This window comes from Oncorhynchus gorbuscha, linkage group LG02 (assembly GCF_021184085.1).
Source record: "Oncorhynchus gorbuscha isolate QuinsamMale2020 ecotype Even-year linkage group LG02, OgorEven_v1.0, whole genome shotgun sequence".
Classification (NCBI taxonomy): Eukaryota; Metazoa; Chordata; class Actinopteri; order Salmoniformes; family Salmonidae; genus Oncorhynchus; species Oncorhynchus gorbuscha.
The window spans coordinates 77331220-77597913 of NC_060174.1; the positions used below are offsets into that span (position 1 = coordinate 77331220).

General features: G+C 42.3%; 3 protein-coding genes and 1 long non-coding RNA gene across 12 annotated transcripts; 2 read left to right on the plus strand and 2 right to left on the minus strand.

Moving 5' to 3' along the window:
- The first annotated feature begins 1382 nt into the window (after nucleotides 1-1382).
- On the plus strand, nucleotides 1383-18071 carry LOC124010312 (ubiquitin carboxyl-terminal hydrolase 25-like). Of its 4 annotated transcripts, XM_046322710.1 has the most exons (10): nucleotides 1383-1844; nucleotides 3779-3921; nucleotides 4149-4304; nucleotides 7623-7718; nucleotides 8113-8291; nucleotides 8954-9032; nucleotides 9349-9428; nucleotides 10081-10204; nucleotides 14485-14677; nucleotides 17271-18071. In XM_046322710.1, exons 2-10 carry the CDS (start codon nucleotides 3802-3804, stop codon nucleotides 17441-17443), a joined length of 1200 nt encoding a protein of 399 aa, XP_046178666.1. In that variant the 5' UTR covers nucleotides 1383-1844; nucleotides 3779-3801; the 3' UTR covers nucleotides 17444-18071. The 4 variants fall into 4 exon arrangements, with proteins under 4 accessions (XP_046178666.1, XP_046178665.1, XP_046178667.1 ...); XM_046322709.1 differs by lacking the exon at nucleotides 1383-1844 and having other exon boundaries at nucleotides 3742-3921; XM_046322711.1 differs by lacking the exon at nucleotides 1383-1844 and having other exon boundaries at nucleotides 3743-3921; nucleotides 4149-4211.
- A 3728-nt stretch (nucleotides 18072-21799) lies between these two features.
- LOC124010356 lies at nucleotides 21800-136238 on the plus strand. 5 transcript variants are annotated; one of them, XR_006834415.1, is made up of 5 exons: nucleotides 21800-22078; nucleotides 40662-40932; nucleotides 105928-105981; nucleotides 135384-135593; nucleotides 136068-136238. It is a non-coding gene; the product is annotated as an uncharacterized LOC124010356 (long non-coding RNA). The 5 variants fall into 5 exon arrangements; XR_006834414.1 differs by lacking the exon at nucleotides 21800-22078 and adding an exon at nucleotides 25855-26069; XR_006834418.1 differs by lacking the exons at nucleotides 21800-22078; nucleotides 40662-40932 and adding exons at nucleotides 104788-105172; nucleotides 110018-110052.
- Nucleotides 136239-151675: 15437 nt separating this feature from the next.
- Nucleotides 151676-160689, minus strand: LOC123994490 (WSC domain-containing protein 1-like). 2 transcript variants are annotated; one of them, XM_046297136.1, is made up of 9 exons: nucleotides 160347-160689; nucleotides 157506-158222; nucleotides 157135-157249; nucleotides 155343-155536; nucleotides 154862-154983; nucleotides 153840-154026; nucleotides 153468-153632; nucleotides 152987-153187; nucleotides 151676-152723 (listed from the first exon to the last, which is right to left on the minus strand). In XM_046297136.1, exons 2-9 carry the CDS (start codon nucleotides 157912-157914, stop codon nucleotides 152368-152370), a joined length of 1749 nt encoding a protein of 582 aa, XP_046153092.1. In that variant the 5' UTR covers nucleotides 157915-158222; nucleotides 160347-160689; the 3' UTR covers nucleotides 151676-152367. The 2 variants fall into 2 exon arrangements, with proteins under 2 accessions (XP_046153092.1, XP_046153103.1); XM_046297147.1 differs by having other exon boundaries at nucleotides 160335-160689.
- Nucleotides 160690-245986: 85297 nt separating this feature from the next.
- On the minus strand, nucleotides 245987-246886 carry LOC123990695 (class A basic helix-loop-helix protein 9-like). Its single transcript, XM_046291453.1, has 2 exons — nucleotides 246452-246886; nucleotides 245987-246391 (listed from the first exon to the last, which is right to left on the minus strand). The coding sequence occupies exons 1-2, from the start codon at nucleotides 246884-246886 to the stop codon at nucleotides 245987-245989; spliced, it is 840 nt and encodes a 279-aa protein (XP_046147409.1).
- Between the last annotated feature and the right edge of the window lie 19808 nt (nucleotides 246887-266694).

Consider the following 266694-nt stretch of genomic DNA (forward strand, 5'->3'; position numbering starts at 1 on the left):
GTACCATCTAAACCGCTTTGAAATATATTTTCCATAACCAAAAATATTGCCTTTTCAGCTGTTTGTAGTTGGTGTACAAAACGCAAAAATACTTCAGCTGTGGAAGCAGAGTTGCTTTCAATTAGTGACAATCTATAACTCACATTTCTATGTGAATTTGGTTGGTCGCCCAAAATGTGACATATTGCAGCTTTAAAGATTTGTATATCTATGGCAGTGGATAAATATGCAGAAGTGTTTGTGCTGAAACACCACAAGCACACTAATAAACCAGAAGGGCTGAATTAATTCAACTTTATCTCAGTAAATATGAAACTGTACGTTTCACAAGTTCACAAACTCTGCAGGGAAATGCAGTAGCATGCAGTTTGCAAAGACACCACTAGATGTCGGCACTTGTATTGAGTAGATTCAATATAGTGCTTTTCAACAGTCAAAGGTCATGTAAAGAAAAACTTTATGGCAAGCACTTGCTATCAGTTTATTATGAAAATGTTTTCTAATGTTTTCTTACTGAAACCATAATCTAAATTACTTTTTTATACAGTACAAAATGTATTGACTATATATTTCAACTGCAAATGGCATGCGCTGGGGACTGAAAATGTTCATGCAGGAAAATACACTTGCCTCAATGGTTTTAGTTAGAACGTTTGTGACTATCTAGCTAACAATCGTATCTCATCATGAATGCAAGCACATGGCCTGAATGATAGATCTGCGCCAACTGTCTTGTTTTTTTGTATACTGCAAATTTTGGAAAACTAACTGCATTTTAATGAGCAAGCCCTCCTTCATTACCTTTCTTTTGTAAGTTGGTATAGAATCAGCATGATCCCCTCTGTCGAATACGCTTGGACCTTCTTTTTTTATATTGTTAACACACACGTCCCCAATAAAGAAAATGAGAATTAGAAACGGGTTCAGCCCCTGGTTCGACCGTGATCTGGCAGAGTTACTCCACCTCAAGAATTGCATTTGGCGAAAGGCTCGGTACACGCATACTGGAGGGCTGCCTCGTTCAGATAAATAAGTGCACTCAGGCAATCCGGAAGGCCAAACAAAGTTAGTTTCTTTAAGGAGCAGTTCTCTCTCTGTGAGTCTAACCCTAAGAAGTTCTGGAAAAAGGTTAAAGACCTAGAGAATAAACCCTCCTCACCACAGCTGCCCATGTCCCCTAATGTTGATGATGTGGTTGTTACTGACAAGGAGCACATGGCTGAGCTCTTTAATCACCACTTCATTAAGTCAGGATTCCTATTTGACTCAGCCATACCTCCTTGCCCGTCCAACATTTCCTCATCTCCCACCCCTTCTAGCCCCAGTGCTCCTCCCTCCTTTAAAAAATCTGAACTGCCTCTTGAGATGGTTTAACTTATAAAATGGCAGTATATCTACTGTGGAGAGACCAGAACAACAGAATTCCTCAGAGAATAATTTGAGACCGGTTGAATCCTGTGAGTTTTATGATAACGATGAGTTTTGAAGGAGATACCGCTTCTTCAACAACTCTGTAATGCAACTGGAAAGAAAGAGTGGACCAACCGTTAAGCATGGGAGTGATAGGAACGAGGCTGTACCCCCACTACTTCAGCTTCTGGTGGCCCTACAGTTCTATGCAACGAGATGTTTCCAGATGGTGATCTTTTTTTGGATGGGGACTCCACAAGTCAACCGTCGGCAGGATTGTAGTCAGTGTCCAGTGCTATTGCCGGTTTGACGAATCAGTACATGAGGTTCAACCCTACAGAGGAAACACCAGCTGGATTTTACTGGCGTGCTAGATTCCCGGGTGTACTAGGGACAACAGACTACACACATTATTATTTGCAGTAGCTCTTTTGGTAAATTCAGGACCTCAATCTGCAGTAGATTTCTCTCACTCTCCAGCTCCAAAACATCAATATGAGCTTGGTTCGTGTCAGTTCTGGGGCGTTTGCTTGGTTTGTCTGGTGTTTTTGCTGCTGGTGCAAGATCCAGGCACTGCTGTTTCTCTACAACACAGGGTGTCAGCTCAACTAAAGGAAAGAAAGAAAATTAACTCATTATTAGTAGGCTATTTACGTGCCATATTGTACAACAAGGATTAAATGGCTATATTCTTTGTTCTCTCTGTTTATCATTACAGTAAGCTAGTTACCGATATATCAATGATCTACATTGCTTAGTTATACAGTATCAGTCAAAAGTTTGGACACCTACTCATTCCAGGGTTTTTTCTTTATTTTACTATTTTCTACATTGTATAATAATACATTTTTTGAATCCATTTTGAATTGAGGCTGTAACACATTGTGGAAATGTCAAGGGCTATTAATACTTTCTGAAGGCACTGTAAATGATTGTGCCTTGCATGGGTAAGGTGAATGCACCAATTTGTAAGTCGCTCTGGATAAGAGCGTCTGCTAAATGACTTAAATGTAAATGTAATGTAATGTAAATGGTAAGCTCTGGCTACTCTCTTTCAGCTCTAATTTAAAAATAAATACATATTTACTGGTGTGGGTGTTTTTAACCAAATTTGAAATATCTATTTTAATAGACCAAAGTATCACCTATCACACCATTATAAAGGAACAACCTAATCATTTTTTCAGAAAATGTAAATGACTGGATTTATGTAAACTTCGTAGACATCATAAAATACATTCATTTTTATAATTATTGATTGTTTAGATTATTCAAATATAATACAAATCTCAATTTTATTTCACTACTAATTATTAATAGCCCGGTGCTAATTTTGTTAGAATATAAAACATTTATAATGCAAACATTATCCCTTAGGTCTAGCACAGCAAATACTTCAATTGTTTAAGTATATGTTGCAGAACAGTGGTTACAATATGTTTTTCAGAATATTCACAAAAACATTTATCTGAAGGGGGTTAGCAATCAGTGATGGAGTTGACGACACTCAAAACAGACATATTTTTGTCTCAATAAAAACAAATATACCCAATAAAAACAAATATTTATCAGATCTTTCAGTACTCTGACAGAGTTTTAATCTTACGGAGTTGTTATTTTACAGAGTTGACCAATTAAAATAAAATACAAATTCTTCATTCAGTTGTTACACACGGTAGCAATTTAGTTTTCCCTCGGTTGCTTTATGATTCCTGGTTTAATTTACGATTTTAGACAAATTTGACAGAACACATCTTTTAGGAATCAAAGTTTTGAGAGAAGTATATTTAAAGTAACAGAGGGCTATTGCAAGAAACTACATATGATAATTGTTAAATTAATATACATTTTTTGCCTTTTTATTGTAAACATTTTTTGGGGGAGTTTTGGAAACTGGGATGCTTTGCTCCTGACAAGGGCATGCGGGAGGTTGTGCTACGCCCATACTAAACGTCTTTTTCTTCTCTATACTGCCTGCAGCATGATATATTTTCATGCACGCACATATGATAGATAGTTGGTCGGAGCATGCCTCCGGAGCTGCTCAGCCTCAGGAGCACGTATTAATCCTACTGTATTCATGGGGGCCAGCAGATCAAATGAAAAATACAAATCATGACTGACCAGTCAGTAAAAAGAGTTGTTCAATAAGAACCAATAATTTGCGAACTGCACATCACTAGTGCTGGCCTGGTTACACATCCACCATAGTTTATGGAAGTGTAAAAATAACATTGCCAGACCACCATTTTTTGGGCGTGGTGCAGATCGGCACAACAGTATAAAATTTATATTAGACAGACTAGATTTTGCTTGCCTGTAGTAGTGTATCTCATGTTGGTTGTTGGTTTGTGTGTGGTTCCTCCAGCTCCACAGCAGGACCCAGATTACATGGAGCAGCCGTCCCCCACAGACTACTCCAGGCACTTGCAGGAGGACACCGAGAGGGCCATCTCCAAAGCTGCAGCCGATCAGCAGGAGGAGAGGAGCCCAGAGGGACTGCTTACTGCAGTAAGACCATATAGCACAGCACATAACACACACATACATACTCCACCTCTTACACACACACACGCTATACAACTGCTCCTTCTACGCTCACTTCAAAGAACCACGTAGGCCTACCACTCAACCCCAGTAAAGTTATTTTCATCCTTTTTTCTCTTTCTGTTTAACTTCGCCCTCCATGCTTCTTTCTTTCCCCTTCTATTCTCCTCTCTTCTCCCTTTTCTTTCTAGCTCTCTCCACAGTCCTGTGGGGAGAGTGTCTCCCCACGCCTTCCCCCCCAGCCTGAGATCAAGGTGAACCCTGAAACCCCTCTCATGCCTCCTTCTAACCCCCCTGTGAAGGATAAGCCCCCTGCCCACCGTATTGTAGAGGTGGCCATCCCCCAGGTGGGAAGCTTTGTCGTCGGGGGAGGGGGGGGGGGTGTAACAAGTGATGAGGTAGCGCTCGACACTCCTCTCACCCAGTGGACTTATTTGGTGTGCTAAAAAGTCTCTTGCCTGTTGGTGGTGATCTCCTCTTGGCTCTCCTACAGGCTTTTCACACCTGAGTAAATCTGAATTCAGAGCAGTTTTCAAACCAGAGTCATGGTCAGCTCAGGGCAAGTCACTGTTGCTATTTTCAACCAAACCTCTTGGCAGACCAAGATAGGGTGCTATAGTAGACTACAGCTAGTGTACTACCCTAGACGATTAAACAAGCCTTGGGCTAGCTATAAAAAGATAGTGTGAAAAGCCTATCCCTGTCAAGACTACTTGCATCTTGCAACAGAAGCACTCTACTCTACACAGAGATATTTGGACAGAAACTTCACCTAAACAGTGACTCAATTGCCTAGTGTGTTTATTTTTGCTGCTGAGAAATAAACAGCATCTCAGGAGCAAATATTAAATGTAATTTGCACAGTTATATCTTACTGTTTCTAACATCCTTTTTGATTCATACAAATAGGTATCATATAAAAACCTTTGGGATGGAAAAATACAAGCTTAATGTAACTGCATCGTCTCACTGCTCCTATCAATAAATTAGTTGGTTTTGCTTGGTTTGTCATTTTCAAGAGAGTCTGGCGAAAAATGTTGTCAAAGTGCTGTAGTAGAATCAATGTTTAATTTCTATGCCCTTAAATAGACCAAAGACTGTCGGCTTGCTATACCACACTAGGACTGTATAGGGCTGTCGTTAGAGACTCTTTACCATAAAGACCTCAACCTTCACAGCCTCAACCTTTCACAGAGACTGTCGTTCACATGGCAACTTATTTTAAATCATCCATTGTGTCCTTCACATGACGAGCTGTGTGTGTACCTCACATTAGTAGAGTGACTCTAACATACAGTACCAGTCAAAAGTTTGGACACACCTACTCATTCAAGGGTTTTTCTTAATTTTTTTACTATTGTCTACATTGTAGAATAATAGTGGAGACATCAAAACTATGAAATAACAGACGTGGATTCATGTAGTAAACAAAAAGTGTTAGAATATATATTTTGATTTGTTTAAGTAGCCACCCTTTGCCTTGATGACAGCTTTGCACAATCTTGGCATTCTCTCAACCAGCTTCACCTGGAATGCTTTTCCCAACTGTCTTGAAGGAGTTCCCACGTATGCTGAGTACTTGTTTGCTGTTTTTCCTTCACTCTGCAGACCAACTCATCCCAAACCATCTCAATTGGGTTGAGGTCGGGTGATTGTGGAGGCCAGGTAATCTGATGCAGAACTCCATCACTCTCCTTGGTCAAATAGCCCTTATACAGTCTGGAGGTGTGTTGGGTCATTTGTCCTGTTGAAAATCAAATGTATCACTAAGTGCAATCCAGATCGGATGGCTTATCGCTGCAGAATTCTGTGGTAGCCATGCGGGTTAAGTGTGCCTTGAATTATAAATAAATCACAGACCGTGTCACCAGCAATGCACCCCCAAACCATCACACCACCTCCTCCATGCTTCACGGTGGGAACCACACATGCGGAGATCATCTATTCACCTACTCTGTCTCATAAAGACACGGCGGTTGGAACCAAAGATCTCCAATTTGGACTCATCAGACCAAAGGACAGATTTCCACCGCTCCATTGCTCATATTTCTTGTCCCAAGCAAGAATTTTCTTCTTATTGGTGTCCTTTAGTAGTGATTTCTTTGCAGCAATTTGACCATGAAGGCCTCATTCAAGCAGTCTTCTCTGAAGAGTTGATGTTGCGATGTGTCTGTTACTTGAACTCTGAAGTGTTTATTTGGGCTGCAATCTGAGGTGCAGTTAACTCTATTGAACTCTGGTTCTTCCATTCCTGTGGCGGTCCTTATGAGATCCAGTTTCATAACGCTTAATGGTTTTTGTGACTGCACTTGAAACTTCCAAAGTTCTTGAAATTTTCCGTATTGACTGACCTTCATGTTTTAAAGTAATGATGGACTGTTTCACTTTGCTTCTTTGTCAAAGTGGTAAGGTGGGTTACCGACAATTATGAGACAGCCTATAAGGAGGAGGTCAGAGACCTGACCGTGCGGCGCAAGGACAACAACTTCTCCTTCAACGTGATCAAGACAACGTAGAAGATTGTGCACTACAGGAAAAGGTGGACCGAGCACGCCCCCATTCTCATCGATGGGGCTGCAGTGTAGCAGGTTGAGAGATTCAAGTTCCTTGGTGTCTACATCATCAACACAATAACATGATCCAAGCACACCAAGACAGTCATGAAGAGGGCACGGCAAAACCTATTCCCCCTCGGGAGACTGAAAAGATTTGGCATGGGTCCTCAGATCCTCAAAAGATTTTACAGCTGCACCATCAAGAGCACTGACTGACTGATTGCATCGCTGTCTGGTATGGCAACTGCTCGGCCTCCGACCACAAGGCACTACAGAGGGTAGTGCGTACGGCCCAGTACATCACCGGGGCCAAGCTTCCTGCCATCCAGGACTTCTATATCAGGTTGTGTCAGAGGAAGGCCCTAAAAATTGTCAGACCCCAGCCACCTAAGTCCTATACTGTTGTCTCTTCTACCGTGTGGTACCAGGGCGCCAAGTCTAGGTCCAAGAGGCTTCTGAACAGCTTCTACCACCAAGCCATAAGACTACTGAACATATAATCAAATGGTTCCCCAGACTATTTGCATACCCACCCCCCTGTAAGCTCTACACCTGTTGTAATTGTATTTGAAATTTGAGCTGTTCTTGGTCTTTTGCCAAATAGTGCTATCTTCTGTATATCAGTCCTACCTTGTCACAACACAACTAATTGGCTCAAACGAATTAAGAAGGATAGAAATTCCACAAATTAACTTTTAACAAGGCACATTGTCAATTGAAATGCATTTTAGGTGACTACCTCATGAAGCTGGTTGAGAGCAGAGTGTGCAAAGCTGTCATCAAGGCAGAGGGTGGCTACTTTGAGGAATCTCAAATATAAAATAACACTGTTTTGGTTACTACATGATTCCATATGTGTTATTTCACTGTTTTGGTGTCTTCACTGTTATTCTACAATTTATAAAACAGTAAAAAAAAAAATAATAAAATAATGAGTAGGTGTGTCCAAACTTTTGACTGTATGCATTGTCTGCTGATTGATGTATGGTAGTTCTCACATAGTGCTGTACCAGAAAAGGGTATTATTTTGGGGGTTTGCTGGGCTCGTTAAATTTTAAGGGGATCCACTTTCTACTATTGTAACATGCTTCCACTCCTTGGGTACTGCAGGCCATGATGACTCCAAACATGCAGGGTATTATAATGTCCATTGGCAAAGCAAGGACTGTGTTTGAAAAGCTTGGGCCTGAAGCGGCCTTCTTCAAGGTACATTCCGATCTCATTTCTCTTTCACACCTTTATTCACTCCTTCTGTGATGCTGTACTTCTACTGCCTCTCAACAACCATCCTCCCATCCCGTTTACCGAGCATTTCACTAGTTCTGTCTTTTTTGAGTCAGTTGTTCTCATCAAAAGCATCCTACAGAAATTGTACTTGGTGTCACATGGACAATGAGATTCATTTGAACAAAGAGAACTTGAATCAACTCTTTGAGTTTTGTTTACAAGGATGAGGAGGATGATGATGATCTTGACAACTCTTACGTGGAGACTATGTTTTTGTCTTCATCAATGTTCTAATCTAGGCCTACTCTGAAGTTCTAATGCTAGTTTGGCCTATCAAAGTCCATTCACCCCATGCTTGATCTATGTGTGTCAGGCCATTAAGGTGGAGTACACCCGTCTGCTGAGGTTTGCCCAGGAGGACACAGCCCCGGGGAGTGACTACCGACTGCAGCACGTCATCGTCTACTTCATCCAGAACCAGGCCCCCAAGAAGATCCTGGAGAGAACCCTCCTCATGCAGTTTGCCGACCGAAACCTGGGCTTTAACGAACGGTATTTATCGGTTAAACCACCAACATTTGTTTCCTGTAACTCCTATTTGCTTAATATTTGAATTATGAGTCTGTCCTATCTTTCTTTTGGTAAAACAAAAAAGAAAACACCAGTTTATTACCTCTGAACTTCACAAATTCACCAGCAGAGGGTAGCTGTCACCCACTTTCATCAGTGAATAGATTTTCCTCTATTCTGAGCAGGTATAATTAAGCAATAAAGCCAGAGGGCTGTTCTTATGTACGATAAATCACTTCTGCCATGGTATATTGGCCATATACCACAAACCTGAGGTGCCTCATTGCTATTATAAACTGGTTACCAATGTAATCCTAACAGTAAAAATAAATGTTTTGTCATACCTGTTATATAAAGTCTGATATACCAGCATTCAGGAGTTAAACTACCTGGTTTATATTAAGATTTCCTTCTTGCATGTGGCCTCAATCCAAGCTCTGGAGAGGAGTGTGTGGTTTAGTAGTAGTGTTTCTCTGCAGTAAGCAGTCATTCATCGGGCCTGTGTGTCGTGGCCCCAGGACCACTGTGTACTGTTTCATCTCTTGGAGTAGCTAGTTCCTCACCAGTATGATTCACCATACCAACAGCACTCTCCCTTTCTCTTCTCTTTCCTTTTGCTTTCCCTTCCCCCCCTCCCCTCTCAGGTGTAAGAGCATTATGAAAGTGGCGCGTGCCAAACTAGACCTCATTAAGCCAGAGGAGATCAACATGGAGGAGTATGAGGTCAGCATTCTGAAACACTCTGGTTTTGACAGATTTACAATGTTTTGTTTGGAACATCTTATTAGGATGTTTTGACAGTTGAAATGAAACAGAATAAACTAGTATCAAAGTAATTTACATTTAAGTATATGGTTTAAATCATTACAATCTTTAAATTGTAACTGACCCCAATAAACTCTGCTATGGATAATCCAATGAAAAAAAAAACAATTGTTAAGCTTTTATGTACTAACAGTTAGATCCAAATGTTTTAGATCCGTCCTTAAAATCCTTTCAAGCTCTTTCTCATGAATTCTGTTCCCTACAATGTTCACAGATGTGGCATCAGGACTACAGGAATTTCCGCGAGACAACAATCTTCCTGATGATTGGCTTGGAGCTGTTCCAGAAGAAAAGGTGAGACTGCCAATTGACTGGACTGTTGTCACGTTCTTCTCTTCACGACCCAGAGCTTTCATTTCCGGCCTCCATATCTTACTGCAAACAAATGGGAACTCACATTTGCCCAACCATTTCAGTATAGAAAACATTTCAAATGTAGATTAAAATGCTCTCTAGATAATTGCATTATTAGAAGCACCTGAAGCATGGGAACTTCCTAAAGTCACCTGTAGAGGGCAGCAGGTCCCTTAACACCCCCCATCCTTACATTTGGAGCTCAGTCAGTCTGGCATAGATCAAGATGGTTGTTCATGTACTTGGTTATTTTTTCTGTTAATTCTCCCTCCAATACATCTGTTTTAAATCTTCTTAATGAAAAAGGCCTGACTGTTCCAGCTCTACTATCCCTTGTAGACACAGCTAAAACTGATTTTATATGTCCCCTGCCTCCTATTGCAGCATTTACACAGGTAGCCAGCCCAATTCTGACCTTTTAAAAACTTTTTTGACCAATCAGATCAGCTCTGAAAAGATCTGATGTGATTGGTCAAACGACCAATTAGTGGGAAACAGAATTGGGCCGCCTGTGTAAAAGCAGCCCTTGTGGTTAAATGTGTTCCACCCTGATTCTACTATAATGTATCTGATTGTGTCTGTTTCTCTGTAGCTTTGTGGAGGCATTGATGTACCTGATCTACTCATACCAGTACAACAGAGAGCTGTTGGTCAAAGGGTTGTACCGAGGTCACGACGATGAGCTCATAGGGCTCTACCGCAGAGAGTGCCTGCTGGTGAGACAACCATCACCCTGACATCATGCACAATCATACAACAACTGAATCACTGTTCTATTGGAAGTCTGTCAGTTGATCTTATTTAGTTAGTTCACGTAAGATGCGGTATGGTTTTTTTATGCTTCAGCAGATTTAGCATTTGCTACATACAATTTTTAAAGACTCAAAGTTTCACCCTAAATGTGAGGAAAGTGGTCAAAGTTAGTCCATTGTAGTTTAAAGATCATCACGTTTCCAATCAAATCAATAGGTCACAGTGGAAGTAGTTCAAGTCATTCCCTTTGAAAAATGAACACCACTATCCTCTGTCTCATCATCAGCAAGTCTCTCTGTCTCTGAGCACCTAACTCATTTGTGCCGTCCCGCTGGTCACAGTGACTAATGTCGAACAAGACTATCCCTCCACTCCATAATCTCTAGAATTGATGCAGGCTTGTTCCTGTTCTAGCGGAGATATTACATTGGCTTTTTTATTTCCCATAAAGATTCCCGCAGAACTTTTCTCAGCAGATGCTACAGTGCCTTCAGAAAGTATTCACGCCCCATGACTTTTCCAAAATGTTATCTTACAGCCTGAATTTACATTAAATTCAACATGGAATTATGTTTTTTAGAAATGTTTAGAAATGAATGAAAAATGAAAAGCTAAAATGTCTTGAGTCAATACGTTTTCAACCCCTTTGTTATGGCAAGCCTGAATGCGTTCAGGAGTAAAAAATGTGCTTAACAAGTCACATAATTTGCATAGACTCTGTGTGCAATAATAGTGTTTAACATGATTTTTGAATGACTACTTACTCTCTGTACCCCACACATACAATTATCTTTAAGGTCGAGCAGAGAATTTCAAACATAGATTCAACCACAAAGACCAGGGAGGTTTTCTAATTCCTCACAAAGGGCACCTACAGTATTGGTAGAAAAAAGCAGACATTGAATATCCCTTTGGGCATAGTAAAGTTAATAAATTTACACTTTGGCTGGTGTATCAATACATCCAGTCACTACAAAGATACAGGCGTCCTTCCTAACTCAGTTGCCGGAAAGGAAGGAAATTGTTCAGGGATTTCACCCTGAGTCCATTGGTGAATTTAAAATAGTTACATGGCAGTGATAAGAGAAAATTGATGATGGATCCAGGCTAGTGTTGTGCAGTAAAGTTACTAGTTCTACAGAGTGAAAAGAAGGAAGCCTGTACAGGATTAAAATATTCCAAAACATGCATCCTGTTTGCAATAATGCACGAAAGTAAAACTGCAAAAAACACGGCAAAGAAATTAACTTAATGTCCTGAATACAAAGTGTTATGTTTGGGGAAAATCCCACACAACATATCATGAGTACCACTCTTAATATTTTCAAGCATGGTGGTGATTACATCATGTTATGGGTATGCTTGTCATTGGCAAGGACTAGGGAGGTCTTTTTAGGGTATAAAGAAACAGAGTAGAGCTAAGAACAGGCAAAATCCTATAGGAAAACCTGATTCTGTCTGCTTTCCAACAGACCACTGGGAGACAAATTCACCTTTCAGAATAATAACCTAAAACACAAGGCCAAATATACACTGATGATGCTTCCCAAAACAACATTGAATGTTCCTTAGTGGCTTTGTTACAGTTTCTGCAAGATTTCAAAATGTCTGTCTAGCGATGATCAGAGTTTTAACAAGTTTTTAAAAGGATAATGTACAAATATTGTATGTTCCAGGTGTGCAAAGCTCTTATACTTACCCAGAAAGACTCACAGCTATAATTGCTGTCAAAGGTGATTCTAACTTGTGTGAATACTTAAGTAAATTAGATATTTCATTTTCAATAAATTTGAAAAAATGTCTAAACATCTTTTCACTTTGTCATTATGGGGTATTGTGTGTAGATGTGAGAAAATACATGAACCCTGTTCCTTCTCGTCGGCCCTGTTGCTGCTTCTGCACTCAGTAACCTTACACCAGCATTGTGCTCTTAATGTAATCATCCAAGTGGGAATAGGAAGCAGGAGGCCCAGCGAGTGTAAACACATTACCGTGAGACACGGCTGTGTCCTGAGCGAACCTCTGCTCTCTCCGTCAGGGCTCTGTTACAGTTAGAGTTATAGCCGCCATCTCAGATCTCTGGCCAGAACGAACCCCTGGCTCCCTGCTCGGGCCCGCTCTCTCAAGCCCTGCTGTTTACCTTCTGCCCTGTTTTAATTGAAAACACTGCTAACATTGACACAGTTAATGTCCTGGGATCTTTTGTGAGTCCCCACCTAGTCCCTCTAATTCCGGAGTGACCGCCTGCCTCTGTGTAAGGTCTTTTCCACAGCTAAGGTCAGGGAGTTTGTGTCTGCAGCAGGGCAGGACTTGGCTAAGGAGAACAGAGCGAAGTGTCTACATCATCTAGTACGTCACTGCCCACGTCAGTACCACAGGCCTTGAGAACATCCTCTGATATTGACAGTGTGGATAGATGACTACCAGATAGTGGTAATGAAAATGGTCTGTGACTTACCTGGGCTGCAGCCTTTCATACAGAGGTGGTATTGAATGTATATACATTAGCAATATATGAAAAAGTAATACCTGCCTGTCCTCTAAGCCTGTTTTGACAGAGTAGCAAATACTGGTAAATTTGTTAGCATACCACTTCAAGCTAATCCCTAAGTCGTCAATCTATATGTACAGTGGCAAGAAAAAGTATGTGAACCCTTTGGAATTACCTGGACTTCTGCATAAATTAGTCATCAAATCTAAGTCACAACAATAGACAAACACAGCCTGCTTAAACTAAACACACAAACAATGATGTTTTTTTGTCTTTATTGAACACACCGTGTAAACATTCACATTGCAGGATGGAAAAAGTATGTAAACCCTTGGATTTAATAACTGGTTGACCCTTCTTTTGACAGCAATAACCTCAACCAAATGTTTTCTGTAGTTGCGGATCAGACCTGCACAACGGTCAGGAATTTTGGACCATTCCTCTTTACAAAACTGTTTCAGTTCAGCAATCTTCTTGGGATGTCTGGTGTGAACCTCTCTCTTGAGGTCATGCCACAGCATCTTAATCGGGTTGAGACCAGGACTCTTGACTGGGCCATTCCAGAAGGCATATTTTCTTCTGTTGAAGCCATTGTTGTTGATTTACTTCTGTGTTTTGGGTCGCTGTCCTGTTGCATCACCCAACTTCTGTTGAGCTTCAATTGGCGGACAGATAGCCTTACATTCTCCTGCAAAATGTCTTTATAAACTTGGGAATTATTTTTTTCGTTGATGATAGCAAGTTGTCCAGGCGCTGAGGCAGCAAAGCTTCCCCAAACCATAATGCTCCCTCCACCATACTTTACAGTTGGGATGAGGTTTTGATGTTGGTGTGCTGTGCTGTGCCTTTTCATCTCAAGCCATAGTGTTTTGTGTTCCTTCCAAACAACTCAACTTTAGTTTAATCTGCCCACAGAATATTGTGCCGGTAGCACTGTGGAACATCCAGGTGCTCTTTTGTGAACTTCAGATGTGCAGCAATGGTTTTTTTTGGACAGTAGTGACTTATTATGCGGTGTCCTCCCATTAACACCATTCTTGTTTAGTGTTTTACGTATCACAGACTCGTCAACAGAGATGTTAGCATGTTCCGGAGATTTCTGTAAGTCTTTAGCTGACACTAGGATTCTTCTTAACCTCATTGAGCATTCTGCGTTGTACTCTTGCAGTCATCATTGCAGGATGGCCACTTCTAGGGAGAGTAGCAACAGTGCTGAACTTCTGCATTTATAGACAATTTGTCTTACCGTGGACTGATGAACATCAAGGCTTTTAGAGATACCTTTGTAACCCTTTCTAGCTTTATGCAAGTCAACAATTCTAAATCTTATGTCTTTTGAGATCTTTTGTTCGAGGCATGGTTCACATCAGGCAATGCTTCTTGTGAATAGCAAACTCAAATGTAATTTTGCAAGTGTTTTCTTATAGGACAGCTCTAACCAATATCTCCAATCTCGTCTCATTGATTGGACTCCAGGTTAGCTGATTCCTGACTCCAATTAGCTTTTGGAGAAGTCATTAGCCTAGGGATTCACATACTTTTTCCAACCTACACTGTGAATGTTTAAATTATGTATTCAATATAGATAAGAAAAGTACAATAATTGGGGTGTTATTAGTTTAAAAACACTGTCTGTTGTTGTGACTTAGTTGAAGATCAGATCAAATTTGATGACCAGTTTATGCAGAAATCCAGGCAATTCCAAATGGTTCACATACTTTTTCTTGCCACTGTATGTGCTTTGCCCATTAGAAACTGAACGAGAATGCGGCGGGGATGTTTGAGTCTGGTGAGGAGCCGGAGGTGAGCAACGGCTTGAGCATCATGAATGAGCTGGTGGTGCCATGCATCCCCCTATTGCTGATCCACGACATAGACGAGGACCTGCTGTCTGTGGAGGACATGAGGAACCGCTGGTGCTCCTACCTGGGACAAGAAATGGAGCGTGAGTTTGTTTGTTTTAGGGCTGACCCCCTCCCAATTTAATCGATTGTTTGGTTGATAGACTTAGTCAACCAAGATTTTTAGTCGAGCAGTCAAAAATATATGCAGTACCAGTCAAAAGTTTGGACACACCTACTCATTCAAGGGTTTTTCTTTATTTTACTATTTTCTACATTGTAGAATAATAGTAAATACAAACTATGAAATAATACATGAAATCAAAAAGTAACCCAAAAAGTGTTAAACAAATCAAAATATATTTTATATTTATTATTCTTCAAAGTAGCCACCCGTTGCCTTGATGAGTTTTGCACACCTTTGGCATTCTCTCAACCAGCTTCACCTGGAATGCTTTCCCAACAGTCTTGAAGGAGTTCCCACATATGCTGAGCACTTGTTGGCTGCTTTTCCTTCAGTCTGTGGTCCAATTCATCCTAAAACATCTCAATTGGGTTGAGGTCGGGTGATTGTGGAGGCCAGGTCATCTGATGCAGCACTCCATCACTCTCCTAGGTCAAATAGCCCTTACACAGCCTGGAGGTGTGTTGGGTCATTGTCCTGTTGAAAAACAAATGATAGTCCCACTAAGCGCAATCATTTGTTTTTCAACAGGACAATGACCCAAACCTGCCATCAAGGCAAAGGGTGGCTACTTTGAAGACTCTCAAATGTTAAAGTCAATTTAATCATTGTCGTTTGTTTGCGGCTCTCCTGTCAATGTTGAGTAAGGAATATGCACTTGATTATACATAGAAGTAGGCCTATACAAATGTAGGCCTATAAATATTTCTGATTGTCTTAACTCACCACCACTGTGGTAACTTCTGAAAGTAATTTTTTCTTCACCTCAAACGGCAAATAAACAAAGTCTGTTATACATCCATACGAAGCCTTCATTATAAATTCAATGAAACTAATTCCTCGAAAATGTGCATATAAAAATCGTAACTGGCATGCAGATTGGTAGAAATGTTAAGATAAATTGTCACTCCAAATGGAAAAGGTTGCCGACCCCTGGTGTACCTACAGTATTAGGAGCATAACAGCAGAATCTGCGAAGGCCAGCATTAGTGGGAGGAAGAGGGTCAAGAACAGGATTTTTTTGCTTTCTGGATCTCTGGCTCACTCAAGTAATTTGTGTGTCTTAAAGCATCAGACAAGCTCAGTAGCCTACATATAGTTGATTTTATTCAAACACATAGGTTATGTATGTATGTATGTATGTATGTATGTATGTATGTATGTATGTATGTATGTATGTATGTATGTATGTATGTATGTATGTATGTATGTATGTATGTATGTATGTATGTATGTATGTATGTATGTATGTATGTATGTATGTACAGTTGAAGTCAGAAGTTTACGTACACCTTAGCCAAATACATTTAAACTCTGTTTTTCAATTTAATCCTAGTAAAAAATTCCCTGCGTTAGGTCAGTTAGGATCACCACTTTATTTTAAGAATGTGAAATGTCAGAATAATAGTAGAGAGAATGATTTATTTAAGCTTTTATTTCTTTCATCACATTCCCAGTGGGTCAGAAGTTTACATTCACTCAATTAGTATTTGGTAGCATTGCCTTTAAATTGTTTAACTTGGATCAAACGTTTCGGGTAGCCTTCCACAAGCTTCCCACAATAAGTTGGGTGAATTTTGGCCCATTCCTCCTGACAGAGCTGGTGTAACTGAGTCAGGTTTTTAGGCCTCCTTGCTTGCACATGTGTTTTTAGTTCTGCCCACAAATTTTCTATGGGATTGAGGTCAAAGCCCTCCCATAGAAACTTTGGAAGTATGCTTAGGGTCATTGTCCATTTGGAAGACCCATTTGTTGCCAAGCTTTAACTTCCTGACTGATGTCTTGAGATGTTGCTTCAACATATCCACATAATTTTCATTCCTCATGATGCCATCTATTTTGTGAAGTGCACTATTTTGTGAAGTGCACACAGTACTGAGCCAAGCTGTACTGTGCTGTCCTGGTTAGGCAGCCTTTGTAGTTACTTGAATCATGCTGCAATGTGAAAATTACATATCTGAGGCAACACAGTATGGTTTGGTTTGGCACAATAGTGTGAAAGGGGTACAAGAGCATAGAGGCCAGTGGGTATAGATTTGTGGTACTGGAGATCTACGGACTGTTTGGTTGTTATTCTGCTCTAGTTTAATTTGGAAGGCACATGAAGCGTGGTCAGGGACATGGTCAAATGAGTTGATATTAGCAGCCAGACCAGCCAAGCCATAACAACCAGGGATATACCCACTTTGTCTTGGCAGAATTTTACCCAAATTGTTGGTTCAGTGGAGTCCTAGCCTCTACTCCAGGAAAAAGTTAGATTTGAATTCATAAAACTGACCCAGCAGCATCTTCAACAGCCAACTAGGGCCTCTTTCACCTTATTTACTCAGCCTGTGTTTTCCTAGAGGAGCATGTTTACCAAGAGCTTGTGCTATCACAGTGAAAATATTTAGCTTATGATTTCTGTTTGGTAACTGGATATGACTCTGGAGAGTGACGCAAGCAAGGACATTGAAATAATCATTATTTTTCTCTGACATTTCTCTGTCATTGTTCTCCCCCTCCTGCTGCAGCTAACCTTCAGGAGAAGCTGACGGACTTCCTCCCCAAGTTACTCGACTGCTCAACAGAGATCAAAAGCTTCCATGACCCTCCCAAGCTGCCCACCTACTCCACCTTAGAGCTGGTTGAGCGCTACAGCCGTGTCATTTCCTCCCTGAGCCGGGTGCCTGCAGACGGGAGATGAGCTGAGGGGGCAGCAGCCTCACGGCCCTATACGGCCCCCTGGGCACTCACTCATGGACCTCTTTTAACCCATGCCTTCCTTATAAACCAGGGGTCGCTAGCTGTTATTCCTCTGTTTCTCTTTTGCTGCTAAAGGTTTTAACATAATTTCAATTATATTTTTTAAGCAAAACGCAACAGAAAAATGTATGAATGACCGGACAGTTGGAAAAAGTGAAGCTGGAAAAGTAGTGAAAATGACGATCTTGTAGTGATTGAAAGCCAGCGCATGCTGCTCCAAGCATTGTTAAATGAGGTTGAGGTTGTTTTTTGTAGCTGTTTTTTGTTGTCATGCGGTTTGCCCCCCCCCCTCTCCCTATCTTAAACATCCCTTTCCCCCTTCTCCCAGATGCTCTGCCATCAGTTTTGGTACAGTATTATCATATTGGGTTTTTTCTAAAGAAAGCTACAAAATGAGAACCATGTGATTTATCTGAGGCTTCCGATATCTCAAGTGGGTCTGGGGCCTGCATCAAAATGAGAAGTTTTGAGTGCTGTGTTAGACATCCATGGACACTCTGTGGCTTGTTAATAAATCGAGAGAATACAATTTTATTTATGGCCCTTTTAGGCCAAATATGTATTTCCTTTGTCTGATGTCCCATGTCTTTATTTCTGCACTAACACTAAACACCACAATGTCCTCCATTATTCCTGAAGTGCCATAGCATCTCTATGAATTTGTTTTTGGATGCACTTCATGTTTTATCAGGCATTGTGTTTTGGTTTCTCGGATCATGACTTGCAGACATCAGAAACTGCCTTTAGACGGGGGTCTTTAATTTAGCAACAAAACCGAAGCGTGGGGAACAATGAGGCAAAACGGACAGGGTTGGCTTAAATTGTTGACATGTAAACTATATTTTGTGTCAATATTTATTGAAAACATAAATACATTTGCAAAACGAGCACTTGTTTTTAAAATACATCGGTACAGTTGTTGGTTAGCTAGCTGGTATCAGGAACAAGCTCAAACTTGCTGAAAAGAGCCACCTACGATTCCCCACATTGTAGCTTCTTGTCAGGTATGTTTCCATTAACTTGTCCGGTGATTTTTTTTTTTTTTCCTTCTCGACATTGAGAAAGTTTGCGAAATTGCCTGCTAGGGTGTGTTACCATTCAAATCAAATTTATTTATATAGCCCTTTGTACATCAGCTGATATCTCAAAGTGCTGTACAGAAACCCAGCCTAAAACTCCAAACAGCAAGCAATGCAGGTGTAGCAGCACGGTGGCTAGGAAAAACTCCCTAGAAAGGTCAAAACCTAGAGAGGAACCAGGCTATGTGGGGTGGCCAGCATGGTCGAATAATAATAAGGCAGAACAGTTGAAACTGGAGCAGCAGCACAGCCAGGTGGACTGGGGACAGCAAGGAGTCATCATGTCAGGCAGTCCTGGGGCATGGTCCTCCGAGAGAAAGAAAGAGAGAATTAGAGAGGGCACATGTGGGGTGGCCAGTCCTCTTCTGGCTGTGCTGGGTGGAGATTATAACAGAACACGGCCAAGATGTTCGAATGTTCATAAATGACCAGCATGGTCGAATAATAATAAGGCAAAACAGTTGAAACTGGAGCAGCAGCACGGCCAGGTGGACTGGGGACAGCAAGGAGTCATCATGTCAGGTAGTCCTGGGGCTCAGGTCCTCTGAGAGAGAGAAAGAAAGAGAGGAGAGAATTAGAGATTGCACACTTCGATTCACACAGGACACCGAATAGGACAGGAGAAGTACTCCAGATACACCAAACTGACCCTAGCCCCCCGACACATAAACTACTGCAGCATAAATACTGGAGGCTGAGACAGGAGGGGTCAGGAGACACTGTGGCCCCATCCGAGGACACCCCCGGACAAGGATATAACCCAATCCACTTTGCCAAAGCACAGCCCCCACACCACTAGAGGGATATCTTCAACCACCAACCTACCATCCTGAGACAAGGCTGAGTATAGCCCACAAAGATCTCTGCCATGGCACAATCCAAGGGGGGCAACCCAGACAGGTCATCAGTGAATCAACCCACTCAGGTGACACACCCCTTCCAGGGACGGCATGAGAGAGCCCCAGTAAGCCAGTGACTCAGCCCCTGTAATAGGGTTAGAGGCAGAGACAGCAAGGGCGATTCGTTGCTCCAGAGCCTTTCCGTTCACCTTCCCACTCCTGGGCCAGACTACACTCAATCATATGGCCCACTGAAGAGATGAATCTTCAGTAAAGACTTAAAGGTTATTGGTTGAAGTGTTTTACATTACACATTTAGGCAAGTTGTGCATTATTAAATTAGTGACAGCCTGTATGCCCTCCCACCAACTGGTTCATATCTCAGGTAGTCTGTGAAGGTCAGCATGAATAAGTACGGGATAATCAACTAGGGACTATGCGTTCTTTGGAAAATAATGAAGACATTGAAGGTGTGTTCCAGGACGCGCTAGGAATTATAAACTGGGTGCTTCGAACCCTGAATGCTGATTGGCAGAAAGCCATGGTATATCAGACCATATACCATGGGTATGACAAAACACTTATTGACATATGGCCAATATGCCACGACTAAGGGCTGTGTCCAGGAGCCGTGCCACTAGAATGTGTTCAACATTCACTGAAGTAGCTCGCAAATAAATTGACTAGATAGCTACAGTAGTTCCCTTGGTAACCAAACAAATAGACTTGCTAGTTAGATGTAAGAATAAACTAAAGCCATTGAATTCTAATAATGATTGATATAATGTTCCATTGCCTCCTGGCTGGCAACATTCTTATCCATTGCTTGCTAGGTAGCCAGCTATGGCTAACTTAGTCACGTCAAACAGTGCAGACAGAATAACAGCAAAATAACTGCATTTGCGTTTGTTAAAACTGTTTTCTAGTGACATTTATTTGGATACATCCATAAACTAAAAGTGCTCTCTGGTCCGTCCTGACTATTGTTCAGATGAGCTAGCCAACAACACCACTAACACAATCACTTCAAACTGAAGATGGAAATTATGCATTTTGTTTCCTTTTTTTAAACCTGTTTTCTATTGATGTCTAATTGTATATATCCTTACAAATTATTTCAGCTGATTCATGATTTCGACAAGCTGAGAACAGCTGCCTGCCTGTGTCTGGTCCTGACTGCTGATGCTTTATTACTACGGGACAGCTGGAGATCGAATTTCAATGTTGCAAATGTTGGAGACAGACAGCAAGGTTTATACAAATCTCCCTGTTGAAAACCAAATGCTAGTCAAAGAAATGGGAGATAATGTCTAGATGTTTTTTATAGTGGAGATCGAGTTTATAAATTGCCTGGCAGGGTTGATGAGACACGTGTATAACCAGTTTATAATAGCAATAAGGCACCTCAGGGGTTTGTGGTATATAGCCAATATACCACTGCTAAGGGCGTTCCATCTTGCTAAGAACAGCCCTTAGCCGTGGTATATTGACCATATACAACATCCCCTTGGCCTTATTGCTTAAATAATGCACACTCTAAAATGCCCTTCAAGCCAGTCAGAAACGAGTATTCAACAATGTCATGGTAAAATGACTCATATTTGCCATATTCTAATCGTTCTCATGTGCCAATATATCGCCATGGACCATGCCACGTTGAAACTTGCACTCATGTAGATCTGAAATGATTGGATGGTGAAACTTGCCAGAAAAGAAAGCGTGGTGAAGCAATTCAGGCATTCTTGAAAGTGTAGACAATCCTCGTCCAACAAAGAAAAAGTATTATTATAGATTCAAACATATTTTGTAAGCAGCAGACATTTAGAATGAAATGTGAAGTGGAGCTTTATAGTTCTGCGGTGACATCACGTGCCCTGCGTGCCTCAAAATGTTTCGATAATTCGTTTTAATCATTTGTCGTAATAAAGGGTGCGTTCGTAAATTCGCTCTGGCTAGTTACTCCGATTTCAGAACACTCGTTTCGCTCTCGGAGCGTTCAGAGCGCACACTCGACGCACTGGCCGAGGAGTAGGGTTGATTCGAGTGTTCTGACCTCACAATAGCAGTCAAGCACCCAAGCTAAGTGGCTAATGTTGGCTAGCTTGCTACTTTCAGATACAAATAAGAGAACACCTCACTCTGACGACGTTACTCCACCTAGCAGAGCTGGTTAGGCTGTTTCCATGTTAGAGCGTTGGTGACTAACTGCTGATGGCAACAATTTAATTACGTTTTTTTTTGCCGACGTTTACTGACACCGGCCATATTCAACTGGTTTTGAGCGTTCGTCAATTCATCAGTTATTCTGCTCTCTTTTTACGAACGCACCTTGGTTGAGCTTTAGATTTAAAAATAATAACACAACATTTAAAAAAGGATGCAGTTGAGTGAAATTTCCGGGTGATGGGGAAATCAAATCCTTCGTCGTTTGTGGGCTAATCATGAAGAATATCGTCTGCATAAGTGCTTGACTTGGGCCGGAGTACCAGCACCTAAAATGTTCTACTGCTAAAGCGCCTGTTCGTCTTATAGAATATTAGCTCATAAGTATTGTATTGTGCTTCTGCACCTCAATGTAAACCGCAGAAAATGAGTAGCCTACCGGCACCTATTTAAGTCCAAGGTCAAGCACTGCCTGTCTGACAAAGAATTCGGAAGGTAATGTAACTCAAACCTTAGAAATAACAAATGTCAAGCTAGCAGCAGTGGGACTGTTAGTTTTGGGACACAACATTGGGAGTGTCTCCCAATTCTGTGTTCCAAAGCTATGGTACTGTATATGATACTGATTTCTTTGGCGGGAGTTTCATTTCACCTCATAGCTACAATGTACTGACCAGCCGGGTCGAAAACAGTGATGAGTGATGTTCTCCTGACCATTGGTCACTGTAAATTCGCATTAAGTCGACAGCTTTCACTATATTTTAAACATAATTATGAGACTACTCAAAATAAAAAGGCTCCTGTATGAAAAATAGTTGTTGGTGTGGTAACACGTGGAGAAGATGATGGCACGAGCTGAAACCACGAGCACAGTCGTGAGAAAGGTAAACACTGGCTGCACACAATATACTTTTTTTTATGTGCAGTTTACTTTAGACTTGGTTTGAATTGGTGGCAAAATATTTAGACTCATAACATTTCGGGGAAGAAATAGGCTTACATATCTCAAGTGTTTCTAAACAGACCTCTGATACATACCATACATACCAGGGCTGGGTTTCTCAAAGGCATTGTAAGCACTAAGATTAATTCCGTTAAAACTAAATGGACTAAAGATGATCATAGTGCTATGATGCTTTTTGGAAACCAAGCCCAGGCTAACCAAGGTAACCAATATCCTGGCTAGCTAGGCCTAGTATTTGTGGCCACTGGGCAAGCTGCAATGCCATCTCTCTCAAGTCATGTCTTTTTTTGTAGAAGTGCTTTGATTTTTGAAGTTTGGAAGGACAAAATATGTGATTCCTACCTATCAAGCTATATATTAGGTAAAATATATATTGAACCATGTTAAGGTTTTACAATTAGGGTCATCACTAGTTGCCACAGCTACGAAGTCATAAAGTCCACCTATTTCTACAATGTCTCTTCTTAAAATGTGATTTTAAACCTAACATTAACCACACTGCTAACCTTAAATGCACACCAAAAAGCACATTTTGGCAACAATTAGGTCTAGGCTACTGTAATGTCAACTCCATGAGGTAGGGTCAAGCTTACAAAGTCACATTTGTATTTTTCTCAAATTAAACATAAATAATCCTGACAGGGTAACCTTGCTTAAACTCTATTAGGTTAACGGAAGCATCCATCACTCCAGTGAATTATTGCCTTTTAATCCCTTCTGGGTGCTTTCTTTAAAATTGGCTTTCAAAGGGCCAGACAGAATGTATCTGTTAAATGACTTCTCTCCCATTGTTGACCGCCACACTCCGCTGATAAGAGAGCTGTTTCCATGGCAATGCTTCTATTGTTCTGATCGTCTAGACGTCCTGTGACACCTGACACGCTGTTCCATCCCCTAGCCGACGTGGATGGCATCTGTCTCAGAATCAATGAGCTACTGCTCTGGCTCTGACTTGCAGCAACCGTTGTCATAAGACCCAATACTGATATGAGGTGGAGATGCAAGCTGTCGGTCTGTTCTTTTACCCTCTGCTCTCAAACAATAACCTACCAGGGTTTTTTTTTTGTGCTTGCATTCACAAGGCCATTAATATTTGTTGAGGGACATAATGATGTAATCATCATTCATCTTATTTCAGCATGCATCACACACATTCTTGTCTTGATACTCAGAATATTTATTGGATCTATAGGCTACTCCCATCCAAGCACTCCTGTTACCCTTAGAATGATCTTATGATAGACTTTTGTCTACACTAGGAGCGTAAGGGATTGTATCTGCTCTCTAAACAGCCAAATGGCTGGCTAAACATTTTTCCTTTTTGTTAATTTAGTGATAATTAATTTCAGTGAAAAACATTCATTTTTTGTTTAATTACTTTGATCTCAATTCAGTTGTGCTTTTATGTGTGTGGTTAAACATTGACATTATTATTACTCTGTTTTATATAGAGATCATTTTTGCACTGTTGCCTGCTAGTGATTGTGTATCGCATTTATGGGGTCTGGGATTAACCACACTTCCTGTTGTTGAGGGTTTTGTTATCATTTACATGTTTGGTTTGTATTACTGGCTGAGTTTTTGAATAATAATACCTACTGTGTGGGAGGAGGGTGGCTCATGCTTCTTGGCTGCCACTTGTTTTTCTGTTTATTTTCCAGAGTGAATACGTTCACGTTGTAATTCATCTGATGCAATGAAACAGGACCCTCCGTCAGACTGAGAGACTTGGCAGTATCGCAATATTTTTTTCCATGGAAAAAAAATAAAACACGAAGAAGACCAAACTCTTTGGTCTTTTAGCAAACCTGCTGTATGTAAAATATTGTGCACTGTGGCTTGGAAAATAATACATAAATGTGACTGGATGACAACATTATGTTTTTGTCCAACATTAGGGCTGTTTTCCTAATGAAGTTAAATCCACTTTGTGTTTTGTTTCCTTACCACAAGAGTATTGCGATACTGGCATCGTCCCGGCCCTACTTGGCAGCTATGGTTTAAAGGCCCAGTGTAGTCGAAATTATGTTTTTCCTTAGTTTCATCAGCTGTTGTACAATATGATATAAAACAAACACTGTAAAAGTGTGATCAAATTTGATCAGTGTTATTTCCTGATAGTTGCTGGTTGAAAATACAATCTACACAGGAACTCCTAATCAGCAGGTTTGCATGGAGGGGAGTTTTGGCTTTCCATGGCAACATCACCATGCAGTAAATTGATTAATAGACCAATAACAGAGTTCCAAACCTCTCTGCCAATTACAGCTAGTTTTCCATTTTCCCTTCCCCACTCAGACCACTCCCAGACAGTCCTTGCAAAAATCTTGCTTGAGAAAGTTTTTTTGATTAAACTCTATTTTTGCCCATTTAAATGGACATGTATTGCAGTAAGGTAACTTCATTTTTACCCAGAATATAAACATGGCTGCATTTGACCTTTAATGACCACTACCTGTTTGAGTAAATGAGCAGTAATAAGCCCTGGTCTATCGCCCACCTTGTCCAAAACATTGTCCACCAGACAGGCTGCATCATGGCTGCCGCCTAACCTACCTATTGTGCTGCTCCCTGCCGCAGTGAGCCAAGCACTGATTGGCCAGAGAATGGAGGATACAGAGGCAGATGGTTCATGTGGTTGATAGATTACAGGAAAAAACAGTTTAGGTGTTATATTCTATTCTATTGTCTGTCTGAAAATATGATACCACTTCTTCTTATTCATACACTGAAACGCTCAACCAGGATTCAAAATAGTTTATTAGTGCATATATTTGTGCATGAGTCACCCTCTATCTTAGCTAAAAAGTTAGCAAAGAAAGGGATTTATTAATCCAGCCCTTAGCAGCACCAGTTGTGGTGGTCTCTTTTGTAGGAGCAAAAGGCTAATAAAATATTGACAACTTTGGGTTCACGCCGCTGGCAATCTGCAGAGATTGTATAAATAGAAAGCAGCAGAGGACATTATTTTCAAAACCATTCAGCACCGATATTTTCCCTTTTTTGTTCACGGACGTCTTTTTCTTCAGTGAGCTGATTATCAATCAACGGACACCTCTTTGGTCGGTATAAAGCTTGAGAAAGGAACCCCCCCCCCTCAAATTGCTGTCTGTTCACTTAATGATGCTTTCTAAAAGCCCTGTCCTTGTTGGCTTCTGTTTTACATTGGATAAAAGTTGCACAGGGGGAAAAATGCCGTCTGGGCTTTGTGCCAGGGGCTGGTGTATCTTGACAAACACTGCCTCACACCAGGGTGTGCTGGGAAGCTGCATGGGCAAACGGGGGGCGGTGGAGCCTCTCAAGGTGCCACTTCCATGGAGACGCAGCTGGGCTAAAGAAGACTCCCATCAGTGGACAAACAAGAAGCGAGGCGGCACTGTCTATATCTTCCCCGTTACTGGGAGTCTGGTGGCAACCAATCTAGCTACACGGGCCGGCACCCTGCTCCAACCATACACGCTGCGCCGCGTCCATCCCAGCCATTCACTGACTACTGGGGAAGAAGCTCATTTACATCTTGCGGTAATTAATTATCTTCAGCACATTGCCTTGCTCACGTACATTACACTGTGTGTATTAGTTATCCTGTTGATCTGGGAAATCAGCATTGCCGTTCTTCAAAGCAGTGGTCTGCACTGTGTGTTCTGCACTGTCTGTTCTGTACTGTGTCTATTATGTCTCTTGCTCTATCACAACTGTTTGCATCTGTCTCAAAATCGATAACTGTCTGTTGTAATTTTTCATCGCCCCCTAGTTTTGAGTTGTTTCTTGCCTCAGGCATTTTAGAGTTAATTGTCTCCTCTTAATGGCTCAGTATCTTGTGTATCAGCATAGTTTGTGAACTTTTAGTGACAATAACCTTATTTCTCAGTTTCAGGAAAGAGGGAAATGAGTGGTACTCTGAGGTTATGCGCTCACTCTCTCTCCCTCCCTCTTTCACTCTCTCTCTCTGAACTATGGGAACTTGCTTGAAAAAATCAAAAGTATAAAAGTGCTATCAGGGATGCTTGCTTACACACTGTTCATGCTCTGCATGCAATCATTCTATGTAGAAAGACAGGCAGCAGGTTGTCCCCCAGATAAGCCTGCAACAGGATGCAGCACCAGAGGATGCTCATTGTCAGGGGCCCCTATGTTTATGATAGTCAATCACCTCTAGTCTAATGGGGAGACCATCAGTATCGTCAAACTGTTGTGTACACCTTTCCATGTATTTTATCTCATAGAAATATGTTTGGCTCAAACTCTTCACATAGATAGATGCCCACGTTAAACAAAATACACTGAACAAAAAAGAAATGCAACATGCAACAATTTCAAATAGTTACAGTTCATAATAAGAAAATCAGTCAATTGATAGACCCTAATTTATGGATTCCACATGCCAGGGAGTAGAGATATGCATCTGTTAGTCACAGATACCTTTAAAAAAAATAGTGGCGTGGATCAGAAAACCAGTCCTTATCTGGTGTATCCACTATTTGCCTCATGCAGCGCGACACATCTCCTTCACATAGAGTTGATCAAGCTGTTGATTGTGGCCTGTGGAATATTGTCCCACACCTCTTCAATGTCTGTGCGGAGTTGGCGGATATTGACGGAAACTGAAAAACGCTGTCATACACCGACCCAGAGCATCCCAAACATGCTCAATGAGTATTCAGGCCTTGGAAGAACTGGGCAATTTTCATCTTCCAGGAATTGTGTACAGATCCTTGCAACATGGGGCTGTGCATTATCGGCCTCAGGATCTCATCATGGTATCTCTATGCATTCAAATTGCCATCGATAAAATGCAATTGTGTTCATTGTAGTGCTTACCCCATTTAGTCGACTGGTTGATTGTTTGGTCGATAGGCGGTTGGTCGACCAAGATTTCTTTAGTCGAGCAGTAGCACAAAAAAAAGAAGACACCCGTCTGATTTGCGCCTGTCTGAGTGGACTGATCCATTGTGGAAGCCGTGGGAATGGCACAGCGCAGCAAGTCTGAAAAAATAAACATTTAAAAATTTAAACCAATAATTTTGTCAAAAGAACAGACGGTCGACCAAGAGTCAATCAAGATTTTTTTTTGTTTTGTTGGACAGCCCTAGTTGGTTGTCCGTAGCTTATGCCTGTCCATACCATGACCTATCCTCCACCATGGGGCACTGTTCACAATGTTGACATCAACAAACCACTCACCCACACAATGCCAAACACGCTGTCTGCCGTCTGCCCGTTACAGTTTGTGCCGATCTGTGCAAACCCACATTTTCATCAGCTGTCCAGGTTGCTGGTCTCATACAATCCCCCAGGTGAAAAAGCCGGATGTGGAGGTCCTGGGCTAGCGTGGTTACAAAGTGGTCTGTGGTTGTGAGGCTGGTTGGACCTACTGCCAAATTCTGTAAAATGACATTGGAGGCGGCTTATGGTAGAGAAATTAACATTAAGTTCTGTCAACAGCTCTGTTGTACATTCCTACAGTCAGCAAGCCAATTGCATGCTTCCTCAACTTGAGACATCTGCAAATTTTAGTGGCCTTTTATAGTCTCCAGCACAAGATGCACCTGTGACTTGCTCAGGCTGTTTAATCATCTTCTTGATATGCAACCTCTGTCAAGTGGATGGATTATCTTGGCAAAGGAGAAATGCCCACAAACAAGGATGTGCACAAAATGTAAGAGAAATTAGCTTTTTATGGGTATTTATTTCAGCTCATGAAACATGGGACCAACACTTAAGTTTATATTTTTGTTCAGTGTAGTATTTGAACTTGCCTTTGAAAACTGATATTTTAACTGACTAGAACCGTTCTACTGGCAGTAATTATGTGTGGTTTAGGCACCATCTTCACCATATATTTGGTTTGGTATTGTAGATGTGCATGTTTAAGCCTTGAAGACAATGGCACTGATGTCTTTGTGCTGCTTCTATTGTTAGGTGAACCTATAGTTCACCTAATACCTTTTTTTGCACTGTTGGTTAGAGCCTGTAAGTAAGCATTTCACTGTAAGGTCTACACCTGTTTGTATTCAGCGCACGTGACAAATAAACTTTTGATTTGATTATAATGTCCCCAGCTTTCACCCTCATGAGTATTGACCGAGATAAAGAAAGAAAAAGAGAGGGGAAAGGAGTGACTTATACTTCTTTCACTCGGGATTCAAAGTATGTTGCATGTAAAAAACAATTGGGCAATGTTTATATGATCCCCTTTCAAACAGCCCCTTTACCTCTTTCACCTTTTATAGAGCCATTACTTAAGCGGTGACTGAGCAAGAAACATTCAACTTTGACCCTGTTGTTGCAACCGTTGTCAGGTAACCTGAAGCAGCATTGATCAAGTTCTAAATTCCTCAAATGGGACAGAATGCAATGCACTGCTTTCATTTCTTCACATTCACAAACAGTAAGTTAGCAGCTCGCCATACTTTCAGATAAGTTGTAATATGTTAATTTTCCTGTTATGGTGAATAAAACATTGGCTAAAGTTCATCTCAAAACATTGTCAGATATGTTTTGGTAATTTGCTTTGATTGCACCTGTCAAGTCGTTGCCATTGTTGTCAACGTTCTACAGACGTCGCAGCCATATTGATCCTCAAAAGTAGAACGGGGCTGGCTAATAACTTTAAAACAGGGCTAATGCCTGTTTCGTCTAAATTACACTATAGGGGCTTGGGAATACGATGGCATTGCTAGTCTGCAGATTATTTAGTAGGAAACCATTTTGCATCATTATGTTGTCAAATTTACTTTAGACAAATGGCGATGTTGTCATTAGCTACAGTATCAAAGTTCCCCCAAAATAACTAGCAATGCTAACAGTACAGTAACGTTAGCTAGCTAAAATCTGGAAGTCTCACCTCAATTTTAGCTAGCTAACTTTGTAACAATTAAAGTCAATCTGGCAACATCCAAATTATGACAAAAGTTTTCCTACTAATTATTTGCCTTTAGACATTATTATTATTATTGTTATTGTTTCAAAGCCACAGTTAATGCACTTAGACCAAATCTCCATCAGCGCCCAATGAGGAAGCGTTCAGTAGAATTCTCATTTGGGCATCACACCATGCCCAAAACAGAGGCCCGTGTGTGCGCCCACACCAAACGCGATCACGACACGCAGGTCGTGTATTACCACCACGGACAGATCTCAGTTCATCTTTCAATCACCCACGTGGGTATAACCATTGAGGAGATGGCTATATGCTTCTATGAACCAATGATGAGATGGGAAAGGCAGTACTTGCACCACGTTAATCACAAATTGAACTGACTTCTATTTTAGCGCTTGTGGTTGCAATGATTGAATAACATATGCTTGTACACACGATGCGGTGTGGTCAGCATGTCAGTCCTAAAAGGAACGTCCAAACCAATAATTTGACGCAATGTGCAATCATGAATATGACTTGAGCTAGCCAGACAGCTAACAAACAAGCTAGCTAGTCACAAACCAGAACATTGTCTAGAAAGTTGCTTTTAGTTGCCTGGCTTGCTAGATGTACATATCCCACATACATTTTTAAACGGATGCTTTTTTTTGGTGCAGAAAATAAAGCAGGTAAAGTTGCTTTTTGGACCAGGCTGCTTTATGCAGACTGCCGTTTTTGTTTAAACTTTTTCATAATGACCAGGACAAGTTTGATGTCGGAGAACAACAGTAAAATCACAGAACAGTGGGTTAGATATACAAATATTTGATAGAATGTTCATGATTTAATCCGTACCAAAGCCAGTAAAATGATAGGGGACATTTATACTAAGGGCTTGCCAGGATATTTTAACATATTACTGCAATCATGACCAGGTCTGTTGGGGAAATAGAAGTACAGGTTTTGTTGCATGGAATACCTTTAAGATAGAAAGGAAAAGTCTTGGTTTGAAAGGTGTAATAGAGAGGCCCTGTCATGGTAGGCTGCAGGCAGAGAGCAGAGGGCTGCTCCAGACCTCAGGCATTCCATTAACCATGCATCCACAGCCTGTCATATTCAGCTGAAAGTTCCTCGATCTGCTGCTTCAAGTCAATCCAGCAAACAAGAGATGTATTTAACATATGACGAAACATTCATTTCAAACCACAGGGTTATAAATTGTATAAAATATAAATCAAGCCCCTTCAGTGTGTTAAAAAAAGGGGGAAAAAAGTCCTTTAATTCTCCCTCCCCTAGCTCCCGCCCTAGATCATAGAGGAACTCACTAAGAGCATTGTTTCCCCTGCCAAATCCCTTGGCATAGGCCTATCTAGTTTTATGTATAACCCCTGAGCCATTTGGCAGGAAGAGCGAATATTCTAACTTGCGTTAAAGGTATTTATGAGGTTGTCCTCAAGAAACCTTTCTTTATATCAACAATTTGACTGATCTATGTGACAGTGAACTATATTTTGGAGACGGTTTTGAAGAACTTGTCCCCCCGTGAGTGATGTCAATTGTGTCTGTGCCAAACCAAAATGTCTTAATTAAGAAACATTTTCAAACACATGCACTCTCCATGAAATAAATCAATGATTGGCGCTGCCCACATTTTAAACTTGTATTTGATTAGATTTTCCCACACGCAAAATGTTACAAGTTCTTATAGCAGGATTACAGCAGTAGTTGGACAGGCATTACAATATCACAACAATTTAGGGCAATAGGGAAAGGGGGGGATACCTAGTCAGTTGTCCAACTTAATGTATTCAACTGAAAAGTGTCTTCCACATTTAACCCAACCCCTCTGAATCAGAGAGTTGCGGGGGGCTGCCTTAATTAATTACTAAAACACATGAGATATCAAAACACATGTTCAATAATCATACCACAACAATGCAATACTAAATACACTGCTCAAAAAAATAAAGGGAACACTTAAACAACACAATGTAACTCCAAGTCAATCACACTTCTATGAAATCAAACTGTCCACTTAGGAAGCAACACTGATTGACAATAAATTTCACATGCTGTTGTGCAAATGGAATAGACAGGTGGAAATTATAGGCAATTAGCAAGACACCCCCAATAAAGGAGTGGTTCTGCAGGTGGTGACCACAGACCACTTCTCAGTTCCTATGCTTCCTGGCTGATGTTTTGGTCACTTTTGAATGCTGGCGGTGCTTTCACTCTAGTGGTAGCATGAGACGGAGTCTACAACCCACACAAGTGGCTCAGGTAGTGCAACTTATCCAGGATGGCACATCAATGCGAACTGTGGCAAGAAGGTTTGCTGTGTCTGTCAGCGTAGTGTCCAGAGCATGGAAGCGCTACCAGGAGACAGGCCAGTACATCAGGAGACGTGGAGGAGGCCGTAGGAGGGCAACAACCCAGCAGCAGGACTGCTACCTCCACCTTTGTGCAAGGAGGAGCAGGAGGAGCACTGCCAGAGCCCTGCAAAATTACCTCCAGCAGCCACAAATGTGCATGTGTCTGCTCAAACGGTCAGAAACAGACTCCATGAGGGTGGTATGAGGGCCCGACATCCACAGGTGGGGGTTGTGCTTACAACCCAACACCGCGCAGGACGTTTGGCATTTGCCAGAGAACACCAAGATTGGCAAATTCACCACTGGCGCTCTGTGCTCTTCACAGATGAAAGCAGGTTCACACTGAGCACATGTGACAGAGTCTGGAGAAGCCGTGGAGAACGTTCTGCTGCCTGCAACATCCTCCAGCATGACCGGTTTGGCGGTGGGTCAGTCATGGTGTGGAGTGGCATTTCTTTGGGGGGCCGCACAGCCCTCCATGTGCTCACCAGAGGTAGCCTGACTGCCATTAGGTACCGAGATGAGATCCTCAGACCCCTTGTGAGACCATATGCTGGTGGGGTTGGCCCTGGGTTCCTCCTAATGCAAGACAATGCTAGACCTAATGTGGCTGGAGTGTGTCAGCAGTTCCTGCAAGAGGAAGGCATTGATGCTATGGACTGGCCCGCCCGTTCCCCAGGCCTGAATCCAATTGAGCACATCTGAAACATCATGTCTCGCTCCATCCACCAATGCCACGTTGCACCACAGACTATCCAGGAGTTGGCGGATGCTTTAGTCCAGGTCTGGGAGGAGAACCCTCAGGAGACCATCCGCCACCTCATCAGGAGCATGCCCAGGTGTTGTAGGGAGGTCATACAGGCACGTGGAGGCCACACACAATACTGAGCCTCATTTTGACTTGTTTTAAGAACATTACATCAAAGTTGTATCAGCCTGTAGTGTGGTATTCCACTTTCATTTTGAGTGTGACTCCAAATCCAGACCTCCATGGGTTGATAAATTTGATTTCCATTGATCATTTTTGCGTGATTTTTTTGTCAGCACATTCAACTATGTAAAGAAAAAAGTATTTAAAAATAATATTTCATTCATTCAGATCTAGGATGTGTTATTTTAGTGTTCCCTTTATTTTTTTGAGCAGTGTATAATACATGTAATGTACAGTTGAAGTCGGAAATGTACATGCACTTAGTTTGGAGTCATTAAAAAAGTGTTGTAGTCATTAAACCTCATTTTCAACCACTCCACAAATTTCTTGTTAACAAACTATAGTTTAGGCAAGTCGGTTAAGACTACTTTGTGCATGACACAAGTCATTTTTCCAACAATTGTTTACAGACAGATTATTTCACTTATAATTCACTGTATCACAATGCCAGTGGGTTAGAAGTTTACATACACTAAGTTGACTGTGCCTTTAAACAGCTTGGAAAATTCCAGAAAATTATGTAATGACTTTAGAAGCTTCTCATAAGCTAATGTACATCATTTGAGTCAATTGGAGGTGTACCTGTGGACCTATTTCATGGCCTACTTTCAAACTCAGTGCCTCTTTGCTTGAAATCATGGGGAAATCAAAAGAAATCAGACCTCAGAAAAAAATTGTAGACCTCCACAAGTCTGGTTCATCCTTGGGAGCAATTTCCAAGCGCCTGAAGGTACCACGTTCATCTGTACAAACAATAGTACGCAAGGATAAACACCATGGGACCATGCAGCCGTTATACCGCTCGGGAAGGAGACGCGTTCTGTCTCCTAGAGATTAACGTACTTTGGTACGAAAAGTGCAAATCAATCCCAGAACAACAGCAAAGGACCCTGTGAAGATGCTGGAGGAAACGGGTACAAAATAATCTATATCTACAGTAAAACAAATCCTATATCGACATAACCTGAAAGACCGCTTAGCAAGGAAGAAACCACTTCTCCAAAACTATCATAAAAAAGCAGACTACAGTTTGTAACTGCACATGGGACAAAGATCGTACTTTTTGGAGAAATTTCCTCTGATCTGATGAAACAAAAATAGAACTGTTAGGCCATAATGACCATTGTTATGTTTGGAGGAAAAAGGGAGAGGCTTGCAAGCCTTAGAACACCATCCCACCCATGAAGCGCGGGGGTGGCAGCATCATGTTGTGGGGGTGTTTTGCTGCAGGAGGGACTGGTGCACTTCACAAAATAGATGGGAACGAAAATTATGTGGATATATTGAAGCAACATCTCAAGACATCAGTCAGGAATTTAAAGCTTGGTCGCAAATGGGTCTTCCAATTGGACAATGACCCCAATCATACTTCCAAAGTTGTGGCAAAATGGCTTAAGGACAACAAAGTCAAGGTATTGGAGTGGCCATCACAAAGCCCTGACCTCAATCCCATAGAAAATTTGTGGGCAAAACTGGGGAAAAAAATAATATGTGAGCAACGAGGCCTAAAACCTGCCTCAGTTACACCAGCTCTGTCAAGAGGAATGGGCCGAAATTCCCAACTTATTGTGGGGAGCTTGTGGAAGACTACCCAAAATGTTTGACCCAAGTTAAACAATTTTAAGGCAATGCTACCAAATACTAATTCAAATCAAATCAAATTGTATTTGTCACATAAACATGGTTAGCAGATGTTAATGCGAGTGTAGCAAAATGCTTGTGCTTCTAGTTCCGACAATGCAGTGATAACCAACAAGTAATCTAACTAACAATTCCAAAACTACTGTCTTATACACAGTGTAAGGGGATAAGGAATATGTACATAAGGATATACGAATGAGTGATGGTACAGAGCAGCATACAGTAGATGGTATCGAGTACAGTATATACATATGAGATGAGTGTGTAGACAAAGTAAACAAAGTGGCATAGTTAAAGTGGCTAGTGATACATGTATTACATAAGGATGCAGTCGATGATGTAGAGTACAGTATATACATATGCATATGAGATGAATAATGTAGGGTAAGTAACATTATATAAGGTAGCATTGTTTAAAGTGGCTAGTGATATATTTACATCATTTCCCATCAATTCCCATTATTAAAGTGGCTGGAGTTGGGTCAGTGACAATGACAGTGTGTTGGCAGCAGCCACTCAATGTTAGTGGTGGCTGTTTAACAGTCTGATGGCCTTGAGATAGAAGCTGTTTTTCAGTCTCTCGGTCCCAGCTTTGATGCACCTGTACTGACCTCGCCTTCTGGATGATAGCGGGGTGAACAGGCAGTGGTTCGGTGGTTGATGTCCTTGATGATCTTTATGGCCTTCCTGTAACATCGGGTGGTGTAGGTGTCCTGGAGGGCAGGTAGTTTGCCCCCGGTGATGCGTTGTGCAGTCCTCACTACCCTCTGGAGAGCCTTACGGTTGAGGGCGGAGCAGTTGCCGTACCAGGCGGTGATACAGCCCGCCAGGATGCTCTCGATTGTGCATCTGTAGAAGTTTGTGAGTGCTTTTGGTGACAAGCCAAATTTCTTCAGCCTCCTGAGGTTGAAGAGGCGCTGCTGCGCCTTCTTCACGACACTGTCAGTGTGAGTGGACCAATTCAGTTTGTCTGTGATGTGTATGCCGAGGAACTTAAAACTAGCTACCCTCTCCACTACTGTTCCATCGATGTGGATAGGGGGGTGTTCCCTCTGCTGTTTCATGAAGTCCACAATCATCTCCTTAGTTTTGTTGACGTTGAGTGTGAGGTTATTTTCCTGACACCACACTCCGAGGGCCCTCACCTCCTCCCTGTAGGCCGTCTCGTCGTTGTTGGTAATCAAGCCTACCACTGTTGTGTCGTCCGCAAACTTGATGATTGAGTTGGAGGCGTGCGTGGCCACGCAGTCGTGGGTGAACAGGGAGTACAGGAGAGGGCTCAGAACGCACCCTTGTGGGGCCCCTGTGTTGAGGATCAGCGGTAAGCAAATTGGAGTGGGTCTAGGGTGTCAGGTAGGGTGGAGGTGATATGGTCCTTGACTAGTCTCTCAAAGCACTTCATGATGACGGAAGTGAGTGCTACGGGGCGGTAGTCGTTTAGCTCAGTTACCTTAGCTTTCTTGGGAACAGGAACAATGGTGGCCCTCTTGAAGCATGTGGGAACAGCAGACTGGTATAGGGATTGATTGAATATGTCCGTAAACACACCGGCCAGCTGGTCTGCGCATGCTCTGAGGGCGCAGCTGGGGATGCCGTCTGGGCCTGCAGCCTTGCGAGGGTTAACACATTTAAATGTCTTACTCACCTCGGCTGCAGTGAAGGAGAGACCGCATGTTTTCGTTGCAGGCCGTGTCAGTGGCACTGTATTGTCCTCAAAGCGGGCAAAAAAGTTATTTAGTCTGCCTGGGAGCAAGACATCCTGGTCCGTGACTGGGCTGGATTTCTTCTTGTAGTCCGTGATTGACTGTAGACCCTGCCACATGCCTCTTGTGTCTGAGCCATTGAATTGAGATTCCACTTTGTCTCTGTACTGACGCTTAGCTTGTTTAATAGCCTTGCGGAGGGAATAGCTGCATTGTTTATATTCGGACATGTTACCAGTCACCTTGCCCTGATTAAAAGCAGTGGTTCGCGCTTTCAGTTTCACGCGAATGCTGCCATCAATCCACGGTTTCTGGTTTGGGAATGTTTTTATCATTGCTATGGGAACGACATCTTCGACGCACGTTCTAATGAACTCGCACACCGAATCAGCGTATTCGTCAATATTTCCATCTGACGCAATACGAAACATATCCCAGTCCACGTGATGGAAGCAGTCTTGGAGTGTAGAGTCAGCTTGGTCTGACCAGCGTTGGACAGACCTCAGCGTGGGGGCCTCTTGTTTTAGCTTCTGCCTGTAGGTAGGGATCAGCAACATGGAGTCGTGGTCAGCTTTCCCGAAAGGGGGGCGGGGCAGGGCCTTATATGCGTCGCGGAAGTTAGAGTAACAATGATCCAAGGTTTTACCACCCCTGGTTGTGCAATCGATATGCTGATAAAATTTAGGGAGTCTTGTTTTCAGATTAGCTTTGTTAAAATCCCCAGCTACAATGAATGCAGCCTCTGGATAAATGGTTTCCAGTTTGCAAAGAGTTAAATAAAGTTCGTTCAGAGCCATCGATGTGTCTGCTTGGGGGGGGATATATACGGCTGTGATTATAATCGAAGAGAATTCTCTTGGAAGATAATGTGGTCTACATTTGATTGTGAGGAATTCTAAATCAGGTGAACAGAAGGATTTGAGTTCCTGTATGTTTCCTTCATCACACCATGTCCCGTTAGTCATGAGGCATACGCCCCCGCCACTCTTCTTACCAGAGAGATGTATGTTTCTGTCGGCGCGATGCGTGGAGAAACCCGTTGGCTGCACCGCATCGGATAGCGTCTTCCCAGTAAGCCATGTTTCCGTGAAGCAGAGAACATTGCAGTCTCTGATGTCCCTCTGGAATGCCACCCTTGCTCGGATTTCGTCAACCTTGTTGTCGAGAGACTGGACATTGGCAAGAAGAATGCTGGGAAGTGGTGCGCGATGTGCCCTTTTTCGGAGTCTGACCAGAACACCGCCTCGTTTCCCTCTTTTTCGGAGTCGTTTCCTTGGGTCGCTGCATGCGATCCATTCCGTTGTCCTGTTTGTAAGGCAGAACACAGGATCCGCGTTGCGGAAAACATATTCTTGGTCGTACTGATGGTGAGTTGACGCTGATCTTATATTCAGTAGTTCTTCTCGACTGTATGTAATGAAACCTAAGATGACCTGGGGTACTAATGTAAGAAATAACACGTAAAAAAAAAAATAAACTGCATAGTGTCCTAGGAACGCGAAACGAGGCGGCCATCTCAGTCGGCGCCGGAAGATTGAGTGTATGTCAACTTCTGACCCACTGGGAATGTGATGAAAGAAATAAAAGCGGAAATAAATCACTCTCTACTATTATTTTGACATTTAATATTCTTAAAATAAGGTGGTGATCCTAACTGACCTAAATCAGGGATTTTTTTACTAGGATTAAATGTCAGGAATTGTGAAAAACTGTTTACATTTATTTGGCTAAGGTGTATGTAAACTTCCGACTGTATAATATCAAATTATTTTATAAAATCAATCTTATGTATCTAAACTGGTGATAATAGGCTACCTCTACACAGGCAGCCCGACTCCAATAACTGGCAAAAGATCTGATCTGACTTGTCAAAAGACCAATTAGTGACAAAAGATCAGAACCAGGTTGCCTGTGCAAACGCAGCCATGGTGACTCACTCCATCTAACACATAATCATACAACAAACAAGACAAACAGAACCTTCAGTGCTTCTGCCCACACGCTAATGTATTCCCAACCCAAGTGACTTTTAGCTTTTTTCTGTGAGGGGAAAAGTTGTAAAATGAATGATACATATTGAACGTTGGACATGTTATTTGTAGCACATTTTTTTGTTTTGCCTCGGTGCCCAAATTGAACCAGGTTGTCCCAGTCGCGACCCAATATTCACATCGCAATTTTTATTGTTTATGCCAAATTGCAATCTGGAAAACTTAAAAAAATACTTTTTGATAGCAAATGTAGCAGTTATATACAGTACCGGTGTAAAGTTTGGACACCTATTCATTCCAGGGTTTTTTCTTTATTTTTTAAAATGTTCTTTATTGTAAAATAATAGTGAAAACATCAAAACTAAATAACACATATGGAATCATGTAGTAACCAAAAAAGTGTTAAACAAAACAAAATATATTGTTTATATTGGATTATTCAAAGTAGCCACCCTTTACCTCTTACAGCTTTGCACTCTCTTGGCATTCTCAACCAGCTTCATGAGGTAGTCACCTGGAATCCATTTCAATTAACAGGTGTGCCTTGTCAAAAGTTAATTTGTGGAATTTCTTTCCTTCTTCATGCGTTTGAGCCAATCAGTTGTGTTGTGACAAGGTAGGGGTGGTATACAGAAGATAGCCCTGTCTGGTAAAATACCAGTGGATCAGATGACCTGGCCTCCACAATCACCCTACCTCAACCCAATTGAGATGATTTGGGATAAATTGGACTAGAGAGTGAAGGAAAAGCAGCCAACAAGTGCTCAGCGTATGTGGGAATTCCTTCAAGACTGTTGGAAAAGCATTTCAGGTGAAGCTGGTTGAAAGAATGCCATGAGTGTACAAAACTGTCGAGGCGAATTTGAAGAATCAAACATTTTATTTGGATTTATTTAACACTTTTTTGGTTACTACGTGATTCCATATGTGTTATTTCATACTTTTGATGTCTTCACTATTATTCTACAATGTAGAAAATAGTAAAAAATAAAGAAAAACCCTTGAATGAGTAGGTGTGTCCTAACTTTTCACTGGTACTGTATGACAAAGTAAAATGAATCCCACCTTTTTTCATTGTCAATAATTAAAAACATCCCATATTATTGATGAGTAATGTTAATAATCACACTGGTTTGAGACTACTAAATCAACCAAATCCTCTAAATAGCGCTGCTATTTGCTCGATATTGAAAAAATTGTGTTCGATGAAAAATTCCTCAGTGATTTAAATTGTTTATTCACTTTCTACCTGCTTTTAGCCGTTTAAGTTCAGACTGAAGTATTTATTTTATATAAATAAAATATAACATTTACACAGACATCCGCGACCCACCAGTTGAGAATCGCTGCTTTAAATAATAAATAATATATGCCATTTAGCAGACGCTTTTATCCAAAGCGACTTACAGTCATGTGTGCATACATTCTACGTATGGGTGGTCCCGGGGATCGAACCCACTACCCTGGCATTACAAGCGCCATGCTCTACCAACTGAGCTACAGAAGGACCAGAATCATGACTTATTTGTTTACAATTTGTGTTATATATTATATATTGGTGGTCTTTTTGTATTTTAAGCAGTGTGTAATTAAACTATTTGCCAATCAGATGTATGATTTATATTATAAAAGAACTCTACATACTGTAGCACAGCCAACTTGAACTGCAGTTGTAGCCAAACGGAGAAAAAAGTTTGCCATCATTTCTCTCCCTAATTTGCAGTTGACATGTCATCCAAACTGCACAGAGACTATGGGGTTAGCTGCAATCAGTCAAGCAGCCTTTTGTAATGTCCCTTATTTTCATCAAAAGTTTGGATGTAGCCTGAGCCCTGCGTCTCTGCGTCATTCCTTCATACCCAGTGATCTGTGTTATTAGTCTTATCAGCAACACATTTCTCCTTGGCTTGAAGCATGTGTGTTTCTTCCTTGTTTATGACTTTGATAGATCAGACTGAAGAAAGGCAGGACTGAGGAGCCTCCCTCCCCCAGTTCAGGGAGTTCGTAAAGTAAACAACTAGTTTTGTGGAGATGGCTACAACCCCCCCCCCCACACACACACACACTTCAACCGCCTCCTCTCCCACCTCATTCACTCATTCACTCACTCACACTTGCTGGCTGTGTCTGATCCCTGGGTCACGGTGCAGTGACTCTGAGGCTTGTCTAACTGGGCCTCTTGAAACTCTGGCCTTTACATTCCAGTGCCCTGAGGAGGGGCTCGCAGCCAGGCTTATTAACACACAGAGAGAGAGAGAGAGGGAAGTCTCTGCCGTCAGGGATTATGTGCTGTTTCCTTGCCTGGAGGCTCTTGCCTTGTTCTTCCACAAACTTAAGGAAACAGCGAAAACTTAAACCTGCTATTATTCTCCAGCTGACACGGCCTTCTCACTGACACTTGTTTTCTTTCTTTCTCTCCTGCTCTCTCTGGGCTGGTGTGTGTGTGTGTGTGTGTGTGTGTGTGTGTGTGTGTGTGTGTGTGTGTGTGTGTGTGTGTGTGTGTGTGTGTGTGTGTGTGTGTGTGTGTGTGTGTGTGTGTGTGTGTGTGTGTGTGTGTGTGTGTGTGTGTAAGGGGATCGCTTTTTTTCCATTGGCTTTTTCCACTGTGCCGCAGACACACACGGTGGAGAGGATTGGATTTGTGAAGACACTGATGGGGTTGCACAGCTGCACGGAGGGAGCAAAAGCCGATTTCCCCCTCTGCACCTCCCCATCCCCACAATGGGACTACCGCCTCTCTCCCTCTCTTTCTCTCTCTCTCTTTCCGAGGAGTGGGGGTGGGGGCTGCCATATGGGAGCTCAGAAACATGGAGTGGATCCGAGGAGGGAGAGAGGGGAATCTTTTTCCTCCTGGCGCTGGATGTGGTGCTCTGCTCTGCGAAGTGGTGAGTGTTTGTCTCACTCCTTCTTTCTCTCACTCTGTGGAAAAGTTACCTACACACCTTATTATGCTCTTAGGAATGTGCAGGCTACGAACTGATGCTTCCTATTCTTGTTCTTCATTATTCTTTTGTTCTTTATGTTGTACTTGTTTATTATCTCTAAATGTTTATCATACTATTCAATCTTTTCCATTTCTATGTTGACTACTTTTGATGAGCATCTGTCTGTCTTTAGTGGGCATCAATGCATTTGAATTGCAGTGTTACAGTATACAACGAGGGCTTTGTGCTTTTGAATGGTGCTGGAGGGTCAAGGTAGAAGATGGGGGGGTGCAAGGATGGGGTAGGAGGGGGAAGGGAATATTTGTGGGGGGGGGGGGGTTGTGTGTTTAAATAAACCAAATTCATAATTGTCAGGAACAACCGCATAAACTCAGCAAAAGTACTGCTTGTCTTCTTCGTGTGGGACTTTGCTCATTCTAGTGAAGCATGTGCCTGATTTAAACTTGGAAATGACTGTGAGCCTCAACTCTAGCTCATTGTGGTGGTAGCTCGTTGAGCTAATTGATAGTATGCAGTTTTCAGTGTGTGGTTTCACTGTTTGTCCACAGACAGAGGCACAATTCAGACTTTGTCAGGCTCTGCACCGCTAGTATGCCCCATAAATCCTGATTCAATAAAAACGTTGCTGAAAGGCTGCTTTTTGGCAGTTTGTTTGTGGTTCATCTCCAGGGATTTTTCTGCCATTGTCGGGCCCCTTGATCGGGCCGCTTTTGTGTTTTTTTCCGGCCATCTAATTCCAAACAGTGAGCTCCAAAAGTATTGGGACAGTGACACATTTTATGTTGTTTTAGCTCTGTAATCCAGCTATTTGGATTTGATACAATGATTATGAGGTTAAAGTGCCAACTGTCAGCTTTAATTTCAGGGTATTTTCATCCATAGCGGGTGAACCGTTTAGAAATGACAGTACTTTGTACATAGTCCCCCCCCATTTTAGGGGACCAAAGATATTGGGGACAATTTCACTTATGTGTATTAAAGTAGTACAAAATGAAGTGGTCCCATATTCATAGCATGCAATGACTATATCAAGCTTGTGACATTTGTTGGATGCAATTGCTGTATGTTTTGGTTGTGTTTGACTATTTTGTGCCCAATAGAAATGAATGGTAAATCATGTATTGAGTCACTTTTATTGTAAATAAGACTTGAATGTTTCTCAACACTTCTACAATAAGTTGAAACATGAATAATGATGAGTGATGAAAGTTAGAGGCATAAATATCACCCCCCCCCCCAAAAAAAATGCTAACCTATTGTAATGGTGAGTTGGATAGACACACAATTAACTTACCCCCAAGACATACCCACCTTTTTCACTCATCATTATTTACCATTCATTCAGGGGGGGAACACTTCCATTGTAACGACTAAAATCAGGTAAAGTATGTAGAAAATACCTAGATATATTTTAATCATATGATGTTTGAGAACTAACGATCACCAAAATAAAAGCTGGACAGGAGAATTGAATTTATTATGATTGATTCTGATATTATGTTTGAGCATAAGAACACAGTATTAGCCATGTGAAAATGGATAGAATTGCAGGAAATTAGCTTTTAGAACTGCAACATTTTCTCTCAGCTCAATGGCAAAATATGTAGAATTGCATGACATTAGATTTAAAACAGTAAAATGTTGTCTAAGCTACATGGAAAAATGTGTAGAATTGCAGGAAATTGGCTTAAAAATGCAAAACTGCCTCTACATCGGCAACATATGTTTTACATATTGTTACTCATAAGACATTAACCACGAGTAAAGTCATATCGTATAAAATAAAAAAAATCATGACAACTGTGATGGAGACAGGAAGTTTCGGTGTAATTTTATAAATGCCGACAGATAATTTGTGCGTTCGACAAAGTGGGATATTTTTGTTTCTGTGAAATGTATTATGCCGGATATGGCGGCGGAAACTCCTTTATGTGCAAATATTGATAAAATAATCTTCATATCGAAGTAAATTTGGAGTCACGCGGTGATATGGTGTGTGGTCCTCCCTCTACGACTCAGGAAACCATGCTGTTTATTAGGCTACAGATGAAATAAATTCACAGGGTGGTGAAAGTGCACGGTGATGAGCTAGATGCTGCTTTCCAATAAATATCGAGGATCTTATTCTGGTGACATGATGATCGATGCTTGACTGCCGTTTGACAAATACAAATATTTTCCCTCTTATCCATAATAATTTCATCATGTAGACTAGGCAACCCCACAGTCTACCCACACTGTATCTGTGAGCTGTTGGTTAGAGCGCAGGTGCCAAGACCAGAGGAGGCACATTTGCTATTTAACGCAACAGTTTTTGTGACAAAACTATCGGTAGAGTTGGAAATACGATGGAAACACATTGAACTTTTGATTTGTATTAGTTACATGAATACTTTATGTGTGCACTATGTCATCAAACGCTGATTTTTATCTGCAACAAGTCCATTTGGTGGAAACACACCACTAGTGAGAAAATGTCCATATTTTATGCAGATTTTAGAATATTTGCATGAAAATCTGTCGCCAATTGGATTGAAACCTAGCTTGTGACATTGTTTAACTTCCCAATATTATAACAGGGTTTGATTCTTAGAATATCTAGCGCATTACTCTATCCTCTCTAAGGGATCAATCAATCTGATTTGTTTGACTGTTTAGAAATATAAAAACGGGTTGAGTTGGCTCTTCCAACTTCTCATTAGACTGTATCAAGGACACTATTACCATTCAAAACACATTTGATATGTAGACAGGCTTTTTAATGTGAAATACTAGCAATACTATAGGAGTTATATTAGATTTTACTCTGAATGACAGAGCGACTTTCTTTAAAATGTACATGGAATAGCTAGCGTCCTTGAGGGAGTTTTCTTCAATGCTACTGTGGGGAAACAGCACGTCATGCGAGTGACTGAACTGCCCCAAGCTACTCAGGTACAGGTTTGAGTTCATTGCTTTGATTTTTGGTTCTCACTTTGAAGGTCTCTCTCTGGGGTGTTTGGGTGTTTTAGATCACTCACTGTCTGTCTGTCTGTCTGTCTGTCTGTCTGTCTGTCTGTCTGTCTGTCTGTCTGTCTGTCTGTCTGTCTGTCTGTCTGTCTGTCTGTCTGTCTGTCTGTCTGTCTGTCTGTCTGTCTGTCTGTCTGTCTGTCTGTCTGTCTGTCTGTCTGTCTGTCTTTCTCTCTGTGTCTCTCTCTGAATCTCACCCCTTTCTCTCTCTCTCTGCCTATGTCTCTCTCAGCCTTTCTCTTTCTCTCTGTGTCTCTCTCAGCCGTTCTCTTTCTCTCTGTGTCTCTCTCTGAATCTCACCCCTTTCTCTCTCTCTGCCTATGTCTCTCTCAGCCTTTCTCTTTCTCTCTGTGTCTCTCTCTGAATCTCACCCCTTTCTCTCTCTCTGCCTATGTCTCTCTCAGCCTTTCTCTTTCTCTCTGTGTCTCTCTCTGAATCTCACCCCTTTCTCTCTCTCTGCCTATGTCTCTCTCAGCCTTTCTCTTTCTCTGTGTCTCTCTCTGAATCTCACCCCTTTCTCTCTCTCTGCCTATGTCTCTCTCAGCCTTTCTCTTTCTCTCTGTGTCTCTCTCTGAATCTCACCCCTTTCTCTCTCTCTGCCTATGTCTCTCTCAGCCTTTCTCTTTCTCTTTCTCTCTCCCCTCTCTCTCTTCTGGGTGTCTGTCCATGAAGTGTTTTGACAGCCGTTAATGGACTGCTTTCTCCAGTGGAAGTTGGTATTTCAGAACATGGCCGCTGGCATAATTTTTTTTTTAAACTAGAGAGTAGCATAGAGTAGTGCTAGCATGATTTGATTTTGAGCTCCGCTTTTTACGTTGTCACTGTTGAAGTTATAGATGTATTTTTTTTTCAGGTGCAAACTTGAAGTGTTTGTATGAAGCGAGGAGATACATCAGGGGCCTTGACTGTCTGTTATCCCTGCACTTAAAAAAAATAAAAATACACACAAAGTGTGACCTCTACAGAATATAGTTCTCTATTTTGGGCATGTAGGTCACTATCTCCTGAAGTAGCAGAATCACACACCTTCCCTAACGAGGCCTGATTATGAAGTCATTACAGGCCCTTCAGTCATACAACTACTTCTACTTTCTCTCTCATCGCATGACTTTCTGCTTTTATTCTGTCCTCGTCCCCCTATCAGCTATTCTGGGTGGGAAAGTAACGCTTCTATTTTAAACCATGAGATGTGCGTTTCTGTTATAAGAATGGCTTCATCTAAGTTCTGGAAACACAGTGGCAATAACCACAAAGCTTGTGAAGGCAGATTGATTTGTTTCTGGCTGTTTTGGTGGAGATAGAATTACTTGACCTGCGTCCAGTAGTGGTGAGTGTCTTATTAACTTGTGTTGTACCCGAAGCACCACCACAACGTGTGATATTTTACCACAAACACTGCAGCAGAAGCGAAATCCTTCCTCCGCTACTCTTTCCTCTGTGTAAGGCTACAATAAGTTGCGTTTTCCCGGGAAGCGGTGAAGTGCTGGGGAAGCTGTGAAGCCAGCTGTAGCCTATAATTGTGCATAATTGTGTTTATGAGCCGGTTATTAAAGAATGTGAAACAATATTGTTTACGTTAACTATTGCCTGATTGTGTTTATTAGTCTGTTATTAGATGTGTATGTTTACTGCTTTTAATTAAGTCATGTATGGCTACAAATATTGTAGCCTAGGCCTGTATACTGTAAGACGGAAGTGTTGTACCTTTCTGTAGGTGTAGCCTTCAAGTGCCAAGATATTTTTGGGACGCACAGAGAGGATAAATTCAGTTTCCATTGCTTGTCAGAGACGTCACCAGGACCTAAATGAATGCCAATGGAAAGTTGGTGGACTATAATTTCCTTCACATATTGTAGCCCTACAATCTGTGTATCCACTCTTTTCATTGGCCTATGCTATTGGTTGCATTTAAGACATGGGATCGTCTGTTTTATTGATCTCAGTATGTCAATGTCAGAGTATCTTGTCATTTTGATCATTTGGGGTATTAAATATTATTGTAATGTCTCCAGTCATGTAAAAGGATGTAGAATTGTAGGAAATTATTTTAGAAAAGGCTATGTTTTTCTCAGACCCGCAAATACAATGATTTGGGGGTCCCCCGTCAGCCCCTGGTCTTCAGGGCTGAGCCCCTGGTTATGAAACTCTGGTGACGTCCCTGTTGCTTGTTCTGACCTCCTCTAAGAATAATGAATCCTGAGGGTAGCAGTGCAAGGTCTTTTTAAGCATATTATTTGGATTCTTAGTATATGAAGGACTTGCAATTCGATTACTGAACAGTCGAAGCCATCCATTTATTCAGATCTAGCCGTTCATAGAGGATCGTTTCAAAGGTAATGGATTGTGCCTAGTTATTGATTGTTAGCCGCATACATTTGCATTAATTCTCTTAAATCTCTTAAAATGGCCTATACTCTTCTTGTGCAATGTACAGCCTACTGTTTCTCTGTCTGGACTGTCTGTCTGTCTTGGTGAGAATCTTAAGTTAATAAAATACAAAAATCATCTTCTTTAGTTTGTGTGCCTATTAGTGTTCACCTGACAGGACACCTGAGTGTCCTGCCAGCCAGGGTAGGGCAGTCCTCGCCATCCAGTGTAGGGCAGTCATTGCCAGCCAGGGTAGGGCAGCCCTCGCCAGCCAGGGTAGGGCAGCCCTCGTCAGCCAGGGTAGGGCAGCCCTCGCCAGCCAGGGTAGGGCAGCCCTCGCCAGCCAGGGTAGGGCAGCCCTCGCCAGCCAGGGTAGGGCAGCCCTCGCCAGCCAGGGTAGGGCAGCCCTCGCCAGCCAGGGTAGGGCATAATATTCCAATGTTATAGTCTTGTGAATCTCTCAGACCTATTTTTTGATTGAACATGGGAACAATGGGAGAGATGTACAAATACTGATTTCAAAACTAAATGTAATACATTCTCATTCATATAATCTAGACATGAGGTGAGTATCAAAATATTTTTAAATTATCCCCTTTCCTTAAAATTGAACCTCAGATAGATATTTAGTATAATAGCCTATAGAGTCAACTCAAAATAGGGTATTCTGTTCTTTTTAAACAGCCTAAATATTGTGCCAGGTGTGTCTATGTTTCTGTTTGTGGAAAAAAAAATGTTTTAGTTCATGTCTGTTTTCTATGCCATAGCTAGCTGTCTATAACGTTGTCTGGCCCCTGTCTGTCTGTCTGTCTGTGACCAGTTACTCAGTCTCACCCTCCCATCAGGCAGTAAATTAGCCCTATTGCTGTTAGTGGGGAATGGAAGGAAAATCTCAATTAGTCCCAGTGTTTCATTAGCTGCTAGCCTGCCGCTAACAGCTAGCTGCTACATGACTGACAGAGGTGCCATTCAGGATGAAAACACCAGCCGGAGACCCTAACAGGAGCTAAGGCCCAAAGCGGCTTTTCTCAGAACAGCAGGAAAAAGAGAGCGTTGAGTAGTGTACTGTATGTTGCCATGGTTTGAATGTGTTAGAGGAGTTATTTTGTGCATGGACTGATTTGTATTAATGTAATCTTTGAAGCAGTTCCAATGAGCCAAAGTTAGGCGGGTTCAACCACATGACTAAATGTGAATGTTGATCATCATTACCATCATTGATTTGACCATGTACATATCATATATATACAGTGGCAAGAAAAAGTATGTAAACCCTTTCAAATTACCTGGATTTCTGCATAAATTGGATGTAAAAAATATGATCTGTTCTTCATCTAAGTCACAACAATAGACAAACACAGTTTGCTTAAACTAATGACACAAACAATTATATGTTTTCATGTGTTTTCATACGTTTTCAGGTTGACCCTCCTTTGGCAGCAATAACCTCAACCAAACGTTTTATGTAGTTGCAGATCAGACCTGCACAATGATCAGGCGGAATTTTGGACCATTCCTCTTTACAAAACTGATTCAGTTCAGTGATATTCTTGGGATGTCTGGTGTGAACTGCTGTCTTGAGGTCATGCCACAGCATCTCATCCCAGTCAGAATTCTGACTGGGCCACTCCAGAAGGCGTATTTTCTTCTGTTGAAGCCATTCTGTTGTTGATTTACTTCTGTGTTTCGGGTCGTTGTCCTGTTGCATCACCCAACTTCTGTTTAGCTTCAATTGGCGGACAGATAGCCTTACATTCTCCTGAAAAATGTCTTGATAAACTTGAGAATTCATTATTCCATCAACGATAGTAAGCTGTCCAGGCCCTGAGGCAGCAAAGCAGCTCCAAACCATGATGCTCCCTCCACCATACTTTACAGTTGGGATGTTTTGATGTTGGTGTGCTGTGCTGTGCCTTTTTTTTCTCCACGCATAGTGTTGTGTGTTCCTTCCAAACAGCTCAACTTTAGTTTAATCTGTCCACAGAATATTGTGCCAGTAGCTCTGTGGAACATCCAGATGCTCTTTTGCGAACTTCAGACATGCAGCAATGTTTTTTTTGGACAGCAGTGGCTTTTTCTGTGGTGTCCTCCCATGAATCCCATTCTTGTTTAGTGTTTTACGTATTGTAGACCTGTCAACAGAGATGTTAGCATGTTCCAGAGATATTTGTAAGCCTTTAGCTGACACTAGGATTCGTCTTAACTTCACTGAGCATTCTGCACTGTGCTCTTGCAGTCATCTTTGCAGGACGGCCACTCCTAGGGAGAGTAGCAACAGTGCTGAACTTTCTCAATTTATAGACAATTTGTCTTACCATGGACTGATGAACATCAAGGCTTTTAGAGATACTTTTGTAACCCTTTCCAGCTTTATACAAGTCAACAATTCTTAACCTTGGGTCTTCTGAGGCATGGTTCACATCATGAAACGCTTCTTGTGAATAGCAAACTCAAATTTTGTGAGTGTTTTTTACAGGGCAGGGCAGCTCTAACCAACATCTCCAGTCTTGTCTCAATGATTTTACTCCAGGTTAGCTGACTCCAATTAGCTTTTGGAGAAGTCATTAGCCTAGGGGTTCACATACCTTTTTCCAACTTACACTGTGAATGTTTAAATTATGTATTCGATATAGACAGGAAAATACAATCATTTGTGTGTTAGTTTAAGCAGACTGTCTTTGTCTGTTGTTGTGACTTAGATGAAGATCAGATCTAATTTTATGACCAATTTATGCAGAAATCCAGATAATTCTGAAGGGTTCACATACTTTTTCTTGCCGCTGTATGTTATAATCCCATATTCCCTATTTACTGGAAGAAATTGGTGATGATGGAGACTGCGTGTCTCTTCACCACTGAACTGTCTCTTATCCAGCTCTCCTGACTGACACGAAACAGAGAAAGAAAGGGAGAGCGAGGCGGGGGGGATTTTTTCCCCACAATGCCCCCAATTCTCAAACAAATGTATACCTTTTTTTATTCAGCCATTCACCATGAGTTAAATAGATTGGGGCCAGACTAAAAGACTGACGATTCCGACACCTTATTTATGAAAAGTGCTGATCTTTTTTCTCTGGCTGTATGCTTGCTGATTTACATATTCTCCAATTGGCAGATAAACTACATTTTCATCAGTTTAAGAGCAGTTTGTTTTGGACTGGTGCCCTGTTTTTGAGGGTCAAGAGATCATGGAGCAATTTGTCTTCTCGTCTTTGGAGCTGACAGGAGCTCGTCCTCCTTGTTTGCAATCTAAGGGGAGCTTGTCTCATTTGGCTGAATGGTGTGAGCCACATGATGCTAGCCTCTGGACCACTTTAAACTGGCTGGGGTTCTTTAACCACCTCAGCGCCAGGCCACCCATTTGATGGGCCAGCCATATAGACAGACAAACAGACAGAAGTAGTGGGTTGGAGAAGACTGTGGGGGTAGGGGTGGACGTATTGTGGTCAGGGGGTACATTCGAAAATGGCTTTTTATACATATATATACACAGTTGAAGTCGGAAGTTTACATACACTTAGGTTGGAGTCATTAAAACTCGTTTTTTCAACCACTCCACAAATTTCTTGTTAACAAATTATAGTTTTGGGCAAGTCGGTTAAGATATCTACTTTGTTCATGACACAAGTCATTTTTCCAACAATTGTCTACAAACAGATTATTTCACTTATAATTCACTGTATCACAATTCCAGTGGGTCAGAAGTTTACATACACTATGTTGACTGTGCCTTTAAACAGCTTGGAAAATTCCAGAAAATTATGCCATGGCTTTAGAAGCTTCTGATAGGCAAATTAACATAATTTGAGTCAATTGGAGGTGTATCTGTGGATGTATTTCAAGGCCTACCTTCAAACTCAGTGCCTCTTTGCATGACATCATGGGAAAATCAAAAGATATCAGCCAAATAATTGTAGACCTCCACAAGTCTGGTTCATCCTTGGGAGCAATTTCCAAATGCCTGAAGGTACCACGTTCACCTTTACAAAGAATAGTACGCAAGTATTAACACCATGGTATCAGGCAGCCGACATACCGCTCAGGAAGAAACACGCTCTGTCTCCTAGAGTTGAATGCACTTTGATTTGCACTTTTCGCACCAATCTCAGAAAGGACCCTGTGAAGATGCTGGAGGAAACAGGTACAAAAGTATCTATTGTAACAAATCTCTTCTTCGTCTGAGGAGGAGTAGGAAGGATCGGACCAATACGCAGCGATGTAAGTGTCAAAGGGGGAGGCTTGCAAGCCGAAGAACACCATCCCAACCAAGAAGCACGGGGGTGGCAGAATCATGTTGTGGGGGTGCTCTGCTGCAGGAGGGACTGGTGCACTTCACAAAATAGTGGGCATCATGAGGAACGAAAATTATGTGGATATATAGAAGCAACATCTCAAGACATCAGTCAGGAAGTTAAAGCTTGCTCACAAATGGGTCTTCCGAACGGACAATGACCCCAAGCATACTTCCAGCTCTGCCAGGAGGAATGGGCCAAAATTCACCCAATTTATTGTGGGAAGCTTGTGGAAGGCTACCCGAAACATTTGACCCATGTTAAACAATTTAATTTAAAGACAATGCTACCAAATGCTAATTGAGTGTATGTAAACTTCTGACCCACTGTGAATGTGATGAAATAAATAAAAGCTGAAATAAATCATTCTCTCTACTATTATTCTGACATTTCACATTCTTAAAATAAAGTGGTGTTCCTAACTGACCTAAGACAGGGAATTTTAACTAGGCTTAATTGTCAGGAATTGTGAAAAACTGAGTTTAAATGTATTTGGCTAAGGTGTATGTAAACTTCTGACTTCAACTATATACCATTTTTTTTGTCTCCATCTTGGGTGTGCAGTCAGTTTGTGTGTGTGTGTGTGTGTGTGTGTGTGGAGGATAATATAATAATAATAATATATGCCATTTAGCAGACGCTTTTATCCAAAGCGACTTACAGTCATAATGCAGGCACAATATGCTACGGCCAACATTAGCTGTGAGACAAAGGACTGCCCCTTGCAGGTCAGCAGGAGGCTAACTCGTCCCATTGTCTAATAAAAGTGATCTTAATTGAGGGTGCGTTTAAACCCCACTGGCATATTAGGGAGTCTGCTACTGAGTGCTGAGTCACTGCGATGTAGGGTAGGGTCATGGTCAAAGCCTGGCTGATAGAAATGACTGGCTGTAAAGTTAGGACAGCCGTAGGTAGGGCTGGGAATTGCCAGAGACCTCACGATACAATATTATCATGATACTTAGGCACCGATACGATATGTATAGAGTTTCGATATTGAGATTTGGTGTTCCAAACATACACTCTATGTCTGCTGCAGAACGACGAGAGAGCATGAGAAAATTAGTTTTGATCACATGGAAATAAAAGTGCTGCAAACCTGATGGCTAAAAAGAAGATGGAGTACAAATTTATAGAATTAAAAATACTGGAGATTATTCCATAAAAAATACCGGAGATTATTCCATAAAAGAAATACCAGAGATTATTACATAAAAGAAATACCAGAGATTTTTCCATTAAAAGTACCGCCGATTATCACATAAAAAATTGATAGTTAGGGTCACAGTATCAATATAATGTCGTCCAAAATAATTGCGACATGTAACTCTATAGATTTTTTTCCCCCACCACCAGCAGTCCATCAGACACAGCACAACATGGGGTTGGGTTAGCACAGAGACTTTTTTTCACAGCCAGGCTATTTACTCAGGCCAGGGGGAAAACACTCCCATCTCTTCCCATCTATGATAAAGTATGGATGTCAGTTGTTGAGTAAAAAGTGATGATATCATTTGTTTTTGGTAAGCCAAAATTTAGAATAGTAATGTTTTTAAAGGCTATAGTTCTAAAATAGCAGTTTTAACTGTAAAATATTTCTACTCTCTAACGCAACGGTGACGTTTTGAACCGTTATAGGGCTAACCCGGTGACAAAAAAGAATGCCTTGATCATACCATAAATAAATGACCCTAATGTAGAAATTAAATTAAACATGTTTGGTTTAACCCTTTTTTAATTTTTCACTTTCCAGTTGTTGTCTTCTGACATAATTACCAGTGTTTGCCCCATAATGATGCTAATTTAGTTGAGCATTTACAACAACGGTATAACAACGGTATAACAATGGTATAACAATGGTATAACAATTTATTCAGTAATGACTCGTATACCACCATCTATTACAATGAGCTATAAAATACGTGATTATTTTATGGTAGTAAAGCTAGAGGATAAAAACATTATTGCTATTGTTGCTAGATTATCCCCTCAACTATTGTCCAGCTAGCTAGTAGTTACTACTAAATGTAATTCTATCAATGGGTAATTGGGGTTAATTTTAAGCATCTTATACGGTTTGGGTACATTTTAATTCCAGAGAAATGTGAACATCCCACTCAATCAGAACACAAAACAAAATATATTTATTTTCTGTTTTTAAAATGTTTGTGATGGTCTGTGTGTGTGCGTGCGTGTGTGTTCTACGTATGTTTGTGACTGAAGGGATGTTATGGGACAGGTTTAGAGGCTTTTAAGGGAGATCTGGGAAGAGGAAACCTAATACTGCTTGGCTGCTGCTCTCTATACATGAACCCTACAGCTGCCGGAGAGAGAGAGCGTGAGTGGAAGAAGGAGAGGGGGAGAGAGAGGGCGAGAAAGGGTGTGGTGTGCGCAGTAATTAGTTGTCTGGTTTTCTATTGATCAGTCTGGTGCGTGGGCCTTTGGGACTTTTAAATTTCCCATTGAACGTGAAAGGATTATGTGTCCCAAAAGAAATTAAACAGAGCCAATGAGTAGGCTAGATGGAGGGCCAAATGGAAGACCTATTTTTCCCCACTCTCTTTAGCTCTCCTGCTGTATTTTTCTGTCAAAACCAGAAACCTGGTGAAAACTCATTATTTTATGATGAGTGAAAAGTAATGACAGAGGTCAAACGTTTTATGTAAGTCTTCACAAGGTTTTCACACACTGTTGCTGGTATTTTGGCCCATTCCTCCATGCAGATCTCGTCTAGAGCAGTGCTGTTTTGGGGCTGTTGCTGGGCAACACGGACTTTCAACTCCCTCCAAAGATTTTCTATGGGGTTGAGATCTGGAGACTGGCTAGGCCACTCCAGGACCTTGAAATGCTTCTTACGAAGCCACTCCTTCGTTGCCCGGGCGGTGTGTTTGGGATCATTGTCATGCTGAAAGACCCAGCCACGTTTCATCTTCGATGCCCTTGCTGATGGAAGGAGGTTTTCACTCAAAATCTCACGATACATGGCCCCATTCATTCTTTCCTTTACACGGATCAGTCGTCCTGGTCCCTTTGCAGAAAAACAGCCCCAAAGCATGATGTTTCCACCCCTTCACAGTAGTTATGGTGTTCTTTGGATGCAACTCAGCATTCTTTGTCCTCCAAAAACGATGAGTTGAGTTTTTACCAAAAAGTTATATTTTGGTTTCATCTGACCATATGACATTCTACCAGTCTTCTTCTGGATCATCCAAATGCTCTCTAGCAAACTTCAGACGGGCCTGGACATGTACTGGCTTAAGCAGGGGGACACGTCTGGCACTGCAGGATTTGAGTCCCTAGCGGCGTAGTGTGTTACTGATGGTATGCTTTGTTACTTTGGTCCCAGCTCTCTGCAGGTCATTCACTAGGTCCCCCCGTGTGGTTCTGGGATTTTTGCTCACCGTTCTTTTGATCATTTTGACCCCACTGGGTGAGATCTAGAGTGGAGCCCCAGATCGAGGGAGATTTATCAATGGTATTGTATGTCTTCCATTTCCTAATAATTGCTCCCACAGTTGATTTCTTCAAACCAAGCTGCTTACCTATTGCAGATTCAATCTTCCCAGCCTGGTGCAGGTCTAAAATTTTGTTTCTGGTGTCCTTTGACAGCTCTTTGGTCTGGGCCATAGTGGAGTTTGGAGTGTGACTGTTTGAGGTTGTGGACAGGTGTCTTTTATACTGATAACAAGTTCAAACAGGTGCCATTAATACAGGTAACAAGTGGAGGACAGAGGAGCCTCTTAAAGAATAAGTTACAGGTCTGTGAGAGCCAGAAATCTTGCTTGTTTGTAGGTGACCAAATACTTATTTTCCACCATAATTTGCAAATAAATTCATTAAAAACTCTACAATGTGATTTTCTGGATTTTCTTTCTCATTTTGTCTGTCATAGTTGAAGTGTACCTATGATGAAACTTACAGGCCTCTCATCTTTTTAAGTGGGAGAACTTGCACAATTGGTGGCTGACTAAATTATTTTTTGCCCCACTGTATACAAATGCCCAAAGAAGGCACAGTGATGCCGAAACGTTGGTGTTTTACCCAATAAATTACTGGGAGTTTGTATATGTGGAGTGTGCGACTCTCTTTATTTATTTTTATATGATGACTGAATAAAACACATAAGATAGGTTTGTTTATCTAATGGTTATGACCAGTATTTTTAAAGGAGAGCTGAAACAATATTATTATAGTCTGTTACTCACTGGGCAGAGCATGTTTGTCCAAATAATTTCCTGGTGTTCGCCATTGAACGGTGTGACATTGACTGTGTGTGTGTTTTTTTGCATTCGTGTGTGTGTGTAAACGTGAGCATGTGTAATGAAATCCGTTTGCATAGGACAGGGGTTCTAAACTAGGGGGGTACTATTTTTATTTTTGGAAAAATAACATTCCCAAAGTAAACCGTCTATTTCTCAGGACCAGATGCTAGAATATGCATATAATTGACAGCTTAGGATAGGAAACACTCAAAAGTTTACAAAACTGTCAAAATATTGTCTGTGAGTATAACAGAACTGATATTGCAGGCGAAAGCCTAAGAAAAATCCAATCAGGAAGTGACTCATGTTTTGAAACCGTTGTGTTCCTATGCACCCCTATTGGCCACTGAAAGGGATATCAACCAGATTCTCTTTTCTACATATTCCCTTAGGTGTCTACAGCATTGTGGCGTAGTTTCACGCCTTTATGTTGAAGAATGAGCGTAAACGACTACATTGTGTAAGTGGCCAGCTGAGGGCTCTTAGAGTGATTCTTGCGTAAAAGACAGAGATAGTAATTTTTCTTCTCGCTCCTACTGAAAAGCCAATTGTCCCGGTTTATATATTATCAATAGATATTTGAAAAACACCTTGAGGATTGATTATAAAAAATATTTGCCATGTTTCTGTCCCCAAAAATGTCGGCGTTGTGGTGACCGCTATTTCCGGTGGATTTCTCAACAGAATGTGACAAACAAACAGAGGGCTTTTGGGTATAAAAAATAATCTTTATGGAACAAAAGGAACATTTGCTGTCTAACTGGGAGTCTCGTCAGTGAAAACATCCGAAGATCATCAAAGGTAAACGGTTAATTTGATTGCTTTTCTGATTTTCGTGACCAAGCTTCCTGCTGCTAGCTGGGCATAATGCTATGCTAGGCTATCGATAAACTTACACAAATGCTTGTCTTGCTTTGGCTGTAAATCATAATTTAAAATCTGAGATGACAGGGTGATTAACAAAAGGCTAAGCTGTGTTTCACTATATTTCACTTGTGATTTCATGAATATGAATATTTTCTAGTAATATTTTTTGACCGTTGCGCTATGCTAATTAGTGTAGTTGGTGACAATTCTCCCGGATCCGGGATGGGTAGTTCCAAGAGGTTTTTAAACCTTTTCAACTTGGGATCCAAATGAGAAATTCTGTGTTTTTCTGGGACCCAAGCTTATGAAAACATGCAACTATATGTAAATATCGGTACATTTCATTGCCCTTATTCTTAATGCAATATAAACAAAAAACAAATCACAATGAAATAAATACCCATATAAAAAAGCCATTCAAAATTTTCCCCATTAAAAACACTCTTGCATATCTGGCTAGGTTGGAACTGTTGCTGTTAAAATACAATAAATAATTTCATTCTGAACTGGAATAACGGATTAATCACATCACACAGATGTATAACAAAACACACACACAGGCTTTTGATAGTGCAACCCTACAGTAAGTAACAGTACAGATGAAAATGATCAGGCCTACTGTACATCTTACTGTAGAAAGGATTGTTGAACATTTTTTTGCTGTTAAAATACACAAATATTTTTTTATTCTGAACTGAAATGAACTGATTGATCACATCACAGACCAGAAAACACACATACATAGTCCTAATGAAGTTTTTTTTGGTTGAAGTTTTCAACAAGCAGGTCTATTTCTGACAGTGCAACACTGAGGTCATGGTCAGCATTGACACTGTACTTGAGAACCCTGACTTGCATTAGGTATGTGGTGCCAAACTGGATCAGAACATCTACTGCTTTCTCAGTCAGGCAGGAGACTGTTTCTTCCTGTAGATGAGCAACCCAGAACTGTGTGAGAGTGTTTTCCTCAAAAGCATATTGCTTCAATCAGTTTATTGCAGTTGATAATAAAAATGATTGCTTGTATTTTAGCAGCAACAGTTCCAACCTAGACTTGTTTTCAACAATAATTTCTACAGTAAGCCTGATCATTTTTAATCTTCATATGTACTTAGGGTTGCACTATCAGTAGCTAGCTAGCTTGCTTTGGCTAACGTTGGCTAGCTAGCTATTAGCTAGGGGATTGTTTGAATTTGTTTGATAGAGAAACTCACACCTACTACTATGAGAAATAGTACTCCCTTATTTCTGTTTATCATCACCTTTTATAAAATGACAACAATGCCTTGCTAGTTGACTTACTCGTCCACTGTCGAAGCACTGTCTCCTGAAGCGTTCTGCCCTGTTCTGAAAGAACTCCCAGGGTTTACCGTCACGCTGTGGATGTTTGGTCAGGATGTGTCATTTTAGTTTGTTTGTTTTTAGCGACTCATTACTAAGCACTCCCCCACACAAAACACATTATGAGCGCTCATCGTTATTTCTCTAAGTTTGTATAAAACCAAGAGAGAAAGTAATCGTTGTATTTGCGTTTCATGACGATTGAGCTCAGTCAGAACTTGTGGCTAGCTTGAGCCCTTTTGATGACAGCAGTTAGTGATGGTGAGTGACAAGTTAGTGGCTGACAGTGCATCATCTGCAGCTGAAAGACAGCGCTGCAGAGTGTGGGTCGCAGCGCGTGGGTCGTAGCGCGTGGGTCGCAGCGCGTGGGTCGCAGCGCGTGGGTCGCAGCGCGTGGGTCGCAGCGTGTGGGTCGCAGCGCGTGGGTCGCAGCGCGTGGGTCGCAGCGCGTGGGTCGCGGAGTGATCTTCAAGAAAATTGCAGAAAAAAAGATCCGGTAAACCTCAAAGCACACAGGTATCTCCCCTCCACTCGTGCAGCTGCCAAACTGAGCAGAGCAGAGACACCGCTGTTAAGCAGAGAGCGCACTGAACAGAGAGCGAAGTTGCACTTGGCCAAATAATTTCCAGTAATTAAATAAATAATTATACATTTACTCTGGCACGTGATGACCCACCATTAACAGGTCCGCGACATAGGTCGCAACCCATACTTTATGAAAGGCTGGCGTAGAGTGGGGGGGGCTGCTGGGGAAATTGACGTCTCCTCGGGAGAGAGATTTTTGTCTCTCTTTACCCTGGCTGTGATTGGTCTCACTTACAGTGGAAGGCCCAGCCCGACAAGCCAGCCTTGAGAGAACATCTTCCCCAGTCATTTAGACGCAGGCAGACAGGTAGGCAGAAAGACAGAACATCTGCCCTACTCACTGGGTCCACAGAGACAGACAGACAGACTGACAGAAAATAGGGAGACAGACAGATTGTGCTCGCTCGCTGCTGACTTACAGTCCAGCCTGGTCAGACTGCAGCTGGGGTGAGCGGTCTAACGCTCCCTGTCACCAGACATATGGGGGGCTAGCAGGGTGGAAGGTCAGAAGGGCAGCTTAGAGGAGGGGGGGGGTAGGGGGCTCAAATGCCTCAGCCCAATCAGTAACATGATCTCCTTGTGATGACTGCCACGGTCTGTTTGAGCGGGATGGTGGTGGGACGACTGGGGGAAAAAGTGGCACGTACAGTATGAGGGATCTGTTGTCTCAGTGACTTAACATTAGCTTTCATGCGCGTAGCCAGAGTTTGAACCTGCTGAACTGTTAAGCTTGAGCATATCTTTGGGATGACATAGGGATGATTTCATGTTCTCTCAGTGTTTGTCTAGCTGGCAGAGCAGAGGAGAGCGAGGCAGAAAGAAGCGCTGCCTACAGAGGGCCGCAGTAGCAGTTACTGTATGACTTAGTTAGGACCAGGGGTTAGAACCAGTTCAGGGAACAGTACCGAACACCGGAAAATAATGGAATTTTTTGAGGAACAGAATCAGAACCGGGAACTAAAGTGATCTATACTGTTCTGGAACATAATTGTTATTTTAAAAGCATGGGAACTGGTTAATAACGTTTTACATTTCGGGCATTTTTTTCCAGTCCCACAAAAAACGCAACAAAGCGCCTCACTCTGTCATTCAGAAACATATTCCAGTGTCTGCCTGCCAGCTGAAAATATTTGCCTGTGTGTGTGCATGTGTGGCTACTTGCCCCTCCGAAACATAGGCAACTGTTGCCTACTGACGTTACAAAAATGATTCAGAAATTAGGAAGAGAGATTATTAATTTGAAGAATGGATTAACCTTTTCAATGCTAGTTAAGGATACTATAGTTATCACGTTTCATATTGGATTTATTAACTACAAAAAGGAAGTATTTTTATTTCATTTCTGGTGCCGCTCTGCACCCACATGCTTGTTAGCTAGCTAGCTGGTCCAACATTAAGCTAACTGTAGGAAGTTCAAAGACATTCAAAGTTCCTCCATAGAAGCTGCTCCCCCGTAGTTATAATTCTGTGGGCCTAATTCAGATAATGCATGTCATAACTAGATGTCCAGCTCTTCAAGCCGCCTCCTCCTCCCTTTCTCCCCACCCACAACATTTCAGTTGCATCTCACGCCCTACACTAGTTTGTCCAATGCATGTAAACAACTAGGCCTATAGCTTGCCCGTTCCATAGCAAGCTGCTCTATCCATACTGATTGGTGGAGTAATTTAATGTTGAGATAAATGTAAAATAATATATACATTTTCAAAGATTTTAAAGGAACAGAAAGGAATTATATTAACCATTATTTTTGGGGGTTCAAACCGGTTCAGAACTTTTGTTTTGCTGGTTGGAACAGTGGAACATAATGAAACAAATAATGTGTCTGTTCAGAAGGAAACAATTGGAACCCTGGTTAGTACCCATGCCGTTTGGGCCATCAGGACACTATCCAAACAACAGATAAAAACCACAGGCCTTTTTCCATTTGTGTTTTGTAACTCTTTCACCACAACTCCACAGCTCCATTTGACTTTTTTTAATGTCTTTTTTGTGTGTTTTTCCTTTGATTAGGTTTGTTTAAACGGGAGGATTTTATCAGACTTGGCTCATTTCTTTGGTAGGCAGCTTTTGATCCAGGCAAGAGCAAGAACCTTTGTAGATACGACACCCAATCTGTTTGAGATCCCTGTGTGATTACCCCAGTGTAAATACAACAGACAGACTGTCCTACAGGTGGCCAGGTGGGAGAGACTGAAGAGACAAATATACAATATCACTTTATCACTGTATATCAGTATCACAGAAGAAGAATTAGAATAATGGATGGCATACATCCCAGTTTGTCACAGCATTTCAATATCATAGAAGAAAAAGTACAATAACATTCTTCACAGTAAAACTGTCACAGAAAGTACACTGTCACAGTCCAGACATTATTGCTCTGTTCTAATATCTACACGGGCAATCGGCTATTTACTAAAATGACGCTACAGTATGTATTGGGGGCATGCATTAGCTACACTCAATGATTTATCTAAACAGAAGAAATTAGCCTCTTGATGATGAGTCCCAATGAGTCTCTGTCGTCCCTCTGCTCCTTACCAGGAGGGGATACTAAGAGCAATAACCTGGCATCCTGATTGGCTCCTAAATAGAAAATACACACAAGGCTCACAGTGTGCCAATGATGCGCAGCAACAAATATTTCTGAAAAGCAGCAGCTCTCCCTCTCGCTCTCCTCCTTTCTCTCTCTCTCTCCCTCTCTGTCTCGGTCTGTCTCTCTTTTCTTTCTGTGTGCATGTGGATGGAGCCTGGTCTGCTTTGGAAGCGAGAGAGAGGGAAAAAAGTGCAGAGATGTAGAAGAGCGTAACTCCCGCCAGGCGCTCAGCGCAGCAACTCATTTACCGTTTTATATGAACGCAATTAGCTAGCGCCCAGCTTGTTTATAACCAAATCACTCTGCGACGTTATCATAGTGGACTGCTTTTTGCTTTGCTCCATTCTGTTTGTTTACTGCCATACAGGCCAGCTAGAGCCCAGCGCTATAGCCCTTCCATGAGACAAGCAGAGCACATCGTCACCACGCAATCTTTGACATGGTTGATGACCTGAATAAATGATTTGAGAGGACAATCAGCAAAACACCATTAGTACATTATAACATTTTCCTTCCTAATGTTCTGGACAACAAGAGACAGGGCATTGTTTTTAGTCTATGCTTTTATATGTGAAGTTGAACTTAGAATAAGTCTCCCAGCCAGGATGCATCATCCAATACTTCAGGGTGTGTGTGTGCGTGCATGCCTTCTGCTCTTGCTGTGTGCTCTGATCCAGAAATGGAGGTAGGCTGGAGGGGGCTCTGCACTGTGCTCGGTGGATGTCATATGCCATGCAGGCTGATCTCTCTTGTCTCTGCATGGAGGAGCTTCCTACTTCGACACATGTTTCTTTATGGCCAGTCCAAGTGTGTGAATCTACTCATTTATGCAAGCAAGTGTATAACCAGGTCTCTCTAGGAAAATAGATGTTATCTCAATGAGAAAAAACCTGTACAAATAATGGTAAGATTAAAACATATCCATAATTGTTTATTTGTGTGCGCCGCATGTGTGTGTGTCTGTGAGTGAAGAGGCGCCCTGGAGGGGACAGTTACACTGCTCCTCCCCTTTCACCCGTGTCCCGACTCCCAAACCCCAACTGTCCCCAAATCTGCATATGGTCTGTAGGTCAGGTCTCCGCCCTCCCCTCCCTGGTAATAGATTGCCTCGTACCTCTAGTCCAGCTCCACCTTTAAAGTCCAAACGGTACACAGAGCCACTGGAGGTCTATCTCAGACTCACCTGGCTGGGCGAGGACAATAGGAGAAGATGTGTGTGTGTGTGTGTTAGGGGACCCGTGCCCAGCAGAGACGCATGCACACACACGTGCGGGGGTGTGTAGGGCTAGTCTATGGCCTGCATGCCTGGTGGCAGAGAGAGAGAGGACTCAGAAGGAGACTCAGGGTATGCAGTACATACACTGTTCTTTACTTCCAATTTTCTCTCCTGTGTCTCTTACAATTCACCTCTGCCTTGCTCTTGTTCTCCGTTTGTTTGTGTTTATTCTGCATGTGTGACTGTTTGGAATATCAGTGTGTGTCGCGAGAGTCGCGGTGCTGCTACTGCTCCTCGCTGTAGAGTCACTCTGGCTCCACTCTTTGTCTAGCGGAACGCTGGTGCTGGGGGTGCAGTTTGGGTGGAATTTTCATTGTGTGTGTGTGTGTTCGTGTATTCCTATGAGAGTCTGTGAGTCTACGTGTGTGTATGCATTAGTGTTTTGATTCACATGCTGCTGTGCTGACAATGGGGTTGACCTTTTGTGTGTGTGTTTGTGCATGCATGTCCGTGTGTGTATGTGCCTGTGTTTGCTGTTTTGGATGTGCACATGTCAGGGCCATCCACATGATGTGGGAGCCGGGGAGGTGCATGCTGTCTGTGCTCTGTGAGCTACATAGTACCCAGGAGAGAGAGTGAGTGTTTTCTCTCCCTGCGTCGCCTCCCTGTTGTGCAGGGATCCTGCGGTTTCTTTAGCTTTCATATGGAAATGGAGTGCAGAGGAGGGGCAGATTCTCACATCAACTTGATGTGGTCATGAATGGCAGCTAGTGTTTTGGCTGACCCAGAGTTGGCTTAAAGACACTGGCCGCCTTCGGCCCCGGATCGGGGGGACAGCTGAAAGGAAAGCACATTCCAACAGCGCTATACACACACTCAAACTCACACACACACACACACACACACACACACACACACACACACACACACACACACACACACACACACACACACACACACACACACACACACACACACACACACACACACACACACACACACACACACACACACACACACACACACACACACACACACACACACACACACACACACACACACACACACACACTTGTCATTTCCTTTCCCCTCCTCCTCTCTATCTTTCGTGGGTTGCCCACCCAAACAGTCAGTATAGCCCTATGACCATGATTCTCCTTGACTAAGCGGAGGCATTTCCCTTTCTTAAGCGGTCTTCTTATCAATTTGCATTTTGATTGGTTTAATGTTTTCACTGTAAGCCACCCAGGTAGTTATTACCACCTTAACAGCCCACAATATGAATCAGTACTGAAATACTGACCAATTTTAACTGGTTTTATATTTGTCAGATATATGGATAATTTAACTATTTGTTGTTTAGATGTTGGGCATTTGATTTAATTATTGTAATTGTTTTAAATAGTGTATTGCGCTCAGTTTGACCAAGTGATATTTCTTGAAAACTGAAACACAAATTATTCAAGTGTAAAAAGTTGTACAATGTCCTAGGCTTCTTGCCAATACATACTATGGTTTCAAAATAAATAAGAATATGGCAGTCTTGAGGTTACCGTTAAAACCAAGAGAGCATTTTAGGTAAATGAATGAGCATGTTTCAATCCTATGTACTCTATAAACTCAGAAATGTTATTTAATTCAGTTCCGAGGTAAATTATAAATCGAAAATAAAGAAATCGTTTTTTTATTTACATTTTAGATAATACAATGAGATTATCTGTAAATTGCTATCCTATTTCAGGAACTCCATCTCTAATGAATTTGTAGTGCATTTCCTTCTTGTGTTTTTCTTTCATACAAAGTACAAGTCTCCAGACTGAACGATTTCAGTAGGATCTAGCGGCAGGGGTTCCATCAAATGAGATTGGTCTCGGTGGATATGCCGTTTTTGTCCTCCAGGATTAAATGCCCGATCGGCTACTAATATTACTCTGTTACACACAACTGTTAGATTCAGACAGTGTGTACTATGTTTGAGGACTTTTTTGTTTTTTAACATTTTAAAATGTGATATATAGATTTGTTTCTTTATAATAATTGATCGTTCACCATTCAAACAATGTGGAATCACATGCTGAAAAAAACTGTTATTTATTCAAACATTAATTTGCATTCAATTCCCCCATGTATCAAACAAAATCATGTTCACACTCTAGATAATAAAAATAATCACTTGTTTTTTTAATACAGTTTTTTATCGGAGAAACCCAATTTTCTAGAAATTATATACAGATGTAGGATCTTAATATGATCCAGATCGCTACAGTAGGAAAACCATCCTGCAGCAACAGGAAATGTGGATTATAATTAATGGACGTTTTTGTAAGGGTTGATCCATTTTTTTTTTTACATTTGTTTTTGTCAGGGAAAAGCAAGTCAAAGTGGAAATTACAAACATTTTAATCCTCAAATACACTACAAGTTCTCCTGTAACAAGGTGATCAAATTAAGATCTGTCGATTGTAGTAATTATGTCCATTCAGAAAATGAGAATTGTCTGCCTTGCAATACTGCTTTTAAAAATGTATTCTTGAGGCTGATGAAAACCATTTGTAATTAAAAAAAAAGAAGAAATTATTCAGTTAAAGGGTGAAGGTGAAATATATATTTACCAATTTGTACGTTTATTTCGTAATATGTATTTAGTAATATGGGAGTATACACTTGACTGATTCTACACTATTTTATTATTATTTTGTTCTTGATATTTGCACAGTTTTTTATAACATTTTAAAGAATGTGTGATAAGCTCATCGGCAGTGATGTGTAGCCCATCAGGTTATAGACACCGTAGTGTGATGATCACTAAAAGAGCAACTGCTCTCCTTAAGGACTCCATGTGTGATTCTGTTTTTGTTTCTCCCTTAGTCCTCATTCAAACAACAATGAGTAGGACTAGCAGATGGTGGGCTTGTTAACACACAGACTATTTGTGAGGCGGAGGAGTCCTTCTGTGACGACAAGTGTCTTTCAGTGACGATACACTCCACTCCACCACCACAAGTGTCCTCCTCCCAGCCTCCTGGTGAATAGGGAGGATTTGTTGCTTTCCACTTAATTAAAGGAACCACTGAGTTGTATTAATGGGTCTGGCTTCTTTGTTCTGAAGCACAACACCCAGCACCTTCTAAAGCTAATGTTTGTCTGTGGTGACAAGGAGCAGGGTGGTTGGAAACTCACCTTACAGTTACACTCACAGTAGCTGGCTTTCACACTGCTTTTCTGATTTATTTCTTACACTATGTGCATAGTTTCTGTATCCTAAACTAGTCTACTGCATAGCTTATCCTCGTACAGAGATTCATTACAAAATTTTTTTTTGACAGTGGCGGCCACGATTTAGCAGCACTGGTGCGCCGCTGCTAAATGCATTTAGGGGAAACACTGACCACAAGTTTAATCCTATTTTCTGTGTTGTGGATTTCCTTTGGAAATCTGTTCTTTAATTTGGTAACAATAAAATTATGGGAAGAATGTGTGGACACCTACCAAATACTTTGTGTTTAATACAGTATTCCGGCAGAGTTGTGGATTTTAGGGAAATTCCCCAAATGACATTGCCAGCTCATGTAGTTTGCTTTAAAGTTAACCGTTAAATGTAATTTATCAGCTTGTGTAATTCACTTTCAAATGAACGTTTATGTTGTGGGCAACCATGAAGAGCCGGATTACTAAAGATGTTTTCTGCTGCCTGCCTGCATGCCTGGCACTAGTGTTTGAGGGCCCTGATTACATGGGATGGGAGATTATGATGCACGCAGTGCTTTGTGTAGGCGCCTGTGGGCTTGACGTGAGGGAGGGTGTGACAAGCCTTTGTGGTTGTTTGAGAGAGGGGAAAAGGGGTTGAGCGCGACAGTGTCAGTGTTAAGCTAGTGTGGTGTGTGTGTGTACGTGTGTGTGCAGGCGTGCGTGAGTACTTGTTTTGAGTGTGAGTGCGAGGATGTGGAAGGGGGTTGGAAAGCAAGTGTCCCCTCCCCAAAGCACACAGTACCCAGATCAAAACTTCAGTGCAGACGTGTCACTCATTAGCTTAGGAGTCACATGGTATGCTGCCCATCCAATCTCCATTCAGAAAGATAGGAATGGTCTAGACACGACCAAAACACAGGGGACTGACATAGTTATCTATCTGACAGCTGAATGTACTGTCTGCATCTCTCAACCAAGTTTTGAATCATTCCAAAGTTTCCCTTGTGGATCATTGGCATTCTCTCATCCTAACGCTGTGTGATGGCTCTGTGTTAGGATCATTGCTCTCACATTGGGGACGCTAGATTGTATTAAGTGTAGTTTGCTGATGCTGCTGCTGTCTCCAGGCAGGGCCATGGTGATGGCCAGTTGTTTGCTTTCAGGTCACAGGCCGGACCGTCCAGCAGAGATGGGCTTGTGATGAGGAGGGGTAGGGGGAAGAGGGATGAGAGGGGCAGAGACAGTGACTTGCACCGAGGAAATCCAAAGCTGTCTCTTGTTACCTTTTAATCGATTTCTGTTCTGCTGTCATTCAATTAAGACCCAAATGTGATGGATGGTCTACAGAGTGCAATATCAGGCTGGACCCGCTTGGCCCCGTGCTGAAAGCTTGCTTTACTTCTGCTCTGCTTTTTCATTTCAAGTGATGGTCAAGGTTAAGTTGAAAATGGTGTTGAAGTGAATTTGTCTTATCATCATGATGATGTGTCTGATTTGTTCTTGCACTTGCTGTGATGGCTTGGCTATTTTAGGAGAATATGCTCATAGTATTCACTCAACTTCATTTGATATTTTATATTGTGGTAGGAATTTTTATTCAATGCAGATTAGTTTATATAATTAGACTGCAGAGAGTAAATGTAATACATGAATTGCTTCTAGAATAACTAAATTAAATGTTACTCATAATACTATATTGAATGCTATTTCTTGTATTTGATCATTATTATGGGTTTTATTACTGTGTGTGTGTGCCTGCATGTGTGAGTGTGCCCGTCTTCTTGTTGCCTTACATAGTGGCTGATTCGGGCAGTCTTTCCCGGTCGGTATGGCACATATCTTCACAAGAGAGGTTTAAACTGGGTCCCTCCGCACTATGTGACCACGTTTGGGCTATTGTTCCCACCCAAGGGGCACTGTCTGTGTGGCAGCCCACATGCCCTCTCCCCGGCCACTGGACTTTTCTCATCCCTGGTCTCCACCACTTGTTTCCACTTTAGTTTTCACTAGACTTCGCTACACATCTCTCTCCTCAGATTTCTCACAACTCTTTCACCCGTCAGACTAAAATTGGTCATACGCTGACATGCTCCCAACCTCTTGAGTTATTTCAGTTGTACATTAATATTGAAATGTGTAAAATTCATCACATCCAACATAACATTTGCTTTATTTCAAGACAGAAAATGTGATTAGGAATGCACAACTTCTTTGTTAAAGACCTGTTATTTTTTTTACCTTTATTTAACCAGGCAAGTCAGTTAAGAACAAATTCTTATTTTCAATGACGGGGTTGGGTTAACTGCCTGTTCAGGGGCAGAACGACAAATTTGTACCTTGTCAGCTCCGGGGGTTTGAACTTGCAACCTTCCGGTGACTAGTCCAACGCTTTAACCAATAGGCTACCCTGCCGCCCCAGGTATATTCTCACAAACCGCACTGCTCGTATCATACAGACTGAAGCTCAATACAAATATATTGGTGGTTATTTGTGGTTTTATTGAATTGATATTCTGATATCCTGATACACAGTTTTAACATAGGTCATTATCAATAAAATAAAACGTCACTAAGGTGCACTGGCTGCTGGGGGGGGGGCAAGGATCACTAAACCATTGACAACTGCATGCCATTTTCAAGAGATTGTTAAATAAATGTTATAACTGTTTGGTTTTAATGTCATCACCTCTTGAAGAGCATAGTCACAACTACATATTTCCGATGATTCCACATTTAGCTATATCACCATAGTTATACAGCAATATAACTAACTGCATGCTTTTCATGCTCATTAAACATATATTCATCATGCATTATCATATACGTGAGGGTAGCCTGTCCATTTGGCATGTAGCTAGCTAGCTACAACATGTCATATAGTTTGCTTTATCAGAGGTTAGGCTTTTGGAAAGAGCTTGACATCGGCAACCCCTCGTCCCCGTAAAGTTGTCATTCGGGCTACTGTCATCACCGCTATAGATGGCAAGCAAATATTGCCATTTAGTTTATCCCCTGAAAGTTAGCTTGTTAACTGGCCATATGTACGCGATCTGTTGTTAGCTAGCTAGCCAAGTTGACGTGGTCATTCAATCAATGCAGCCTATCATGTCTGTCAGCACCAATCGTGATTAAACACTTTAAAAAAACAATGTTGAAAAGGGGATAATGTTAGCTAAATTAGCTAGTAGGCTTACATTGGTTGGAGAAAAAAGTACATTGCCTATCACTATGTTTAGCCAACTGTACACCGTGTCTACCGGTAGCTTGCAAAGTAAACATTATCAGCTAACAGTACATCTGCAAATCTGTCTTTCTGCTGCTTGACAGGCAGAGTCCACAATGGATGGGAAATTAACATAAATTACTCATACTTGTCAGGTATAGTTCACTTTTATATCACTCAAATATCCAATTAATAGTGGCCAATATTGAGAGATATCATGAGGCTACCTTCACATATCTGAAATGACATGATCAATTGCTGTTTACTGATCATAAAGCATGCAGTTACTTGCTGTATAACTGATGGAGCTAAATGTGCGCAAATGTTTTGCATGGAATAATCGGAAACTTGTAGTTCTGACTATGCTCTTCAAGAAGTGATGATATTACAACCAAATAGTTCATATTTATTTAACAATGTCTTGAAAACGGCACCCAGCTGTCAATGGTTTTAGAGGAGCTGAGGGTCTCCTTGCCCCCCAGCAGACAAATCAAACACTCTGCACCTTAGTGTGCCGTTTAATTGATAACAACCTATTGCTATATGAATTCAATTCATACATGTAACAGACAAATTATGATTTCATTGTTTTAGTTTGATGAGTATTATTTGAAAATAAAAATACATTGTTTTGTTTAGATGATCTACAAACATATGGAGCCTAGATTTATTAGCATAATATTAATATGACAGAGAAATACAAAAGTTTGGCTTCAAATAATATAATTTCTTAAACTCAGCCTTCAAAAAATACATTAATAAAAATGTAAGCCTTAAACTGCTGTTTATGTGTGCATGTCAGTATAGTGTTTAACATGTGAATATTTGTAATCCATTGTTGTAGATGTATGACCGCTGTGAATTGATTCAAGTTATACTAATCCATTAGTTCATTTTACTGGCAACCTATCATCTCATGTATTCCTTGCCACAACATGCAGTCTTATCAATTTACATGTATTTACCATATGCATTTAGATGCTTATTTTAACGTAAGTTTCACATAATTGCCTGGATGTGTGTTTTTTCTGTAGCTCAGAACAAAGTGCTTAGGAAGTTCATCTATTCTCTTCTCTATCTATGTTGTTCACCCACAACAACATCCCCCCCAGTCTGTCTGTCAAAGTGATGTGGTTGTGTGTCTATGCAGTGTTTGCTTCAGTGTGTGTGGCTCTGTGGTGGATCCGGGCTGTGGCAGATGTAGTAATGCTGGTAGCAGCTGCAACCGTAGTAGCATTATCAGTGCTATCCGGAACCTTTGGGACTTCCCTACTCTAAACCCTAACCTTAACCATAACCATTTTACATTTGAACTTCAAAGGGGTAGGGGCGTCTCAAGGATCCCGGATAGCTTGGACCATAAGTAGCATCATCAGCAGCAGTATGTTCCAAGGCAGGCTGGCGCTCATTATTGTTTTGGGGATCCTGAGGACACAATGCCTTTTGTCTTCTCACTTCACTGGTTCATTTCCTTCCCATCCTCTGCCTTTTGAATTTGCTCATTTTCTGCCCCGTTTTGTCCCCCGTATGCCCTTCCTCCTCTTCTTGGTACATCCATAGTTACATGGGACATAGACAATGGTAGCTAGCTGCTCTTAATTGCAAGGCTAGAACTACTACCTTTTTGTGATCCCTCCACCCAAATTAGATTTGTCGTTTTTCAATTGTAATTGCATTTTATTGCGTGAAGTAAACCATTCTTACCAGTGTCAATAGACATGAGTCGTATGTTTAACCCAGCACTGAAAAATATGTTACAATTTATGTACGTATTTAGTTGTACCCCTGACAACATTTGTGGCATACAGAGGTATTCAAAACAATATAGTAAATGACTCTCTCAAACAATGAACTTCTGAATAAATGTCCTCAATTTTATTCACATAGCAAAATAAAAATAAAAATCCTTTACATTTTCTTCAAAACCTGTGTGTAAAGTACTTCACTGATAAATTAAGGAAAACCAAAAAGTCCATCTTCATTTTTTATTTGTTGAGCTAAAAGTTGGCCCTAGTTTTACACTTATTTGTCTTGTCTATTCCTACTTTTTGCATTATACTGCAATCTCATTAAGTAAAAAAAAAAGACATGGTTGAAGATGTGATACATGTGCAAGAAGAGCCCCTGCTGATGTTGTTGGTAGTTGCTATGAACGTACACATCCTCAATTGAGCAACAATGAAATTTTGACATTAATATTCTCACTCTTTTGCTAAGGCTATCGATGAGTTTGGGAGAGCTGACACACATTCGCACAGCTGGTGGTGAAAACACAAACTATATAAATGTCAGATTTTGTATGTGTTGAAACTGTCATTGTTTTGCACTGGGCTTTTATGTTGGGATAGACTGCCATTTGCGATTTCCTGTTGATTTCTGAGAGCTGAAAATAGTTATTATTATTATTTATTATTGAAACAATGTTTGATAATTTTGTATGGATATGTAATTATTAACTCATCTTTTCAAATATTAAGAAATACATGGCATAGAAGATATAATTTATCACTTTAAATTTATGTGATATTGAGCTAAAAAGTTTAAATGTGAAGTTAAAAATATCTTCAGAAATGATAGTTTTAAGTTAAACCAGTGACATTACAGGATAATTTTTTAAGTAACAAAAGTATTTGTTTAACTACATACAATTCCAGCTATTGCTCGGTACTTCATCATAGTGATATTGAAAATAACTTGCGCTAATATGAGTATTTTTATTTACCATGAGTTCATAATTATTCATCTAAATGAATGGAAGAAAAATGCATTAAAATCACAATATCAAAAATTGACAAGATCAATGGACACTGTGGATGCAAATCATACCAGGGACTTGTAATGAAATCGTAAGATTCCCACTATTATCTAAATCAGTTGTAACAAACTAAAATCAGATCTGTCAATGGTTGAATAATGATTCATTTGGAGCATCAATAAAAACAGATTGAAATGAAAAATATACTATGATCTGGCCCACAACACGGATCAGACCTAAACAGGGGGGGGGGTGCTTGCTAAGCTATCTGTTTCACACATGCACGGACAGAAGGTTCGATATTCATTCGATCGATGAATGAAAAGGCACAATGGCAAAATCAGACGGACTCCTTTTCAAATCCACGTCTTCGATGTCCCCCCCCGCCACCCTTCCACAGTCTGCAGTCGCTCGGCGGCTGGTGTGACTAGCGGAGTGGAAGGGGAGAAAGAGCTAGAGAGAGAGGAGAGCAAGGGTTACTTCAAGGCTGCTCCCTGGACCGTGCAGACAAGTCTAGACCAGTGACCTGTTCAATGGCTCCTTTTGAGGAGTGGGGCAAGTTCGATCAGAGCGAAGAGAAAGACAGGCGTGCCCCTCTTTTCAGTGCCGGAGCAGCTCACAGCTCGCGGCTGCCTGGAGGTAAGGAGGGCCGGGAGGGCAGGCATCTGCTTCCATGGTTACGGGCTGGGTATGGGGACCCCGCTATTGAGTAAGCTCCGTTCTCATGCTCCCTCTGAGCAATGTCACGCATTTTAAAGTACGGGCGGACCGGGCCGGGGCTGAGGCTTGGACCATATCCACAGCAGCAGCAGAGTGGGAAATAAAATGATAGCACATGTTATAGGAAACAATTGGAATGGGGGTATGCGTTTGGGAAGGGGGGCAGCAGTGGGATGCGTAGTAGATAGGAAAGCAAAGTATCTCACATGATCGCTGCAAAAACAAATGCAAAGTAAGATACATTTTTTTTACGCTTTAATGTAATTCTTTCATCTTGCTTTTAACTAAGGGGCTTTGCTTTTCTTTGCGGGAATGTTATTGTTCTGTGGAAGTCAGCAGCATATATTATTTATCTTTCCGAAAGCAAAGGTCAAGGTTTGTGGTGAACTCTTTTGTTGAAAGGCCGGATATCTTCTTAATGAGGATTCACCACAGCCTTCAACTTTAAAGTTTTACAAAAAGAGGAAATCGGTGTGTAATGTGAGCAAATGACTGTGTGCTGAACTGTCTGTATTGATTAGTTGTTTTGCTCTTTGAATTAATCTAAAATGGATGAGCAGTTAATATATATATATATATACAGTCCCGCCAAATTACTGTATGCTGAACAGCCTGTATTTGTTAGTAGTTTGCTCTTTTTTAATTAATATAAAATGGATGAGAAGTTATATATAGATATAGAGTACCAGTCGAAAGTTTGGACACATACTCATTCCAGGGATTTTCTTTATTTTTACTATTTTCTACATTGTAGAATAATATTGAAGACATCACAACTATGAAATAACACATATGGAATAATGTAGTAACCAAAAAAGTGTTAAACAAATGAAAATATATATTTTATATTTGAGATTCTTCAAATAGCCACCCTTTGCCTTGATGACAGCTTTGCACACTCTTGGCATTCTCTCAACCAGCTTCATGAGGTAGTCACCTGGAATCAAATTTCAATTAACAGGTGTGCGTTGTTACAAGTTAAATTGTGGAATGTCTTTCCTTAATGCGTTTGAGCCAATCTGTTGTGTTGTGACAAGGTAGGGGTGGTATACAGAAGATCGCCCTATTTGGTAAATGACCAAGTCAATATTATGGCAAGAACAGCTCAAATAAGCAAAAAGAAATGACAGTCTGTCATTACTTTAAGACATGAAGGTCAGTCAATCTGGAAAATTTCAAGAACTTTGTAGGTTTTTTCATGTGCCGTCGCATAAACCATCAAGCGCTATGATGAAACTGGCTCTCATGAGGACCGCCACAGGAAAGGAAGACCTAGAGTTACCTCTGCTGAAGAGGATAAGTTCATTAGTTACCAGCCTCAGATTGCAGCCCAAATAAATGCTTCACAGAGTTCAAGTAAGAGACATCTCAACATAAACTGCGTGAATCAGGCCTTCATGGGCGAATTGCTGCAAAGAAACCACTACTAAAATACATCAATAAGAAGAGACTTGCTTGGGCCAAGAAACACGAGCAATGGACATTAGACCAGTGGACATCTGTCCTTTTTTGTTTACAACCGCCGTGTCTTTGTGAGATGCAGAGTAGGTGAACGGATGATCTCTGCATGTGTGGTTCCCACCGTGAAGCATGGAGGAGGAGGTGTGATGGTGCTTTGCTGGTGACACTGTCTGTGATTTATTTAGAATTCAAGGCACACTTAACCAGCATGGCTACAACAGTATTCTGCAGGGATACGCCATCCTATCTGGTTTTTGCTTTGTGGGACTATCAATCGTTTTTGAACAGAACAATGACCCAACACGCCTCCAGGCTGTGTAAGGGCTATTTGACCAAGAATGAGAGTGATGGAGTGCTGCATTAGATGACCTGGCCTCTTCAATCATCCAACCTCAACCCATTTGAGATGGTTTGGGATGAGTTGGACCGCAGAGTGAAGGAAAAGAAGCCAATAAGTGCTCAGCATATGGGAGAACTCCTTCAAGACTGTTGAAAAAGCATTCTTGTTGAAGCTGGTTGAGAGAATGCCAAGAGTGTGCAAATCTGTCATCAAGGCAAAGTGTGGCTACTTTGAAGAATCTAAAATATATTTTGATTTGTGTAACACTTTTTTGGTTACTACATGATTCCATATGTGTTATTTAATAGTTTTGATGTCTTCACTATATTCTACAATGTAGAAATTAGTAAAACTTAACAAAATGACTTGAATGAGTAGGTGTGTCCAATCTTTTGACTGGTGCTGTATATATACACTATATATACAAAAGTATGTGGATACCCCTTCAAATTTTGTGGATTTGGCTATTTCAGCCACACCTGTTGCTGACAGGTGAATAAAATTGAGCACACAGCCATGCGTTCTCCATAGACAAACATTGGCAGTAGAATGGCCTTACTGAAGAGCTCAGTGACTTTCAAGGTGGCACCGTCGTAGGATGCCACCTTTCCAACAAGTCAATTCAGCAAATTTCTGCCCTGCTAGAGCTGCCCCGGTCAACTGTAAGCTCTTATTGTGAAGTGGAAAAGTCTAGAAGCAACAACGGCTCAGCCGCGAAGTGGTAGGCCACACAAGTTCACAGAACCGAACCGCAGAGTGCTGAAGCGCGTATCACGTAAGCAATCATCAGTCCTCGGTAGCAACACTCACTACAAAGTTTCAAACTGCTTTCTGAAAGCAACGTCAGCTCAAGCACTGTTCGTCGGGAGGTTCATGAAATGGGTGTCCATGAGTTTAAATCAACATGTGCAATGCCAAGTGTCACCTGGAGTGGTGTAAAGCTTGCTGCCATTGGACTCTGGAGCAGTGGAAACGCGTTCTCTGGAGTGATGAATTACACTTCACCATCTGGCAGTCTGACGGACAAATCTGTTTTTGGAGGATGCTAGGAGAACGCTACCTGCCCCAATGCATAGTGCCAACTGTAAAGTTTGGAATAATTGTCTGGGGCTATTTTTCAAATCAAAATCAAATCAAATGTATTTGTCACATACACATGGTTAGCAGATGTTAATGCGAGTGTAGCGAAATGCTTGTGCTTCTAGTTCCGACAATGCAGTAATAACCAACGAGTAATCTAACCTAACAATTCCAAAACTATTACCTTATACACACAAGTGTAAAGGGATAAAGAATATGTACATAAAGAGTGATGGTACAGAACGGCATAGGCAAGATGCAGTAGATGGTATCGAGTACAGTATATACATACATATGAGATGAGTAATGTAGGGTATGTAAACAAAGTGGCATTGTTTAAAGTGGCTAGTGATACATGGTTTGGGCTAGGTCCCTTAATTCCAGTGAAGGGAAATCGTAACGCCAGAGCATACAATGACATTCTAGATGATTCTGTGCTTCCAACTCTGTGGAATCATTTTGGGGAAGGCCTTTCCAGTTTCAGCATGACAATGCCCCTGTGCACAAAGCAAGGCCCATACAGAAATGGTTTGTTGAGATCGGTGTGGAAGAACTTGACTGGCCTGCACAGAGCCCTGACCTCAACCCCATGGAACACCTTTGGGATTAATTGGAACGCCGACCGCGAGCCAGGCCTAATCGCCCAACATCAGTGCCCAACATCACTAATGTTCTTGTGGCTGAATGGAGTCCCCTCAGCAATTTTCCAACATCTAATGGGAAGCCTTCCCAGAAGAGTGGATGCTGTTATAGCATCAAATGGGGACAAACTCCATTTTTGTCATGTAGTGTGTGTGTGTGTGTGTGTGTGTGTGTGTGTGTGTGTGTGTGTGTGTGTGTGTGTGTGTGTGTGTGTGTGTGTGTGTGTGTGTGTGTGTGTGTGTGTGTGTGTGTGTGTGTGTGTGTGTGTTGTATAATACAAAATTATTAGTGTACCAGCTGTAAAGCTGTCTCTCATGTAATAACACTTGTTTTATGTGAGTATTTTTGAGTGATAAGTCAAATGCCTCAAAAATAGCAATCAGGTTTGTTTGTTTGTTTTTTGGGCCCCGGGCTGTGACTATTGATTTTATTCTTTTTGTTTAGTGTTTTTTTTGGGGGGGGGGGTAAGGTTGGAGTGGGAGGCAGACAGGCAGGGGGAGTGTTGGAACGTTGAATTTGGTCATGCAGCTGATGCTTTTCCCCTAACACACCAAACAGAATGGACAGATGGCCGCCCCTGAGGAAGGGCTCAGGGCGAAGGATTTGCTCCCGGACCGTGGGAAAGTCTTTGGCTGACTTCACCTGTTTAGGGAGCTGCGACCGGATTAAATACCAATGAGAGAAATGTACACTAACGTAGTAGCGCGCAGAGAAATGGACTTACCGCTAGGTTCTCTGTGAGCACTCCTTGATGCTGCATTTTGTTTTGTGCTGCTAAAGGTGATGTTGGTAATACATGTTGGTAATATATTTTAAAATATAAAAAAGTATGTTGGAATTATTATATTTTAACTTGTTAGATTTGCTTGGTAACTGGAGCTGCATGACCTTTTTGTCTTCGTAGGTACATCATGTTCAATGTACCCATCTGTTTTGGCACATTTTCTTTGTAATCCGTAATTGGAAGTGTTTGATCTGGGGATAGCAGAAAAACACGGCATTTGGCCATCTTAGTTCTGTGCGTTTGATTATATTTGTGGCAAAAGCATGGCCACGTGTGTTCTTTATAGGCGTGGATCAGCTTTAATATTGCATATAGATTGTGGGTTCTATCAATGTAATTGTCTGCATAATTTTCAATCCCCTATATACATATTTTATAAATATAGATGTTATTTTAAATGTATTTGTGTATATATATATATATATATATACACACACACACATATATATATACATATATATATATATATATATATATATATATATATATATATATATATATATATATATATATATATATATATATATATATACACACACAAACATATATATATATATACACACATACATATATACACACACACACACACACACACACACACACACACACACACACACACACACACACACACACACACACACACACACACACACACACACACACACACACACACACACACACACACACACACAGTTGAAGTCGGAAGTTTACATACACTGATGTTGGTGTCATTAACTCGTTTTTCAACCACTCCACAAATTTATTGTTATCAAACTATAGTTTTTCGGTAAGGACAAGTCGGTAAGGACATCTACTTTGTGCATGACACAAGTCATTTTTCCAACAATTGTTTACAGACATCATTTCACTTATAATTCACTGTATCACAACCCCAGTGGGTCAGAAGTTTACATACACTAAGTTGACTGTGCCTTTAAACAGCTTGGAAAATTCCAGAAAATTATGTCATGGCTTTAGAAGCTTCTGATAGGCTAATTGACATCATTTGAGTCAATTGGAGGTGTACCTGTGGATGTATTTCAAGGCCAACATTTAAACTCAGTGCCTCTTTACCTGACAACATGGGAAAATCCAAAGAAATCAGCCAAGACCTCAGAATTTTTTTTAGACCTCTACAAGTCTGGTTCATCCTTGGGAGCAATTTCCAAATGCCTGAAGGTACCACATTCATCTGTACAAACAATAGTACACAAGTATAAACATCATGGGACCACGCCGCCGTCATACCGCTGAGGAAGGAGGCGCGTTCTGTCTCCTAGAGATGAATGCACTTTTGTGCGAAAAGAGCAAATTCAATCCCAGAACAACAGCAAAGGACCTTGTGAAGATGCTGGAAGAAACAGGTACAAAAGTATCAATATCCACAGTAAAATGAGTCCTATATCGACATAACCTCAAAGGCTGATCATCAAGGAATTGCAAAAATCGCTGAAGTTGGAGACTTTTATCTCCCTCACCAACTTCAAACATCTGCTATCTGAGCAGCTAACCGATCGTTGCAGCTGTCCATAGTCCATCGGTAAATAGCCCACCCAATTTACCTACCTCATCCCCATACTGTTTTATATTTACTTTTCTGCTCTTTTGCACACCAGTATCTCTACCTGTACATGACCATCTGATCATTTATCACTCCAGTGTTAATCTGCAAAATTGTCATTATTCGCCTACCTCCTCATGCCTTTTGCACACAATGTATATAGACTCTCTTTTTTTTTCCTACTGTGTTATTGACTTGTTAATTGTTTACTCCATGTGTAACTCTGTGTTGTCTGTTCACACTGCTATGCTTTATCTTGGCCAGGTCGCAGTTGTAAATGAGAACTTGTTCTCAACTAGCCTACCTGGTTAAATAAAGGTGAAATAAAAAAATAAAAAGTCACTGCTCCAAACCGCCATAAAAAGCCAGACTACGGTTTGCAACTGCACATGGGGACAACGAGCGTACTTATTGGATAAATGTCCTCTGGTTTGATGCAACAAAAATAGAACTGTTTGGCCATAATGATCATCGTTATGTTTGGGGGAAAAAGGGGGAAGCTTGCAAGCCAAAGAACACCATCCCAACTGTGAAGCACATGGGTGGCTTTTCTGCAGGAGGGACTGGTGCACTTCACAAAATAGATGGCATCATCAGGAGGAACATTACGTGGATATATTAAAGCAACATCTCAAGACATCAGTTAAAGCTTGGTCGTAAATGGGTCTTCCAAATGGACAATGATCCGAAGCATACTTACAAAGTTAAGGACAACAAAGTCAAGGTATTGGAGTGGCCATCACACAGCCACGACCTCAATCATATAGAACATTTGTGGGCAGAACTGAAAAGTGTGTGAGCATGTAGGCAGGCTTACAAACCTGACTCAGTTACACCAGCTCTGCCAGGAGGAATGGGCCAAAATTCACCCAGCTTATTGTGGGGAGCTTGTGGAAGGCTACCCAAAATGTTTGACCCAAGTTAAACAATTTAAAGGCAATGCTACCAAATACTAATTGAGTGTATGTAAACTTCTGACCCACTGGGAATGTGATGAAAGAAATAAAAGCTGAAAGAAATAATTCTCTCTACTATTATTCTATTATTGAGTTTAAATGTATTTGGCTAAGGTGTATTTAAACTTCCGACTTCAAGTGTGTGTGTGTGTGTGTGTGTGTGTGTGTGTGTGTGTGTGTGTGTGTGTGTGTGTGTGTGTGTGTGTGTGTGTGTGTGTGTGTGTGTGTGTGTGTGTGTGTGTGTGTGTGTGTGTGTGTGTGTGTGTGTGTGTGTGTGTGTGTGTGTATGTATATATATATATTATTCATTTATTTTTCCTTTATTGTTTTCCCCTAACCCTACCACCCCTCCCCTCAATTAGAGTAAACTAATGGACAACATCACTTATGCTTCTACTTCCAGCTTATACATACTATAGTATATGTTTTAGTATATTTTACATGAGTTTTCTTTTGTTTGTTTTCCCACCATGTGTGTTCTTAGATGTATTTTTATTAAGAGAGAAGTGAGCCGCTTGTCAGGCTTTCAAATTATTCATGTTAAGATACAAAAACAATTCATAGCTTTTGGCTTCAAAGAAACCATAAGCAATGCAGTTAATGCACCATAAATTTTGTTTAAAAGAACACCACCTTGTCTTTATCAGATATTAGAAATTACATTTCCAATTTGTGAAGGCATACATGGGTCTGTGTAAATAGATGTGTAAAGTAAATGTTATTTATATTGTTTATGTAAAGAGTTTATATCAACATAAAGAGTAAAATGTTTGGAGGTATATAGTGCCAAATTACATTATAGGTTTGACTTTGATGTGCTATATGATAAGCCTCATTAGAGCTCATAAAAATGTCATGTAGACCTACACAGTGCATTCTAAAAGTATTCAGACCACTTGACTTTTTCCACATTTTCTTACGTAACAGCCTTATTCTAAAATGTATTAAATTGTTTTTCCCCCTCATCAATCTACACACTATACCCCGTAATGACGAAGCAAAAACAGTTTCAATTTTATTTTAGCTAATTCAATAAAAATAAACAACTTAAATATCACATTTACATAAGTATTCAGACCCTTTACTCACTACTTTTTTGAAGCACCTTTGGCAGTGATTACAGCCTCGAGTCTTCTTGGGTATGACGCTACAAGCTTGGCACACCTGTATTTGGGGAGTTTCTCCCATTCTTCTCTGCAGATCCTCTCAAGTTCTGTCAGGTTTGATGGGGAGCGTCGCTGTACAGCTATTTTCAGGGCTCTCCAGAGATGTTCGACCAGGTTCAAGTCCGGGCTCTGGCTGGGCCACTCAAGGACATTCAGCAACTTGTCCCTAAGCCACTCCTGCGTTGTTTTGGCTGTGTGCTTAGGATCATTGTCCTGTTGGAGTGTGAACCTTTGCCCCAGTCTGAGCTCCTGAGTGCTCTGGAGCAGGTTTTCATCAAGGATCTCTGTACTTTGCTCCGTTCATCTTTTCCTCGATCCCGATTTGTCTCCCAGTTCCTGCTACTGAAAAACATCCCCGCAGCATGATGCTTCACCATAGGGATGGTGCCAGGTTTCCTCCAGACGTGATGCTTGGCATTCAGGCCAATTTTGGTTTCATCAGACCGTTGAATCTTGTTTCTCATTGTCTGAGAGTCCTTTAGGTGCCTTTTGGCAAACTCCAAGTGGGCTGTCATGTGTCTTTTACTGAGGGGCTTCCGTCTGGACTAGAGGTCGACCGATTATGATTTTTCAACGCCGATACCGATACCAATTATTGGAGGACCAAAAAAAAAAGCTGATACCGATTAATCGGCCGATTTTTTTAAAAATGTATTTGTAATAATGACAATTACAACAATACTGAATAAACACTTATTTTAACTTAATATAATACATCAATCAAATGTTTTTAGCCTCAAGTAAATAATGAAACATGTTCAATTTGGTTTAAAAAATGCAAAAACAAAGTGTTTCTAGAAGAAAGTAAAAGTGCAATATGTGCTATGTAAGAAAGCTAACGTTTCAGTTCCTTGCTCAAATCATGAGAACATATGAAAGCTGGTGGTTCCTTTTAATATGAGTCTTCAATATTCCCAGGTAAGAAGTTTTAGGTTGTAGTTATTATAGGAATTATAGTACTATTTCCCTCTATACCATTTGTATTTCATTAACCTTTGACTATTAGATGTTCTAATAGACACTTTAGTATTGCCAGTGTAACAGTATAGCTTCCGTCCCTCTCCTCGCTCGTCCCTGGGCTCGAACCAGCAACACAACAACAACAGCCACCATCGAAGCAGCTTTACCCATGCAGAGCAAGGGGAACAACTACTAGAAGGCTCAGAGCGAATGACGTTTGAAATGCTATTAGCGCGCGGTAACTAGGTAGCCATTTCACTTCGGTTACACCAGCCTCATCTCGGGAGTTGATAGGCTTGAAGACATAAACAGCGCAATGCTTGATGCACAATGAAGAGCTGCTGGCAAAACGCACGAAAGTGCTGTTAAAATGAATGTTTACGCGCCTGCTTCTGCCTACCAACGCTCAGTCAGATACTTAGATACTTGTATGCTCAGTCAGATTATATGCAATGCAGGACACGCTAGATAATATCTAGTAATATCATCAACCATGTGTAGTTAACTAGTGATTATGATTGATTGTTTTTTATAAGATAAGTTTAATGCTAGCTAGCAACTTACCTTGGCTTACTGCATTCGCGTAACAGGCAGTCAGTCTCCTTGTGGAGTCCAACGAGAGAGAGGCAGGTCGTTATTACGTTGGACTAGTTAACTGTAAGGGTGCAAGATTGGATCCCCCGAGCTGACAAGCTGAAAATCTGTCGTTCTGCCCCTGAACAAGGCAGTTAACCCACCATTCCTAGGCCGTCATTGAAAATAAGAATGTGTTCTTAACTGACTTGCCTAGTTAAATAAAGGCATTAAAAATACAAATAAATTGCCCAAAAATACCGATTTCCGATTGTTATGAAAACTTGAAAATCGGCCCTAATTAATCGGCCATTACGATTAATCGGTCGACCTCTAGTCTGGACACTCTACCATAATAGCTTGATTGGTGGAGTGCTGCAGAGATGGCTGTCCGTCTGGAAGGTTCTCACATCTCAACAGAGGAATTCTGGAGCTCTGTCAGAGTGACCATCGGGTTCTTGGTCACCTCCCTGACCAAGGCCCTTCTCCCCCGGTTGCTCAGTTTGGCTGGGCGGCTGTAGCTCTAGGAAGAGTCTTGGTGGTTCCAAACATTTTCCATTGTAGAATGATGGAGGCCACAGTGTTCTTGTGGACCTTCATTACTGCAGAAATGTTTTTGGTGCCTTTCCTCAGATCTGTGCTTCGACACAATTCTATGTGGGGGGTCTACGGACAATTCTTTCGACCTCATGGCTTGGTTTTTGCTTCTGACCGGCACTGTGAACTGTGGGACCTTAAATAGACAGATGTGTGCCTTTCCAAATCATGCCCAATCAATTTATTTTACCACAGGTGGACTCCAATTAAGTTGTAGAAACATCTCAAGGATGGTCATTAGAAACAGGATGCACCTGAGCTCAATTTTGAGTCTCATAGCAAAGGATCTGAATACATATGTAAATAAGGTATTTCTGTCAACATTTCTTTTTGCAAAAAAATCTAAAAACATGTTTTCGCTTTGTCATTATAGTGTATTGTGTGTAGATTGCTGAGATTATTCATTTAATCCATTTTAGAATAAGACTAATGTAACAAAATGTGGAAAACGTCAAGGGGTCTGAATACTTTCCGAATGCACTGTACATCTGCTATTTCTGTGACGTCATTCCAAGGTATTTTCTTCTTGGTTTCCACCTGGCGGATGGACTCAAGTAAACTTATTGTGGGAAAATTGGTTGGCATTTCGGTACGCATTCCATTAGCTAAAACATTTTAGAGTGGCCTTTTATTGTCCCCAGCAAAAGGTGCACTTGTGTAATGATCATCCTGTTTAATCAGCTTCCTGATATGCCACACCTGTCAGGTGGATGGATTATCTTGGCAAATGAGTAATGCTCACTAACAGGGATGTAATCAAATTTGTGCACAAAATTGGAGCGACATAAGCCCTTTGTGTGTATGGAAAATGTCTGGGATCTTATTTCAGCTCATGAATCATGGGACCAACACTACATGTTGGGTTTTATTTTATTTTCAGTATAGTTTGGACAGTTAACAGGCTGTTAATATTTACATGTAGAATACTCTTGTCTGGCTTGGGCCCTAGCCTTTGCACAGGCTTCATATCCAAATGTTCAGTTTAGACTGAGGGCCTTGGATAGGCAGAGGACTCTCTGATTGCTATTTGTAGTTCCTTGCTTTTAAAAGAAAGGGCATTTGATTCAATAGTGTTTAAAGAGTGTCATTGGGTTGTGTCAAGTGCACTCCAACTGAAAAGGTGGTTGGTGTGTGAGTGGGGGGACTATTGTAGAGTTTAAACGTGATCATGCATACTGCAGTGTGATAATGAAAATGGTGTTTGACTTGCAATTTGAACTTGACTTATTTCAGGAATGTTTCAAAAGACCTTTGAAGAATTCTGCTGGAGCAGTGTAGTAGTCACGGGGATATTATGTAGTCCCACTCTGGACTCTACCATCAAAGCTGCTTTTCTCCTCTGCACAGATGTGAGAACTGAGAAAAGCAGGTCAATTAGGGTTCGTTTTTCTGTGTACATTCTGCAATTGCAGCATTTTTAATAGCTTAAAGCATAAAAAAGTAAAAAATAGCATAATGTCAACATAATTGCAGGACCACTGTAAAGTTCTGTTAAGAAGTCCACAGTGTAATAACTTATCTCATACTGTTCTCTATAAGGGTACTCCATCCATTTTAAACTGTTGCATGGGTTACCCGAAATACCAAAATAGTGTTCAAATCAAAGGAATTGTCAGAGCTATCCTATTATTTTCTAGTATTGTCAGAGCTATCCTATTATCCTATTATTTACTACACAGCTGATTCAAATAACCAACTCATTATTAAATGTTGAGTGCTAGGGCAAAAAACAAAACATGCATATTTCACTTGTGTGATAACATGCGTCTTGGTGAGAGGTGTAGGAGTCAGGCGCAGGAGAGCAGGGATGTCTGAGAAGCGTGTTTATTAATATAGTCCACCAATACAAAACTACTCTCTCGAATAATCAGAAACTCGTGCAAACACACGGAGGAACAAACACAGTTCCGACACTTTACATACACGTGCGTAATAGCGGAAAAACAAACATCAAATACAATCGAGCGCAATACACACAAGTCTAATCCTGCACGAATTACGGCAGGTAACCAGTGCCCTATATACCCACAGAAATCAAAGCAATTGAAAACCAGGTGTGAAAAGGAACACCGACAAAACAACCAGAAAAAGAAAAAGGGATCGGTAGTGGCTAGTAGACCGGCGACGCCGAGCGCCGCCCGGACAGGGAGAGGAGTTACCTTCGGTAGAAGTCGTGACAACTTGATATAATTTCACACTTCATTTAATAAATTGTTGAACAATACAATTATTATACATTTTTCTAATGTTCTTCCTACAATTAGCCTAAATCATGTTTCTTTACTCTCAAATTTGTCCAGACTGACCCATAGAATATACTCACACCAAACACATTTGAAATGAATGTGTATATATATTATACTGTAATATCATAACAATCATTTAACTTGCATACATATGTCAGACATAAACAGAACATATACACACTCACATAGCACCACACATTTCCGCACATTACAGCACATACATAGTTGAGGAGGGGGCACTAATTGGGTTAATTGCCATTTTACCCGTTTGTGCTCTGTACATTGTATATAAATACACACTGGGTGACATTTTGTGCTCTGTACACTGTATATAAATAGACACTGGGAGACATTTTTTTATCTGGCTAAGCTGACCTATTCACTTCAGCCACTATTTTTAACATGGTAATTTGCCATTGGCCCAATGTACTGGTTTCATTAATCATGGAGGGCATTACTGCAGTAATTACACTTTCTACCAGTCACTGTATACCCACAACACCAGGAACATCTCTCTGGCTTCGACACACACACACCTTGACAGTAGATTAATTCAATATTTCCTGTAGTGTCCAACATTTTGCACACACACACACACACACACACACACACACACACACACACACACACACACACACACACACACACACACACACACACACACACACACACACACACACACACACACACACACACACACACACACACACACACACACCATGTCTTGGAGAGTACTTCTGCAGTGTTCACACATTCCTGCAGAGCACACACATACAGATTATGCACTCATTCACTCACACACAATTCCAAAGGGCACTACTTGCCGTAATTCTGTTTTATCCTTGTGTACCCAGAGCACAGTTTGCAATGCTCCAACTCATATACTAAAACAAACATGGTAATCATCAACAACTGTGAGATCACTAAATCAAATCATATCAAATTTCAAAACTTACCTACAAGCACTTAAGTAACAATGCAGTTTTAAGAAAATAGAGTTAAGTAAATATTTACTAAATAAACTCAAATGAAAACATTCAATAAAAAGTAACACAAAATAACAATAATGAGGCATGGCAATTTGCCATGGGGGTACCGGTACCAAGTCAATGTGCGGGGATACAGGTTCGTCGAGGTAATTTGTACATGTAGGTAGGGGTAAAGTGTCTATGCATAGATAATAAACAGCGAGTCACAGCAGTGTAAAATCAAAGGGAGGGGAGATTTCAATGTAAATAGTCTGGGTGGCCATTTTATTAATTATTCAGCAGTTTTATGGCTTGGCGGTAGAGCTGTTAAGGAGCCTTTGGGACCTAGACATGGCGCTCCGGTACCACTTGCCGTGCGGTAGCAGAGAGAACAGTCTATGACTTGGGTGACTGGAGGCTTTGACCATTTTTTGGGACCTTTCTCTGACACCGCCTTGTGTATAGGTCCTGGATGTTGGCCCCTGTGATGTACTTGGCCATACACACTACCCTTTGTAGTCGGATGCTGAGCAGTTGCCATACCGGTCAGGATGCTCTCGATGGTGCAGACGTAGAACCTTTTGAGGATCTGGGGACACATGCCAAATCTTTTCAGTCTCCTGAGGGGGAAAAGGCATTGTCGTGCTCTCTTCACAACTGTCTTGGTGTGTCTGGACCATGATAGTTTGTTGATGATGTGGACTCCAAGGAACTTAACTCTCGACCCGCTCCACTACAGCCCTGTCGATGTGAATGGGGCGTGTTCGGCCCTCCTTTTCTTGTAGTCCACGGTCAGCTCCTTGGTCTCGCTCACGTTGAGGGAGAGGTTGTTGTCCTGAGTGTGATTGAGATTGCATCATCTGTGGATCGGTTGGGGCGGTATGCGAATTGGAGTGGGCCTAGGGTTTCCGGGATGATGATGTGTTGATGTGAGCCATGACCAGCCTTTCAAAGCACTTCATGGCTACCAACGTGAGTGCTAAGGGGCGGTAATAATTTAGGGAGGTTACCTTCGCTGTCTTGGGCAGGGGGACTATCGTGGTCTGCTTGAAACATGTAGGTATTACAGACTCGGTCAGGGTGAGGTTAAAAATGTGAGAGAAGACACTTGCCAGTTGGTTCACGCATGCTCTGAGTACATGTCCTGGTAATCCGTCTGGCCCCGCGGCCTTGTGAATGTTGACCTGTTTAAAGGTCTTGCTCACATCGGCTATGGAGTGCGTTTGTTATGCAGGTGAATGAGGACCCAAAAGCGACTTGGCGAAAACAGAGTTTTTAATCCAGTAAGAAACTTTACAAAACAAAAAGCATAATACTACTCGTAAGAACAGACTGGAGACTTGATCGAGAACTGCAGGTTGCCTCGGGAAGGCACTTGAACCTAGCAGACTCAGACACCTGCTCACCACGCAGCATCTGAGGGAAACACGACACGACAGGGCAAAACATAGACACAGCACGGTGAATTATAGATAAGGATCCGACGGGGCAGGAACGGAAAACAAGGAGAGAAATAGGGACTCTAATCAGGGAAAAGGATCGGGAACAGGTGTGGGAAGACTAAATGATTGATTAGGGGAATAGGAACAGCTGGGAGCAGGAACGGAACGATAGAGAGAAGAGAGAGCGAGAGAGTGAGAGAGGGAGGGGGAGAGAGAGGGATAGAAAGAGGGAAAGAACCTAATAAGACCAGCAGAGGGAAACGAATAGAAGGGGAAGCACAGGGACAAGACATGATAATTAATGACAAAACATGACAGTACCCCCCACTCACCGAGCGCCTCCTGGCGCACTCGAGGAGGAACCCTGGCGGCAACGGAGGAAATCATCAATAAGCGAACGGTCCAGCACGTCCCGAGACGGAACCCAACTCCTCTCCTCAGGACCGTAACCCTCCCAATCCACTAAGTATTGGTGACCCCGTCCCCGAGAACGCATGTCCATGATCTTACGTACCTTGTAAATAGGTGCGCTCTCGACAAGGACGGGAGGGGGAGGGAAGACGAACGGGGTGCGAAGAAAGGGCTTGACACAGGAGACATGGAAGACAGGATGGACGCGACGAAGATGTCGCGGAAGAAGCAGTCGCACAGCGACAGGATTGACGACCTGGGAGACACGGAACGGACCAATGAACCGCGGAGTCAACTTACGAGAAGCTGTCGTAAGAGGAAGGTTGCGAGTGGAAAGCCACACTCTCTGGCCGCAACAATACCTTGGACTCTTAATCCTGCGTTTATTGGCGGCTCTCACAGTCTGTGCCCTGTAGCGGCAAAGTGCAGACCTCACCCTCCTCCAGGTGCGCTCACAACGTTGGACAAACGCTTGAGCGGAGGGAACGCTGGACTCGGCAAGCTGGGATGAGAACAGAGGAGGCTGGTAACCCAGACTACTCTGAAACGGAGATAACCCGGTAGCAGACGAAGGAAGCGAGTTGTGAGCGTATTCTGCCCAGGGGAGCTGTTCTGCCCAAGACGCAGGGTTTCTGAAAGAAAGGCTGCGTAGTATGCGACCAATCGTCTGATTGGCCCTCTCTGCTTGACCGTTAGACTGGGGATGAAACCCGGAAGAGAGACTGACGGACGCACCAATCAAACGACAGAACTCCCTCCAAAACTGTGACGTGAATTGCGGGCCTCTGTCTGAAACGGCGTCTAACGGGAGGCCATGAATTCTGAACACATTCTCGATAATGATTTGTGCCGTCTCCTTAGCGGAAGGAAGTTTAGCGAGGGGAATGAAATGTGCCGCCTTAGAGAACCTATCGACAACCGTAAGAATCACAGTCTTCCCCGCAGACAAAGGCAGACCGGTAATGAAGTCTAGGGCGATGTGAGACCATGGTCGAGAAGGAATGGGGAGCGGTCTGAGACGACCGGCAGGAGGAGAGTTACCCGACTTAGTCTGCGCGCAGTCCGAACAAGCAGCCACGAAACGGCGCGTGTCACGCTCCTGAGTCGGCCACCAAAAGCGCTGGCGAATAGACGCAAGAGTGCCTCGAACACCGGGATGACCAGCTAACTTGGCAGAGTGAGCCCACTGAAGAACAGCCAGACGAGTGGAAACAGGAACGAAAAGGAGGTTACTAGGACAAGCGCGCGGCGACGCAGTGTGCGTGAGTGCTTGCTTAACCTGTCTTTCAATTCCCCAGACTGTCAACCCGACAACACGCCCATAAGGAAGAATCCCCTCGGGATCAGTAGAAGCCACAGAAGAACTAAACAGACGGGATAAGGCATCAGGCTTGGTGTTCTTGCTACCCGGACGGTAAGAAATCACAAACTCGAAACGAGCGAAAAACAACGCCCAACGAGCTTGACGGGCATTAAGTCGTTTGGCAGAACGGATGTACTCAAGGTTCTTATGGTCTGTCCAAACGACAAAAGGAACGGTCGCCCCCTCCAACCACTGTCGCCATTCGCCTAGGGCTAAGCGGATGGCGAGCAGTTCACGGTTACCCACATCATAGTTGCGCTCAGATGGCGACAGGCGATGAGAAAAATAAGCGCAAGGATGAACCTTATCGTCAGACTGGAAGCGCTGGGATAGAATGGCTCCCACGCCTACCTCTGAAGCGTCAACCTCGACAATGAATTGTCTAGTGACGTCAGGAGTAACGAGGATAGGAGCGGACGTAAAACGTTCTTTTAGAAGATCAAAAGCTCCCTGGGCGGAACCGGACCACTTAAAACACGTCTTGACAGAAGTAAGAGCTGTGAGAGGGGCAGCAACTTGACCGAAATTACGAATGAAACGCCGATAGAAATTAGCGAAACCTAAAAAGCGCTGCAACTCGACACGTGACCTTGGAACGGGCCAATCACTGACAGCTTGGACCTTAGCGGAATCCATCTGAATGCCTTCAGCGGAAATAACGGAACCGAGAAAAGTAACGGAGGAGACATGAAAAGAGCACTTCTCAGCCTTTACGTAGAGACAATTCTCTAAAAGGCGCTGTAGAACACGTCGAACGTGCTGAACATGAATCTCGAGTGATGGTGAAAAAATCAGGATATCGTCAAGATAGACAAAAACAAAGATGTTCAGCATGTCTCTCAGAACATCATTAACTAATGCCTGAAAAACAGCTGGCGCATTGGCGAGACCAAACGGCAGAACCCGGTACTCAAAATGCCCTAACGGAGTGTTAAACGCCGTTTTCCACTCGTCCCCCTCTCTGATGCGCACGAGATGGTAAGCGTTACGAAGGTCCAACTTAGTAAAGCACCTGGCTCCCTGCAGAATCTCGAAGGCTGATGACATAAGGGGAAGCGGATAACGATTCTTAACCGTTATGTCATTCAGCCCTCGATAATCCACGCAGGGGCGCAGAGTACCGTCCTTCTTCTTAACAAAAAGAACCCCGCCCCGGCCGGAGAGGAAGAAGGCACTATGGTACCGGCGTCAAGAGACACAGATAAATAATCCTCGAGAGCCTTACGTTCGGGAGCCGACAGAGAGTATAGTCTACCCCGAGGAGGAGTGGTCCCCGGAAGGAGATCAATACTACAATCATACGACCGGTGAGGAGGAAGGGAGTTGGCTCGGGACCGACTGAAGACCGTGCGCAGATCATGATATTCCTCCGGCACTCCTGTCAAATCGCCAGGTTCCTCCTGAGAAGTGGGGACAGAAGAAATGGGAGGGATGGCAGACATTAAGCACTTCACATGACAAGATACGTTCCAGGATAGGATAGAATTACAAGACCAATTAATAGAAGGATTATGACATACTAGCCAGGGATGACCCAAAACAACAGGTGTAAAAGGTGAACGAAAAATCAAAAAAGAAATAGTCTCACTGTGGTTACCAGATACTGTGAGAGTTAAAGGTAGTGTCTCAAATCTGATACTAGGAAGATGACTACCATCTAAGGCAAACATGGGCGTAGGCTTGTCTAACTGTCTGAAAGGAATGTTATGTTTCCGAACCCATGCTTCGTCCATGAAACAACCCTCAGCCCCAGAGTCAATCAAGGCACTGCATGTAGCACCCGAACCGGTCCAGCGTAGATGGACCGACATAGTAGTACAGGATCTAGATGAAGAGACCTGAGTAGTAGCGCTCACCAGTAGCCCTCCGCTTACTGATGGGCTCTGGCCTCTTACTGGACATGAATTAACAAAATGTCCATCAAATCCGCAATAGAGGCACAGGCGGTTGGTGATCCTCCGTTCCCTCTCCTTAGTCGAGATGCGAATCCCTCCCAGCTGCATGGGCTAAGTCTCAGAGCCAGAGGAGGGAGATGGTTGCGATGCGGAGCAGGGAAACACCGTTGATGCGAGCTCTCTTCCACGAGCCTGGTGACGAAGATCTACCCGTCGTTCTATGCGGATGGCGAGAGCAATCAAAGAGTCCACACTGGAAGGAACCTCCCGAGAGAGAATCTCATCCTTGACCACTGTGTGGAGTCCCTCCAGAAAACGAGCGAGCAGCGCCGGCTCGTTCCAGTCACTAGAGGCAGCAAGAGTACGAAACTCTATAGAGTAATCCGTTATGGATCGATCACCTTGGCATAGGGAAGCCAGGGCCCTAGAAGCCTCACCACCAAAAACTGAACGGTCAAAAACCCGAATCATCTCCTCTTTAAAGTTCTGGTAATTGTTAGAACAATCAGCCCTTGCCTCCCAGATAGCTGTGCCCCACTCTCGGGCCCGGCCAGTAAGGAGTGAAATGACGTAAGCAACCCGAGCTCTCTCACTAGAGTATGTGTTGGGTTGGAGAGAGAACACAATATCACACTGGGTGAGAAAGGAGCGGCACTCCGTGGGCTGCCCGGAGTAGCAAGGTGGGTTATTAACCCTAGGTTCCGGAGGCTCGGCAGGCCAGGAAGTAACAGGTGGCACGAGACGAAGACTCTGGAACTGTCCAGAGAGGTCGGAAACCTGAGCGGCCAGGTTCTCCACGGCATGGCGAGCAGCAGACAATTCCTGCTCGTGTCTGCCGAGCATGGCTCCTTGGATCTTGACGGCAGTGTTACGAGCCTCTGTAGTCGCTGGGTCCATTCCTTGGTCGGATCCTTCTGTTATGCAGGTGAATGAGGACCCAAAAGCGACTTGGCGAAAACAGAGTTTTTAATCCAGTAAGAAACTTTACAAAACAAAAAGAATAATACTACTCGTAAGAACAGACTGGAGACTTGATCGAGAACTGCAGGTTGCCTCGGGAAGGCACTTGAACCTAGCAGACTCAGACACCTGCTCACCACGCAGCATCTGAGGGAAACACGACACGACAGGGCAAAACATAGACACAGCACGGTGAATTATAGATAAGGATCCGACGGGGCAGGAACGGAAAACAAGGAGAGAAATAGGGACTCTAATCAGGGAAAAGGATCGGGAACAGGTGTGGGAAGACTAAATGATTGATTAGGGGAATAGGAACAGCTGGGAGCAGGAACGGAACGATAGAGAGAAGAGAGAGCGAGAGAGTGAGAGAGGGAGGGGGAGAGAGAGGGATAGAAAGAGGGAAAGAACCTAATAAGACCAGCAGAGGGAAACGAATAGAAGGGGAAGCACAGGGACAAGACATGATAATTAATGACAAAACATGACAGCGTTATCACACATTAATCTGGAACAGCTGGTACTGTCATGCATGTTTCAGTGTTGCTTACCTCGAAGCGAGCATAAAAGGCATTTAGCCTGTCTGGTACGCTTGCATCACTGGGCAGCTCGTGGTTGGGTTTCCCTTTGTAGTCGGTAATAGTTTGCAAGCCCTGCCACATCCAACAAATGTCAGAACCGGTGTAGATGGATTTCATCTAAGTCCTGTATTGACGCTTTGCCTGTTTGATGCTTCGTCTGAGGGCATAGCGGGAGTTCTTCTAAGCATCCGGATTAGTGTCCTGCTTATTGACAGCGGCAAATCTAGCCTTTAGCTAGGAGTGGATGTTTTCTGTAATTCATGGCTTCTGGTTGGGATATGTACGTACAGTCACTGTGGGGATGATGTTGTCGATGCACTTATTGATGAAGCTGATGACTGAGGTGGTATACTCCTCAATGCCATTGGATGAATCCCGGAACATATTCCAATCTGTGCTATCAAAACAGTCCTGTAGCGTAGCATCTGCGTCATCTGACCGCTTCTGTATTGATTCTGTATTGATTGAGTCACTGGTACTTCCTACTTCCTTGTGATTAGGAATCATGTGGATAGAATTATGGTCAGATTGAGGGGGGGGGCAAATGAAGGGCAAGGGAGAGATTTGTATGCGTCTCTGTGTGTGGAGTAAAGGTGGTCTAGACTTTTGTGACATGCTGGTAGAAATGAGGTATAATGGATTTTTAGTATGTCTGCATTCAAGTCCCTGGCCATTAGGAGCGCTTCTGAATGAGCATTTCCTTGTTTGCTTATGTCCGTATAAAGCTCGTTGTGTGCTGTCTTAGAGCCAGCATCAGTTTGTGGTGGTAAATAGATGGCTCCGGAAAAAATGGATGAAAACTCTTGGTGAGATAGTGTGGTCTACAGCATTACATGAGGTACTCTACCTCAGATGAGCAATATCTTGAGACTTCCTTAATATTAGACGTTGCGCACCAGCTGTTTTTGACCAATAGACACATACCACCACCCCTCGTCTTACTGGACGTAGCTGTTCTGTCCTGCCGATGCACGGGAAACCCAGCCTCGTTGAGCCACGACTCGGTGAAACATAAGATATTACAGTTTTTTATGTCCCATTGGTAGGATAGTCTCGAACGGAGCTCATCCAGTTTCTTCTCCAGTGATTGCACGTTGGCCAATAGGACAGATGGTAGAGTCACGTTACTCACTCGCCGACTAATTCTCACAAGGCACTCGGATCTGCGACCCCTGTATCTCTGTCTTTTCTTCATGTGAATGATTGGGATTTGGGCCTGGTCCGGGAGAAACAGTATATCCTTTGCTTCAGACTCATTAAAGAACAAAAATCCCACTGTGTTCTTATCAGTGACAGTGTGGGTGTTGATTGAGTACTTATTATTAAACAGGAGGACAGTTATGTCTTTAGGGCTGTGTTTGTTGTTTTGTATGAGGTATTTACGACGATTTAAACAGCACATAATAAAAACAAGTGAATATACAAATCTCCCAGGAAACAGAAAAAACGGAGGGTTGGAAGAGATAGAGGAATCAGTGGCAATGCTATGTAACCCCTTTTAAGATCATTGTTCCATGCCAAATGGCCCCTGCGGTGTGTGACACCAGACTCAATGAGCTCTTCCGTGGGCTATAATGGGTTAACGCCAGGCAAAGGGAGCTGGGAACATGGAGCACAGCAGGGGAGGCCTCAGTGGAAGCACCAGGGCTGCAGTATAATCCTCTGCTCTGTTCCCATCCTCTTTGCTCTGCCTGGAATCATCATCCATGGCCTGGGCTGACTAGACTGACTAGACTGACTGACTGAATGACACACGTGCTGCTCTGCTTCCTCTCTCCCTTCCTCCCTCTGTAGGCTACATGGCTTTCTTGGTGAGGAGCCACATGTTATGTTTTAAGCATGAACACTTCTTTCTGACTGTTCCCCTGCTATACCACTAGCTCCAGGCGATGCATGGATGTCAGTCACATTCCTTGGCTAAAACCAGCCCAGAGAGATGATGATAATTTAAAGCAAATGTTTAAATTCCAATAGGATGAATGTGAACTTTGAGCCAATGCTCGGCATGGGTCTCCTCAGCTGCATGTTAACCTAGGGCTTCTTTACCCTGCCACAAGTTATGTAGAATGAAGTTACTCTCCTCTACGTGTGTATTTAGGCAGTGATGATACAATCTTGTGGCTCTAGCATTTTGGATTTGAGATCACGCTGGCCTTTTTTCTACAAGGAGTATGTGTGCACTTAAGTTGAAAAATGTAGGCGCACACAAAGAAATTCAGGAGTGACCTGCAGGGCTCTACAACAGGAGTAAGGAGTGACCTGCTAGTGACCTGCAGGGCTCTACAGCTCTTCTACATTTTAAATACCAAATTGCACAGCAAAATATTTAGGCACGGGACTCCCAGGTGGCGCAGTGGTCTAGGGCACTGCATCGCAGTGCTAGATGTGCCAACAGAGACTCTGGGTTCGAACCCAGGCTCTGTCGTGAGCCCACAGAATCGGTTTGTCCCGAACACCAAGCGGCACGTACCTTCGCCCCGCTGGACACTGAGGGGCTCGATGTCCGAGTCCACCTCCCATACCACTGGGGCTACCAGCTTTGAGGCGGGAAGGATGGGAGTAGGTTCGGTGGACCCATCCTCCATGTCATAAAGGCGGGACAGTAAACCGGAACCGGGTGAAGAATATGGCCCACCTTGCCTGACGTGAGTTAAGTCTCCTAGCTCTCCGAGTTTTGGTGGCGTACCCGAGCGCTTTGATAGCACGGCACCCACCCCAGCCTCGGACGCGTCCACCTCCACTATGAATGCTAGAGAGGGGTCCGGATGCGCCAACACGGGCGCATCAGTGAACAGCGCCTTCAACTTGTTGAATGCTCCGTCCGCCTCTGCTGACCACTGCAACCGCACCGGGCCCCCCTTCAGCAGTGAGGTGATGGGAGCCGCTATCTGGCCAAAACCCCGGATAAACCTCCGGTAGTAGTTGGCAAAACCCAAAAACCGCTGCACCTCCTTTACCGTGGTCGGAGTCGGCCAATTACGCACGGCCCTAATGCGGTCACCTTCCATCACTACCCCCGAGGTGGAAATGCGATATCCCAGAAAAGAGACGGCTCGTTTAGAGAACACGCATTTCTCAGCCTTGACGTATAGGTCATGCTCCAGCAGTCTACCAAGCACCTTGCGCACCAGAGACACATGCACCAGAGACACACTTTACTGAAAGCGATTGCCAAATCGGCATATTCGGGGGGAATGCACACCGTGGAACCCTGGTCTGGACTCTCCACCGACGTGGCACCGATGGAAACTCCCAAACACCTTCCAGAACACTCCTCTGACCACCCCTGGAGAACCCCCTGTCTCCACAAAATTTTAGGATTGTGCCGGGCCAGCCAGGGAGTCCACAGCACCACTGGAAACGCAGGCGAATCAATAATAAAGAAACTCATACGCTCCCTATGATTCCCCTGCGTCACCATGTCCAATGGGACCGTGGTCTCCCTGACCATCCCTGACCCTAATGGCCGGCTATCTAGTGAGTGCACGGGGAAAGGAGAATCTAGCGGCACCAGCGGAACCCCTAACTTAAGGGCGAGTCCGCGATCCATAAAGTTCCCTGCTGCGCCTGAATCGACTAGCGCCCTATGCTGGGAAGAGGGAAAAAAGTGAAGGAAAAAGGTTAAGACAAACATGTGGCCAACAAGGGGTTCTGGGTGAGTTTGATGCTGACTCACCTGGGGTGACCGAGAAGCGTTCCGCCTGCCATCTCTACTCCCAGACGGACCCCCCCAGCACCGATCAGACGTGTGTCCTCTCCGACCACAGTTGGTGCAGGGAAGGCCTCCTCCTCCGGTACCCCTTGGCGCAGCCCCTCCCAACTCCATTGGAATGGGAGCGGAGGGGCTGGGTGGTGAAACGCACAGGACCCTCTCTGAACGCCCGCGGGCAGCCAGCAGATTATCCAGTCGAATGGACATGTCAATCAGCTGATCCAGTGACAGAGTGGTGTCCCGACACGCTAACTCCCAGCGGATGTCCTCTCGGAGACTACACCTGTAGTGATCCATAAGGGCCCTGTCGTTCCACCCAGATCCGGCTGCCAATGTCCGGAACTCCAGCGCGTAATCCTGGGCGCTCCTACTCTCCTGCCTGAGATGAAATAATCGTTCTCCCACCGCTCGGCTGTCTAGAGGGTGATCAAACACGGCACGGAAGCGGCGGGAAAACTCTGTGTAGGTCAGACTCGTGACAAGTATTTGGTCACATATTCCTTGCCTATGTTCGCTACATACTTCAGTCTGAGACGGTCATTGTTGAAGTTGTTTGTGGTGACATCAAAATGAGGGGTGTTGTACAAAACAAATCCGTCAGCGATTGGATCGTCTCTTACCAATCAGAGTATCAAAGCCAATGACACATTTTCAAAACGCCACTTTACCCACGTGTGTTCTTGCCCAACCCATCGGTTTCTGGTACCAATCAGAACTGTTAGAATGTGCTTGCGTTCTAGAAATTGTCGGGGAGGGATTCAAATCCAGACTCATTGCAGAGAAGAAACGTTCGTAGGTGTGGCGTTTGGCCGGAACATTGAGTTTGGATAGCCAAATACGCAATGACTACATCAAGCTTGTGACTCTACAAACTCATTGGATGTATTTGTTTTGGGGTATGTTTTGCCCGATAAGAATTGAATGGTGAATGATGACTGGATTAATTTTCTTTCTAAGTGAGTATCTAAGATGTTTCTGAACACTTCTAAATCAATCCTGATTAGGGTTGCAAAGGGTCGTACACTTTTTTTCCCGAAAAGTTTCCATGGGAAGATTTTGTGAATTTTGCTTAAATTCATCAAAACAATTAGCTTATAACAGTGAACCTTTTTTGTTGGATATAAAAAAGACAAGTCTTGTGGCATATTTTGGTTAAACTATCCCCAATTCAATGGAATTGCAACCCTCTGCATGCACAGTGCATTCTTCCATCACATGTGCAGTGCACTCTTCCATCATGTACAGCTGATTCTCAAGATCTTGCACCCTAATGAGATGCTATTGAGCCCACACTACTACACTGCCTCTGCCAAGGACTACATGCTTGCTGGTAAGTTTAGATTACAATACTGGGTGGGGTGAATATATTTTATATGACATAATTTTTGTTAACCAGTAAATAGTAGCCTGCAGCAAAGTGTGTTTAATCATTTCTAACTTGTTAACAATTTCTGCTAGTTAGTTTTTGCTACCATGTGGATTTTTAGCTTGCTTGAGCCTGCTAACTGAGTGTTAATTCACCTGTTTCCATACATGTTTCATTTTAAAACATTTATCTTACAAAGGAGTTGTTTATCTAACTGATTAACTATCTATCTGTACATGGAATTGCATTTGTTGTTTTTTACTCTTTTATTTCTAATCTTTACAGGAAAATGCCACGGGCACAATCTGATGTGTGGAGACAGTTTTCACTGCAGCTAATGTAGAAGGAAAAGCTGTGTACATTTGCAAATACTGTAAGCATAAAGTTCCTTCAGTGCTCACAACAAGCAACCTCTGACAAAAGTCCTCTTCTTCTATTCGAGGTGAACATGATGAATCAGCAACAGCTCATGGTCCTCCTGGAATCAGAAGTTGTTTTGGCTCACTGGAGGAACGTAGTCAGAGAAATGCTGATGAATGTCTTGCTTGAGCTGTGTATGCAACTGGTTCACCTCTGATGCTCACAGGCAATGTGTAGTGGAAGAGATTTCTGAATGTTCTTTGCTCAGCATACATCCTTCCAACCAGACATGCTTTATCTACTCATTTGATGCAGAGTTCAAGTGAATGTCAAGCAAATCATAGAGACAGTAGACTGTATTACAATAATTTCTGATGGGTGGTCGAATGTTCATGGGCAAGGAATAATTAACTACAAAACAATTGAAGCTTTTTGAGCCTGACAACGAGCCATCCTTAACAAGGTTGAAAAGTGACAGTGAAGATGAGGCCTCAGAGTCTGATGTTCAAGAGGTGGACATTGAAGAGGTCCAGGGAGAAGACACGGAAGCCTGAGAGGAAGACAACCAAGGCTTTATTTTCTAGATTGTCATTTTACAAATGTTTTTGGGAGATGCAATGGGTCATTGGGATCATTCAATATTTTGTTGTTCAGTGAAATCATCCCATGTGAAGAGTCAACTCATTTCATTAAAGTTAAATTCGTAAACTAAATTGTTTAGGAAATTTCTATTGGAAGGATTTAATCATTTGCAATTATGTCTACTTATGATAAGGTAAAATGTTTATGTTTCTGTCTCCATATGATATGGTAAATATATACAATGCAAAAAACATCTACATTTAAATGGTACTAATATTACTTCCCATATATTCCCACTGAAAGTTTCCACCTCTGAATATTCCCCAAAATGTGCAACCCTAATCCCGATGATTTTTAATAAATATGTTGTGAGTAATGATGAGTGAGAAAGTTAGAGTCTATGACAAAGCATGCTAATCTCTCACAATTATTTATAATTTGGACGATTAGCACCTTTTTTCAGAGGGTAGGATCTTTGTCCCTCTAACTTTCTCCCTCATCGTCATTCACGATTCATTCATGATTATCCATAATTATTGTAGCGTTCACATTCATGTAGAAGTGTTCATAAACATATTATATTCTTACTGACACAAGTGACACTATATTATTCACCATTTCTTTCCTATTGGACAAAACATCCGAAACAGTGGGCCAAAATCCCTGCTGCAGTGTGTGCAAACCTGGTCACGAACTACAGGACACGTATGATCTCTGTAATTGCAAACAAAGGTTTCTGTACCAAATATTAAGTTCTGCTTTTCTGATGTATCAAATACTTATGTCATGCAATAAAATGCAAATTACTTACTTAAATCATACAATGTGATTTCCTGGATTTTTGTTTTCAATTCCGTCTCTCACAGTTGAAGTGTACCTATGATAAAAATTACAGACATGCTTTGTAAGTAGGAAAACTTGCAAAATCGGCAGTGTATCAAATACTTGTTCTCCTTGTCCAAATACTTATGCTTTCATTTCCAAACACTAAAACAGATCTATATGAAAATACCCTCAAATAAAAGGTGACACTCATTACTGTCACCTCATATGAAACATTTGATCTCAAATCTAAAATGCTAGAGTATAGAGCCAAACTTATTTTTTTTAATTGCATCACTGTCCAAATACATACGCAGGATATACTTTATGCTGGTTGATGTGACAACCTTTCATAGAAATACTTAAATTGCTCTCATTTTTGTTTTACACAAACATTTCCAATAGATATTTTGAGATCTGTTTAAAAAAAAGATATTCCTCAACATGATGGTTTACCACACTATATTCCTGAGCGCTATGGTTTATGACACTATATGATATGACATTTTTGGCCGATACCGATATCCAATATTTTCCTTGCCAAAAAAAATGATACCGGTTTCCCGGGTGGCGCAGTGGTCTAAGGCACTGCGATGCAGTGTCACCAGAAATTCTGGGTTCGAGCCCCGGCTCTGCCGCAGCCGACTGCGACCGGGAGGCTCATGGAGCGAGGCACAATTGGCCCAGCGTCGTCTGGGTTAGGGAGGGTTTGGCCGGCAGGGATATCCTTGTCTCATCGCGCACTAGCGACTCCTGTGGTGGGCCGGGCGCAGTGCACGCTGACCAGGTGCGGTGTTTCCTATGACACATTGATTTGCGGCTAGCTTCCGAGTTGGATGTGCGTTGTTTCAAGAAGCAGTGCTGTTCACCGATATATCGTGCATCCCTATTCCTGAGCATTATGGTTTACGTCACTATATTCCTGAGCATTATGGTTCACGTCACTATATTCCTGAACACTATGGTTTACGACATTATATTCCTGAGCACTATGGTTTATGACACTATATTCCTGAGTACTATGGTTTATGACACTATATTCCTGAGTACTATGGTTTATGACACTATATTCCTGAGTACTATGGTTTATGACATTATATTCCTGAGCACTATGGTTTATGACACTATATTCCTGAGCACTATGGTTTATGACACTATATTCCTGAGCACTATGGTTTATGACACTATATTCCTGAGTACTATGGTTTATGACACTATATTCCTGAGCACTATGGTTTATGACACTATATTCCTGAGTACTATGGTTTACCACACTATATTCCAGAAACATTACCTGAAATAGTCAGTGCATCGTTTGTGTCCGTTTTTTTTTACTGTGATAACAAAACCATAAAACATTTTATTGTAATGAATGATTAGGTTTATTTTTCACAGTGCAGAAACAATGTGAATATTCATACAGTGAGAATTGTTCGGGAAAAGTTTAGCAATATCTTACAAATGTCTAAATAACCAAATTGTGTTTTGTAAGAATTTAGAAATATGACATAGACCATCAAACATTAATTAGTTGTGAGATGTAATGCATATTTCATATAGAGGTTTCAGTTAAGGGAGCATTTAAATTTAGGATCGTAATTTTGTCTGGAATTTCACATCCAACATTAATGTGTCTGTGGTATTTTCAGACAGCACAGAATGATTTCAGAAAAATTTGTGCTAATAGAACAAGGAAGTCTGTAGCCTACATTAATTGTGGGGTTTGTATGACTATAATTTCAAGCAGCTTGCAATGTAAAGTGTACATAGTTTGGTCAATGTTTAACAGTAGATGGTGATTTTTTTTTATTTTTTATGTGTGTCTAAATCATTTTAAATTTAGTTATATTGGGTGCAAAATGACTGCCCAATTTGCCATTTAGGATAGTTTGCAATACAGCTGATTAACCTGCAAGTCAGCTGGCTGGCTGATTTACTCTCCTTGTTTTGGGAGAAGCATTAGCCTAGGAACTGACTAGCAGCTGTAAAGACATAGGCCCAACCTACACAATGGGCTCTACATTCAAGAGGATTGGGGAAAAGGCATCTAATAACACCAATAGTAATTTAAAAGCGATACAATATTAATGAATCTCTCCTCGGTTTATGGGTTTTACCTTATTGACTGGTTCTTCCTAATTGTGTCTGATTGCTTTGCAAAGAGCCAAATTACAGTCTTAGACAGGAAATAAAAATCAAGGGCTTACACTAATTTGCGTAATTTCCAGTGCTCATTTTTCCATTGTCAGTCAATTGCTTTGATAATGAGAGGTTCGGAAGGGGATTGTCTTTGGGGAAAGCGTTTGGTAAGGACATGCTGAGAGAAGGTATCATTATGGAAAGAGCCTACTCTGCTGCCAAATGAAAAGTTATCCTTAATATGGTAGATTACAGCCTGTTCATTGTCTGTCTGTCTGGGGAGGTCTCTCTCTCTCTCTCTCATGATGAGATAAAGAAGTGAAGGGTGTTTGATATGTTTGAACATTTCCAGCTTGTGTCTCTGGACTGCAGAAAGGAGTCAATGGGTTGACATAACTGATGTGTTTAACGCTACCCCTATAGGACCTTATAAAATAGGATTTTAATTATGAAATCTTGTTGTTATAAGACATTTTATAACTCAGATTTTTACCATTTTCATTGTTTCATTTGGAAGGGCCGTGCCACATTGTGTGCCCAGAACAGAGACATGGTGAAAGAAAAATAAGCTGTAGCCATCTTGGTAAATCTTTCATCACGTCATCCTGCAGCAGCATCTCCCATATTGAAGAGATCTAACTCCTCTATGTTACCGGGCAGACTTTGGCCTGTCAGTCTGGTACTTTGTAATTACATTGCATACGGTGGCAATACTGGAGGTTTATCTTCATCCAATCATAATTAAATCAGGCCTATCAGTTTTTAAATGTTAAGCCAATGGCTGTGTGTAAAGATTAGCATTTTTCCTGTGTCCTTGTTCTAATGTTGTAATGCCTGAGCTGTGATATAAAGCCTTGGTAATTAAAACACAATGCCAGGTCATGAGGGGAGCCAGCCACACAATGTAAAGCTCTCGGAGATCCCAGCATGAAAGGTGCCATAGAAATCCAATCCATTTTAATTGTCTTTTGAATTCATTTGAAATGGCTCGGGTCAATTAAGACAATGCATTTATCCAGCTTTGTGTAATGCCATATCCATCGATCCTTAGAGATGACTTTATACATTCATTCATGTGTAAGATATGTTTATGTTTTCCAAACTCCTGCCGTTTGGAATTCATTAGGTATTGATCCTTTTTAGCGACGCCGGTATAAAAGCACAAGGTCTGATAGCTGTCTTATCTGAAGACTCACCCAGCCCAGACCAGGTAATCAATTCAATGCTATTCAGAGATTGATGTCCTTTCATTTTGTTATTGTTTGGCTGACTTCAACATTTGCTAGCTTTGCAAAAGCATCCACTGTCTTTACATCTGTGTAATGACTTTAACTCAAAGCTACTACTGTATCTTAATTAGAGACGGACCCTTCTCCAAAGACTTTGTTTCAGTTCATTGTCATTTTAGAGGGATTATCCATGGTCATTTACCACTGGAGAGAGACCCTGTGGCTCCGTACCAATTTATTGTTTGACAGCCTGCCCTGAATTATCAGTTTTTCATTTGAAAAGGACTTGTCCAGATTCAATGTTGTTCCTGTGTTGAGATATTTCCTTGTTTTGAGGCAGTACCTGATTTGGTTGGTTGGGTTTTTGGTGTGTCTGTTCTCTGTTCTCTGCTCAACTCTCTTCTTATCCACGCCGCTTAGAACCCTGGTCTGCGTACTTTATCCTTCCCCTCCCTGCTGATTGGCCCCAGAGAGGGCAGCTGCAGCCAATGAGGTTTGCCAAAAGTGTTAGTGTTTAGTCTGGCGCTAGGCAGCAGAATCGACTGACAGGCGGGTCAGGCGAAGTCATCGTCTTGGCTGGCTGCCTGTCAAACCTCTGGTACCATTTAAGAAGAGGGGCCAGGACAAGGCAAGGAAAGGCCTCTGCAGGGGAAGCAACCGCAATCCCCTTTCTCTGTCCCTCTCGCTCTCTCTCACTCTTCCTGAAAAGCTCACTCTCTGAAAAGGCTGAAGAGAAAGGCTGAAGATTTGTTTTTCAGTGCTTAAACTGGTTTGATTGCTTGGTTTTTTAACTTGCAACCTCCCTTGCTTCAAAGGCAAGGGAGCACAAAACAGCCCTGTTGCCTGATCTGTAGCCTATGTTAACCACACGTAAACAAACGTGGATCTCTACAGCAGATGCAGATGCGGTACAATCGTCTCATTAACCTGACCCAGTCAGAGGACAGGACAGTGTGAACCTTCATCTGGATTAACCTGTGGGCTGTATATTTCATGGCTGGAGGCAAAATCAAATGAGTGGTGATAAGGGTGGACTCTTGGTTTGAGACATAAATAACACTGTCCCGTGTGAGCCTTTGGAGAATAAAACGGCTGATATTATCTTCCCCCAAAGTTTAGGCTGCCTGTAGCGCAGGCTTGTCGTGAAGATTAACAAACCGTGTAAAAAAAAAAATATATATATATATAAAAATTCACTCACAGCAAATGGCATGCCTCAGACATTTGTGAAAACTGCTGATAAGTATGCTCATGTTATGGGTAAATCAGTCTTTCACCAGAGAGGCATTTTGTAATGACTATCTCACTCACATCATGCATTAGGTTCTATCAACATAGTCATCTTTAAACCGTCTTGGGATATTGTTTTTGTGGTTCAGATCAGATTAATTACAATTAGATAAATGCATTAAATGTCCAAGTCTAATGGTTTCCTATCCCCTACGTTTCACCCATTTTTCCCTCCCTGATTCTCAACTATTTCAAATTACTGTGTGAGTGTCAGAATTTTCACCCCTGTCTGGTCTATGATGGTATATTCCATCCCAGGGGAAACTATTTTTTCCTCCCTGGTCTCATTTGAACTTTGACCCTGGCCTCCTGCCTCTCAGGATATGAGATGACCCCTTAGTAGGGGTGAGGTGGGTGAGGGGGATGTTTTGGACCAGAGACTGTGTGGTTAATGGCGCTGGGAGCAGATGAGGCCCTGGCTGGGCCCTGCATGGCCCTTTGTTTGAGCTTCTTATTAATACTGAGGTTATTATTAAAGTCTGGCCCGGCCCCAGCGACAACACTGACTTACCCATTAGCTGACGGACTGACTCGAGTCATTAGAAATGGTAGAGACTAAACCAAATGTAATTAACATTTGTAATACATTGGTTGAAGTTGTATGCTTGACTTGTCGGTGTCATACTGAGCTTTAACGGCAGCACTGACAATGATGACAGCATTATGTGTTGTGTTGTACTTTTCATCCATTTGTGTTGTCCCTATTTGACATGAACTTTTATCATCGTTACCATGTTACTACATGTTACTAGACAGGCTGGGAGATATGAAGTCAATATAAATTTACCTCCTAAAAGATAATAAATAATTTGGCTTGGTAACCTCTCCCCTTCCTCCATCTATTCCTCCCACCACAGACAGTCAGTCAATCCCAGACAGTCTCAGGCTCTCCGCGTATGTGTTTTTTAATCCTTACCATAGGTAAGGAAGCATAGCAGATTCTCAGCACTTTTGATTGAAGGCTATATTATGTGGGGGAAACATGTAAAAGAGGCTTTTGGGCATAAATTAGAGCTCCTCCATGGTGTATTGCTGGCTCTATGTGAGCCAGAGGGCCATGTTATATGTGTGAGTTATTGCCTTGGACCGCGTGACTCCTGTGGTTGTGTGTACTTCTACTGTGCGTAAGAGGGTCTCGTGGCCAAAGTGTGTGTGTGTGTGTGTTTTCCTACTGTACCAGGGCCTCACTGTGAATTTGTGAGAGAGCAGAAGAGAGGAGAAACATTGCACACTGTTTTTGATTCATGGTACGTTTCCAGGAGAGATCCAGCAACATAGGATAGTTTGACTTTATCTGTACCTTTCCTGTATGTTCCCAGCCACAGCAGCAGGCTTGCTGTTTGTCATGATAGCTGGGACTAGAAATGTCATTTTACAACCTAGAGGATGAGGAGAAGAGCTGTATGAACGACCAATGCCCAGTTACACAGACCAGCAGAGATGACTAAGTATTATAGATGAATGTGAATGCTGGTAGATACTGTATATTCCAAGCAGTGTGTGTTTACGCGTGCTCAATGGGCAGAAGATGTCATCTGTAGAGCCCTTTTCATTTATTCTATTAAAAAGGGAACTGGTATATCAAGTGAATTGAAAGCTCCCACCATGAACATCAAATTGACTTTGGAAGGCTCCAGGCATTCCTTTTCAACAGCACATTAGCCGCGGCTACTCTCCACCTTGAGATGATGGGCAGCCTGCCAGGTAGGGGTTGCCATGACTCCTAACGCCACCCCTTCCCTCTGCACTCCCTGCCCCCTTGAATGTGCCAAATATTCGGGCAGGCTGGGCTGGCTAAGGTTTTGATTTAGACAAAAGATGTCTTAACAATGTCAGTAGAATGCTTTATGGGAATGCTGTGGCTTTCTGGTAGGAAATCATGTGACCTCCTCGGCCAAGGTTTTGTTATGGTGCCAGGAGGGAGAGAACGAGAGAGGGAGTGAAGGGGGAAACTTGGAATGCAATGCCAGCAAAGGGTTTTTATTCTTTCTTTTTGGGGCTTTCTTTCATTCTTGGGTTTGCTGAGAAAATGGCGGACGGTGTGGAGCTGAAATGAACCTGACTTGCCAATGGAGCTGGACACAATAACACAACTCAACTTTAGTATTTTTAAATCAATTTTTTTGCATGGCACCCATGTCTCATAGCTTTTTGATTCCTGATAAATCCTGCTTCCTATCTGTCTGTCTCCGGCTGGGTACAAAAGAGAGGTCTGAACAATCCAAATCAAGTAGAGATGATGAATGTCAAATGGTTAGTAGAGATCTGGGTAAGTGGCACTGGTGCTGGCACATTTGCACTGTTCCATTCCATACCTGGCTTTGTCGCACTGCGGCCATGCAACCACAGCCAGGAATATTCTGATGTGTTGGGGAACGATGTAGTTGGCACCGTTAATGCTAGCTGACCGTGGCATGCTCCATTACACTAGCATCCCATTTGCCATGGCATCCTGTTCACCCGGGCAGATTTATACAGCTCCTTGCCACGATTTTCTAAATTGCTGTTGCTGTCTGTGATAAGTTGGGCTAACCTATCCTCTCCTCTCGCCACAGCCTCAGTGCTGCATGCTGGCCAGGAGTAGAGGAGGACTGCCCCTGCATGTGTCTCTGTGGGAAGAGAATAGACGGGGAGAGATCTTCTCCACAACATTTTTATTCTCACTGAAAAATGGACTTCCATGCACATTTCCTATCTAGAGGGAACTGCTGAAGCATGTGATGCTTATGAGCGGCTGCAACTGTAAATGGAATCTGCTTTAGAATGGACAGAATACTATTGCAATACAATTGCCGGTACTATCAGGGGTTTTGTGAAGCCGTTCTCTCTTCGTCTTTTTCTTCTTTGCTTTATTATTCACCAACACATTTATTTTCAGTCTGAAATATTGTCTGTTTAAAGATAATAATTTGTTTATATTGTACTATTGCTATGGACTTAGGAACCATGAAAGTGTGCAGTAGGGTGTGGAACTGCTGGTTTTGAACAAGCCAATTAATGTTGTTACTTTCTTTGTGTTTTCAGAGTGAGAAATGACCATGGGTGACTCCTTACCCTGAAAGGCACACGATCAACAAGGTAAGTTACCTTCAGAAATAAGTTACCCTCTACAGTACATTGTGCCATTGTTTGTATCCTGAATTACCAAAAGCCAATGGCTGTTTCTTGAATTGTGGACCTCGGATTTGGCACAGACATTGTGTTGTATTCCTCTCCTCAGCTTGCCCTCTTGGTGCCATGTCTATAGGCCAGACAACAAGCTATGGAGACATTCTTTGCCTTTGCAGTCTCACCTGTACATTCAAGCAATACATCTGTAGTTATTTAGGTTTTGTAGCTGTACTTGGTTTGATCTGACTTAGTTTGACAGGTACGGTATATTTTCAGATCATATGTGGGAGATTCTGCCCTGCAGTTTTCGTCTGGCTCTTTCTATTGTGCTGTTCTTTTTCAATTCCTATTTTGTAGCCAACATCCCGTTGCTCAGCTCAAAACACTTCAGATCCTTATACGATTCAACACATGTTGCAGAATTGATCCACTCTGTGATTTAGATGGAACAGTGTTTTATTGTGTGGTTTATTGTCCTCACTGTATTGTTGATTAGGATAGTGTAAGGATGACATTATGGATGTATTTGTGGACATCAACCTATGACTGACATTATTTTTGATTTGACAGCCTGTTGCATGCATGGTACAATTGACTTCTCCACTTACATAAAGTGACATATTAACAGAGTTGAGCCCCAGGATTGTGGCATAGTGTAACATATTGTTCAGTGTAATGTGACATGTTTATTTTGATACTTTCCAACTAACCACTTGGCACAAACCCGTAGATCCGATCTTGTGGCGAATCTGACTTCACAAGCTCCTCTCTGTGGGTCTCTGTCATTGTGGTGTGAACAACATCTTTTTTTAAATGGGAACTTTGATGCCCTTTATTTGTAAAATGACTAGTAATAGATATTTCCTGTCCTGTGGTGTTTAGGAGCTCCAATACATTGTTTGTGAGGCAGAATAGAACATTCTGATTATTATAACAAAGCCTGAACCATAATGTTTCAGTGTTGTTTGATTTGATAGCTTATTCCAACCTTTTGATGGTAATGGAAGCAAACTACAGTACAAATCAGAAGATTCTAGTGTTCTTGGCTTGCAAATAGTGGACAAGACAAGAAGAAGGCCTACTGAAAATGTGTGCATCCGGGTTGAGGTAGTAGGTTGTATGGTTTAGAATGACACCCTGGGAGTTAACGGTACAACCTTCTAGCTTTCCTTGGAGTACACTCATGACATCAAGCAAAAAGATGACCCTCATCATGTCTTTCAAAGCATAGCTTGGCTTGGTTTACATTAGCCAACTATTTTTGAGGGCCATGATGTCAAAATCTCACCGTCAATGTTTTTTTCTCTGTGCACTATTTTAATTTAAGTGTGCATTTGTTTACACTCTGTAAGAACGTTTGTTGATCCTGTCGCTATGACTACAACAGGCTAGCTTGACTGGAGCTAACTATAGCCGACGTTAGCTTCTATGCTAACAGACTTTTATAAATGAAACTATGAAAACCCCATAAAAAATATAACAACAGTTATATTATTACACTCAGTTTAACTTGTTGATAAAGTTTAAAATGGTGCTTTGTTTATCTGGTGCTTTTCTCTTCAGTTTTCAGTTTGCTCTCATTTTCCTGACACTGACTGGGCAGGCTAGCGCGAGACCCACTGTAGAGTGAGAGCGCGTGAAGCCGTGACTGGCGAGCGGCTCCCTCTGTGGTCTGAAACAGGCACAACACCCATTGACTATAAATACTGTAAATTATTACATGACAAAGATTAGGCTACCATATACACTACCGTTCAAAAGAAATGTCACTTAGAAATGTCCTTGTTTTTTAAAGAAAATCACATTTTTTGTCCATTAAAATAACATTAAAATAACATCATGATCAGAAATACAGTGTAGACATTTTTTTATGTTATAAATGACTATTGTAGCTTGTGGCGTACGGAGGCGTACAGAGGCCCATTATCAGCAACCATCACTCCTGTGTTCCAATGGCACGTTGTGTTAGCCTTTTAAAATGCTAAACTTGGATTAGCTAACTGATCATTAGAAAACCCTTTTGCAATTATGTTAGCACAGCTGAAAACTGTTGTTCTGATTGACGATGCAATAAAACGGGCCTTCTTTAGACTAGTTGAGTATTTGGAGCATCAGCATTTGTGGGTTCGATTACAGATTCAAAATAGCCAGAAACAAAGCACTTTCTTCTGAAACTCGTCAGTCTATTCTTGTTCTGAGAAATGTGAGCTATTCCATGAGAGAAATTGCCAAGAAACCTTAGATCTCATTCAAAGCTGTGTACTACTCCTTTCACAGAACAGAGCAAACTGGCTCTAAACCAGAATAGAAACAGGAGTGGGAGGCCCCGGTGCACAACTGAGCAAGAGGACAAGTACATTAGTGTCTAGTTTGAGAAACAGACACCTCACAAGTCCTCAACTGGCAGCTTCATTAAATAGTACCCGAAAACCCCAGTCTCAACGTCAACAGTGAAGAGGCGACTCCGGGATGCTGACCTTCAAGTCGCTTCTGAATTTATCAGAAACTTGCCCATACTGGTATGTCAATTCATCAATATAATACCAACCAACCTCTTTTGACCTTGGGGGAGTTTATTTATTTAATGCATTGTACTGCCATTGTACTATGGTAATGCACAATTAATAGAGATGGTACCATATGATAATTTTTGAGGTAATACCATGGTATTTTTTAGGTGTACCATCATACTTCAAAGGTAAAACCATGGTACATTTCCATGATTCAAACTATACCATGGTATAAGGGAAAGTACCATAGTTGTACCTTGGTACATTTTGTAATTGCCAAACCACACTACTGCCACCTTCTGGTTTGGAGTATTTTAACAGGGTTTGTGGCTGACGACTACAAGGTCTTTGCTGTGAAAACACAAAAAAAGATTGACTGATGACACTGTTCGGAGGTGCTAATTACTCTCGGCTGGCAAACAGTAGACCATTCTACACTACATGACCAAAGGTATGTGGACACCTGCTCGTCGAACATTTCTTTCCAAAATCATGGGCATTAATATGGAGTTGGTCCCCCCTTTGCTGCTATAACAGCCTTCACTCGTCTGGGAAGGCTTTCCACTAGATGATGAAACACGGCTGCGGGGACTTGCTTCCATTTAGCCACAAGAGCATTTGTGAGGTTGGGCACTGATGTTGGACGATTAAGCCTGGCTCGCAGTTGGCGTTCCAATTCATCCCAAAGGTGTTCCATGGAGTTAAGGTCAGGGCTTTGTGCAGGTCAGTCACGTTCTTCCATACCGATCTCAACAAGCCATTTCTGTATTGACCTTGCTTTGTGCACTGGGGCATTGTCATGCTGAAACAGCAAAGGCCCTTCCCCCTAACTGTTACCACAAAGTTGGAAGCAGCAAATTGTCTAGAATGTCATTGTATGCTGTAATGTTAAGATGAGGAGCATGATTCATCACTCCAGAGAATGCAATGGCAGCAAGCTTTACACCACTCCAGCCAACGCTTGGCATTGCGCATGGTGATCTTGGGCTTGTGTGTGGATGCTTGACCATGGAAACCCATTTCATGAAGCTACCAACGAACGGTTCTTGTGCTGACGTTGCTTCCAGAGGCAGTTTGGAACTCGGTAGTGAGTGTTGCAACCGAGGACAGATAAGGACAGCACTCGAAAGTCCCTTTCTGTGAGCTTGTGTGGCCTACCACTTTGCGGCTGAGCCGTTGTTGCTCCTAGAAGTTTCCACTTCACAATAACAGCACATACAGTTGACCGGGGCAGCTCTAGCAGGGCAGAAATTTAACAAACTGACTTGTTGGAAAGGTGGCATCCTATGACGGTTCCATATTGAAAGTCACTGAGCTCTTCAGTAAGGTAATTCTACTGCCAATGTTTGTATGGCTGTGTGCTCTTTTTTTATACACCAACGGGTGTGGCTGAAATCGCAGAATCCACTAATTAGAAGTGGTGTCCACATACTTTTGTATATGTAGTGTATGTGTGTGTCCCTGCTCTTATAGCCTTTCCTTTCTCTACACAGGCTCCTAATGGACCTTTCCTGCCAGTAGACCCAAGGTCAGTCTGCCTTTAGAGGCACAAAACCTTCAATTAGTATTAGGTTATAAGTGGTGTATTTTTAGATGGTTGTCATCCACTCTGGTAAGGAGGGAGGAATGACCAAACTGGATCAATCACACAGGGGATCTGTAATGTTAGACATCCACTGTATAGTATCACTCCAACCACAAAAAAGAACATGACAAAAAAAGGCTTTTCCCCTTGTTCTTTCACTATCCATGAGTATATAGTATATTACATGTATAACTGATTTATCTGCAGAAGGCATACAGTGAATGCACATTATTTTATACTTTAAAAAAAATCCATGATATGTTTTGCTATCGTGAATAGATCTAATTTTATTATTATTTTGTTAGAACACCCATTCACCATTTACTGCAGGTGCTGGATCTCACAGCAAGTGAATCTGCAATATGTCTTTCATAGCCTAATTCTGTCAAGTCATTCTGCTATTGCTATTCAATTTTCTTACCAAGACAATTGTGTGGTGGAACTTATTTCACACAATACCAGTTTCCCCTGGTTTCACATTGCTCCCTGAGCCATTTCTGTGTTTTCGTAGCCTCCATTAGTCAGCTCAGGCAACACTCTCTCCAGTGCAGGCCAGGCAACACTCTCTCCAGTGCAGGCCAGGCCACACTCTCTCCAGTGCAGGCCAGGCCACACTCTCTCCAGTGCAGGCCAGGCCACACTCTCTCCAGGGCAGGCCAGGCAACACTCTCTCCAGTGCAGGCCAGGCAACACTCTCTCCAGTGCAGGCCAGGCAACACTCTCTCCAGTGCAGGCCAAGCAACACTCTCTCCAGTGCAGGCCAGGCAACACTCTCTCCAGTGCAGGCCAGGCAACACTCTCTCCAGGGCAGGCAACACTCTCTCCAGTGCAGGGCAGGCAACACTCTCTCCAGTGCAGGGCAGGCAACATTCTCTCCAGTGCAGGTCAGGCAATATTCTCTCTGGTGCAGGCAAGGGCCTTGACAACCATTCTCCTGTGAGTTGAGCACTGAATCACAGCCACATTTTATGATGCCCAGATGATTGGATGTAAACATCAAGTATGAAATGTAATAATTATCATAAATCTGAGATTCTCTGTTTAGCTGATTCTTTTGTTTCAGAAAACATCAGACATCACCCTCAGCTTTAACTATGTATCCATTTGTGCTGTGGAATATACAGTGCCTTGCGAAAGTATTCGGCCCCCCTGAACTTTGCGACCTTTTGCCACATTTCAGGCTTCAAACATAAAGATATAAAACTGTATGTTTTTGTGAAGAATCAACAACAAGTGGGACACAATCATGAAGTGGAACGACATTTATTGGATATTTCAAACTTTTTTAACAAATCAAAAACTGAAAAATTGGGCGTGCAAAATTATTCAGCCCCCTTAAGTTAATACTTTGTAGCGCCACCTTTTGCTGCGATTACAGCTGTAAGTCGCTTGGGGTATGTCTCTATCAGTTTTGCACATCGAGAGACTGATTTTTTTTCCCATTCCTCCATGCAAAACAGCTCCAGCTCAGTGAGGTTGGATGGAGAGCATTTGTGAACAGCAGTTTTCAGTTCTTTCCACAGATTCTCGATTGGATTCAGGTCTGGACTTTGACTTGGCCATTCTAACACCTGGATATGTTTATTTTTGAACCATTCCATTGTAGATTTTGCTTTATGTTTTGGATCATTGTCTTGTTGGAAGACAAATCTCCGTCCCAGTCTCAGGTCTTTTGCAGACTCCATCAGGTTTTCTTCCAGAATGGTCCTGTATTTGGCTCCATCCATCTTCCCATCAATTTTAACCATCTTCCCTGTCCCTACTGAAGAAAAGCAGGCCAAACCATGATGCTGCCGCCACCATGTTTGACAGTGGGGATGGTGTGTTCAGGGTGATGAGCTGTGTTGCTTTTACGCCAAACATAACGTTTTGCATTGTTGCCAAAAAAGTTCAATTTTGGTTTCATCTGACCAGAGCACCTTCTTCCACATGTTTGGTGTGTCTCCCAGGTGGCGTGTGGCAAACTTTAAACAACACTTTTTATGGATATCTTTAAGAAATGGCTTTCTTCTTGCCACTCTTCCATAAAGGCCAGATTTGTGCAATATACGGCTGATTGTTGTCTTATGGACAGAGTCTCCCACCTCAGCTGTAGATCTCTGCAGTTTATCCAGAGTGAACAGTGGCCTCTTGGCTGCATCTCTGATCAGTCTTCTCCTTGTATGAGCTGAAAGTTTAGAGGGACGGCCAGGTCTTGGTAGATTTGCAGTGGTCTGATACTCCTTCCATTTAAATATTATCGCTTGCACAGTGCTCCTTGGGATGTTTAAAGCTTGGGAAATCTTTTTGTATCCAAATCCGGCTTTAAACTTCTTCACAACAGTATCTCGGACCTGCCTGGTGTGTTCATTGTTCTTCATGATGCTCTCTGCGCTTTTAACGGACCTCTGAGACTATCACAGTGCAGGTACATTTATACGGAGACTTGATTACACACAGGTGGCTTGTATTTATCATCATTGGTCATTTAGGTCAACATTGGATCATTCAGAGATCCTCACTGAACTTCTGGAGAGAGTTTGCTGCACTGAAAGTAAAGGGGCTGAATAATTTTGCACGCCCAATTTTTCAGTTTTTGATTTGTTAAAAAAGTTTGAAATATCCAATAAATGTCGTTCCACTTCATGATTGTGTCCCACTTGTAGTTGATTCTTCACCAAAAAATACAGTTTTATATCTTTGTTTGAAGCCTGAAATGTGGCAAAAGGTCGCAAAGTTCAAGGGGGCCGAATACTTTCACAAGGCACTGTAGTTCCCAGGTTCAGCCAGGTTTAGTGCCTTTCTTAAGGGGTTTAGTGGCTTGATTATCTCACCTACCTACCTACTGTACCTGCTGGAAGCAAGGCCGTTCCCCAAATGGCTTCAGCAGACATACAGACTGCTGTAATGTTAAAACTGTCCAGCATTGGAACAGTTTGTTTCCATGCACCGTGCCTTAGTTATGATCTATGGGCACTTATGCGACGGGGTGCAGTAGTGATGTCTGGTCTGGTCTGGGGTTTAAACCTGCTCCAGCCCAGCTTGGGCTGAAGTCTTTATTTACCAGAGACCCAGTCGATTTGTCTACTAAAATCAGGGGCTCTGTCTCTCTTTCTCTCTGGCAGTGGGGCACAGCTTGTAAGAGTTGGATCAACACAAAGGAGAACAAAATGCATATGTGGATCAGTTTTATCAGTCTACAGATTATTACAAACTCAAACTGAATTTGAAATATTACTGAAAGCGAGAGGGTGTTGCTGTAATTCCTCTCTTCGTCAGAGCACCATGGCAGTTTTTTCTGACTTTGTTGATGGCTGATACTGTAATGTAAACCTCTCATATAGGGTCTTGAGTAAATACACCACTGTTATGCTACTATTGTCTATTTCACTTTACACTGTCAGTGGTAAAGTCTCTTCAGTCTAGAGTGGATATGGGCGTCAGATTGTCCCTCCAATTCAACCTTAGTTCTCAAACCTGCAATGGCAGCTTTGTTCATAGTTTTAGTTGCTATTCACGGCTATATTCCAATACCTGATATCACTACAACGAGACAAAGATATTTTGACCAAGATGTCTTGGAAAAGACCAGAAGCCTTTCAAACACACTACTAAACCCATAGGGCCATAGCTTGACAGACATTGCCAGTTGCTAGGAGCGCCCTGCTCCACTCACCACCACAACTCTGCAGCATTACCTCAGAGAGCACAGCCTCTCTCAGCTGGTGGAGTCTCTTATCAACACGGGCTGCCCAGTGAAAGGGACTTAGCACCTGTTAATTAGGGGCCAAACGAACTCAGAGTGTTATTAATGGGTGTTCAATGGCAGAGCGTGAGAGGCCTATAGGAAGACAGGCTCATTGTAATGGCTGAAATGGAATTAATGGAACGGAATCAAACGTATGGAAACCACATTTAACTCCGTTCCATTGATTTAATTCCACCCATTCCAATGAGCCCTTCCTTCTATAACTCTTCACACCAGTCTCCTCTGCTCTCCATGTAGGCTCAACAACCAGCCTCAGATAGCTCACAATGCCAATAGGTTGGCAAAACATATATGTTTAACCTGATCCTGCTAAAACCCTGGAAACCCCAGAAGGTATGGCATTTTATCTGTATGGGGCCTCTTAGCTGACTTTCCTGCTGGCGTGGGGTGGGATCTCTGTGGTGACTGCTCTGCTCTGTCAAAACTATAGTGGTACGCCTCAGTCACTCAGTCTGTCTGGCCCTCTGGGGCTCTGGGGTCAGACTGAGTGAAAGGATATTGGTTAAGGTTCTGAATGATGTAAAGAACATTCAATTAACCATGTCTGAATTTCTGGAGGAGTACCAATATGAAATATATACTCTTAATTCCAGTGTAAATTTCTAGATCACTTTTTTGGTGATACATCTCTTGAGTTTTTAAGAAACAAATTAAATGATGTTGTAGTGTGTATTATACAAATATATGTTTTGCCATTTACAGCCAGGTATACAAATAGCCTTGGTTGGGTTCATCCTGTTCCTTCTCAGCCCTCCATAGTTATTCAACAGACTAGAGGAGCCAAGTTGCGTTGTGCCAGAGCACAGAGTTTATTTTAAGAGCTCTATTTTCCCCCTCTTTCCTCACCTCTGAACTGAATGGTCATCCAGATGTAGCTAGCAAGCGAGGCTGAGGCGAAGGGGACCTGCTGCCTCAGCACTCCCTGCTCCAACTGGCCCAGTGGCCAGGCAGGGATAGGAGTCATTGGTTCCAGCTGTGCTTCCATTTATGGGATGGTTGGACAAATAAATAATGGGATTATATAGGAGAGGGGAGGTGAGACGGTGGGGGAGGTGAAACGGTGGGGGAGGAGAGACTGGGGGAGGTGAGACGGTGGGGAGGTGAGACGGTGGGGGAGGAGAGGTTCTATTTTCACTGCACAAACCAATCAAGGCCTGGGAAGTTTTACTTCAGGATATATCCTGCATTCCAGGTCATGCCAGGTAGCATTTATTTACATAAATGTCATGCCATGTGAAATTATGTCATGGCAGGTTAAATTGTAACAATGGAATGTTTTCAAACCAAATTATATGGGGGATTAGGCATGTAATTGTCTGATTATGAAATGCAACTTAGCATTACATACAATTTTACATAATTGTTTTTCTTCTGTACACAGGAAGGAAATAGATGAATATCACAATCTCTCCAGGACCAGCTGCATTAGCAAAAGCATTGTTGACCTCTTGATGTCATAGTTGTAGAATAGTTGACTATTTTACATTTTTTAAAGTGTTTTTATAGTCTCTACGTGTGCACAAAAAAATAAACCCTATTGTAATAAGTATATTGAGAGTATTTTCAGTTAGTTATTGTTGGATATAATCCCCATACACATATACTGAATAAAAATTTAAACGCAGCATGCAGCAATTTCAAATACTTTACTGAGTTACAGTTCAAATAAGGAAATCAGCAGTTGTACTTAAGTAAAAATACTTTAAAGTACTACTTAAGTCGTTTTTTGAGTATCTGTACTTTACTATTTATATTTTTGACAACTTGTACTTTTACTTCACTACATTCCTAAATAAAATAATGTACTTTTTACTCCATACATTTTCCCTGACACCCAAAAGTACTCATTACTTTTGGAATGCTTAGCAGGACAGGAAAATGGTCCAATTCACGCACTTATCAAAAGAACATCCCTGGTCATCCCTACTGCCTCTGATCTGGCAGACTCACTAAACACAAATGCTTCCTTTGTATTTATTAAGGATCGTTATTAGCTGCTGCCCCTGGGGTCCAGCAACATTAAAGCAATTATACAATTTAAAATATGACATGACAAACCCCATAACACCTAACACCTGTTCCCACAAGCCACTACTCTACTATCACATATCTACAATACGTAATCCATGTGCAAGTGTGTGTAGACTGTGTCTTATCATGTTTATGTGTGTCTGTGCCTGTGTGTGTGTCTCTTCACAGTCCCCGCTGTTCCATAAGGTGTATTTTTATCTGGTTTTAAAATCTGATTCTACTGCTTGCATCAGTTACCTAATGTGGAATAGAGTTCCATGTACTGTAGCTATGGCGCTATGTAATACAGTGCGCCTCCCATAGTCTGTTCTTGATTTGGGGATTGTGTAGAGCCCTTTGTTGGCTTGTCTTGTGGGGTATGCATGGGTGTCCGAGCTGTGTGTTAGTAGTTTAAATAGTGGTGTAAAGTACCTAAGTAAAAAATACTTGAAAGTACTACTTATGTCATTTTTTGGGGTATCTGTACTATATTTTTGACAACTTTTACTTCACTACATTCCTAAAGACAATAATGTACTTTTTACTCCATACATTTTCCCTGACACCCAAAAGTACTCGTTACATTTTGAATGCATAGCAGGACAGGAAATGGTCTAATTCATGCACTTATCAAGAATTTGAAATGATTTATACTTTTACTTTTGACACTTAATTATATTTAGAGCAAATACTTTGACTTTTACTCAAGTATTTTACTGGATGACTTTTACTTTTACTTGAGTAATTTTCTATTAAAGTACCTTTATTTTGTATGAAAAATTGGGTACTTTTTTACACCAGTTGAAACACACCTCAGTGCGCATTCAGCATGTCAACACTTCTTACAAAAACAAGTAGTGATGAAGTCAATCTCTCCTCCACTTTGAGCTATGAGAGATTTACATGCATATTTTTAATGTTAGCTCTCAGTGTACATTTAAGAGCCAGCCATGCTGCCCTGTTTTGAGCCAATCGTAATTTTCTGAGGTCCATCGGTGGCACCTGACCACACGACTGAATAGTTGTCCAGGTGCTACAAAATTAGGTCCTGTAGGCCGTGCCTTGTTGATAGTGTTAAAAAGGCAGAGTAGCGCTTTATTATAGACAGACTGCTCCCCATCTTAGCTACCTTTGTATCAACATGACAGTTTACAATCCAGGGTTACTTCAAGCAGTTTAGTCAGCTCAACATGCTCAATTTCCTCATTATTTATAACACAATTTAGTTTAGGTTTAGGGTTTAGTGAATGATGTGTCCCAAATACAACTAATTTAGTTTTTGAAATATTTACGACTAATTTATTCCTTGCCACCGATTCTGAAACTAACTGCTGCTTTTGTTAAGTGTTGCAGTGATTTCACTTGCTGTAGTGGCTGATGTGTGTAGTGTTGAGTCATCCGCATACATAGACAAGCTGGCTTTACTTAAAGCCAGTGTCATGTCATTAGTAAATATTGAAAAAGTAAGGGACCTGGACAGCTGCCCTGGGGAATTCCTGATTCTACCTGGATTATGTTGGAGAGGCTTCCATTAAAGAACACCCTCTATGTTATGTTAGACAGGTAACTCTTTATCCATAATATAGTAGGGGGTAGCTGTTTAGTCCGCTGCGCCACTCGGGAGGCCCCCTACTTTTAGACTTTTACTCAAGTAGTATTTTACTGGGTGACTTTCACTTTTACGTGAGTAATTTTCTATTAAGGTATCTTTACTTTTACTCAAGTATGACAATTGGGTACTTTTTCCACCACTGGAAATCATTCAATTGAAATAAATTAATTGAATTTCACATGACTAGAAATACAGATATGCATCTGTTGGTCACAGCTACCTTTAAAAAAAAAAGTAGGGACGTCGATCAGAAAACCAGTCAGTATCTGGTGTGACCACCATTTGTCTAATGCAGCACGACATATCTCTTTCACATAGAGTTGATCAGGCTGTTGAATGTGGCCTGTGGAATGTTGTACCACTCCTCGTCAATGGCTGTGCGAAGTTGCTGAATATTGGCAGGAACTGGAACACGCTGTCGATCCAGAGCATCCCAAACATGCTCAATGGGTGACATGTCTGGTGAGTATGCAGGCCAAGGAAGAACTGGGACATTTTCAGCGTCCATGAATTGTGTACAGATCCTTGCAATATGGGATCATGGATTATCATGCTGAAACATGAGGTGATGGCGAGGATGAATGGCACGACAATGGGCCTCAGGATCTCATCATGGTATCTCTGAATTCAAATTGCCATCGATAAAATCCAATTGTGTTCATTGACAGTAGCTTATACCTACCCATACCATAACCCCACCGCCACCTTGGGGCACTCGATGCCATACGCGTGGTCTGTGTCTGTGAGGACGGTTGGACGTACTGCCAAATTCTCTAAAACAAAATTGGAGACGGCTTATGGTAGATAAATGAAAATGAAATTCTCTGGCAACAGCTCTTGTGGACATTGCTGCAGTTAGCATGCCAATTGCACACTCCCTCAAAACTTGAGACATCTGTGGCATTGTGTTGTTTGACAAAACTGCACATTTTAGAGTGTCCGTTTATTGTCCCCAGCACAAGGTGCACCTGGGTAAGACCATGCTGTTTTAATCAGCTTCTTGATATGCCACACATTTCAGGTGGATGGATTATCTTGGCAAATGAGAAATGCTCACTATAAACCTTTTTTGGGTGTGGAAAATTTCTGGGATTTTTTATTTCAGCTCATGAACCATGGGACCAACACTTTACATGTTGCATTTATGTTTTTGTTCAGTGTACATACATGTACATGCAAATTCAGTTGATTCATGCTTTTGACTGAGTGAGAGCCCTTTTAACAAGGTCATTTTTCTGCTGGTCCTGCCCTCAGTAAACACTATAGAGACCTTGATAAAATGAAAACATGAAGGATTGTAGCCTGACACTGTTGTTACTAGCCAGACAGGCAGCTACTAGCCAGCTACAAATCCCCCCGTTCATACAGCAGCAGCTTGTGATTTGGTGAAGTCTCTGTAATGCTGCTAGTATTTTTCCCCAAGGTGAGATATCCCCTTAATGTGATCCGTTTAGTGGCAAATGAATAACCATAACACATCCATGGCAGACGGGTGTCCCATTGATCTGTCTGGAATCAGTCAGCCTCCCCCTTTCCTCTCGGTCTACTGCTGCATCAGCCACTCTCCCCTATCGATACGCTCTTGCCCCTTGACCCCTGGGACAGATCAATGGTATTGATCGAGAAGGGCAAGGGCAGGGTCCGCTGACTGGCCCCACCAATCCCCCCGTCCATCCGTCCGTCAGCTAGTGTGACAAGACATGATAGTCATTAATGTCCCGCTGGCTGGCTGGGCCCCCCTTCCCCCACACACGCATCCCTGTCCCCCCAGTTACCTGCTCGCCACTAATGGTGCTGTCTGTCTGCCTGTATGTCTGTCTGCCTGTATGTCTGCCTGCCTGTATGTCTGCCTGCCTGTATGTATGTCTGCTGCCTGCCTGTATGTCTGCCTGCCTGTATGTCTGCCTGTATGTCTGCCTGCCTGTATGTCTGCCTGTATGTCTGCCTGCCTGTATGCCTGCCTGTATGCCTGCCTGTATGTCTGCCTGTATGTCTGCCTGTATGCCTGCCTGTATGCCTGCCTATCTGCCTGTATGTCTGCCTGTATGTCTGCCTGTATGTCTGCCTGTATGTCTGTCTGTATGCTAGGCGTCCTTTGTTTGGATACTTGTCTGATTGACACTCGCCTGCTGCTTTGTAAGACACTGTTATCTGAATTCAGGCTTATTGTTAAATGGGTGGACGTGGTGTAATAGCATTTTGATAGTTTATATTGGTTCTCAAGTCATTGTGTGCACTGCCTTCCTGTTAGTTTTTTTGTGTTCTTTGAGACTACAGTATTTCTGGGGTGTAAATCATAATACTTCTGTCATGACAACGTTCTCTTTTATGTTAGTAGTGCATCAGAGGTTTGAGGAGATGTACTTACTCTACCTTCCTGATACTTACATTCCTTCTTCCTTTAGATTTTTACTGGAGACAAGGGTCATTAATGTTTATGACATTGTACACATGTTCCGTTTCCACGAATACCACGACCAACTGTGGTATTCCAAGATTTGCTACACAGTCTAGCCTAGAGAAATGGAGAGGGTGGGAGTATAGGGGAGGAGAGGAGGGTCAATGCGTATCGTCTAGTCGTGTGCGTGTGTTGGGGGGGGGTAGCTCTGCACTGATGGGAGTGTCACAGGGATTGTGTGTGTGTGTGTGTGTGTGTGTGTGTGTGTGTGTGTGTGTGTGTGTGTGTGTGTGTGTGTGTGTGTGTGTGTGTGTGTGTGTGTGTGTGTGTGTGTGTGTGTGTGTGTGTGTGTGTGTGTGTGTGTGTGTGTGTGTGTGTGTGTGTGTGTGTGTGTGTGTGTGTGATGGGGTGTGTGTGTGTGGCGGGGCGGTGGTAGCTCCAGACATTGCAGTGACACTGCTGTAATGGAGCTGATTGATCACCAGTCCTGTTGAACAGACTGCCGCCTCCTCTCCCTTTCCTCTCTCCCTAGCTCCCACCTCCTCTCTCTCATACACAATAACTAGGGATGGGGGTTTGAAATAATTTTACTATTTGGGAATAGTATCATGAATTTTGGTAGGATATTCAGATATTAGAAATACATGTGTTTATTATTTTTTTTACTTACATTTTTAACCTGAGCACTGGGTCCAGACTGGCAATTTATTGTTACAGCTGCAGAACGGGCCGAGAGAGATGGGAGTGAGCAGACTATAGCTACCTAGGCTAATTGACGCCACATGCTGCGCATTCCCCCCCAACCCAATTCAGATAAAACTACAGCCTACCTGTTTGTTGCTCTTTGTTGCCTACTCCGTCAAATTTCAAGAGGAAGATAATGTAATAATACTTTTTTTTTTTACTGTTGGCGTTCTAGGTCTTGATGTTGTTTTGAGCTAAAATACACATTTCTGTGTGTGGACCGCCAGAGTGATTTATCTGAAGGATCTCTGCATTGCAGCAAAGCCGAGACTTGGGGGTTTCGCAGTGTGAATTCAGGGCTCCAGGCATAAGTTACATAAGCGGTCGCCGACAAAAATATATCAATACAATTTGAAACTCTTACTGTTGAGAGTTATAATAGTATAATACACAAGGTGCAAGGTGCAATTTGGTTGTGCATCAGCAGTTTTATATTGTTATATGTCACTCACTGACAGTCACTTAATTAGCCATGTCAGCTAACAATGTTTAGATTGGTAAATTAGTCTAGCCAGTTATCTAGTCATCATGGCCAAATACCGACAAGACACATAGGGCACGTGCCCAGTGGCCCTGACCTCCATGGGGGCACACATTGATTTTGTTATTATTCTATTTTTGTGTTATAAAATTGCAACATATTCTTTCTTCCCCATGGCAAAATGTGTAGAATTGCAGGAAAAAAACGTTTACATTTTCATTTCTCTCCAAGAGGGGGCCCATAAAAATGTTTGCCCTCTTTGTGGGGAGGCCCCCCATCCAAATCTCGCTTAGGGCCCCTAAAAAGGCTAGCACATAATCAATCAATGATAAAATTTGCAGTCCCCCTTCTCTGTCGCACAGGGTCGCGACCCTAATCCATCTGGGGTGTTGAGGGTGATAGGTCAGGGGCTCTGAGATTAGGACAAGCCGTCAAGGTCAGATCTCACTCAGATAGAGAAAAAATAACCCATCGTCTGTTCTCTTTGTTTTGCTCTGTCTTATGACTTAGTTCCATTTGCTGTGCCTCATAACAACACTTTAGTGTTCATTGTATTCTACCAAGCGATGACAGACTGTATTTAAATAACCTCAACTTAAATAAAGGTAATTTCATTCATCATCTTATCCTATAATGTGTAAGCTGTTTAAGGTCTGTGGTATTTATTCTACCTTGGGATGAGGAGGACAGTGAATCTCGAGGGCTGTGTATAGCAGGAGCTGGACATAACGAAGTAGTCAGCCTATGTGAGACTATACAGTATGTCTTTAACTGATGGGATGGTTTTGCTAAAGGTCCTGCTTTGTTAACTGCAGTGCTGTAGTGTGGATGTTGTGTGAAATCTTAAGGGGATAGATAGACGTGCTGCTAGAAAGAGAGAAACTAGATAGAATAGGTTTAGCCACTTCACTCCGAAACCTGTCCAAGCAGAAAATCTCACAAACAGCCCTGCCCTGTGATTTCTGTGTCATTTAGCACTTTTAAGCTGTTATGCTATTCTTTGTCTGGTCTGACTGGTGAAATACAGTGCTGTTGGACTGCGTCGTCTGTCTATGTGCACGCTTCAATGCTTCGGTCACAATATTGTGAAAGTGTCAGTGTTTGTGATTGTGTCTGTGTTCAGTGTTGGTGTCTGTGTTATTCTGTTTGCACTCTGTCTTTCTGTACCTATATGTTGTGTGTAGGGGGACTGTGACAGTGTCTGTCTCTGGTATGTTATTTGTGTCAGTTTGCTTGTTGTTTGTGTTTTCTCTACGACTGTGTCTGTGTTGTGTGTCAACATCTCTGTGTTGCATATGTACACTGAGTTGTGTGTCAACATATCTGTGTTGGATATGTACTCTGAGTTGTGTGTCAACATGTCTGTGTTGCATATGTACTCTGAGTTGTGTGTCAACATGTCTGTGTTGGATATGTACTCTGGGTTGTGTGTCAACATCTCTGTGTTGGATATGTACTCTGAGTTGTGTGTCAACATGTCTGTGTTGGATATGTACTCTGGGTTGTGTGTCAACATCTCTGTGTTGGATATGTACTCTGAGTTGTGTGTCAACATCTCTGTGTTGCATATGTACTCTGAGTTGTGTGTCAGTATGTTTGTGTCTCTAGTGTAACAGCATGAGCCACTACAGGGCGTCCTCCTCCTTGGCCAACCCACCAGGCGGCTGGTGGGTTGCAGTGTGTTCGTGCTCCTTAGGAAAGAGAAGGAATTGATCAGCAGAATGGGTGGAACGTGTGCGTCGGCAGAGGCTGTATGGAGGGAGTGAGAGAGAGGGAGGGCTGTCGCTGCAGACTCCCATTGCCGTAGTGTAGTACCACACTCTAGGCGAGTGAACAGCCACAGACAGGAGTCACAGACAGCCAGATGAGCAGACAGGTAGAGACCTGGGGATGGGGAGAAGAGGCGGGGTGATGGGAATAGGAGTTGGTCAGTGTTTTGGGAGACAAAATGTTTTGGCATCACCGTTTTCTCCCGATGGCCCTGTTGCCACCGTGGTGTTAGTCTTGGACCTGCGTGGAAAAAAACAGGATAGATGACAGTGTCACGATGCGGCTGAGATCCTGGAGCCTAAGGCGGAGGTGGGGGGTGATGAGATGGAGCTGATGATGCAAGCGGTGAGGGAGGGGGAGGAGAGGCGTCCCACCTCACTGACCTGCGTCTGGCTCAGTCACCGTGGTCTCAGCGTCTCCCGTTCTGCTTTTCCTTTGCTTTTCTGCTGTTTTTTTTATCCTTTTCTTCCTCATCCTCTACTCAAAGATGGATGACAAAGGCAGTCGGCACAGAGACGGAGGATTGTGCGAGGCAACAAAGACAGCACTTGCGTTTCCGGAAGCTTCCGCTTTGCTCTGTGTTCCCCTGAGTGAGGCATCTATCGATCTAATTATTAGTGGGAGGAGTTATGGGGGTATAGTGTACAAATTACATTTGGTTGCAATGTGGTGCGTTGTTAAGATTCATGACAGGGCAGTTTGCTTTCTTTCATGAAAATGATGATTGTGTGTCTCTGGTTACCACAGCCTGTGACTACTCTGTGTCTGTCTGAACTCTGTCTGTGATGAGAGGACTGAAGATGACTGAATGTGGCTTCTCTCGCTTGGCACTGTGGCGGTGACAACTTATTTCTGTACCTTGCAGAGCTCGCCGCCATGGCAGTGGGTGCAAGGGGGGGACAGTTAACATTAGAGAAAGCAGTTTGGGGGGGGTACGCGTTGCTGTCTGTAGCAGGGAGTGGGGGGAAGCACAGAGAGCTCTGCACGAAGCAACTTTATAACCCTGATTAGTATCGGTTTTTACCTGCCACTTCCGCAAAGCGGGTCAGCCAAGAGTGGCGGTGTCGTGTAAATATATATCTTCTTATTATTTCATTTCTGACTGAGGTTATCCACAGAGTGTGGGGGGGGAGGGGTGTCTCTGGTCCCCCCAGTGGTGGAACACCTCAGACTGGGGTTGTCAGGCAGCTCTCCTCCCTGGCGGTGGTGTGGTGGTTAGCAGCGGTTAGTGCATGCAAGGTTTCGGAAGGGTCCTGTGCAGTGGCCAGCACTGGGTCCAGCCATCCCGAGAGGGAGATGTAGACTGATGATCTGCCTGTATGTCGACACTCAGAGGACAAAGAGGCGAGATGGCTGCCTGGCTAGGGGGGCTTTCCTCTGCCAGCACAAAGGCTAGTTAGCACAGAGCACAGCATAGCAGGGAATGCTGGCTTGCCTGTCTATGGCTAGCTCTGGCTTCTGCGCCGCGACAGGGGAAATTAAGGTCTGACCATCTCCAGCAAGCTCTCTCTTTTTTTGCCCTCTTCATTTTCTCTCATGTCATTCATCTTTGTCTCTGCCATTATTTTCTTGTTTTGCTGTGGTGTTACCGTTTACTGTGTTTGTGGCGTGGCGTGTATACTGGTAGGTCTATGTCTATGCCCATCTTTGTGTGCTGAGCCATCAGCTCATCTCTAACTCCAGCTCTCTGAAACGAAGGGATAACTAATCTGCAGTGAAGGAGGGGAAAAGGGGGACATTTTTTCTCCTGCTTCGTCCACAGAGGACGACTGTTGTTTGACAGCCAGTCGGCACATTACCCAAGCGGTCAGACTGGACCGGACACTGGGCAGACACGCGGAGGTGGGTTTGGGTCTGGATGGAGAGGGAGTCACCTAGGGGTGGTGGTAGTGAAAGATAGAGTAGGGGTGCCATGCTGCTCACCCCCACGTCCGGCCGACTGGTTGACTGACTGAATGTGTGCGGCTCCTCAGTGCCGGGACCCTGTTGTACTTCTCCTGCTCCCTGAGACCCTAACTTGTGAGCTCTCTCGATGACAAATCACGGGTTAGGCTCTTGGGACGCGGGCGGAGGGCACAAGCGACTACAGTGGCAAACCCAATGTGCCTGCCAAAGGTGGAGTCGGGACGGAACAGCTGCTGACATCAATGTTACACGCATCAGGATGTATGGGGAAAGGGAGGAATGGGAAGACAGGGAGAGATAGAGGGGATGAGGAAGGGGGACCGAAAGAGAGCATTGTTGGTAGTGGTATGAAAACGTGTAGTTGTTTTTTGATGGACTTTACTATCGAGTTATCCCTCACTCACATCCCTGTGTTCAATGTATGATCATCCATACATGGCAAAGAATAGAGGTAGATATTATACTATGCATACCTGTGTGGCTTAGCAAATGTAAAGACAATGGTTGATAACAAAGGTGTGTTTTATCCATAGCGTCGAGTAATCATCAAGGCCAACATATCTAATTCAACACAATGCCCGTCGGTCGATCCATTCTATCACGGTACTCGGCCAAGATGTCACATTGAACTGGTTTTCTCCATCTTGCTTGTGTGAATAACAGTCAAACTGCTATGGACAAACATGTACCTCCATGAAGCGCACGTTTGGGATTTGCTTTTCCATGTATGTTTCCATATGAAATCTTTGGCGTAAATGTAAGATCCAACATTTCTTCAAGACGCCACACCCCATACTCGACTAGCAAACCAACTAGATGGCATGACAAAGTTCATAGTTTTTTATCAGCATCAAATCAGATACACATTGCATCTACAGTACCTACTTTATTTATTCACACCAATGTTGCTTGGGCCAGTTTGAAACTTGGTATTTTACTGTTACACTACCCTGCTTCAAATATGGTGGCATCATACAGCAGGCACACCTCATATCAAATCATTCAATACAGCAGGCACACCTCATATCAAATCATTCAATACAGCAGGCACACCTCATATCAAATCATTCAATACTGCAGGCACACCTCATATCAAATCATTCAATACTGCAGGCACACCTCATATCAAATCATTCAATACAGCAGGCACACCTCATATCAAATCATTCAATACTGCAGGCACACCTCATATCAAATCATTCAATACTGCAGGCACACCTCATATCAATCATTCAATACAGCAGGCACACCTCATATCAATCATTCAATACAGCAGGCACACCTCATATCAAATCATTCAATACTGCAGGCACACCTCCTATCAATCATTCAATACAGCAGGCACACCTCATATCAATCATTCAATACAGCAGGCACACCTCATATCAAATCATTCAATACAGCAGGCACACCTCATATCATTCAATAGTCAATCATTTCTCAATCTTTTTACTACATTTTATTGATTGAATCTTATTCATGGATACTTATGAATATTACATTTTGCCAGAAAAATGCCAAACTTTCATTTGATCAGTTAAGCAGTGATAGCACTAAATGCACTTAAGCATTAATTCTGTGTGTGTGTGTGTGTGTGTGTGTGTGTGTGTGTGTGTGTGTGTGTGTGTGTGTGTGTGTGTGTGTGTGTGTGTGTGTGTGTGTGTGTGTGTGTGTGTGTGTGTGTGTGTGTGTGTGTGTGTGTATATATCTTAAAGTTAATATTTCAATTATGTATGAAGGAATCTGAAAGCATACTTTAATTTCAGCATCCCAATAACTGCTTTATGATTTAAATCTAAATGGATGCAAAAAACTTCCCCTGAAGACACAATTATATTTTAATGACCTCAACCCGGCAAATCTGAAGTTAGGAATAACAATTACTATTCTTTTGCAAACATTTGTTTTCATTAATTACTCCACTATATTTGCACTGTAAATGTTACACTATATGGAATTATAGTACATATTTGTTCGGCACAGAAACATTTTTTACCTATGTAAATAGTTTACCATATGGTTTTCCAAATTGGTTATATTTATTTACATACATTTTACATAGAGATCTACAAGATGTGTGGAAACTAGGTGATGTTCAAGCAGTTTAATATGTGGTGCTTAAATATTTGTCATGTTTCAAACATGTGTAAATGCTTCTTAAAAACCTTATATAATCTCAAATTATCGACTTCAATATAATAAAGTCCAGGCCCCAAGTTTCTCTGAAATCCATCTTAATTCAGGGAGACTGAGAAGATTTCAGATAGGATGTAAAATGGGAACACATGATTTGTTGTTATACAAAATCAATCTGAACTTTTGACCAAGACAATACCATTACAAACCCATACAAATTCACCATGATCTGACTGTTAGAAATTCACCATCACAGCCTCATTTTTAAACTTTATGCTTTTCCCAAGGCAGCTAGCTTTTTTGTTAAAAAAAAATGTATTTCTGCTCAATGACCCACATTAGAAATGCAGTTTCAAAACAATAGATTTTCTCTCTATGCCCCCCTGCCCCCTCTCTGTCTTTCTCTTTTCTTTCTCTCTCTTACTAATTATGTTTTTTCCTATCTATTCCCCATTTGGTGTTCATAGTGAACAATGCCGATGCCAACTAATCAGTCTGTGTCTGTGCCACAGAGCCCCCAGCACTAGCTGAAAGAGTGAGTGCCATGCCCCAATGAATACCAAGCAGCCAGGCACGGTGCGGCGAGCTCCCAGCAGTCAGACACCGCGCAGCGAGTGTAGAGCTGGTGCCCACAAAACAGTCAGACAGTTTTATTAGGATGTGTCTGACACGCAGCAAAGTCTGGCAGTCAGGGAGGCAGCTCGCGCTCGCAGGAAGCCCGCTGATAAAATGGTCAATGCATCAATGCATTTCGCTACACTCGCAATAACATCTGCTAACCATGTGTATGTGACCAATAAAATTTGATTTGATTTGATGCAGTGCTAGACTGCTAGCTCCCCTAAACCGAACAAAGCAGGCTGGCTGCTCTGCTCAGCCCATATCGTCATCTGAAGGAAGCAATAAATATTACATTCACATCATCTCAGCAACCCTCGGGCTTTAGCCTCTAACATTGTTCAATACGGAATAGCCTAGACAAACTATTTTACAATGAGAAACTGGTACAAATTATATGGATTTATTTTGCATTGAAATGCAGTAAAGTAGCCTACGTGGCTGAGTCTGAAGGGAAAATACTACAATATGGAGAGAATCCCGAAATAGTGTAAAAGAGAATTATGGATATTACTTTTGTGAATTATAACTTTGGTTCTCTTCTTCCTGTGTTGAGTGGATTCTACAACATGAGAGGAGGAATAGACAGACACATTGCAATAAATGAATAGCTCAAACATGTCAGGTTTCGGAGATGTAGTGTAAAATCCATGTAAATTGAGGGGCAATTCACAATTCAAACCATTAACTCTCCCTCCCTCTTCTAAATGGTGTGTTGATATGGTAAAGGTTGATGAACTCTGATAGAAAACTGTTTGTATAGTCTGCAGATAGAAAATGAACAAAGATAACAAGACATTGAAAATAAGCAAGGAACAACAGTGCCTACCAATAAAAAAAAACAAAGACTAATCTTGTGGAACTTTATTTGTATTATTACACATCGGCAAAAATCATCCAATTGTTTTCTAATATTTATTTCAATAATTTATGCCAAAATATGCGATATCCTAATTAATTAATTTCAAACAAAGACCGACAAGGTACAGTAGGACAGATGCTATTACTATGATCTGCCTCTTGTCTGAAGCTGGTTTTGACTTTATATCATGAGATTATATCTTGAACCACTGTGGAGGTGGGTCCTCAGGTTAAAGACATAGTAAGAGATAAACATACAGTCTTGTCATTTCCCCCATTGATCATCAGCAACAGTAGTTCTATATTTCATTATTACGTCATGTATCAAAATCCCCTCTTGCCATTTTGCCATATAGAGTAATTAAACCATATTACATTTTGGCTATATGGATTGGAATTGGATGTAATAGGAGAACAATATTTGTGCATTCAGTGTGACATTTTATACAGCATTCAGACTCTGTGGCTCAGAAAAAAATGTGCTTGATTGATACTGCAACCAGCTGTGGATTAACCCAGGCTCCAGATGATTCTAGATTAAAGTCCATTCGCCAACGGACCCGGGGTGTGTAAAGATTGCATTCAATTCTAAAGAGATGTGTGTGCGTGCATCCGCACGCCCGCCAGATGGGCCGGACCATCGTTTAATGGTGGCGGGCTGGTTGAAATGGACAAAAATCATAAAAATATATGCAATGCCTTGGGAAAGTATTCACACCCCTTGACTTATTCCACATTTTGTTGTGTTACAGCCTGAATTCAACATTTATGAAATAAACTACACACAATTCCCCACAATGACAAAGTGAAAACATGTTTTTAGAAATGTTTGCCTTATTTATTGAAAATGAAATGATTCACACCATTGAGTCAATACATGTTAGAACCACCTTTGGCGGCGATTACAGCTATGAGTCTTTCTGGGTACGTCTCTAAGAGCTTTGCAAACATGGATTGTACAATATTTCTTTATTATTTTCAAAATTCTTCAAGCCTTGTCAAATTGGTTGTTGATCATTGCTAGACAACCATTTTCAAGTTTTGCTATATATTATCAAAGCAGATTTATGTCAAAACTGTAACTCGGCCACTCAGGAACATTCACTGTCTTCTTGGCAAGCAACTCCAATGTAGATTTTGCCTTGTGTTTTAGGTTATTGTCGTGCTGAAAGGTGAATTCACCTCCCAGTGTCTGGTGGAAAGCAGACCGAACCAGATTTTCCTCTAGGATTTTGCCTGTGCTTAGCACCATTCTGTTTATTTTTTATCCTGAAAAACTCCCCAGTCCTTAATGACTACAAGCATACCCATAACATGATGCAGCCACAACTATGCTTGACAAAATGGAGAGGGGGTACTCAGTAGTGTGTTGTATTGGATTTGCCCCAAACATAACACTTTGTATTCACAACAAAAAGTTCATTTCTTTGCCACATTTTTTGCAGCATGGCTTTAGTGCATTGTTGCACACAGGATGCATGTTGTGGAATATTTTTTATTCTGTACAGGCTTCCTTCTTTTCACTCAGTTAGGTTAGTATTGTGGAGTAACTACAAAGTTATTGATCCATCCTCAGTTTTCTCCTTTCACAGCCATTCAACTCTGTTTTAAAGTCACAATTGGCATGGTGAAATTCTTGAATGGTTTCCTTCCTCTCTGGCAACTGAGTTAGGAAGGACTCCTGTATCTTTGTAGTGACCGGATGTATTGATACATCAGCCAAAGTGTAATTAATAACTTCACCATGCACAAACGGATATTCCATTTTTTTTTACCCATCTACCTATAGGTGACCTTCTTTGCGAGGCATTGGAAAACCTCCCTGGTCTTTGTGGTTGAATCTGTGTTTGAAATTCACTGCTCAACTGAGGGACCTTACAGATAATTGCATGTCATGGGTACAGAGATGTTAAACAAAAATCATGTTCAACACTTATTGCACACAGAGTGAGTCCATGCAACTTGTTAAACACATTCACACACATTTACTCCTGAAATTATGTAAGATTACCATAAAAAAGGGGTTGAATACTTATTGACTCAACACATTTCAGCTTTTATTTATCTATTAATTTGTAAAAGAAAAAACTAAAAAAAACACATAATTCCACTTTAACATTATGGGGTATTGTGTGTCTGCCAGTGTCAAAAAAAATATAAATGTATCCATTTTAAATCCAGGGTGTAAGACAAAATGTGGGGGAAAAGTCAAGGGGTGTGAATACTTTCTGAAGGCACTGTTTTTTTAAATGACTTTTGCGCTCTTTATATGTTTTCCTAATGATCTATTTTGATACATTTGGCTGACCAGTGGGCAGCGGCCAGCCCGGTTGTCTGATTGGCTCAGTTGAGGTGGCGCAAATTCACATTCAAAGTCAAACGCTCATCATTAATGAGTGAGACCCGCTCTGACTCTGTCAGAGAAAGGCACACTGACACAGATCAAGCCTACTACTGAGATGGTTTGAGATGAGTTGGACCGCACAGTGAAGGAATACCAGCCAACAAGTGCTCTGCTTATGTTTGTGTGGGTTTTGATGTCATCACTATTAATCTACAATGTAGAAAATAGTAAAAATAAAGAAAAACGCTTGAATGACTAGGTGTGTCCAAACTTCTGACTGGTACTGTATACATTTAATTTTATTTATTATTTCTACTAATTGTCAAACAAAAAAAAGCTCTGCGTTGTTGGGAAAGGCCCCTAAGTAAGCATTTCACTGTTAGTCTGCAGCGTTTGTTTATGAAATGACAAATACATTGAGATTTTCAAATTGCATAGGCAGGACTTTCCAGCCTTCAGTGGCTATCTCCCGCTTATTATATTCGCTGAAAGGCCTGTCACTTCTTGACGTAAATATATTCGCAGCCACTTAAACTTGTCCCGGCATCATTCTTTGAAAAAATACGGAAGGTTGTATTTTGAATTCAATAGAAGAAAACAGAGGACGAGAGAGACTGCCAGTTCCTCAACTTAAGTTCCTTAACCTCAATCTAAGTAGCATAATAAAAAATCCCCATCAAACCTCGTTCATTTAAGATAGGGATTATCAGGGCTGCGTCTCAATTCACCGCATTCGCTTATGGCAGCTTTCCGCATCTGCGGTGAAAGGTGGCCGAGCTACAGTTGTATTTGTCAGACCTTGAGACGTCCCGAAAATCTGTGTTTTCACGAAAATTTCTGTAGCATCCGAATGGTTAGGCCTACAAACTATTATGACCACTCTATGGACCACGATGGTGTTCTCCCTTTTCCTGTACGACCCCCACAAGTGTCATGTAACTCTTCTGAAGGAAACCCATACAAACAAATTGAAATATGGAGGTAGTTTTGTGTAATCTAAAATAAGGGGTTAAATGTTTCCCAAAAAATTAATATATATATATATATATATATATATATATATATATATATATATATACGGCATATCCTAGATATAGGACAGACACTTCAAAACCTTATTCCTTATTATTTATTTTTTGACTCTTTTTTTCAATTTATGAATGTGTTATTCAGTGTGTTTCTATGGGCTATTGTAGTAAAGGCCAAATTCTATATTTAATCAAAGAATGTTTTTTTTTAATAGCTAAAGGGGTCCTAAATTCTAAATCAAATAGCTAGATGATCCATGGTATGACCATCTTAAAATCATTCCGTATGTTAGCTTTGGACTTTATAAATGTTTTGAGTGACCAGTGTAATTTCTCACAAATAGATGAGCATGCCATTGGACATTCCTGATGCACCTGGTAAAAAGAACAAGCACACAACATAAGATGTTTCTGGAAATATATATACATGTGTGAATAACTAGTTTACTTACATTTACCAATGTGGTAGTAAAGATTAATAAATGGTGAGCAAATGGTTTGTAAAATGCCTTAGAAATACCTTATAAATGAGTTTATTATGGACACTTAAAATAGAGTGTTAACCTAGGATGTTGCTGGGCCCAGCACAGGCAGTGTGGTCCCCGGGTCTTCTGGTCCCAGTGATGCTCGTCTTAGAACATTGTATTTGTCTTAAACATGAGCTGGTTAAAAAAGGAGGAACATGTTTCATGGGTCACTGGTACAGTAAAAGTTGAATTGCTGTACTATAGTTAGCTATGTTATGTGTCAGTAGCATTACTGCCTTTGTGTGTAAGTCACGGTGATGTGGGCTGGTGTGGCTGAAATGCCAGGGCAGATTTGTCCATGTGTGTGTGTGTGTGTGTGTGTGTGTGTGTGTGTGTGTGTGTGTGTGTGTGTGTGTGTGTGTGTGTGTGTGTGTGTGTGTGTGTGTGTGTGTGTGTGTGTGTGTGTGTGTGTGTGTGTGTGTGTGTGTGTGTGTGTGTGTGATGCTCAGCGCTTCCCATTTGTGTGTGCTAAAATGTAATAAAAAATATATATATATATGGCAGATTAAAGGTCATGTGTGCATACATTCTACGTATTTCAAATGGACAGATGTTGACACAGAAATTTGATTTCAAATGGACAGAGTTGACACAGAAATTTGATGGATTTAAAGGGATTTTTTTGTTTTGTTTTCTACCATTGATTGTCAGGCATTGTTGTGCCTTGTGCGTTGCAGCTCAGCAGATCTCTTATCTCAGGTAGATGGGGGAGCAGCAGGTGTGTGAGAGATCGTGGGGGGGGGGCTGACTATGTCTGTGTTTCCAGACACTGCGGCAGGTGGCCAGACAGTCACCTGAAAACACACAAATGGCAACTTTCGTTCCCCAAGAAAGCCATTCAAATTCAAATGTAATTTTATATTTTAATCTAATTTTGGGGAATGTAGTGCTTTAGACCAGGGCTTCCCAACCCTCTCCTGCCTCCCAGGCGTTTCACATTTTGGTTTTAACACTTAACTGGCACAACGTGATTCAATTATTCAACTAATCATTAATCCTTTGACTAATTGAATCAGGTGTGCCAGTTTAGGCTTAAAACAAAAAATAAGGAGATGGTTCGGAAACCCTGCTTTAGACAATATACGTGCAGCAGGACCGAGTTTAGAAAACCCTGATTTAGACAATATACGTGCAGCAGGACCGAGTTTAGAAAACCCTGATTTAGACAATATACGTGCAGCAGGACCGAATTTAGAAAACCCTGATTTAGACAATATACGTGCAGCAGGACCGAGTTTAGAAAACCCTGATTTAGACAATATACGTGCAGCAGGACTGAGTTTAGAAAACCCTGATTTAGACAATATACGTGCAGCAGGACCGAGTTTAGAAAACCCTGATTTAGACAATATACGTGCAGCAGGACCGAGTTTAGAAAACCCTGATTTAGACAATATACGTGCAGCAGGACCGAGTTTAGAAAACCCTGATTTAGACATTATACGTGCAGCAGGACCGAGTTTAGAAAACTCCGCTTTAGACAATATACGTGCAGCAGGACCGAGTTTAGAAAACTCTGCTTTAGACAATACAACCATGGCACCAAAATATACAGGGCCAAGTTTTCCCTTTCATGCTCCGGGCAGCAATGCCCAGGGATACACTTCACTGCAGTAAGTTGAACAGTGGAAGGACAGTATCTACCTCTTCCTGACCTGAGACATCGTTTCAACCATAGGTATGGGGATGGAGTATAGAGACACTGATGTCTGGACAGTGCATGACCATTAGCATGTCCACTGGTATGCACTTTGTGTGTGCCTAAGTATGTGTGTGTGTTTGTATGTGTACTGCATGTGTGAGTGCATGTCTATGTGCGTGTCATGTGCATTCTATCTGTGTACGTGCATTCTAACGGCCTATGATGGTGTTCTAGCTGAGTACTACTCCCTCCCTCTTCCACCCCCTCTCCATTCCCCCGTTCCTCCCTCCCTCCTCCCCACATCCACGGTTACCTCCCGTCTCACTCTGATCTGCAAATCACTTATTCGTAGTCGTTGCCACGGAAACGTGGTATCTTGCTGCCAGCTTGCTGGAGTTATTGAACCGCAACTGCCTGGGATAATTAGGATCTGTCTTGCAGGTTGGGTTTCAACTGGCTGGGACTTGAATGTGACCTACAGCTGGCCTGGCTGTGTCGCCACAGGCAAATGCTTTTAACCCATTGGTTGGTTGGCCAACAGCTACTTGGACCAATTAATGAATGTATCTTTTACCTGGCAAGGATATGCCCAGTCAGAGACTGTAGACCTAGTCACAGAGACTGCACACAGACCTACACAAACACATTTACACACACACTCAAATACTGCATACTGGCTCCCTTGTGTCACTGCTGAAAGCGATCATGACAGAGGAAATTCTTTGTGTGTCCTCGAGTGCACTGCACTGCCCAACCAATGCATAGGTGGTCACATGGACCCAATCTGTGTAGTCATATTTCACACTGAGTGGTTATGATGTGAATTACTATGCCTGGATGTTGTGACTCAGATATATGCATTCCCAGAATGGTCCTGTAATGTTTCTCCTCTAATCATTGTTAACATGATTAACATCCTTTTTCCCTTGTAATTTTATGCTCTCACTAATTACCCCCCCCCCCCCCTCTCTATGTGTCTGCTCACACACAGGTAAGACCAAATCACAGTCACTGTAACACTGGGGTCTGCCATTTGCCATCTCCAAATCTGTTACATTTGGAGAAATGAATCTCTGTGTTTTCATTTAAGTTTTTCCTGTTTTGGTACACATGGCGTATTGGCTCGCCATGAGTCAGTAGAAATGTCAGGCGTGCTGGCTGCTTCTCTAACTGACAGACAGATAGCCTGGAGCTGGGTAATTAGCCAGAGTCGTTTGGGGCAAGCTGGTAGCACTGCTCTGCAGATCTAGATTCCCACTGTGCAGAGGGAGACACCATACAACCTTCAGTCTGTCCTGTCCCACTGTAGTCACTTAAAACACTGGTGTATGTCCCTCCCCCTTTTAGTCTCTCTCCCTCTTTCTATTTTTTCTCATTTCTCTTTTTCCATCCGCCTCTATTTCCCTCTCACTCTCTTTTTCTCTCTCTGCCTCCCTCTCTCTTTCCCCAGACCGAAGAGGAGGAGGTAGCGGAGGTGTAGGGGAGGGGGTGGCAGAAGGGAGGCTGTTCCTCAGACGGCGCAGAGCAGCTCTCTTCTCGTCTCCCCTCATCATTGGTATGCAGTGACTGTTCCCCAGGCGACAGGGCCACTGGGTTGGGGCTAAACTGACTGCAGGAGAGTCACGTCTACAAAGTAAATGAGAGGAGAGCAAGACAGCAGGTAAGGGTAATGAGAACAGGCAGAGAGAGGGAGGGAGGAGGACAAGAGAAAGGCGGAAGGGAAGCTAGATGTCCCAAGGGGCTTTGGGGGTGAGGCACCGCCTGACCCCTCACACTCCGTACACTGTCCAGGCCCACACACACACACACACATATTAATGCTTAAACTCCCGACCAGATACATTATGTTCAAGTGCACATCATGTATCCAAAAAACAATAACATATCAGTTAGGCTAATGTTTTTTTTTGCAAGAGCTTTTATGACTATATAGTGATAATGTAATGTGCATATGATTTCCTCAAATATTTGTATTTTATTAAGTTATTCCATAAAACATGAATCTTTAAAAATATATTTGAATGTATTTGTAAGGAAAGCAAATGATGGAATGCAAATAGTGTAAAATGTCATTACAAATTTTTAAAAGTGTGAAAATAAACTGATGAATATTACGTCTGTCTTTTATTTCTAGGGATCCCTACAGCCTACAGGATAAGTTAAACCCAGGTGATATATAATAAACCCCACATAGTGTTGTAACAATTTGATTTCCACTTCTCTGGTAAAGTTTTTATTCCCTGCTCATGTATTGGTTGAGTAGGCATTGGTTGGTGGAGGTGAATTAGCAATAAATATCCTAGGTTCACTGTATATATATATATATATATATATATATATATATATATATATATATATATCATAGCCAGACTGTGCTTGGGGAGCACTGGGGCCATACTGCATATATCATCCATCATTGGCCCATGGGCTGCTGGTAAGGCAGCAGACAGCTCCTCGGCATTGACGACGGGAGCTGCATCCTAATTCTCCAACTCGGATCGCTCGGAACACTCACTCTCTACGCTCCTCCCCCGCCACCCAGGACGGAAAATCTTTAACCCTGCAATCTGGGAACAAAGCACAGAGCTTAGCCAGTCCACCAGAGCCTGCTGCTAGCGTCATCTCTATTACTCCTCATATTTTACAATGTCTTAGATCACACACTCAATGAGAATTGTGTTGTTACTGAGGTGAAAGATAAGAATTTTAAAAATCAGTAATAATGTGAAGCCATGGTCATAAACGTTCTTTAGATGGATTATTATTATACTGTATTGCATAAGTAATAAACTTCCAATTGTTAATAACATGCATATAGTCCAGATGTTCAAAGATACTCATAAGACGCTATTCAGCAATTTAGGGCCCTCTTTATACAAAGTTGTACAGTTAATTCGCCTTGGTATAGTATTCCTATACATGCAAGACAAGGGCCTTCTATGTATTACAAGACAAAAAAGGCAAACCTATGTTTACATTTATAGGCTACACACTTCAATGTGTCATGAACATATCACATCGTGAGGTAACCAATTAATCAAATCATTCATGAATAACATGACATTTCAAAATGTATCCTACTGTAAAAGTTCTGAAGCAGTTTGTTATAATTCATCTACCTCACAAAGTATGCGTGTAACATTAATTACATTATACAGTTCTTGTTCTTCGGGCTGTTGATACATTTTTATGAATAGTTGTTTAATTTCTTTGATAAACATTTTCCATTTGAATTCTCCTCCCTGGCTATCCACTGAGGATGGTGGATCCTTTCATTCCTTTGCTCGTGGTGGGTGAGAGAGAGTTAACAGAGCACTTCTGCAGTCTGTTTTTCTATCGCTGGAAAATCAGTTGAACCACAGCTCTGAAATGTTGTTCTGAACTCAAAAGACCCTCCTGAACTAGCAGGCTGGGGAATAAAATCCTGCTCCACACAAAGGCCACTTTGATTTCTGATGAGTAAAACAAACACCCTGCTTGTACATGTTATCAGAATCTGCTGACTGTTCTCTTATAGTTTTGCCCCCAAGGGATCTCACATAAAAAACAAGACATCAACCGCATATGGCCAAACACAAGCTTCTCACTGTTAGGAAAGGGGGATGCCTAGCCAGTTGTACAACTGAATGCCTTCAACTGAAATGTGTCTTCCACATTTAACCCAACCCCTCTGAATCAGAGAGGTGCGGGGGGCAAATTACACTTGAAAAATACATTTTACTCAACCAAAGCAAACAACTGTCAGAGGGATAAGTGTGTGTGTGCGTGCTCACAAGCATACAACTGTCAGAGGGATAAGTGTGTGTGTGCGTGCTCACAAGCAAACAAATGTCAGAGGGATAAGTGTGTGTGTGCGTGCTCACAAGCAAACAACTGTCAGAGGGATAAGTGTGTGTGTGTGTGCTCACAAGCAAACAACTGTCAGAGGGATATGTGTGTGTGTGCTCACAAGCAAACAACTGTCAGAGGGATACGTGTGTGTGTGCTCACAAGCAAACAACTGTCAGAGGGATACGTGTGTGTGTGTGTGCTCACAAGCAAACAACTGTCAGAGGGATACGTGTGTGTGTGTGTGCTCACAAGCAAACAACTGTCAGAGGGATAAGTGTGTGTGTGCGTGCTCACAAGCAAACAACTGTCAGAGGGATAAGTGTGTGTGTGTGTGCTCACAAGCAAACAACTGTCAGAGGGATAAGTGTGTGTGTGCGTGCGTGCTCACAAGCAAACACATTCGAAGTACGTTAACAGTACCAACACCTGGTCTATTCATAGACTTCAACTGCAATGTTGTATGAACATTTTACCTTTGACTATGCATATCATAATTCAATGGAGTTCATGTTGACAATTCATATTGAAACTATATTTTAAACCCCCAGGACTACTGCACCCCACATATTTGGTCCCTGGGATCATCAACTAAAGACAATTACTATTTCAAGAGCTAGAAACACACACAATTGGAGAAATAGGCTTTATCAAACAAAGACCTTCATGTGCCTCATTTGCACCAAAGCCATAGACACAGAGCCTTTAGATTCCTTGTTATTTTGCAGAAGAAAAGAAACTGCAACTCAGCTCACATAACAATGATGGTGGACAAGGCTTGCCGCGCACCACAGCCAGGCTTGTATATGTGTGAGTGTATTTGATGTACTCTTGCCATGCACTGTGAGCAGCAGCTTGTAGGAACAGAATAGTTGGATATACAGATGTCTCCGTCCTTCACAGGCTCACAAGTTCTACTGTACACCCAGTCTGTGCTACTGGAGACAAGACACAACAGCAGTACTGTACACACAATATCAGACAGAGACATACTGTAGGGTTCAGAGCAGATGCTTACTGTAGGCTATAGCAGTGTTTTGTTATACCAAGCGCTTGTGCTGGAGAGACTGGATGTAGATTGATATATATGACGATGCATTGAAGTGCTTTTTTAGTGATGCCTTGACACATCATGGTTCATGTTCTGAACAAAAGGCCCAAGCCTAATTCCCTTAAAGACAACCTATGGTGATAGATGCATTAATGGATAAGGGGGTATAAATAGCAGGGAAATGGGTTAGTGGACAGAGGGTTAATTCACTGTTGAAAATATATCAGGCTAATAACTTCGGAAATTAGAAAGTTGGGATCTTCCAGATTTGTAGTGATCAATACAGTAGTGTTTTGGTGCAGTGCGCTATGTAGAATGTTCCCTCTTAAAAAGAGCTCTGGCGCCATCTTCTACAAGTTAAGTACACTGCACTCTGTTTTGACCAACTATTGGCATTTGAATACCACACAATGGACACAATTACCTGATCAATGTTCTTTTTGTAATCTTTTTTACATTTTTTTACAAATTGTATATAACCCCAAATATATAAGACGAGCATTCATTAATTTAACCTTTATTTATACAGGCTAATCTCATTGAGATGTATATGCCTACAGTGTTAGGAAAGGGCAGTTTGGATTATTTTGTTTAGACATTGTACAATTCTTTTACAAGAGTTTTGCTATTTCATGATACATTTATGTCACAGACAGAGGATCTTAGGTCTTTGCACCTGTGCCATTATGGAGTCTGTGACAGTAGTACATTTTCTTCTTAGTTTGTGTTTTAAAAAAGCATAATATTCAAGTCAAGTCATATTGGTGATGTACCTCCAACTGCAGTGCTGGAGTCCTGAAATAAATAGATGTTTATTTATTGTGGCCACTAGATGGCAGTGATCTAGCTTAAAGCCATTTACTAACCATAGGCAACCAAATTTGAATAAGACAATGCTCTGATAATAAACTGATCGCTCCCGACCCGTAGGAATCCCAACCCAGTTAACTACTTTAAAATGGTGGAAGTCCTCAATGTCGATGCTAAAACGGTTTATATCCACCTACAGTCCTCTAACTCTATAGTTTATGCACATCTCTACCATGGCATCTGCTATTTTGTTATTTACCTGGTAACTAATTATATAATTATATCTGATTGGCCAGCACTTTAATTGTATGGTACAATTCCCGACTACTTTGTGGATTAACCCTGCATTCATAACCAAGTGGGAATGTGGTATTTACCACATATGTTTGTGAAAAATTCAATTGAACGCCCCTCGAACTGGTAATTACTGGTGGGGAAACTCGTCTATCATCCCTGGGCTCCGAATTCTCCCACACGGTGACCTCTGACATTAACTGCCATTGAAATTACATCAATAACAGCATTTTTTTCAGCAGTTAAATGCAACAATAAAACATTTATACAAAGCAATCTATTAATATGTTTATTGAAAACTATAATTTGTTTGCGAGCCTGATTGCAATAGTTTTAGTTTATGGTTGATGAAGCATGTTTGGCAATAGCAATTCAACGTTTCTCAAAAGCATGTGAATACATCCAACTCATACTACTTCACAACTGGAAATTATACCTTTCCACATGGATATGAATGCAGCATAATTTAAAGAAAATGCAATCAAATACCTTATTTTCATAAGTATTCAGACCCTTTGCTATTGAGCTCAGGTGCCTCCTGTTTCCTTTGATTATCCTTGAGATGTTTCTATATCTTGATTTGAGTCCACCTGTGGTAAATTCAAATGATTGGACATGATTTGGAAAGGCACACGCCTATCTATATAAGGTCCCACAGTTGACAGTGCATGTCAGAGGAAAAACCAAGGCATGAGGTTGAAGGGATTGTCCATAGAGCTCCGAGACTAGATTGTGTCGAGGGGCAGATCTGGGGAAGGGTACCAAAACATTTCTTCACCATTGACGGTCCCCAAGAACACAGTGGCCTCGAGCATTCTTTTACAGGTAGGCCATCAGTGTAAATAAGAATTTGTTCTTAACTGACTTGCCTTGTGAAATAAAAGTTACATGTCAAATAAAATCTTTGGAACCTCCAAGACTTCCTAGAGCTGGCCACCCGAACAAACTAAGCAAACGGGGGAGAAGGGCCTTGGTCAGGGAGGTGACCAACAACCCAATTGTCTCTGTGACAGAGCTCTAGACTTCCTCTGTGGAGATGAGAGTTCCTCTGTGAGAGTTTCCCATGTCTGGAACACACTGCCATCAGACACATAACTGCACCACATATCACACTTTCACAAAATGCTTGAAGACATGGCTAAAGGTCAATCAGACTTGTGAACATGGTCCCTAGCTGTGTGTTGCCGCTTTCCATGTCTGGTGTCTGTAGTTTGTGAGGTGTGGAAACACTTTGTTGCTGTTATGAATTTTGTCTTGCTGCTTTTTGTTCTATGTTGCTCTGTCTGTATGCTACGTCTTGCTTGTCCTATGTTGCTCTGTCTGTATGCTAAGTCTTGCTTGTCCTATGTTGCTCTGTCTGTATGCTAAGTCTTGCTTGTCCTATGTTGCTCTGTCTGTATGCTACGTCTTGCTTGTCCTATGTTGCTCTGTCTGTATGCTACGTCTTGCTTGTCCTATGTTGCTCTGTCTGTATGCTACGTCTTGCTTGTCCTATGTTGCTCTGTCTGTATGCTACGTCTTGCTTGTCCTATGTTGCTCTGTCTGTATGCTACGTCTTGCTTGTCCTATGTTGCTCTGTCTGTATGCTACGTCTTGCTTGTCCTATGTTGCTCTGTCTGTATGCTACGTCTTGCTTGTCCTATGTTGCTCTGTCTGTATGCTACGTCTTGCTTGTCCTATGTTGCTCTGTCTGTATGCTACGTCTTGCTTGTCCTATGTTGCTATTGTCTATATTGTAATTGTTTTTAATAACCTGCCCAGAGACTGCGGTTGAAAATCAGCTGGCTGGCTAAAACCGGCACTTTTACTGAAACCTCGAATAATGTGCACTGTCCCTGTAAAAATAAAATAAACTCAAACCTTCTAGAAGGACAACCATCTCTGCAGCACTCCACCAATTAGGCCTCTATGGTAGTGGCCAGACTGAAGCCACTCCTCAGTAAAAGGCACATGGCAGCCCACTAGGAGTTTGCCAAAAGGCACCTAAAGACTCTCAGACCATGAGAAACAAGATTCTCTGGTTTGATGGCCTGAATGACAAGAGTCACGTCTGGAGAAAACCTGGCACCATTCCTACGGTGAAGCATGGTGGTGGACACATCATGTTGTGGGGATGTTTTCAGCAGCAGGGACTGGGAGACTAGTCAGGATTGAGGCAAATGTGAACGGAGCAAAGTACAGAGAGATCCTTGATGAAACCTGCACCAGAGCGCTCAGGACCTCAGACTGGGGCAAAGGTTCACCTCCCAACAAGACAACAACAATAAGCACACTGCCAAGAAAATGCAGGAGTGGTTTCGGGACAAGTCTCTGAATGTCCTTGTTTGCCTCAGCCAAAGCCCGGACTTGAACCCGATAAAACATCTCTGGAGAGACCCTAAAATAGCTGTGCAGAAACGCTCCCCGTCCAACCTGACAGAGCTTGAGAGGATCTGCAGAGAAGAATGGGAGAAACTCCCCCAATACAGTTGTGCCAAGCTTGTAGCGTCATAACCAAGAAGACTTGAGGCTGTAATCGCTGCCAAACTTGCTTCAACAAAGTACCAAGTAAATACTTAATACTTATGTAAATGTAATATTTCAGAATACTGTGAGAATGGCTCATGTTCTGAAATATGTCACTGTACATTTCAGAAGTGCTGAACAAATAGTTATATTGACTACATCCGTTCTAGCTCGCTCATTAATGTCTTAATCTAAATTACGGTTCGCCTCTAATCCTCTCGTCGTCCCCTTATGCCATAGTTTGTACATCTCAATTGTCAGTAGAAACCACATTTGTTTAAGCAAGTCAGCCACGTCAGCTATGTTTTTTTTTTTAAAGGCAGTAAATGAGGCTGAATGAACTATTTCGCTGCCAGACAAGGCTCCGCTGATGGCCAGGTGTAACAGTGGTAAGGATTCACTCTGTGGTGCTGAAAAGAAAGCTATGCTGTTGGGACAGCTTTATGTAGACCCTAACAGTTTGTGGGCACCGATTGTCACTGTTATATTGCAATTAATGTATTGTTTAGTGTTATATTGAAGGCCATTCAAAAACAGTGTGAGACATGATCCAGGAAGTAAGCAGGACTTTCATACCGTATTGATACAGGACGTTTGTCTAATTGTTCTATGTGGTTTGACCATTTAAGACGTAAAATAAGTAGTTACATACTAATAGATATCCTTGTCCAGTCAGTTCTTGCCCCTTCTAGAAAGTAATCAATCCACCTGTACAAGGACCCTCAATTTCATGGATGGTAGCTACACTTCCAAGGCTACTCCTTTTGGCTAGCCCACCCTCTGGTTCGGATCTTCCAGATGACACATGTTGGAGAAAGAGATGGACGTTTGGACTGTATGGACTGATCTGGGACACAAGTCCCTTTGATATACCTTCTAAAGTATTGCATGTAATGGTATCACAAGAACTGAACGACCGAACGCTGGAGCTGGCCGACCCAAAGTCATGTCAGAGGTAAGCAGCTGAAGAAGGTAAACGGTCTTGTACCCAGATTCAACTTAGCCTAGCTGTACAAATAGATGTAGAACTTCATTAACCAGGTGGTTCGAGGCCTGAATGCTGATGGGCTGAAAGTCATGGTATTTCAGACCATTTACCATGGGTATGACACAAAAATACTATTTACTGGTCTAATTATGTTGTTAACCAGTTTATAATAGCAACATTGGTGGTTTGTGGTATATGGCCAATATACCACGGCTAAGGGCTGTATCCAGGCACCCTGCGTTTCGTCTTGTATAAGAACAGCCCTTAGCGTGGCCATATGTTTATTTGGACTTTATTTAACTAGGTAAGTCAGATAAGAACAAATTCTTATTTAGAATGACAGCCTACCGGGGAACAGTGGTTTAACTGCCTTGTTCAGGTGCAGAACAATAGATTTTTCTGGGGGATTCAATCCAACAATCTTTCAGTTACTGGCCCAATGCTCTAACCACAAGGCTACCTGCTGCTCCTAACCACACCTCCTCAGGACGTATTGCTTAATTATACCAGCAGGTGGTAGCAATGCAGCACCCTCTTCAACCCATAGACCACAGTGCTCATCAACTGTTCATATAACCTATGGTCCATAAATGACAAGCAACTTTTACAAGATGTAATTTGAAGTTTGGGTCCTGGATGCTGATCGGCTGAAATGTGTGGTTTGTATATCTAGCCTGGTCATCTGTTACTGGGCTTTGTGGATCTCCATTATCATCCGAGTTTAAGGTGGCCAGCCTTTCAGTGGCAACCCATCATTCAAGGCAGGTGGGGGACCTGTTTAGCAAAAATAATTATATATATATATATATATATCTAAAAAAATGCAATGCCTGTTTTGCATGTTATTTTGGTATGTGTCACATCAGTTTGCAAACAATGTCAAAAAAAAAAAGTTAATAAATCCACATACAATCATTGGTCTCTTTTTTGCTTTTTTGGGTAAGGCAGCTCCAAAATGCAGGTGTTTCAGCCTATGAAGCCTAACCATCATAAGTGCCAAGTGGCATTGCTAAATAGTGAAACTCAGCAGAAATGCAAGAATGACATTTATGAATATGGTGATATGACAGCAATCAAAAATAGTCCATTATTGTCAGCTTGTGTTTGAGTCTTCAGGCAATGGCATCAGCTCGATTTCATTTAGCTGTTCTCTTGTCCTAACAGTTGACACAATTTTCACAACTTTCACTTGCTTAACACACTTTGACATACCTTTGTTTGGTTGTAAAATGTAATAGCCTCTGATTTTCTCTTTGTGTCCTGTTGGTATTCTCTTTATTTTGTCCCATTGTCTTATCATTCTTCCGTACCATTGTGGAATAGCTGTGCAGGTGCCTTATTTTGTGCAAAAGGAGGGAGCTCCTGTCTCACTTTGTTCATGGTGCCTGCCAGACTTGTTCTTGTTACAAGCAACTTGTTCACCAAGGACTGTGAATTGAAGAAATTGTCCATGGTGACATTTCTACCCTTGCCAACGTAAGGGGAGACTCAAATGATGTCAGTTAGCCTATCAGAAGCTTCTAAAGCCATGACATAATTTTCTGGAATTTTCCAAGCTGTTTAAAGGCACAGTCAACTTAGTGCATGTAAACTTCTGACCCACTGGAATTGTGATATAGTGACATAATCTGTGTGTAAACAATTGTTGGAAAAATGACTTGTCATGCACAAAGTAGATGTCCTTAACCGACTTGCCAAAACTATAGTTTGTTAACAAGACATTTGTGGAGTGGTTGAAAAACGAGTTTTAATGACTCCAACCTAAGTGTGTGTAAATTTCCGACTTCAGCTGTAGAACGCTTGTTGATTTCTGAGCATTCTTATATCTCCTAGATATAGGACAGACACTTCAGCCTTATTCCTTATGATTTTTTTGGGAAGATCTGTTTTGCCATTTTTTTGTGTGTATTCAATGCATTTCTATGGGCTATAGCAGGCCAAATTCAATATTTTATCAAATAATTTGTAAATAATTTATATATATATATATATATATATATACCTACAGGGGTCCTCAAATTAAAAGTCAAATAGCTAAATGATCCGTGGTATGCCCATGCACTGTCAACTGTGGGACCTTATTTGGATAGGTGTGTGCCTTTCCAAATCATGTCCAATCAATTGACTTTACCACAGGTGGACTCAAATCAAGATATAGAAACATCTCAAGGATGATCAAAGGAAACAGGATGCACCTGAGCTCAATAGCAAAGGGTTTGAAAATTTATGTAAATAAGGTATTTTTGTTTATTGGTTTCATAAATTTTGAAAAATGTATATAAACCTGTTTTTGCTTTGTCATTATGAGGTATTGTGTGAAGATCGATGATAAATGTCATTTAATACATTTTAATATAAGATTGTAACGTAACAAAATGTGGAAAAAGTGAAGGGGTCTGAATACTTTCAAAATGCACCGTAAACCATATACAGTAGGTGTGATGGGTCAGACAGCCTGTTCCATCAGCCAAGTACATCCCCTAATAAAGAGACTGAGGATCCATTCTGGAGAGCGGAGGCCCATTGTGTTTGAGCCTAAATGTTCTGTTACTTTCCCTGGTAGGCTACAGAGCCAGTCTCAGTTAATTTAGATTAAACATCTCAGATGCCTCACAGTGCACACAGAGGGGAAAAAAGGTCTACTGGGTTCAGCACACACAATTACTCTGTCTGGGATGGATGTCATCCACTCCACTATCTAGTTGTGCTCGTCAACCTTGATTGCCTATTCTCATGTTTTCTGGCCGCTTATACTTTTTCATGGCCAATAAAGCATTAGGGAAAAGGGATTTGAATGGGAATTGTAGTTTCCATCACTATGGTTTACAAATGCCATGCTCATTTTATTTTGTTGTAAAAGTGATACATTTTGTTGTCATCCATCCGTCTATTGAGATGAGAATCTAAATGAAGTAATTAACAGTCAGTGCATTCTATTCCAATTAGGATGTCTGATATCCTCTTGCTTTCCACTGTCGTCCACGGCGCCACTGGTTTTCCCCTCTGGCTAGGACCTTTTCAAGGTTGTCATGTAATGGAATGATTGGCTGGTTCAATCGAATGAAACACCTTTTCATAGCCACAGAATGTGGTGACTAAACAGAATGGTTGCCAACGTGTTCTGGAAAGGTCAAGGTCACTATTAGTTAGGATTCAACTCTTTACTCTTTCTTTCATGCACTTTGTTAAAACATGACAAAAAGTAACCTTTTCCAAGGAAACTATAACCGTGCATATAAAAATCTACCAACCACTTTGTAAAAAATATTCAGTAGATTCGGGGTGTTCATCAGGATGTTCATCAGGATGTTCATCAGGGTGTTCATCAGGGTGTTCATCAGGATGTTCATCAGGATGTTCATCAGGGTGTTCATCAGGATGTTCATCAGGATGTTCATCAGGGTGTTCATCAGGGTGTTCATCAGGATGTTCATCAGGGTGTTCATCAGGATGTTCATCAGGATGTTCATCAGGGTGTTCATCAGGATGTTCATCAGGATGTTAAAGGCAAACTAGAAGGCAGCAAGTTTGAGTTTGAAGAGCCTTTTATCTTGAGATTTCTAAAGAAAATGTTTAAATGCAGACATTCAATCAAAACGGCAACATGTTTCGGCACAGCTCATTTTAGCACAGGGCCTTCATCTGTTAACTTTTCCTTTCTACATAAAGGGGCTTGAATAAAGAGAGGCTATAATTCAGAAGGATTAATATACAGCTTTGAGAGAACACAAAGTCTGAATATCTTACAGGAAGCACTCTGGCTGTCGTTAATGGCTGGAGATGGTGGAGTAGATAAAAATTCTGTTTTGATTCTATGGTGATGTTAATGTAAAATGACTATTAGAAGGCAGGTGTAATTCTAACTTTGATTTGAATGCTCTCATAACTCACTCATTTTCAGAGGTCACAGAAAAACCTCACCTCTGGTTTATCTTTTCCAGACGTGGGCAGTAAAACGGGAACATTCATTCACTCATGCCCCATTAGCAGATGAAGTCAATTTAGCGGAGGTACTAAAGGCAAGGAAAAGCATGGTGGCAATATACATTTCTAGGAGTAATAACAACTGTGAAAGGTGTGAAGAGAGGCTTTCAGTGAAGCTCACCTCTGAGGAAAAAAAGGATTCTCTTACTTCTGCCTGGTTCTGTTGTCATCATTGGGATTTCAGTTTTTGTTCATATCAGGAGAATAATTGTTTCTTACCCATAGAGGTCTGGCTTGAATGTTCTTAGACTAGTGTGACTTGTACTGATACCTCATTAACAGAGAAATATGTTTGGGTTGGGCAATTGCAACATAACAGAATGATGCTGAGACGCCTATTTTTCACTTTAAAAGGTCTGTCAAACCAAAAAACGCTGATTGAAAAGTTAAACAAACCATACAACTCTTTGCACAAGGACGACTTTTAACAATTTCCACTGAAAGTTTTACAAAAGCACATTTACCTGAAGAACATTTCAGATGCAAAGTTTGGTAACAGAATGACGGCAAAAACAGCATTCTGTTTGTCATTCTGTTACCAAACTTTGCATCTCCACTGCTCTTCAAGTAAACGTGTTTTTGTAGTGTTCAGTAGAATTTGTTAACAGTAGTTCTTCCTTGTACATAGTTCTATGGTTTGTTTGAATTTGCAATCATTGGTGTTTGTTTGACATACATTTTTAAAGTGAAAAATCTGAATCTCAACATCATTCTGTTACCGTGGTATTGACCGTTTCTTTTGCATAGTGTCAGGTCCAGAACAAAGAGTTGAGCTCTTACATCCATAGAATGGAGCCTAAATGTTGGTGATGTTGTGATTATTGATCAATCCTCCCTCTCTCTTCTTATGCCGTGTGGGGAGTAATATAAGCGTTATTGGACACCTTGTCCTGAGATTTAAACTTTGAGTGATTAATGACAGTCATAATTGATGTTGAGCCTGTCATCATCAGGGCCCCCATGGCAGCAACGATTGCACTTTTCGATAAGCACTGTAAAATGACAGCCCCCCCACCCCATTCAAAGATGACAAATGTCCTATACAGTCAACCTGCTTTCAGCATGAGTTGCTTATGCAGTAAGTAAGAATTTCAAATGTTTTAATTTGAATAGCAAAAGATTGTTTGAATGCACTGTGCTGTATTCTCTCAGTGAAAGCTGCTCATCCAGATGTATTGTCATGAAAGTAGTTGATCAACAATCTACTGTATCTGGATGGTGATACTCAGTCTGTGTGTCCTTTATCGTCTATCTCCTCTCCCTCTTCCCAGAAAGATAAATCAGTATGTTTGCAGCACAAAGATAACCCACAAATATAGACTAAATAATAAAACTGTCTAACGTGTTCTGAAGCAACAAAGATTCAGAACACGTTAGACAGTTTTATTATTTTGTCCATATTTGTGGGTTATCTTTGTGCTGCAAACATACTGATTTATCTTTATGGGGAGAGGAAGAGGGAGAGGAGATAGACGATAAAGGACAAAGGTGGGATTCCACTGGAATATTGGCAATCCATAGACAACACAACAGTCTGTGTCTCATTTGCCTCAGGACAGTTGTAACCAACCTATTGTAACTTTGCTGCTCTGCATTTCACCCAGGAGAATGTTTATGATTTGAAAAAGGGCCTGTTGAGCCAAAAGAGGGTTGTATGACTACATGATGAGAATTAGCCGTGTCTGAGTTACTGTGTGTGAACGCATACGGCTGAGTTAGAATTGATACCAACTGGCTGCTAACGTTTTTTGTTTGCTGAGTGGGCTGACACTTAGTAGGTTCCCCCAAGCTCAGTTTTCTGATTTTTCTACCTTGGTGCTGAAATAATGGGCATTGTGGAAGTGAATGTAAATGCTGTACTGTAGACCCACTGAGTTACTAATGATGAATGGAGTGTGCATACTGATACAACTAGTACACCATATTCACTGGCAACTCCAGCAAGCTGTGTAAGTAAAGATATCAGAATTAATACTGAGTGAGACTGAACACTTTAATGGAAAACCATGTGTTACGGATACAGTTATCCTGTGTGTGTGTATCCTGTGTGTGTTTCTTTTCTCTCCTTCTCCCCTCACAGGTGAAAATCACCACTCCCCAATCAGTCAACAATCATCAATCAGAAGACACACCTCCTCCTATTTCCTGACCTATCACAGTTCCTTCCCCATGGTTTAAAAACCCCATCATTTGTTTGTTCTAAAGCTCAGCTCAGCTCAATCTCTCTGTAAATGCCATGTCTGTAGGTCTCTGTGTTTCACTCTCGCTTTGTGTCTTAACCTCTCTTTTGTTTAAGCACCTCCATAGCACTTTGTCATCACCTGTGAGTATTGGTTTTGGTTATGGTGTTTGTTTGTTGCTGGTGGGAAAAAGGGGAAACCAAGACAGTCGCCCATGGGCATACACTACCCGTAGGTGAACTTTGTTAAATACACTAGTTAGAACTGGGCGGACCACCCACTGTATTTTTGGTTAGTTAGTTAGTTGTTGTTAAAGTAGGCTAGTCTAGCTTAGGGGTGTGTTTTTGTATATTTATTGTTTCCTTGGGTCCAGCTCAGCCCCTTTTCCCTGCTCCCCCCATTACCGTGTGTTTATAAATAAACCTAGAGTTTGACGGTAGATTTGTTGTCGTGGTTATTTCGTGCACACTTTTACTTTGTCACAATAATAATTTGCATGAGTTATGTTACGGGTCTCATTACCATCCCCCCTAGACTGTCGGGCCAAAAGGGATTCGTAACACCATGTATTGTGAAAAGCTGTGGAGAGAGGTCAGGAAGCAGAATAAAACATCAATTTGCCATGAAAAGTGAACTTCTTTATCCTCAATGTGGGAAACAGGAGGAAATGCTCTCTCTGGCTGTGGAGAAAGGGATTGGGAAGCATTGTCACCATGATGACTGTTTCTGTGGGTTTTACTGTCACATGTTATTTGGCAGATGGACTCGCCTGTTTGGTGCGTCAATTCAACACAGACACCCTGTCAGTACAAACAAAACTATTTGGCAGGTTACCACACAGGGGTCCCATATGCCTCTGCTTCACTATTTCAGCTTCCGTTTCAACCCTAGTATTCACACTATAAAGTGTTGCTGAGAGAACATATTGAGAGAGAGAGAACAGTGAGATGACAGACCTGTTCTAGTAGCTAAGGCAATCAACATGATGGGCCGACTTCACACTTGTCACTCTGGACGCAGCAATTAAGAGCCGTCAGAGTTTTATCAGGAAAAGACCGTTTGGATATCATTCATTACAGTTCTTCACTCTGCAACTCTAATGAACATCCCCCTGAGAAATGGTTCTCATACTTTGCTCTTTTCAAAAGATGCATAATTTATTAGACTTACCCTGAGCAACTTTCCTTAATGTTTTTCTGAAAGTTTTAGAGTATCATTAATCCAAAACCGTTGACTTTCTAGTCGGCAGCGCTCTTAACTGTTGACTTGATTTTATAGTCCCAATAGTTTTTGTTTATTTTGGATGAAACAAATAAACTACACCTCTGAAAAATACATTTGAAAAAACATTGAGAGCAATGCATTGACTATATTTCATTGAGCTAGTTACGCTATAGTCGTCACCCTTGTGCCAGGGTAAGAGACGATGAATAATGACAATGAGTTACAGACTCAGCCTTTTGACAGATGGGTTAATGGTATTGAGGGTTTTGATAGGGAGTGGCTCTTCTCAGTGGCTTAGGGCCCACGTCACTATGTAAATAGTTAATCATCTCATTTAAACTATAGGGTCCAATGATTTTATTTGTTATGTTGTCTTTGTATGAAATTCAATGGCAGACATCCAGAGAGAGTCACACCTGATTTATTTTCTAATGAATCTGTGTTTGTTTTGTTCCGCCACTGCTGTCGTTTGTCTGTGCGTGGATCCAGCTTTTAGATTTATTAATATGACACTTTTTGTTAGGCATTTTTTAAAGATAAACAGACAATCTGGACATTATCTTTCCAATGTGTTGACCTGTTGTTTGCCGTCACAGACTGAACAATAAGGAATGCAATTAAAATGATAATGTGGGAAACTGCATTCAAGTGTAAGTATTCTATTCTCACGAGGTAGCCTACACTCTCCCTGATAAACATTACCAACCTATTTGACCAAGATTCACAGCCACAATTTGAACAAGATATGGTACAGAACGTGATGCAAAAGGCCTGTTCACAATGTCATGTCACTTTAGGTCTCTCAGAGAGATGGAACGCACTTACCAACATACAAACCACCAGGAATACATTTGTAGAATTGCCTGTATATGACCGAACACCAGCAGTAATGAAAAAGCTGACAATAGAGCTAAACATATGGAGATTTAATTGGCATAAGTCCATTACAACGATCCGATTGACATTGTTGAATGGCACATTTTCTGTTTAACTGCCCTCTACCAGTAAAACTGATATTAAACATGACAAAAATCCCAAACAAATAGAAATAACCTAAAGATTCCATTTAAAGCTAAAAGCCTCAGAGCCTACAATGCTTGATTGAATTGTTTTTGCAGACAGGCACTTGCTCCATACTCCCAACGCCTGCAGTGAAAAGGGGGATGTTTCCCCTTTCTTCCAATAGAGAGAGTCTGGCTCTTGCACTGAGACCTTTCAGCAGGAGCTGTAATGTTCAGCCATGTTTTCATCCCAGTGACACTGACAGTTTACACTGGCGTTTAACTCCATGTTACTACACTCTCAGCAGCCACTCACAGTGGGTTGGACATGTCAAGTGTGTCAAACAATTACCCATTGGTGTGTTCATACAGTCACTTTCCCTCTGAGTCACTCTTCTGAAAATGTTCTGTAGCTGACAGAATTCTCCAACACATGTAAAAACCTTTCACCCAACCATGCTAATGACTAGACTGGACTACTACCTTTGGAGTGGTGGCAGAGATGACACCTTCCCCCTCCCCTTTATTTGTTGACGTCCTTTTGTCCAGTTTGGATCAACTGAGGAGGATCACCTGGGTATGTAGTCGTGCGGTAGGCCGCTGTAGTTCCTGTCCCTCAGGGCCTGGTCCACTGTGTGGATGTAGGAGTCAATGGTGCTCCTCAACTCTGCTGTAAAGGGGTCGAAGGAGGGCCGCTGGGCCCTACCAGAGCGTTTGAAGTGACCGTCCTGGTTGCTCTGGGCACACATCAGCCTCTCCTCCGTTATGGTGGCGTTGAGGAAGGAGGTGAGGAGGCGGAGCTGGGGAAAGAGCGCCCTCTGCAGGTCCTCGTAGTGCACCACCAACAGGCGACGGCCAAACTGTAGCCAGCTCAGAGCGTGGGACGCCCACCAGGGGGCATAGCTGTCAACAAACTCTGGCCACTCTGAGGTAAACAGAGGAGAGAAGAAACCAAGGTATCTGATCAGTGTGTGCTGTGCACAGACATGGCTGACATCTCCCATTCAGTTTATGCAGCGATATGGCAGCTGAATATTTGTCAACATTTATGAACATCTGTTTGAAACAGACTTTTGACCAATAGTTGACCAAAATCTGTTTGTGTTGGTTTATGTGTTTTGCATGCCTTAGTTTGCACATAACCCCCAGTCCATTTCCCAAACCACTGAGCTGTGATTGTTGTGTTACCTTTGCTCCTCCACTGTTTGTCTGTGGCATAGCCAAGGTGTCCGGCACACTTCCTGTTGAACTCTGCCATGAGGGAACGGTAGGGGTTCCGGATCAGCAGGATGGCAGAGTCAAACATCTGGATCTCTCTCTGCCCACTCTCATGGGTCTTCACACAGATGCTACGCCCACTCTTCCAGTAGTCCTTCTCCCCTTTGAAACCTGGTAGAAAAACCCCAGATACACAAGAAGATCAAACCTCCGCAAGGCCATGTGTCACAAAGCACTAAAGGTCCAGATCAAGTTACTGTCATAGATATTTGAAAGTACTGTACAAGTACATACATTAGAGAAATTCTACGAGAGCCCACGGTTTAGAAAATGGTAGCGTGTGCTTGAAAATGATACAATGATATATTCCAGGAGAGAAACATCAATCATTCCTGGTATATGTCATTATTATCCATCACAACACCTGAGCTGTGTTCACATTCAGCATCACCTCTGTTGTAAAGTGTGCCATCAAAGTAGAAGCTGCCAGTGTAGTAGCCCGTCACGAGCTCGATCAGGTGGCGTACCCAGGTGTTGCCAGCTCCGGGGAAGCTGGAGAGAGCCACCAGGGAGGTGGACCTCTCAGGTAGAAACATCCTCTCTTTGCACCTGGAGTCTGAATGAGGCAGAAACATCAGGGTTGAACATCGCCATAGACACAGGCCATTGATCTATCTTTGAGCTACTGTATTGAAACATTCTGTTGCTAAGAGGTTAAATTACAGTAAAGTATAAAGCCTGAATATTTGGCAGTATATTATTTTTATGGTTTAAATCTTGGACTGTAGTATAAGTGAAACTGGAGGTTATTCAAGACTCTCACCAAGCACAGGTGTCTGGTAGACCTGGTAGTAGTATGGTTCCGCCCAGGATGTGGAGGCAACAGTGTGTGCTGTGCCGTTGGTCTCCAGACATGGCTGGTCTGGTGGCAGACGTTGGTTCAGTCTAAACAGAGATGAGGCCCAGGCACAGTAACAGTGTGGGTTCCTCAACACAGCCAGTGGGAGCTCCTGCAATACCGAACCAGGACCATTAAAAACATCAGAGGCATAACTTCAAGCAGTAATTTACAGTTCAAGGAATATGACTGGGCACTCATTCCCCCTCTGGTGGATTGGATGTGATTTCACCCTTGGGTAACGTGATGGGTGGGTTATATAAGATGTCTGAACCACCCCTGTCCTATTTCCTTTGATTCCTTTTTTTTCTCAAGTTCAGATATTTTTTGCACAAGTTGTCCTAGTTTTTCTATTCAACATAGTAGAGCCCCCACCACCCCACACTATATGGAGTTACAATTTCTATGACTCTGACAGTGCTCTTTGTTTATTGACACTGGGAGTTACACAAATGTGAAAACACACAAAGCACAAAAGTGTACACACACACACACACACACACACACACACACACACACACACACACACACACACACACACACACACACACACACACACACACACACACACACACACACACACACACACAGTGAATAGGCTAAATCAAATTCAATATTATCTCCCAGCCAATTGTGTGTAGAGCAGAGCAGAGTAAAGTAGAGCAGAGGACCCTACTGATGCACCCAGACTGTGTGAAGGCCTGATTACAGCGCCCATCTATTTCTCATTAGAGGGACATTTAACCTTAAACAGTCAAATGGTGTTCCAGTAACTTCATCACACAGAGCCATTCTAATCTACCATCTGAGGAGAGCAGAGACAGCGCATGAATCATGATACCTCACCCCTGGGTTTGTGTGAGGAAGACTATGGTCTGGGCTGGTGGTGAAGATTAAATAAATGCTTCAGTGGTTTTCAGGGTTTCTTGCTGGGAACAGAATCAAACCTTATCTGTGCAGGTCTCGATGCAGGACTGTGATGTGGAGTTTGACTGGAGGGAGTAGACAGGGAAGACGATGGTGATGTTTTTGGGCAACTTGAAGCAGCCACTGTAGCGGACGTTTCTGACTGTAGAACAGAGGTATGCAGACATCAGGCCACAGTGTATAAACAAAACTAAATATATTCCATGTATTTTCTCTTTATGAGCTGCAATGTTGATCAATGCAAACATATTAGTCTTACACTGCCAAGCTTAAATCAAATGTTGCCCATAGAAATAGACCTATTATTTACTTACCCTAAATGGGAAATGACTAAACTGCATAGTGGCTACGGCTCATATAGTGTATGCATTAGTATAGCACTGGTCTCTCGTGACACTTTTGGCCAGGACACATGTGAAGAGCTTCTGGGTTCAGAGATTAGTCAAGCACATTACAGCCGCTCAGTCAGCCAGTGCTCTATACCAGGTTCCGTGTACTCACATTTCCTCTGTCCTGGGAGCTGTTCCTCCACCTTGTAGATGGAGAGGCGCCCCACGCCCCCACAGGGTGCTCCCCTCTCCCCCCTCTCCCCTCTGCAGCCCAGGCTACAGTCCTCCTCCTGGGTCTGCGGGCTGCTGATGCGGTTACCACAGTGACACTCTGCTCCGTACTCCAGACCTGCGAAGCGGTAACCACTACAGAGAGAGGGAGACATAAACCACTGGCTCACCTCAGTGCCTTAGCCCAGGGCTATCTTTAATCACAGGTCATCATTAGCCCAGGGCTATCTTTAGTCACAGGCTATCATTAGCCCAGGGCTATCTTTAATCACAGGCTATCATTAGCCCAGGGCTATCTTTAATAACAGGCTATCAGTAGCCCAGGGCCATCTTTAATCACAGGCTATCAGTAACCCAAGGCTATCTTTAATCCCATGCTATCCTTGGAACAAGGCTATCTTTAATCACAGGCTATCATTAGCCCAGGGCTATCTTTAATGACAGGCTATCAGTAGCCCAGGGCTATCTTTAATCACAGGCTATTAGTAACCCAAGGCTATCTTTAATCCCATGCTATCCTTAGAACAAGGCTATCTTTAATCACAGGCTATCATTAGCCCAGGGCTATCTTTAATCACAGGCTATCAGTAGCCCAGGGCTATCTTTAATCACAGGCTATCAGTAACCCAAGGCTATCTTTAATCCCATGTTATCCTTAGAACAAGGCTATCTTTAATCACAGGCTATCATTAGCCCAGGGCTATCTTTAATCACAGGCTATCAGTAGCCCAGGGCTATCTTTAATCACAGGCTATCAGTAACCCAAGGCTATCTTTAATCCCATGCTATCCTTAGAACAAGGCTATCTTTAATCACAGGCTATCATTAGCCCAGGGCTATCTTTAATCACAGGCTATCAGTAGCCCAGGGCTATCTTTAATCACAGGCTATCAGTAACCCAAGGCTATCTTTAATCCCATGCTATCCTTAGAACAAGGCTATCTTTAATCCCAGGCTATCATTAGCCCAGGGCTCTCTTTAATCACAGGCTATCAGTAGCCCAGGGCTATCTTTAATCACATGCTATCGTTAGAACAAGGCTATCATTAGCCTTGGGCTACCTTGTTCCATAGGACACCAGATTGCATAACCCCAGGCCAGCGTGTCAATAAATACTAGACATTTTAATTGAATCAATCAGGGCAGGCAGCAGTGAAGCCCAGCGTTAATTTATCTGTGGTGCTGGCTGGTAACAGTTTTCACTGTTGACAGGATCACAGTAATAGTTCTGGGTGGATGATGGGGGTCCTTTATCCCAAGGGCTATATGAGTCATCCTACTTTAAGTCTCTTTATCCTCTCTCTTTGGAAAGAGAGGAGATATCCAAAATGACCTTTTAGCATTTGCTTTGAGCCCCACCATAAACAGGCGTATGATTCTGGCTGAATATCCTCCCAGCAGTCCACATGGTCTGATTATATTTGCATTGGATATTTGTTTTGGTGGCAATCATTTCCTGCTTCTAGACTTCCTGTGAAATAAGGCCCTGTTAAATGTTTTGTCATAAATTGATTTATTCAGTTTTGTAATGAATTTTAATGATTACTAACACCCCTTAATACCCACTATATCTCATTCTGCATCTCTAACACAGATCTGGCCCTCCACTACACACCACCACCATCCTGCCACCTGGCTCCCCATTGAAACACAGGACCTATTCATCCCAGTGACTGAGACAGAATAATTAACCAAATAGCAGCAGCTCACCATGGTTCCTCTAGACTCATTACCTTTCTGAGCAGGTGTCTTGACACAAAGAGCTGGTCATTTTGCGCAGATCATACAGCATGGTTCCCCCCAGGGCTCGTTCATTGGCATCATGCATGAAGCAGCCCATGTATGTCCCTTGCCATGTAAAAATAAAACAGTAAATGAAAAGCCATATTACAAATCCATTCGAACAACAATATACAATATGAATTGTTTAGTACAACACACTATTGAGCAGAGGGAACACAGATTTTCAGCAGATTTGAGCCTGTCAGTCCTGTCATTAAGCCTGGAACAAATACCATTTCAACCCAGATCTGGTATGCAGTCAGCAGTTAAACAACATATGTTGGCATTCAAAGTAAATTATGTTGCATTAGGTAGGTGGTACCTTTGTGCCTTTTATTGCGTTGTAGAGGACCTCTCTGCTCCTGCGTGTCTGGCATGAGACCGTGGAACCAGCGATGGTGCAGGTGTTGGACCCCCAGGTGTCGGGACGTGGGCCAGTGTCTCCCCGTCTTTATGCCCCCTTCACCACCCAACACACCCTGGGTGGCTGCCCATCTGGAGCGCGCCCTCAGGCCCAGGCCGGGGGAGGCCCTCACGGCTGTGGGAGGTGCTGGCAGTGCCATGAGAGAAGGGAGACTGGCGTCGCCTGGTGGCTGAGCGGTCTTTAGGGTCAGGCTGGAGCGCTGCAGCAACAGGATGCTCCCCGCCATCAGGTAGGCGATCCCCAGGAAGAGGAGGAGCATCTGAGCTCGCCGCAGGAAGCAACGCAGCCTGTAGAGGGCCGTGGCCATCCCCACTGTTCAGCTGGTGGCTCTTTGACCCCTAGTGAGCCACCATTCCAGAGAGAAGGGTGAGGGTTAAAACCTCATTATAACCTTCCCAATGCCCCATCAGTCCAGTCACACAGTAGGTAGGCTACCTGGCTGCAGCTTTAGATGGTTAATGACTCTTTGTGGTTCATAGCCATGCCTTTGGACTGGCAGCCAAAAGGACCACTGTGTAATCAGGTCCCTCAGATGTGTCACAGCAGCGCCAGACTTTACAGTAATCTCCAAGGGAACAGAACAAGCCCTGGAAGCAAGTAGTTTCTTGGAAAAACCTAGGGCAACAAAATAGAAGCAAGCAAGTCAGATGTAAATTGGCAGAACATATTTCTCTGTGTATATGACCTCTGTAGAATATTGGAGGGAAACATATATAGCTCGGGGGATTAGATCCATAGTTCATGTTGACATATTTTTGTTTCTGTTCTAGAGCACTGAGCATAAAGTAATTTCAGTTGATGTTGACATACACTGTAGGATTGTGTTTCTGTTCTAGAGCACTGAGCATTAAGTTATTTCAGCTCATGTTGACATATTGGATTGTGTTTCTGTTCTAGAACAATGAGAATTAAGTTATTTCCCTTGCTCTTCGTTGTTTGTCTTTCCTCTGAACCTGGTGTGATACTATATCTGGTGTTAATGGGTGTGTGGGAAGAGGTTATCTTCCAGTTAGCTACAGCACATCCTTAGTTTCTCTGTTTCGCTTGTCTTTGCTTCGGAAATCTCCACCATTCTGCCTCAATTACACTGGCAGCATGACAGCATGACAGCATCACAGCATCACAGCATGACAGCATCACAGCATGACAACATCACAGCATCACAGCACGATCTGTATTATGTTGTTGTTTCCCTGACTTTAATCAGTGTGTTGGTATGTTTGTAAAGCTCCACACGGACTTTAATCAGTGTGTTGGTATGTTTGTAAAGCTCCACACTGACTTTAATCAGTGTGTTGGTATGTTTGTAAAGCTCCACACTGACTTTAATCAGTGTGTTGGTATGTTTAAAAGCTCCACACTGACTTTAATCAGTGTGTTGGTATGTTTGTAAAGCTCCACACAGACTTTAATCAGTGTGTTGGTATGTTTGTAAAGCTCCACACTGACTTTAATCAGTGTGTTGGTATGTTTGTAAAGCTCCACACTGACTTTAATCAGTGTGTTGGTATGTTTGTAAAGCTCCACACAGACTTTAATCAGTGTGTTGGTATGTTTGTAAAGCTCCACACAGACTTTAATCAGTGTGTTGGTATGTTTGTAAAGCTCCACACTGACTTTAATCAGTGTGTTGGTATGTTTGTAAAGCTCCACACTGACTTTAATCAGTGTGTTGGTATGTTTGTAAAGCTCCACACTGACTTTAATCAGTGTGTTGGTATGTTTGTAAAGCTCCACACTGACTTTAATCAGTGTGTTGGTATGTTTGTAAAGCTCCACACTGACTTTAGTTTATGATTGGGCTTTGTGAACCATCTTTTGATGAGCTGTACCATAACAAACCAATTACATTCAAGCGGCAACTCAGATCCAGACATGGAAATTAGTGCTTTTCAATTGGACAAGTTCTCTCTCTAATTCTGGAGTAGTAGGTTAGTGGAGAAATGCCAGGTAGTGCATGACAGGCAAGAGATGAAAGCCACTAACAGTCCCACTGGGTACAGATATCAGTTTAAAGTCTAGTTGTGATTTACATTAGGTTGTATTCACTAACGTGAATTCAATGTGAAATCAACAAAAAAGTTCATGTAATTGGATTTAAGTTGGATGAAACAATCTAATCAGTTTTCCACCTTGATTCAAAGAGTCACATGTTTTTTAAAACTTTAACAACGTGGAAACAATGTCGATTCAAACAGTTTTACCCAGTGGGATGCAATCATCACTAAACCCTCTGCACAAAGACAGCAGCCAGACCATAATGTAATATTACAGAATTATGGCCATGACGCTTTTCCTTTTAGGACTTTTTTTGCCACTAATTCCAATCGTATAACTTTTCTAGTTTCGACCTTTATCAGGCTACCTATTCTTGTGGATTTTGTTCATAATATTAGGCTACCAACCAAGAGAAGCAAGCAACAGTTTGCGCATACACTATGCTCCCACCACATAGCACATAATTTGTTTCTAGTGTTTTATGAACCGCCAACTTCTCTAACTGATCAACATTTGTAATGATTTCTAGAAGTAGTCTATAGATTAGCAACATTTTCGAAAATAATGCCCGCTGTCAAATAATAAACTATGATTTTTGTCAGCGTTAATCTAACTGTGTAATGTATAAGGCATAATAACATATCACCCAATGGAGGATCAAAACAAGTTGCAAAGCGCACATTTACTCAATAATGCATAATCAGTGTTATAAAATACAAATCTGAATACCGTTTAGCCTACCTTGGATGTCGACGGTTCGAGACTGCGTGTTATCATACAGAACGCTATCCGATTCAGGGTCGAATCTCTCTCCCACGTATTCTGAAATCTAAAATATCCTATTTTATATCCAAAACCAGTGAAGCCACGTTTGTATTGTTACGTTTAAGAATCGTCTCCCCGCTCCTCGTCTTTTTCTACTCTCTCTCCCTCTCCATGGAAGAGCAGATCGTTACAAAACTAGATGGCAGGGAGTGAGGGAGCATACACATTTGCATTGGCGATCCCCGACGCGTCACGAGTCCGCCGTCCTTGTTTATGGGAGACGCGTCCCCCAGTGGCCGTGAACCACTATGGTATGCTATGATCCCTTGGCTAACAGTTACTGTAGAAAGCTGCGTGCATGTTGCCTGCGTCAACACATGTATGAAGTTCTAACAATTTAAGGGTTACTGTGCCGCCCACCTGCTGTCCATTCTGACATTGACAATTGTCCATTCAGCCCTTGTGTTCATTCATTAGAAGCCTCTCGGTCATCCGTGCAGAGAACGTAGCCTGCATCAAATGAGGAGAGGTGACAGTCTAAGCCTGTAGGATTTTAAACAAGACATCAGCACCACGGACAGCGCCAATTCTGACCGTTACTTCCAGTGTTTGATATTCTTTCTTTCAGACCAAAACTATTTTACTGACTGTAGCACTTAATTATTTACATACATTAAATGACCAGATACTTACTCAGCAATTGTATGGTAAAATGTAACAATATAGCTAATAATATAAAAAAAAATGTTTGTTAGGAATGATTCAAATAAGCACTAGAAGTAAGCCTAGTTAGCGGTTGTGTTGTCCATGATGTATTGTAATCTATTAGGATTAACATTAATCTATTCATATTAAGTAATCATGATTAATAATTAAGTACATTTCTATAGCACTTTTCATAGAATCAAAACGTTCAAGAGCAAAAAAACAAAAAGTAATATATCATGACAGGTCAACCAATAATAGAGGCCAAGTACTTGCAAGCTGCATCCTCTGAAGATGGAGAGGGTCCGTTCATGGCTTGAGTGGAAAGAGCTGGTCAGAGGATGGTAGATGATGGTGATGGAGTCTGCTGATGATCTTGTCCAGGGCAAGTCTGGGAACCAGCCTGACTCTTAGAGCCATTGGACGTATCCTCTTCCACTCTGTGTAGCACCCACGTGATGCATCAGCAGCTTCTGCTTGGGCGCCAGAATGCAGAAAGCTCACCACACAAAGTTCAGAATAGTTAGCCGGTTGTTCTCACTCAGCACTGCTGTATTCCTCTCATGCTTCAGACGACTCTTCAAATGATGTAGATCAGGAATTGGCATCCAGGTGAAACAAAAAAGCTATGTACTATGTCCTCCACATGCATTTCTCAAGCAAAAACGTCAGCCAACCTGATGGCTAGCCAGTCAAGCCAAAAAAATGTACCTGTCAGTTAGTATATGCAAATCTGTGGCTCAAAAACACCAGATATGTGCAATAAAAACCATGTTATCAAAAACAAAAGATCTGATTAAAAATCAACGATTAAAAACAACAACAAAAATAACTAAATATATACACATTTACAGGAGCTCTGTGCTTAGGCTGCTACTAGGTTCACATGGCAACTGTATATATTGTAACACATACTAGATTTGTTCTGATCTTTTTTTAATGACCAACGTGTAATTGCTGACCAGGAATTTGAGCTGTTAGATCAAGTGGTGGGATAGCGGGGTGGCTGCAACTCACAACACTTTGTAGTTAGCCTCACATTGGTTAAGTCTTCTTCAACTGATTAAAACATCCAACAGACTATTACAGTAAGACATGTTTAATTTTACACTAATATTCATGGTATTAATATATGGAATATGAGGAAATTACATATGCATCTGGGGCAGCAATGCAGAAGGTCTTCTCTTCCTGGCAGATGTCTGAACTGTGTGGATCAAGCAGCCAGTGAACCTTGCCAGTCTAGACTCAAACATCCTCTCTATGAGGATGTGAGCCAACATTCAAGGCCTTGTATGTAATAAACATACAACCCTTCAATGATTCTGCCATCTCTATTTCCACCCTTCTATGTTTTGCAAAGAGCCCCCATTACAATCCTCTTCCAGCTTGCAATCTATTCCTTTCATTCTGCGGTAGGGAAGTACACCCTGGTGAACCTGACTACCTGAGATGAGATGAAAGGGGGTAATTGTTGCAAGGTTATTAAAATAAACTGATGATTAGGGTCTGTTTCTTGTTTCTCTGGCATGGTTTCGATGCAGGTGAGGTGACATGTTTAAAAAAATGTCTATTGAGACCACAGAACATTGCATGTAATTGCCTTGAAAAGGAAAAGCATTTTATGACATACAACATTTAATTGTAAAAAAAAAATAACTTTGACTAAGGGTGCTGACCCCCCAACTTAAAAGCATGCCCACGCATTCATTCAGACACACACACACACACACACACACACACACACACACACACACACACACACACACACACACACACACACACACACACACACACACACACACACACACACACACACACACACACACACACACACACACACACACACACACACACAAACGTACATAAATCTCTGTTTTTCTTCTTCTCTGTGGGTGGTTAATTGGGCTCTGACAATTAAAAGAAACATCTGGGACTAAAGATTCGTTATCACCTCTGTGTGCTGTGTTCTATACCCTATCCTTGGAAAGAAAATGGCTCTATTTTTTATTCGTCTTACAAATCTTCGTGGAGACATCCGCCTCATTTCTCTGTTTTACCACTAATCCTGCCAAGTTTTTCTACCCTATTAAACTGGGATCTGTCCAACTACACAGGGAACAAGCAGCTTGTCCACGCACAAGGGAATGGGATTCTAATAGTGTCTCTCTACACCACTTTGGATCCACTGGTTCATAGCCGGATACAGGCAATATTATACTATAGCTTTGTATGCTCACAGCCAAATGTTCACAATTCAGTATATGGTGCCCTGTCCATTTAATATCTTGGCTACACCACATCAACAGTCACCATTGTTGGACACGCTGTGTTGACCTTGGCTGTAAAATTTCATTCTAATAAAAGCAGACAGTGAATGAGGGACCTTTTTACTGACCTGATGTCCAGAACATCAACCAAGCCTCCCATACACTGTAAATCAAGCAGTGCTATTCACTAAGGCTTCAATAGAAACTTCTTCGTTTAGATGGATTGCAAGCTCCCGATGATGCTGCTGGCTTAGACTGGACTGTTGTGTTTATCAGTAGTTGATCACTGAATTTGTCACATTGCCACAAGTGTTTGCAATGAGACATGATCAACTGTAAACAGTAGAAAACCATTCATGATTTTGCTTTACGGCTCAAATGAAATCCACAGGTTGGCCACATGAAAGCCAGCAGTGGGTGCCACAGTGTCTGTAGGCTATTTCCCTCTACAGATCCATCTCTAACCCTGATCTGAAGTCTCCAAACAAACTGGCCTGGAATCAAAACCCTGATCAGTTAAACGAGATGAGTTTACTTTAATTCTCTTTGTGAGGATCGATCAGCACAGGGGGCATAGTTGTCTCGTGTGGATCTCATGGGTAGACCGTGGTAGTGCCAATTCCCAACCTGGTGGATCTCGGAACTCGTCGTTCTGAGTAATCCTATTGGTTTGCCCAAGGTCACAGAACAATCAAGACATTGATTATGAGCAATCCTCCATCTCTCCATCTCTGCCTTTGGGGGATAAACTGGATTAAAGCACTCAGATGACTGTGGAGTTAAGGCTTTAGGGATAGCAGCGAACACAATCAGTATGTCTCTACATGTCTTTTCTGCTTCAATCATCCACAAGTAATCACTGGAAGAAATGGAACTCCCCTGCATTCCAAAGCTGATAGAAAACAGCTAGCGAGAGATGCAATCCTCATATTCTGTGTGACAAAAAGTTGCCGCATAGGCATGTTCCTTCACCTTCATGTTTCTATTGTGTGTCACTATTGGTGTTTATAATGGATGACTATTCAATCCATACTCAGGCATTTGAACATTCATTTCTTTCCTCTTCTCTATCCATTTCTCTCGCTATCTCTCTCTCTCTTCCTTCTTTCCTCTATCCCTTGGTCTCTCTCTCTCTTTCTCTCTCTCTCTCTCTCTCTCTCTCTCTCCCTCCCTCCTATCCCTCTGTCCCTCTATTTTCCATCCATCCTTCTCTCTCCCTCTTTCAGCTCTTCAGAGCAGGAACAATAGCCCCGAGTGTTTACGCTTCACACTGCATTACTTATACATGAAGAAGATCCTCTTCGTTCGTCTCTGGGACTCCCGCAGCGTGTGGCACTCTCAGTTGTCTGTATCACTCTCATTCTATGTCTTCTCTCTTCACTTTTCATCTTCTCTTCATGGACTGAGTCAGAGACGATGCCTGGCTTTTACTCAGGGCTGAGTCCAAGAGCCACTGGGAAAATAGCCAGGGCTGAGTGGAATTGAAATAGACAGATGATAGACCTGGCCCTCATATTTGGCCACTTTATTATTTCCTGGTGTGTGCATGGAAGATCTTTCAAGCAGCCCATTAGATTTTCTGTCCATCTGAGCCTTAACATGTCCATTGAAACAGGTTTGTCTCATTATACCCTGTGCTTTCAGTTGTTTATCTAATTGGTATCCCACTGGGCACACACTGGTTGAATCAACAGTGTTTACATGTCATTTCAACGGTATTACGTTGAACCAACGTGGAATAGGCGTTGAATTGACGTCTGTGCCCAGTGGGATGTTGATGGTGTGTCCTGAAAGACCTTTGTAGATTATTGTAGATTTTATTCATTTGAGCGGCAGAAACTAGTATTTGAGTTCCATTCGTCTTAAACAGTAGATTAATTAAGTGTGTTTATAAACTATATATATTTTCATGGCATTTCCTTTAAAAAAAACTGTCAATGAGAGACATTTGTAAGGTGAGGTGAGGACATCTTAACGTCTCCCTTGCTGAGCTAATGAGGAAGAAGAATGTAAAATCTGGCATCCCATAATGTCCATGGTGGCTAATTAGAGATCTTGGCTGGTTTATGATCACAGAGCAGAGGGTAAACTGTAACTCCCCCGGCCACACACGTACACACACACACACACACACACACACACACACACACACACACACACACACACACACACACACACACACACACACACACACACACACACACACACACACACACACACACACACACACACACACACACACACACACACACACCATTTTCACAGCTGTAATAGGCTTAGTTCAATAATGAATGGGAATGTAAGGTACTCAAGGGTTGAATGTGTTTCATATTCTAATTAAGATGTTTTTGTCAACAGGGAGAGAGTAGCTGTCTGCATACATGGGGAGGAAACACTTTGCGAACATTAGCCAAATCAGATGGCAGAGAGGCTAAACCATGAGGGACGGTATGCCAATTACAGTCAATGGGAAGGATTAGATCACATTGAGCTCTATCTGAATCTCTGGCTTGAAAACATATTTGATTAGAATTAGGGGTAAAAGGTAACTTTGGTTGCACTTCATGAATGTAACGTTTCTCCTCTTCATCTGAGGCGGAGTAGGAAGGATCGGACCAATATGCAGCGTGCTAAGTGTCCATGTTAATTTATTAGAACTGAACACACAAAACAAAATAACAAAGTGAATGAAAGAAATGAAACAGTCCTGTCTGGTGAAACAACACACTAACCAGAAAATAACTACCCACAAAGCATAGTGGGAAAACAGGCTACCTAAGTATGGTTCTCAATCAGAGACAACTCTCGACAGCTGCCTCTGATTGGGAACCATACCAGGCCAAACACAGAAATACAAAACCTAGAACAAAAACTTAGAATGCCCACCCCAACTCACGCCCTCGACCAAACTAAAACAGAGATATTAGAAAGGAACTAAGGTCAGGACGTGACAATGAAGGCCAGTACATACTGTATGAGGCTAGCTATGTACATGTAATTGAAGTTCATTGTTCATCCTTAATGTTTTAGGCACAGATGGGATAATGTACATAGTCTGCACTGTAACAGCCCATCTGAACCTGGCTGTTGTTCAGGAGAATATTTGATCCATTTATATCAGTTTTTCATTTCCTGTTATTAAACCAAGGTTATTGCTGGGAAGTTGAACATGTATGAGCCTCTTTTATATTCCTTTCCTAACATGTTTGTTGCTACCCCACTATATTAAATTAAATCAAAGTGTATTCGTCGCTTACACAGTTTAGCAGATGTTATTGTCACTAGCTCCTAACAATGCAGTAAAATCTCAAACAAGTACACACAACAACAACAAAAAATACAGTATACAGTTGAAGTGGGAAGTTTACATACACTTAGTTTGGCGCCATTAACTTGTTTTTCAACCACTCCACAAATTTCTTGTTCACAAACTATAGTTTTGGCAAGTCGATTTAGGAAATCTACTTTGTGCATGACACAAGTAATTTTTCCAACAATTGTTTACAGACAGATTATTTCACTTATAATTCACTGTATCACAATTCCAGTCAGCTTGGAAACAGCTTGGAAAATTCCAGAAAATTATGTCATGGCTTTAGAAGCTTCTGATAGGCTAGTTGACATCATTTGAGTCAATTGGAGGTGTACCTGTGAATGTATTTCAAGGCCTACCTTTAAGCTCAGTGCCTCTTTGCTTGACATCATGGGAAAATCAAAAGAAATCAGCCAAGACCTCAGAAAAAAATTGTAGACCTCCACAAGTCTGGTTTATCCTTGGGAGCAATTTCCAAACGCCTGAAGGTACCACGTTCATCTGTACGAACAATAGTATGCAAGTATAAACACCATGGGACCACGTAGCCATCATACCACTCAGGAAGGAGAAGCGTTCTGTCTCCTAGAGACTAATGTACTTTGGTGCGAAAAGTGCAAATCAATCCTAGAACAACAGCAAAGGACTTTGTGAAGATGCTGGAGGAAACATGTACAAGAGTATCTATATCCACAGTAAAAACAAGTCCTATATCGACATAACCTGAAAGGCCACTCAGCAAGGAAGAAGCCACTGCTTCAAACCACCATAAAAAAGCCAAACTATGGTTTGCAACTGCACATGGGGACAAAGATCGTTCTTTTTGGAGAAATGTCCTATGGTCTGATGAAACAAAAATAGAACCGTTTGGCCTGAATGACCATCGTTATAATTGGAGGAAAAATGGGGAGGCTTGCAAGCCGAAGAACACTGTCCCAACAGTGAAGCACAGGGGTGGCAGCATCATGTTGTGGGGGTGCTTCGCTGCAGGAGGGACTGGTGCACTTCACAAAATAGATGGCATCATAGGGAGGAAAACTATGTGGCTATAGTGAAGCAACATCTCAAGACATCAGTCTGAAAGTTAAAGCTTGGTCACAAAGGGGTCTTCCAAATCGACAATTACTTTGCTACCTAACAATTTTACATTTTTACTTTTTAATTACCATTTATATTTTTAGTTTTTCCCTCGCTCTACTTTTTTAGTTCAACTTTTTCACCCCAGACGCTTTATCTGGACATGGTTCGTCAGGACCTCCACCAGCCGATGCTAAGTAGTAACATTAACACGATGCCTTCTAATTGCAGTTGCTATACTCACAATATACAGGAGAACGATCACCTTACGGTGAGGATAGCTGTGCTGCAAGCCCAGCTTCAGACGCAATAGTTAGGCAAGGGTAATTTAAGTGTAGGACAGGATGAAACAGCGTCTGTGCCACCAGTAAGTACAGATGGTAGTATAAATCCCCTCGCACAGTCCCCACAGCCAGACAATTTTCTCATGGCTTTTGGAAAGAAATGCTGTAGGAATGCTCAACTGGTGTTGCTCATTCAGCCGACAAACTTTCAACCGGTTCTCCCCATTAAGCAACAGGTCGGAGTCAGAGGCCGAGCCTTCTCTGGGATCTACATCTCTCGTTACGGGTTGTGATACGCCGAAGCTTCCCACCATTAGCTCTGACAAATTGAAAACCCTAGTCATTGGCGACTCCATTACCCACAGTATTAGACTTAAAACGAATCATCCGGCGACCATACACTGTTTACCAGGGTTCAGGGCTACCGACGTTAAGACTAATCTTAAGATGGTGCTGGCTAAAGCTAAAACTGGCGAGTATAGGGATATTGTTATCCACGTCGGAAACAACGATGTTAGGATGAAACAGTCAGAGGTCACCAAGCGCAACATGGCTTCAGCGTGTAAATCAGCTAGAAAGATGTGTCGGGATTGAGTAATTGTCTCTGGCCCCCTCCCAGTTAGGGGGAGTGATGAGCTCTACAGCAGTCTCACAACTCAATCGCTTGTTGAAAGCTGTTTTCTGCCTCTCCCAAAAGGTAGAATTTGTAGATAATTGGCCCTCTTTTTGGGAATCATCCACAAACAGGACCAAGCCTGACCTGCTGAGGAGTGTCGGACTCCGTCCTAGCTGGAGGGGCGCTCTCATCTTATCTACCAACATAGACAGGGCTCTATAACTCCTCTAGCTCCACAATGAGATAGGGTGCAGGCCAGGCAGCAGGCTGTTAGCCAGCCTGCCAGCTTAGCGGAGCCTGCCATTACCACAGTCAGTGTAGTCAGCTCAGCTATCCCCATTGAGACCGTGTCTGTGCCTCGATCTAGGTTGGGCAAAACTAAACATTTTGGTGTTCATCTTAGCAATCTCACTGGAATAAAGACCTCCTCCATTCCTGCCATTATTGAAAGAGATTGTGATACCTTACATCTCAAAATAGGGCTACTTAATGCTAGATCCCTCACTTCCAAGGCAGTTACAGTCAATGAACTAATCACTGATCATAATCGAAATGTAATTGGCCTGACTGAAACATGGCTTAAGCCTGATGAATTTACTGTGTTAAATGAGTCCTCACCTCCTGGTTACACTAGTGACCATATCCCCTGTGCATCCCGTTAAGGCGGAGGTGTTGCTAACATTTACGATAGCAAATTTCAATTACAAAGAAAAATTACATTTTCGTCTTTTGAGCTAGTCATGAAATCTATGCCTACTATGCATCTTACTCAATCACTTTTTATAGCTACTGTTTACAGGCCTCCGGGGCCATATACAGCGTTCCTCACTGAGTTACCTTGAATTCCTATCGGGCCTTGTAGTCATGGCAGATCATATTCTACTTTTTGGTGACTTTAATATTCACATGGAAATGTCCACAGATCCACTCCAAAAGGCTTTCGGAGCCATCATCAACTCATTGGGTTTTGTCCAACATGTCTCTGGACCTACTCACTGCCACAGTCATACTCTGGACATAGTTTTGTACCATGGAATTAATGTTGTGGATCTTGTGTTTTTCCTCATAATCCTGGACTATCGGACCACCATATTATTATGTGTGCAATCATAAATAATCTGCTCAGACCCCAACCAAGGATCATCAAAAGCTGTGCTATAAATTCTCAGACAACCTAAATGCACTTCCAGACTTCCTCCACCTATCCAAGGATGTCAGAGTACAAAAATCAGTTAACCACCTAACTGAGGAACTCAATTGAACCTTGTGCAATACCCTAGATGCAGTCGCACCCCTAAAAACAAAAAACATTTGTCACAAGAAACTACCTCCCTGGTATACAGAAAATACCCGAGCTCTGAAGCAAGCTTCCAGAGAATTGGAACGGATATGTCACTACACCAAACTGGAAGTCTTCCGACTAGCTTGGAAAGACAGTACCGTGCAGTATCGAAGAGCCCTCACTGCTGCTCAATCATCCTATTTTTCCAACTTAATTGAGGAAAATAAGAACAATCCCAAATGTATTTTTGATACTGTCACAAAGCTAACTAAAAAGCAGCATTCCCCAAGAGAGGATGGCTTTCACTTTAGCAGTGATAAATTCATGAACTTCTAGGAGGAAAAGATGAGCATTAGAAAGCAAATTACGGACTCCTCTTTAAATCTGCGTATTCCTCCAAAACTCAGTTGTCCTGAGTCTGCACAACTCTGCCAGGATCTAAGATCAAGGGAGACACTCAAGTTTTTAAATACTATATCTCTTGACATATTGATGAGAATAATCATGGCCTCTAAACCTTCAAGCTACATACTGGACCCTATTCCAACTAAACTACTGAAAGAGCTGCTTCCTGTGCTTGGCCCTCCTATGTTGAACGTAATAAACGGCTGTAACGGGATTCTTCCTGGGAAGGAGAGGAGGACCAAAATGCAACCTGGTTGAAGTTCATGTTTTTTAATAAGAAAACTAAACATGAACATAAATACAAAACGTGGGAAAAACGAAACAGCCCTGTCTGGTGCAACAAACACAAAGACAGGAAACAACCACCCACAAAACCCAACACAAAACAGGCTACCTAAATATGGTTCCCAATCAGAGACCATGACTAACACCTGCCTCTGATTGAGAACCATATCAGGCCAAACATAGAAATAGACAAACTAGACACACAACATAGAATGCCCACTCAGATCACACCCTGACCAAACAAAACATAGAAACGTACAAAGCAAACTATGGTCAGTGTGTGACAACGGCGTTCTATCCACCGGATGTGTACCAGACTCACTAAAGGTGGCAGTAATAAAGCCTCTCTTGAAAAGGCCAAACCTTGACCCAGAAAATATTACAAACTATCGGCCTATATCGAATCTCCCATTCCTCTCAAATGTTTAAGTAAAAGCTGTTGCGCGGCAACTCACTTCCTTCCTGAAGACAAACAATGTATACTAAAACGCTTCCGTCTGGTTTTAGACCCAATCATAGCACTGAGACTGCACTTGTGAAGGTGGTAAATTACCTTTTAATGGCATCAAACCGAGGCTCTGCATCTGTCCTCGTGCTCCTAGACCTTAGTGCTGCTTTTGATACCATCGATCACCACATTCTTTTGGAGAGATTGGAAACCCAAATTGGTCTACACGGACAAGTTCTGGCTTGATTTAGATCTTATCTATCGGAAAGATATCAGTTTGTCTCTGTGGATGGTTTGTCCTCTGACAAATCAACTGTAAATTTCGGTGTTCCTCAATGTTCTGTTTTAGGACCACTATTGTTTTCACTATATATTTTACCTCTTGGTGATATCATTCAGAAACATAATGTTAACATTCACTGCTATGCGGACGACACACAGTTGTACATTTCGATGAAACATGGTGAAGCCCCAAAATTGCCCTCCCTGGAAGCCTGTGTTTCAGACTTAAGGAAGTGGATGGCTGCAAGTTTTCTACTTTTAAACAGTTTTTAAACAAAACAGAGATGCTTGTTCTAGGTCCCAAGAAACAAAGAGATCTTCTGTTGAATCTGACAATTAATCTTGATGGGTGTACAGTCGTCTCAAATTAAGCTCTGAAGGACCTTGGCATTACTCTGGACCCTGATCTCTCTTTTTGACGAACATATCAAGATTGTTTCAAGGACAGCTTTTTTTAAATCTTACGTAACATTGAAAAATCAGAAACGTTCTGTCCAAAAATGATGCAGAAAAATGAATCCATGCTTTTGTCCCTTCTAGTTTAGACTACTGCAATGCTCTACTTTCCGGCTACCCGGAAAAAGCAATAAACTGCACTTCAATTAACTTTGCTAAACACGGCTGCTAGAATCTTGACTAGAACCAAACAATACTCCAGTGCTAGCCTCTCTACACTGGCTTCCTGTTAAGGCAAGGGTTGATTTCAAGGTTTTACTGCTAACCTACAAAGCATTACATGGGCTTGCTCCTACCTATCTCTGATTTGGTCCTGCCGTACATACATGTACCTACACGTACGCTACGGTCACAAGACGCAGGCCTCCTTATTGTCCCTATAATTTCTAAGCAAACACCTGGAGGCAGGGCTTTCTCCTATAGAGCTCAATTTTTATGGAAGGATCTGCCTACCCATGTGAGAGACACAGACTCTGTCTCAACCTTTAAGTCTTTATTGAAGACTCATCTCTTCAGTAGGTCCTATGATTGAGTGTAGTCTGGCCCAGGAGTATGAAGGTGAATGGAAAGCCTCTGGAGCAACGAACTGCCCTTGCTGTCTCTGCCTGGCTGGTTCCCCTCTCTCCACTGGGATTCTCTGCCTCAAACCCTATTACAGGGGCTGAGTCACTGGGTTACTGGTGCTCTTTCATGCCATCCCTAGGAGGGGTGCATCATTTGAGTGGGTTGAGTAACTAATGTGATCTTCCTGTCCAGGTTGGGGCCCCCGCTTGGGTTGTGCCGTGGGTTAGATCTTTGTGGGCTATACTCTGCCTTGTTTCAGGATGGTAAGTTGGTGGTTGGAGATATCCCTCTAGTGGGTGGGGTTATATCCTTCCTGTTTGGCCCTGTCCGGGGGTATCATCAGACGGGGCCACAGTGTCTCCCACCCCTCCTGTCTCAGCCTCCAGTATTTATGCTGCAATAGTTTTTGTGTCGGGGGGCTAGGGTCAGGCTGTTATATCTGGAGTATTTCTCCTGTCTTATCCGGTGTCCTGTGTGAATTTAAGAATTCTCTCTCTCTCTCTCTCTCTCTCTCTCTCTCTCTCTCTCTCTCTCTCTCTCTCTCTCTCTCTCTCTCTCTCTCTCTCTCTCTCTCTCTCTCTCTCTCTCTCTCTCTCTCTCTCTCTCTCTCTCTCTCTCTCTCTCTCTCTCTCTCTCTCTGCTGTTTTCTATCCCAGTTCTTACTGAGTTGATCCTTTCTTCACTGGACAGCTGGTAGAGAGGGACAGGACAGCAGTGCAGTAGCCTGGCCTGATGGCTCCTTGCTGTCCCCTTGCTGGCGCCAGTCCACCTGGTCGTGCTGCTGCTCCAGTTTCAACTGTTCTGCCTGAGGCTATGCAACACTGACCTGTTGCACCCTCTACAACCACTGTGATTATTATTATTTGACCCTGCTGGTCATCTATGAACATCTTGGCCATTTTCTGTTATAATCTCCACCTGGCACGGCCCGAAGAGGACTCGCCACCCCTCATACCCTGGTTTTTCTCTAGGTTTCTTCCTAGGTTCTGGCCTTTCTAGGGAGTTTTTCCTAGCCACTGTGCTTCTACACCTGCGTTGCTTGCTGTTTGGGGTTTTAGGCTGGGTTTCTGTACAGCACTTTGTGACATCAGCTGATGTAAGAAGGGCTTTATTAAAATAAAGTGGTGATCCTAACTGGCCTAAGACAGGGCATTCTTACTAGGATGAAATGTCAGGAATTGTGAAATACTGAGTTTAAATGTATTTGGCTAAGATGTATGTAAACTTCCGACTTCAACTGTATATCATCTTGAAATGTCGGAATAAATCCAATTAACCCAAATAGCACTATAACAGTATTCCAAATGCAATTCAATGAATTTACACAAGATATACTAAGAATTATATGTACAGTAGTAGAAATAATAGAGTGAGCTATGCCAAGAATGCACTATTTAATACACAGTACAAAACCTGATGGAAAAATGGATAGAATTGCAGGAATTTAGATTCCCGGACCAGAGTCCAGAATATAAATATATATGTATGAATGGTGTGTGTATAGACAGTATGTGAATAGAAAATGTGTGCACAGCAGTAGTTATATAGCATGAGGCATGACTAGAATACATATAAAGTGGGTAAAACAGAATGTAAACATTATTATATGAATTATTATTATTATATAATGGTCATGATACAATTCTCAGTTTGGGTTTGGTCATATAACACTGCATTTGTACATTAATTCTCTCTCAGTTTTAATCTCACGCTTAAGCTGTCATGCTTTTTATTCAGGAAAATGTCCCAGCATGTCAGACTGTCACCAGATCAAACAGTGATAGTTCTTATGGTCATATATAATTCCTAAACATGGAAGGATACAATCAACATAACTGTTACACCTTTCTTATCATTGTTCACATACACTGCATTCTAGTTTATCCCTATAGTTAGTGTTCATGGATTCTGTGTTATTATTTTTCATAAACATCGTTCTTGAATAGCAAATGGCTGATTGAATAACAAATGACATGTTTTGGAGGATATGTTATTTGATGCGTTCTCGTGTAGTCTGTGTGCATGACTTGTGTACATGATGCATTAAAGCCATATCTCTGGGTTCGCCTGCATGTCTCTGTCTCACGTCTCACCTCTCTGATTTACGACGCAGGGCCGCCTCAGAGCAATAGAAATGATCTACAGCCGATGAGATGAGCCATTGACATGCAGGAACACGCAAGCTAACACGTCCCATCACCCAAAACACCTCCCTCTGAGACTGAGCACAGGTTTGGCGATGCTAGAGTAGGTTAAGTGATTTATTTCTCATCTGCTGTTTGCAATCAAGAGATTAGATTTGATTAGATTTCCCTGTCGTATCTTGAACTATTGTCTTGGAAAAGGCCAGGGTGAGATTTTTTACCTTGGCCCGCTATGGAACAATTTATCATCCAGTTAACAGAAATACCCAATTCTCAATATTTCGGTGTGTGTGTATTTTTTAAATATTTTTTTAAATGTTTGGTGTGGTCGCCCAATCGGACATTGCTGTCACCAGTATAGTGCATTGCTCTTGTCTCTTGCGGAAATGCAGCCAGGATGAGAGAGAGAAGTAGTGTTGATGTTAGTGTTTTTAGGAGAGTCCGGTAAATTAAGGGAGGAAGAAGAGAACAGAGGGTGTAGATAGAAAATAACTGCTATGGGAGGAGATACCAGCCAATAGAATCATTGAGCACTGAAAAGGTCTGTTTTTATATCCGGTTTTATAGCAGTCTTTAAATCAGTGTGTGGTGATAGGATACGGAGATGCAAGGCAACTTTCTTCCCCTACAGTCATTTCAATTAATCAGTCAAGCTCCGATGCTTTGGGAGGATTTGCCTGTAACCAGTGCAATGGAATTTTCATAACAGATTTATAGTACTACTGGGAGACCTTTGGGGTGACACATTGTGCAGGCTTTATCCCATATTTGCTTTGAGTATGTATATTTGATCATTGTTGTCCACAGACAATATGTGAAGCAGATATAATGAATAAACCATCATTTCTGTAACGTGAAAGTGTGACCTTTAAAAGTCCCTGTTGTAGTCTTTCCATGGCAGTGTGACTGTGTGTATAGTGATGAGTCCTCTTGACCTTGGTACTGTAAAGGGCTGCTGCATTTTTCCTCCTTCACTGTCACGGCTTTGGCATTGTCAAGTAGTGAAGGACACACTGTTTGAAATAATGACAAATTGTCCCCGAATAATTTTATCAAATACCAACTGTGAAATACAGTGGGGCAAAAAAGTATTTAGTCAGCCACCAATTGTGCAAATTCTCCCACTTAAAAAGATGAGAGAGGCCTGTAATTTTCATCATAGATACACGTCAACTATGACAGACAAAATGTGGGAAAAACATCTAGAAAATCACATTGTAGGATTTTTAATGTATTTATTTGCAAATTATGGTGGAAAAAAAGTATTTGGTCATCTACAAACATGCAAGATTTCTGGCTCTTACAGACCTGTAACTTCTTCTTTAAGAGGCTCCTCTGTCCTCCACTCGTTACCTGTGTAAATGGCACCTGTTTGAACTTTTATCTGTATAAAAGACACTTGTCCACAACCTCAAACAGTCACACTCCAAACTCCACTATGGCCAAGACCAAAGAGCTGTCAAAGGACACCAGAAACAAAATTGTAGACCTGCACCAGGCTGGGAGGACAGAATCTGCAATAGGTAAGCAGCTTGGTTTGAAGAAATCAACTGTGGGAGCAATTATTAGGAAATGGAAGACATACAAGACCACTGATAAATCTCCCTCGATCTGGGGCTCCATGCAAGATCTCACCCCGTGGGGTCAAAATGATCACAAGAACGGTGAGCAAAAATCCCAGAACCACATGGGGGGACCTAGTGAATGACCTGCAGAGAGCTGGGACCAAAGTAACAAAGCCTACCATCAGTAACACACGCCACCAGGGACTCAAATTCTGCAGTGCCAGACGTGTCCCCCTGCTTAAGCCAGTACATGTCCAGGCCCGTCTGAAGTTTGCTGGAGAGCATTTGGATGATCCAGAAGAAGATTGGGAGAATGTCATATAGTCAGATGAAACCAAAATATAACTTTTTGGTAAAAACTCAACTCGTCGTGTTTGGAGGACAAAGAATGCTGAGTTGCATTCAAAGAACACCATACCTACTGTGAAGCATGGGGATGGAAACATCATGCTTTGGGGCTGTTTTTCTGCAAAGGGACCAGGATGACTGGTCCGTGTCAAGGAAAGAATGAATGGGGCCATGTATCGTGAGATTTTGAGTGAAAACCTCCTTCCATCAGCAAGGGCATTGAAGATGTAACGTGGCTGGGTCTTTCAGCATGACAATGATCCCAAACACACCGCCCGGGCAACGAAGGAGTGGCTTTGCAAGAAGCATTTCAAGGTCCTGGAGTGGCCTAGCCAGTCTCCAGATCTCAACCCCATAGAAAATCTTTGGAGGGAGTTGAAAGTCCATGTTGCCCAGTAACAGCCCCAAAACATCACTGCTCTAGAGGAGATCTGCATGGAGGAATGGGCCAAAATACCAGCAACAGTGTGTGAAAACCTTGTGAAGACTTACAGAAAACGTTTGACCTCTGTCATTGCCATCAAAGGGTATATAACAAAGTATTGAGAAACTTTTTTTATTGACCAAATACTTATTTTCCACCATAATTTGCAAATAAATTCATTAAAAATCCTACAATGTGATTTTCTGTCATAGTTGAAGTGTAACTATGATGAAAATTACAGGCCTCTCTCATATTTTTAAGTGGGAGAACTTGCACAATTGGTGGCTGACTAAATACTTTTTTGCCCCACTGTACGTCCCACTAAGAAGACAATGATGTCTCTTTTGCAGTCTTCAGTCCTCTCTTTGCCGAGAGTCTTTGCTCTTTATGTATGCCTACTTCACTTACTGTCGCTTACTTGTCACCCTGATCACTCTTTTTGTACCTTTTCTATTCTTTATTTATGACCTTAAGCTTTACACCATTTTTATACACATTCATTCAGATTCTTTCTCTGAATGATAATGTGCATTGAAATACTCAGTTTGGCAATAGAGCAGAACACCATGATGTCCCTAAACACTACCACTACTAGGGATGTTGAATGTTCAGGATGCTGCACAGTCACTATAGAAGCTCTAGTATAGAGCGCCCAGTTAAATCATGTTTAGGAGCAAAGTTGTTAGAATCTCAAAACTGTTCACAGCTGTAATGGCTGCCAAAGGTGCTTCCACCAAGTATTACCTCTGGGGTATGAAGACATGCAATCAAGATCTTTGTTTTGTATTTTTCATTCATTTTGAAAATGTGGATTAGGTTGTGTCGGTAGGAAAGAAAATTAAATTGAATCTAAATGGATTACATTGTAAGGCAGCCGAATGTGAAGACTGTGCAAGGGCGCATGTCGACTTTCATCAGGCACTATGTGTAGTGAGTAATTGGTATGTCTTAGTCTTCAAAATATCACAACTTATTTCAGCATATTGATTATGAATTTGGACATTTAAAACCAGTGTTTTGACGGCAGCAACAGTATCATTTTCAACTTATGTTTTAGGAATATAAATTGTACTTTTAACAGCATTTTTCAACAGGATTATACCTATTCAGGTAAAAACGACTAAATAAGGCCAAAAACGTGCTTTGATTGATTGATTTTGATGATATTAGTTCTGCCTACAACTAGCAATACCACAAACATCATCATTGCCATGTGTAACAGCCATACAACAAGCGCAAAAGTCAGAGAAAATACATGATGTTTAAAGCAGCTGTTACACCAACCAGTTTTGCCCAGCAGGCTTCTCTCTGATGTCCATGGAGCCGTACTGAGACACAGCAGCAGCATCTCCCCTATGGCTCATCTCAATACACCTGTCCCACCTAACCTGACCCTGTCTCTCTCATGTGCTGCACCATGATGTGATCCCAAACAATACAATATATATTGTCTTTAGACTGTCACACAGCTGCCCATGGGAAATATTATGGGAGTCTCATGACCTGTTCAGATTTGTCTCCTGTTACTTTGCTCATTCAAACCTAGCATAGGAAGTTCCAAGAGAAAGTCCAGCCATTTTATCACTATGTCCAGTCAATACTATTTTACAATTTTATCACTATGTCCAGTCCGTCGTTCTGCCCCTGAACAAGGCAGTTAACCCATGGTTCCTAGGACATCATTGTAAATAAGAATTTGTTCTTAACTGACTTGCCTAGTTAAATAAAGGTTAAAAAAATTAAATACCACCTTTGTTACTGCTGTTAACTTTTATATATCTATTTTTGTCTTTTACATTAATTTGGCGATTTATCACACCCCCCTCCCATCCCCGTCCCCCTAGCAGAGGAAAGACAGAGTCCTACTAGTGGTTACAGATTGATCACCTCTTATAAGCTCAATATAATGACAGAGAGAGAAGCCAGGCTAATTCCTGAAGTGATAGATGTTTAGTAGAGTGACTCAGATTCCGTAGGAGAAACACACGGTCCCTGGTTGTCTACTTTGAAGTGGCCTGAGTGTAGTCAGTAATGACTATGGGAGAAGGCTTAGAATAAATGTAAAAGAAACACCATCAGCACATCTAGAGAGTGGCAAAGAGTCAAGCAATGGAGGACATTGATCTTTTTAAACTTCCTTTTCATTCTTGAATGATTTAACTTATTTGTGAACAAAATGATGTGTGCTTGTACACATGGTTACATGCATGCATTGGTTTTTGATTTTCACAGTATTGTCACCCACTCATACATTATGAGTAATGATGATGTAACATCTTTTTTTCTATGTGCTGCACTGTGTTTTGCCAGTCTGTGTTGTTCAGTATGACAAGTGAGATCACTGAGGCCATTGAGGTCAGGAGCCTGAACAGGTCTCTGAAACAGCCCTCTACTTCTGGACTCAACTTGTGTTATTCCTTCAGTCTGCCTCGTCAATAACTAATCAACTCCTGGAACATCAATTACAGATCAATGGGATGGTAATTGGATTCTCTCTCCTACTCTGTTTAGTCATTGTTTATTTATTTGTGTACATTCTGAACATGTCTCATTATTAGTATAGTCAGATATTCAAGATTTGCTTATTCTGGTTAACATAGTGACACACTCTCATCCAGATCATTCTTTGTTACTGAAAATTATAATGCAAAGGTTTGCTATCTTTATGTACATATTCTTTATCCCCCTACACTTGGGTGTATAAGACAGTAGTTTTGGAATTGTTGGTTATTACTGCATTGTCGGAACTAGAAGCACAAGCATTTCGCTACACTTGCATTAACATCTGCTAACCATGTGTATGTAACAAATACAATTTGATTTGATTTGATTTGATTCTGTATGGAAATCTCCATCCCTGGCTAATGCTGTTTGATTCTGGCTGGTCATTACATGCGGCCAGCAAATTACACGTCAATTTCCAGGAAACATGCTCTCTATCTGACTCTCCTGGCTGATTAGGGAAAAGGGGAAGATAGGATAACAAACGGAAGTCCAATGACTAAATTGAGCATTCACTTTACTGTAGGAGCTCTCCTCTCATAAGTAGTGTTGTCGTGATGGACCAAATGTAAGCTAATGTATTGTCCCTCCAACATAACAGCAGCAGCATCCATAGACCTCCATTCAACCCAGCCTCGCCCACTCACTAGGACCCATCACATCCCCACTGAGTGCACAGGCAGGCACAGCCAGGGATAGAACTCACTCACTCGCTCACCATGCCCCTTCTGCATGCAAACTCAATTCTATGTTAATGTCCTCTCCCCAATCATAAATATATCCCACAATCCAGTGCATGCGTTTAATAAAGCAGATCTGATTATGTGGGAGGTCGAGTTTATTAAAACTGTATTTCTTCCGTGAGGTTTGTGATTGTGGTGTGCCCTCTTATTCAGGATTGTGACAGGTGTTATTATTTTTCACCGTTGCAGCCCGTCCTCTCCTCCACCTCTCCTCTTTCAACAGTGTCTCAGTGTTCTCTGCATATGAGGAGTTTTTCTTTGCTACATGGTGTTCGGAGTCTGTTAGCTTCCTCTCCTCTTTCTCCCATTACTTATTTAGTTAAGCATTGACCACAGTCATGCTGCCTTGTCCTCCCTCCAACCTAAATCATACTGTTATACTAGGTCATTAATAATGAACTGACGTCTCACATAAATTGTTTAATTCTGGATGTCACAATTTCAATACAATAGTCTGCCGCCTGCCTTGAACCATATCCATAAGAGTAGCAAGCCAGAAGTAACCGCAATAAGTACATACAATAAGATATAGCATGCCAGAAGTAACTGCAATAAGTACGTACAATAAGATATAGCATGCCAGAAGTAACGGCAATAAGTACATACAATAAGATATAGCATGCCAGAAGTAACTGCAATAAGTACGTACAATAAGATATAGCATGCCAGAAGTAACCGCAATAAGTACGTACTATAAGATATAGCATGCCAGAAGTAACTGCAATAAGTACATACAATAAGATATAGCATGCCAGAAGTAACTGCAATAAGTACGTACAATAAGATATAGCATGCCTGCCAGAAGTAACCGCAATAAGTACGTACAATAAGATATAGCATGCCAGAAGTAACCGCCATAAGTACGTACAATAAGATATAGCATGCCAGAAGTAACCGCAATAAGTACGTACAATAAGATATAGCATGCCTGCCAGAAGTAACCGCAATAAGTAGGTACAATAAGATATAGCCTGCCAGAAGTAACCGCAATAAGTACGTACAATAAGATATAGCATGCCAGAAGTAACTGCAATAAGTACGTACAATAAGATATAGCATGCCAGAAGTAACTGCAATAAGTACATACAATAAGATATAGCATGCCAGAAGTAACAGCAATAAATACGTACAATAAGATATAGCATACCAGAAGTAACCGCAATAAGTACGTACAATAAGATATAGCATGCCAGAAGTAACCACAATAAGTACGTACAATAAGATATAGCATGCCAGAAGTAACCGCAATAAGTACGTACAATAAGATATAGCATGCCTGCCAGAAGTAACCGCAATAAGTACGTACAATAAGATATAGCATGCCAGAAGTTACCGCAATAAGTACGTACAATAAGATATAGCATGCCAGAAGTAACCGCAATAAGTACGTACAATAAGATATAGCATGCCAAAAGTAACCGCAATAAGTACGTACAATAAGATATAGCATGCCAGAAGTTACCGCAATAAGTACGTACAATAAGATATAGCATGCCATAAGTAACCGCAATAAGTACGTACAATAAGATATAGCATGCCAGAAGTAACCGCAATAAGTACGTACAATAAGATATAGCATGCCAGAAGTAACCGCAATAAGTACGTTCAATAAGATATAGCATGCCAGAAGTAACCGCAATAAGTACGTTCAATAAGATATAGCATGCCAGAAGTAACCGCAATAAGTACGTACAATAAGATATAGCATGCCAGAAGTTACCGCAATAAGTACGTACAATAAGATATAGCATGCCAGAAGTAACCGCAATAAGTACGTACAATAAGATATAGCATGCCAGAAGTTACCGCAATAAGTACATACAATAAGATATAGCATGCCAGAAGTAACCGCAATAAGTACGTACAATAAGATATAGCATGCCAGAAGTTACCGCAATAAGTACATACAATAAGATATAGCATGCCAGAAGTAACTGCAATAAGTACATACAATAAGATATAGCATGCCAGAAGTAACAGCAATAAGTACATACAATAAGATATAGCATGCCAGAAGTAACTGCAATAAGTACATACAATAAGATATAGCATGCCAGAAGTAACAGCAATAAGTACATACAATAAGATATAGCATGCCAGAAGTAACAGCAATAAGTACATACAATATGATATAGCATGCCAGAAGTAACAGCAATAAGTACATACAATAAGATATAGCATGCCAGAAGTAACAGCAATAAGTACATACAATAAGATATAGCATGCCAGAAGTAACAGCAATAAGTACATACAATAAGATATAGCATGCCAGAAGTAACAGCAATAAGTACATACAATAAGATATAGCATGCCAGAAGTAACAGCAATAAGTACATACAATAAGATATAGCATGCCAGAAGTAACAGCAATAAGTACATACAATAAGATATAGCATGCCAGAAGTAACAGCAATAAGTACATACAATAAGATATAGCATGCCAGAAGTAACAGCAATAAGTACATACAATAAGATATAGCATGCCAGAAGTAACAGCAATAAGTACATACAATAAGATATAGCATGCCAGAAGTAACAGCAATAAGTACATACAATAAGATATAGCATGCCAGAAGTAACAGCAATAAGTACATACAATAAGATATAGCATGCCAGAAGGGATGTGCCTTCAAGGTCCTTGTTAAAGGTTATGGATCTCTGATGTATTTTCCTTTATATAGTTACCTTTCTAGCTTTCTGTTTGAAGGCATTATGCTCATTATATTTAGATAATAGATTTTTTTTGCACTGTAACACTGCCTGACATGAAGCTTAGATTTGCCACCATATCAATCAATATACAGTGCTGTTGACTGCCTTATACCACGACAAATAATCTGATGAAATCCTCAAATGCAGTGATTATCTTATTTAACCATTACATTTGACTATTTCACTGTAATGTATTCCTCTGAGGTAATGACATTGCATTTAGATGAGGATTGCTCATTTAAATACACTGAGAGATGTGACCGGTCATGTCAGACTTTCATCAATAATTAACCATTATCTCTGTCTCCTTGAGTGTCCATTCATCCCTCATTCTAGTTCTAATTTATCCTCCAGTTCAATCATTGAAAAGAGGTTTGCAACAAAGCCTAATGCAATGTTAATCAAGTGGCCCATTTTCAGTGGGACCGGAATGAGAAGGAAGAATGATTGGTTTTCCCTGGCTATTTCATCTCTCAGCAGATAGATGTAAGACATCTATTTATATTACTACTGTTGGTAGATAATTGTGGACTCTTTTAGAAACCACACATTATATTTACCTGTTGTTCAATTTGACATTCAAAAGGTGTATAGAGCTCTTTAGGTATTTAACACGTTTAGGTTCAAATATATTTTTCAAACTAACTAAGCTTGGAAAAACAATTGACTCTAAACGCCTGTCTCTGTATCTGACTTCATTTGCTATTTTAGGCAACTTATTTAATGAGGCCGTAGCAGTAGATAACATTTTTAATTGCTTTTGTTTTAGTGACCATGTTATATATTGTGATATAATCCGTTCTCTGGGGAGGCTTAATATTTATCCTTAGTGGGGTTTACATTGCATGGCTCATTACCATACAATTGAATAGAATTACATAGAATTGAATCCACCAACTTCAATGGTTAAGTAGAAATCTTTGTTTACATAGGAGGGCAAAGGGTTTACATAACTTTTTCATTCTTCTTTATTTCTACTCATGAATATCCATATTGGTCTGTATTTCAAGCGTATGGATGGATGGTCTACAGAAACGGTGCAAGAGTTTGACATATGGGAATTGGCTCCAATTTTATTCATTTCAATCCCTCAGCCATAGTTTTTATTATCCATGGAACCTCTGGCCCAGGCAACTTGTCAATAACACATATTTCTCTAAAATGTACTGATCACTTCATCTCATTATACGCAGACAATATTTTATTATATCTAGACAATGTATCTCAATCGCTCCCAAACACATTGGAGATCCTAGATAAATTCAGCTTCATCTCAAGTTATAAAATTAATCTAAAGGCCCGATGGAGGACTCCATCTCTACTTATGGAATCAGAATCTTTTCCCATTTTAAATATTTGAGAGGAGATATATGTCCTTCTTTAGATAAACCCATTGCCAGACTCTTTAACAGAACGCTCAAAACAATTCAATTCGACCTCAGGAAAAGGATGAAAATATTGCCACGGAAAAAATATCTAGAATTGAATGCTTCCCTTGGCTCCACTTTGTGGCTATTGGGATGAAATCCATAGTCTGGTTTCAACATGTATATGGCAAGGTAAACAATCCCGGGTTAAAATGAACAAACATGCAAAGAGGGGAAGACGTAGGAGGACGATCCATACCCATCTTTAAATGTTATTTCCAGGAACTAGCATTTTGCCACCATCCTACATTTGTTTAGACATGATTCTTCTGCCCCCTGGCTGAGAATATAGATAAATATGGTGTCTCCTATTGATATACTGATATATCCCTTAAACAATGTCAACTGTGCTTTGGTCTTATTATTGCTCGCACAATTTCTATTTGGTGCAAAATTAATACAAAAAAACAGGTATAGTGAAATGCTTACATACATTTCCTTAACAAACAATGCAGTTCAAAAAATATAATTAATAAAATATTTACTAAATAAACTAAAGTTAATCAATCGAATCAATTAAAAGCACCAGTCTTCGGTATGCTGGCCTTCTAGGCAGAGTTGCAAAGAAAAGGCCATATGGGCAAAAGAACACAGACACTGGACAGAGGAACTCTGCCTAGAAGACCAGCATCCCGGGGTCACCTCTTCACTGTTGACATTGAGAATGGTGTTTTGCAGGTACTATTTAATAAAGCTGCCAGTTGAGGACTTGTGAGGCGTCTGTTTCTCAAACTAGACACTAATGTACTTGTCTTCTTGTTCAGTTGTGCACCGGGGCCTCCCACTCCTCTATTCTGGTTAGAACCAGTTTTCGCTGCTCTGTGAAGGGAGTAGTACACAGCATTGTATGAGATCTTCAGTTTCTTGGCAATTTCTCATATGGAATAGCCTTAATTTCTCAGAACAAGAGTAGACTGATGAAGAAAGTTCTTTGTTTCTTGCCATTTTGAGCCTGTAATCGAACCCACAAATGCTGACGCTCCAGATACTTAACTAGTCTAAAGAAGGCCAGTTTTATTGCTTCTTTAATTAGGACAACAGTTTTCAGCTGTGCTAACATAATTGCAAAAGGGTTTTCTTATGATCAATTAGCCTTTTAAAATTATAAACTTGGATTAGCTAACACAACGTGCCTTTGGAACACATGAGTGATGGTTGCTGATAATGGGACTCTGTATGCCTATGTACTGTAGATATTCCATTTTAAAAAACAGCCATTTCCAGCTACAATAGTCATTTAAACTTGTCAAGTTGGCATAAAGGGATCGGGAGACAGGCTCAGGAATACGTTTTTTTATTGACCCAAATTACAGCGTGCCATGTAAAGACACAGAGACGAAGACCAAACAAACACGTATACAAAACACAGGGTTGAAACCCAAACAAAAGAGTGAGGGGTAACTCGAATAAATACACCGGAGCGAGACCCATAACATACCCACACACAATGATTCTACATGGGACGAGACCTGTAATCACCTGCGCAATACAAACGGCACGAAAGCCAAAACAACACAGCACAGATACTCACACGACCAATGGACATTGGAACAATAATAGACAAGACCATGGAAACCAAAGGCCACACATCTACAAATACTAATCAGTGGGAATAGGGGACAGGTGTGCGTGATGAAAGTTCTGGAGGGATCCGTGACAACACTGTCATGACATGGGCCTTTCTGGGTGTGGATCGTGGCTTCCTCTCTCTCTCTCTCTCTCTCTCTCTCTCTCTCTCTCTCTCTCTCTCTCTCTCTCTCTCTCTCTCTCTCTCTCTCTCTCTCTCTCTCTCTCTCTCTCTCTCTCTCTCTCTCTCTCTCTCTCTCTCTCTCTCACCTACACCTACACCCCAGGTTCTGTTATCTCAGGTCTTACATTCCTGGCAGAGACTCTCTCCCCCTGGCCATGCAGAAATAGAGAATACAGAGAGAGAACAAGAGATTTCACATGGCCAAACTCCTAAATCCCCAAAATGGGAGAATTAAACTATATGTCCCCTTGTGAGAATGTGGGAAGTATCCATGGACACCGAAGGGACAGTTATGTTGAGTGTGTTTCATTTGGTGACCTCATGAAGGTCAGGAAACACACAACTATATCTCTGAATGTGTACATTTTTCAATTATGGGTTTTGCATCTAATTCTTGTATAAAATAAATGAGTAAATATATTGATTCCAATTATTCCCGAATGAGCAAACATTCATGTGCAAAGGATTAGCATTTCAATGAATATAATTATCCACTGTGTGTAGTGATCCATTTTGTGTTTCCCGCTCTTTCTCAGTCCACACCCTCTTCCCTTTGTCCACCAAGTCGTCATATCAGTTTAGCCTTCTAGGGGATCATTGTTAGTTACCAATATCTACTGTTTGTTTGTTATGCATTTCAGTGATTATTTAGTTAGTGAGTAAATGATTAAGCCAATTGGTGTATGGATGATTTATAGTAAAGGCTGGGTTCGTGCAGATAACCAACCATTTATGAGTTTCAGATGAGACTGACATGAGGTAAAGAATAACGCCAGTTAACACACTGTTCCTAGGCCGTCATTGAAAATAAGAATTTGATCTTAACTGACTTGTCTAATTATAATAAAGGTTTAAAAAATATATTAAAAAATAATTAATTAAACGAAGACTAAATATCTGAAGAGTTACATTCGGAAAAGTATAACTTTGCAATCTGAAGATTTTCCATGGTGCAATGACTTCCTAGTTAATTAAATTTACATAATTAGTTTAATCACGTAATAATAATTACAGAGAATTGATTTGATATATTAACAGTCTTCACCTTTAATGATGCCAAAAACACGACAACACTGTATTTCTGATCAATTTGATGTTATTTTAATGGACAAATAATTTGTTTTTCTTTCAAAAACCAGGACATTTCTAAGTGACCACAAACCTTTGAATGGTAGTGTATATACAGTACCAATCCAAAGTTGCACACACCTACTCATTCAAGGGGTTTTATTTTATTTTCTAAACTATGTTCTACATTGTAGAATAATAGTAGAGACATCAAAACTATGAAATAACACATATGGAATCATGTAGTAACCAAAAAAGTGTTATACAATTCAATATATAATTTATATTTCAGATTCTTTAAAGGAGCCACCCCTTGCCTTGATGACAGCTTTGCACACACTTGGCATTCTCTCAACCAGCTTCATGAGGTAGTCACCTGGAATGCATTTCAATTAACAGGTGTGCCTTGTTAAAAGTTCATATGTGGAATTTTTTCCTTCTTAATGCGTTTGATCCAATCAGTTGTGTTGTGACAAGGTAGGGGTGGTATATTAAAGTCCAAGTCCATATTATAGCAAGAACAGCTCAAATAAGCAAAGAGAAACGACAGTCCATCATTACTTTAAGACATGAGTCAATCCGAAAGAGAACCATCAAGCGCTATGATGAAACTGCCTCTCATGAGGACCTGCTGCAGAGGACAAGTTTATCAGAGTTACCAGCCTCAGAAATTGCACCCCAAGTAAATGTTCACAGAGTTCAAGTAACAGACACATCTCAACATCAACTGTTCAAATCAAATGTTATTTGTCACATACACATGGTTAGCAGATGTTAATGTGAGTGTAGCGAAATGCTTCTGCTTCTAGTTCCGACAATTCAGTAATAACCAACAATTTCACAACAACTACCTTATAAACACAAGTGTAAAGGAATGAAGAGTATGTACATAAAAATATATGAATGAGTGATGGTATAGAACGGCATAGGCAAGATGCAGTAGATGGTATAGATTACAGTATATACATATGAGATGAGTAATGTAGGGTATGTAAACATTATATGAAGTGGCATTGTTTAAAGTGGCATTTGTGAGTGATACATTTTTCCATCAATTTTTCCATTGTTAAAGTGGCTGGAGTTGAGTAAGTATGTTGGCAGCAGCCACTCAATGTTAGTGGTGGCTGTTTAACAGCCTGATTGCCTTAAGACAGATACTGTTTTTCTGTCTCTCAGTCTGTCTCTCAGTCCCTGCTTTGATGCACCTATACTGACCTCGCCTTCTGGATGATAGCGGGGTGAACAGGCAGTGGCTCGGGTGGTTGTTGTCCTTGATGGCCTTCCTGTGACATCGGGTGGTGTAGGTGTCCTGCAGGTAGTTTGCCCCCGTTAATGCGCTGTGCAGACCTCACTACCCTCTGGAGAGCCTTATGGTTGTGGGCGGAGCAGTAGCTGTACCAGGCGGTGATACAACCCGACAGCATCTGTAAAAGTTTGAGTGCTTTTGGTGACAAGCCAAATTTCTTCAGCCTCCTGAGGTTGAAGAGGCGCTGCTGCGCCTTCTTCACAACGCTGTCTGTGTGGGTGGACCAATTCAGTCTGTCCGTGATGTGTACGCCGAGGAACTTAAAACTTACTACCCTCTCCACTACTGTCCTGTTGATGTGGATAGGAGGGTGCTCTCTCTGCTGTTTCCTGAAGTCCACAATCATATCCTTTGTTTTGTGTGAGAATATTTTCCTGACACCACACTCCGAGGGCCCTCACCTCCTCCCTGTAGACCATCTCGTCGTTATTGGTAATTAAGCCCACCACTGTAGTGTCGTCTACAGACTTGATGATTGAGTTATAGGCGTGCATGGCCACGCAGTTGTGGGTGAACAGGGAGTGCTGGAGAGGGCTCAGAATGCACCCTTGTGGGGCCCCAGTGTTGAGGATCAGCGGAGTGGAGATGTTGTTACCTATCCTCACCACCTGGGGGTAGCCCGTCAGGAGTACCCAGTTGCACATGGTGGGGTCGAGACCCAGGGTTTGGAGGGTACTATGGTATCCTCCAAACCCAGCTGAGCTGTAGTCAATGAACAGCATTCTCACATAGGTATTCCTCTTGTCCAGATGGGTTAGGGCAGTGTGCAGTGTGGTTGCAATTGCGTCGTCTGTGGACCTATTGGGGCGGTAAGCAAATTGGAGTGGGTCTATGGTGTCAGGTAGGGTGGAGGTGATATGGTCCTTGACTAGTCTCTCAAGGATTGGGATTAGGATTGATTGAATATATCCGTAAACACACCAGACAGCTGGTCTGCACATGCTCTGAGGATGCGGCTGGGGATGCCGTCTGGGCCTGCAGCCTTGCGAGGGTTAACACGTTTAAATGTTTTACTCACATCGGCTGCAGTGAAGGAGAGTCCACAGGTTTTGGTAGCGTATTGTATTGTCCTCAAAGCGGGCAAAGAAGTTGTTTAGTCTGTCTGGGAGCAAGACATCCTGGTCCGCGACGGGGCTGTTTCTCTTTTTGTAATCTGTCATTGACTGTAGACCCTGCCACATACCTCTTGTGTCTGAGCCGTTGAATTGCGACTCTACTTTGTCTCAATACTGACGCTTAGCTTGTCTGATTGCCTTGCGGAGGGAATAGCTACACTGTTTGTATTCGGTCATGTTTCCGGTCACCTTGCCCTGATTAAAAGCAGTGGTTCGCGCTTTCAGTTTTGCGCAAATGTTGCCATCAATCCACGGTTTCTGCTTTGGGAATGTTTTAATAGTTGCTGTGGGTACGACACTGCCGGTACACTAGCTAGTAAACTCGCTCACCGAGTCAGCGTATTTGTCAATGTTGTTGTTTGACGCAATGTGGAACATATCCCAGTCCACTTGATCGAAGTAATCTTGAAGTGTGGAATCAGATTGGTCAGACCAGCGTTGAACAGACCTGAGTGCAGGAGCTTCCTGTTTTAGTCTCTGTCTATAGGCTGGAAGCAACAAAATGGTCGTGGTCAGCTTTTCATCGTGAAAGTTAGAATAACAATGATCCAGGGTTCTTCCAGCCCTGGTTGCACAATCGATATGCTGATATAATTTAGGGAGTCTTGTTTTCAGATTGGCCTTGTTAAAATCCACAGCTACAATGAATGCAGCATCGGGATATGTGGTTTCCAGTTTACATAGAGTCAAATAAAGTTTGTTCAGGGCCATCGATGTGTCTGCTTGGGGGGGAATATATGCAGCTGTGATTATAATCTAAAAGAATCTCTTGGTAGATAATAACATTTGATTGGAATTCTAAGTCCGGTGAACAGAAGGACTTGAGTTCCTCTCTGTTGTTATTATAACACCACGTCTCGTTAATCATAAGGCATACCCCACCCCCCCTGCTCTTCTTCTTACCAGAAAGATGCTTGTTTCTGTCGGCGCGATGCGTGAAGAAACCAGCTGGCTGTACCGACTCCGATAGCGTGTCTCGAGTGAGCCATGTTTCCGTGAAGCAAAGAACGTTAAAGTCTTTTCAAATCAAATCAAATGTTTCTATATAGCCCTTCGTACATCAGCTGATATCTCAAAGTGCTGTACAGAAACCCAGCCTAAAACCCCAATCAGCATGCAATGCAGGTGTAGAAGCACGGTGGCTAGGAAAAACTCCCTAGAAAGGCCAAAACCTAGGAAGAAACCTAGAGAGGAACCAGGCTAAGTGGGGTGGCCAGTCCTTGTCTGGCTGTGCCGGGTGGAGATTATAACAGAACATGGCCAAGATGTTCAAATGTTCATAAATGACCAGCATGGTCAAATAATAATAATCACAGGCAGAACAGTTGAAACTGGAGCAGCAGCACGGCCAGGTGGACTGGGGACAGCAAGGAGACATCATGCCAGGTAGTCTTGAGGCATGGTCCTAGGGCTCAGGTCCTCCGAGAGAAAGAAAGAAAGAGAGAAAGAGAGAGAGAATTAGAAAGAGCATACTTAAATTCACACAAGACACCGGATAGGACAGGAGAAGTACTCCAGATATAACAAACCTACCCTAGCCTCCCAACACAAACTACTGCAGCATAAATACTGGAGGCTGAGACAGGAGGGGTCAGGAGACATCCTGAGACAAGGCCGAGAATAGTCCACAAAGATCTCCGCCATGGCACAACCCAAGGGGGGGGGGCGCCAACCGAGACAGGTGACTCAACCCACTCAAGTGATGCACCCCTCCTAGGGACGGCATGAAAGAGCACCAGTAAGCCAGTGACTCAGCCCCTGTAATAAGGTTAGAGGCAGAGAATCCCAGTGGAAAGAGGGGAACCGGCCAGGCAGAGACAGCAAGGGCGGTTCGTTTCTCCAGAGCCTTTCCGTTCACCTTCACACTCCTGGGCCAGACTACACTCAATCATATGACCCACTGAAGAGATGAGTCTTCAGTAAAGACTTAAAGGTTGAGACCGAGTTTGCGTCTCTCACATGGGTAGGCAGACCATTCCATAAAATTGGAGCTCTATAGGAGAAAGCCCTGCCTCCAGGTGTTTGCTTAGAAATTCTAGGGACAATTAGGAGGCCTGCGTCTTGTGACCGTAGCATACGTGTAGGTATGTACGACAGGACCAAATCAGAGAGATAGGTAGGAGCAAGCCCATGTAATGCTTTGTAGGTTAGTAAAACCTTGAAATCAGCCCTTGCCTTGACAGGAAGCCAGTGTAGGGAGGCTAGCACTGGAGCAATATGATAAAGTCAGGATTCTACCAGCTTATTTAGCACTAACTGAAGTTTATTTAGTGCTTTATCCGGGTAGCTGGAAAGTAGAGCATTGCAGTAGTTTAACCTAGAAGTCGGCATCATTTTTGCAAGTCTGCATCATTTTTGGACAGAAAGTTTCTGATATATGCAATGTTACGTAGATGGAAAAAAGCTGTCCTTGAAACAGTCTTTATATGTTCGTCAAAAGTGTGATCAGGGTCCAGAGTATCGCCGAGGTCCTTCACAGTTTTATTTGAGATGACTGTACAACCATTAAGATGAATTGTCAGATTCAACAGAAGATCTCTTTGTTTCTTGGGACCTAGAAGAAGCATCTCTGTTTTGTCCGAGTTTAAAAGTAGAACGTTTGCAGCCATCCACTTCCTTATGCCTGAAACACAGGCTACTAGCGAGGGCAATTTTGGGGCTTCACCATGTTTTTTTCGAATGACATCGCCAAGAGGTAAAATATATAGTGAAAACAATAGTGGTCCTAAAATGGAACCTTGAGGAACACCGAAATTTACGGTTGATTTGTCAGAGGACAAACCATTCACAGAGACAAACTGATATTTTTCCGACAGATAAGATCTAAACCAGGCCAGAACTTGTCCGTGTAGACCAATTTGGGTTTCTAATCTCTCCAAAAGAATGTGGTGATCGATTGTATCAAAAGCAGCACTAAGGTCTAGGAGCACAAGGGCAGATGCAGAGCCTCGGTCTGATGCCATTAAAAGGTAATTTACCACCTTCACAAGTGCAGTCTCAGTGCTATGATGGATTCTAAAACCAGACTGAAGCATTTCGTATACATTATTTGTCTTCAGGAAGGCAGTGAGTTGCTGCACAACAGCCTTTTCTAAAAATTTTGAGAGGAATGGAAGATTCGATATAGGCCGATAGTTTTTTAATATTTTCTGGGCCAAGGTTTGGCTTTTTCAAGAGAGGCTTTATTACTGCCACTTTTAGGGAGTTTGGTACACATCCGGTGGATAGAGAGACGTTTATTATGTTCAACATAGGAGGGCCAAGCACAGGAAGCAGCTCTTTCAGTAGTTTAGTTGGAATAGGGTCCAGTATGCAGCTTGAAGGTTAAGAGGCCATAATTATTTTCATCGTTGTGTCAAGAGATATAGTACTAAACACTTGAGTGTCTCTCTTGATCCTATGTCCTGGCAGAGTTGTGCAGACTCAGGACAACTGAGCTTTGAAGGAATACGTAGATCCGTAATTTGCTTTCTAATAATCATGATCTTTTCCTCAAAGAAGTTCATGAATTTATTACTGCTGAAGTGAAAGCCATCCTCTCTTGGGGAATGCTGCTTTTTAGTTAGCTTTGCGACAGTATCAAAAAGGAATTTTGGATTGGTCTTATTTTCCTCAATTAAGTTGGAAAAATAGGTTGATCGAGCAGCAGTGAGGGCTCTTCGATACTGCATGGTACTGTCTTTCCAAGCGAGTCGGAAGACTTCCAGTTTGGTATGGCGCCATTTCCGTTCCAATTGTCTGGTAGCTTGCTTCAGAGCTCGGGTATTTTCTGTATACCAGGGAGGTAGTTTCTTATGAGAAATTATTTTGCATGAAACTGCATCTAGGGTATTTCGCAAGGTTAAATTGAGTTCCTCAGTTAGGTGGTGAACTGATTTTTGTCCTCTGACGTCCTTGGGTAGGCAGAGGGAGTCTGGAAGGGCATCAAGGAATCTTTGTGTTGTCTGTGAATTTATAGCACGGCTTTTGATGCTCCTTGGTTGGGGTCTGAGCAGATTATTTGTTGCAATTGCAAACGTAATAAAATGGTGGTCCGATAGTTCAGGATTATGAGGAAAAACATTAAGATCCACAACATCTTATATCTCTCTGGAATGCTACCCTTGCTCAGATTCATCTATCTTGTTGTCAAGAGACTGGACATTGGCGAGTAGTATGTTCGGGAGTGGTGCGCGATGTGCCCGTCTCTGGAGCCTGACCAGAAGACCGATTCGTTTGCATTTTTTACAGCGTCGTTGTTTTGGTTCGCCGGCTGGGATCCGATCCATTGTCCTGCGTTGTGGGCAAAACAGAGGATCCGCTTCGGGAAAGTCTGATTGCTGGTCGTAATGATGGTGAGTTGACGTTGCTCTTATATGCAATAGTTCCTCCCTACTGTATGTAACAAAACCTAAGATTACCTGGGGTACCAATGTAAGAAATAACGCATAAAAAAATACTGCATAGTTTCCTAGGAACGCGAAGCGAGGCGGCCATCTCTGTCGGCGCCGGAAGTTGTTCAGAGGAGACTGCGTGAATCAGACCTTCATGGTCGAATTGCTGCAATTAACCACTACTAAAGGATACCAATAATAAGAAGAGACTTGCTTGGGCCAAGAACACAAGCAATGGACACTGGACAGGTGGAAATCTGTCCATTGGTCGGATGAGTCCGAATTTTAGATTTTTGGTTACAACCGCCTTGTCTTTGTGAGATAAAGAGTAGATGAACAGATGATCTCTGCATGTGTGGTTCCCACCGTGAAGCATGGAGGAGGAATTGTGATGGTGTGGGGTGCTTTGCTGGTGACACTGTCAGTAATTTAATTTTGAATTCAAGGCACACTTAACCAGCATGGCTACCACAGCATTCTGCAGTGATATGCCATCCCATCTTGTTTAGTGGGACTATAATTTGTTTTTCAACAGGACAATGACCCAACGCACATTTCCAGACTGTATAAGGGCTATTTGACCAAGAAGGAGAGTGATGGAGTGCTGCATCAGATGACCTGGCCTCCACAATCACCCGACCTCAACTCAATTGAGATTCTTTGGGATAAGTTGGACCGCAGAGTGAAGGAAAAGCAGCCAACAATTGCTCAGCATATGTGGAAACACCTTCAAGACTGTTGGAAAAGCTTTCCAGGTGAAGCTGGTTGAGAGAATGCCAAGAGTATACAAAGCTGTTATCAAGGCAAAGGGTGGCTACTTTGAAGAATCTCAAATATAAAATATGTTTTGATTTGTTTGACACTTTTTTGGTTACTGCATGATTCCATATGTGTTATTTAATAGTTGTGATGTCTTCACTATTATTCTACAATGTTGAAAATGGTACAACTAAAGAAAAACCATTGAATAGTAGGTGTGTCCAATCTTCTGACTGGTACTGTATATACAGAGTGTAAACTACGTTGAGACCTAGGCCCCACAGTTAACTTGTGACTGTCACGATGGATTTTAAACTGAACAGGTGATGGAAGTCTGTTAGATTTTGTGGATAAAACAGTGAAGTGAATGTAGGATTACAAATGAAATGAAACTCAACAACACATTGTATACCGTTGAATCAATACAATTGCAACAGAATAAGCTGTAAGTTTGTAACACTACAACTGATAGTACTCACTGGGCAAAAACTGGTTGAATCAATGTTGTTTCCACATTAGTTCAACCAAAAAATGTTATGTTATGACGTTGAATACACATGGAAAAATGATTGGATTTGAAAAAAGTCATCAATGTAAGGGATTTTTTTTCTTTCCCCCAAAACATTTAAAGCTGCAATATGTAACTTTTTGGGCTACCTGAGATTTTTGCAACCAAGAAATGGCGGAGCGATTTCTATATAGTGCATCTTTAACCTAAATCCATTGACATGGTGAAATGTTTTGTTGATTTCACGTTGTATTCACATTAGTTATATATAGTTACATATATTACGTGTACAGTATGGTTGGGTTCGATCCCCGGGACCACCCATACGTAGAATGTATGCACACATGACTGTAAGTCGCTTTGGATAAAAGCGTCTGCTAAATGGCATATATTATTATATATTAGTTGACAACTCAACTAAATGCCAACCAAAACTAGACGTTGATCTGACGTCTGTGCCCAGTAGGTCAGTTTAGACAGAATGCTGTAATTGGAGCTTGTTTAAAACAGGCTGCAGAAACCTCTATGAAATTCATGGCTTTAAATAAGCAATTAAACATTGTTAGATTATCAACCCTGACCTCTGACATTTCCTTGACTAATTGGTGTCATTTTGTTCCCAGACCATAGCAACAGCTAGGTGAGGATAATCATCCTACTACACTGTAGGAGGCTCTCACCCAATTAATTAAAAGAACACAATTATGCATGTGTATGCAGTACGCTATCTATGCTTTCACCTTATCAATCCATTCTAATGACCTCTCCTATCCACCAACCTAGCCAAATCAACCAAGTGAAGGCCTCACATTGATGATGTAATAGATTTCTGATGATTAGCTCATCCTCCTGGCATGGGAAAAGTGTTTTCAGGACTAAACTTTCCCTTGGCTTCCTGGATTCTGCAGTGTCTTCTTTATTTCCATTCTATATGTGGTTGATGATAAGGATCATGCGTTGGTTAACTGATAATGTTGTTATTGTAAATGGTTTCTTTAGATGCTCCTTGGCTTGGCTTGGCTTGGCTTGGACATATTGTAGGTTACAGCTTTCTGAGGGCTGAATGATAAGGGTTCTAGTTTTCTATTCTACAGTACAGTATATTCATGAATTTTATGTGGGGCCTGAAATGCAATACCTCAGGACTGTGTGTATTCAGATCAGTGAAGGCTGCTGAGGGGAGGACGGCTCATAATAATGGCACGTGCCCTCAACCTCCTGTGATTCAGATGTTATATATCTCCTTTCAAAGCTTTAGTGCGCACAGATAAACAATGTAGTAGTAGGTTGCCTTTTAAAGATTAAAGGCCTGAATCTGTCTCATTCCTGAGCAATGGATCATCAACTTGCAAAGCTCGGGCAAACTCACTTTTTCTTAAGAGGACAAGCTGACAGCATTTCAATAGCATATATCAGGCAAAGTAAATTGGCTCTGCTGCATGTTGCTACACTTGAGAAGGGAATTACAGCACAATGGAGGTGCAAACTAAAGAGATGAACTGGGAATAATGTTATCCAGGGGCATAAGTTTAATGGTGGCAAGTACACTCGTAAAAATAGCTGCTATCTAGAACCTAAAACCCTTAAAAGAACCCTTTTTGGTTCCAGGTAGAACCCTTTCCATAGAGGGCCCTACATGGAACCAAAAGGGGTTCTGTCATCTATGGGGACTGTTGAAGAACCCTTTTGGAACCCTTTTTTCTAAGAGTGTATTGTATAAAAAGTGGATTGAAGCTGGACGGTCTCCTGGGGTTGCATCGCTACTTATCATCATTGAATAACCCAAGGAGACTTAATAGATGTGTTGTCGGTCTGCAGTTGGACAATGGGAAATCACATTGGGAAAGAGAACTTAATCAACTGTGATCTTTATGAAAAATATTCACATGATGGAGGAAAACGTCTTGCCATACAAAGCACAGAGACTTTTAAGCACTGAAAAATTGTCCAATAGCTCTGATCTATAGGAAACCAAGTAGAAAGGGTGTGTGGGAGTGAACATACTGCAACAGAATATCAATATGATGGATCTTCTCAGGGGATTTGTTTTTATCTTGGAACGGGGGACTATTTTGTTTTGATCCAACACTATATTATGCTCTGAGAGATAATGGAAGACAAAAAGGGTGGATAGTATTGGCCAACTGCAGAGCTTTTGAATGTCTCACTCTTTCCTCTTGACTTACCCTCTATAGTGATTGCTTCCACATAACATGCATCGCTCTGTTTTCCTCCTATATATATGCATGTAGGGTAAACAATCAGTTGATAAAACCCTCAGTTACCAAAGGTTTTTTTGTCTTTCTGAAACCTAATGAAAAATAATATCTGACTGTCTGGTTTACCTAATCCACCAAAACTAATCCATCTTCTTCTGACAGCCACGTTCAATTCTTTCTCCTTATCATATTTTCTTCCACAGTAATTGCCTTTTTTTCCATTTCTCTGGTTCAGAAAAAAATATTGATTAAATTGTGTATCTTGGCGGCACTGAAAGAAAAACATGACGAGAGAGGCCTCAGCAGCCCAGTCAGTCAGCCTGGCTTGTAATGCATCTTTATCTCTGACTCTGACAAACGAGCACAATCCTTTTTAATTGTCATTACCGTCCGCTGGTCCGCATGCAAGCACATTTTTCGATCTTTCCATGGGGAGACTCAGCTATACTTTAGCTATATTCTTTTTAGCGTGGCTCATCTAGGGTCCACACTAAATTGACCTAAGTGTGTTGTGGTCGTATCAATAGTGTTAGTCGATGACTTTGCTATTACCATGATAACATGGCTTTTAAACCACTGAATTGAGGGTGCTTTACAGTACACGAGAGAGTTGTGAATGTGCTATCATTATAGTAATTTCATTACATTTTCATTAATTTCATTACATTTTCTGGTTACAAATCAAATCATTCATAAGCCTTGGAAAAGAAAATGGTTAATTAGAAGTTTTCTTCTGTTACTGTGGGGATAATAAGGCCTAAACACCTCTCCTCTAACCTCTGCAATTCATTCATATTGTGTAACCTTCTCTCTCTCTCCACTTCTCTGGACTTATTACCTCTCCTTCCCTCACCTCCTCAACCTCCTTCCCTCCATATATCCTGAGTAGGGTTGCAAAGGGAGGGTATATTACTGGACATTTTCAAAGTTTACCAGTAAACTAACAGAATTTTGGTATCTTTCATGGATTTTATGTATCAGGATAAAGGTAAGACCCAGATGCAGACTGTGTCAAAGTAACAATGTTTATTACAGAAACAGGGGCAAAGGTACAGGATGGCATGCAGGCTCAGGGTCAGGGTCAGGCAGAGTGGTGAGCGGGCACAGGGTCAAGACAGGCAAGGGTCAAAACGAGGAGGACGAGTAAAGAGAGACTGGGGAAAAGCAGGAACTGATACAAAAAACTCTGGTTGACTTGACAAACAAGACGAACTGGCAACAGACAAACAGAGATCACACGTATAAATACACAGAGGATAATGGGGAAGATGGGCGACACCTGGGGGGGGGGGGTTGAAATAGATCAGGGCTTGACAGTACCCACCCTAGAGGCGCCACCTGGCATCCTATCTGGGTGCATACCTGGTTGACCTGGGTGAAAGTCAGGAGTGGGGCTAATGACTCTAGAGATGGGGAACGGGCCAATGAAATGGGGGGAAAGTTTATGGGACTCCACCCAGAGTGGCAGGTCCCGGGTGGAGAGCCATACCCTTTGCCTGAGCCGATAGCATGGAGCAGGGGTCCGGTTATTGCCTATACCTGGATGTGGTCTTCAACAGAGCGGCCCGGGCTCTCTTCCAGGTACCGCGAAAGCGGCGGATGAACATCTGGGCAGAGGGATTGCTGACTTCCTCCTCTTGTTCGGGGAAGAGCGGAGGCTGATATCCCAGGGAACACTCGAAGGGCGAGAGACCCATGGCAGAGCAAGGAAGGGTGTTGCGGGCATACTCAACCCATACTCAACTCATACCAGTTGCTGGTAGGGTTGGCGGAGAATAGGCAGCGAAGCGTAGTCTTCAGACCCTGGTTGGCTCGCTCCGGCTGGCTGTAGGACTGGGGTATCAGAAGGACAGGCTGGCCAATGACCCAATGAGGGTGCAGAACGCTTTCCAGAACTGAGATGAGAACTGGGGGCCCCGGTCAGAGACCATGTTGACTGGCAGTCCATGGATCTGGAAGACATGCTGCATCATGAGCTGGGCCGTCTCCTTGGCAGAGGGTAGTTTGGGGAGAGGAATGAAGTGGGCTGCCTTGAAAAACTGATCCACCACAGTCAGGATGGAGGTGTTGCCATCACATGGGAGAAGACCTGTGACAAAGTCCAGGGAGATGTGTGTCCAGGGACGGTGTGGGACAGGTAGAGGTTGGAGGAGAGCAGCTGGAGCTTGTCGAGGAGTCTTGTTCTGTTTATGTATTTTTTATTTATTTCACCTTTATTTAACCAGGTAGGCTAGTTGAGAACAAGTTCTCATTTGCAACTGCGACCTGGCCAAGATAAAGCATAGCAGTGTGAACAGACAACACAGAGTTACACATGGAGTAAACAATTAACAAGTCAATAACACAGTGGAAAAAAAGGGGAGTCTATATACAATGTGTTCAAAAGGCATGAGGAGGTAGGCGAATAATTACAATTTTGCAGATTAACACTGGAGTGATAAATGATCAGATGGTCATGTACAGGTAGAGATATTGGTGTGCAAAAGAGCAGAAAAGTAAATAAATAAAAACAGTATAAAAACAGTATGGGAATGAGGTAGGTGAAAATGGGTGGGCTATTTACCAATAGACTATGTACAGCTGCAGCGATCGGTTAGCTGCTCAGATAGCTGATGTTTGAAGTTGGTGAGGGAGATAAAAGTCTCCAACTTCAGCGATTTTTGCAGTTCGTTCCAGTCACAGGCAGCAGAGTACTGGAACGAAAGGCGTCCAAATGAGGTGTTGGCTTTAGGGATGATCAGTGAGATACACCTGCTGGAGCGCGTGCTACGGATGGGTGTTGCCATCGTGACCAGTGAACTGAGATAAGGCGGAGCTTTACCTAGCATGGACTTGTAGATGACCTGGAGCCAGTGGGTCTGGCGACGAATATGTAGCGAGGGCCAGCCGACTAGAGCATATAAGTCACAGTGGTGGGTGGTATAAGGTGCTTTAGTGACAAAACGGATGGCACTGTGATAGACTGCATCCAGTTTGCTGAGTAGAGTGTTGGAAGCCATTTTGTAGATGACATCGCCAAAGTCGAGGATCGGTAGGATAGTCAGTTTTACTAGGGTAAGCTTGGCGGCGTGAGTGAAGGAGGCTTTGTTGCGGAATAGAAAGCCGACTCTTGATTTGATTTTCGATTGGAGATGTTTGATATGAGTCTGGAAGGAGAGTTTGCAGTCTAGCCAGACACCTAGGTACTTATAGATGTCCACATATTCAAGGTCGGAACCATCCAGGGTGGTGATGCTAGTCAGGCATGCGGGTGCAGGCAGCGATCGGTTGAAAAGCATGCATTTGGTTTTACTAGCGTTTAAGAGCAGTTGGAGGCCATCTGTGCACACACTGTGCAAGCGGTGACAAATGTGGAGACGTCAGAGACCATGGTGGGCCACCAAAAGTGTCGTCACACAAAAGCCAGTGTCCGATGGGAGCCCGGGTAAGCAGGCCAGTCTAGAAGAGTATGCCCAGGAGAGCAGAGCAGACCACGTCATGCTTTTTTCATTGCTTAGGTGATTTTCTCTTGAACCATACATATAGTCTATCTACTATAAACTCATGGACAATGTGGACACAGATATAAAAAAAATGAATGTGTTTTTTAAAAGTTATTCAAGTAATAATCACCAAAGTTACGATTATTTTCTGTTAATTACCAAACATGATGGAAGATTCCAGGAAAGTACCAGTAGCTTTGCAACCCTACTGCTGTGTGATCTCTTCTCTTGCCTCCCATCTCCTCCTCACACAGGTTTCTACAAACCATTTTCCATGTGGAAAAAAAATCAATCCATTATAGGGAGGCTGCAGGAGGATGAGAAAATGGAATAATTAGGGTTGAACCAGTGAAAATACCGATCTAAATTAGCCTGTCCACTGACTCAACGAGTTGCCAATTTATATTCCTGAGAAGTGCCCCCTGCGTCAGCATACAGATAACATTTTAAGAGAAGACCAATTTACTCCTCACAATCAGTTAGGCCCACTCTATTAGCTCAATTAGCTGGTTGGGGTGATGTTGGGTCTGGACCCTCCTCAAATTGACACACAGATTGCTCTGCACCATAACAATGAAGGTACATCTTAGAGCTCTGTTCGGTCAAAACTGGTGTCTGATCGTTTCTAAGACTGGATAAAACAACATGCGGCACATGAAAAGTAAAATCCAATATCCAACATCAAGAGAAAAATCCAATCTCTGGCCAATTTGACAACAAAAGGTGAAATATATCTTGGCTTCGATAATCAGAGATACTTGAAAGGGTAGCCTATCAGACAGAATATTGGTAATTTTGTTGGGTTTAGTAGTAACGATTTTCGAGGGCTTTTCTAATTATCTAAAGAAGTATGCGAGAGTGAGAGAACTGGAGATAATACAGAGACATCGTGAATATTAACAATTGAATGCATCATACATAGTATTAGAAATTAGAATACTTAAAACTTCTTTGGGCTGCAATCCCATTAACGGGATCGATATGAGTCAGTGAAAGTGCAGGGTGCCAAATTCAAACAACAGAAATCTCATAATTAAAATTGTTCAAACATACATGTATCTTATACCGTTTTAAAGGTAATCTTGTTGTTAATCCCACCACAGTGTCCGATTTCAAATAGGCTTTACAGCAAAAGCACCACAAACAATTATATTAGGTCACCACCAACTCACAGAAAAACACAGCCATTTTTCCAGCCAAAGAGAGGAGTCACAAAAAGCACAAATAGACACAAAATTAATCACTAACCTTTGATGATCTTCATCAGATGACACTCATAGGACTTCATGTTACACAATACATGTATGTTTTGTTTGATAAAGTTCATATTTATGTAAAAAAAATCTGAGTTTACATTGGCGTGTTACATTCAATAGTTCCAAAAACATCCAGTGATTTTGCATAGCCACATCAATTTTACAGAAATACTCATCACAAGTGAGCATTTGTGTTACACATGGAATTATAGATATACCTCTCCTTAATGCAACCGCTGTGTCAGATTTTTTTAAAACTTTACGGAAAAAGCAAACCATGCTATAATCTGAGAATGGCGCTCAGAAAAAAAATGATCTCCATGTTGGAGTCAACAGAAATCAGAAATGTCCATTATTGTTCGATAATGTCCATTATTTATGTCCAAGTAGCTACTTTAGTTAGGGCGTTTAATACACAAAACCATGCAGGTCCAACCGAACATCGAGCCGGCGAAAAGGTCAAAAAGTTATATTACAGGTTGTAGAAACATTTCAAACTAAGTATAGAATCAATCTTCAGGATGTTTTTACCATAAATCTTCAATAACGTTCCAACCGGAGAATTCCATTGACTGTAGAAAAGCCATGGAACGCAGGTCGCTCTCATGTGAAATGCTCATGACCAGAACCTGGCTTTCTGCCAGACCACAGAGTCTGGCAAAGACCAAAGAGCTCTCATCCGGCCCCACCTCACAGTAGAAGCCTTATTCAAGTTTCTAAAGATGGTTGACATCTAGTGGAAGCCCTAGGAAGTGCAACATAACCAATATCCCACTGAGTATTCGATAGGGCTGAGTTCAAAAACTACAAACCTCAGATTTCCCACTTCCTGTTTGGATTTTTTTCTCAGGTTTTTGCCTGCCATATGAGTCCAGTTATGCTCACAGACATCATTCAAACAGTTTTAGAAACTTCAGAGTGTTTTCTATCAAAATGTACTAATAATATGCATATATTAGCAACTGGGACTGAGGAGCAGGCCGTTTACTCTGGGCACCTCTGTTCACCTTATTCATCCAAGCTACTCAATACTGCCCCTGCAGCCATAAGAAGTTTTTAATATAATCTCTATGGCAACATCACTGTTATGTCATAATGGTCATAATGGTTGGTAAAATCACATTAATGTATATATATTTGTGTCTCTATGCATTTTACTCTATTGCTAGATCAATCAATTAACTTGATTCTCAATGCAATCTTACCTCTAAGGGAAGAAGTGTTTTTCTAAACTTGCTCAGGTGACCCACTGTGCTGGTGGGAATATCTCTTATGATGAACTCCTCAAGTGTGTTCAGATATACTTCAACAAGCTGGTGGTAAGACTGTCACTCTCCTCTCACACATAAAAAAGTAAGATACACTATATATTCAAAAGTATATGGAGACCCCTTCAAATTAGTGGATTTGGCTACCAATGCGTTGGAGGAAACACTGTACAACTGGGGACCGTGTCAGTGTGCATGCAACCGGCACGCCACAGGAGTCGCTAGAGCACGATGGGAGAAGGACATCCGGGCCGGCCAAACCCTCCCCTAACACGGACGAAAATGGGCCAATTGTGCACCGCATAATGGGTCTCTCAGGGTTGCGGCTGGCTGCGACACAGCCTGGGATCGAACCCGGGTCTGTAGTGACACCTCTAGAATAGCGATGCCACTCGGGAGGCCCTGTGAAGGGAAATCTTAACACTACAGCATACAATTACATTCTCAGATGATTCTGTGTTTCCAACTTTATGGCAACAGTTTGAGGAAGGCCTTTTTCCTGTTTCAGCATGACAATTCCCCTGTGCATAAAGTGAGGTCCATACAGAAATGTTTTTTCGAGAACGGTGTGGATAAAATTGACTGTCCTGCATAGAGCCCTGACCTCAACCCCATCAAACTCCTTTGGGATGAATTGGAACACCGACTGCGAGCCAGGTCTAATCGTCCAACATTGGTGCCAGATCAAACTAATGATCTTGTGGCTGAATGGAAGCAAGTCCCCACAGCCATGCTTCAACATCTAGTAGAAAGCCTTCCCAGAAAAGTGAAGGCTGTTATAGAAGGAAAGCGGGGACCAACTCCATATTAATGCCCATGGTTTTGGAATGAGATGTCAATGAGCACATAGTTGTAGTGTATGTTCTACTCTTATCAAAACCCTCCTCGGAAGATGTGTCATGTAGTTTACAGTTGAATTGATTCCATTGTCAGGGAAAGGCAGGCTATATGTTGGATGTAGAGTTGAGAAAAGAGGAAAGCCCTCTGGAGATGGTACTGAAAGCCTTGGTGTCTGCTGGCGTCCTGTTCCATGCAACCACGGTGAACATAGCGAGATGGCCTGCCATCCCTATGATGACCCAGCTTCAGGTCCCTCTCTTTAATCCCACCAGCTCTCCAATTGGATTGACAATTCTCAGGACTTTGAGCCCTATGCCCTTCTGTCTGCCTAACATGTAAGTTCTAGTCAATGGTTGGTAAAAGGCCCAGCTGAATTTGTGTGTTTGAAGTAAGTGCATGTTTTGTTCTATTTTATTGTTCAGGTGGTCTCATTCTTGTGTTGAGATGGTGATGGTGTTATCTGGCCCATCCTGATTCCTGACCCTCTCCATTTACACCTGTGTGTCTCAGGTTGACTCTGAAAGCAATAGGGAATTGCCTGCAGGCTTTATTGTGTCTGGGAGTCACAGAGCGTTGAGAGGTGATGACCCAGCTACAGGTCACTTTCCCTTGTCCTGCCAGTCAGATGGGAGCTCTCAACTGCCTCAGGAAGCTGGTGTGCCACCACCCTGATGGCCTGAGGATTGCCCAGGGAGAGGGTGAAGGATCCAGTGCCACAGGGTCAGAGATCACTTTGTGAGCTGCAGGCATACCAAACCTTCACTTTGGTGACATAATTAGTGTCAGGGTCTCCATTGCGGGCTAGACTTTCATGTTAACCCTAGGCTCCAAAAACCTCATCCTCAACACAGTAACAGCACCATTGGCTTGCTCCAACTTGACCCAGCTGACCCCCATCCCCAGCGATGAGATCAACAGTGGACAGCCCAACCCATCCCAACAACAGGCCCAGCACCAGGCTGGGCCTGTCCAGAGTCTACCCCCTGGATGATCTCCCCAGATACAGACCAGGGCATTAAAAAAATGTGTGTTCTTGATTCTGGTCAAGCAGCTCTTGATTCCGGTACAGGAGGCGATTGCCAAAGCCCTGAGGCGAAAACTGAGGAAGCTCTCTGAGCACAACCAAGACAATGGCCCGCTGGAGCTCCAGCTGGTAGACCTGCTCTTCAGTCACTATGACAATGGCCCCCTGGAGCCAGAGGCCTTCTTGGAGGACCTCCATCTCTGCTTGGATGTGTTTGGCATGGTGAGCAGTGTGCTGCTCCAATGCTGGACCCCCACGGTAAAATTCAGATACATTTTCTCTGACATCAGGGAGATAATCTCCAGACTTCAGCTCCAGTTGACTCGCTGAAGGAGCCTTTCTGACTTTACACTACATGAGCCTTCAATTGATACTCTCAGCGAGGTAAGAAATGAAAATGAATACCAAATCCACTCTGAAACAAAGTGTTTCAAAAATATCTGTTTTACACAGCCCTATTATTGAACATGTCTAAATCCAACTATTTAATCTGTTGTCACGTTCTGTCCATCGTTCATATGTGTTTTCCTTGTTTTAGTGTTGGTCAGGACGTGAGCTGGGTGGGCATTCTATGTTGTGTGTCTGGTTTGTCTATTTCTATGTTTGGCCTGATATGGTTCTCAATCAGAGGCAGGTGTTAGTCATTGTCTCTGATTGGGAAAATAAACCATATTTAGGTAGCCTGTTTTGTGTTGGGTTTTGTGGGTGATTGTTCCTGTCTCTGTGTTTTGCACCAGATAGGGCTGTTTTTGGTTTTCCGCGTTTATTTTTTTGTAGTGTTCATGTTTATCTGTTTTTATTAAACATGAGTCAATATAACCACGCTGCGTTTTGGTCCTCTACTTCACCACAGGAAAACCCTGACATCTGTCTTGTAAATTCTGTGTGTTTCTAGACAGCTGATGAAAATGAGGAAGAGCTGCAGCGTTTAATTAAAGGGTATGTTTCCTAGAATGCATGGCAAATAACTAATGCTACCCTAGGTTTGAAATATGAAGGTCTAACTGTGAACCGCTGAGAATCAAAGGCTGATGGAAAGGAGAAAATAAGGAAAGAGTCTGACTTCTACCGCAGAGTATGGAAGAGATTAAAGTCCTGCACTACCCTTGGCTGTGTGAGCTAAATCACCAGACTCAAATGAGACTGGACCACCACCAGAATGACCAATTCAGTTCACTCTGGTCTGAGATCCAGTTTAGTCTAGTTACATATTTTTGTGTAATATTTTTGTTAATTGAAACTTCTCAAAAGTTTATTGTAATAAACCTTGCATATTTTCTTAAATGAAAACTGGAAAATAAACAATGTGTCCTTTGTGTCTTTAAATTACTCTCTCTACCTTGATAGTAACATGCATCCTCCTCTATTTGGAAAATGTTATGATTTAGTAATTATTTTAGTTTCTCAATACTAAAATTGTAGGCTCCAAGCCTAGGTGAGTTAGGAAAGCCTTGTTTTACATTTCCCACCACTGTTCACTGGTGAATCACGAGGTCACATGTCTAGTATACCTGGCTACCTAGTTATTTTAACAGCTAGGTCTTTCCATAGAACCAACCACTTTCCATGCTGAACATTCATTTTCAGTATAGTAACATGTATCCTAGCTACATTGGCCAAAAGAAGAGATGTCTGGAGTCAGATTTAGAAGCTCCAGTGTGCGGTTCCCTAAGGTAAAAAGGCACACACACACACACACCTGGCTAGCTTGCATAATAATCCTATTACTATTTACTAGGTTTTTGTAGGCTATTTGGTAGCTATCTTATCTTGCCTAAATCATTGATCACATTTACATGCACGCAGTATTCTGGATAGAAGCTCATATCCTGCTTAAGGTCTTATTTGGGATAAGCTGTTTACATACACCTTTGATATCCCGATCACCAGTATCCCTGTATCGATGAAAAAAACAGAACATTCCTGAATATGGGTTAAATGGAATAGACTGAATGGCACCGGAGGGAATGGCTGCTGTTTTACGGGCTCCTAATCAAATGTGCTATTTTGTTCGTTTTTTAAAATTGTTTGTAACTTATTTTGTACATAATGTTGCTGCTACGATCTCCCATGACGAAAACAATTTCTGGACATCAGAACAGCGATTACTCACCATGAAATAGACAAAGATTTTCTCTTTAACGAGCTCGATGCCATGATATGCTGCTTTCTTGGATCAATCCCCATTATTTGCGTGAAGAAAAGACAGAGAAAAAGGGGGCGGAGGTCGGGCTGAGAATTTGTAGGCGAGTGAGTAAACCTCCTACCATCCATTGTATTGGCCAACGTGCAATCACTGGAAAACAAAATGGATGATATATATGATCAAGACTATCCTACCAACGTCCCGGGACATTGGCTGAACAACGACACGATAATATAGAGCCAGCGGGATTTTCCTTGCATCGGCAGGACAGAGAAACTACGTCTGGTAAAACGAGGGACGGGGTGTGCGTCTATTTGTCAATAACAGCTCGAGCTATTGCTAGCCTGAGGTAGAGTACCTTATGATAAGCTGTAGACCACACTATCTACCAAGAGAGTTCTCATCTATATTATTCGTAGCCGTCTATTTACCACCACAAACCGATGCTGGCGCTAAGACCGCACTCAACGAGCTGTATAAGGCCATAAGCAAACAAGAAAATTCTCATCCAGAAGTGGCGCTGCTAGTGGCCGGGGACTTTAATGCACACAAATCAAATCAAATCTGCTCCAGTTTCAACTGGCCTGGGCCCTAGGACCATGTCCCAGGACTACCTGACATGAGGACTCCTTGCTGTCCCCAGTCCACCTGGCCATGCTCCTGCTCCAGTTTCAACTGTTCTGCCTTACTATTATTCAACCATGCTGGTCATTTATGAACATTTGAACATCTTGGCCACGTTCTGTTATAATCTCCACCCGGCACAGCCAGAAGAGGACTGGCCACCCCACATATGCTCTCTCTAATTCTCTCTTTCTTTCTCTCTCTCGGAGGACCTGAGCCCTAGGACCGTGCCCCAGGACTACCTGACATGATGGCTCCTTGCTGTCCCCAGTCCACCTGACTGTGCTGCTGCTCCAGTTTCAACTGTTCTGCCTTATTATTATTTGACCATGCTGGTCATTTATGAACATTTGAACATCTTGGTCATGTTCTGTTATAATCTCTACCCGGCACAGCCAGAAGAGGACTGGCCACCCCACATAGCCCGGTTCCTCTCTAGGTTTCTTCCTAGGTTTTGGCCTTTCTAGGGAGTTTTTCCTAGCCACCGTGCTTTTACACCTGCATTGTTTGCTGTTTGGGGTTTTAGGCTGGGTTTCTGTACAGCACTTTGAGATATCAGCTGATGTACGAAGGGCTATATAAATAAATTTGATTTGATTTGATCATCCAATCCGTTTTATCTCATTTCTACCAGTATGTCACCTGTGACAAGTCTAGGAAAAACAAGTCTAGACCACATTTACTCAACACACAGAGATGCATACAAAGCTCTCCCTCGCCCTCCATTTGTAAAATCTAACCATAATTATATCCTCCTGATTCCTGCTTACGAGCAAAAACTAATCAGGAAGTACCAGTGACTCGCTCAATACGGAAGTGGTCAGATGGCACGTATGCTACGCTACAGGACTGTTTTGCTAGCACAGACTGGAATATGTTCCGGGACTCATCCAATGGCATTGAGGAGTATACCACCTCAGTCATCGGCTTCATCAATAAGTGCATCAATGACGTTGTCCCCACAATGACCGTATGTACATATCCAAATCAGAAGCTATGAATTACAGGGAACATCCGCATCGAGTTAAAGGCTAGAGCTGCCGCTTTCAAGGAGGGGGACACTAATCTGGACGCTTATAAGAAATCCCACTACTATTCCCTCAGACAAACCATCAAACAGACAAAGCATCAATACAGGATTAAGATTGAATCCTACTACACCGGCTCTGACACTCGGCGGATGTGGCAGGGCTTGAAAACTATTACTGGCTACAAAGGGAAACACAGACGCGAGCTGCCCAGTGACGCGAACCTACCAGACGAGATAAATGCCTTTTATTCTCGCTTCGAGGCAAGCAACACTGAAGCATGAGAGCACCAGCTAACACTCTCAATAACACTCTTGGTAGCCGATGTGAGCAAGACCTTTAATTAAAGCTAGACCTCTTTTTTCCAATTTCCGCCTGAATAACGTGCCCAAAGTAAACTGCCTGTTGCTCAGGCCCTGGAGCCAGGATATGCATATAATTGGTACCATTCGTAAGAAAACACTTTGAAGTTTGTAGAAATGTTAAAATAATGTAGGAGAATATAACACAATCGATATGGTTGGAGAAAATCCAATTGTAAGATCCCATGCTCTAACAATGGAAAGTATAGGGGCGTACTGAATTCGAGCTCCGATTATGCAATTCCTATGCCTTCAACAGGGTGTCAGCAGTCTATGTTCACGGTTTCAGGCTTGTAACTTCAAAAACAAATAAGAAATATCAGTTTTAGTACAGGGATACAGTCTTGGAAATGTATGTATGTGCGTGCGATGAATACAGAACGTGCCTGCTAAAATCAGTATCCTATTGAACATACTTCTTTCCGTAAGAAATATTACAGTTTGATTACATTTGAGGGTATCTGAGGAGTGAATAGAAATGTATTTTGACTTGTTGAAACTAAGTTTAGGTGTAGATTTTCGGATTCCTTTCGCTGCCTGTTGAACGAGTGGATTACTCAATTCGATGGCACCAACTAAACAGCCTTTTTCGGATATAAAGAAAGATTTTATCTAACAATATTGACACTACATGTTATAGCTGGGACCCTTTGGATGACAAATCAGAGGAGAATTTTCAAAAAGTTAGTTAATATTTCATCGCTATTTTTGAATTTATGAAACCTGTGCTGGTGGAATAATATTTTGATGTGTGGCCCGTTCTCAAACAATCACATGGCATGCTTTCGCTGTAATGGCTACTGTAAATCGGACAGTGCAGTTGGATTAACAAGAATTTAAGCTTTCAACTGATATAAGACACTTGTATGTACCTAAATGTTTCATATCCATCATTTGTTTGATTATCTATTTGAATTGCGCCTCCAGTTTCACCGGAATTTGTCCTGCTAGCGGAACACCTATCCCTAATTAAACAGGTCCACATTTACAAATCAGTGGGGCCAGACGGATTACCAGGATGTGTACTCAAAGGAAGCGAAGGTAACCTGCCTAAATGATTACCGCCCCGTAGCACTCACGCCGGTAGCCATGAAGTGCTTTGAAAGGCTGGTCATGGCTCATATCCACAGCATCATCCCTGATCCCCTAGACCCACTCCAATTTTCATACCGCCCCAACAGATGAAGAAATCTCAATCGCACTTCACACTGCCCTTTGGGACAACAGAAACACCTATGTGAGAATGCTGTTCCTCGACTACAGCTCAGCATTCAACACCATAGTGCCCACAAAGCTCATCACTAAGCTAAAGACCCTGGGACTACACATCTCCCTCTGCAACTGGATCCTGGACTTCCAGGATCCAGTACCTCATTTAGTATTCTAGGGAAACAAGTTGACAGAAGAGAAGCTGCTTGTATCCAACTACAGTTGACAAAGAAATGGCCTACCAAATGTCTGAAATTATAATATGGCCTACCAAATGTTGGAAATTATAAGCAGAAATATATCTAAATTGGGGGTGAAAGTAACCTAAACCAGTAGGCTACACAGTCCTGTACAGAGTATCATCAAATTATTATGGTGCATCAAATTTCGCAGGTAGCCTACTTTTTGAAGTGATTTGTTTGACAATCAGATGAAAACATCATCACATAACACTGAGCCTGCACAGACCGAGAAAAACCTAATTAAACGGGATAAGATGTTCACATGCCACAGTCATCTAAGATCAGCATGTCCCAGGCATAAACGGGATAAGATGTTCACATGCCACAGTATCCCATCTAAGATCAGCATGTCCCAGGCATAAACGGGATAAGATGTTCACATGCCACAGTATCCCATCTAAGATCAGCATGTCCCAGGCATAAACGGGATAAGATGTTCACATGCCACAGTATCCCATCTAAGATCAGCATGTCCCAGGCATAAACGGGATAAGATGTTCACATGCCACAGTATCCCATCTAAGATCAGCATGTCCCAGGCATAAACGGGATAAGATGTTCACATGCCACAGTATCCCATCTAAGATCAGCATGTCCCAGGCATAAACGGGATAAGATGTTCACATGCCACAGTATCCCATCTAAGATCAGCATGTCCCAGGCATAAACGGGATATGATGTTTATATGCGTCAACTCAAAAACAGAATAATAACGGGATATTGTAAACATGCTTATTATCTTATTAACTCCCCAAAATACACACACAACAGTGGAGGCTGCTGAGGGGAGAACGGCTCATAATAATGATTGAAATGGCATCAAACACATAGAAACCATGTGTGTCATACCATTCCACTCATTCTGCTCCAGGCATTACCACGAGCCCGTCCTCCCCAATTAAGGTACCACCAACCTCCTGTGCCTCACAGGAACAATAAAGTTACAATTCTTATTCAATAATGACATTTTTGTGTTGTGTAAATGCATCATAATGCTCATTCTAGACATTCAGTTTTATTGTTTTTTTTGCAATATCCCCATGTAATGTTAATGGGGAGCTAACATAGCTGCCATAGAACTTTGAAATGTCATGTAAATGCATCATATAACAAAAACCGTATTAGCCCAACTCTGCTCTATATACTGTACATGGCTCTGATATTAACTAGTCAAACATCTTCAGTCTCCCAATAGTGATCTATTTCTTGTAGAATACAGTTTTGCCACAGTAAGATCGACAGTGACATATGACACATTGATTGGATTACTCTCCTGGGGAATCTGAAATACGTGACAGCGTGTGGGGTATGGGGATGGGCAGGTGAGAATGCCATCGCTCCCAGGTGAGAGTCTGCTACTGAAACGTGGTACAAATTCAGTCACATTCGTTATGAGTAACGGAATTCCTCTTCAATTCTTCCCCTATGACTTTTAATTGGAACATTACTCATCCATTCGAACTGAGCCTGTCCTGCAAGACATCTAACCCAGGCCAACGCTGATATACAAAGCCATGATTGCTCTGCCATATAATAAAACAAGTAAACAAATATATATATATAGATATGAATACGTATAGATACAGTACAATGTTTCCTTTCTTTTTCATTGGGTGTTATAAAGATAATAAACAATAATGAAATGATTTGTATTAGTCTCACTGACGTCTTTACTAACCATAGGTATGGGTTTCTGTATGTTTTTTTGTTTGTTTATGTGTGTGTTATTTTACAGCTGTTCTATAAAAGTCTCAAGTCCAAAACAGGTCTCTCAGGGGGATGGGGGGCAATGAGGTCACAGCCTTATGCTTCTTTTTGATTGCTTTCAGGGTCAATGTGCACTTTCATTTCTCTGTCCAGCTGCAGACACAAGGAGCAGATTGAATTGGGAGTGCCACAGCACTCTCTCAAGGACAGCAGACAAGAGTAGGGGGAGCCGGTACCTGCTCACCACGCTGTGGTGAATATTAATATGGCTGTGGAGTGTGGACTCTGTGTAGTCAATGATTAGGGTGAGGGCCCAACTAATTTGATTGGCTTTTATACAAACATCATAGATTACTGTTGTTGCATTCAGATGTCTGCATTCTTGGAAGAGGCGGGTATGTGAATCATAAGTGGAAGTAAACTGTGTATGTGTTCATCAGTGCATGCATGCAGAGCTGCATGCTGTACTTCAATGTCATGTGGTTAACTGGGCATGTTACTGCTTTGGGTTGGTGTCTTCTGAAGAAGTGACTGCCAGATTATGAAACTGCAGTCAACCAACATCCAGAATCCAGTATTTGTGTAAGAAATGCACTGCAGTGTCTGTGTCTCTGCCTCCACTTTAAGTGCTCAGAGGTTATGGGAATTCATCTTCCTCAGAGTGGGAGGCAGTGGCAGAGGGAGGCATCTTGTGGATTGTTTTCAGGAAAATGCCATGGCAGCGAAGCTGTCAATAGCAAAGGCATGAAGTATCGAAACATCTGATAATTTGCTTCACAGAGGAGCATAAAACTCCACAAAGTATAGATTGATGTAATTCTTCCTTTCATAGATATAATCTTTTGTCCTCATCTGATGAAAGATAAGAGACCTGCCAGTATTCATTTACAGTACATACTGTAGATTTCCTTATAGTAATATATTCACAATTAAACAAGTCTTTTTAATGTAGCACCACTATATTTTGAAAAATGTTTAATATTTGTGTGTGGTTTTAGCAGTGGTAATGTTGTTGGTTGGTATTTTTTAGTAAGAAAGTTCTAAACAGAGATCTGAAGAGTGAGGCTCTCTGAGGGCTCGTCTGGAGGCTGACATTTGAAGTATGCCCTAGATGTTTTTCCAGACAGTGTTTTTATACGATTTTCTCCACAACACTTGTGATGTGTGTTTAATTGGAATAGACTGTCCTCGGAGCAGTTTGGCGAGCGATCGATATGTGAGCTCAAGGCCTCTAATTCCCAGAAAGAGAGGAAAGAAGGGGAAAAGATTGAGGCCCTAATAGCATAGCACCCCAACACCAATGACAAAAATACATAGCTATTAAGACATCCGCAAGGGAAGATCCACCAATACCTTGATGTAGAGACATTGGTAACTGTAATGACAAATGAAGTATTTTCTGTTTGTTCATTTTGCCATTTCTTGATTATTTTCTTCTGCAGCATATTTAAGCACCAACTACTGCCCGTGAATAATGGCAGGGTTTTTCAAATGGAATCTAAATAAAACTGAGTCATTGGACTGAGTCACCTGATAATGAGTCATAATCAAAGTAAATATCAAGTGATCGAGTTGGGAGAAAAACAGCAGGGAATGATTGTTGACCATGTTAAAAACGTATCAGGACTGAGATGCAGACCTGGGTTCAAATAGTATTTTGCTGTCTTTAAAATATATTTGATTCAGCTTGCCTGGAGTGCCAGGTGTGTGGGGTTTGCACTTTTGGGTATGTTCCATTAGTTCCCTTGTGCCAAGCATGATCAATCAAGTGCAGCTAAAGTATTTGAAAGAAAACAAATTATTGTTTGGACCCTGGTTTGCTGAGATGACACACACTGGCCCAGCATGCTTTAGTATTGGTTTAAACACTGCTAGCAGGAGCCCTGCTGTGTCCAACCACACATTCAGAACAGTCACAGAAGCCCTGTTTATACTTGGTGCTAACTTGCATCTTTTATCCTGATCTTGTCCACATTCTGATTGTGCCCACATTTTTAAACAGGTGTAGACAATCAAAAAGACATATTGTGATCCAATTGTGGCCAGATCATCCTGCCCAACTCCGGAGGTAGTCAGACACACATTGTGTCTGGATATCTTACAAGTGTAGACAGATCTGGACAGAGAAGCCATTTAAATCATCATTATAACATGGCATTATTGAATGCTAGCTTCTGATTTTCTTGAAGGGCATTCTTGAGCGTGCATTATTTCCTTATAACTCACGGTATATCAGCGTGGTAAATTCAATGGTTATAGTTCATTCTTGCATGTTCTATGTTTGAGCTGCTTTTGAAAGCAAAAGTCGAATTAAACACATGATTGGCATTGTTGAATTTGATTTTCATAATAGCAAGCTAGGACTGATGGTTTGGTTAGCAAAACTAGCAAGTAGGTTTGTTTGGTTACTAAATTCGTAGCTACTTCAGTGGATTTTGAACACATTTCTAGCAGCAAATGTGTTAAATTATGGCAATGGTACGTACAGTGGGGCAAAAAAGTATTTAGTCAGCCACCAATTGTGCAAGTTCTCCCACTTAAAAATATGAGAGAGGCCTGTAATTTTCATCATAGGTACACTTCAACTATGACAGACTAAATGAGAAGAAAAAAAATCCAGAAAATCACATTGTAGGATTTTTAATGAATTTATTTGCAAATTGTGGTGGAAAATAAGTATTTGGTCAATAACAAAAGTTTATCTCAATACTTTGTTATATACCCTTTGTTGAAAATGACAGAGGCCAAACGTTTTCAGTAATTATTCACAAGGTTTTCACACACTGTTGCTGGTATTTTGGCCCATTCCTCCATGCAGATCTCCTCTAGAGCAGTGATGTTTTGGGGCTGTTGCTGGGCACAGACTTTCAACTCCCTCCAAAGATTATCTATGGGGTTGAGATCTGGAGACTGGCTAGGCCACTCCAGGACCTTGAAATGCTTCTTACGAAGCCACTCCTTCGTTGCCCGGGTGGTGTGTTTGGGCTCATTGTCATGCTGACCCAGCCACACTGGGCAAATTGTGCACTGCCCTATGGGACTACCATTCAGGGCTGGTTGTGACACAGCAGGGGATCGAACCTGGGTCTGTAGTGCGGCTCAATGCCTGTGTCTTTGTTCTACTAGCCAAGCAGTGTAACCATGGTGCCTTGGGAGATGTGTCACTCAACTTCTTCCCAGGTCCCCGTACCCGACATGTTGATGTTGATATTGTGGTCAGGTTATGACCTAAAAATGTAATGTCCTACTGCTGCCCGCCAAGCTGAAGCAAACTGGTATCATAGTGATGTATGTATGATGGCATGAGGGGAGTGTCCAGAGGAGAACACACAGATTGATAAATGGTTAGGACAGGTTGGCATGGCGTTGGAGAATGCCCTTCCCCCTGTGTAGATTTACACACATACATACATACATACATACATACATACATACATACATACATACATACATACATACATACATACATACATACATACATACATACATACATACATACATACATACATACATACATACATACATACATACATACATACATACATACATACATACATACATACATACATACATACATACATACATACATACATACATACATACATACATACATACATACATACATACATACATACATACACCTTTTTGTTTCTTATGCCTGGAGTAATAGTGGAGTTGATGGCCTTGGATCTGTACTCTTGATGTCTGAGCTGAAGGATACGCTGAAAAATGAGCTCTCCCCTGTCTGTCAGCTGCCTGTCAGGGTCGAGGAGAGAGGGAGTGGAGACTGTCTGAGAGACAGAAGGAGAGGGAGGAAGTCTCTGTTAGGTCTGAGACAGTGGACACGTTGCAGAACGTCTTTATTGCATTAACAATGCACAGATGATCAGATCTCACCACATCCAGGAAAGTGTTTAAACGTGTCAGGAACCTTGTTGATATGATATAGCAATCTTCTGAAATGTGCAGTCTAAAATAAATAACTCTTGGAACACCACTAGTATGTAGGAGTATAGGCCAAGACCGAGGCATGCTTATCTAGTCACCTACGAGTGAATCTGCTCCTATGAAATGTAGTTAGAAACATTCTCCATGCCTGAATGCACCCCCGGCACTCAATCAAATCCATGCTCCCCACTTCACCTTTTCCATATATATTACAACTGACAAAAGAACAATTATAACCACTGAAATTATATCCCATCAATCACATGATTTAGGCTAAATGTGTGAATAGAATGAAGTACGAACTAAGTGTGGTGCTGCCATCAGTTGGTTATCACATGTAATCGCAAATAATGTGGAATGCACTCGTTCTCTACCTGAGAACACTTCAGGTATAATGCATCCGTATTCCGTTGAACACTACTGCCCTATTGCACCACCTAGTGTTCCTCAGTGAAACTGCCCATTGGAATCTTCATGAGAACGTGACAAAATAATCTGAAGTTTAAAGGTTTGTCATTTAATTTAACTCTCATAGTTACTGGTAGTAATTGGTTGCTGTGAGTAAGAAGGTAGGAAAGTAAGCCGCTGTCAGTTTGTTTATACATGTACACTTTGTTACTCCTCCACCGTGCTGACTCCCTTCCAGTGCATACTGGGGTATCAGCTGGCCATAGCCCTGTTGACCCTGAGACAGACTGAAGCCCCTGCAGTAGACGAGTGGTTTCGCCTACAGAAGAAGCATGCGGATCGCCACTGAATGAGGCTCCAGTGTTCCATCCTGATGATCGCATCTGGCTCCCCACCAGGAACCTCCTGCTCTGCCTGCCCTGCCAGAAGCTGAGTCCCCAGTTTGGGCCCTTCAAGGTCTTCCGGAGGGTCAATGACGTAACTTATAGCTTACAACTCCCCACCAACTACCGGATATCACCCTCTTTTCATGTCTCCCTCCTCAAGCCGGTGGTTCCTGCCTCCCTGGCTGGTGTCGTCCCCTCCTGGATGGGACTCCCGCCTATGCCGTCAGGTCCCTCCTGGACTCCCAACGTTGTGGAGGTCGGCTCCAGTACCTGGTGGACTGAGAGGGGTACGGCCCAGAGGAACAATGTTGGGTCCCGGTGGCAGACATCTTGGACCCCAACATCATCCGAGGTTTCCATCTCCACCGTCCAGACCGGCCCGATCCTCGCCCTCGGGGCCGTCACCGTGTCTGGCGTCGTCCTGCGGCTGGAGCCACGTGCCGGCCCTAGCTATCTCGTTACGCACACCAGCTCCCCATCATTAAGCACTCCTGGACTTCATTATCACCTTAATTACTCTCCCTTTATTTAGCCCTCTATAGCCTAAGTCATCAAGCAGTGTTGTTTCCATTCATGTTCTGTAACCATCTCATGTTTTGTTTCTTTGCATTTTTTATTATTAAACTCACCTGCTTCCTGACTCCCGTCATATACGTGATATATAAATATATATGGACAGTACCAGTCAAAAGTTTGGACACACCTAGTCATTGAAGGGTTTTTCTTTATTTGTACTATTTTCCATATTGTAGGGTTAGTGAAGAGGTAGTGAAGACATTATGAAATAGCACATATGGAATCATGTAGTAACCAAAAAAGTGTTAAAGAAATCCAAATATATATTTTATTTGAGATTCTTCAAAGTAGCCACCCTTTTCCTTGATGACAGAAAGTTTGGGCCCTCAGAACAGTCTCAGTTTATGGGGGGATGGGGGGATGAGTTCCACAGGGATGCTGGCCCATGTTGACTCCTATGCTTCCCACAGTTGTCCTTTGGGCGGTAGACCATTCTTGAAACACAGGAGAAACTGTTGAGCGTGAAAAACCCAACAGCATTGCTGTTCTTGACACAAACTTGTTTGCCTGGCACCTACACTCTTAGAAAAAAGTGTTTTCTAGAACCTAAAAGGGTTCTTTGACTCAGCAGTCTCCGTAGGAGAACCCTTTGAATAACCTTTTTTGGTTCCAGGTAAAACCCTTTTGAGTTCCATGTAGAAACCTTTACATGGCGTATTCTACATGGAAACCAAAGAAGTTCTACCTGAATGAAACCAAGAAGAGTTCTCCTATGGGAACAGCCGAAGAACCCTTTTGGAACCCTTTTTTCTAAGAGTGTACTACAATACCCCGTTCAAAGGCACTATATTTTGTCCTGCCTATTCACCCTATGAAAATAATCTGAAGCGTAAAGGTTTGTCATATAATTTAACTCTCATAGTTACTGGTAGTAATTGGATGCTGTGAGTGAGAAGGTAGGAAAGTAAGCCGCTATCAGTTTGTTTATACATGTCTTGGGAACAAGCTAAGGGTGTCAGATGCCCTGAAGCTACCTTACCCTGCGTTTGGTGATGTCATAGTGCCATGGGTGTCTGTACTACTGTGAATATGAAAGCCTGTATGTGTGCGTGTATGTGTGCCCGCCGTGTGCTAGAGAGAGAATGCTTGTATGTATGTATGTATGTATGTATGTATGTATGTATGTATGTATGTATGTATGTATGTATGTATGTATGTATGTATGTATGTATGTATGTATGTATGTATGTATGTATGTATGTATGTATGTATGTATGTATGTATGTATGTATGTATGTATGTATGTATGTATGTATGTATGTGTGTGTGTGTGTGTATGTATGTGTGTATGTGTGTGTGTGTGTGTGTGTGTGTGTGTGTGTGTGTGTGTGTGTGTGTGTGTGTGTGTGTGTGTGTGTGTGTGTGTGTGTGTGTGTGTGTGTGTGTGTGTGTGTGTGTGTGTGTGTGTGTGTGTGTGTGTGTGTGTGTGTGCGTGCGTGCGTGCGTGCGTGCGTGCGTGCGTGCGTGCGTGCGTGCGTGCGTGTGTGTGTGTGTGTCTGACCTGAATTGCCCTAGTTGTGGGGGTGGGTTTAAGGTGTGAAGTCAGTCCTCTTGTCTCCTTTAACTGGAGAGGCGGTCCAGGCAGGTGACTCATTTCTGCATCTTACACACACACGCTAAACAAACTGCTCAGCGTTTTGGCATCATTTCTCTCACACGAGTATCTTGTTTTATTTTCTTTCCGTCAGGTCGGTGGCGGTGGACGTCATGGAGGCGGAGTTGTCTGACAGATACATCGCTGATGGGTTTATGTTTTTAGATACTGCGGTATAATCTCTGGTTAGTCACAACATGAGATGCCTGGCCTTGGAGATTATGCTCTTTCTGGATGAAGTCTAGGCAGCGGCAGCCACTGATTTTCTGAATATCCAGGGCGTGAGGTTGGAGTTGTCAACAAATCAGCATGACAGAAATATGATACCAAGTTTTCAAACAACCAGTAGTTTCTTTGAGAAGATATGTGAAGATATGAGAAGTGATCTGTGCATTTGAAACAGCAGCATAAATACACCTATTTCACTTTTAAATGTAATAAACTGAATGACCACTGCTGCACGTGCTGCCACTGTTTTAACCAGATTAGATTATACTATTTAGAACGAGCAGCCAGCTCACGATCAAATGAGTGCACCAGGGAGAACGGTCATCACTAGTTTCCACAGCTACAAAGTCATAAAGCGCGCCTCATAAAATGTGATTTTAAACTTAACCTTAGCCCTAACATTAACCACACTGCTAACCTTATGCCTAAAACCTAACCTAACCTTAAATTAATTTTTACAATATAAACTATTTTTACTTTGTGGCTGTGAGTAATTAATGGAAACCAGGGAGAACGCAACAAGCATGCAGAAGCAATAAGTGAAAACATATTATCTAACTGGGGATAGCTAGATATCATAATGTCACAACGCATGATGCGCTCGCCAGGTAACTTTCATTCTGAAATAACTCAATATTTCATAGTTTAGAAAGACTCACAGAATAGCTAGCTGCTTATCAAAGGTAAATCAGCCAAACTACGTCTAAATGTTTCTCAAAATTACTGTAGCTGGCAAATTCTTTTGATCATGCTTTATGATGTTTTAGTCCACACAACATCAAATCAAACTTTATTTGCCACATGTACCGAATACAACAAGTGTAGACTTTACTGTGAAATGCTTACTTACAAGCCCTTAACCAACAGTGTAGACTTTACCGTGAAATGCTGACTTACAAGCCCTTAACCAACAGTGTAGACTTTACCATGAAATGCTGACTTACAAGCCCTTAACCAACAGTGTAGACTTTACCGTGAAATGCTGACTTACAAGCCCTTAACCAACAGTGTAGACTTTACCGTGAAATGCTGACTTACAAGCCATTAACCAACAGTGTAGACTTTACCGTGAAATGCTGACTTACAAGTCCTTAACCAACAGTGCAGTTCAAGAATAAGAACATATTTACCAAGTAGGCTAAAATAAAAAGTTATAATAAAAAGTAACACAATAACAATAACGAGGCTATATACTGTCATGTTTTGTCTTATATTGTCTTGTCATTTTGCTTTTCCTTCTGTTCGTTTTCCCCCTGCTGGTCTTTTTAGGTTCGTTCCCCTTTTTCTCTCTCCCTTCCTCTCTCTCTTCTCTCTATCGTTCCGTTCCTGCTCCCGGCTGTTCCTATTCCCCTAATCAATCATTTAGTCTTCCCACACCTGTTCCCTATCTTTTCCCCTGATTAGAGTCCCTATTTCTCCCCTTGTTTTCCATTTCTGTCCTGTCGGATCCTTGTCTATTGTTCACCGTGCTGTGTCTTTGTATCGCCCTGTCGTGTCGTGTTTCCCTCAGATGCTGCGTGGTGAGCAGGTGTCTGAGTCTGCTACGGTCAAGTGCCTTCCCGAGGCAACCTGCAGTTTATTATCGAATCTCCAGTCAGTTCTCGTGATTACGAGTGAAATTGTTTTTATGCTTTATTTACCGCTCCGATTTGTCTAGGAGTATTGCTATTTCCTTAAACTGGATTAAAGACTCTGTTTTCGCCAAGTCGCTTTTGGGTCCTCATTCACCTGCATAACATATACAGGGGGCACCGGTACCGAGTCAGTGTGCAGGGGTACAGGTTAGTTGAGGTAATCTGTAAGTGACTATGCATAGATAACAACAGCGAGTAGCAGCAGTGTACAAGAGGGAAGGGAGTGAATGTAAATTGTCCGGGGGCGATTTTTATGAATTGTCCAGCAGTCTAATGGCTTGGGGGTAGAAGCTGTTGAGGAGCCTTTTGGTCCTAGACTTGGCACTCCGGTACCGCTTGCCATGCAGTATCAGAGAAAACAGTCTATAACTTGGGAGACTGGAGTCTCTGACCATTTTCAAATCAAAAATTGTTCTCCTATGGGAACAGCCAAAGAACCCTTTTGGAACCCTTTTTTCCAAGAGTGTACTACAATACCCTGTTCAAAGACAGTTAAATATTTTGTCTTGCCTATTCACCCTCTGAATGGCACACATACACACAATCAATGTCTCAATTGTCTCAAGGCTTAAAAATCCTTCTTTAACCTGTCTCTTCCCCTTCATCTACACTGATTGAAGTGGATTTAACAAGTGACATCAATAAGTGATCATAGTTTTCACCTGGATGTGGTATATTAGCTGTGGTATATTAGCCATATATCACAAACCCCAGAGGTGCCATTATTGCTATTATAAACTGGTTACCAATGTAATTAGAGCAGTAAAAATAAATATTTTGTCATACCCATGGTATATGGTCTGATATACCATGGCTGTCAGCCAATCAGCATTCAGGGCTCGAACCACCCAGTTTATACTGTGGTATATACTTAGGTGATATATATACTTGGGTGGTATATAAGGTGGTTTAAACTTGGGTGAAAGTGTGTTCATGGTCCACCGCAAACTGCACCATTAATACCCTTACATGATATCAGGTTGAGATTGATTAGTATTTTGCACATGGTGGACAGTGGACAGACACACTTTCACGCAATTATATACAGGTGACCTACATAGACAAGCATGCAAACAGCTAGGCAGGGTTGGCTTGGCTTTTTGCCACAGTAGGTGTGAAGACGTCACCATGATCTGTCAGTCAAATGTGTCTATGATGAGATTTGGTGAGTCAAGGTTTTTCAGTGAGTCACGTCTGTGAATGAAGGAGCAAAAGACTGAATTTATGTCTCCCTCTCATTCTCATCCTCCTCTTTCTCTTCGATACGCCTCTATCCACTCTCCACCCTTCAACAGACACACACACACGACCACCAAACACATGCACACATACGGACACACACTTACAGGCTCTACACTGAGTGTATTGTACAGTAGCTCTCCTTAGGCCAGCTCCTTTCAGTGTCAGCCCAAGGCCCATCCTGGCAGACCTCCATGGTGTTCAAACGGTGTTCTCACACAACCATTCAAACACACACACAGGGGAGTAGGTAGCTGTTGTGAGGACAGGTGCAGGTTGGATGGGGTGGGGGGATGTTAGACTTCACTCCATGTCTTCTGGGGCTGTTGGTATTTTGTCTTATAGGTGGTAGGTACTGTGGAGTGGACCACTGTGTAGTATTGCATAGTTGTTGTATTTGTCTTTGATCTAAGTTTATGTGGAAGTGTAGGTACAAACATAGGCATGCTCATTGACACTCGCACATCCTTTTGCAATGCACATGAACACCAGTGGCGGTCAGTCACACAGTCATCCAGAACAGCTGGTGCTCTCGTGCACGTTCTATTAGTATGCATTAGGGGTATACTACAAAGCAGGATCCATTAGTGATCAAGGTAACTTTAGAATCAGCATCAACTTTATTCGCCAAGCACATTCACATATACTTAGAATTTTCTATGGTGAAATGGTGCTGTCACAGCCTCTGAAGCTAAGCAGGGTTGGTCCTGGTCAGTCCCTGGATAGGAGACCTGATGCTGCTGGAAGTTGTGTTGGATGGCCAGCAGGAGGCACTCTTATATATACACTGCATATACTGTATATCCCAATGCCCCAGTGCAGTGATTGGGAACATTACCCTGTGTAGGGTGCTGTCTTTCGGATGGGACATTAAACAGGTGTCCTGACTCTCTGTGGTCACTATAGATCCCATGGCACTGGGATCTTTAGTGGCCACAGAGAGGGGTTACAGGAGTGCCCTAGCTAAATTCCCACCATCATGGCCACCTAATCATTCCCAGCTTCCAATTTACTCATTCATCCCATCTCCTCTCCACAGTAACTATCCCCCAGGTCGTTGCTGTAAATGAGAATGTGTCCTCAGTCAACTTCCCTGGTAAAATAAGAGTAAAAAAACTGGTTGGTAGGTGATCAAATACTTATGTCATGCAATAAAATGCAAATTAATTACTTAAAAATCATACAATGTGATTTTCTGAATTTTTGTTTTAGATTCCGTCTCTCACAGTTGAAGTGTACCTATGATACAAATTACAGACCTCTGCCTGCTTTGTAAGTAGGAAAACCTGCAAAATCGGCAGTGTTTCAAATACTTGTTCTCCCCACTGTATATAAATATATATGGACAGTACCAGTCAAAAGTTTGGACACACCTAGTCATTGAAGGGTTTTTCTTTATTTGTACTATTTTCTATATTGTAGAATAGTAGTAGTGTTAAAGAAATCAAAATGTATTTTTTATTTGAGATTCTTCAAAGTAGCCACCCTTTGACTTGATGACAGAAAGTTTGGGCCCTCAGAACAGCCTCAGATCGTTGGGGGATGGACTCTACAAGGTGTCAAAAGTGTTCCACGGGGATGCTGGCCCATTCTTGAAACACGAGAGAAACTGTTGAGCGTGAAAAACCCAACAGCGTTGCAGTTATTGACACAAACATGTGTGCCTGGCACCTACACTCTTAGAAAAAGGGCTTTCTAGAACCTAAAAGGGTTCGGCAGTCTCCATAGGAGAACCCTTTGAATAACCTTTTTTGGTTCCAGGTAGAACCCTTTTGAGCTCCATGTAGAACCCTTTACACAGCATATTCTACATGGAACCCAAAGGAGTTCAACCTGGTTCTCCTATGGGAACAGCCAAAGAACCCTTTTGGAACCCTTTTTTCTAAGAGTGTACTACAATACCCTGTTCAAAGACAGTTAAATATTTTGTCTTGCCTATTCACCCTCTGAATGGCACACATACACACAATCAATGTCTCAATTGTCTCAAGGCTTAAAAATCCTTCTTTAACCTGTCTCTTCCCCTTCATCTACACTGATTGAAGTGGATTTAACAAGTGACATCAATAAGTGATCATAGTTTTCACCTGGATGTGGTATATTAGCTGTGGTATATTAGCCATATATCACAAACCCCAGAGGTGCCATTATTGCTATTATAAACTGGTTACCAATGTAATTAGAGCAGTAAAAATAAATATTTTGTCATACCCATGGTATATGGTCTGATATACCATGGCTGTCAGCCAATCAGCATTCAGGGCTCGAACCACCCAGTTTATACTGTGGTATATACTTAGGTGATATATATACTTGGGTGGTATATAAGGTGGTTTAAACTTGGGTGAAAGTGTGTTCATGGTCCACCGCAAACTGCACCATTAATACCCTTACATGATATCAGGTTGAGATTGATTAGTATTTTGCACATGGTGGACAGTGGACAGACACACTTTCACGCTATTATATACAGGTGACCTACATAGACAAGCATGCAAACAGCTAGGCAGGGTTGGCTTGGCTTTTTGCCACAGTAGGTGTGAAGACGTCACCATGATCTGTCAGTCAAATGTGTCTATGATGAGATTTGGTGAGTCAAGGTTTTCCAGTGAGTCACGTCTGTGAATGAAGGAGCAAAAGACTGAATTTATGTCTCCCTCTCATTCTCATCCTCCTCTTTCTCTTCGATACGCCTCTATCCGCTCTCCACCCTTCAACAGACACACACACACAACACATGCACACATACGGACACACACTTACAGGCTCTACACTGAGTGTTTTGTATAGTAGCTCTCCTTAGGCCAGCTCCTTTCAGTGTCAGCCCAAGGCCCATCCTGGCAGACCTCCATGGTGTTCAAACGGTGTTCTCACACAACCATTCAAACACACACACAGGGGAGTAGGTAGCTGTTGTGAGGACAGGTGCAGGTTGGATGGGGTGGGGGATGTTAGACTTCACTCCATGTCTTCTGGGGCTGTTGGTATTTTGTCTTATAGGTAGTAGGTACTGTGGAGTGGACCACTGTGTAGTATTGCATAGTTGTTGTATTTGTCTTTGATCTATGTCATGTTTGTCATTTATTATCATGTCTTGTCCCTGTGCTCCCCATTCTATTCGTTTCCCTCTGCTGGTCTTATTAGGTTCTTTCCCTCTTTCTATCCCTCTCTCTCCCCCTCCCTCTCTCACTCTCTCGCTCTCTCTTCTCTCTATCGTTCCGTTCCTGCTCCCAGCTGTTCCTATTCCCCTAATCATCATTTAGTCTTCCCACACCTGTTCCCGATCCTTTCCCCTGATTAGAGTCCCTATTTCTTCCTTTGTGTTCCGTTCCTGTCCTGTCGGTTCCTTGTTTAGAATTCACCGTGCTGTGATTGTGTATCGCCCTGTCCTGTCGTGTTTTTGCCTTCATCAGATGCTGCGTGTGAGCAGGTGTCTCTGTCAGCTACGGCCTGCGCCTACCCGAAGCGACCTGCAGTCTGTGGCCGCTTCTCCTGTTATTCCCCTCTACAGACTAGAGGATTTCTGTTATTCCCTGTTTGGACATTTCCTGTTAAGGATTCAGGATTTGTCGTTTTCTGTTTGGACTTGAATAAACTCTGTTTCTGTTAAGTCGCTTTTGGGTCCTCTTTCACCTGCATGACAGAAGGAACCGACCAAGGAATGGACCCAGCGACTTCAGGCGCTCGTTACACTGCCGTCGAGATCCAAGGAGCCATGCTCGGCAGACACGAGCAGGAATTGTCTGCTGCTCGCCATGCCGTGGAGAACCTGGCCGCTCAGGTTTCCGACCTCTCTGGACAGTTCCAGAGTCTACGTCTCGTGCCACCTGTTACTTCCTGGCCTGCCGAGCCTCCAGAACCTAGGGTTAATAACCCACCTTGCTACTCCGGGCAGCCCACTGAGTGCCGCTCCTTTCTCACGCAGTGTGAGATTGTGTTCTCTCTCCAACCCAACACATACTCTAGAGAGAGAGCTCGGGTTGCTTACGTCATTTCACTCCTTACTGGCCGGGCTCGAGAATGGGGCACAGCTATCTGGGAGGCAAGGGCTGATTGCTCTAACAAGTTCCAGAACTTTAAAGAGGAGATGATTCGGGTTTTTGACCGTTCAGTTTTTGGTGGGGAGGCTTCTAGGGCCCTGGCTTCCTTATGCCAAGGTGAACGGTCCATAACGGATTATTCTATTGAGTTTCGCACTCTTGCTGCCTCTAGTGAGTGGAACGAGCCGGCGCTGCTCGCTCGTTTTCTGGAGGGACTCCACGCAGTGGTTAAGGATGAGATTCTCTCCCGGGAGGTTCCTTCAGATGTGGACTCTTTGATTGCTCTCGCCATCCGCATAGAACGACGGGTAGATCTTCGTCACCGGGCTCGTGGAAGAGAGCTCGCATCAACGGTGTTTCCCTGCTCCGCATCGCAACCATCTCCCTCCTCTGGCTTTGAGACTGAGCCCATGCAGCTGGGAGGGATTCGCATCTCGACTAAGGAGAGGGAACGGAGGATCACCAACCGCCTGTGCCTCTATTGCGGAGTTGCTGGACATTTTGTTAATTCATGTCCAGTAAAAGCCAGAGCTCATCTGTAAGCGGAGGGCTACAGGTGAGCGCAACTACTCAAGTCTCTCCATCAAAATCCTGTACTACTTTGTCGGTCCATCTACGCTGGACCGGTTCGGGTGCTACATGTAGTGCCTTGATAGACTCTGGGGCTGAGGGTTGTTTCATGGACGAAGCATGGGTTCGGAAACATGACATTCCTTTCAGAGAGTTAGAGAAGCCTACGCCCATGTTCGCCTTAGATGGTAGTCATCTTCCCAGTATCAGATTTGAGACACTACCTTTAACCCTCACAGTATCTGGTAACCACAGTGAGACTATTTCTTTTTGATTTTCCGTTCACCGTTTACACCTGTTGTTTTGGGTCATCCCTGGCTAGTATGTCATAATCCTTCTATTAATTGGTCTAGTAATTCTATCCTATCCTGGAACGTTTCTTGTCATGTGAAGTGTTTAATGTCTGCCATCCCTCCCGTTTCTTCTGTCCCTACTTCTCAGGAGGAACCTGGCGATTTGACAGGAGTGCCGGAGGAATATCATGATCTGCGCACGGTCTTCAGTCGGTCCCGAGCCAACTCCCTTCCTCCTCACCGGTCGTATGATTGTAGTATTGATCTCCTTCCGGGGACCACTCCTCCTCGAGGTAGACTATACTCTCTGTCGGCTCCCGAACGTAAGGCTCTCGAGGATTATTTGTCTGTGTCTCTTGACGCCGGTACCATAGTGCCTTCTTCCTCTCCGGCCGGGGCGGGGTTCTTTTTGTTAAGAAGAAGGACGGTACTCTGCGCCCCTGCGTGGATTATCGAGGGCTGAATGACATAACGGTTAAGAATCGTTATCCGCTTCCCCTTATGTCATCAGCCTTCGAGATTCTGCAGGGAGCCAGGTGCTTTACTAAGTTGGACCTTCGTAACGCTTACCATCTCGTGCGCATCAGAGAGGGGGACGAGTGGAAAACGGCGTTTAACACTCCGTTAGGGCATTTTGAGTACCGGGTTCTGCCGTTCGGTCTCGCCAATGCGCCAGCTGTTTTTCAGGCATTAGTTAATGATGTTCTGAGAGACATGCTGAACATCTTTGTTTTTGTCTATCTTGACGATATCCTGATTTTTTCTCCGTCACTCGAGATTCATGTTCAGCACGTTCGACGTGTTCTACAGCGCCTTTTAGAGAATTGTCTCTACGTAAAGGCTGAGAAGTGCTCTTTTCATGTCTCCTCCGTTACTTTTCTCGGTTCCGTTATTTCCGCTGAAGGCATTCAGATGGATTCCGCTAAGGTCCAAGCTGTCAGTGATTGGCCCGTTCCAAGGTCACGTGTCGAGTTGCAGCGCTTTTTAGGTTTCGCTAATTTCTATCGGCGTTTCATTCGTAATTTCGGTCAAGTTGCTGCCCCTCTCACAGCTCTTACTTCTGTCAAGACGTGTTTTAAGTGGTCCGGTTCCGCCCAGGGAGCTTTTGATCTTCTAAAAGAACGTTTTACGTCCGCTCCTATCCTCGTTACTCCTGACGTCACTAGACAATTCATTGTCGAGGTTGACGCTTCAGAGGTAGGCGTGGGAGCCATTCTATCCCAGCGCTTCCAGTCTGACGATAAGGTTCATCCTTGCGCTTATTTTTCTCATCGCCTGTCGCCATCTGAGCGCAACTATGATGTGGGTAACCGTGAACTGCTCGCCATCCGCTTAGCCCTAGGCGAATGGCGACAGTGGTTGGAGGGGGCGACCGTTCCTTTTGTCGTTTGGACAGACCATAAGAACCTTGAGTACATCCGTTCTGCCAAACGACTTAATGCCCGTCAAGCTCGTTGGGCGTTGTTTTTCGCTCGTTTCGAGTTTGTGATTTCTTACCGTCCGGGTAGCAAGAACACCAAGCCTGATGCCTTATCCCGTCTGTTTAGTTCTTCTGTGGCTTCTACTGATCCCGAGGGGATTCTTCCTTATGGGCGTGTTGTCGGGTTAACAGTCTGGGGAATTGAAAGACAGGTTAAGCAAGCACTCACGCACACTGCGTCGCCGCGCGCTTGTCCTAGTAACCTCCTTTTCGTTCCTGTTTCCACTCGTCTGGCTGTTCTTCAGTGGGCTCACTCTGCCAAGTTAGCTGGTCATCCCGGTGTTCGAGGCACTCTTGCGTCTATTCGCCAGCGCTTTTGGTGGCCGACTCAGGAGCGTGACACGCGCCGTTTCGTGGCTGCTTGTTCGGACTGCGCGCAGACTAAGTCGGGTAACTCTCCTCCTGCCGGTCGTCTCAGACCGCTCCCCATTCCTTCTCGACCATGGTCTCACATCACCTTAGACTTCATTACCGGTCTGCCTTTGTCTGCGGGGAAGACTGTGATTCTTACGGTTGTCGATAGGTTCTCTAAGGCGGCACATTTCATTCCCCTCGCTAAACTTCCTTCCGCTAAGGAGACGGCACAAATCATTATTGAGAATGTATTCAGAATTCATGGCCTCCCGTTAGACGCCGTTTCAGACAGAGGCCCGCAATTCACGTCACAGTTTTGGAGGGAGTTCTGTCGTTTGATTGGTGCGTCCGTCAGTCTCTCTTCCGGGTTTCATCCCCAGTCTAACGGTCAAGCAGAGAGGGCCAATCAGACGATTGGTCGCATACTACGCAGCCTTTCTTTCAGAAACCCTGCGTCTTGGGCAGAACAGCTCCCCTGGGCAGAATACGCTCACAATTCGCTTCCTTCGTCTGCTACCGGGTTATCTCCGTTTCAGAGTAGTCTGGGTTACCAGCCTCCTCTGTTCTCATCCCAGCTTGCCGAGTCCAGCGTTCCCCTCCGCTCAAGCGTTTGTCCAACGTTGTGAGCGCACCTGGAGGAGGGTGAGGTCTGCACTTTGCCGTTACAGGGCACAGACGGTGAGAGCCGCCAATAAACGCAGGATTAAGAGTCCAAGGTATTGTTGCGGCCAGAGAGTGTGGCTTTCCACTCGCAACCTTCCTCTTACGACAGCTTCTCGTAAGTTGACTCCGCGGTTCATTGGTCCGTTCCGTGTCTCCCAGGTCGTCAATCCTGTCGCTGTGCGACTGCTTCTTCCGCGACATCTTCGTCGCGTCCATCCTGTCTTCCATGTCTCCTGTGTTAAGCCCTTTCTTCGCACCCCCGTTCGTCTTCCCTCCCCCTCCCGTCCTTGTCGAGAGCGCACCTATTTACAAGGTACATAAGATCATGGACATGCGTTCTCGGGGACGGGGTCACCAATACTTAGTGGATTGGGAGGGTTACGGTCCTGAGGAGAGGAGTTGGGTTCCGTCTCGGGACGTGCTGGACCGTTCACTCATCGATGATTTCCTCCGTTGCCGCCAGGATTCCTCCTCGAGTGCGCCAGGAGGCGCTCGGTGAGTGGGGGGTACTGTCATGTTTGTCATTTATTATCATGTCTTGTCCCTGTGCTCCCCATTCTATTCGTTTCCCTCTGCTGGTCTTATTAGGTTCTTTCCCTCTTTCTATCCCTCTCTCTCCCCCTCCCTCTCTCACTCTCTCGCTCTCTCTTCTCTCTATCGTTCCGTTCCTGCTCCCAGCTGTTCCTATTCCCCTAATCATCATTTAGTCTTCCCACACCTGTTCCCGATCCTTTCCCCTGATTAGAGTCCCTATTTCTTCCTTTGTGTTCCGTTCCTGTCCTGTCGGTTCCTTGTTTAGAATTCACCGTGCTGTGATTGTGTATCGCCCTGTCCTGTCGTGTTTTTGCCTTCATCAGATGCTGCGTGTGAGCAGGTGTCTCTGTCAGCTACGGCCTGCGCCTACCCGAAGCGACCTGCAGTCTGTGGCCGCTTCTCCTGTTATTCCCCTCTACAGACTAGAGGATTTCTGTTATTCCCTGTTTGGACATTTCCTGTTAAGGATTCAGGATTTGTCGTTTTCTGTTTGGACTTGAATAAACTCTGTTTCTGTTAAGTCGCTTTTGGGTCCTCTTTCACCTGCATGACAATCTAAGTTTATGTGGAAGTGTAGGTACAAACATAGGCATGCTCATTGACACTCGCACATCCTTTTGCAATGCACATGAACACCAGTGGCGGTCAGTCACACAGTCATCCAGAACAGCTGGTGCTCTCGTGCACGTTCTATTAGTATGCATTAGGGGTATACTACAAAGCAGGATCCATTAGTGATCAAGGTAACTTTAGAATCAGCATCAACTTTATTCGCCAAGCACATTCACATATACTTAGAATTTTCTATGGTGAAATGATGCTGTCACAGCCTCTGAAGCTAAGCAGGGTTGGTCCTGGTCAGTCCCTGGATAGGAGACCTGATGCTGCTGGAAGTTGTGTTGGATGGCCAGCAGGAGGCACTCTTATATATACACTGCATATACTGTATATCCCAATGCCCCAGTGCAGTGATTGGGAACATTACCCTGTGTAGGGTGCTGTCTTTCGGATGGGACATTAAACAGGTGTCCTGACTCTCTGTGGTCACTATAGATCCCATGGCACTGGGATCTTTAGTGACCACAGAGAGGGGTTACAGGAGTGCCCTAGCTAAATTCCCACCATCATGGCCACCTAATCATTCCCAGCTTCCAATTTACTCATTCATCCCATCTCCTCTCCACAGTAACTATCCCCCAGGTCGTTGCTGTAAATGAGAATGTGTCCTCAGTCAACTTCCCTGGTAAAATAAGAGTAAAAAAACTGGTTGGTAGGTGATCAAATACTTATGTCATGCAATAAAATGCAAATTAATTACTTAAAAATCATACAATGTGATTTTCTGAATTTTTGTTTTAGATTCCGTCTCTCACAGTTGAAGTGTACCTATGATACAAATTACAGACCTCTGCCTGCTTTGTAAGTAGGAAAACCTGCAAAATCGGCAGTGTTTCAAATACTTGTTCTCCCCACTGTATATAAATATATATGTACAGTACCAGTCAAAAGTTTGGACACACCTAGTCATTGAAGGGTTTTTCTTTATTTGTACTATTTTCTATATTGTAGAATAGTAGTAGTGTTAAAGAAATCAAAATGTATTTTTTATTTGAGATTCTTCAAAGTAGCCACCCTTTGACTTGATGACAGAAAGTTTGGGCCCTCAGAACAGCCTCAGATCGTTGGGGGGTGGACTCTACAAGGTGTCAAAAGTGTTCCACGGGGATGCTGGCCCATTCTTGAAACACGAGAGAAACTGTTGAGCGTGAAAAACCCAACAGCGTTGCAGTTATTGACACAAACATGTGTGCCTGGCACCTACACTCTTAGAAAAAAGGGCTTTCTAGAACCTAAAAGGGTTCGGCAGTCTCCATAGGAGAACCCTTTGAATAACCTTTTTTGGTTCCAGGTAGAACCCTTTTGAGCTCCATGTAGAACCCTTTACACAGCATATTCTACATGGAACCCAAAGGAGTTCAACCTGGTTCTCCTATGGTAACAGCCAAAGAACCCTTTTGGAACCCTTTTTTCTAAGAGTGTACTACAATACCCTGTTCAAAGACAGTTAAATATTTTGTCTTGCCTATTCACCCTCTGAATGGCACACATACACACAATCAATGTCTCAATTGTCTCAAGGCTTAAAAATCCTTCTTTAACCTGTCTCTTCCCCTTCATCTACACTGATTGAAGTGGATTTAACAAGTGACATCAATAAGTGATCATAGTTTTCACCTGTGGTCCTTCTGTAGCTCAGTTGGTAGAGCATGGCGCTTGTAACGCCAGGGTAGTGGGTTCGATCCCCGGGACCACCCATACGTAGAATGTATGCACACATGACTGTAAGTCGCTTTGGATAAAAGCGTCTGCTAAATGGCATATATTATTCACCTGGATGTGGTATATTAGCTGTGGTATATTAGCCATATATCACAAACCCCAGAGGTGCCATTATTGCTATTATAAACTGGTTACCAATGTAATTAGAGCAGTAAAAATAAATATTTTGTCATACCCATGGTATATGGTCTGATATACCATGGCTGTCAGCCAATCAGCATTCAGGGCTCGAACGACCCAGTTTATACGGTGGTATATACTTAGGTGATATATATACTTGGGTGGTATATAAGGTGGTTAAATTTTGGTGAAAGTGTGTTCATGGTCCACCGCAAACTGCACCATTAATACCCTTACATGATATCAGGTTGAGATTGATTAGTATTTTGCACATTGTGGACAGTGGACAGACACACTTTCACGCTATTATATACAGGTGACCTACATAGACAAGCATGCAAACAGCTAGGCAGGGTTGGCTTGGCTTTTTGCCACAGTAGGTGTGAAGACGTCACCATGATCTGTCAGTCAAATGTGTCTATGATGAGATTTGGTGAGTCAAGGTTTTCCAGTGAGTCACGTCTGTGAATGAAGGAGCAAAAGACTGAATTTATGTCTCCCTCTCATTCTCATCCTCCTCTTTCTCTTCGATACGCCTCTATCCGCTCTCCACCCTTCAACAGACACACACACACAACACATGCACACATACGGACACACACTTACAGGCTCTACACTGAGTGTTTTGTATAGTAGCTCTCCTTAGGCCAGCTCCTTTCAGTGTCAGCCCAAGGCCCATCCTGGCAGACCTCCATGGTGTTCAAACGGTGTTCTCACACAACCATTCAAACACACACACAGGGGAGTAGGTAGCTGTTGTGAGGACAGGTGCAGGTTGGATGGGGTGGGGGGATGTTAGACTTCACTCCATGTCTTCTGGGGCTGTTGGTATTTTGTCTTATAGGTAGTAGGTACTGTGGAGTGGACCACTGTGTAGTATTGCATAGTTGTTGTATTTGTCTTTGATCTATGTCATGTTTGTCATTTATTATCATGTCTTGTCCCTGTGCTCCCCATTCTATTCGTTTCCCTCTGCTGGTCTTATTAGGTTCTTTCCCTCTTTCTATCCCTCTCTCTCCCCCTCCCTCTCTCACTCTCTCGCTCTCTCTTCTCTCTATCGTTCCGTTCCTGCTCCCAGCTGTTCCTATTCCCCTAATCATCATTTAGTCTTCCCACACCTGTTCCCGATCCTTTCCCCTGATTAGAGTCCCTATTTCTTCCTTTGTGTTCCGTTCCTGTCCTGTCGGTTCCTTGTTTAGAATTCACCGTGCTGTGATTGTGTATCGCCCTGTCCTGTCGTGTTTTTGCCTTCATCAGATGCTGCGTGTGAGCAGGTGTCTCTGTCAGCTACGGCCTGCGCCTACCCGAAGCGACCTGCAGTCTGTGGCCGCTTCTCCTGTTATTCCCCTCTACAGACTAGAGGATTTCTGTTATTCCCTGTTTGGACATTTCCTGTTAAGGATTCAGGATTTGTCGTTTTCTGTTTGGACTTGAATAAACTCTGTTTCTGTTAAGTCGCTTTTGGGTCCTCTTTCACCTGCATGACAGAAGGAACCGACCAAGGAATGGACCCAGCGACTTCAGGCGCTCGTTACACTGCCGTCGAGATCCAAGGAGCCATGCTCGGCAGACACGAGCAGGAATTGTCTGCTGCTCGCCATGCCGTGGAGAACCTGGCCGCTCAGGTTTCCGACCTCTCTGGACAGTTCCAGAGTCTACGTCTCGTGCCACCTGTTACTTCCTGGCCTGCCGAGCCTCCAGAACCTAGGGTTAATAACCCACCTTGCTACTCCGGGCAGCCCACTGAGTGCCGCTCCTTTCTCACGCAGTGTGAGATTGTGTTCTCTCTCCAACCCAACACATACTCTAGAGAGAGAGCTCGGGTTGCTTACGTCATTTCACTCCTTACTGGCCGGGCTCGAGAATGGGGCACAGCTATCTGGGAGGCAAGGGCTGATTGCTCTAACAAGTTCCAGAACTTTAAAGAGGAGATGATTCGGGTTTTTGACCGTTCAGTTTTTGGTGGGGAGGCTTCTAGGGCCCTGGCTTCCTTATGCCAAGGTGAACGGTCCATAACGGATTATTCTATTGAGTTTCGCACTCTTGCTGCCTCTAGTGAGTGGAACGAGCCGGCGCTGCTCGCTCGTTTTCTGGAGGGACTCCACGCAGTGGTTAAGGATGAGATTCTCTCCCGGGAGGTTCCTTCAGATGTGGACTCTTTGATTGCTCTCGCCATCCGCATAGAACGACGGGTAGATCTTCGTCACCGGGCTCGTGGAAGAGAGCTCGCATCAACGGTGTTTCCCTGCTCCGCATCGCAACCATCTCCCTCCTCTGGCTTTGAGACTGAGCCCATGCAGCTGGGAGGGATTCGCATCTCGACTAAGGAGAGGGAACGGAGGATCACCAACCGCCTGTGCCTCTATTGCGGAGTTGCTGGACATTTTGTTAATTCATGTCCAGTAAAAGCCAGAGCTCATCTGTAAGCGGAGGGCTACAGGTGAGCGCAACTACTCAAGTCTCTCCATCAAAATCCTGTACTACTTTGTCGGTCCATCTACGCTGGACCGGTTCGGGTGCTACATGTAGTGCCTTGATAGACTCTGGGGCTGAGGGTTGTTTCATGGACGAAGCATGGGTTCGGAAACATGACATTCCTTTCAGAGAGTTAGAGAAGCCTACGCCCATGTTCGCCTTAGATGGTAGTCATCTTCCCAGTATCAGATTTGAGACACTACCTTTAACCCTCACAGTATCTGGTAACCACAGTGAGACTATTTCTTTTTTGATTTTCCGTTCACCGTTTACACCTGTTGTTTTGGGTCATCCCTGGCTAGTATGTCATAATCCTTCTATTAATTGGTCTAGTAATTCTATCCTATCCTGGAACGTTTCTTGTCATGTGAAGTGTTTAATGTCTGCCATCCCTCCCGTTTCTTCTGTCCCTACTTCTCAGGAGGAACCTGGCGATTTGACAGGAGTGCCGGAGGAATATCATGATCTGCGCACGGTCTTCAGTCGGTCCCGAGCCAACTCCCTTCCTCCTCACCGGTCGTATGATTGTAGTATTGATCTCCTTCCGGGGACCACTCCTCCTCGAGGTAGACTATACTCTCTGTCGGCTCCCGAACGTAAGGCTCTCGAGGATTATTTGTCTGTGTCTCTTGACGCCGGTACCATAGTGCCTTCTTCCTCTCCGGCCGGGGCGGGGTTCTTTTTGTTAAGAAGAAGGACGGTACTCTGCGCCCCTGCGTGGATTATCGAGGGCTGAATGACATAACGGTTAAGAATCGTTATCCGCTTCCCCTTATGTCATCAGCCTTCGAGATTCTGCAGGGAGCCAGGTGCTTTACTAAGTTGGACCTTCGTAACGCTTACCATCTCGTGCGCATCAGAGAGGGGGACGAGTGGAAAACGGCGTTTAACACTCCGTTAGGGCATTTTGAGTACCGGGTTCTGCCGTTCGGTCTCGCCAATGCGCCAGCTGTTTTTCAGGCATTAGTTAATGATGTTCTGAGAGACATGCTGAACATCTTTGTTTTTGTCTATCTTGACGATATCCTGATTTTTTCTCCGTCACTCGAGATTCATGTTCAGCACGTTCGACGTGTTCTACAGCGCCTTTTAGAGAATTGTCTCTACGTAAAGGCTGAGAAGTGCTCTTTTCATGTCTCCTCCGTTACTTTTCTCGGTTCCGTTATTTCCGCTGAAGGCATTCAGATGGATTCCGCTAAGGTCCAAGCTGTCAGTGATTGGCCCGTTCCAAGGTCACGTGTCGAGTTGCAGCGCTTTTTAGGTTTCGCTAATTTCTATCGGCGTTTCATTCGTAATTTCGGTCAAGTTGCTGCCCCTCTCACAGCTCTTACTTCTGTCAAGACGTGTTTTAAGTGGTCCGGTTCCGCCCAGGGAGCTTTTGATCTTCTAAAAGAACGTTTTACGTCCGCTCCTATCCTCGTTACTCCTGACGTCACTAGACAATTCATTGTCGAGGTTGACGCTTCAGAGGTAGGCGTGGGAGCCATTCTATCCCAGCGCTTCCAGTCTGACGATAAGGTTCATCCTTGCGCTTATTTTTCTCATCGCCTGTCGCCATCTGAGCGCAACTATGATGTGGGTAACCGTGAACTGCTCGCCATCCGCTTAGCCCTAGGCGAATGGCGACAGTGGTTGGAGGGGGCGACCGTTCCTTTTGTCGTTTGGACAGACCATAAGAACCTTGAGTACATCCGTTCTGCCAAACGACTTAATGCCCGTCAAGCTCGTTGGGCGTTGTTTTTCGCTCGTTTCGAGTTTGTGATTTCTTACCGTCCGGGTAGCAAGAACACCAAGCCTGATGCCTTATCCCGTCTGTTTAGTTCTTCTGTGGCTTCTACTGATCCCGAGGGGATTCTTCCTTATGGGCGTGTTGTCGGGTTAACAGTCTGGGGAATTGAAAGACAGGTTAAGCAAGCACTCACGCACACTGCGTCGCCGCGCTTGTCCTAGTAACCTCCTTTTCGTTCCTGTTTCCACTCGTCTGGCTGTTCTTCAGTGGGCTCACTCTGCCAAGTTAGCTGGTCATCCCGGTGTTCGAGGCACTCTTGCGTCTATTCGCCAGCGCTTTTGGTGGCCGACTCAGGAGCGTGACACGCGCCGTTTCGTGGCTGCTTGTTCGGACTGCGCGCAGACTAAGTCGGGTAACTCTCCTCCTGCCGGTCGTCTCAGACCGCTCCCCATTCCTTCTCGACCATGGTCTCACATCACCTTAGACTTCATTACCGGTCTGCCTTTGTCTGCGGGGAAGACTGTGATTCTTACGGTTGTCGATAGGTTCTCTAAGGCGGCACATTTCATTCCCCTCGCTAAACTTCCTTCCGCTAAGGAGACGGCACAAATCATTATTGAGAATGTATTCAGAATTCATGGCCTCCCGTTAGACGCCGTTTCAGACAGAGGCCCGCAATTCACGTCACAGTTTTGGAGGGAGTTCTGTCGTTTGATTGGTGCGTCCGTCAGTCTCTCTTCCGGGTTTCATCCCCAGTCTAACGGTCAAGCAGAGAGGGCCAATCAGACGATTGGTCGCATACTACGCAGCCTTTCTTTCAGAAACCCTGCGTCTTGGGCAGAACAGCTCCCCTGGGCAGAATACGCTCACAATTCGCTTCCTTCGTCTGCTACCGGGTTATCTCCGTTTCAGAGTAGTCTGGGTTACCAGCCTCCTCTGTTCTCATCCCAGCTTGCCGAGTCCAGCGTTCCCTCCGCTCAAGCGTTTGTCCAACGTTGTGAGCGCACCTGGAGGAGGGTGAGGTCTGCACTTTGCCGTTACAGGGCACAGACGGTGAGAGCCGCCAATAAACGCAGGATTAAGAGTCCAAGGTATTGTTGCGGCCAGAGAGTGTGGCTTTCCACTCGCAACCTTCCTCTTACGACAGCTTCTCGTAAGTTGACTCCGCGGTTCATTGGTCCGTTCCGTGTCTCCCAGGTCGTCAATCCTGTCGCTGTGCGACTGCTTCTTCCGCGACATCTTCGTCGCGTCCATCCTGTCTTCCATGTCTCCTGTGTTAAGCCCTTTCTTCGCACCCCCGTTCGTCTTCCCTCCCCCTCCCGTCCTTGTCGAGAGCGCACCTATTTACAAGGTACATAAGATCATGGACATGCGTTCTCGGGGACGGGGTCACCAATACTTAGTGGATTGGGAGGGTTACGGTCCTGAGGAGAGGAGTTGGGTTCCGTCTCGGGACGTGCTGGACCGTTCACTCATCGATGATTTCCTCCGTTGCCGCCAGGATTCCTCCTCGAGTGCGCCAGGAGGCGCTCGGTGAGTGGGGGGTACTGTCATGTTTGTCATTTATTATCATGTCTTGTCCCTGTGCTCCCCATTCTATTCGTTTCCCTCTGCTGGTCTTATTAGGTTCTTTCCCTCTTTCTATCCCTCTCTCTCCCCCTCCCTCTCTCACTCTCTCGCTCTCTCTTCTCTCTATCGTTCCGTTCCTGCTCCCAGCTGTTCCTATTCCCCTAATCATCATTTAGTCTTCCCACACCTGTTCCCGATCCTTTCCCCTGATTAGAGTCCCTATTTCTTCCTTTGTGTTCCGTTCCTGTCCTGTCGGTTCCTTGTTTAGAATTCACCGTGCTGTGATTGTGTATCGCCCTGTCCTGTCGTGTTTTTGCTGTGATTGTGTATCGCCCTGTCCTGTCGTGTTTTTTGCCTTCATCAGATGCTGCGTGTGAGCAGGTGTCTCTGTCAACTACGGCCTGCGCCTACCGAACGGCAGAACCCGGTACTCAAAATGCCCTAACGGAGTGTTAAACGCCGTTTTCCACTCGTCCCCCTCTCTGATGCGCACGAGATGGTAAGCGTTACGAAGGTCCAACTTAGTAAAGCACCTGGCTCCCTGCAGAATCTCGAAGGCTGATGACATAAGGGGAAGCGGATAACGATTCTTAACCGTTATGTCATTCAGCCCTCGATAATCCACGCAGGGACGCAGAGTACCGTCCTTCTTCTTAACAAAAAAGAACCCCGCCCCGGCCGGAGAGGAAGAAGGCACTATGGTACCGGCGTCAAGAGACACAGACAAATAATCCTCGAGAGCCTTACGTTCGGGAGCCGACAGAGAGTATAGTCTACCTCGAGGAGGAGTGGTCCCCGGAAGGAGATCAATACTACAATCATACGACCGGTGAGGAGGAAGGGAGTTGGCTCGGGACCGACTGAAGACCGTGCGCAGATCATGATATTCCTCCGGCACTCCTGTCAAATCGCCAGGTTCCTCCTGAGAAGTAGGGACAGAAGAAACGGGAGGGATGGCAGACATTAAACACTTCACATGACAAGAAACGTTCCAGGATAGGATAGAATTACTAGACCAATTAATAGAAGGATTATGACATACTAGCCAGGGATGACCCAAAACAACAGGTGTAAACGGTGAACGGAAAATCAAAAAAGAAATAGTCTCACTGTGGTTACCAGATACTGTGAGGGTTAAAGGTAGTGTCTCAAATCTGATACTGGGAAGATGACTACCATCTAAGGCGAACATGGGCGTAGGCTTCTCTAACTCTCTGAAAGGAATGTCATGTTTCCGAACCCATGCTTCGTCCATGAAACAACCCTCAGCCCCAGAGTCTATCAAGGCACTACATGTAGCACCCGAACCGGTCCAGCGTAGATGGACCGACAAAGTAGTACAGGATTTTGATGGAGAGACTTGAGTAGTTGCGCTCACCTGTAGCCCTCCGCTTACAGATGAGCTCTGGCTTTTACTGGACATGAATTAACAAAATGTCCAGCAACTCCGCAATAGAGGCACAGGCGGTTGGTGATCCTCCGTTCCCTCTCCTTAGTCGAGATGCGAATCCCTCCCAGCTGCATGGGCTCAGTCTCAAAGCCAGAGGAGGGAGATGGTTGCGATGCGGAGCAGGGAAACACCGTTGATGCGAGCTCTCTTCCACGAGCCCGGTGACGAAGATCTACCCGTCGTTCTATGCGGATGGCGAGAGCAATCAAAGAGTCCACATCTGAAGGAACCTCCCGGGAGAGAATCTCATCCTTAACCACTGCGTGGAGTCCCTCCAGAAAACGAGCGAGCAGCGCCGGCTCGTTCCACTCACTAGAGGCAGCAAGAGTGCGAAACTCAATAGAATAATCCGTTATGGACCGTTCACCTTGGCATAAGGAAGCCAGGGCCCTAGAAGCCTCCCCACCAAAAACTGAACGGTCAAAAACCCGAATCATCTCCTCTTTAAAGTTCTGGAACTTGTTAGAGCAATCAGCCCTTGCCTCCCAGATAGCTGTGCCCCATTCTCGAGCCCGGCCAGTAAGGAGTGAAATGACGTAAGCAACCCGAGCTCTCTCTCTAGAGTATGTGTTGGGTTGGAGAGAGAACACAATCTCACACTGCGTGAGAAAGGAGCGGCACTCAGTGGGCTGCCCGGAGTAGCAAGGTGGGTTATTAACCCTAGGTTCTGGAGGCTCGGCAGGCCAGGAAGTAACAGGTGGCACGAGCCGTAGACTCTGGAACTGTCCAGAGAGGTCGGAAACCTGAGCGGCCAGGTTCTCCACGGCATGGCGAGCAGCAGACAATTCCTGCTCGTGTCTGCCGAGCATGGCTCCTTGGATCTCGACGGCAGTGTAACGAGCGTCTGAAGTCGCTGGGTCCATTCCTTGGTCGGTTCCTTCTGTCATGCAGGTGAAAGAGGACCCAAAAGCGACTTAACAGAAACAGAGTTTATTCAAGTCCAAACAGGGAATAACAGAAATCCTCTAGTCTGTAGAGGGGAATAACAAGAGAAGCGGCCACAGACTGCAGGTCGCTTCGGGTAGGCGCAGGCCGTAGTTGACAGAGACACCTGCTCACACGCAGCATCTGATGAAGGCAAAAAACACGACAGGACAGGGCGATACACAATCACAGCAAAAACACGACAGGACAGGGCGATACGCAATCACAGCATGGTGAATACTAAACAAGGAACCGACGGGACAGGAACGGAACACAAAGGAATAAATAGGGACTCTAATCAGGGGAAAGGATCGGGAACAGGTGTGGGAAGACTAAATGATGATTAGGGGAATAAGAACAGCTGGGAGCAGGAACGGAACGATAGAGAGAAGAGAGAGCGAGAGAGTGAGAGAGGGAGGGGGGAGAGAGAGGGATAGAAAGAGGGAAAGAACCAAATAAGACCAGCAGAGGGAAACGAATAGAATGGGGAGCACAGGGACAAGACATGATAATAAATGACAAACATGACAAAATGAGAATGTGTCCTCAGTCAACTTCCCTGGTAAAATAAGAGTAAAAAAACTGGTTGGTAGGTGATCAAATACTTATGTCATGCAATAAAATGCAAATTAATTACTTAAAAATCATACAATGTGATTTTCTGAATTTTTGTTTTAGATTCCGTCTCTCACAGTTGAAGTGTACCTATGATACAAATTACAGACCTCTGCCTGCTTTGTAAGTAGGAAAACCTGCAAAATCGGCAGTGTTTCAAATACTTGTTCTCCCCACTGTATATAAATATATATGTACAGTACCAGTCAAAAGTTTGGACACACCTAGTCATTGAAGGGTTTTTCTTTATTTGTACTATTTTCTATATTGTAGAATAGTAGTAGTGTTAAAGAAATCAAAATGTATTTTTTATTTGAGATTCTTCAAAGTAGCCACCCTTTGACTTGATGACAGAAAGTTTGGGCCCTCAGAACAGCCTCAGATCGTTGGGGGGTGGACTCTACAAGGTGTCAAAAGTGTTCCACGGGGATGCTGGCCCATTCTTGAAACACGAGAGAAACTGTTGAGCGTGAAAAACCCAACAGCGTTGCAGTTATTGACACAAACATGTGTGCCTGGCACCTACACTCTTAGAAAAAAGGGCTTTCTAGAACCTAAAAGGGTTCGGCAGTCTCCATAGGAGAACCCTTTGAATAACCTTTTTTGGTTCCAGGTAGAACCCTTTTGAGCTCCATGTAGAACCCTTTACACAGCATATTCTACATGGAACCCAAAGGAGTTCAACCTGGTTCTCCTATGGTAACAGCCAAAGAACCCTTTTGGAACCCTTTTTTCTAAGAGTGTACTACAATACCCTGTTCAAAGACAGTTAAATATTTTGTCTTGCCTATTCACCCTCTGAATGGCACACATACACACAATCAATGTCTCAATTGTCTCAAGGCTTAAAAATCCTTCTTTAACCTGTCTCTTCCCCTTCATCTACACTGATTGAAGTGGATTTAACAAGTGACATCAATAAGTGATCATAGTTTTCACCTGGATGTGGTATATTAGCTGTGGTATATTAGCCATATATCACAAACCCCAGAGGTGCCATTATTGCTATTATAAACTGGTTACCAATGTAATTAGAGCAGTAAAAATAAATATTTTGTCATACCCATGGTATATGGTCTGATATACCATGGCTGTCAGCCAATCAGCATTCAGGGCTCGAACGACCCAGTTTATACGGTGGTATATACTTAGGTGATATATATACTTGGGTGGTATATAAGGTGGTTAAATTTTGGTGAAAGTGTGTTCATGGTCCACCGCAAACTGCACCATTAATACCCTTACATGATATCAGGTTGAGATTGATTAGTATTTTGCACATTGTGGACAGTGGACAGACACACTTTCACGCTATTATATACAGGTGACCTACATAGACAAGCATGCAAACAGCTAGGCAGGGTTGGCTTGGCTTTTTGCCACAGTAGGTGTGAAGACGTCACCATGATCTGTCAGTCAAATGTGTCTATGATGAGATTTGGTGAGTCAAGGTTTTCCAGTGAGTCACGTCTGTGAATGAAGGAGCAAAAGACTGAATTTATGTCTCCCTCTCATTCTCATCCTCCTCTTTCTCTTCGATACGCCTCTATCCGCTCTCCACCCTTCAACAGACACACACACACAACACATGCACACATACGGACACACACTTACAGGCTCTACACTGAGTGTTTTGTATAGTAGCTCTCCTTAGGCCAGCTCCTTTCAGTGTCAGCCCAAGGCCCATCCTGGCAGACCTCCATGGTGTTCAAACGGTGTTCTCACACAACCATTCAAACACACACACAGGGGAGTAGGTAGCTGTTGTGAGGACAGGTGCAGGTTGGATGGGGTGGGGGGATGTTAGACTTCACTCCATGTCTTCTGGGGCTGTTGGTATTTTGTCTTATAGGTAGTAGGTACTGTGGAGTGGACCACTGTGTAGTATTGCATAGTTGTTGTATTTGTCTTTGATCTAAGTTTATGTGGAAGTGTAGGTACAAACATAGGCATGCTCATTGACACTCGCACATCCTTATGCAATGCACATGAACACTAGTGGCGGTCAGTGCCATTTAAGATGAAGGACGATTGTGTTCCCTGTACCCATCCTGAGATTGCTACAACCTAGCCTATGAATGTAAGTTTACAACGTAGGTGCACAGGTCGAGAGAATTTTGAGTAAACAAAGTGGCAGTCAGTGACACATTCAATACCGCCTTGCACACTCTTGCCTGCATCTAGCTGATCTAGGGTGTAATCATTAGTCCAACAGTTCCAAATGAGAGTTTCTATTGGACAAATTCAGGTATGTTTATCCACGTTTCATTCCGTTTGCTTCCGTTTAAGAAATGTTTTTCAACAGAATCAGAGGAACGTGTACACCCCTGATCACACGCAAACAGTTCACTTTCATAGCAGCCACTTAAAACCAGCAATGAGCGCTTTGCTCGTTGTATGTATAATTCCTTCTCGCAACTATATAAGTGCTCTCCTCCTCTCACCTCTTCCCTTCGCTTGTGGACGTCAGTGCACAACACATCACATGTCTGACCAGGAGAAAAAAACTTTCCTAGCCAAACCTTCATTTCATGACCACTAACCACTACACACAGCCTACCTCATTGTCACGTCATAGTCAACTAGAACTACTAGAACTAACGCATTAGTAAACCCTCTACAATCAAAGCAGTTTAGCAATTACACCGGGGCCCAGTGTAATGGCAATACATTTATAAAAACAAAAGGTTACATTGACATGGAAGAGTTCTAGTGTTGGTTAGCTATAGCCAGCTAGCTAACATAGCATCCCTCTCTGTTTGAGCCGGGTGTTTGAGTAGGCTGCATTTGCAAGCTAAGGGAAAGTTTGTTTTTTTAAATGCGTAGCTCTCTCTTTCTTGCTTCTCCTTCATTTCGGAAGAAACAGATTTGTTCAAAACGGATCAACTATTGTCTTCTCTCACTTAGTAAGCTATTCACCCCATTTTATGCACTGCTGTGCTAGCTAGATGTAGCTTTTGCTTTCAGTACTATATTCATTATCTGATCCTTTGATTGGGTGGACAACATGTCAGTTCATGCTGCAAGAGCTTAGATAAGCTGGAGGATGTCCTCCAGAAGTTGTCATAATTACTGTGTAAGTCTATCGAAGAGCGTGAGAACCATGAGCCTCCTAGGTTTTGTATTGAGGTCAACATACCCAGAGGAGCACAGAAGTTAGCTGTCATTCGGCTACACTAAGGTGTTACGCTACAGAGTGCTGCCGAGGCTACTGAAGGCCTTCATTGCAAAACAGTGTGTTTTAATCAATTATTTGGTGACATCAATATATTTAGTATAGTTTAATCTACAAAGGATCACTTTTTTAACGTTTCACTATTTTTTTATTGTTATGAAATTCACTGAGGAGGTCCTCCCCTTCCTCTTCTGAGAAGTCTCCACTGATGAACACATACATGCACATGCACACACCAAAAAACAAAGAAAAACACACATTTGTTAGTCCCAGCATTCCTCAATGATTCCACAATGTGAACAGAAGAGGTGGTGTTGCACCACTGCCTATTGGTTCAGACTTTTATTTTGGCATGTAAACAGAACCTTGGCTTCTCTTTTCCTGGAAATATGACAAGAATGGGCAAGCAAACCCATTTCTCAGCTAGGAGAGAGACCCTTGTCAGCTGAGACCCTGGGAAGATAGAGGCTATAGAGTACAGACCTCAAGGCTATAATCAACATGCACACGAGCACACACATACACACACGCACAAGCTTTCATGCAAACTGCAGACTCTCTGCAAAGACAGACAGAACACCTACTCACTCGTAAGTCGTATTTAAAACAAATGTTTTATTAAGAAGTGTCAAAACTTTAGTACACAAACTGTAGCATCCATATACCTGTACATGAGTACAATAATGAAATATAGAAAACTCAAATAAGTTTGTTCTTTGGGTTTGTAAATAGGATTGCGGCTACATTGCCAGACACAACACTTTGGACAAGTGAAGTGTGTGTTTTGAGCAGTTGAAACTTTTCCATCTATAAGAATAACATTAATTGGCTTTATAATTTGAAATAAAAAAACAAGATTTGAATGGTCGTGTTTAAAACATGCTGAAATGTACATTGCCGTTGCATTCAAGATATGACAATCATATTTACATGGTTAGATAACACATTTAAATCAGTGACTCTACTTTAGAGAGTAGCACTGTAATACTGAATTCATTGCAACAGTGAGAGCACATGAAGCTCACTTTTTCTTATTTTTTCCCTGAGATCATTTGGACAGTTGGCTGGTCTATTCTCCAGGCTTCAGGTGTCATAGTGGTGCATAGCTAGGCTCTAACGTGTCTGGTCCAAGTGTCAGAGCAGGGACAGGTTGTGCTGGGGGCTTGCTGTCTCCTGGAGGTAGCTCACCTGCCAGGGGAGGCCCAAGGCTGGAGACGGGTCCACAAACGCATCCATGTAGCCCTGAGCGCAGGAGGCCCACACCCCCTTCTGGTACCCCATCCCCTCGCCCACCTGGGTGTACCTGATAGAGCTGGGCAGCTGCTCCAAGGGGTTCTCTTTCCCACAGTGTCCGTGTAAGGGGTACAACTGGCCCTCGGTGGAGTAGCAGGGGTAGTGTGGTGAGGGTGGACACGAGGAGCCCATGCTGTCCATGTAGAGGTGTGTCTCTGTTGGCAGCCTGTGAGGATGGGTGCCCTGCTGGGGCTCTATCTGGTGGGGGAGTGATGCCTGGTGCCAGGAGATGTAGCTTTGGGGCTCCTGGCGAGGAGCGACTGTCACCCTGGGCGGGTCCAGCCGTGACGTCCTCACCATTCCCACCGCCAATGGCCCCCCAGCCGGCCTGTGGCACTCCCGGTGGGAGCAGGGCTTACTGGGGGGGTTGGAGTTGAGGAAGACAGACAGGGCTGAGATGCGGTTGATGGCCCTCTGCAGGGTGGAAATCTTGGAGAGCCTCTTGCCGCTAAGGTCGTGGTTGAGAGCCACACGTAGAGCATTGAAGGCCTGGTTGTAGTCCAGGATGCGTTTGCGCTCACGGACGTTGGCAGCCACACGGCGGGCCTTGGAGCGGACTGGGCGGCTGCGCTTCTTGGCCTGGCCCTCCTCAGGATCGTCGCTGGGGGGGCTGCTGGCTGAGCCCTCACTGTCCTTGGGGTTTCCGTCGCTCCCTTCGTTATCCTCCCCCTGACCCAGCATGCACAGCTCCAGCTCCTCCTCAGAGAACTCCTCTGACCCTAACAGGTTTCTGCAGATCATCATCACTGGCTGGCCGTGGAGCTATGGTGAAGGTTGTTGTTGTAGTTGCTCTGTAGCCACTGACTACTTAGTAGTTGCTGAAGTGTTCGCAAAGTTGCCGTTGCGGTGCCAGGACCTCCTTTGCTGTCGATATGTGGCTTGTTCTGAGGGGCTGCCTGTCAGGTTGGTGTTGGGTGCTGTGTTTTGCGGCGTCTTTCACAGAGCTGTCAGTCGGGACGTTGTTGGGTGCTGTGTCCTGACAGCCCTTGTCTCCTCCTCCTCTCCTGGTGCCCTGTGATTACCTATGTTTCCGCGGGACGGCCCTGCCTGCTTTTTAAAGCCAGCCCTCCTCCTCCAGTCACATGGTACAGTCACCCATGAGGAATGGTGCTCTCTCTCTCTACCTGGTTTATGGGCACCCTCCAGGCAAATGGCGCTGTCACCTCCTCCTCCTCCTTCTCCTCCTCCACAGACACTCCCTCTCATACCTTACAGGATCTCTAAGTGTTTCAGCAGTTCCACAGCCTTGTAATACATAACAAGCAAAAGCAAAGTCCTCATTTTTGGCATGACAATTGACTTTTTCTTGACATCCACCTATTGATTATTTTTGGTATATACCGTATCTAGGCCATTGATGAATCACTTTGACTCTAAGAGGGTGCTCCAATGTATGACTCTTGCTTCGATGTAAATCCACAAATACATTTATTTCCGCTCAAATACCTATTATTTTGTGGCCTACTAGTCACATGTTGTATAGAATGGTACGGGGTAGAGTGAGGGGTTTTCTGATGTTTATCTTAATGGGGGAGTTACATGAAAATTAGTCACAGGACGTCCATGACAAATTGTGTGTTTATCAAATAGCAGCCTAATCTGGGTTGTGTTTGTTTCCCCTCGTCTCTCCAATGTGGGAGAGGGAAGGAGGGATTTGTCCATGTAATTAGCTGTATACAAGAGTGGCGATTCCCTTCGATTCCCTCCCCCATTTCTCTCTCTCTCTCTCTTTCTCCTTCTCTCTATCTTTAGGTTTAAGGGCCATATAATTTAGGGGGACTCCTGTGGAACCCTATCCTCATAAATCAGGCCTGGGCAGCACCTGAGGACAGGAGCAGAGCACGGGCCTGGACTTCAAAGCCAAGGAAAAATGAAGGCAAATATTTTACAATTAGAACCTGCAATCACTGCTAGCTCGGCTGACTGGGCTAGAGCCATCAACTCAACCTTTCCATGGTAATGCTTTACATTTTTGGGGTTTTTGAGATATCAAGATAGGTCTTGTCCAAACTGGTTGGATGGAAGTTTCAGATTGTGTTTCGTGTCTTAGTGGAATTGGGTTATACAGATTACCATGCTCTGAATAAGGTACAGATGATTGTGTTCCAAATGAGGTGGATTATCTAAATCAGATATCAACTGATCAGAACAGATTGGATGTCAACTGAAGAGAACAGATTGGATGACAACTGAAGAGAACAGATTGGATGTCAACTGAACGAACAGGTTGGATGTCAACTGAAGAGAACAGATTGGAATTCAACTGAACTGAACAGATTGGATGACAACTGAAGAGAACAGATTGGATGACAACTGAAGAGAACAGATTGGATGACAACTGAAGAGAACAGATTGGATGTCAACTGAACGAACAGGTTGGATGTCAACTGAACAGAACAGATTGGATGTCAACTGAACAGAACAGATTGGATGTCAACTGAACGAACAGGTTGGATGTCAACTGAAGAGAACAGATTGGATGTCAACTGAACGAACAGATTGGATGTCAACTGAACGAACAGATTGGATGTCAACTGAACGAACAGGTTGGATGTCAACTGTACAGAACAGATTGGATGTCAACTGAACAGAACAGATTGGATGTCAACTGTACAGAACAGATTGGATGTCAACTGTACAGAACAGATTGGATGTCAACTGAACAGAACAGATTGGATGTCAACTGAACAGAACAGATTGGATGTCAGATGAACAGAACATATTGAATGTCAACTGAACAGATTGAAAGAGCACATTCTAAAAGTTTCACATCATCACAGAAAACAGTATTTTGAACTGTGTAGAGTAAATGTTTTGGAGTTGGGGAAATCCCTGCATACACAGGATTGACCTTTGCGTCGGTTGCTTTGGTGGACAGTGAAAGGTGATTGGCCTGACCTTTATCCAAGGCTCCTGGCCAAGTGTGTGTGTTGGGTCAGGTAACTAAAGGGTAGGCCCTCATGGTGAACTGGAGGTCGTTGAGAAACAATGTTTCCTTCCTGCCCTCTTAATGTTCTGCTACATATCACAGCTGAGCGAGGCCAACCGTTAGAACAATTACAAGGCCAGGGTTTCAGCTCTTACCAATCACAACTATCAATCAGAGGTGTGTGGCAAAATTCATTTTTTGCGGAACAGTTTTGTTATGACACTAGACTTATTGTCTGAATTTATCTGAATTTCATTGATTTCATTCAATGTAGAGCTTCAATCATGTTTTCTCTATGTACTAAGATATAGAAAGCTGAATACAGACTGTGGCAAGCATAATTTTTATCAAATTACTTTGATTTGAGCTGTCAATAAATCCCAGCCTATTTGTCCCGCACTTCCATTGCTCGGCTGATTCTATAGTCCACAGCTGATCCAGTTGTCTATTCAAGGCAACCATATTGTCCATACAGCAACACCATGCTACCCTGTTGATATACCACAATACTGTACAATATGCAAAAGTGTTTGACATGTCCAACTCCCTACTTGCAACATGGAGTCATGCAGTTTCAAGTAGTGAGCAGCTAGCTAGGCCTCTCTCTTCCTCACAAGAGTTGTATGTGATTTATGTCTTTACGAGCACATCAGATTTACTGCTGCGGTTGTAGAGAGAGCATGGAGAGACTAGAGCCTCGGACTCTCCCAGTCCATTCACTTTGACAGGTGACAAGACACCAGTAATTATCGGCCGCTGGGAATAAATCACAGACCTTTATTGCTTACCTCACCATACCCTTGACGGAATAACCATTTTCAAGCAAGAGGAACCAGCCCAACGCCACTGAACCTGAGATGTGTAAATCTCCTGCTAGAAGCTCACATAATGACTAGTTGTTACCTGCTCGTTATTAGAGGTCTGTGTGCCAAACGTTATAGATATATATTCCCAAAGGGGTAGTTATATGGGTAATAAGTGAGTAAGGTCCGGGTTCGCTAACCTTGGCTTTGCAGTGGTATGTTAATGCATGTTTTTGGTGTCCGCTCTGGAATTTTCTCACCTCAGTAAAAAGCCTGCAGTCAAAAAGGAGGGCTCCCCGTTATTCTAGGCACTTCCATTTTCTCACACCACAGTTCCTGAGGAATTGTTAATGTCTTAAGATAGATGGCTGTTTTCACCTGTAAACTCAAAAATATTTTTGTCATTTTTATGATAGTTATTTAGTAACCCTAATGCTTGCTATTCTGCTTATTATACTGTAGCACTGCTCAAGGCATTGGCACGTATGGCCATATCTGTGATATGCATAATACATGCATTGACGTTTAGTTACTTTTAGATGAATGTCTCTGAATTAAGAGATGTGTATCCATGCATAAATTAGTATTGATTATTGAATGTAACATCGATTTACTTGAGAGTTGACTGAGACCTCAAGCACCAAAGAATTCAGCAACTCAACATTGATCTGTAGTGCTCTGTTCAGTGGAATGACGTTAGTAAGGCAATTAACTATTTCCTTCCTGTGTATCAACCTATCAGGCCACATCTCCCTTCAGATCTCTCTATCGCTTGATGTCACCTGTCACTGACTAATGCTGTCTGTCACAGGCAATGGTGTCATCTCTTGGACCAGATTAGAGATTTATTGAGGAATCCCCCTCCCTTTCTGAGTCAGGCAGGCCTCTAGTCTTCTGTGTCACTTTTTCCTCCCTGGTGAACAGAGGGAGTGAGCCCCATAGTATATGAGACACACATACACACTCAGAATGATCAGTCCAAAATCCTGTAATTTTGTCAAGTTTAGTGGTAAGGTGTGTTTGTGTGGGCTGTATCAGAGCATCAATGTGCGAGTTGAGAGAACTCAAACCAAACCTGAGGGGTACTTGCCCCCCAAGACAGACCTCAAGGCCCCATACCATACATACAGTGTGAGTACATCAAAGGTCCCTCTAAACATGTTCTAAACAACACATGAAAACGTGGAAGGTTACTGATGTGCAACATTGTGAATCATTCTGTCTGAAATTACTGGCAATTACGCATGTTTGCCTGCTGTAATCTCTTTCAGCTAGCGCACCGGCCATAAAATCTGAAATGTTGGGTGGAAATAACGCCGGTGGCTTCTCCAGCACACACAACTCAACACTGAAAGTGTCATACTCAGGATGTCTGTCAAAATGTTGACTATTAATCATTTAGTTGTTTTGAAGAGTACTGCACTTCAACATCACTGCTGTTTTGATGTTTTTTTTTTACTCCATGGTAACCAGATTCTTCTGGCATGGCAGAAAACAGTGCTCAGTGATAAAAGTGTTATCTTATAAGCTTAGTTTTGTTTTGGTTTTATTAGGATCCCCATTAGCTATTGCTACTGCATCAGCTACTCTTCCTGGGCTCCACACAAAACATAAAACATGATATAATACAGAACATTAATAGACAAGAACAGCTCAAGGACAGAACGACATACATTTAAAATAAGAAGTGGCAAGGGCATGCTTAGATTTCACTCAGGGGTTGAAGAATTGAAGAATTCTTCCAGTTGAAGAATAGACCTTCTGCCTATACAGTAGATGTTGGGGATGATGCACACTGCCCTGTCTCTCTTAGTCTTATAGGCATTGGAGAGGATTGCTAAAACCCCTTCTAGTGATCTGATTTACGCCTAGGATTAGACTACAGAAATGCAAATCTGTGAATGTCATGTCCAACAGTTACCCCAACCTGCATACAGTGTAGCAATGTAAGCAGCTCCACCTCCCTGTGTTTGACCGCCTAAATGCCGATTTCAAACAAAAACAAACAATGAGAAATCATGCCATCATTATAAGAATGATAAGGTATTCTCTAGTATACTCCAAACAGAAGCATGTGTTGTGAATTGCTGATTGAAGGTGAATGCACCAATTTGTAAGTCGCTCTGGATAAGAGCGTCTGCTAAATGACTTAAATGTAATGTAAAATGTAATGAATAATTAAACGAAACAAAGTATATGCTGTGCACCCACAGCACATCACTACAGGAAAATTAGCACTTTGAGTTGTTCCCTTAAACCATGTACAGTATCATGTCATGTTTATGATACGTTATATAATGGCAGAAAACAGTGCTCAGTGAAAGCTTAAAAAAAATGTTTTTATTAAGATCCCCATTAGCAATTGATATTTCGCTACACCCGCAAAAACATCTGCTAAAAATGTAATAATAATTAGGGGGTGCTTACGGTATATAGTCCCGTTTCACTATATGTACAAGTAGACCTATACATGTCTTATGTGTGTTAGGAGAGTGGTGTCACAGCCAGGGGATCAGCTTTACAACACATAGGCAGCTTCAATGTTCTATTTGTCTGTGCAGCTTGGGGCTGATTCAGACATATTGACCATAGGCACACCGTTACGTTGCGCAGGAAGTCATTTCTTTAAGTGGGGACGTCCACAACGGTGTGTGACGGACGCTGCATACTTTTCCAAACTCGGCATAGTCTTCAGACCAGCCAGAGTCCGTCGAAGAACAAGAAGTGACCAAACCACGGAAGAAGATGAAAATATGTGGTTTTCAGGGACAAATAGTTACCCATTCCTATAAGTGATTACTATTTTAATAGTAATGTTAAATAATACACATTGGCTGTTAAGCGAATTACAGTGCCTTCAGAAAGTATTCACACCCCTTTACTTTTTCCACATTTTGTTGTTACAGCCTGAAGTAAAAATTTATTAAATGTTGTAATAATGTCATAAGAGTGAGAATTTTATTTAGCAAATAATAATACATAAAATAAAGCTGAAATGTCTTGAGTCAAAAAGTATTCAACCCCTTTGTTTTGGCAAGCCTAAATACGTTCAGTAGTAGAAATGGGCTTATCAAATCGCATGGATTCATACCCGTGTCAATGATAGTGAGTAACATGATTTTCAAATTACTACCCCATCTCTGTACCCCACACATACAATTATCTGTAAGGTCCCTCAATTGAGTAGTGAATTTCAAGCACAGATTCAACCACAAAGACTAAGGAGGTTTTTCAATGCCTCGCAAATAAGTGCACAGATTGGTAGATGTGTAAAAAAACAAAAAACAGATGCTGAATATCCCTTTGAGCATGGTGAAGTTATTCATTAGGCGTTGGATGGTGTATCAGTTCACCCAGTCACTACAAAGTTACAGGCGTCCTTCCTAACCGAGTTGCCAGAGAGGACGGAAACTTCTCAGGGATTTCACCATGAGGTCAATGGTTATTTAAAACAGTTAAAGAGCTTAATAGGTTGTGATATGAGAAAACTGAGGATGGATCAACAATATTGTAGTTACTCCACAATACTAAAATAATAAAATGAAGGAAGCCTCTACAGAATAAAAAATATTCTAAAACATGTATCCTGTTTGCATCAAGGCATTAAAGTAATACTGCAAAGAAAATGGCAAAGAAATGCACTTTTTGTCCTAAATACAAAGTGTTAACTTTGCAGCACATCCAACACATCACTAAGTACCAATCTTCATATTTTCAAGGATGGGGGTAGCTACAGTGGCACCTTCAACCTAGCCTAGCTTTTAGCTAGATAGCTAGCTGCTCTGCCAGCTAGTTTGACTTGCTATAAATTTAGAAACAAGTTGAGGAAAAAGTTACTTAACAAAACATGTTTTCTTATCACCTGAAACAGTGGTCAGTTTATTAGTTACACCACCTCATTCACAAAAATGGTTCACTCCTATGGACTGTGAATCACGTGGTCATGACTTGCTATATAAAGCAGGCAGACAGGCATTGAGTAGCCATGATTACTTTAAGACATGAAGGTCAGTCAATCAGGAAAATGTCAAGAACTTTGAAAGTTTCCTCAAGTGCACTCTCAAAAACCATAAAGTGCTATGATGAAACTGGCTCTCATGAGGACCGCCATAGGAATTGCTGCAAGGAAACCACTACTAAAGGATACCAATAAGAAGAAGAGACTTGCTTGGGCCAAGAAAAACGAGCATTGGACATTAGACCAGTGGAAATCTGTCCTTTGGTCTGATGATGAGTTTTGATTCCAACCGCTGTGTCTTTGTGGGACGCAGAGTTGGTGAACGGATGATCTCCGCATTTGTGGTTCCCACCATGAAGGATGGAGGAGAAGGCGGTGTGATGGTGTGGAGGTGCTTTGCTGGTGACACTGTCTGTGATTTACTTACAATTCAAGACACACTTAACCAGCATGGCTACCACAGCATTCTGCAGCGATACGCCATCTCATCTGGTTTGCTCTTAGTGGGACTATCATTTGTTTTTCAACAGGACAACGACCCAACACACTTCCAGGCTGTGTAAGGGCATTTTGACCTCCACAATCACCGGACCTCAACCCAATTGAGAGGGTTTGGGATGAGTTTGACCGCAGATTGAAGGAAAAGCAGACAACAAGTGCTCAGCATATGTGGGAACACCTTCAAGACTGTTGGAGAAGCATTCCAGGTGAAGTTGGTTGAGAGAATGCCAAGATTCTGCATGCTGTCATCAAAGCAAAGAGTGGCTACTTTGAAGAATCTCAAATATAAAATGTATTTTGATTTGTTTAACACTTTTTTATATATCTAAATATATGCATACTCATCTCCATTTCAGCACAAATTGGTAGACTTAAATAGACAAGATCCTGATACTTAAAAATATTCTAATCGTGTACGTTTATTTAGGTTTAGGACATTTATTATGAATCATAAAAACTGGTTTGGAGAGCCTTTACGCATGAAAGAAAGAAAAATGTGGTTTGATTCATTTTTTAAATTGACACATTCAGTTCTTCAACCCATGGTAATGTTGTAAGATTAGTGTATATATAATTATTACAGGAAAAATTGTGTACAATTGTGTACCACCCTCGTCTATTGCCTGCACTAACCATGGAACTGTGTAATGACACGGCCAAGTATTGCGCCCCGTGTCGGGTTCAAACTGTTACAGCTTGATGTACGCTCTGCTCCACAACAATTTAATTAGCCTACATGTCTTTTAAAAATATATATTAACTGTTACTAATGATCCTCAACAACAAAAACAAAAAACAAATGAAGGTCAAACGAAACAATGTCATTAAACGGAAGGATAATGTAGGCTATACCAACTGAAGGGAACTAACAGTAAATTGGGTAGACTATAATTAAGACATTCGAGAGTGCCCATCCCTGCAAGTTAAAAGGCTGCACAATTTAAATTCTGCATAATGGCACAGCATTTCATAAACTTGATGTATTAATATGCTTTAGTTTGCTGCCATAGTTTCACATTTGTCTCCAGCGATTATTAGGTCAAATATATTATATTTACAATTCCCTTATCCAAACGGATTACTCATTTACATAGCTCTTATCAATATCTCTTATCAAGTTGTAAATTACAGTGCATGAAGAATGGTGTTATTTCTATCAACAACAAAAAATAGTCTATGCTTTTTCCACTTGGAACCGATAGGTTCGCTAGACCTTATTCATGGTGCAAAGCTGGTGGAATTATTAGGGAATTAAGTCAAGGTCAGAATATGGTGTATCTGTAGACACACCTCCGCCACATTTGATCTCCACCTCTATTCTCATGCTTAAATTCAAGTTCAGAATATACATAGAGAGAAAAGTGAATAAAAAGAGAATTACGTTCAATTGACTTCAATCGGGTCGGAATCGTCCCCCATATGAATAGAAGATTTTAGCTGAAGACATACTCCAACGGCAGAGGTATCATGTTCATGGTGCATTCCTTGTGAGGACTACTCAGTAATTATGCTGGGTTGTCATTAAGGAGACCATTTGGAGTGTTTAGAACCAGTGGTCAAGGTTAAGTGTCTGTAGGGTAGTTCCCAGTTCTCCGTTCACACACACATCACAGTTTTAGGGGGCTGAGGCTGCCCTCTAACCAATATACCAATGGGTTATAACCAGGGGTTGTAACCAAAATTGTTTATGGGTGGTTTGGAATTCCCATTGTTAAGAGTCTATCCTGTCCATGATACTGTATACTAGGCAACATACACATGGCCACATTCATAAAAAGTGTGATCGTCTACATCCTTACCTAGCAACGCACTACTACTACTACTACTACTATTATTATTTTTACAGATCCACTGTCTCATCTGTCCAGCCATGCAACTTAAAAAACTTGATGTCCTCTGTAAAAAGGATCTTGACAGGATCTTGACATGTCCAACATTTGCAACAATATTGAAATTCAATCTCCACTGTGTCCTATAATAATGAACGTGACAAACAGTTTTTCTCAGCCAGTCGAAATCATGAATCAGCATATTTTTTTGTGGATATGTACAAAGAAATGTCAATCGATGGCAACAGGTCAAATTAAACGAAATGTAGCTAGTTTGCTGGCTTTTCAGCTTCAGTCTGAAGTGATTGTGTTAGCTGTGTAGTTGGCTCGCGAGCAAGGGGGGAGCCTGTAACGGCAGATTTCCTCCTGATCGTCTGTAGAGGTGTAGCAAGGATCGGACCAATACGCAGCGTGGTAAGTGTCCATGACGATTTTAATAAGAAAAGCCTGAACACTATGAAATACAAAACAATAAACGATAACGTGAAATAAACCAAACCAAAACAGTCCCGTGTGGCACAAACACTGACACAGGGAACAAACACCCACAAACCAACAGTGAAACCCAGGCTACCTAAGTATGATTCTCAATCAGAGACAACTAAAGACACCTGCCTCTGATTGAGAATCATACTAGGCCGAAACAGAAACCTAAACATAGAAACACAAAACATAGACTGCCCACCCCAACTCACGCCCTGCCCATACTAAATAAAGACAAAACAAAGGAAAATAAAGGTCAGAATGTGACAGAGCCTCCATAGAAACCATTTTTGTTTACCATAGTAACCTGTAAAGGTCAGGAACTATCAACCAGTTTGATAGCTTGACAACCAGTTTGGGAAAGAACCTTGCTTTTTAATGCAGGTAATCCTTTGTATAAAATCAATAATACACTTGAGACCATGTGTTATGACATTTTTTAAATTTTTATAATTTTATCATTTATCATACACATTTTATCATAAAAATGTCATAACACATGGCCTCGTATTATTGCTTAAATCGTTTAGTTTTTATTTGAACCGTATATTTGTTTGAAGGGCATCGTGGGATTTCTTTTAAGCGTCCGGATTAGTGTCCTGCTCCTTGAAAGCGGCAGCTGTAGCCTTTAACTTGGAGCGGATGTTGCCTGTAATGCCTCCTCAATGCCAACGGATGAATCCCGGAACATATTCCAGTCTGTGCTAGCAAAACAGTTCTGTAGCATAGCATCCACATCATCTGACCACTTCCATATTGAAGTATATAGTCACTGGTACTTCCTGCTTTAGTTTTAGCTTGTAAGCAGGAATCATGAGGAAAGAATTATGGTCAGATTTGCCAAATGGAGGGCGAGGGAGAGCCTTGTATGCGTCTCTGTGTGTGGAGTTAAAGTGGTCTAGAGTTTTTTTCCCCTCTGGTTGCACATGTGTAAGTCGCTCTGGATAAGAGCGTCTGCTAAATGACTTAAATGTAAATGTAGATTGCCTACTTTAGATTGTCTGCATTAAAGTCCCCGGCCACTAGGAGCGCCTCTTCTGGAGGGGAATTTTCTTGTTTGCTTTTGGCCTTATATAGCTCGTTGAGTGCAGTCTTAGTACCAGCATCGGTTTTTGGTGGTAAATAGACGGCTACGAATAATATAGATGGGAACTCTCTTGGTGGATAGTGTGGTCTAAAGCTTATCGTGAGGTAATCTACCTCAGATGAGCAATACCTCAAGACATCTTTCGTTTTAGACATTGCGCATCAGCTGTTATAGACAAATAGACACACACCCCCATCCCTCGTCTCATTGCTGCTCTGTCCTGCCAATGCACGGAAAACCCAGCCAGCAAGTATATTATCCGTATCCTTGTTAAGCCATGACTCGGTGAAACATAAGACATTACAGTTTTTAATGTCCCGCTGGTAGGATTGTCTTGATCGTAGATCATACAGTTTATTTTCCAGTGATTGCACGTTGGCCAATAGTATGGATGGTAGAGGCAGTTTACCCACTCACCGACGAATTCTCACAATGCATCCCAACCTCTGCCCCCTGTATTTCCTTCTTTTCTTCACGTGAATGACGGGATTTGGGCCTGGTCTTGGGGAAGCACCATATCTTTCGCATCGGACTCATTAAAGAAAAAATCTAGAATAATAAGAGTGGGTAGCAGCAACATTATGTACAAAATAAGTACCAACAATGTGAAAAAAATTGGTTAGGAGCCCGTAAAACGGCAACCATCCCCTCCAGCGCCATTATATCCAAACTAAAATTCCTGTACTGCAGAACAAGGCAGTTTGACATTTTTTTTAAAAACTGCTTGCGACAACATTTATACAGTGTAATTTTGATTACACCTGCTCTGCGTGGTACAGTGGTCTGCTTACAAAACTGAAGAACAAGATGCAGCTTGTGCAAAACAACCTCATTAGGTATATGCTTAATGTATGTAGGATTATAATTTGAGCCAGTTTGATAGATCCTGCAGCAAAAGGAAATGTGAATTATTATATGGATTATAATTAATAGACATTTGTAGGGGTTGATACATTTTTTTGTTTGGGCAAATCAAGTCTGAAATGTCAAAGTGGAAATTACAAACTTTAAAAGCCTTTTAAAAACTCAAATGCAATACAGGTTTGCATTTCCTGCACAAGAAAAGAGTTATCAAATCAAGATCCTACATTTGTACCCAATCAGAACGCATATTGGAGGAAATTCATTCCAAGCAGTGGGTCTGTTGTCTACAGCTCACAATGAAACAGCTGAAGCTTAACCACATGTACAACATCATTAGTGGTACTGCCCCTAACTACTTAGGCTAAAAAATAGCCATGGTTCATACTCAACATGGCCATAATGTGACTCATGATTTTTTAGTTATACTATTTGGATTTTGAATACTGCACTGTTGGGAAGGGCTTGCAAGTTAAGCACTAAGCACTTCACTGTACTTGTGCATGTGACAAAAAGCGTATTCTTCTACACTGGCATTCTTTTGTGGAATAGTCTTCCACTGCCTATTAAACTGTACCAGTCCAAGGGTGTTTTCAAAGGACAGGTCAGAGGTCATCTTAGGAGAAGGTTCAGTGTCACTTAGCGTCACTGACCTTTTACATCAGAAATGTGAAGGCAGAGGCCTGGCCCAGAAGCCATCTTAGCTGCAATCTAAGTACTATTCATAATGATATAGATTTATTGATGTATAAAGTATTTAGAGTCCAGGAGGACAAATTATGATATTAGGAGAGGTTGATTGTATATGTTCTTTTTTATTTATATATTCTATGCTGTGTGATACAGTTTTTACTTTAGCGATTACTGTTGTTTTTGTGTGTCTTGTCTGTATTGTGTGTATTCCATCAGGGACCATGTTGGAAACGGGTTATCCTCTGAGTTTTACTCAGTGCATATTTTTTCCCAATCAATCATAAATCATAGCCTCTTTCTGACGTCTAAACCACAGCTTCTCTCTTCTGACAGCCAACTCTGCATATAGTGCCTTCAGAAAGTATTCATACCCCTTGACTTATTCCTTTTTGTTTTATTACAGCCTAAATTCAAAATGGATTAAATATGTTTTTTTTCTCACCCATATACACACAATACCCCATAATGACAAAGTGAAAACATTTTTGTAGTTTTTTCTTTGCAGATTTATTGAAAATTAAATACAGAAATATCTCATTTACATAAGTATTCACAGCACTTTGCTATGACACTCCAAATTGAGTTCCGATGCATCCAATTTCCTTTGATCATCACTTGAGATGTCACTACAACTTGATTGGAGTCCACCAGTGGCCAATTCTATTATTTGGACATGATTTAGAAAGAAACTCACCTTTCTATATAATGTCCCACAGTTCACAGTGCATGTCAGAGCAGAAACTATACCATGATGTCCAAGGAACTGTCCGTAGATCACCATGATATAATTGTGATTAGGCATATATCTGGGGAAGGGTATAAAACAATTTTGAGAGAGTTGAAAGGTTCCAAGAGCACTGTGGTCTCCGTAATTGGGAAATTTAAAAAATATTTAACTACCCAGACTCTGCCTAGAGCTGGCCATCTGACCAAACTGAGCAACCGGGTAAGAAGGACCTTGCTCCGGGTGTTGACCAAGAAACCAATGAGGCCTCTGAAAGAACTACAGAGTTCCTTGGCTGAGATTGGAGAACCTGCCAGAAGTACAACAGCCTCTACAGCACTTCACCAGTCTGGGTTTTATGGGAGTGGCCAGATGGAAGCCACTCCTGAGAAAAAGGCAAATGACAGCAAGCCTGGAGTTTGCGAAAAATCACGTGAAAGACTCAGAGCATGAGGCAAAAGATTCTGTCGTCTGTTGGTGGAAGCATCATGCTATGGAGATGATTTTCAGTGGCAGAGACTGCGAGACTGGTAAGGATAGAGAGAACAATGAATGGAGCCAAATACAGGCAAATCCTTGATGAAAACCTGCTTCAGAGTGCAAACGACCTTAGACTGGGGGGAAGATTTATGTTCCAACCGGACAATGCATTCATGTTCCAACCCCAAGCATTCAGCCAAAGCAACGCTGGAATAGTTTCAGAACAATAATGTGAAAGTCCTTGAGTGGCCCAGCCAAAGCCCAGTCTTGAATCCCATTGAACATTTGTGGAAAACCTTGAAGATTGCTGTTCACCGCCGCTCCCCATCTAACTTAACTGAGCTTGAGAAAATCCCCAAATCGATATGTGCAAAGCTTATACAGACATACCCAAGACGACTCAAAGCTGGTTAACTAAAGAGAGAGACCGGTTAACTAAGAGAGAGACCGGTTAACTAAAGAGAGAGATCGGTCAACTAAAGAGAGAGATTAGTTGACTAAAGAAAGAGACCAGTTAACTAAAGAGAGAGATCGGTTAACTAAAGAGAGACCAGTTAACTAAAGAGATAGGCCGGTGGAAGACCAGTTATAATGCCTTGACTAAAGAGAGAGGCCGAGTTCAGCTCTGTGTGCTAGGTGAGTTGTACTGTATCTGAAAAGGGAGAGCACAAGAGTAAACAACAGTCATTGATTCACCAGCTTAGAATCCTTAAAAATCTTTTTGATATAATGGATAATTCACTAATAGGTTTGTGTGTCAATATGGACATGAGTGCTCATTTCCAGTGCTCTGCTATGCTGCTCTTCATCAGGGAAGGAGGTATTTCGACTCCAGTTGGTAATACATCTCTACTGAGACTACATCCTGGGAGGACAGTAGAAAAAACTGTAAGGGGAGAGGAGCAAACCCAGTTATCATAAACAGCAAAGAAGAGAATGTGAGAGAGAAAGAAGATAAATAAAGGGGGTGGGGTGGGGGAGGAACTGGAATTAGTCTAGTACTGTTGATGGCAGTTGACGATATGTTTTTCATGCTTATATATATTTCTGCCAATATGCTAGGAAATTATCAATGGATTCCAAAAGAAGAGATACTGGATTGGTCGGACTGACAAAGATAAGGAATTGGTCACGAAATGGGTGGATGGCACACCATTGACCATAGGGTAACACAATTATTTGAGTGTCACATTTGCCTACTGAAGAATACGTACAAAAATCCATGAATGGACATTGACATTCTGAGTGTATTGTGTGTTTATAGGTTCTGGTGAGACTAGTAATGAGGACTACTGAGATGGAAACTGCTTTCTCTGGTGGTCCGTTAAAGAGATGGAATGATGCATCTGAGTAATCTCCTGGATCTGTGAGAAAGTAGATTGCCTGTAAGCCTAACTCTTACATCAAACCCACAAGAAGTCATTAATAAAAAATATAAAAAATCGTTACAAATTAACGATATACAGTGGCTTCGGAAAGAATTCAGATCCCTTGACGTTTTCCATGTTTTGTTAGGTTAAAGCCTTATTCTAAAATTGATTAAATGATTTTTTTTCCCTCATCAATCTACACACAATTGAAATATTTGCTCATTTATTCAAAATAAAACACGGAAATATCCCTTTGGAAAACCCTTTTTTGTTCCAAGTATAACCATTTTGAGTTCCGTGTAGAACCCTTTCCAAGGGAACCCCAACAACCCCCAACCAGATGGAAACCCAACAAGTTCTACCTGGAACCAAAAAGGGTTCTCCTATGGGGACAGCAAGAGAACCCCTTTGGAACCCCTTTCCTAGAAGTATACTTAATGCTAACACAGCATATTATGGTCTGACACATTTATTAACAGTATTATATGCTAATAATGATATTTGCCTCTAACTATCATGTATGCATTTCTTACAAATGCCATCTCATGTTGAATGAGCTATTATCTCTTACTGACAAATAACAGCAGATTCCCTTTTCTTTCATGATACTTTCCTGTTGTGCTTTTATCATGAACCATATTTACAGTATATATGGAATTCACTGTCACGCCTCATTATCAAGTAGAACGTCTTAACCATTTGTTGTTTCATGGCTTGCGGAAGACTTCAAATAGATAAAGATATCCTTTTCACTTGAGTTCACTGATCGGTAGTGTTCCTTCACTACCTGTGTGTCTGAAGCCGGGCACGTGGCGATAACAAACTGGTGGTGCATGGGCATACATTTGGACTCAACTGACTTCTTGAAAGGACAGTTCCATGTCTACCAGTGTCCATGTCTAAAACAGAGATGTAGTGATAGAGATCTGCAGGTTGGTGCAGGACAAAGACCAACATACACCTAAAGTGTTATTGTAGAAAACATCAGTAAATCATTTTACACAGTATCATATCATATAGAAGCCATGCAGAATTTATCTGCTTATATTATTGGAAATTGGCCAATGATCAGAGCCAATAATTAGATTTGAGGTTCTTGTGCATTTTTAAATAAATAATGTCATTTTCATGTAAATGGGTGCCAGTCAAGCTATATACAGTATTAAAAACGACAGTGCCCAGATTAAGGGATGAACAGAGTTTATGAGACAATACCATATTTCAACAGACAGATATTGGCAGATGTTGCTCCAGTCTATTAATAAACAAATCAGAATTAAAATGTACATTCTTAAAAGACATACATTGAGTTGTGCAGACTTTGTGCAATACTGTATACATGTATATTTCTTATAGACCCTGCGTCGCCACTAGCGTTTTGCACTGTGCACATCATCAATTATTAGCGTTTCGACTTGCGTCTCTCTTGAAAACTGCAAGTAGCTCTGATGTGTTTCAGCCTTTCACTGATCTGCTATAAGAGGGCTACAGAATACAGCATAAAAATGTTTTATTGTGTACCAACATACTGTACATAAGCAAAGATTTCAAGCTTACTGATCTGAAGCGTTATTACCTCAAAACAGAAAACACAGTTGTTTTTTTAAAAGACCAGCCCTTCATTTGACATCTATGACTGATTTCTTCACTTAGGTTGTCTGAGCTATGTGGTTCAGTTACTATCCCCAGGTGGCTTTATGACACAAACAGTTTTTCTTCTTCTTACAAAAAAAATAACAAATGACTTGGTTAAATACAGGGAATACTTTAGTTGAAGGCGTATACATAACTGTGTCATTATGCCTACATAAGTGTGTCATCGTGGCACTTGACATTACCAGTCATGACACTTGACATTTTGCTCCATTTATTAAATGCACAAAGGCATTAAGAAGTGGAGATTGGAGCATTAAGTACATAGCTGGTCATATGGATTAAGTCCATGAATTCTAATAAATGTTTGCTAATGCTAATTGGTGATTACGTCATTTGGTGTTATAATGACAGTATGTTTACCCCCTCTAAATCAAGAGAATTTACCTTTGCGTACGCCTGTCTCAAGAACAGTACACTCTGGCAAGGTTTACTAATTTGCCAAATTAAATTTAAAAAATGTGTTATTCTACTTCAGAGTGGAATCTCTAACACAGGAATCTGTTAACTTTCTCTACTCAATCAAGCAAATTTACTTTGATTTTTTAACACTGTGAGTGGCTGCAACATCAGGAATTTCTTAATCTCTCCCACTACTATATAGAATGCATTATGTATCTACTGATCTGTGGAGGATGGTTGATGATTACTTTTTCAGAAACTCTTGGCTTAACACCTTTGTGTCAAGCATACAACAATGTTCATGGAAATTTTGCATCAGCAAATAAAGAGGTTTACATAGAGAAAATGTCATAGCAGCAAGGTATAGGTATCATTAAGGTACACTAACACAGTATCTGAGACAAGAAAAACACAAAATCACAAAAACACCAGCCATGAGGTCAAGAGCTTTATGTTACCTTGTTTCTGTGTGTTTAGTAGGCATTATAGTATTTCTGTGTTTAGTAGATATCGTAGTATTTATGTGTGTTTAGTAAGTATTATAGTATTAACATGTTTGTTTCATCAAGTGATGTTGGGATTTCTCTGATAAGAATGTAGATGCCGGGAACCATAGAATTAGAATGAATAGAATTAGGAGAGCCTCTCACTTTCCACAGTGGAAAATAAGAGAAACAGCTACTAGTGTTTAACTAATAAATACGGTATGTACTGCAATGAAAGGCTCAATTCCAGAGGAAATAGTTAACTGCATCCAATCAACAAGCTGCAGTTAGACTGTTGCTTGTGTCATAACACTTTAATACCAATGAGTGCCAGAATTTGCATCCTGGGTCAAATGGAACAGTCTGTATTGAGTATATTGTGAAATCAATTAATTTTCTAAATACTGGTTTTGGGGATAATGCTTAACAAGTTTTTTATATTTTTTATATTTTTTACAGATTTGGTTATGACTAATAACACACACAGACCACTTTAAGCAACTATGTTTGATTTGGAAGGTCCATGGTATGGGGCATTTAGGAATCAGATAAAAACACATCTGTAAACATAATTAAAAAGTAGCCAATTTGAAACAGAGTTGACCAAATTTCAATCATCCTATGCTGGCTATTGAGGTTTCATATTGTAGGTGTACAGTACTAACTAAACCAACATATTTGTGTTCATTCACTTTCTTATCAATATATGTTTATAATTAATCTTCCAATATGACTGAAGCAAGAAAAACATTTTGTGGATGTATGGTTGTATTTAGCTTTGAAGTCATAGCTCAAGAGTCACAGCTAAAACGTGTGTAGCCTGGATACCAGTCTGATCAGCTCCAGAGTTGCTAAATAAACTAGCATTCAGGTTAGCAAGTTCTTTGTTATCATCCAAGGTTTGTTAACCAGTTCAAGTAAATGTAGCGAAGGCCTATCATTCGCTACAGGACTGTTCTTATAATAATTCACTTGCCTGACAGGATCTAACTACGAATAGAAACAACTGTCTGTAGCAAACCCGTATGATCAATTAAATGACAAACACATTTATAAAAACACAACAAATGTACCTAGGTCCAGCACTCTTTTCCCTTGTAAAATGTCAAATGTAACTAGATATTGGTGTATATACACTATCCTTTGTTAGTGACTCCTAATTTTCTTTTTTTTTCATTTAAATTAAATAAACAGTAATATCGTAATTGACTGGTATTGTTTCCCCATTTCATTTGTGTAGATTGACGTAAATGTTTTCATCTTAACCCACTTCATTCCATAGAATGAGCATAGGATTTATTGGGGGACTGTACTTAAAGATATCTACAATTTAATGATCTCCTCTGACTGACAATCATTTTCTATTGGTTTAATCTCAGAAAGACAGAAAACAGGGAGGGAGAAGTAGTTTATGATACAGTTGAAGTCGGAAGATTACATACACCTCAGCCAAATACATTTAAACTCCGTTTTTTACCATTTCTGACATTTAATCCTCGTAAAAATTCAGTCTTAGGTCAGTGAGGTTCACCACTTTATTTTAAGAATGTGAAATCTCAGAATAATAGTAGAGAGAATGATTTATTTCAAGTTTATTTCTTTCATCACATTCCCAGTGGGTCAGAAGTTTACATACACTCAATTAGTATTTGGTAGCATTGCCTTTAAATTGTTTAACTTGGGTCAAACGTTTCAGGTAGCCTTCCAAAAGCTTCCCACAATAAGTTTGGTGAATTTTGGCCCATTCCTTCTGACAGAGCTGGCGTAACTGAGTCAGGTTTGTAGGCCTCCTTGCTCGCACACACTTTTTCAGTTCTGCCCACAAATTTGATATGGGATTGAGGTCAGGGCTTTATGATGGCCACTCCAATACCTTGACTTTGTTGTCCTTAAGCCATTTTGCCACGACTTTGGAAGTATGCTTGAAGTCTTTGTCCATTTGGAAGACCCAATATCCCATATTGAGATGTTGCTTAATATATCCACATAATTTTTCTGCCTCATGATGCTATCTATTTTGTGAAGTGCACCAGTCCCTCCTGCAGCAAAGCACCCCCACAACATGATTCTGCCACCCCCGTGCTTCACGGTTGGGATGGTGTTCTTCGGCTTGCAAGCCTCCCTCTTTTTCCTCCAAACATAACGATGGTCATTATGGCCAAACAGTTCTATTTTTGTTTCATCAGACCATAGGACATTTCTCCAAAAAGTACGATCTTTGTCCCCATGTGCAGTTGCAAACCGTAGACTGGCTTTTTTATGTCAGTTTTGGAGCAGTGGCTTCTTCCGTG

What these genes read in the sequence shown, in the direction of transcription:
- LOC124010312 (XM_046322709.1), top strand. Translation starts at nt 3,745, where the DNA reads ATGTTGGTTGTTGGTTTGTGTGTGGTTCCTCCAGCTCCACAGCAGGAC. An exon ending in CTGAAGCGGCCTTCTTCAAG is followed by an intron (nt 7,719 to 8,112) that starts GTACATTCCGAT and finishes TATGTGTGTCAG; the next exon opens with GCCATTAAGGTGGAGTACAC. An exon ending in ACCGCAGAGAGTGCCTGCTG is followed by an intron (nt 10,205 to 14,484) that starts GTGAGACAACCA and finishes TTTGCCCATTAG; the next exon opens with AAACTGAACGAGAATGCGGC.
- LOC123990695 (XM_046291453.1), bottom strand. Translation starts at nt 246,886, where the DNA reads ATGATCTGCAGAAACCTGTTAGGGTCAGAGGAGTTCTCTGAGGAGGAG. An exon ending in CGGCTGGGGGGCCATTGGCG is followed by an intron (nt 246,392 to 246,451) that starts GTGGGAATGGTG and finishes GCTCCTCGCCAG; the next exon opens with GAGCCCCAAAGCTACATCTC.
- LOC123994490 (XM_046297136.1), bottom strand. Translation starts at nt 157,914, where the DNA reads ATGGCCACGGCCCTCTACAGGCTGCGTTGCTTCCTGCGGCGAGCTCAG. An exon ending in CAAGACACCTGCTCAGAAAG is followed by an intron (nt 155,537 to 157,134) that starts GTAATGAGTCTA and finishes CTCTCTCTGTAG; the next exon opens with TGGTTACCGCTTCGCAGGTC. An exon ending in TGGCACACTTTACAACAGAG is followed by an intron (nt 153,188 to 153,467) that starts GTGATGCTGAAT and finishes TTTTTCTACCAG; the next exon opens with GTTTCAAAGGGGAGAAGGAC.